We start from the raw sequence: 213,359 nt of genomic DNA on the forward strand, positions 1-213,359 counted from the left end.
TTAGGTGTCTAACACAGTGTAGGATATGGTGAATGGTTACAAAATAAGTTTTAGTTCTAATTCAACGTTAATCAACTATTAATAACGAGTCCCTACTATATTCCTGGCACTGTGCTGGGTGCTGTGCATATAGCAATCATCAAGGCAGACATTGTGGAGCTCACAAACTAGAAACTATAGTAAGTTTATTGCTAAAGTAATAAGTCAATATCCTCTGGTAAGCAGTTACTTTGTATAAAGGACCGTAGGGGCCACAAGGATCCAATACCACTCCTGCCGTTAGAATCCCTACATATAAAATAAGAAACAATAAATTCTCAAAAATTATATTATATGCATGTGTGCATTAAATACTTAAATCATTGATTGAGATTCTCCTAGGAGAATGGCTAAAGGCTCAATAATGTTATTAAACACATCTACATAATGTCTCTGAAATGGAGCCACCAAGCCTCCGCCTTCCCTCTTTTTTGTATGCAAAAACAAGGGGAGCATACTCTTAGAAAGAAAATTCCTAATGACTTATCTTTTTTGTTTTTTCTTGTAGAAAGGCAGGATTCATCGCCATAGCATTTCTGGGTGTCAGATGTCTAAGAGGCAGCTTTCATTTTATTTGGACATGGGCACAGATTGAGCACTGTGTACTCTCTGGGGGAACTGAGCAGAAGTATGGTTTATAATGTCATTTTTTTAAAGGGTAAGCATCAGCTGTAAGCTAACTGGGAGAATCTAGGTCATGAGAAATTGGGTCACTGTAAAGTTTTCCATCAAAAGAGTTTTAAACTTTCTCACAATAAAAGTTTTTGTTAGAAAAAGATAACCAAACCTTTGGACATAACGTTAGTATAGAACAGAAGCTGGCGGGCTCATTGCTTTGAGGTTAGTATATACATGCAGTTATGGAGATCATGAACTTGGGAGTCAGAGACCTGGCTTTGAATCCTGGCTCTGAAATTTACTGAGTGTTCATGTGTGGGTTGGGTAGTCTCTCAGATACACGGTTTTGCTAACCCTATGATGGGGATAACTAAGCCTACATCAAGAAATGAAGATTAAATCAACTAATGTAGATAACATATTTAGTCCAGTGCCTGGCTCATAATATGAATATGATAGCAGTAATGATGATGATATTGATGGTGATGGTGATGATGATGATGATGAAGCAGAAGACAACCAAGATGAAAACACTGACAAGCATGATATTGATAAGCTCAGTGAATCTCTCTCTCCCACCTCACCCCTAACTCCAACTGTGTGACGCTGTCCTAAAGGCTGGTAAGAGATGGATGGATAGACAGACAGACAGGTTACCTTGAAAAGTGATAGAACTCTATCCTTATAGGACAAAACTTTTTAAATAGTGTTTCAACTGCTCCAGACAACTTGAAATGATTCCTCCAAAGTCCCTAGGCCAGGATGCCCTTTGAACAAGAGCTAATGCTTGCAAGATGTTTATTTGCTTTCACAAAGCTAACAGGCCCAGATAAGGGATAAAACTTGGATAATACGGTGCTTCCTACAACCATCTACCTAACTCAGCTAACTAGTATGACATGAAGGATGAATAAAATCCCAAACTAGTCTCTGGGTTATTTTTCTTTGGCTCTACTATCGAACTGACTGCAAAAAATATTTTGGGTCCCTTTTTGTCCTCAGTGAATTTTCCTTTGGAATATTTTTCTTCCCATTATAATGGCTCCTTTGGCAAAGGCTTGGGAAGGTGGTGAACATACACCTTCCTGGGACTTAAGAATAAACACTCCATTTCATTGTGATGATCTAATGGGCACAAAAATACAAACATCATATTAAAATGAAGAAGTCAGGGAAATTTGAAAATCTAAAGGAAGATCAGCAAAAAGTAAATTACTTCACTTTGTAACTATAAGTTCTTCGCAGTGTGAAAAATATCCATTACTGTATAGGTGAGAAATGGATTTCTGCAAGACACTCTATTTTTCATATACTTTATCTAAGAGGTTTTAATTTCAGCATATTGGGCAAAGCGAAGGCTGTAAATAGCATGAACTCAAAATATGCTGAGAAGAATCAAAGCAACATGTTAGCATTTGACAACACTGTCCAAGACTTGGCTTCTGTCTTGGCAAAGCGATACATTTGACCTGTAGCTATTCCAACTTAGTGAAATGTGTCATAACTCAGCAATAGCGTTTTTGAAAAATCCTGATAAATTTAAATGGAGTCAAGACAATTTTCAGGTAAGTATCTCATCATATGGCATTTTTATTTAGGAGTTAGAACACCAAGGATTGACTTAAAGTCAATCTAATATTTTTGTTAAACACTTTATTTCTCAAAGCTTAGCCATTTTGTGTTTTGTACATGATCACGTTTTGCTAAGGACTGGAAGTTGTATGTTTCAATGCAAATAATGAAAACTCTGAGAAAACAGAGTCATTCAAGGGAAATGTAAGTTAGTGCTTCTCAGCTTTAAACTATTTCCTCTAACCATTTTGGTGGGAAGGCTGGTATCAACTTAACTTTTAAATTATAATTGAATAGGTTATTAAAATAATAATTAGCCTTTAGCATTTCTAATTGCCTGGCACTGTTGTGCTAGGTACTTTGCAGGCATATCTCATTTAATTTGCACAACTCTTTGAACTTGGTAAGTACTAGGAAGTGAGAAGAACAATTTGTGGAGCTACCAAGTTTAAATGGCATCATGTGAATGGATAAAGAAATGCGGCACATATACACGAGGGAATATTGTTCACCCACAAAAAGGAATGAAAGCCTGTCATTTGCAACAACATGGATGGAACTGAAGGTCATTATGTTAAACAAGCCAGGCATAGAAAGACAAATCTCACATGTTCTCATTGATATGTGAAAGCTAAACAGTGGATCTCATGAAGATGGAAAGTAGACCGGTAATTATCAGAGACTGGGAGGGTTTGGGGGTAGGAGGGATGAAGAGAGGTTAATTGATGGGTACAAATACATGGTGTGATAGAAGACACAAAACCTAGTGTTTGATAGATCAGTAGGGTGACTATAGTTCACAATAATCTATTGTATAGTTCGAAACAGCTAGAAGAGGATAATTTAAATGTTTCCAGCATAAAGAAAAGACAAATATTTAAGGTCATGGATATCCCAATTACACTGATTTGATCCTTACAAATTACACAAATGTATTAAATTATCACATGTACCCTGAAAATGTGCATATCTATTGTGTATCAATGAAAAAGTTAAATTTAAAAAATGGCATTCTGGGAAAGGAGCATCCAAACCTCCCCAAAACTGTAAAATATTATTTATTTTATTTGGCACTCCCTAGTGCAAAAACTGGGGAAAGCGATTCCCAATCAATTTTATATTTCATTCATTCATCCTTCATTCATTCTACACATATGCATGGATTCTCTGTTATGTGCAAGACACTATCATAGTTGCTGATAGAATAAAATTGAATGAAATAGACCTGCTCTTACCTTCGAGAAACTTATAGTCTTGTATGAGACAAACAAGAAAAATAAGATTAAAAACACACAATGGCAAACTGTGAGGAGGGCATTGCCGGAGACAGCCAGGATTCTGTGACACAAAGTAACAGACTCCTACGTGGACAGGTGTTGAGGCAGGCGACAGAACACTCCGGGTAGGAACAGTGCGTGTGACGGTGCTGAAGGGCACAGCTGCTTTGTCTGTTTGGGAAGAATCCCAGCACGGCTGGAGCACAGTGAGCACCATGTACAAGACCAGGCTGAAGGGAGAACCAGGACTCCGTGAAGAGGAACACAGTTGAAAGTATGTGTCTGAAGTATGAAGGGAAGTAGGTAGAGAGTTTAGACTGGGAGGCCAACTGATCCATATGTTATAAGGACGTCTCTGGCTGCTCTATGGAGAGAGACTTTAAGAAGTGTAAGGGATGGTGTCTTATCCTTACTGGGGGAGACCCGTAAGAAGGTTTTGTAGGAGCTGAGTAGGAGATGACAGTAATTTGGATCGAAACAGAGGTTCCCAATTGGGGGAGATTTTGCCCTACAAGTGACATTTGGTGATGTCTGGAGACATTTTTGATGAGGAGGAATCTTACTGGCATCAGTGAGGGGAGGACAGGGATGCTGCTAACTGTCCTACAGTGCACAGGACAGGCCCCCACAGCAAAGAATTGTCTGGCCTCCGAATGTCAATAGTACAGAGGTTGAAAACCCTAGGCTAGAGATTTGGCAACAGGGATAGAGAGAAATAGTTAAATTCAAAAATTTTTAAATTATGAAATGAAGAGGACTTAGTGATAAATGAGTATAGAGTCTTGAGAGAGAGGAAGGTTTTAGGTATGGCTCTCCAGACTTCTGGCTTGAAAAAATGTGGGGTGTCATTTAGTAAGATGGGGAGGACTGTGGGAGGAGCCAGATTTGCAACAGGGAGTTAATAAATCTCAACTTTGAGTATGTCAAGTTTGAGATGCCTGTGTGATAGCCAAGTGGAGACGGGAAATAAAAAGTCGACTTTCTGAGTCTAGAGCTCATTCATAATCAGAATAGCAATTAAGTTTATTGAACAGTTAAAAATGTGCCAGGCACCATTCTAAGAATGTTTTGTACATTATTAATCCTACTGATAGTCAAGACCAGCATTCATTCTTTGAATTCTCTTGATGTATACTTAAGTTTCCAAATTATGAGCAAAGTTTATCATTCTAGTCTTCAAAATTTTTCCTTCAACATGGGAATACATTGCTGAAAGCAAACAGTAAATATTATGCCTTCCCTAATAAAACAGAATGTGTCAGTAAGATAAAACATCCTAACTACCATGTCATCAAAAATATTCAAAATTGTATTTACCATTGTTCAAAAAGCTTTCAGTGTTTTTCTTTTAGAAAATATCCTGAGCTTATTTGTGTTTTTTATTGTTTCTGGTTTGGATAAAATAGCAAAATGTTTCCCCAAAGAGGACACTATTTAAGAAATAAAAGCATGATCTCTAGAAACAATTAAGCATGCCAAGAGAACCTTCTGCCATTTAATATTCTTTGAAAGCCATCTGGCCCTCCATTTTCTTGGCCAAATGATACAATGTCTTCAAAACACTTTCCCAGCATTAGCAGATGCTGCTGACTAAAGTCAGGAAGCCCGAAGGAATGGAACAACCCAGTTAGAAGTTATATGATATGCAAGTCAGTCTGTGACCTTCATGATGGATGTCTGGGTGCAGTTTTGCTTATTTAGTCTGAGAGAAAGAATCTTAAATAGCAGGGCTATGAAAGCTCATATTGTTATAGTCCTCCCGCGGTTGTAAGGTTCAGCTAGACCTTAGCAAAATGGGACTCCAGTTAGGAATTTGTGAGCAAGGCCAATTCCTGCTAGGGTACATTTGTAACTTGGCCCCGGCCTAAAGTTTCAGGTCAACTCACACTAAAGTAGAAAATAAAGTACTTTGTTCAGTTGGGAAGGAACCACTCAGCTCAGAATCCAGAAGACAAATGATTCATGATGCTCACATGTCTCAGAACAGTCTATCAGAGATTTTTCTCCAGTTACTTATAACTCCACTCCACTCCACTCCACTCCATGGAGAACCTGAGAAACAGTGCTGACAAGCATGAGTCTTTCCCTATCATCTCTGAAGGTACCCATTCATCTCCAGAGACAACAAATAAGATTTCAAATTGCATACTGCAATATATCTCAGGTTTTGTTGGATTCTAGGCCAGCCAGTACCTGCAGAAAAAAATCTTCTAGGATTTCTAAATTCTGTAGTTGGCTGTAGTCAGGTGTTTACACCTCACAGCTTATTTAATTAGTAATGTATCATGAACTCAAAGACATTTTCATGCTGCTGGTGGATAATTTTCTTTAATCATAATAGCAGTACATGCTTCTTAAAGAAATGTAGGTAAAAATGGAAACAAGCTGGGGGGAAGGGGACAGTTATAATCCCATTCTCCCAAAGTAATCACTGTTTAGTATATTTTTGTACAGTAATTTTTTATGGTTAGGTTTTTTGTAAATAAACCTAGTTATAATGATACTATGCATATAATTAAAATATACATACTCTACATATAATTATGCATAATGGCAATAATCATACAATGATTTTAAATTAGTTTTTCAATTAACACTAAAAATTTAACTGAAAATTTTTTTGATATGGTATAATTACATTTTTTATAAACAGCTGCATTTTATTCCATCTATGGCAATATTAGTCTTTTTCACTCTGAGGTTGAGCCTGGACATCTTAAGTGACTTACACAGGTCAGGGGAAAACAAAACAAAACAAAAATTAACACTGTCTTTTTCAGTGTAAAAAAAAAAAAAAAAAGCCCAAATGAGGACATACAAAGAAATCAAACCTTTAAAAATTATATTATTACTTTTTCATTTAAAAATTATCTTATAGTCTCTGCCTGATTGAGAATTTTATTAAGCATATTTAAATGCATTCAAATTAATCAATGTGATGGATATATATTCTTGCTTCCCTTCCCACCAAAAAATAACTCTACTGAAGTCTAAATTCCCTGAGTTCTGTATGCACTTTTAAAAGATAGCTAAGAAAGTGCAGCAGAGAGATACGGAAAGCAAGCTGCCACTCCTCTCCTCAAACACAGAGCGACATGCCATGCTGGCAACATCCTTTGGTGGAAATAGTCATTTGACTTAGTATATTAGTTTGCTAGAGCTGCCATAACAAAGTGTGATGGGCTTAAACAGCAGAAATGTGTTTTCTCAAAGATCGGGAGGCTACAAGTCCAAGATCAAGGCGTCAGCAGGTTTGGTTTGAACCCTCTCTCTTTGGCTTGCAGAGCTGTCTGCTTTTGTACTGCGTTCACGTGGTCTTTCCTCTCTGTGTGTGCCTAAATTTCCTCTTAAGGACACCCGTCATATCGGATGCAGCCCTACCCATATGACCTCATTTTACCTTAATTACCTCTTTAAAAGCCCTATGTTTAAATATAGTCACATTCTAAGGTACTGGGGGTTAGAATTTCAACATATGAATTTTGAGGGAGCACAATTCAGCCCCTAAGACTTATGCAAGATTAGCAATTATAAGTCTTTTTTTCTTTTTTTTTCCCCTGCTAGGATGTTTGATTAACAAAGAAACTTCCTTTAAAAAAAAAAAAAAGAAGAAGAAATAAAAACAGATGTGTCCTTTCTCTAGCACTCCTCCAGCCTCCACCACCAAGAAAAAAAATTTTTTTGCAGTTATTTTATCCATTTGAAGAATCAGATCACTTCTGCATTGTGCATGTTTTCAAATCTTGGGCAAGATCTCAGAATAGCAAGGGGCACAACTTTTGCACTAAATTCCTTTAAGAAATAGCCACAGATTTGTTGCAATTTCAAAACAAGAAAGAAATGAAAAGAAAATGCTAATAAAAATACGGCTGCTGACATACCCTTGAGGCCACTCTTTCCAACCAGCTCCCTGGTACTTGATGCCACAGAGCTACTGTCCTTCCACAGTCTCCTAATTGTCTCACTGAGTCAGGCCCCAGACCAAAAATAAACCCTATTTTTTTCCTGGGACCGGATCATAGCATTTCCTACCAAATCTAAACAACCTAAAAAATCCTCCCTGAAATGTATCCTAAATAAAAAACATAAAATAAAACAAAACACCTAACTATGTAAAGATTTTGGTAAACACCAGCCACCTGAACTCCAGGGTAAGCAAGAAGTCCCTTTTAAGTGGAAACTGCCCAGTGAAGGGTCCTTGAAGAAATGGCTGCTGGCTCTTTTGTTCCTGTATTTTTGCTGGAGACACGGTGAGAGGTTTTGTATCCCTTTCCATATCTTTTTGTGAAATCTAATCCTGTTTTGCTGGAGGTTGCCTTCTCTGTTCAGTTTGCCATGCCAGTGGGGGTGACAAGTTGCATTTTAACCCAGCCTCGAGCTCTCTTGAGCTTGCTGACACGGTGCTGCTGAAGAAACTCAGTCTCCCTGGGACCGCCCTGGCTCCCAGGTGAAATATCCACTTTCCCTATGATACGTTATCATAAATATAGTACCAAAAGATTATTATATTTTGGATGAGGTGACTGATTCTGAATTTCCTGGCATGACTTAAGTGAAAATAAAACACTACTCAATCCTGTCATGGAACCCATTTTTCCTTTCTTGTGGATGGCGATAGTCTAGGTTGAAATGTGAGACTCTCAGGTCTCTCCAGGTTTGTTCCTCTGGGCACATGCAGACCTGGTTCACCTGTGTAGATCATGGAAGGTCTCCTTGTCGGGTAGGACCCTACTATAGACCAGCCTGCAACAGAGAAGGGGAAAGGCTGTATTCTTTCAGTCTTCTTCCCCACTTATTCCACCAAAATATAAAAAAGAAACCCCAATGACCAGACCAAATGTCATTTCAGGCCAATTAACTTTCTCCTCCTCCAAGGCCAAAGGCTGTACTATAAACTCCCATGTGCTCACTTTGCATGAAAACATAGTCACAGGTGGAAACATTTGAGAGTGGATAGATTCAGAGAAATCCCTAGAACATTGACTCATGAGTAAATGCCTGCCAGTATGGGTAACATCAAATTTGTTTAGCGTAATAGCAATTTGAATCACCTGTAAGGTAACTTTATTAAACGTCTGTGCTCTCTTCTAAACTGTAAATTCCATGAGGGCAGGGATTGTGTGAATAAAAAATTGAATTAAAGAATGAATAAAAGCACCAAAGAAAAAGTATAGGATTTAGATGCTGAAGGCTTTCATACAAATCTTTAGGGTTTCATTCTTTCAGCATATAAGATGTGTTTTTTTTTTTAATGGCGCCTGTGTTCCTTACATCATACTAAGTATTTTAAACTTCACTTTCCTCTTGTGAAATAAAAATAGCCAGTATTTTCTGAGAGAGATGTCTGATTTCCTGACTCTTGGGTGACCAACCATCCCAGTTTGCCTGGAATTGACAAGCTTTGTAGGATATGAGATTTAGGGTACTAACACCTAGAAAGTTCCAGAAAAACTAGGATGAGTTGGTAATGCTACAACACTAAGCTAGCTGCTTTTTATTCATTTTTATTTCATCTAATCCTTACCAAAGCCCAATTAGGTAAGTAGATGCTTTTATTATCCCATTTTACAGATGAGGTTATGGAGGCTCAGGCATGTTAAGTACCAAAAACTCAAGACTAGTTTGTTGGAGATAAGGACCAGGCATCATGGTGCTACCCTTCCTCAGATCAGCAAAATGGGAACCACAGTCACCCACCACATGGACCTCACCTCATTGCTGAGATGATGATAATAAATTCATGTGTAGTGTTTTATCGTCTGCAAAGCCCTTTCTCATTTAACCCTGTAGTGAAGGGAGGCCACTAAAACCAAATCACAGTCAACCTCAGTTGACCTCCATTGGGAATTTCATGGCCCATTACTCTGGGCTCTGGTCAACCTTTTTCTTCTGTTTTTAGAGAAGATACAGAGAAAATACGAGAAGAAGGGAGAGGGAAATCAATCTCCATCAGCAAGTTATTTCCTCCAAAGGGACTTTTTAATCATTATTATAACAAAACAAAATTTGTTTCTCCAAAGTCTGTGCTAAGGTTGAGAGAACAACTTTAACTGAAGAATAAATGAGTGCCTTAAAGTGGAGAGATAGTAAATTGCCCATCGGGTCTAAGGATTCATGGTTGGTTGCATTCTTTTTATTTATCTCTGAGAGTTCCCTGGTCCTCCGCCTGGGATTGCCCATACTAATATGTATTTTTCAGTTTAGCCAAACTCTGAAGTTATAGGCAAGAGAGAAAATTTAATAAGCTGGGGGAGACAGATGTATTCAACAAATGTAATAAAAGATTTTCCCAGCAGTAGGTCAAGCAAGTTGACGTACTTTAATTGAAAATAAACACCTTATAAATGAAGCTTATGACTATGTACCAGACCCTTGAAAATATAAAGAAAATAAATTGATTTTAAATTATACCTGATGGTGTATTACATTTTTAATATGTGATGATATTTTTGAATACCTCTTTAATTCCCCCATTGCCTTTAAAATTGGGCAAAAACACCTCATCTTGACTGTCAAAGCTTTCTACAACATTTCCAGCTTTATTTTTCTCCGTTCCCCCATCTTTTCACCAAACTGGACTTCCTGTACTATCTTATCTCCTCTATTCAGGCTGTTGCTTCCCCTGGGAACCCCCTCCCCATGCTCCATCTCCACCTGTGAAACTTGTAATGGACAGCCCTTGTTCTTAGGAACCCAGCATCCATTTCCTCTCTTTCAGTTTTTTTAAATAAATAATAAATTTTTAATTTTTAAGATTTAATGATACTTGGGTTTTTTGTTTTGTTTTGTTTTGTTTTGTTTTGTTTTGTTTTGTTTTGTTTTGAGATAGAGTCTCACTCTGTCACCGAGGCTAGAGTGCTGTGGCATCAGCCTAGCTCACAGCAACCTCAAACTCCTGGGCTCAAATGATCCTCCTGCCTCAGCCTCCCAAGTAGCTGGGACTACAGACGCACACCACCACGCCCAGCTAATTTTTCTATTTTTAGTAGAGATGGGTCTCGCTCTTGCCCAAGCTGGTCTCGAACTCCTGACCTCAAGCGATCCTCCCTCCTTGGCCTCCCAAAACGCTAGGATTACACCCTTTTTCAGTTTTACAGCATATTTTTTTCTTTTGGAGAACCACTCCTGCCCAAGCTCAATCCATGGGTTTGATGGGGCTGGGTCTATCTTTGACAAAAGCGGGCTTGGGATCCAGACCTGGCCAAACAGAGCCCTGTTTGTATATTTTGCCAGATTTATCAGGAGAAAAGCACTTTTTTTTTTTTTTTTTGCTAGTGTGATAGAGCCAGTAAAGAGGTGAGCCTGGGAGAAGTGGTGTCCATCCTTACCTCTACAAGGAAGAAGCCTATCTGAAAACAAAGCCTAACAGCCATTTGGCTGTTCCTGAGTTGTAGCCTTTATAATAAACCAGCAGTAGTAAGCAGACTATTTTCTTGAGTTCTGTGGGCATGCTAGCAAACTATTGAACTCAAGGAGGGGGTCATGGGAACCCCTTATTTGTAGCTGGTCAGTCCAACGTATGGGAGATCTGAGACTTGGCGATTGGCTTCTGAAGGGGGGACAGTATTCTGCACCTGTGCCTTTAACTTGTGGGATCTAACACTAACTCCAGGTATACAGTGCAGGATTGAACTGGTGTCTGTAGAATCGGAGAATTGGTTATTGCTGTTGGAAAACATCCCAGAAAAGGACTATATATTGCTATGGAAAAGAACAGGGAGAGAACATGAGCTTTCCAATCAGACACCTGGATGTGATCTGGATATTGCTGCTATGTGACTCTGGGGTGAATTCCTTAATATTTGAAATCTTCCATTTATTGATATCTAAAATGACAAAAATAACTGTCAGCAAAGGATTGTTGTGATGATGGACTGAGAAGACAGATTTGTACATTAGTTAGGATACGATCCAGCTGCTATCACAGAGATCCATAATACTGATGGTTTAAATAAGAAAGATTTTTATTTCTCTCCCATGTAACAACAAGGTACACATGCCTGGAGCTGGTAGGGTGGCTCCACAGTGTCATGGGCCCAGGCTCCTATCTTCTGGCTCATCTTTCATTGTCCAAGCTGGTTCAGCCACAATCTCATCCCAGCCAGCAGAGAGGGGACAGGCCAAGTGGACAGCACACACCTTTCTTTTAAAGGCACAGTGAGAGTTTTCCACATTTATTGTTCACATTTCAGTGGACAGAATGTAGTTACATGTCTACTACATAACCATATCTAGCTATGGAAGATAGAAAGAAATGTAGTGTTCATTCTCAGCAGCAATGGGTCAAATAATATAATAATATGGGTTTTTAAAAAAGTATTATTATTACTAGAGATGAAGGAAAAAACTGATATTAGGGGACAACGTAGGATGCATTTAAATCACAGGGCAGATTTCCTGGCACACTCAATACTATCTTTCTCCATCTTCTTTATAGTTACAGGTATATTGAAAATCCTGAGTGGTATGCACTCAGTTGGTGACTCTGTTGATTGGTGAAATCCTTCTGAAAGCAGCATAAAATGCATTGGAGTCATGATAATCCAGCTCTTAAGGATTTATTCAATTGAAATAGCACTAAAGTCGAGGTTGCTCCTTCTAGTATTACCTGGAGGAGCGCAATTGTACAGTCTCAGTCTTGCACAGTAGCAGACCAGGAGCCATCCCTTCCATTTCTGAGATCAACTTTCAAATCCTGTGGTGTTGGTCCTGGATACCAAGATATCAGTGCCTGGGCCTGTGCTGACTGGATTGTAACAGGCTGAGTCCCTGGGAAACAGGCCTCAGATGTTAGTGCAGGAGGTATTTGGGGGATCAATACCTGTGGGGAAGTGAGGTACACAGGATTGGGCAGAAGGAACAGTGAACAATAATGCTGCCATAACAAGGTTTTAGCCAATCCCACAGGAGCTCTTGAGCTGGAATGACCCTTTAGCATTGTCCTGTATCATCCGTGGCAGCCTTTGGGAAGAAAATTGACTCTGGGTGGCGAGGCTGTCTTCAGGCAAGGGTAAGTCCCAGGGAGGGATTCAGCTGTGAATTGTCAGCAGCCAACACTATCTGGCATGTGGGAGAAGGAGCACCTCAGTCCTGAAGGGGGAATCTGGGTTGCATAGCACAGTGTCCCTTACAAGGGTCAACACTGACCCACGCTGAGCCAGTAAAGATACAGTTGTTTAAGAGTCCGAAATCAGAGACAAGGAAATTGCAAGTGGGAAGATAAGTTTACTGCAGTGTTTGAGGCAAAGTCTACAACTACATGCCATCCTCAAAGCCAGTTGGTTCTTGTTCTTGATGCCTGGTTGTTTAATTATTCAGTGTATCCTACTGGTTTCTTTTTACCAAAAGAACCTTAAATAATTTGCCAACAATCCAGGAATGATTATGAATATGACAGAATAGTGTATATCCATAAAAATGATAATGCATAGAAACACAAAAATATATCCAAGATATAACTTTAGGTGAAATGAGAAAAATAGAATATAATATTTCTCTATATAAATATTAGCAAGTAAAAGTAACAAATACATCAAAGGACATTATCAAGACAGTGAAAAGACAACCTACAGAATGGAAGAAAATATTTGCAAATCATATATCTGGTAAGGGTCTAGCATCCAAAATATATAAAGAATTCCTGCAACTCAACAACAAAAAGACAACCCAATTAAAAAATGGGGAAAGGACTTAAGTCAACCTTTCTACAAAGACAATATACAACTGGCCAACAAGCACAGGAAGAGATGCTCAACATCATTAGTCACTTAGGGAAATGTATATCAAAGCCACAATGAGGTACTGCTTCACACCCACTAGGATTGCTATTTTTTAAAAAATGGAAAATAAGTGTTGGAAAGAATGTAGAGAAATTATAACACTTGAACATTTCTGGTAGGGAAGTAAAATAGTTCAGACATTGTGCTGAAAACAGTTTCATGGATCCTCAAAAAGTTAGAATTGCTGTATCATTCAGCAGTTTCACTCCTAGACATATCCAAAAAAGAATTGAAATCAGCAAGTCAAGACAAATATGTGTACATGAATGTTCGTAGCAGCATTATTCACAATGGCCAAAATGTGGCAACAGCCCAAATGTCCATCTCGGATGAATGGATAAATTGCAGCATATCCATACAATGGACTATCATTCAGCCATAAAAAGGAATGAAGTACTGATACATGCTACAATATGAAAACATTATGGTATGTGAAAAAACTCAGACACAAAAGGCACACATTGTATGATTTCATTTCTATGAAACATCAGAATAGATGAGTCCCTAGAGACAGGATGCAGATTGGTGGGTGTCAGGGGCTGGATGGGGGAGGAAGAGAGGAAGTGGGAGCAACTGCTTAATGTATACAGGGTTTCTCCTGGGGGTGACGAAAATGTTTTAGAACTAGAGAGAGGCGGTTGTTCTAAAACACTATGACTGTACTAAATACCAAAGAATTGTTCACTTTAAAATGATTAATATTATGTGACTCTAACCTCAATTTTAAAAAGGTAATAAAGAAAAGATAATATCATGGGGGGTAATTTGATCAGAAGCAGTTTTTAAAAGCATTACATCACACAGGTATGTATATATGTATGTGTGTGTGTATCCTTTTTGATTTGGGGTACATATTTACTTGCTTCCTAAAAAAATTAAAATATTTTAGTCAGAGAGTAATACTTCTCAGAATATGTGTTAAACATGTTCCATATGGAGCGAATCCATGATAATGCATCCTTTGACATATCACTTTGGTTATACAATGGTTGGAAACTGGTTCTTGTCTTTCTCAGCAGTCTCAGTTCCGTCATTTAATTAACCTCAATTTAATGCAGCACCACATTGCATGCAGTGGAACTTTCTGGACCACACAAGTTACTTTGGCAGGGTTTACTTGTAGCACCTTTAAAAAAATTCTTACTAATTCTTTTATTATAAACTGTCTAGAGGGGATAGCAAGATGGCGGAGTGGAGGTGACCTCCTGGATTCGTGCTCCCGGAGAGGAAGGCATGGATCTCGACCTGCCACAACGCTAGAGGATTGCTCCCCCACAGGAACGGCGGGGTGAACCCACGGAGAATCACCGTGGGACACAGGGAACAAGAAAAAACAGAGGCGAGTGGGAAGTCAGACCGAGATAGTTTGGAGAGTGCGGGACGGAAAACAGACAGCGGAGCGCGGGACGGCCGTACCTGCCTCACCGGCGAGTGGGGCGGGTGCAGCCCCACAGCAAAGCGGCTTGGTCTCCCCACTGACCCCCACATCCACTCGGTCAGGGATCTGACTGAAATTGGTGCAGAATCACCGGGGGAGACGTGGAGCTCCGAGGACAGGTGACATAAGCGGGAGAGAGCGTAGACTCGGGCGGGTTTCCGCGGTGCCGGTGCCCTGTCTCTTAAAGGGACAGACGCGGGCCTGCGCCGAGGCGAGGGGCCGCGAGCGTGAAATATTAAAGCAGGACTTTTTTGCTCTTTTCTTCCCCTAAGGCGGCTTTCCCGCCGGGGAGCTGCTGTGGGCCCTGGCGCCTGCCGAGCTCTGAACGCTCACGCGCAGTCGCCATCTTGGTTCCCACAGCTAAGCGGAAAGGAGCTTGGACTTTGGCGGGTCTCCGCGGTGCCCTATCTCTTAAAGGGACAGACGCGGGCCTGCACCGAGGCGAGGGGCCGCGAGCGTGAAATATTAAAGCGGGACTTTTTTGCTCTTTTCTTCCCCTACGGCGGCTTTCCGGCCGGGGAGCCGCTGTGGGCCCTGGCGCCTGCCGAGCTCTGAACACTCCCCCGGCGCCTGCAACCGGAGGATGCGCGGTCGCCATCTCGGTTCCCACAGCTAAGCGGAAAGGACCTTGGACTCTGGCGGGTCTCCGGTGCCCTATCTCTTAAAGGGACAGACGCGGACCTGCACCGAGCCCAGGAGCTACTGTATACTCCTGAGTGCTCCAGACCCCCAGCTCTGATTCCTATCGGACCCTGAAAATTGCCCCCCAGTGCCAGTGATCTGTGGGTGGGCAGCAGCAATTGTGCGGGCCAAGGTCTAACTGCTGCGGAGCCATAGGGTGCCACGCGGCTCCCCAGGAGGCTCCATCCCCTGATCCATAGACCCTCTCCAGGTCCCCTTCCCAGGTGTGAACACTGAGTGCTTCCCCAGACGCAAGAGTGTGAAGCCTGGACCTTGGGAACACTGGGACAGGGTAGACCTTTGCCCGTGGGAGCTGCAGCAGCTGGGGCACTGAGGGAGTGAGGGCACCGCCTCCTCCGCCTAGCCAGTGTCTTTCCTGCAGAAAGAGACAGAAACCACACATCCAGAGGAAGAACCAAAAGTCAGGGGGGGAAAAAAAAAGAAAAAAGAAAAAGAGAGGGAGAAGAGGCTTTCTGCTTGCAAATAGTGTGAATCCTGCCTACTAACTGAAAGTCCACAACACAGTGATTTAACTTGCCAAACTGCTCTTAGGTCAAGCCAACCCTCTGAGGGTGGACCCATCAGAAGCAGTCCCCCAACTGAGATAGAAAAAAAAAAACTCTAAACAACACACAACAGTCTCCCCCTCTAGATAAAGGAAGCAACATACGTAGACTGTTTCACAGCCTAAGAACAGAGTGCAAGACGTGCTGTTAACTAGACTAAAGCTGTGAGAAAAGATCTAACGATAGAGCCAGATGGGAAGGGCTCAGCGGAAAAATATGGGGAGCACAAAAAACCAAACGGAAACCTCGCCCCCAAAGAGAAATACCAACTCTCCTCCAATTGGCACAAGCCAGTTTCAGAATACCAACATGTTGCCAGAAGAATTTCAGTCTTGGGTTATAAGTAAGCTGAATGATATACAAGAAAAAATTGATATCCAACGCAAAGAAACCGCAAAAAAATTCCAGGATTTGGAAGAAAAATTCACTAAAGAAATAGAAATATTGAAGTAAAACCAAACTGAACTCCTAGTAATGAGGGATTTATTCAGGGAGCTACAAAACACAGTGGAAAGTCTCAAGAACAGGGTAGATCAAATAGAAGACAGAATCTCAGAGATCGAAGATAACTCTTTCCAATTAAATAAGACAGTCACAGAGATAGAGCAAAGAAATAAGAAAAAAGATCAGAGTCTTCAAGAAATGTGGGATTATGTGAAGAAACCTAACGTGAGAGTCATAGGCATCCCTGAAGGTGAAGAAGATAATAAGCAAGGGCTGGATAAACTATTTGAAGACATAATAGAAGAAAATTTCCCAGGCCTTGCTAAAACTTTAGATATACAGGTTCAAGAAGCTCAAAGAACCCCTGGTAGATTCATAGCAAATAGGAAAACACCACGCCATGTAGTCGTCAGACTGACCAAAATATCCACTAAAGAGACCCTTCTTCGAGCTGTAAGGAGAAAGAAAACAAGTAACATACAAAGGGAGACCCATTAGAATTATGCCAGATTTCTCAACTGAAACTTTACAAGCAAGAAGAAGTTGGGGCCCCATTCTCACTCTTCTGAAACAGAATAATGCCCAGCCTAGAATATTGTACCCAGCTAAGCTAAGCTTTCTATATGAAGGAGAAATTAAGACATTCTCAGATAAACAAGGACTGAGGGAATTCACCAAGACAAGACCACCCCTCCAAGAAGTACTCAAAAGAGAGTTACACATGGATCATCACAACAAAGACCCACGAATGTAAAACCACCCAAGAGCTAAGGATCAAATTCTAGCCACCACAATGGCTCAAGAGGGAAAACATAGCAAAGAAGTTCTACCCAATAAGATAAACAGAAATCTGTCCCAATCATCAGTTCTCTCACTAAATGTCAATGGCCTGAATTCCCCACTCAAGAGACATAGACTGGGCCAATGGATAAAAAAACACAAACCAAGTATCTGCTGCCTTCAGGAAACTCACTTAACCGGCAAAGATGCATTTAGACTGAAAACAAAAGGATGGAACTTGATATTTCAAGCAAATGGTAGCCAAAAGAAAGCTGGTGTGGCAGTTTTAATTTCCAATAACTTAGTCTTTAAACCAACAAAAGTAATAAAGACAAAGACGGTTACTACATACTGGTGAAAGGCACAATTCAACAAGAAGACATAACCATACTTAATATATATGCACCCAATCTAGGTGCACCCAGATTCATAAAGCAAATCCTACTCGATCTAAACCAAATGATAGACAACAACACTTTAATAGTTGGAGACTTTAACACCCCACTGACAGCACAGGACAGATCCTCCAAGCAGAAAATAAGCAAAGACATAGTAGACTTAAACAGAATGCTAGAACAAATGGGCCTGACTGACATCTACAGGACATTCTTCCCGAAATCCACTGAATATACATTCTTCTCATCGGCTCACAGAACATTCTCTAAGATTGACCATATCCTAGGTCATAAAGCAAGTCTTAAAAAAATTAAAAAAATAGAAATCATACCCTGCATCTTCTCAGATCACAATGGAATAAAAGTAATAATGAACCCTAACAGGAACTCTCATTCCTACTCAAAGTCATGGAAGCTAAACAACCTTCTTCTGAATAACAATTTTGTAAAGGAAGAAATTAAGTCAGAAATCAAAACATTCTTTGAATTAAATGACAAAGGTGACACAACTTATCAAAATCTATGGGATGCAGCTAAAGCAGTCCTGAGAGGAAAATTCATTTCCATAAATGCCTATTTCAAAAAGACAGACAACTTACAAATAGACAACTTAATGAATAGACTCAAAGAGCTGGAGAAAGAAGACCAGACTGACCCCAAACCCAGCAGAAGGCGAGAAATTATTAAGATCAAATCAGAATTAAATGAAAAAGACAACAAAAATACTATAAGGGAAATTAATAAAACAAAAAGTTGGTTCTTTGAAAAGATAAATAAAATAGATACACCACTGGCTAGACTAACCAAGAGGAGAAAAGAAAAATCTTTAATAACTTCCATCAGGAACATGAAAGGAGAAATCACAACCGAAGCCACAGAGATACATGACATTATCTATGAATATTACAAAAATCTTTATGCACACAAATTGGAAAATGAGGAGGAAATGGACAAATTTTTAGAAACACACAGCCTTCCCAAGCTCAATCAGGAAGAAATAGAATTCCTGAATAGACCAATATCAAGAACTGAAATTGAAACAGCAATAAAAAACCTTCCCAAAAAGAAAAGCCCTGGTCCAGATGGGTTCACACCTGAATTTTACCATACATACAAAGATTAACTGGTGCCCATCCTACATAAACTATTCTTCAATATTGAGAAGGATGGAATTCTCCCCAACACATTCTACCAAGCCAATATAACATTGATACCAAAACCAGGAAAGGATGCAACAAAAAAAGAAAACTACAGACCAATTTCTCTCATGAACGTAGATGCAAAAATTCTCAATAAAATCCTAGCAAATCGTATCCAAGTGCTTATTAAAAAAATAATTCATCACGACCAAGTAGGCTTCATCCCAGAGATGCAGGGGTGGTTCAACATACGAAAATCTATAAATGTAATTAACCACGTAAATAGAAGCAAAAATAAAGACCATATGATCCTCTCAATAGATGCAGAAAAAGCATTTGACAAAATTCAACACCCTTTTATGATAAAAACACTTAACAACATAGGCATAAATGGGACCTACCTAAAAATGATACAAGCCATATATGACAAACCCACAGCCAACATCATACTGAATGGGGAAAAATTGAAAGCATTCCCACTCAGAACTGGAACCAGACAAGTCTGCCCACTGTCCCCATTACTTTTCAACATAGTATTGGAAGTCCTTGCGAGAGCTATCAGACAAGAGAGCAGAATCAAAGGTGTCCAAATAGGGACAGAAGAGATCAAACTCTCACTCTTCGCTGATGACATGATGTTGTATCTGGAAAACCCCAAGGACTCAACCAAGAGACTCCTGGAATTAATTAACGAATTCAGTAATGTCTCAGGTTACAAAGTCAATACACACAAATCAGAGGCATTCATATATGCCAATACCATTCAATCGGAGAACCAAATTAAGGACTCAATACCTTTCAAAATAGCAACAAAGAAAATAAAATATCTAGGAATATATTTAACTAAAGAGGTAAAGGACTTCTATAAAGAGAACTATGAAACGCTAAGGAAGGAAATTGCAGAACACATAAATAAGTGGAGATCCATACCATGCTCATGGATTGGAAGAATTAACATTGTTAAAATGTCTATACTACCCAAAGTAATCTATAGATTCAATGCAATTCCTATTAAATTACCAACATCATTTTTCACAGATTTAGAAAAAATAATTATACACTTTGTATGGAATCAGAGAAGACCCCCTATAGCAAAAGCAATCTTAAGCAATAAAAACAAAATGGGAGGTATTGATTTGCCAGACTTCAAACTATGCTGCAAAGCTGTGGTTCTTAAAACTGCTTGGTATTGGCACAAGGGCAGGGACACAGACCAGTGGAACAGAACAGAAAACCCAAATATAAAACCATCCTCATATAACCATCTAATCTTTGACAAAATAGACAAAAACATACTCTGGGGACAAGAGTCCCTATTCAATAAATGGTGCTGGGAAAACTGGATAGCCACATGTAGAAGACTGAAACAGGACCCACAGATTTCACCTCTCACAAAAATCAAATCACGGTGGATAACAGATTTAAACCTTAAATGGGAAATGATTAGAATTCTAGAAGAAAATGTAGGAAAGACTCTCACAGACATTGGTCTAGGCAAAGAATTTATGAAGAAAACCCCTAAGGCAATCGCAGCAACAACAAAAATAAACGACTGGGACCTGATTAAATTAAAAAGCTTCTGCACAGCCAAAGAAACAGTCACGAAAATAAACAGACAGCCTACAGAATGGGAAAAAATTTTCGCATACTACACATCAGATAAAAGACTGATAACAAGAATCTATTTAGAACTCAGGAAAATCAGCAAGAAAAAATCAAACAATCCTATCAAAAAATGGGCAAAGGACATGAATAGAAATTTTTCAAAAGAAGACATAAGAATGGCCAAAAAACATATCAAAAAATGCTCAACATCCCTAATCATCAGGGAAATGCAAATCAAAACCACAATGAGATACCACTTAACTCCGGTGAGAATGGCCTTTATCAAAAAATCCCAAAACAACACATGTTGGCGTGGATGCAGAGAGACAGGAACACTCATACACTGCTGGTGGGAATGCAAACTAGTGCAACCCCTATGGAAAGCATTATGGAGATACCTTAAACAGATCCAAGTAGACCTACCATTTGATCCAGCAATCCCATTATTGGGCATATACCCAGAAGAACAAAAGTCATTCTTTAACAAAGACACCTGTACCCGAATGTTTATAGCAGCACAATTCCCAATCGCAAAGATGTGGAAACAACCCAAGTGCCCATCAATCCATGAATGGATTAGTAAACTGTGGTATATGTATACCATGGAGTACTACTCAGCTATAAGAAATAACGATGATACGACATCTCTTTGGTTCTCCTGGAGAGAGCTGGAACCCATCATACTAAGTGAAGTATCCAAAGAATGGAAAAACAAGCATCACATGTACTCACCAGAAAACTGGTTTCCCTGATCATCACCTAAATGTACATCAGGGAAGGATACCAATTGGATATCAGACTGGGATGGGGGTGGGGGGAGGGGATGGGTGTATGCCTACATGACGAGTGCGTTGCACACCCTCTGGGGAATGGTCACGCTTGAAGGTGCAGACCTGGGGAGGTGGGGGGGGGAGGGGATGGAGGTATGACTACATGATGAGTACCAGGCGCACTGTCTGGAGAATGAGAACGGACGCGCTTGGGACTCTGACTCGGGGGGATGGGCAGGACATGGACAATGTATATGACCTAAACTTATGTATCCCCATGATGAGCTGAAATAATAAAAAAAATAAAAAAATAAACTGTCTAGTATAAAAAATAAACCTAATATAGTTCCTTTTGAAAATCATAAAAGAATTAAAATAGAAAATAAAAATACCTGTCATTCTATTATCTAGAATAGAAGTGTTAAAATTTGGGTTTATAAACACATGTGAGTACACCTACATGAACACACAGTTGTACACATATGTCTTTTGGCAAGAAATAGTATAATATTATCTTGCACATGCTGTGTACTTTTCATTTAATAATGTCATGAGCAATTTTCTGTTACTATTCCAAAACTGAATTTTTAATGTATAGATGTACCATCATCTATGTCAACCCTCTATTTCATACATCTAGTATTTTTCCCAGTATTTCTGCAATCTAGCCCCTCCGTGTGCTCCATTATAGCTATTTCTTCATGCAAGGTTACATTCTTAAAAATACATTCTTAGGACCAGAAATATGTAGTCAAAAGCAGAATTTGGAATCTTTTAATATGTTTTGACAAACTGCCTTCTTGTTAGGTTACCCAAATTTTCCCTTCCAACAGCACTGAGTGAGCCTGTGCCATTGTTCCACATCCCTGGCAAAATTGGGGCTTTCTCTAATAACCATTGCCAGAAGTGTTATTTTATGTTTTGAAAATTTTATTTTTGATATGACAATACATAATGTGGTTTAAATATCAAAGGAACCACAAGGGTATATGGGGGAAGGTCTCTCCTACCCATGTATACTATCCCCTGCTAGGGGAACCAGTATTCACGGTTTCCTATAGAAACTTAGAAATAATTTATGCATGCATAAATGTAGTAAACACTGCTCTATACCTTGTATTTTCCACTTATCTCTATATCTTGAACATAGCTTCTTTATTTGTTTTGTATAGCTGCACACTTTTCTATTGTTGAATGTTACATACATAACCAGTCCCCTTTAATGGGCATTTAGGTGCCTTTAACCTTTTGCTATTACAGTGTAGCTGTGAACTACCTTGTAAATACATCACTTTGTCCGTGGACAAGTGTGTGCATGTGCGTGTGCACATGTCTAAGTTAAATCTCTGAGTTATTAGGTTCAAGGATTTTTAAAATGTTGTCGTTAATATGATCTTATCAAAAAATGAGGGAGAGAAAGAAAGAAGGAAAGAGATGAGAAAAAAATTAGAAAATTTCAAGAGTCTGGTAGTTATTATATGGTGGGAAATGTCACATTTTTCTCAGTCTGCATGTATCTGAAGTTTCTGGTTTTTGTTCAGTAGTTCCTTGTCTGTTTAAGTGTTTAGAAATTTCAAAAGATTAGAGGCAGGAAAAGAATGGGTGCTAAAAACCCAATAGTAGAGCTACCTCCAAACCTACAAGGGCTGTTTTACCATCAGCTGAGCTCTGATAAGAAAGAGCAAATGCCTTAGAACAGAGAGAGCTAAGCTTTTAAGCCCTGGAAGTGAGTGATGTTACACACTTTCTCTTCAGAAATACAAAATGAAAATACATTTAGAGATGGAAAATAATTTTCCAGAGATGGGATCATCTACAACATAAAGGATCAAAATTTTAAAATCTGAGTTATGTCCCTTTAACAGTGATTTTTTTTCTAGAAAAAGTTGACTTTATTTATTTTAAATAAACCATTAAAAAAACATGCAAACTGCGAAGTGCACAAATCGTAATTGCATAACTTAGTGACTTTTTCACAAAGTGAACACATTCATGTAATGACTACTCAGATCAATCAATAGAACATGACCAGCATCCCGGAAGTAACCATTTTATGTACTATCCATTAATTTTGCCTGTTTTGTAACATTACATAAAGGGAAAATGTAGGGTATGTTTTTCTGTGTCTGCTTTCTTTTGCTTAACTTTATATAGAATTCATCCATGATTTTATTTTTCTCTTTCTTTTGTGTGGTTTCTATTCATTCCATAAATATTTACTGAGCAGCTACTACATGCCAGGCACTATGCTAGCCAATGGGACACAATGGTAAAAATTACAGATAAGAATTTACACATAGGGAGATCATCTTCTAACTCTGAAAATAGACATCTGAGGATTTAAAAGTCATTGCTTTCCTGGGAGACAACTGGGGTTTGTCAACACAGGTAGCTCCAAGGTATCCATTTTTCTAGAAGGTCAAATGTATGGTCAGGCTTAAGTTGCTTTAGTGGATTCCTGTATCTTTACCTACAAAATCTCCCAGCATCATTTACCTGCTACACAAGAGACAGAGGCCTGCAATATACAAATCCAGGTTAGCTTTCAGAGCTGCATTCAGCACAGTCCCTTGACTAAATAACTAGAATATGTCTGCTAGGCAAGATTCTAGGGAAAGGAAGACGTCTATATCTTTGAAATGCTATTTTAAACATGCTTGTTTTGCAGATAAATTCACAGAAGAATAACAGCCAAGCAATATTTTTTTTTTCTTTCTTTGAATTATAGTTTTTGCCCTTTTCTTAGTTTAGGAAATGGGTTGGGAGATAACACTCCATGTGGTCAGTGAAGATTTTGAATTAACCCAGAAATCAGAAGTTGCTATGGATAGCATTATTTCAGTACCCCATACAAAGTCAAAAATTCTAGTGCATGCATTTATTAACTTTAGAGTTGACAGTAATTATTGACATTTGTAAACAATGTTTAAAACTTTAAATTATTGCAACATTGAGGTCATTAAATATGTGTATTTATCCAAAAGCCTGAACAATTTTAACAGTTTATGCCTGTAATCCTATCACCCTGGGAGGCCGAGGTGGGAGAATTGTTTGAGTACAGGAGCTCGAGTCCAGCCTGAGCAAAAGCAAGATCCTGTCTCTACAAAAAAAAATAGAAAAATTATCCAGGTGCAGTGGCATGCACCTGTAGTCCCAGCTACTCAGGAGACTGAGGCAGGAGGATCACTCGAGCCCAGGAGTTTGAGGTTGCAGTGCACTATGACGATGCCACTGCACTCTAGCCCAGGTGACAGAGCGAGACTCTGTCTCAGGGAGAAAAAAAAAGGGCATTATAGATAAATCTAAAGTCCCTTTTACCTATTAATATTTTCCACAAATTTTCTCCTCTTCCTTTCTCCTGAGAAGAATTTGGAGTGCATCTTTCCAGACATCTTTTTATATCTTTATGCACAAACACATGTACGTGTGAGCTGTTTTTCACATAAACAATATGCATGTCATACTGCAACTTGCTCTTTTTCCTTCAACAATATTTTTGGGGATTTGGAAAGTCGAAGTCTACCTGGTTCACTTTTTTGAACTGCTGTATGGTGTTCCCACCACAGGAACGCACTATTTTATGTAATAGCCATTCTTCAACTGAGGACAGGTGGTCTCCACTTTTTCACTATTACAAGTAATGCTGCCGTGAACATCCTTGACATCAGTCCCTGTGCACACGTGCAAGTACTTCTACAGGCCATATGTCAAGAAGTGGACAGATTACGCTATCACTTCCTTAAGAGAGCATCTTGGCCCTTAACACTGAGGAAGCTCTTGAAGGCTGTGTGGGTTTTATTTGTATCTGTATCACCAGAACCCAGCGCAGAGCCTGGCAGCTGAGAACTGCCCTCCACAACACGGGTACGTAGGTCCTGGTTTTCCCTTTAACTCTTCACTTCCCAATCTCTAAGTCGATTCCTCTTGCCTACAGGTCATTGAAAAACAGACATCCTAAGGTCTTTGTTCTTGGCCTTCTCTTGTTTCTCTGGTGTGTTTCCCTTGGTATAAAGCTCTCATTCCAAGCTGCACATTACAATCAACCGGGAAGATTTTTAAAAATTACCAGTGCCCAGGGTAATTTTTGACCCACTCCCCAGAGGTTCTGACTTACCCATTCTGCAGTAGAGTGGTCCCAGATAATGGTATTTTTTTTTTATTCTCGAGACTCTTTATGTCCTACTAATATAAGACTAGAATGGAGAATCATTGCCCTGGGCTAGAGTTTCTCCAAGTGAGGTCCCCAAACAGCAGTGGAATTGTCAGAAGTCCAGGCCTACTGAAGCAGAATCCTGCAGTCTATGTTCCAGCACGCCAATTAAAGTGTGAGAACCACTGCCCTGGGTGGGCTTATGCATTCTCCTGACCTTGTAAACATGCAGAAGATCTCCTTTCTTCTCGGCTCCAACCTAGCCTCCTCTCCTGGACAACACTGCCTTGCCAACATCCCTCTATTGTGCCCCCCCGGCAGCTCCCATGCTCCCTACCCCATTCCCACCTCACCAGACTTTTTCCCCTCAGTCTTCCCCCATCCCACTGAATGGCAACAATATCCTCCAAGTTGCTGGCAGCAGAAACCGGGAGTTCATTTGTAAGATCTTTTAAAATAGGTAATACATTCAATTGTCTTAAAACCCAGAAGGGGCCAGGTGAGGTGGTTCACACCTGTAATCCCAGCACTTTGGGAGGCCAAGGTGGGAGAATCACTTGAGCTCAGGAGTTCAAGACCAGCCTGAGCAAGAGTGAGGCCCCCATCTATACTCAAAATAGAAAAATTAGCCAGCCATGGTGGTGTCCACCTGTAGTCCCAGCTACTCGGGAGGCTGAGACAGGAGGATGGCTCCAGGCCAAGAGTTTGAGGTTGCTGTGAGCTGTTACGACGCCACTGCACTCTAGCCTGGGAGACAGAAAGAAACCCAAAAAGTATAAAAAGGTAAACAATGAAAGTCTCCCTGCCACCCTTATCCCCTGTTATGGACTGAATTGTGTCCCTGACAAAAATTTATATTGAAGTCCTGACCCGCTAGAAGATGAAGAGACATTCATGATGGATACAGTAATTACCCTGATCTGATCACTATACATTGTATGTATCAAAACATCACTATGCACCCCATGAATATGTACAATTATTACTTCTTGATTAAAAAATAAAATTTAAAAAACTGGAAAAAAAGAAGATGGAGAGACAGAGAGGAAATGAGAAGGTGGCCGTCCGTAAGCCAAAGAGAGAGGCCTCAGGAGAAACCAACCCTGCCAGTACCATGATCTTGGACTCAGCCTCCAGGACTGTGAGAAAGTAAATTCCTGTTGTTAAGCCACCTAGTCTGTGCTATTTTGTTATGGTAGCCTGTGATGGTTAATTTTATATGTCAACTTGACTGGGCCACAGGGTGCCCAGATATTTGCTCAAACATCATTGCAGGTGTTTCTGTGAGGATGTTTTTTTAATCAGAGTAACTTTTTTTGTTTGTTCTTGAGACAGGATCTTGCTCTGTTGCCCAGGCTAGAGTGCAGTGGTGTCATCACAGCTCACTGCAATCTCAAACTCCTAGGCTTAAGTGATCCTCTTGCCTCAGCCTCCTAAGTAGGTGGGACTACAGGCACCTGACACCACACCCAGCTAATATTTTTGTTGTTTGTTTGTTTGTTGTAGAGATGAGGTCTCACTATTGCTCAGGCTGGTCTGCACCTTCTGGCCTCAAGCAATCCTCCCACCTTGGCCTCCCAAAGTGCTGGGATTATAGGCATGAGCCACCACACTGAGCCAACATTAACATTTAAAGTAGTAGACTGAGTAAATCAGATTGCGGTCTCTAATGTGGGTGGGCCTCATCCAATCAGGCCTGAATAGGAAAAAAAGGCTGACCCTCCCCCAAGTAAGAGAGAATTCTTCCTGCCTGAGAGCCTCCAACTGAAACATGAGCTTTTTCTTGCCTTTAAACTTCAACACAAACATAGGCTCTTCCTGGGTCTTAAGTCTGCCAACCTTCAGATGGGAACTATGCCATTGGCTCTCTTGGGTCTGCAGCTTGCCAGCTCACCCAGCAGATTTTGGGACTTTCCAGCCTTCGTGGTCATGCGAGCCAATTCCTTATGATAAATCACATACATGCATACATAAACACATGTGCACACATATATGTATAAACACACACACACATACACGCACACACCCTATTGGTTCTGTTTCCTGGAGAACCCTAATCCCTGACTAACCCACAACCTTAGCAAACTAATGTGTCCCCATCTTTCCAGTTTCCTGTCTTCCTCACGAGGTAACCACTGTGCTCAGCTTCTCACCTATCCTCTCAGAGTTTCTTTACAATATACATGCAAATAAAATTATGTACTACTTTTATCCAGTTTTTACACATACACATACATACCAATCTTTTCATAGATGCATCATATTTCATTGCACGTATCTTGATTCGTTAGTCCCCTATACTTTATATTTTCATTGTTTATGGGTTTTTGCAGTTATCATTAGAAATGATGCTGCAGTGCAGAACCTTGTGCATGTCACCTGCCATGTCTGCAAACATATCTGATGTATACAGTGTAGACTGCTAGGCCAAAGGGTATATGATTTTGCAGTTTTGACAGATGTTGTCCAATTGCTTCCTTAGGCGTTATTATCAATTTACACACTCACCAACAATGTGTAAGAGTTCCCCAAAGCCTCAGTAATTGACTGTTTATCAAACTTTAAATTTTGCCTGATAGCTGAAAAACTCATATTAGTAGAAGTTTAATTTGAACTTTTCTTTTTATAAGTAAAATTGAACACCTTTTCACAAGTTTACACTGTTTGTATTTTCTTTCTTACAAACTGTCGATTGCTATCTGTTGCAGGTTTTTCTTGTGGATTGAAGTAAAAATCTCTGTGTTAGGAACTGAAAATATTTTTTTCTCAGCCAGTCATTTAACTTTCAATTTTGACTGTGACATTCTGTGGTTTGAATGTGTCCCCCCAAAGCGTGTGTTGGAAACTTAACCCCCAATGCGACAGTGCAAGCACCCTAATGAGAGGTGATCAGGTCACGAGGACAAAGTAAATGGATTAATGTTGTTATCTGCGGGAGTAAGTTCATTGTAAAAGGGGGAGTTTGGCACTTTCTCTCTCCGGCTGCCCCAGCTCCACCTTCTCTTGCCCTTCGACCAAGTGATGACACAGCAAGAAGACTCTCACAAGCTACCAGCACCTTAAGATCGAACTTCCCAGCCTCCAGAACTGTGAACCAGTAACTTTCTGTTTATTATACGTTACCTGGTCTGTGGTAGTCTATTACAGCGACACAAAATGAATTAAGACATGATGTTTCTTGTCATGTAGAATTTGTTGTTTGTTTTATAATGAAATTTAATATCTCAATTTTTTTTTTTCTTTTATGACTTGTGGATTTTTTTTTTTTTTTTTGAGACAGAGTCTCCTTTGTCGCCTTGGCTGGAGTGCGGTGGTGTCATAATAGCTCACTGTAGCCTCAAACTCCTGGGCTCAAGCGAGCCTCCTGCCTCAGTCTCCTGAGGAGCTGGGACTAAGGCGTGCACTACCACACCCGGCTAATTTTTTATATTTTTAGTAGAGACAGGGTCAGTCTCACTCTTGCTCAGGCTGGTCTCTAACTTCGGAGCTCAAGTGATCCTCTCACCTTGGCCTCCTAGAGTGCTAGGATTACAGGTGTGAGCCACAGCGCCCAGCCAGCTTATGCATTTTGAGTCATAGCTACAGCCTTCTGTAGGACATGGATATAAAGTAATTATTCCTTCCTATTTCCTTCTAGACCAGTTTTGGTTTAACTTTTCACATTCAATTCTTGATCCATTTGATATGGATCAAATATATATTTAAAGTAAGGTATGAAGTGTAGACTCAACTTTATTATTATTTTTTGTGTCTGTTTTTTACCAGATGGCTACCCCGCCATTTCTAGCATCATATACTGAGTAGTCTGTGCTTTCCCAATCAGTTTTAGAAACCATCTCTATCAGAAACTACATTCTAACAATTAGATCTGTTTCTGTATTTTCTAGTCTCTTCCATTAGGTTTTCTGTTCATTCACAACCCTGTATCACCCTATTTATTTATTAAGGCATTATATTCTATGCTAATATCTGGAATTAATATGGTATTTTCCATATTGCCTTTCATTTTCAAAGTTTCCTGACCTGTTTTTGTTTGTTTATCTTCCCAAATAAAACTCTGGATCAATTAGTCTCATTCAAACAAAATAAAAATAACAGAAACCAACTGATGGTTTTTATATTGATGTTCCAATCATTTTATAAACTATCGTAGGAAGAATGGGCACCTTTGTGATATTCAGTCATCTTAAGAATATGGTATCTTTCCATTTACACACATGTCCTCTGAGGTCGTCAGTAGTGTTGTAAAATATTATTCATGTAGGCCATGCACATTTGTTGTTATCCTATTCCCAGAGATTCTGTTGCTGTTGTCCATGGGGTTTTTATTCTTTTATATTCTCTGTCTGATTATTATTTGTATATAAGAAAAAGCAACATCTGCGTTATAATTTGGGAACTCATTCCCAACACCCCCCTCATCTATCAACTTTCTCATCTCTCATAACATCCTTCACCATATCCTGCTGATTCTACCTTTAAAATATACTCCAGATGTGTCCAATTTGCCACCTCTACTAACACCACCCTAGTTCAAGCCACTTTGATTTCTAATCTGGACAACACAATAGTCCCCTTGACTCCATTCTCCACAGAGCAGCCAGAGTGATCTTTGAAAAACCAAAAAATAATCCTGCCGTGCCCTCGCCTAAAATATTTCTGTGCCTTCTCCTTGCACTCTAAATGAAATGCAAACTCTTTATCTTAAAGGCCCTATATCACCTGGCTTCTAGCTTTCTCCCAATCTCATTCTTTTTATTTTTAAATGCTTTTTAAACATTATTTTTAATCTGTATGGATATATAATAGTTGTGCATATTTATGGGGTATATGTGATATCCTGATACAAGCATACAATGTGTAATGATCAAATGAAGGTAACTGGGGTATCCATCACCCCTCAACCATTTGTCATTTCTTTGGGTTAGGAACATTCTAATTCCACTCTTTTAGTTATTATATTTTGAAATATACCTCCACCCCATTCTAAATCCTGTCCTCCTCATTCGTAGAAAGAACTCTAGCCACAAGGGCTTCTTTGGGTTCTGAAACACTCCAGCTTCTTTCCTATCTCAGATACTGCTCTGTTGGGTTCTCTCTGCCGGGAATATTTTTCTTCCTGTTCTTTAAGGGTCTGGCCCCTTTTTATTCTCTAGGCTGCAGTTTGCCTATCACTCCTCAAAGAGGTCTTCTCTGTTCACCTTATCTACCCTATCTCTCTTTTAATCCCTTTTACAATACTTACAACAATGTTTAATTATATAATTGTTCACATATTTACTTATTTTGTCTTTCTTCCCCACTAGACTGTGAACTCTTCTGCTATCTGTGCACAGCACAAATAGATGTTCAATAAATATATTTATTGAATGAATGCACAGATGTCTTCCTTGTTTATATAGCCAGGGGTTGGGAAAGCTCATATTTTTTTTTCCTGCTATTTGGCTATTATTCTCCATTCATGTTTTAAATCCACAGTTCCTGTATATCAAATGCTTACATTTCTATCTGAGCCACAAGCTTCCCTCAAAAGCCTGACTCGGTCATCATAAATCTCTTCCTAGTGTTCATTCTCATATACACAAAATATATAAGGTTATTTTCAAATACTGAAACACATATTGAATGTTACAGAAAAAGCTAAGGTTATGTGTGATTTATGAGAAAAATTTTTCCTAAGGGTGGTGATATTATCATATTTTTTATATGTTGTCTCTTTATTTAAAAAGAAAAACACTAGTTTTTCTCATTAGAAAAAGTAATATATTCTTGTTGTAAAAAGAATCAAACAACATGGAAATAGGTATCATAGAAATGTAGAAAACATAAAATCTCCATAATTCCCAGTCCAGAGAGAACCACTGGTGATAGCTGGATGTGTATTTATCTTTCTAGACCTTTTCCCTGCATATCATATTTTAGCACAGCCTGAGACTTCATTGCTGCTGTTTTATTCCATTTTTACTACAGTAGGGCCCAATTAGACAAACAACACTGACTTGCTGAATAATACATTTTGGACAGGTTTACATGCTAAACATATAATTTTCCCTTACTTTTTGAACAACTGCCTAATATTTCATTTATTTACTATGGATGGTTCCCTTCCTTTTTCACTTGGTCATTGAAGTGGGGAGGAGAGGGTCTTGAACTTTGTCCATTTTTTTGTTTGTTTGTTTGTTTTTTAAGACCTCTGCCACTCCTGGACACAAGGACCAAAGTCATAGATCAGAGAGCAAGTCATTTTCTCTACCTCAACCTCCACTTTGCCGGAAAACATACCATAAACAAAATATTTGTTCTTCGAGGTCAAGATTTATGTTCAGAACTAATAAGCTGAATTGTCAACTATAAGAAACACTGATTAAAAACATTTACATGGGTGAATTTGTGTTACCTACTGTAACCAGAATTCAGGCACCACCACCCTGGTGAGGGAGCCTAACAGCAAATTATACCTCCAACTCTGGCTTTTGTAACTGTACCTCCTGCAAAGAGCCCAACAGTAGCTGAAGTTTATTCCAGTTATGTTGCCATGAATGCCACCAATATGTACTGCCAGACCTGTTTTGAGTGAAATTAAAAAAAAAAAAACACTACAATTATTTTGCCAACATCTGATAGTGACTTGACAAGGCACTAATTGCTGGGCTTACATTTCAGGAAGCAACTTATTTCTGTTATTGGTGCCAATTATTATAAAGGCAGTGGATGGTGACTACACCATTTACAGCTGGCATTGGTTTGATGTCACATAATCTTATTACCAGGTCAAGCTGGTACATGGGACACATCTACAGTTTTGCACATTTCAAATTTATGCACATTAGTTTGGAAAGCAAAGGTATTATTCCCTGTCCCCAGCCCCTCCCCACTGTCCTTGGTAGTCACATTAGTTGAGATATTTTGAAAAGTTCTCTGAAAACCTTTTTTGTACTGGGCCCCCAAGTTAGCTCATCATGGGGAATTCAAATCCTGCACCATTTTTACAACTACCAGGCAGGCCTCTTTACCAAATGCTATTTTTATAGCAGGGCCCACAGCACAGCCTGAACAATATAAAGACCTGGGTTGAACTGAGGGCAGTGGGGGTTTACAGGGATGGTTGGAGCAATGAGGCCACTAAAGAAAACCAGTGCTTCCAAGGGCCAGTCTTACAGTTAAGTGAATGAGTGGTTTGGGGTGCCAGAAAAACATTCTCCTCTTCAACCCCATTTGACCTGCTGTCCAGAATCCCACATTTGTGAGTCACTCCCTAAAACAAACCCCCTATTGGCCTCCTGGCCCCTAATTGTCCTGATATCTGAATTTCTGGTAATGTATGGATTTCCACTCTTTGAGATTGTATTTATCCTATATTAAGCTTGATATAACAGAACTACATATGAGTCAGCATAGTGTAGTGGTTTAAGAGTGCAGGCCCTGAAATCAAACAGCCTGGCACTGAATTCCCACGCAGGTACTAGTTTGTTGTGCCCCCTTGGGCAAGCTACTTCCCTCCTCTGTGCCTTCACTTCCTCCTCTCCAAAGTGGGGCCAGTGGCATTACCTGTTTCACTGGGTTCTCAGGAGGCTGGAATACAGTTTTATCCATTGTTCCTGGAAGCAAGCATTAAAATAAATACCATTAGGACAGACAACTTACTAAGTAAGCATCATCTGGCAGAGGTGCTTAACTTAAAAAAGTACTTTTTTGCACATGTAAAAAATTGTTTGCCATGTAAAAATTATGTTTGTTTCTCTTTTAGTGTTCAGAGGGACAATTATGTTTTGACTATTTAAAAAAATTCTGCCATGAAAAAAAAAAAAAGCCCAATGCTTGAAAAAATGCTAAATTGGACTTATATACAGATGGTAGGGGGTAAATCTGTTAAAAAATTAAAAATTTAAAAAGATGGATGAGGGTCTAACAGCAAGAATGAACAAAGAAATATAAGCACATGGCTTTTTTTCTTTCCCAGTAGGAGAGAGGTCCCTGGCGTGGTGATGGGTAGGGAAGGTTAACTGAGAAAGAAGTGCTAGCTGCCAGTGCCTCTCTGGGTCAGGAAGCAGGAACCACCCTTCCTAACCAGCATGCGGGGTCACGTGAGATGGCCGAATTGAACATTCTTACTTCCTCTCTGCCAGGCACTAAGCCAACACTTCACCGCCCAAGTCATAGTCACAGCAGCCCTATGAGACAGAGAACTGTCATTGCCCCACGTTTAAGATACGGATATGCCCACAAGATAGGTCCAACTCTTACGTGCTAGGCTGAGCAGTTAATGGGTGCTCCTGGGTGCCTTGTTACTCATGATCCTGAAATAGCCACTGGGGAAAGGCCTAGCTCTAGAAATTTCTGATTCCAGAAAAAAAGGAATCATGACGATTCTGATTAGAGCAGGACTTGCCTCCCTGAGAGTAATGATACTGTGAGAAATGGAAATTACCTCAGTCGTTCCTGGGTGTTTTGTGTGTGTGTGAAAGAATGACTTTTATAAAAGTCACTCTTTATAAAACAACAACAACAAAAACAAAAATCTGGGCTCTGAAAACTAGAACTAAATTGGTGGCAATAGTTAACTCACTCATTTAAGACATATTTATGAAGTGCCTACTATGTACCACGAATATACAGTGGTGAGGGAGATAGATTTGTCCTTTACCTTTATGCTATTTAAAGTCTAACAAAGGTTTGGAAAGCTGAGGTGGGAGGATTGCTTGAGGCCAGGAGTTTGAGACCAGCCTGGGAAACATAGTGAGACCCTGTCTCTACAATCAATCAGTCAATCAATCAAAGTCTAACAAGGAACACCAAGCAACAACAAATGTGAACCACACTAGGACAGGGAAAGTTCTGGGTTCAGGGATCATATAGCATTCTGGGCCATTTAAAAAATACTCTGAGGCCGGGCATGGTGGCTCACGCCTGTAATCCTAGCACTCTGGGAGGCCAAGGCGGGAGGATTGCTCGAAGTCAGGAGTTTGAGACCAGCCTAAGCAAGAGTGAGACCCCGACTCTACTAAAAATAGAAAGAAATGATCTGGACAGCTAAAAATATATATAGAAAAAAATTAGCCAGGCATGGTGACACATGCCTGCAGTCCCAACTACTCAGGAGGCTGAGGCAGAAGGATCGCTTAAGCCCTGGAGTTTGAGGTTGCGGTGAGCTAGGCTGATGCCACAGCACTCTAGCCTGGGCAACAGAGTGAGACTCTGTCTCAAAAAAAAAAAAAAAAAAAAATACTCTGAGAGTTATTAGATTCCATACTAGCATATCTCTAATAACTGTGTATGTCAAACATGCACTTTAGAAAATAATAAAATTGTATTTGTATGCATTGTGTTGCCATCTAATTTAGCTTCAGTTTAAGAGTAGTTTGGATCTAAGCTAGAAGCCTGGCACTTCTGAAGTTCATCTGTAGTTATGATGTCGAACCCCACGTCTGAAGGTCTCGTTCCATAGGCTACTACTAGAGAGAGCAAGATAAGGATTTGAGGCCCTAAGGATACAGTCTCAAAGCAAATGTTAGTGGGATTCATATGGGGCTCCCAAGCCTGGGCAATAATGTAAGTAAGGTCTTTGGGATTGACAAATAAGCAAGAAGAACCTGGTGAATGAACAGGCTGAAGGTGGGGCCAACTTTGCAGAATTGCCGTAAGCTAGCCATGAGCTGTATAGAGCTACCTCCAAAGTCGGAACTACAATTTCCAAGGAGGCTCAAGAGAAGCTAGTTATAATTTTAGATTTAACATTGGAAGAAAAAATAATGATCATACTCATTAAGCCAAATATAAACGCTGAATAATCAAGGTCAGTTAGGGGAAAGTCTTTATGTTACAAAGCTACTCTGATTAATGGAGATCACAAGCTTTGGAGGTAAATCAGCCCCAGTGAAATCCCAACTCTGCACCTTCTGGCTCTGTAACACTGGGCAAGGCACTTAACTCTGCTAAGTCTTATTTTCATTAGAAGTAAAATGGGGAGAGTAAAGCCCAGATGGCAGAACTGCTATGTGGATTAAATAATTAGCACCTAGGAAGAACTCAATGAAGAGAATCTGATGTTATTATTATTAATGATACAAACTATTTTGTCAACACTATGAATTGCTTGAAATCAGTAGTCAAAAGACTTTTAAAAATATGCTAAGGTCATTCACATGGCAAGTAAAGCTGACAGTTTCTCCCCCCCCCCATTCTGCAAATAAAAAACTGGGTCAGAGGGCACCGTACACATGGTCTGGAACACAGTCAGTACTCAGTAAAAGATGATGATGATGATGATTATTTAGACAAAAGATTTTCACACGAATTATTTAGTTAGCTCAAGTGTTCTTTTCGTTTCTTATGATTTAAAATACATCTGAAGATTCTTTAGGCCCAGGCTCACAGAGCTGGGCCACCATCAGTTCCCTGCTTGGTGATTCCCTCCCCAGAATCCAGTGCTACCAAGTACCCCAGGGTCATCTATTCCCCGAAATCACATCCTGCTGCTGCTGATCACTCAGAAAACTATTCGCTCTAATTCTGGTTCCTGGGGCCTCCCTATCATTTGGGTGTGGGTTTTCCCTCTCTGTTGAAATAGATGGCTTGGCTTCACATCTCCTTCCTGCTGTTTCCAGTGGTATTCGGCACACCGAGTCATTTGTGATGTCATCTCTCTCATTTCCATTGATCAGATTATCTCTCCCAAGTGACTAATGTCAATTATCACTCCTCTGGGATCCAATTTTCATAAAAGATCAGCCAAAGAAGACTTCCACTTAACCTGTAATAACAGTCAATTCCAGTAAAGCCCCAGGAGAAGAAAATGGGCTAAAAATTGTCCCTCTGTTAACTCTAGGTGACCCCACCTGATTCTTTCAGAGTAAACTTTTCTGAGGGGCCAATTTATTGCAAAATCTACCTTTCCCTCCTGGAATCAGGTGAGTCTAAAAATCTGTCTATAGAACCAACCTCAGAACTGTGGTTTTTATATACATAATAAAGAAGCCATTTTAGCACAGTTGAGCCCAAGTAAAAGGACTATATTTATTCATTTGTTCAATAAATATTTCTTGAGCACCTACTGTGTGCTAGGTGCTGAGGAAAGAGTTGTGAAATATCAATGAGATATCTGAGATGACTACCATTAAATACTCAGCATTAGAAAAAAAGAGAGGACCAAAAAAAAATTATACATAGAATAAAAAATTGAGGCAATTCTACAGATGATTTTAGCCACTCTCCCCCAAGCCAACCCTCCCCAAATCCAGCAACACTTCTGATTAATCATTTATTCATTCTATATGATAATAGTTATGAACTTGGACTAAACTGCTGAAACAAATTTGAATCCTGTCTCTCACTTACTAGATAGGGGACCCAGGTCAAACTATTTCACTTATGTAGACCTCAGTATCCTTATCAGTAAAATGAAATTACTGATACTGCCTGCCTCCTAGAGCTGTTGTGAGAATCAAATTAAACGCTGCATATTAGCACATGGAGTGCAACATGGTTAAGTGCTCAAATAAAAGATTATTATTATTATTTGGACAAAAGACTTTCACCTAAATTACTGAGCTCAATTGTCCTTTTCACTTCTTATGATTTAAAACACATCTTCCTAAGATTCTTTAAGATTTACTCACAGATAGTTACCTAATACATTGAAGAAAAGATGAGTAGACTCATTGAGGAAGAAAGAAATTCAGAAACCCAGGCTCTTGGCCACCCCAGGAAGTCATAAAGAGATCCTGTATCTTCCTTCCCTATCAGTTCTTGTGGAAATGATTGGGTTGTATTGGGGTCAAGTTTTAAAAACTGTTGATAAAGTTCATCTTTAAAGCAAAGGAGAAAGAGTACAGAAGGTGGCTTCTGACTTTACATAGAATCATTTCTATACTGTCAACTTCTCTTTATCAGGAAGGTTAGAACTGAAAGAGTAAAATTGTTTAATGGAAAATAATGGAAAGTGCTATATTTTTGAGCAATTTTACACCGGAAGTACTAGAATACTTTCCATGGGAATCAGTTAATAGATTGTTTTCTTGCATTTTTCTGTTCTTTGCTAAACTCCCAAAACTCACAGACACTATGATTGTGATGAATTTTATTACATAATGAAAAGACTGTGTATTAGAAGAAATGTATTTTAATGAATTAATTTAAAGGTTCAAGATTTAAATGCCATCCTTTAAAAAAAATCTCTATTTGTGCACATATAGGTGTTGTTATTTTACCACCTTTACGTTTTATATACTCATTATGAAACTCCAGTAATTCTCCATTTGGGTTAACAATTCTTTAGGAAATTTCAGTCTTGCCATGTCACTTTTCCCTCCACCAGGAGGAAAACATGTATCAATATTTCCAGACTTCTTGGCACTTCTAGAATATTGTTATTTGGTCCCTGATGTTGGCAATCTTTGGTATTTCTAGTCCTGAGTGCTAGCCCACCAAGCAACAGAGAATCCTGGTTGCCTGGGGAAAAATACATTGATTAGTCATATCTTTTACCAATATTGCCATTTCGTTTCTTTTGAAATTAATACATCCTATGTTCCTGAGGGCTGGTAACGGAAAAAGTGCCTTTGAACCATCCAGGATTAAACAACTCTCTCTCTTTCTCTCCCTCTCTCACACACACATCCTCCCTCTCCGTCATAATTTCTGACGTTGAAATTGTATCCGAAGGCAGAGGTAGGTGTAGCTTGAAGTGCCCGCTTTGAGCCGCTCCAAGCATCTCTCAGGCTAAACGATCCCTCCTGGGGCTGGTGCTTTCCCCGGGGAGCTACAACTTCGCACTCCATCCTCCCCCCAACCTCTAACCCCCCGGCAGTCGGGGCCGCCAAAGTCCCCGCCCCTTCTCGCTGCCAGGAGCTGTTCTTAACCTTTTTTGGGCCGGGGACCTACAGAAAGCTGTGGACCCTCTCGGAATGAGGGCAGACGTTGGGGGAAAGCACAGCTTAAAAATTTGGCGAAACTTTCACAACTTCAAAATGTTGCGAATTTGAAACACACCCCGACCTGCAGGATTAAGAACCCCATTTCTAAAACTTCTTGACTTGGGCGATGAAATTGAGAGCGGAGCTCAGGTGCCAAATCCCGTCCCGAGTGAGAAAGTGCAGGAAGGTGCTCCGGCGCTGGGCCACTTTCACTTGTAAGACACCCAAAGGAGAGATTGGTAGAAAGAGAAGGGGAAGGAAGAGAGAACGAGGAAAGGACAGGGGAAAAGATGGGAAACGGGGGGACACCGCGGGAGAAAAGGGGGAGGAGGGACAGGGACAGAGAGGCAGAGCGGCGTAGAGACCGGGGGAGGAGGAGAAAAAAGAGCCTGGAAAGGGAGGAGAGAGGAGAGAGAGGCGAAGAGAGGAGAGGAAAGAGACGAGAGGGGGAAGGGGCTACGCACGCGCCAGGAAAGGGAGAGAACTTTCTCTGCTCTCTCCCCCCGGGGCAGGGAGTCTCAGAAAACCGCATCTCGCCGAGGTGGCGGGGACGGCGACCCGCTGCCCCGGCGCTGGCGGCGCCTCTGACCTCCGCCTCTCGCAGTCGGCGGGGCCTCGGGCTGCGAGTCTCGCACGGGCCGGCCGAGGAGGGGACACGGTCTGGAAGGAGGCGGTCCCCGCTCGCCTCGCTTTCTCCTCCCCTCTCCTCCTCCTAGAGGCGTGCACCGGGGGCATTTGGGCGGTGGAGGACCCGCGGTCCCCCGCCTCCGCCCCCCCAGCCCCCCATTCAAGAAGCCGCTCCGCTACCCCGGCCAGCACAGGGCGCCCGGCGCGCCTCGGAGCGCACGTTCCGCGCCTTCTCCTGCCCGCTCGCTGGACATTATGCGGCCGAGCAGCCGAGCCCCAGTCCTCCTCCTCCTCCTCCGGCTCCTCCTGCGGCCCGAGCGGCTCAGCTCTCGGCAGGCGGCGGCGTTGCTCAGCCGAGCGCAGACGGGACCCTCACGGCGAGACCTCAGCGACTCCTAAAGTCAAAAGTTGGCGGCGGGCGCCGGGCTCCGCGCGCTCTCCGCGGCCGCTGCCTCGCGTCGCCGCCGCAGCCAAGGAGGGAAGGAGGGAGGGGGGTGGGGGCAGCGGGGGGAGGGGTGGGGAGCACCATGCAGTTTGTATCCTGGGCCACACTGCTAACGCTCCTGGTGCGGGACCTGGCCGAGATGGGGAGTCCAGACGCCGCGGCGGCCGTGCGCAAGGACAGGCTGCACCCGAGGCAAGGTAACTAGGCTCTGGCCCCCGGGATCCTCTGTCCCCGTCGCTGCCTCCCTAGACTAGCTCTTGAGCGGGGGCACCCCGCAGCGGAGGCCTCTCTCCTTTTCCTAGAAAGAAATATCTGCTTTGCAGCCTCTCTCTTCTTTGGGTCATCCCCAGCCAATTGCTAGGGAGAGACACTGGAAACAAATCTAGTCAACCCCCCACCTTGCTCTTAGCCAGATCTTTCCCCTTTCCCACCCCCATGCCCAAACCAAAGCTGCTTAATAAGTAGGGGTACCAGACAGCGACATGTTTTATTTTATTCAGGGTATTTAATCAGCATCTCAAATTATCTTCTGTATTTTTGACTTGTTCATTGTCTGGCTCTGAATGGTATATCCTCAGCGACTACTACAGTTCCTGGCACATAGTAGGTGCTCAGCAAATATTTGTCCACCGATTAAGAGTGAAGGAAAATAAGGTCAGGACAAAGTCCCCACCTTCGTTTTAAATTCAGACTTGAGGAAAACTGAATTATTGGTTCATACACTTATGCTTCTCTCTGCAGTGAAATTATTAGAGACCCTGAGCGAATACGAAATCGCGTCTCCCATCCGCGTGGACGCTCTCGGAGAGCCCTTTCCCACGAACGTGCACTTCAAAAGAAGGCGACGGAGCATTAACTCTGCCACTGACCCCTGGCCTGCCTTCGCCTCCTCCTCTTCTTCCTCTACCTCCTCCCAGGCGCATTATCGCCTCTCCGCCTTCGGCCAGCAGTTTCTATTTAATCTCACCGCCCATGCCGGATTTATCGCTCCACTGTTCACTGTCACCCTCCTCGGGGCGCCCGGGGTGAACCAGACTAAGTTTTATTCCGAAGAGGAAACGGAACTCAAGCACTGTTTCTACAAAGGCCATGTCAATACCAAGTCCGAGCACACGGCCGTCATCAGCCTCTGCTCGGGAATGGTAAGTGGGCGCGCGCCCCCTCCCCTCCTGCCTCCTAGAGACTCTCATTGCGGCGACTCTCCGCCCCAGCGGTAAATATCACCCAGAAACTCATGTGCGTCCTTCGGTTTGGGTAGCTAGCTCTGCGTGCGCGCTTACACTCGCGAGGAGCGCACGCCCCCGCCCCCATGGGGTTCTGGATATTTCCGAGCTTTCTGGGGTCTGGACCCGGCTCAGCTGCGCGTTGCCCAACGCTGCGAGGCGGCCTGGAAGTCGGTTTCCAAACTCGGAGAAAGTTGCTGGAGTTGCGCTTCCTTGCAGCAAACTTGGCCGCCCCGGAGCGGAGCAGCTGAGCGCAGGGCGGACCAGACTCCTCATTGGTGCGTCTTGCGTCGGGGATGTGGGCTGAGGATCCCCGGCCCAGGGTCCTGGGAGTCCCTCCTGTGTGTTGTGGAGGGCGGTGCGTAATCTCGAGTCCCCGCGTTCTCTCGGGGCCTTTATTCACGCGCCAGGAACCCTGAGGCTAAACTGGATTGACAGGGAGCAGGTCCCGTCCCAGGAACGGAAGGGTGGGCCGAGGGCTCCGGGGCGGGGGAGAGGGCGGAGCCTGTCCCGGACGCTTTGAATTAGGGTGGAAGCGGCGGGTGGGGGTGCAGCGCAGTCCGACTCTGCACCCTGCTGGCGGGGTGGCCTGGAGAAGCAGCATACTGGGAGAAAGCCTGGGGAGGCTGCCTGGACGTGATTTCCGTTCCGCTGGGGTTTCTACCACCCATGAGGGTTCCCAGGAGTTGGGAGAGGGAGCCTGCAGCGCACATTTCCCTAGGGAATGAGCTAGGGCGGGGCGGCCACTTTCCTGCGCTGCCAAATACCCACTTAGCGGGGGATCTTAGTCGGTTCCCGACTCCCTTTGCCGACCCCCGCACTTGCCCTCCAGTAGGTCCTACAGGGCATCTGCCACCTCCCTCCCCATGACATTTGAGGACCCACTGTACGGTTCTGGCCCGAGCGAGGGTGGTCCTTGGCTTTCCCAAGCGATGTGCGTTTCTGCGACGCGTATATGACGCAGAAACTTTCCGGGGTCAGACACGGCGCATGGCGCTGTACGCGCAGTAGGTTCTTAGCCTCGGTACCCCGTCGTCCATTTACTCATCTCTGAGCACCCACACTCCCCCCGTCACCTTTTTCAAGTGGGGGCTTGGATACTCACCCCGGGCGCTCGGCTGCCCCCTCCGCATGCTGCCGTTTGTGGGTCTCACAAGTTCCGGATCTGGGTGTCGCATCCTTCTCTGCCTTCGCAATGGAAAGAGCCGGTGGGCAGCGAGGCAAGCCCAAGACTGGGAGAGGCGAGGTTTAGCCTGCTGGGATGTGGGGAAAGGGATAAGTCCCTTTTAGCACCCCTAAAGCGCCCGGAGCAGTGGCGCCCAAAGTGCGTCGTTGAGATTGGGGGTGGGCGGAGACGGCAGTTTGGCGAAGGGGGAGGGGGTGCTGCGGTGAGTCATAGTCGCCCTAAGATCCAGGGCCAGAGCTCAGGAATCCGACCGCTCTTTGAAAGGTTATGGCCCCGGTGGGCAGAAGTCAGGCGTCTAAGCCCAGAGCATTAGAGCGCCTCCAGATCCCAAGATAGTAACCCCCAATTCAAGGACCCCAGGGATAGGGCAGCGTGTGTACGTCAAGTTTGTAAACAGCCTTTACTCCTCCTCTTTGCCCGCCTCCACACGGGGCGCAGCCCAGTGGCCCCAGCAGTTGTATAAATATCTTGCTGCGCAGGACCTGAATTTCCATTGGCAGGTTTAGGTGGTAACGCGCACGTGGTCTCTCTGGGGACTGAGAACACTGGGGCTTCTGAAACGACTGCCTGGACAGTGATAGGTCCATTTATACTGTGTTTAATTTGCCATCTGCCTCTTTTGGGGAAAAGAGCCCACATACATCTTAAAGATACGCGTGCTGGCTCTTTGTATCTTCAGCCATTAATCTAGCTCCAAAACCCCTGTTCCTTTGTCCTCCTCATGGAATTTATCTTTCCTCGCAAGACTTCCCCTTACCGCTTCTGTAGCGGTAGCGTCATGCTGTTCCTAGTTCTTTGCCTAGGGGTCTTCCAGGAAATCTTTCTTTAGAGTGGGCTGTGCCAGCTCCGCCCCCACACCCTCCACCAGATGGGTCACTCACCTACCCTAATTCTAGCCCCCTTTACTTTTCTCTGCCTCTCTCATTAGGACTGATGTCTTATAAATATTTCCACCAGGCTTCTTTTCCAATCTTTTTCCTCAATTCCTGCCACAGACCACTAACAGATTGGAGCAAGATAACATCGCTACTGTGTTCACGTACTTTACACAGCCCCCCATCTCCTGGTGAACACCTATAAACTGCTTCGTCTGGCACTTAAGACCATGTACCATATACCCCCTCACCCCACTCACATGTATGTGTCCGGTCTCATCTCTCAGTCTTTCTTCCACAAATCCTGGATCTCAGACGATCTGCTTGATACTCCTTTTTCTGCCTTCTCCCCACCCCCACCCAATCCTCCTCCTCTTCCTTCGTTGCCTTTGTGCCTCTAGGTTTACTCAGCCAGCTCCACATGCACAAATCCTACCCTTCCCTGTGAGTGTAACTTACATCTCTTCTTGCTCAGGAGACCTTTTCATAGTCCTCCAGACTAATGTCACCTCTCCCTGTCTACCTTCATAGACACTGACCTGCACCTCCCTTATGATGCTCAGTATGTTCTCCCTTGCGTTCAAGTTCTTGGTACACATGTCCTATCCCTTTCTCCTTGGCAAGCAAGATCAACATCAACTTATCTCTTTTTTACGTTGGAGCCTTGTATGTTCTTAGTAAATATTAATATATTTGAATAAATGGTCACCTTAACCAAGAAAAGATAACTCTTGGGCCCAGCAACTCTTCTGTGAATTGACAGCAAAATTAATTTTGACATCATATTGATATCATTTATTCAGCTCTTACTTAGTGCCTGACACTATAATAAGTACATATGTATTATCTGATCCAAATTCTCCCAAGAACTCAATCCTCAAAACAACCCGTTTTACTGATGAGGACGTTGAGGCTTTCAGAGCTGGAGACTTGCCCAGTGTCTCACAGCTAGCAAGTATCAGAGTTGGGACTCCAACTCAGCCTTTCTGATCTGTGCTCTTAACCGTAGGCCAGAAAATGAGTCTGTGCTCCTGAAGAGAACGTCGGGGCTCTTTTCTAAAAAGCTATTGGACTAATGTCAGGAAGGTGGGTTCTAGATGCAGCACTAGCACTAGTTAGCTGCTTCGGAACCATGGAAGGGGAATTCTGGACAAATCACCTCCTCATTCTGTCTTGGTTTCCCCATTTACCATCAAAGGTGGCAGATCTTCACCAGTTGAGCCCCCAGGCTCTTGCCCAGTGTCCATGTCTCTGGCAGGCTCCACATGTTATAGTATGCTCTCTGGTTAGTGCTCAGAGAACATCACAGTTGTATACTGAAAACAGACAGAGGTGCCTGGGTGACAATAAATTTATTAAATCACTCCCTCCCTGGCAACGAGCTACTCTGTTTCTTAGCCTGCCCACACCAGAGCTGTTCTTTCCCTGAACCACTGGCTCATGAATCAATGTGGAGAACTTTTTTAAAAATATGATTCCAGGTCCCACCTCTAGAAGTTCTGAATCTGTGATGCCCCAAATCTAATTTAAAATAAACAAACAAACTCCCTAGGCAGTTTTGAAGCCTAGCTGGTTTGGGGAACCAGTACTTTAACTTACTACTTCTACTTTATCATGCATAAGCATACCCCAGGGAGCTCATTAGAATGCCAATTCCTGGTCCTAACCCCCGGAGATTTTGGTTCAGTAGATCAGATTTGGGTTGGAACACAGTTAGGTGAATTTCTAAAAAGTGCCTGGATGATACTGATGCAGATGCAGCTGCTGATGTTCAGGGACAGTCATTCCTCTTGTGTCCAGGGAAGGGTAAAACACCTCTGATTTTTTTCTAGTGTGGGAAATGGGACAAGAGGAGGAGAAGAGAGAAGAGCTTGATTTCTTCTCTTAAACACCACTCACCAGCATAGCAAGGGGAATTTTTCAGCGTTCTTATAATGTTGGGTTTGGGTGGTTCAGCCTTGAGGCATCATTTATCATTTGCAAAACTCGTGGGTATGTGGGAAGGCAAGGAGAAAAAGTTACCTTTTTCAAGGTGCTTGAAATGATTGGTAAAAGCAAATTGTCTCCTGGTGGTTAGAGGCTAACACCAACACCATCAAAAACCACTGATGTGTTCTAAGCCCTTACAAGGTGTCAGGCAGCCCGCTGAGCCCTGGATGTGCATTATCTCATTTAATCTGTACAGTAGTCTTTACAGTAAGTATCTTTATCTCCAGTTGACAAACAAGGAAGCTGAAGCTCAGAGCAGTTAAGAAACTTGCCCAAGGTGGGTGAGTAGGTGTTGGTGCTGAAACTGGAACCTAGAGTAGTCTGTCTCCAAAGCCCTGTACAGTATCACTTCTCTATTGCAAAGGAAAGGGATGATGAGAGCACCACATGCCAGTGTTCCAGGTGGCACCACCTTGAGTGCATCGTGGCGACCATATGCTTCCTGAATTTGAATCAACAAGAAGGCATCATTGGGCCAGCATTTCCCTCTGCAGCTCATATTTGTCCTTAAGCTTCCAGGCTGCCTTAACATAGAAAGGTTGCCTTTCAACAGCATGTAGGAATAATATGATTGGAACTTGAATACCAGGGAAGTATTTTTTAGAGGTAGATTTGGATAGCAAGTTCAATAAACTAGAATCAAATCAAGGTCAAGGTACTGATACGGCAAAGAGTGAAAATAAACTGCATCTCTGCATAAGTCGTAGGATTTTCAGTTTTGGGAGCCCTCTTGGGAAAAAGATTGGGTAAAATGGCACAGTTTGTACTTAGAAATGTTCCTTTGTTTGTTTCCTCCCAATGGCTAAGTTATATTAAATCAACCTCTCATCTCTCTTCATTTGCAGCTGGGCACATTCCGGTCCCATGATGGGGATTATTTTATTGAACCCCTGCTATTTGTGGATGAACAAGAAGATACAGAGGAACAAAACAAACCCCACATTATCTATAGGCGCAGCACCCCGCAGAGAGAGCCCTCAACAGGAAGGCATGCCTGTGACACCTCAGGTATTTGCTTCTTGCTTAAGCAGAGATTCCAGCTCTGTGAGATGTGATAATTGTCATACTACAGAGATGTAGGCCTTTCACAGTCTTCAAAGCACTACCATATTGTCACTTACTCAGTGCTCAAGTGAGGTAGGTATACCCCCATGCACAGATGCGGATGCTAAAGAGAGGTTCAGTACCTTATCTAAGGTTGCACAGCTAAGAAGTTACAAAGTCAGGATTCGAACTAAAAAAACAATGACTCTATGCCCTCTATGGGCAGAGCTGCCTCTTCTGTTGAAGTTGCTGATTTTTAGGATTAAACTTGAGTAATTGCTTGAGGCTGTGATAGCAGTATCTTTAATCAGCAAATTGCTTGTATTTTCTTGGTGTCTTCTATTCATTTGGGATTTCTGTTTGTTTGTTTTTTTTTCTAACCATTTAAGGTTTCATAAAAAGTCTTACAAATGGAACTCACAGAAACTTCTATGTGTTTATTGGAATTTTCCATATCAACTTGAGAGTTGCTAGTGTTCTATGGCTTCAGGAAATACAGCAATGGACCCTTGGGTTGCACTGTTAGGCTCCTATCAAATCCTTGTGTGTCCACCACTAGATTTCTTTCTATCCTGGCCCGATTCTTGGGTGCTTTATGCGGACATGCTTGGCTGTTGTTAGGGATATGTCACTCTGGGCACCTTGGAAAGCTTATGTCTGTGTTTCTTAATCCACAGTCTTGCAGCAACCTTTCACTGTCTCTGAAACCTGGTTACTTTCTACTGGATGATAGGTTCTCATTCGAAATCATTCCTCAGTTTGGTCCTGTGTTTTATGATGTTTGTTAAAATACTTTTTTAAAGAATTCTTGGACTTCCTATTTCTAAAACTATCCTTCTCCCTTTCCTTTATTTTTAAAAGTTGCTTCCCCAAATTAAATAGCATCTCGAAATCTTTCTGGTGTCTCCCAACAAGACCAAAATGCAAGATCAACAGGGAATTTCCTCAAATGCTTCCCAAATGATCACTTGCTTCATCTTATATCTGTATCGGGTTGTTCCAGTGTGACAGTGTATGGTGTCCTGTTCCCTCCTAGAATTATTATTCCCAAGGTGAATCCTTTAATAAAAGATAACATCGACTGCTTATATCCCGGAAGTAGCCACATCTGAGGATGCAGCATCATAGGACTTTTGGCTTTACCATTCAGTGCAGTGTTCTTATGCCAGGGCTAGGTGGAATATAACTGCAGTATTCTGTCAGTTAGATAGAACTGAGTAACCAAGGGCTATGGGGAGTTGGGGGGAAATATACTTAGAAACATCAGAAATAATAGTCCCAGCAGCATGTGTGATGTCAAGACTGCCAGTCACCAGCAAGTTTAATGGACAAGACATTTCTCACATTTATTTGACCATGCTAGTAAGACCATTGACATTTATTTCTTGACTTTCCAAATCTGTATTAACAAGTACATGTGTTATGCATGTATAAGTGTATAGATAACATGTGATAGAAAGGAAATATGTGATTTGTCTCCTTCCATGTTGCTTATATATGTTCAAAAGACATTGAAATAATATTTTCACTGATTCGTTCCTTGAACAATGACCCTTTGTGATATTCTTCTGCCCTAAAGTGGCTGCAAACCAACATTTTAAAAAACTACTATTTATTATGGTCTTATTCTTTACTGGCATTGTGCAAAGCCAACACTGTCTCACTTAATCTTTATCACAAACCTATGTGGTAGGTACCATTCTTATCTCCATTGTACCTGGAAAAGGAGCTGAGGCTTACAGAGATGAAGTAGTTTGCCCAAGATGTCACAGCTAGTCCACAGTGATGACTCCTGCTTGTCTGTCTTATGTCATGACCCATTTTCTCTGCACAGAAGTATATGTGGAAGAAAGAGAACAGGGTGACAAAGTCTCACTTAGTACTTAGTACTGTCATTCTAAAACATCTTCAAGGTTCTTTTTTTTTAATTAATTACCCAAGTGAGAGGACATTTGATTTTCTGGGAAAATTCTGTTAAAAACACAAAGAATGAATCTTAAAAATTTGAAGATTGAGAAGAGTGGAAGATGCCTTAATTTTTCAAAAAAGCTTACTTCGATTCTAGTCATTACTAATATTGGGGTCTTTAAGTACCACCTTCCGAATCACCAGTGCCAATATTTTTGGTTTTCCTTCTGGTTTTTGCTCACTCCTGACCAATCTGATGTGTCCTTCCTTCACCTTGTGTGAGGAATCAGGAGCCTGGCAGTTTTGATTGGCTCTTCCAAAGGTTGCTGCTGGACTATGCCATTCTGGTTTCTCTCTTCCAGCTGCTTCTGCACCCCTTCTTTGAATTCAGATGCAGGAGGCTCAGAACAGTTGGAAAGAACTTTGGAATATGGCACAATTCACCAGCAGCCATTAGAGGGACGGACCAGCAGGTCACGGAAACCTCCGAAACCAGGTAGCCTTTGCACAGGGAGTAACCATAGCTTGGGGGTGGGAGTAGTCCCTCAGCCAGAGAGGAAAAGGGCTGCTTGGGAACTATCAATGTATTCAGCTTCAGGGATCCACCTTCTCCCCCAGCTCTCAACCCCCAACCCAGAGCCTTGGTTGGTAACCAAGGATAAGCCTTAGAAGTTCCCTGGGAGCCTTAGACACATATGCAGATTCTTTAGAAAAACAAACCACTCTCCCAGGCAAATGGGATGGAGCAAGAATCAGTGATTTTAATGGTGCTCCAAGTAATTCAGATGTTCCGCTAAATTTGAGAGTCACTGCTCAAGTTGGATTTAAGGCCCTAGTTAGTTCCTACTTGTAGTTCTGGACTTGGTTTTCTATGTCCATACTTTCCACGTCTCCTCTTCTCATAGGATGATGGAACATTTGAGCTGGAGGAATCCTTCGCAGTCAGGTCTAGTCCAACACTCTGATTCTGTACAGAGGAGGAAACTGAAGTTGCAGGATAAGTTACTTATTTCCAGGAGTGATACCCTATATGTTCAACACCAACCCATCAGAACTTGCCTAGCCCAAGCCTCAGAGCAGGCCCCTGGAAGCTCCCTGCTGAGCTAGGTGTAACCCTTTAGTTGCTGGATTCTGGGAATTTGAGCAGGGCAGGGCACTACGGCTGGTACAGTACTGCATACACTGGAATGTAAGTCTTGCTCATTTGTGATTCTTTGTGTATGACTAATTTTCAAAACCAGATTCTCAGATAATGTATATTAAAAAGATACATGTAAAAGGAGTCTAATATAATGAAAACTTTATAGATTCAGAATCTACAACTTCACTTATTCAATCATGTATGCATTTACTCATTTAGCCATCAAATATTTATCAAGCATCTCCCCTGTGCCATCAGGAGAGAACCAGGAACTGTCCTTATTCCAGTTAGTTGTGTGACCTCAAGCACGTTTTAGAGTATAAGAGTAACATGTACCTTCCAAGGTTGTGGGCAAGAATGAATGAGGATGAAGTAACAGAAGCTCCCAGGACAGTGTTTAGCAGTTGGTAGGCAATCACTAAGTTCATGAAAATAGAAAACAAAACTCCATAGTTTTGAAGGAAGGAAAACTCAAAGTACTGAAAATCAGAGCTAATAGCGTCAAGCTTCTTGGTAACCAGGTCATAAGGGTTTATTGGACTTGCCCGAGGTCACCCTGCCAGTTAGTGACAAGGCTGAGGGTCCTTCCTGTCCACTTATTTCTTTTGTACCCAATGCAGCATTTTAAAATGTTATTTCTCACAAGTTTCTCTTGGCCCAGTGGCTGCCGTCACTGGATTGTTTCTGTTTTGCCATCATTGGTTATTTCTATGTGTATACATTTGGGCCACTTTGGTGTATCTGCATTTATTTGTCTTTTCATCCTGTTTGTAAGTTCCTCAGCATTCAGGATGGGGGGTGGGGTGTCTTCTCCTTCTTATGGCGTGCCCTTGTGACTGCAGTGTCCTTGACACAGTGGGTCCCCCGTAAAATTCATTGAGCTCACTGTCTGGCAGCCCCACATACCAGGGGCGGAGGGACAAGCTTATAGGAACCATTTAGGACAGTGTGTTGCTTATATAAACCACTTCCTACTGATCCTTTCTCTGGCTTGTTTCCAGATGAAATCTCAAGTTCTATCTCGTAAACACTCTCTATTTAACCCTGAATTTTGCACAAGAGGCTTTAATTGTTCTTATCAGGGAGCCAGACGTGCTTCCTGGTAGGGGAATGAGAGCCAGGCAGGGGAGAAGGCCCCCAGAAGGCCGGGTTTTGTTTGCATGGGCCTGAAAGACAGTGTTTTTTGTTACTAAAATTTCTCCCTCACTTTCCCCTCTCAGCAAGTCCAGCTGTTCTTTGTTTCTTAAGTGAGGCATTTAAGAATTGTACACTCTTTGACCCATCAGTGCACTCCTAAGGAAATAATTGGACAATTGCCCAAAGGTGTTTATGAGCAAGACTCCATACAGTGTTGTTCATTATAGCAAAAGACTGGAAGCAACTAAGTGCCTTTCAGCAGGAAGATAGATCAGTACATGATGGGGCAGGCATACTGTGGCTTCCCATGCAGCCGTTAGAAATGATGGCATGGATTTATGTTACCAAACATGGAAATATATATTAAGTGAACAAGCAGGTGATGAACTGGTATGTGTAGTAGGATCTCATTTTTAAAAATGATGAAGTGGGGGGGGGGGTACTTGTGTGTATAAAGAGAAAATCTGGAGCAAAGGCACAAAAATATTAACGGCAGTTATTTCTGGTTGCCAGGAACATAGGCAATCTTTACTTTTTTATATCATGGACTCCTTATATTTTTGGCTCCTTTACCATGCTTCTAGAATAGTTTCATAATTATAAAATACAGGTAAAATGAAATGGAGATAGTGGCATGTATTTCCTTATTGCCCCATGGCATTTGTCACTCGAGACCCACAGCCAAGCTAAGATTTGGGGACTAAGGGGCTGGAGATTGACAGGCCTCCCCTGTTCTTTTGGAATGAGATGGTCTCAATAAGCAGACGGATAAAAATCCTGCATGTATCTACTTCTCTGGGATACCTGTGGCTGATTAAAGTTGAATCTATCTCTCAACCCAGCTAAATTGTCTTGTGCCTGTTGCACTGACACTGGGATTATCAAGATTTAGTGTCCATTAGGCACTGAGGACTCTGGTCATCACCTCCATTACAAGGCACTGTCACTTCCTGATTGGGCTTTCAAGGCTGCAGTCATAAGGGCTAGAAAATACAAGATGATAATTTCTCGTTATGAATTAGGGATTAGTTAAAAAAGAAAAAAAATGATAATTAAAGCCATCATTTGTTGGGGCTCTTATGTGCATATGGAGTCACTGTGTATATACACCTTTACATGCATTATGTACATTATCATATATAATATGTTCATAAGCATTATAGGGTAGGTATTATTACCCTTATTTTACAGTTGAGAAAATTACAACTCAGAGAGGTTGAGGAAGTTGTGCAAAGTCAGACAGCCAGTGGGAAGTGGGCCTGAGCCTTAACCCGGATCTGATTCCAGTGTGCTATATACTGTGGGCCAAACTACATGGAAAATAAAAATGGAAGCTGTCATCTAGGAAACCCTTTTCAACTTGAGTTTTCAGAGCATCTTCTTTGACTGCCATCTAGTTTCCGATCCCTAGATGATACTAATAATGTCTGACATCTGTTGAGCATGTATTGTGTGGCAGGCATTTTCCCAGGTGCTTTACACAGATTATGTATTTTAATTCTCACCTCAACCTCCATTTTGCAGATGGGAAGACTGAGACACAGAGAAGTCCATAAAGTTGACTTGCCCAAGGTCACAACATTCATAAACATACCATTTTCTATAACCCCTTTGTTCTGGTCTAGTTAGGGTATTATTTCTGGCCTGTCCCTTTGTTGAATTGATTGCATTCATATATGAATTATTTTTGCTGGCAAGATTTTAAAAATGCCTGCTGGAATTTGATTTGATTTGAGGAAGGCTACCTGGTGCCTGAAATTCCCACCAAGCCTCTAATGACTCACACAGGCCCTGTGTCTCCAGCAAGCCCCAGTTGGAGTATATACTTGTTACACATTAACCTCTTGGATCCCATTAATAATTTAGCATAGATTAGCTGATTAGATTAGCTGCCTGGCAAGTTGGGCCCAAAAGGAGTGAGAGACAGAGCTAAGGAGCAGACCCCTGGGGATCTTTCAGTAAACACCACAGCTTGTGGGTTCCAGGCAGTGACAGAACTTTAGCTGACTTCACAGTCCTGCCTGGGACCAAGCAGATCAGTGGTTGGAGGGTAATAAGTGACTTACTTGAGGAGCCAGTCTGCCTGCACTTTCACCACGCACTGTCTGCATCCTTAGATCCTTTCTGCCCAGTGAAGATCAGGAACAGGCAGCATTTAGGGAGCCATGTGCCAGGCAATATGGAACCATGGCCTGATTATTTCATTCACACCTGCAGCAGCTGTTGGGGTGGAAGATGCTCCAGTTATTCCCATTTTACAAATGAGAACACGGGACTCAGAGAGGCGAATGGACTTGTCCATAGTGTGTAAAAAGGGAAACAGCTGGCACTGCAAGCCAGGACTGATTCTGAATTTTCAAAGGCAGTTGCTGCCATTTGGGATTTATTGTTTTCGCCTAATTTCCTTTCATTTACGCCTTTTTGTTCCTCATCAGTCTTTATACTTTTTTTCTCTTTTTTATATTTTTCAATGACCTACATCTAATAAACAGTCAATATAAGCAATGACCTCTAAAATCCTTTGTAAATTATTAGAAAATTACTGATTTAAATAAGTGAATTCTTGAGCTTATTTCTTCAGCTTGATCTTCTTTATGCTGTCTATTATAAAAATTCTGCTTTTCTTTTTTTTTAATGTTGGTATTTATAGTGCAATCCTCCAATAAAATCGTTAAAGGATAGTAACAAAGAAACTTATAAATATAGAAACTGTTTCTTCTTTCATTTGTTTTCATTTATTCATTTAATTTTTTTTTTTACTTTTCATCTGGTTTTTAAAAACTGTTTCAGTGTGAACATCTTCAAGATATGTACAAGTAGAGAGATTAGTAATATGAACCACCGTCAGCACATCATCTGCATCTAACAATGACTAAGATTTTTTCACATTTGCTTCTTGTTTTTCTTTTTGCTGGGATATTTTAAAGTAAACCCAAAATATCATGACACTTCACCTCTAAATATTCCAATATACATCTCTGAAAAATGAGGATATTTTCCTACATGAATGTAGTATTATTTATCATGATGAACAAAATTAACAATAATTCCTCCATATCACCTTAACAGTGCCTATATTAATATTTTTCTCTTTGGCCCCAAATGCCTTTGTACAGCCATTAGTTAGGCTGTGATTATAACAAGGTCCACAAATTGTGACTGGTTATTGTCTCTTGAGTAACTTTGCACTTTGTTGTCACCATTGCTATTAAAATTGCTGTTTTCATTGTAGTTTTGTTCCATATGGCTCTTTTTGTCCTTGCATTTCTTTTAGTATTTGCTTCATCTTTATCATCATAAGGTCAGGCTGCAGTTGCAATGATTTGAAGAGCAGGGCCATCCCCCAAACCCAGAGCAGGTAGTGCCTGGGCCATTGAGCCACTTATCAGAGTAATTTACTTGAGCACAAAAGGCAGGGTGGTTGGGTTGCCTTTTGATCCTTTGTCTGAAATGCTTTGATAGCCCTCATTGTTTATATCTTACCAATAGAAAGATCCCCAATTTAAAGGACAGTCATGTGTCCCTTAACAAAGGGACATGTGCTGGCTATTTTGTCATAGCAGGAACGTCATAGAGAATACTTGCGCAAACCTAGCCTGCTATGCGCCTGTTACTCCTAAACTGCAAACCTGCACAGCATGTGACTGTATTGAATACTGTAGGCATTTGGGACACAACTGGAAGTATTTGTGTATCTAAACCTACCTAAAAGGTACAGTAAGAAAAAAATATAATCTTATGAGACCACCATTGTATATGTGGTGCATCACTGACTGAAATACTTAAACTACCTTTTCCATCATTCAAGGATCTCCCTCACTTGTGTTTTGAAGCCCAATAGAGCCAGTTTGCAGTTAGCAATGTAAAATGGCCAGTTAGGGTCGGACCTGAGATTAGGACTCATTCATTATGAAATATTCTCTTGCCCTTTCCCCAGAGCCCTTTTGATAAGTTTCTGGGTCCAAAGATGGCCAGAGGGGGTTCCTGCTTCACACCTTACACCCCATCGCAGGACCTTTCCCTGTCTCTCCTGATCATTATATTTTGGGGAGTTCTTGTCACTTTGCTTCAGAAACCTATTCTCTGCTGAGGAAAAAGGGTGCTGCAGGTACCTGCTAATTGGTGCATCTTCCCAGGAACCACCTAAATCTGGTTAAGATGCACATCTTTGTTTAGAAGTGAGCTAAGGATCAACAGAGGCCTCTGGCAGAGGGCTGTCTGGCTGACAAAGGCAGGAGGATTTGGAGGTTAATCTGAGGACCCTTCAGACCTTTCACTTGAGTGGGTTGTCTTTTTAAAGTAAGACATTGTCAAATTTCTTGAGCCTCTTCATGTGAGGGAATAAGCCCACTTATTTAATAAAGTGCTATTTTATCATGCAGTTGAGGTTGAAAATTTGCAACTTCGTATCTGCCAAAGTTGAGTTCTTTATGACAATCGTATCATTATAGTCTTTCTTATAGCCATCTATGGGTGAGTTTTCTCATTTCTCTTTTTACATCCGGATCAGATGTTTGCATGGACCTTCTGTGCAACTGAAGATCGTTAGTGAATATAAAGTGTTCTGAATATCACAAAAAAGGAGCATGGGTAGATGCAAGATGGGGTGTGGTATGTACTTGTGGCCAGGGGCTTTCAGAAGGAGCAAAATCAGACGAAGGGCAAATGTTGGCACAAGTTGTCCTTTTTTAGTGATTCCCAGTTCTCATATGACAGAATTAGAGTGTGGCATTAAAAATGTGGTTGGTATATGGAAAAAATTCGAGTTGATGGATTGGCTTCAGAATTTTATGGCTCAGATATTTTATTGTTTGTAAATCTTTTTATTTTCTGTGAGTGTTCCATGGTGTTGTCTATCCACTTTTCTATTACGGTATAATTTACATGCAGTAACAGTCACCTTTCTTCGTGTGCCAGCTCTGCAAGTTTTGGCAAATGCATATAGCCATGAAACCATCATCACAATCAAGTTATAGAACAGTTCCTGGTGTGCTTTGTAGTCAACCCCACTCCCTACCTCTGTTTTTTGTCTCTGCCATTTGGCCTTCTCCAAAACATTATATAGACAGAATCACTAAGCACAGTGCATTCAGGGTTCATCCACACTGTTGGTTGTATCAGTGATTCATCCTTTTTTATTGCTGAGTAATATTCCATTATATGGCTATGCCAGCTGTTTATTCATTACCTGGTTGAGCAATACAGTTTTTTGCCACTGTAAACGAAGCTACTGTAAACATTTATATACAGGGGTTTTTGTGTGAATATAAATTTCCATTTCAGCTGAGTAAATACCCAGGAGTGAGATTGCTGGGTTATATGGTAAGCCATATGTTTAACCTTATTAGAAACTGCCAATCTGTTTTTCAAAGTGGCTGTACCATTTTGCAGCCCCACCAGCAGGGTATGAAAGTTCTGGTTCCTCTACATCCTCTCTAGAACTTGGTATGATCAATATTTTGTTGGGGGGGGTTGTTGGTTTTTAAAATTTTGGCTATTCTAGTAAGTGTTTAATAAAATCTAATGATAGTTTTAATTTGTATTTCCCTAATGACTAGTGATGTTGAGCATCTCTTTGTGTGCTTATTTGCTATCCATGTATCTTCTTTGGTGAAGTGTCTGTTCAGATCTTTTGCCCACTTTTTAAAATATTGGAATGTTTACTTTCTTATTATTGAAGTTTCAGAGTTCTTTATATATTTGAGATAGAAGCCTTTTATCAGATATGTAGTTTACAAATATTATCTCCCAGATTGTGGTTTGTCTTTTCAAAAAGTCTTGTAACTTACAGACACTTGCTTCATACATAGCTTCCTTATTTTATTGCCAGTACTTCATGCATAATAGATTTCATGCTGCTCCAGAACTACACAGCAAGGAAATTTAGTGGAGGGTGCAGTATGGAGTTTCTCCAAGACACAGGTGTGGAGAAATGGGATAGAAAAGGCTTATTTAGGACTATTCAAAGCTATTGTCTAGGCCGACAGAAAAGGCATGTGGTAGTTTTCATTGCTAATTGGTATGTAGAAACATAACTCTCAATGTCCAGCCAGTGCACTTTGTGAAGGGAATGTATTTTCTTAGCTCATGGGTGCAAACAGTTACAAAGGAGCCACTGCATACTTAAGAATGCAAAGGTGTTGTTTTGCACGTGTGCATATGTGTACACACAGGAGAGAAATACAGGGAGAACGAGAGGGACAGAGACAGAGATGGAAGAAGCTGACAGAGTGAGATTCAGCCCTGTATGACCACATGCTGGGTGGGGGGAAGGAATGGGAAACATCATTATTCCTGTAAGTTGAAAGTCCCCATTCTGTGCTTTGTGGCCAATTTAGGGTTTTCCAAAGGTATCTTGGATTGTGCATTATTTTTTTTCTTTCAACCCAATTTGCTAATCCTCACATTTGTTGTTATATCATTGTAACAGTCAAGTTAGAGAAAATGGAAGTGGTTTTTAGAAACTATTAGCTGTTCTAGCAGGTCCAAAACAAAAACTTTCCAGTAAGTGATGGAGACACATTCACTGTACCCCTTCCCCCAATATAAGTGAATATCACCAAAAGGCCACCTCTGAGTCGGTCTCTCCTTTGGAGTCCTTCTGTCTCCCCCTACTGTGCCACTCTGCCCATTCTTTGGTTATTTCATCCTGAGCCTTTCTGAAAGTGACAGTGGCTCAGAGAGAGACTCTGTTGCATTTTATCCCTTTTGAAACTCACAACTTCATTTTTACTCATTATTCACTTTTATCTTATAAAATATAAAAACTCATAAATTTTTAATACTGGAAGGAACTTTAGAGAGAGAACTTCTGTTTCAGTCCCTCTCTTTATGGGTAAGCGGATCCAGGCCCAGAACTTCGAAGGGACTCATCACCTAGGAGCTAGGATGACTGGCAAAATCGGGCCCTGAACACAGGCCTCTTCCTTCCCAGCTCTGGGTTCTTTCCAGGCTGCGACACACGGAAAAGCTGTCTGTGGATAGTGCTTGGAGAGGGGATGTTCAAAAATATGAATCCAGTGAGTTTTGGGGAGTGCCACTGGATTTATCTGAAGTGTAAGGATAATGAAGAATAACCTAGTGAGATTGTTCACGAAGTTGTCTCAAGTCTGTAGAGAAAGATATTAGGCTCTCCATTTAAGGGATGAAGTCGTTGCAGCAAGAGCTAAGTATACAGCCACAACATATGATTTTAAAATCAATCGAGTTCTTCCGAGCTGGGCCAGCGTGCTGGGGAAGGTGGTCTGAGGTTGGGGAGGGATCCCAATGAGGGCCACCTGTCATCACAGTACAGCATGCCCCTGTGGCCGCGGTCACTGGACACTGGAATGAGAGAGGGTATGTATTGCAGGCCCTGGTTGTAAACCAGTCCTCACCCACTTGTAAACTGGGAGGCTTGTGTACCAAAGGAATGTGGAGATATGCTCCCTAGGAGTCTCCAGCACCACTGCTCTCTAATCTCTGCTATGGAATGATACCTCCGTCCACCACAGGCACCCGTTCAGCCTCAGGGCCTCCCACGAGCTGCAGTGAAATGTCAGATAGCAGGTGGATCACCAGCAGCGAGCCCAGGAGCCTGAAGCTGCTTCTCATCCTAAGTGACAGTCACCACAGCTCATACCTCTCGAGCACTTGCTGCACACCAGGCCGTTTCAGCACCTTATGGGGCATAGATTAAGTCATTTAACCCTCTCCACCACCCTATTAGGCAACAACGGTTATTATCCCCATTTCACAGATGAGGAAACTGAGGCACGGGGGGCTTAAGTGACTTGCGCAGGGTCACACAGGTTGAATGCAGAGCGGCTGGGGTTTAAAGGCAGGTCTCTCTGCCTCCTGAGCCCAAACTGTTTTCTACCACATCACGCTGCCTCCTGTATTCACTCTGCAAACACGTAATGCTTAGAATGCACCATCCTATACAGTCGCCAGGAGACCCTCGAGATGTGGCTAGTGTCATATGTTGAAATGATAATATTATGGGTATATTGGGTTACATGGAATATATTATTAAAATTAATTTCATCTGTTCCTTTTGACTTTTTTTTTTTTAATGTGGCTACTAGAAATTCTTAACTTCCACGTGTGGCTCGCATTTTATTTCTACGGGAGAGCGCTAGGCCTGAGGATCCCACTCCATGGCACCAAGGGGCTGAGAGGCGGCCATGGCAAGCGGGCTGCAGACAGCACGGGGTGGCTGTGGGCAGCTGACACCCTTGCCAGGCAGAAAGGCCAGTCTCCCCTTACTGCTAAGAGATGGAATGAGTCAAAACCAACATTTCCCAAAGAGTATTTTGCAGGATATTAATAGCAAAACCAAATAGTCCCTTAGCAAAATACAGTACATTCAGCATTTTGTGCTACTTCAAATAGATATTCTTTAAATATTTTCTCCAGTTATTTCAAGTGTCCGTCGATTTCCTCATTTATGAAATAGAGATAATAGTCCCTACCATATAGGGTTGCTGTGAGGAATAATCACATTAATCCATGTAAAGGGCTTAGGAGAGCGCCTGCCACAAAGAAAGAAAAGCACTCAACAGACCTTAGCCAGTATTAGATGGCCTGTCGCCCTCGTTGTCACTGCATGTAGTTGCAGGATGTGCAAGGGCCTGTGGGTGTAGTGTAACCCCCCCCCATGCTGGAGTCAGCAAATTTAACTCCCCAGGTAGCTGGAGGCACCTGCCCCCTTAGGAGATAGTGAAGTGACCATCAGACATGCCTCCCACTGCCACCCTCCGCCCCTTGAACACTATAGGAAGCTTCTCACTTGTTTTCTTCCATATCCTTCCGTTCCCTGAGAGTAAAGCTTATCAACACCCCCCTTCCCTCTTGTTGCATTTCTAAGGATGTCGCCTCTTAAACTGGCATAGATCCCATAAGTTTGGCAATCATGTGGTTAAACAAATGTAAGCTGGTTCCTTTCTTGCAAGACTTCTCAGAGCTTTTAAAAAATGCTAACGTACACGGGGAAAGTTCCAGATGTGAATGCTGTGTTAAGTGTTTTGCAAACCTAATTGATTTGTTTTTGGAAATATCTTATGGGATTACCGTTCTGTAAACTGCTCTCATGGAAACATTGTTCATAAAGGTTCAGGTCAGCCCCAAAGCAGGCTGAACAGCGAGAATCTCTCCTGCCATTGCCCTTTGCGTCTGCTTACTGTCAGGATGTGCGTGGCTCACTGCTTGACACTAGCCACGTCGCCTCTTTTTTCCTTTTAAATGCAGCTCAGGGTTTGTTAAGAGAGATGGGTGTGGGAACATGATCCTAATGACTGTCGAGGGATTCACTGTTGTTATTGAAGCTAGCAAATTGAGGACCCTTAAAAATAATTAAACTTGGTTGGCTTTTCATTCATACACATTAGGGCTTTGTGTGTACAGAACAATTCTTCCCCTTAACGCCTTCCCCACCCCGTTTCTGGAAACACATTGTTCATTATTGTTAGAACATTCATGGGTTTTATAGCTGGTTTTGGTTTTTTGTTTTATCTCTTTTTTTCTCCCACATTGTGCTTGTTTATTCATCATCTGCTGATCCCAACAGACTTTATTTATTTCTCTTGTCCTACTGAGTCCCCCGTATGAGGCTTCGTTAAGTAACTCTCTGAGCATGCCCATGAGTGCAGATCTTAGATGTGGCCAGAACTAAGAGGGTCAAGAAGCTGACATTGGCTTCCACTTTTTGTTACCTCTATGTTAACAGCTCCTGGAGCCAGTTGAGAGGTGAAGTGTTTGCTGCGTTTATTTACATCTAATTACATCTCAGACCTTGTCTTCTCCTGCCATTCACACATCCTTGTCCTTGTTATCTAGATTGGAAGTTCTATGGCAGCAGGGGCTGGTTGTTCATGCCTTTAGTTCCTTCCTTCCTGCCCACCTTTCCTCCCTCCTCCCTTTTTTCTTTCCCTCCTTCCCAAGATTCTTTCTGAAATAGATTTGTGGTGTTTGAGAAACCGTAATGCCAACGAACTAATTTATAAAGAGGGGATATTTTGCATACTACTAGTAAAACAATAACCACTAATAATTATTACCACGTTAAATACTTAATGGATCCATCGTGTGTGCCATGCTCTACTCTAAGGGCATTTTACGTATTATCTTTTTTGATCTCTATGGTTACCCTTTGAGGTATGTTATTATTATCCCCATCTTACAGATGAGGAAATTGAGGTTTTAAGGCAGGAAACTGCCCAAGAAAGGGTAACTAGAGCATTAGGGCAGAAATGGGAACCAGGGTTGGTTCTGGCACCAGAATCTGAGTGGAAAACCACTAAGGAGTCCTGTCTAGCCTTCCTACTCTCTGTTAAGCTTGGGTGGAGCAGAAAGGGGACTTGCCTTTAGTCCTGTGCTGCATGAGGTTACAAGGTGGCTCAGCGGCTTAAGGAGATTCAGTTAAATTTTGATAAACCTTATGAAAATGGAGAGCAATAATTAACTTCCCAACTGTTAATGTAACATTCAAATCTCCTCGGCCCAACTCCAGTTGGTGGGAAACACTTCAATGAGTAACCATTGACTAACAAGGAAGGCCTGGCTGCTATTTTCTAAATTAATTCCAGTTATTTAGTAATGTTACGTGCATTTTGTTATATTGCAATACGAAATGAAACTCATTTAAAATATTTTTCCCAACAAATCAGCAGATATTAAAGTTTTTGGCTGGGAGTTGTTTTATTAGTGATACCACATCAAATTAAGAATTGGGTCCAAGTTTTATTCCTGTTTTGTCATCGCTGTTATTTATTTCAACTTACTTAGTCCAGGACCTTGCACAAAATAGGTGTTCAAGAAGTGATTTTTTAAAAAAAATATTCAACTTATAATTTATAAGGAATTTTGTATGTACTTTATCATTTAATTCTCAAAAGAGCCTTAAGGTGGAAGCAAATATTTTTATGCCCATTTAAAAGGACAGGAAACTGAGGCCCAGAGAAGTGACCCAGAAAAGACCGTTTGGGTGGTATGGCAGGTTGAAGTCCAGCCCTCAGCACATCTGGTTTTGAAGTTACTACTCTTTTCACAGCACTATAAAGTTGGGTGTCAGAAACGAAACCAGGCACACTCTGTGCTGATTTGCCCTACTTAGGAGTATAAACAGCACATGTCTTTGAAATCGCTAGTGCAAGCCGGAAAATTGCTTTTAAGCACAGTTAGTCACTGTCTTAAATGGTTCCTTTTGGTTCTAACTCACTTTGTGACTGGTAAAAATAGAAAAAAAGATTACACTATTTATTCATTCCTTTCTGTGCACTAGGCACTATGCTAGCACTTTGGATGCAGGATCTCCAATTATTCCTTAATGCCATTCTATAAAATAGGTACTGTTCTTACTCCATGTTATAAGTGGGAAAACTGAGGGTGAGCAAGAGTCAGTTATTTCCCAAGGTCAAATAGGACATGAATTAGGTCTCACTCCCTTCATTGCACGAGTTCTTAGAACACTGACTGTGGCAGTGTAGACAACACTACTTCCCTTTTGTAGGCATCAAAGCCAACATTAAGTCATGTCTTTGGAATAAAATGTTAGAAGTGCAGTGCCTGGGATATGGCTACAGAAAGCATAAAACTGCCAGGTAGAGCTTTTTCACATGCCTAAATTTGTTTACATGCATATGTGAGGGCTCAAATTGCTAAATATTATACTTTTCTCCAAATGCAAACGTGCATTAGATTCTTGGAGATACCAACATGCTATTTTAGGATTTGAACTAGGCCAGGTTTCTCATAACCTATTTAGTTAAGTAAATGTGATTAATTTTTAAGGAATCCTCAAAGAAGGAGAAACATGAAAAAATGATGTCCTGTTTCCAAGTGTCTGATGTGAACTTCAAGAAGAGGCAAGAAAATGGCATAGCCACTTTGGAAAACGGTTTGGTAGTTCCTCAAAATATTAAACATAGGGTTACCTTGTGACCTAGCAATTCTACTCCTAGGTATATATCCAAGAGAAATGAAAATATATCCACCCAAAACCTTGTACATGAATGTTCATAGCAGCATTTTTCAATTGGGTTGTTGAATGTCCACCCAAATGTCCACCGGTTGATGAATGTATAAACATAATGTGGTATATCCATACAGTGGAATATTTGGCAATAAAAAGGAATAGAATACTGATACACACTATAACATGAATGAACCTTGAAAACATTATGCCAAGTGAAAGAAGCCATACACAAATGGTCACATATTGTAGGACTCCACTTATATGACATGTCAGAATAGGCAAATTCATGGGCACAAAGTATAGGTTAGTGATTGCCAGGGGCTGGGAACATGGGAGAATGGGGAGTGACTGCTGATAGGTATAGGATTTCTTTTAGGGATGATGAAAATATTATAAAGTTAGATGGTGCCAGTGATTGTACAACTCTATAAATATACTAAAAAGCACTGAATTGTATACTTTGAAAGGGTGAATTTTATGGTATGTAAATTATCTTAAACTATTATTAAAAAGTAATAATAAATGTGAAGCTATGTATGAGGGGGAAAAAAGAAGAGCAAGACAGACCATTTGTGGTGTTCTTTCCAGGAGAGTGAGATTTCATTATGTCGCCCATTGTGATTAAACTATTAGCAAGTGACATTAGCAATTCCTGAAACGCTGCCCTCAATTCGATTATGCTGAAAGGTCACTAAAGAGAAATGTAGATGACTTTTTTTTTTTTTTTACCTAACACTGTGTACTCCCTTTGTGGAAATTATTTCTTATTATTACAATTCTATTCAGAGGCGAGAGAGTTGAGTATGTAAGATATAGTGTCCATTTTTTATGCTATTTTTAATGCTAAATTCAAAATTGCTTGCTAAAATGGTTAATGTGCTAGAAATTAATTGGGCTAATTAGGTCAATAAATATGATTCTAACTCATTAGGAGAAGAGGTCAGATGGATAAAAAAACTAAATATGATGTATTAGAAGATATTGCTTTCCATTTCGAAGAAGTAATTTAGTTCTTGCATTTTCATGCCACCTAAAGTATACTGCATTATTTCTATGATACACAGATTACTTGAGAGAGAAATGTTTTCCAAAAATATTAAAATTTACATGAGTTGTTCTTTGTTAGAAAGTGGTACCTTAATTTCTTCAACTTTATTTAAAGAAGTGTACCTTGTTTCCAATTATTGCTTTGATTCCTCCTGAGGTTTTCCCATACCAATTCAACGGTTTTTGGTATATCCACAGATAAGTGCAACCATCATCACAGTCAATTTTAGAATATTTTTTATTTCTTGAGAAAGAAACCCTGTACCTTTTAGCACCCTCCCATCTCCCCACTCCATCTCCAGGTTGAGCAACTACAGGTTGAGTATCCCTTATTCAAAACACTTGGTACCAGAAGTATTTTGGATTTTGGAGTTTTTTGGATTTTGGAATACTTGCTTATACTTAATGAGATATCTTGGGGGTAGGACCCAAGTCTAAATACAAAATTCAGGTATCTTTCACATACACCTTATACACGTAGCCTAAGGTAATTTTATACAATAATTTTAATAATTGTGTGCATGAAACAAAGTTTGTGTTAAATACTTATGTGTGGAATTTTCCGCTTGTGGCATCATGTTGGTGTTGAAAAAGCTTCAGATTTTGGAGCATTTCAAACTTTGGATTTTCAGATTAGGGATGCCACACTCATACTACTCTACTTTCTGTTTCTAAAGATTTCCCTGTGGTCTTTTGTGACTGGCTTCTTTCACTTTCCTGGTACAATAAAGCTCATCAGAGCATTTTGTAATGACAAAAGGGTCAGTTCATCAGGAAGATGGAACACTTATAAACATGTATGTACCTCGTAACAGAGCATCAAAATACATGAAGCAAAAACTGACACAAATGAAGGGAGAAATAGACACTTCCACAATAATGGTTGGAAACTTTCATACCCTGCTTTTAATAATGGATAAGAGCAGTTAGGCAGAAGATCAACAAGGAAGTAGAAAGCTTGAACAACATTATAAACCAACCACTTATAACAGATATCTATAGGACACTCTACCCAACGACAGCAGAATATATATTCTTCCGAGGTGCACATGTAACATTTTCCAGCATAGACCATATGCAAGGACATCAAACAAATTCCAATAAATTTAAAAGGATAGAAACAATACAGAGTATCTTTGCTGATCACAATGCAATGAAATTAGAAATCAATTACAGAAAAAAAGGGAAGCTCAAAAATATGTGGAAATTAAACAGCATACTCCTAAATGACCAGTGGTTAGAAATTGGAAAATACTTTGAGATGAATGAAAATAAAGATACAACATACCAAAACTTATGGCCTACCACTAAAAGATGGATTAGAAGAAAATTTATAGCTGTGAATACCTCCATTAAGAAAGAAGATCTCAAATTAATAACCTAACCTTCCATTTTAAGACAATGGGAAAAAAGCAAACCAAACCTAAAGCCAGCAGAAGGAAAGAGATAAAGGTTAGAGAAGAAATCAATAAATAGAGAATAGGAAAACAATAGAGAATTTAAAACTGCTAAAATTGTAATACTTTAATATATATAATAAATAAAAATATTTACAGAAGACATTAAATAAAGATTATTTATTTTTCATAAGTGACATTTTTGTAATATATTAAACATTTAATTTTCAATGTGGCTTCCATATACCTGTTGTCAAAAGCAAGTATTCTTGGAAATATCCACCAGGCACTTTTTTGCCAATTGAGATTCACCTTGGAAACTGTCGACCACACTGTGAGCCCATTTCAATTCCCAGCTGTTGAGAAATCTTGCCTAATTGAAAGAGCCTTGTTTAGGGTGTTGATCAAATCTATGCCTGATTCCTCATACCTCCACTTTCTGCTATGTGACTTTGGAGAAGTTGCTAAATTTCTTTAAGACTTATTTTGCTTATGTATAAAATAATTAGGCTCTGTAGATGAGCCTAATTCAATGCCTGGCACATAGTAGGCACTAGATTAGTATCTATTATATGTTAATTTTATAATTTCAAAATTGAATGACAGCCTAATTGCTCATATGGCATTTGTATATGTATATGAATATGCTTGAAAGAAAGACTAGAAGAAAAAGAATACAATGTTGAATCCTGCTATATACCAGGTTTGGGCTAGTCACGTTATCTGTAGTTGCACTGCATATAACTTGTTTGACAGTTCATACAGATTTTACTACAGTAGTCCCCACTTATCTGTGGAGAATACATTCCAAGACCCCTAGTGGATGCCTGAAACCACAAATAGTACTGAACCCTGATTGCCATCAGTTGGAACATGTTTTCTGTTCATGTCTTCCATCCACGAACTAATGCCTTTTCCCTTTTCACTAAACACTTACCATTAACTGTGGCCATAACTTTGGTAGTTTGAGGTGCAACAGCAAAACTAACATAAATTTCTTTTTCTTTCTTCACAATCATGAATAGAAGATTCGTTCTTACTGTAGATCATAAGTACCCTCAGCTGTGATTCTTTTCTTTTCTTATTAAGTCAAGAACTTTCACCTTTTCACTTAAAGGAAGCACTTTGTGGCTACCCTTTGGCATATCCAAATTGTCAGCATCAGTCCTCTTGCATTTTGAGGCCATTATTAATAAAACGAGGGCGACTTGAGCCCAGCACTGCAAGACCGTGAGTTGATCTGATCAGTGAGGTGGGTACTAGGTGACTAAAGGTTGGGGAATGTGCCAGGGTAGGTGTGCTGGACACAGAGTGGATTCACATCCCAGGCGGACGGGGTGGGATGGTGCGAGATTCCATCACTACTCAGAACAATGTATATAATTTAGAGCTTATGAATGGTTTATTTCTAGAATTTTCAATTTAATATTTTCAGTGACTGAGGGTAACTGAAACTGAGGAGACTGAAACCACAGATAAGGAAGGACTATTGTATTTTAATAATCACTAAAACAGTCAACTTGAGCAGAGTGCACATCCCGGCCTAAATTGATTGTTTTAATAATTGGTTATAATGGTCAAATATTTGGGTCTTTCAAACATGGAATTGCTTACAGTTTAACTTTTTGTATTTTTATTTTTTGGTATTGGTATAACAAATTCTGTTCCTTATGTCTTAGGTGAGCATACTTCTTAGTTGCATAATTCTGTTGCCTATTTTAGGCTACAAGCTAGTGACATTAAAGCACTGAAGCCCATTTGTGATCTGATTGTCAAGATAACTGATTAAATTCTGTTTTTACTCAAAGTATATTTTGGCAGACACTTTTGTGCTTATTCTGTTTATTGTGTGATTTATGATGTGAAAATTGAGTATTTTCTCCAGCAGTACAAGCTTCAAGCCAAGCTGGAGACTTGAAATTTCAGTGTGAATGTGAATCACCTGGGAGCTTGGTCAATGCAGATTCAGGTCTGGTGAGGCCGAAGAGTCTGCAGTTCTAATAAGTTTCCAGGTGTTGCCAATGAGCAGCAAGATTGCGTAGAACCTAAGAGACCCAGGAGAGAGTTGGAAATGAGTAGAACTAATGTGATATTGTACATCATGGTCGCAGCTTCTTGCCCATACTCTCTGAGTTTAATCTACTTCCTCAACTGAGCCCTAAAACAAATCAACTAAAAATTCAGAGGCATTGATTAGCAGTCATCCTATTGTTGCATGTCAAGTATTGCAATGATCTAATAAGGTAATAGAATACTTTTGCGTTTTCTATGGTTTCTTTGTATCATCTGTTTGTCTGTCCACCTCTCAGACCTCTTTGTACTGTATCTCATTGAATATCAAAAGTGGTACTTATGGAAAAATGGAAAAACATTTCCATTTCCGTTCTTTAGAGCTCTCTAGCTGTGTTAGTGGCCCTTATTGGGTCTATAGCAAAGAACAAGGAGAGCAGGATCTCTTAAATCCGGGCAAGGCTTTTGTTACCAAAAATGAAACAAATCCCTTGCCATTCTTGCCCTTAAATATAGGCCTAATTTTCTGATACCTTAAGTGACCAGGTATGGAACCCTCCAGGGAAGCTAATCTCAAATCCTTAGTCATTTTGGTGAGAGTGCAGATTGAGTTGCACTTATAGAGGTCTCAGTGTGGAGGACTTGTTTTTGTGTGTAATTTGACTACAGAAGCATCATTTTAAGATGCGTCAAGTTAAATTCTTAATATAAAATAGTTGTGACTTGAAATGTAATGCATACCATCTGATCTGTTACAGAGCACAAAAATAGTCGCAGTAAAGACAAGAGGAAAACTGGAGCAAGAAAGTGGGGAGAAAGGAGCAGTAACCTGGCGGATGATGTGGCGGTATTAAACCGCGGATTGGCAGCAAAAGGGTTTTCTGCCTATGGTAACAAGACGGACAGCACAAGGGAAAAAAGGATCCACAGAAGGACAAAACGTTTTTTATCCTATCCACGGTTTGTAGAAGTGATGGTGGTGGCAGACAACAGAATGGTTTTGTACCATGGAGCAAACCTTCAACACTATATTTTAACTTTAATGTCAATTGTAAGTACATTCAAGAGAAGGTGACTTATGAGGTCTCTAAATGTGCCATTGGGGACGGGTTTCCACCCAGTGCTTTGGAGGCTCATTCAGGGCCGGCATTTCAACCATTCAGGCAAGTGACTGAAGAGAACATAAGATTATTCATGGGTTGCCTTTTTATAATGACAATAGTGGTTATCAATATTATTTATTCTGTGTTAGACAATGTGCTTCTTACTTAAAAGGCATAATTTCTAATCCTCCTGGCAACCCTGCTGGGTGGGATTATCATCCCGATTTTTTTAGACAAGAAAACTGAGTCTCAGAGGAGTTAGGTCACTTGCCCATGGCTAGGTAAAGCTAGTAAGTCACTTAGACACTGCATGTGACCGTTAAGCTTGTCCAGTTCCCCCAAACCAATGCTTTTTCGTCTCACTTCTGAACTTCAAACAGCCAGGTGTGGGGCTTCAGTAACACTTTGGGATGCTGGCTGTGAATTGGAGTCACACCTGGAGCTTTTTAAAATGTAGCTGAGAGCCTCCAGGATTCTAATTAAGTAGCCCTGGGGTGAGTGAGGCTTAGGAATCTCTCACTCTGTTTTCCTACTGTCATTTTGAATTGAAAATACAGTAAATTTGCATGATTAAAAAAATCAAACAGAACCAAAGACAATTGATTAAAAAATAAATATCTTTCTCTATGCCAACTCCCAGCCCCATCCCAGAGGCAACCACTGTTAGAAGTTTTTGTGTATTTCTAACAAGCACTGCCCAATAGAAATGTAATGCAAGTCAGGTATTTAATTTTAAATTTTCTGGTAGCCACATTGAAAGTAAGAATAAAGGTAAAATTAGTTTTAATAATGTATTTTATGTTATAGCCAAATATTATTCCAAAATTTAATGAGATACTTTACTGGTTTTTCGTGCTAAGTCTTCAAAATCCAGTATGTGTTTTACACACACAGCACGTCTCAGTTTGGGCTAACCACCAAAATCCAGTATGTGTTTTACGCACACGGCACATCTCAGTTTGGTCTAGCCACCTTTCAAGCGCTCAGTAGCCACACATGGTGAGTGGCCACTGTATCCAGCAGTATAAGTTTAGACATTTCTTAAGCAAACAAGTATGAATATACAACTTTTTTTTAAACAGAAAAGGAGCATTTTCATATTCTGTTTTTCACATTGCTATTTTCTTGAAATAGTAGGGATGGTTCCATAGCAGTCCATATAGAACTCCTGTCACTCACTTTAAGCCTTAGCATAACACTCCTTTTTTATGGATTAACCTTAATTTATCTGAACTGGAACCTACTTTTAATGAATTCCCCAAATGTATATGAAAAGCATTCATGTTTGGGAATATTGTTTTAGGGTTTCTTCTTTGCCCCCTGTGGCCTGTAGTGGTCGTTGTCTCCCCCCTCCCCTGCTGTGAACAATTCCCCCATCCCTCCCCAGCCCTGCCTCCCCACACTCCTGTCTCACCCCCTGCCCTGCTCCCTGCTCAGTCCCATATGTCCAGGAAGGAAAGGAAAACCTAACCAGGTCTTGCACATGCACAGCTGCATTTCCACCCCATAATTTCAGATCTGTCGTAAGACTTTTGATTACAAACATGGACTTTGGGTCAAACTCACCTAGATGGAGAGTTCTGGCTCTGTTACTCACTACTGTATAGCCTCGGACAAGTTACTTAATTTCTCTGAGCCTTAGTTTCTTCATTTGTTGAACAGAGATTGTAACAATACCTAGCCTAGAGTTTTGCTGTGGTGACTAAAAGCAAATGCATATGCAGTTTTCAGCGAGGATCTAGTCCACAATAAGCATTCAGTGAATGTTAGCTCATAGTTAGTTTTAATAATCCCCAAAAAACTTAAAAGGTTAGCAGGTTGTCGAGGACACAAATGAGTGAAAAACATAAAGCACAGTAGTATTAGCACATGTGGTCATTGTGAGATTTTGTAAGTTGGCAATCCAGGACTTCATGTAGGAAGAAAGAGCTTGATGGAAAATTAATGTCCAGTGTTCTGGTATAGTGAAAAATGTTAAGTCTCGTGGCAGTGCAATTTCAGAGGAAAACACCTTGGAATTTAAACTTGTTTGAATTCGTTAGTTTCTAAAATGGCCATGTATGAATTTTACAAAGAGACTTTAAATAAGTGATTGTTGAGTGAATGAAAATTCAGAACCACCAAATGCATATGTTGCATGAAACGTAAAAAGAGATGGAGCCCGACATAAGACGTGAATTGCTTATTGCTTACACGGAGTTCACAATTAACTTTGAAAAATTTATCTCGGTTGCAGGTAGCCTCTATCTATAAAGACCCAAGTATTGGAAATTTAATTAATATTGTTATTGTGAACTTAGTTGTGATTCATAATGAACAGGTAATAAAGTTTTTTTTCTTTTTTCTTCTATCTGTATCCGAAATGGCATATCTAATTGGTGTTGGTTCAACAGACCAACCATAACTCTTCTCTGTATTTAGGATGGACCTTCTATATCTTTTAATGCCCAGACAACATTAAAAAACTTTTGCCAGTGGCAGCATTCCAAGAACTATCCAGGTGGAATCCAGCATGATACCGCTGTTCTTGTAACCAGGTATATGGATTTCTTATTTCTCAAATCTCTCAGTTTCAGGTCAAGTTGATGGGATAGGGTTATATATTCCTGGTAGCCAGCCCCTAGTATAGAGGGTTTCTCAGCTTAGGCACTATTGACATTTTGGACCAGAAAGTTCTTTGCTTGGGGGTGCCCTGTGCATTGCAGGGTGGTCAGCCACGTCCCTGGCCTCTGCTCACCACATACCAGTAGCACTCCTCTCAGTTGTGACAACCAACAATGTCTCCAGATGTTGCCTAATGCCCCCTGGAGGGTGGGGCAGACTCACCCCTGGTTGAGACCCACTCACCTGTAGGTGCCAGGTGAGGAATGAATGTGTTAAGCAGGCCTGAAAGTAAATGCCTGGTATAACAGGGGCAGCTGCTATTCGGTTTGACCTGGTATTGCCATGCAGTACAAGTCCAGTGTTGCCAACTTTTGTGATTTTGCAAGAAGCTTGAGAGGTGGATTTTGTTTTTTAGTGTGAAATTTCCCAATTTTTTAAATGATAAATGTTTAAAGCACTATATGGGGCAACAAAGAGGGGTGCTGGCCTAATGGTGCCACAGTCTTCTGCCACCTCTGATATGGTCATGAACACGTACTCTTAAACGAACTTAAATGAATGGCATTTAGCGCCTTCTTAGGAATGTTCTTAAAGAGTCTTTGTGAAAATAGAAGCACTTCCTCCAGGGTGTTGGGAGAAGTCCTGGTTGGAGAGGTTTCTGACTGCTCTGTGGCTACCCAGGCTGCAGAAGAAGACTTCTTAATGTAGCTTTTAATCCTTAAATCAACTATTCCCAAAGTTTTTTGGGTTGTGAACCCCTGGCCTTGTTAATTTACTTTTTGTCACACCCCTCCCTAAAGTGCCTGCTGTTGTGAATGCCTAGAAGGCTCTAAAGTATTTGCTTGTATTGACATTTCCTCTCTGGTGTTGTCAAGGCCTAAGTCTGCTTTGCTTTCAGACAGGATATCTGCAGAGCTCACGACAAATGTGACACCTTAGGTGAGTCCTCTGTGTGTGTCCTCTGCGGCTAAAACAGTTTATTACATGTTTTTATTTCAAGCCACAATTGCTTTTTAAGGTAAATCCTTGTTCTATTTTCCCTTCTGATAGGTCTTGCTGAACTAGGAACCATTTGTGATCCGTATAGAAGCTGTTCTATTAGTGAAGATAGTGGATTGAGTACGGCTTTTACAATAGCCCACGAGCTGGGCCATGTGTGAGTTTCCTTTCAGTAATTTCATTTAATGCAGAGTGACCTAAACCTTTTGTTCCTTCGCATCACTGAGCATTTCCTTGACTTCAGAGAGTGTAAGACCCTTCCCGAGTCATAGTAGAGTTTGCAGGGTTGAAGAGCTTTGAACCTAATTGGGAGAAATGACCGAATTCAGAAAGTTGAGAAAATGCAGTGCACCCCCTTCAGCCATAGCTTGTGCATGTCTTTGGTTTAACTGCTCAAGTTTAATATGCAAGATCTCATCTTCTCCTTTTTCTACTGGGAATGGGAGGAATAGGGCCTTTCCATTCCTTCCACTGAAGCAGAGGACATATTAGCATGGAGAACTTTCCTGACTTCACATCTTTGTCTAGGAGGGTCCCCCAATATTACCCCAGTTCACAAGACTTGCACAAATCCAGATCATTCCTGATTCTAGTTATACACAGCTCTAATTCAGACATTTAGCATCCGGAAACAGTAACATCCCCCTTTCAGGAAAGAGAATAAACAAAAATGCAGAGCAGGAATCATTTCCTAACTATGGTCACTAAGTGGCCATTATTAAATGGCTTTTCCCTTTTGTTCTTTGAGACAGGGCGTGGTTTAGAACATGGGGTAAAACTGTAAATTTATCTGAAGTTATTCTGATTTTTTATCTGCATTATTTTCTTTCTAGAATGATTAAGTACTTATACTGTATGTACTGAAATAATTTTCTAAAAAGATATTGTTAATATAATATAGCTGTGTGTCCATTTGTGTGTCAGATGTTAACTTTATTTAGAGCCAATGTCATCTATTAGGTAAGCGTTTCCATTCCAGTATTTTTTTGAAGGCCGCGTATGCACAGTGTACTATGCTCGGCATAGAGCAAGATGCACATACACAGGTATCTCCAACAACTCAGTTTCATATGTAATGGGTATATTTTTAAACTAGTACCTTTCAAACATATTTAAAGAGCACATCGCTTTTCTCCAAAGGAAATAGTGTCAGATGCCCAACATAGAACGTAAAAGAGGCGTGGCTTTCCGTTAACCAACTGCAACAGGCCAGACCTGTGTAGTCAGCATCCTCTCTGTCCTTTTGGTTTCTGAGGCACCTTTGTGAAACCTAGAGACTTCTTGGAGAGAATTCCAGTTACAGCTGCCCTACCTTAGTAGCCATGGGACCTTGATCAAATAATTAAATCTCTCTATGGCCCTGTTTCCTTATCTGCAAAATGTGGATAATAATAACACAAGGTTGAATATCCCTTATCCAAAATGCTCGGGACCAAAGTGTTTTGGATTTCAAACTTCTTTAGATTTTGGAATATTTGCATATATATAATTTAGATATCTTGGGAATAGGACCCAAGTCTAAACATGAAATTCATTTATGTTTCATATACACCTTATACACATAGCCCAGAGGTAATTTTACATAATAATTTTGTGCAGGAAACAAAGTTTGTGTTAAGTACTTATGTATGGGATTTTCTACTTATGTCACGTTCGCACTCAAAAAGTTTCAGATTTTGGAGCATTTTGGATTTTGGAATTAGGGAGGCTCAACCTGTGCTCTTCATTGGGTCAAAGAAATGATTAAATGACATAGAGAATCTAAAGCATTTAACACACTTCCTGGTGCATTGTGAATGCTGCAAAGTCTTGGTTATCTCTGTTAAGTGTTCAATAAGTATTTATTATGATATAGCCCCTGCAGTGAGCAAATGTGATATTTGAATGAGAATAAATTTTCTGTTTATTTACGTGATGAAATAAACTTGATTTTATCAAGGTATGGCGGGGGTGGAGAATAAACACCATCTGCTTTTCACCACAGAAAAACAACTAAGATTTAACCGGTTTGCTTGTTTTGGGATTGTTGCTGTAGGTATTACACTGTGCATCTGGGAACTAGAAACCAGAGCAGTCCTTCTGTTAAGGAAATAGACTCTTAAATATAAGAGTCTTAAGTTTTAAGAACTATTATAAGTTCAACCAAGACAGATCTGGTTTTTTTCTCTCTACTGGCAAATATTGAGGGGCCTAAGTTTTTGAAAGAAAAAGAAAACAAAACACAAGAGAAATGAATGGAATAGACACCACAGGCTTTTATCCCAGCTTTTGCTCTCATGTGAAGGAAGTCTGCATGCTTCTGTCCGACTCACTTATTTCTGTATTTAAGACGAGCTAGTGACGCAAATGCTCCCCCAACGCTCAGTTAATCGTATGCATCAGTTCTGTGATTGGAGACAATCATCCCAAGAGAGAGAGCGACCTCTCTGAGCTTGTCGCCTGATGGGGTAATGCCTGACCTGAGAATGGCATGTGGGTCATAGAATTGATGTTTCTGGATTGAGGAAATACTTCCTGTCATTTTTTCCCCCACTCCCTCTGCCTAAGCCAAGAATGGCAAGTATGTGTTAACGCTGCTGCCGAGGTCCCTCCCCGGCCCAAGAGGACATTGGCAGTCCTTCCCATCCTCACGGGCAGAGCCTGGATTAATTTCAGAATCCTTTTGTGCCTGACTTTTCAGGAAGCCAGTACCAGTCAATGAGCGTTGGCATGAAGCAAGAAGCTATTTGCCATCTCTGAGTTAAGCCAGTTGAATTGGCATACCTCTGGTTTCCATGCTTACCACGTTCTTTCATGGGTTTTATTGTGCACAAACCTTGCATACCTTTATAATGATATACCTACGCAGGTATGTCATTTGTCAGCCTGACCCAAAAAGGGGAACATGCCAAGACCCATAGTGAGCCTCTTATTAGAAAGCTTTTGCCTTGAATTTTTGACACCTGACTGACCCTTTATATTCACAATATTATCGTAACCTGCCAAATTCTTGACTCTATAAATTGCCCTCTAACAGCTCTAGGAATGCCAACTACTGTATTCTAGCACCAACTACAGCACATTCAGAGCTTCTGCAATTCCAAAAACTACACTTAAACCAAATAAATGGCCCTACTCATATCTTTCTTTATATATCAAAGGCACTCTGTATTAAATTGGGTGAGAATTGTATTTTAACCTATAGTCCCTGTTGAATTGTCTTAAATTTTGTTTCACTTACTAGGATTCAGGCTCTTATGTAGTAGCCAGTTAAATTTTTTTTTCCTAGACACATGCATTCTTGAAGCAATTGTAACAGCCCGATCCCTTGGTGTTTATTGACATTCTCGTCATTGTTTCATTGGCTTTAGGTTTAACATGCCTCATGATGACAACAATAAATGTAAAGAAGAAGGAGTTAAGAGTCCCCAGCATGTCATGGCGCCAACATTGAACTTCTACACGAACCCCTGGATGTGGTCAAAGTGTAGTCGAAAATATATCACTGAGTTTTTAGAGTAAGACTCGAACTTTCTTTTAGTACAATCGTCTAATATCTGGCCTACATGTAGTGAACTAGTTGTGGGAAAGAAAATAGAGAGTCAAGCATTCCTTTTGAGTTGTTATTTTTGTTGACATTCCTTGGAGGAGGAAAAAAAAATACTCGCTGACATCTGTGTAGTTCCTGTCCTTGCCAGAGTTTTAGAAGATTACAGACTGAGCTAAAGAAGAGGTTGGGGTCTCAGAGAGAATGTGTAAATGGTTGCTTCATTTTGGATAAAGCTTTGGACTTTGTTCAGGTCTTGGGAGAGGGACCCTGAATGTGATTCCAGGGTGAAGGCCTCAAATGTTTCTGTGCTTCTAACTTAGTAATTTTGGATTGGAAAGGGGTGGGGTAGTGAGATGAGTCCAAAGCAGATCGTGTGAGTGGGTGGAAATTGCAGCAGACCCCCGTGTTGCTGAATTGAGGACATCCTCTCTCTCCCTCCCGCCACTGCCCCGTTCTCTTTCTTTCCTTTTCCTTTATTTTCTTGTTTTGTTTTTTAAGCTTCCTGCTAGGCTGCTCAAAGATCCAATTACATTATACAATGCCCCTGTGTCACAGATTTATTGCTCTTCTCTCTCAGAAGTATGAAAGGTTAAGTGATTATCCCAAAGCCACTGGGTGTATATTTCTGCAACCACAGGGAAGAGGAGGCTTTATTAATCAGAACTCACCGGGTGTGAATTTTCCAGGAGAGGTGTTTGCAGGAAAGTGAAAGAACTGGAGGGTTGCTGTTTTTCTTTTTAGCCAGTTGGTGTAAGGTGTTTTCTTTCTCTGAGTCATTGATTCACTCACTGGTCCCTTCAGCAAACATTTGCTAAACACCTGTTGCCATGGAAGGGCCCACATGCTTGGAGGAAAAAGACACTATCTTTGCCCCTAAGAAGCTTACAGTCTCTTGGGAAAAATAGTAAAAAATAAACAGATAATTGCCCTGAAAGTGTGATAAATGCTGTAGCAGATATATATTTGTCACTGACCATGTTGTATGCATAGCTTGTGGTTCCACAAAGCATAGAACAAAAATACACCTTCAGCTTTTGGACTTACCCTTGGACAGAAAGAATGAAGCAAATGTAAATAAGAAATTGTCCTCCCCACCATTAAAATAGCCAGGTGCCCTTCACGTTCACCTGAAGCCTTTGGTAGCCACCGTTCTCACCATCTGTGTGCTTCTGCTTTCTGTAACCCTGGTTACGGCAGCGTTTGCTTAACCAACCTGAATCCAGACCCTACCTTTGTCTCCACAACTGCCAGGCCTCCTTTACAACATGAATACGAGGCGCATCTCACCACCTGTGTGTTTCTGCTTTCCCTAGCACTGGTTATGGCGAGTGTTTGCTCAACGAGCCTGAATCCAGACCCTACCCTTTGCCTCCCCAACTGCCAGGCCTCCTTTACAACGTGAATAAACAATGTGAACTGATTTTTGGACCAGGTTCTCAGGTGTGCCCATATATGGTAAGTGTGTGGGGGCTATTTCTGCCCTCATCCGTTGATTCTGCACTTCCTTTTATTCATGGTTTTCTGTTGGATTCTCCCTCTCGTGTAAAGTACCCATGGCACAGCTGAGGATGCCGTGGACTATCAGTGATCGCAGGAATTACGATGATGCTGCTAAACAGTGCTGTTGTGCGCTGTTAGATGGAGCCTCACCTGCGCTTTCTCATTTTGCTCTCGTGACAGCCACCATCTCTTTCGCTGACAAGTGAGAAAGTGAGGTTCGGCGGGGACAAGGTCATAGAGCTGGTGATTAAGGAGCTCAGCTTTTTTTCTCTCCTTGTCTCTTTTCATGCCCTTTGACCTTGCCCAGGTGACTTAAATTGTAAGGGCTTGTCTAAATTCAGTAGAGGTAATTCATGAGACAAACCTGTTTCCCTCCTGTAGCTTGTCAAGGTTGCATCCTAACCACCTGGGGCTTGAAATCATTTCTGGTGATGGTTCAACTGGGGTGGGTGTGATAGTTCGATGCGTGTGTTGTGGCTATTTGGACTAGTGATATGACCCAGTGACTATTGGGTTACACGTGAGCAGAACTGTTCTTCTATGGGGTGCCCCATTCTGTCATTTTGGGGGTATGTGTGTGTGTGTGTGTGTGTGTGTTGCTGGGAGAGACTTCAAAGGTTGCATGGTAAACTGGGAAGTACAGTGATTCCATGGAAATGATAAAAAAATTTTGAGTAGATTTTACCCATAACGATATTCATTTCTGTACTACTCAGGATAGTAGAAATTAGGAGTCATTGAAATGCCCAGCAAAAGAAAGCGTAAGCAAATTATAATGTTTCTGTTAAGTGGAATATAACAGTTGAAAATGGTCTACACCTGGGAACAGGCTCCTGATACAATTTTAAGTTAAAATAACAGTATAAACCATTGTACAGAGTATGTATGTTCTCAAGCATAAGAAGGGAAACATGCTACAGGAAAGACTCGGTAGTTTGAGGCTTTTTTTCCTGTTTTTTTAAAAAATTAAATTTAACTTTTAATACTTTTAACTTTTCTACTGTGACCTTGGTTTATTTTAATAACTAGGGAAAATAAAAATTATACCCTGAAATAGAGCCAAATATATCCACTGGAATAATTCTGAAAAACATAGTGTCTGGAGAAGGAAGAAAGCAAGTTGCAGGATATATCAGTATGGTACTATTTGTAGAAAGCTTAAATGCTATATATTGTGGGTAGATTTTTATGCACATGTGGAAGAAGCATTAGGAAGAGTGAAGTGATGAACACTACTCAGGACAGTGGTCCCCACTGTTGAGAAGGGCAAGGGACCCAGGAAGGTATATAAGACCTTCTGCTGAGCCTGTGAGCTTTTCTTTCCTTAGCTGGGTCGTGGGTACATGGGTATCCATTATGTTATGTTTTTGTACTTTTTGCATGCCTAAAATATTCCACAATATTTTGTCCTTTCTTTCCTCTGACAACCCCTAAAAGCTTTGGAAAGGAGTCAGAAATATGATCATGATATTATGTGGCCTAGTGGAAACAGAAGCCACTAGTTTTGGGGTTCAAGCCAAAGCTAAATGTAAATCACAGTTAATCATAACCTAGCTCAAAGCCTAAATTCAGATCACACAATTTCAGTGTGATATTGAGCATTCTTCTTTATGTCTTCGAGTCTCAGTTTCCTCATCTGTAGAATGGGGCGGTGTCACTGAGGACCACATGACGTCGTGGATATCTCCAATGCACAGTAGTTCTAGAAACGTGTCTCACAGGCTGCTCTCTGTATCCCTTGGAATATTTTTGTAATTTGTTACACCAAGAAAAAGAGATCCTTTTCCTACCTGCCTTATATCGTTGGCAGAACACTAGTTGAAAGCAGTCCTTGTCTTGTTTGAGACCATCTTAATCACGTTGTCACTTACTTGTCATTCGCCCGAATGGAGCAGATGCAGTGCCGACGGCTCTGGTGCAACAATGTGGACGGAGCACACAAAGGCTGCCGGACGCAGCACACGCCCTGGGCCGACGGGACGGAGTGTGAGCCCGGAAAGGCAAGTAACGCCCTGATCCGCCCTTGTGTCTCAGGGCAGAGATGCTCAAGAGCGGGCTGTGCAACCAGCCACCGACGTTTAGCATGTGAGATGATGCAGACTGTGTTGGTGTGCACAGTCTCTTCCTGAGGAGGTTCAGCTTACCACTGAAAATTGTGAAACTTACATTATAGCATTAGTGACACCAGAGATGTGCCTGTCATTATTGCCTCAATTTTAGGATGTTCTCTCAATGTAAGACTTTCTTTCATTTTAACACTTCTAAAATCCCAAAGTGCTTTTCAATTTATGAGTATATTTAATGTGAGGTCGTGTTTCTTTTTCCTCTCTCCCTTTTGGGGGTGGCACAGGAAAGCTATTATCAAGTTGATAGAGCATCGTAGAATTGAAGTATAGAAATACGGTGAACTGTGCTCATACCGTGATACCAGGCTTTCACCAACTTGTGTTGTTTCCTTTACGGAGCTATGATGTCACCTGAGATATATCCAGATCCACATTCTCATGAGCTGGTTATGATGGTTCCCACGTATTTGGTAATAACTAAATAAAACCTGCCACTGTGTGGCCCAGTGGTAACAGTGTCTCATGTACCTGGGAGTATAATTAACTTAACCTTCTGCACCTGGTGTGCATCTGAAAACAACAGTGGCATGACAGTGATATCATCATCATCACCACTCTAAAAAATTTGATTACAAAAAGTCTTATATATAAATCCTGATTTTTTTTTAATCCATATGGAAAATAGCATTCTGTCACTTACCAATGATACAATCCCTGAACTATATTTTGGAGTCTTTTCTTTTCCTTATATATATTTTTTTCTTTTTTTCTCTCTTCCATTGTCCACTTTTAATAATTTATTCTCGTCTTATTTCCTTTTTCTCCACTTTACCTTATAGACTCAATAATAGCACCCAGAATGTTTCTGTGGAAGGAGTCCTAAGAGATGGTGGAACTCAACTCTCCCCTCTCTTGTTTTATAGACAGAGGTCTGAGAACAATGCAGTGACTTGCCTAAGATCACTCACATCTTTTGGGGCTACCCCGGCCCACCCTGCCTTCTTCTTTTGCTTTGTCTGAAGGGGCAGCAGGGTCTTCTGGAGTGGCTGTAACTCAAACTCACTGAGCTCCTTTAATTTTCAGTGGTCAAACAGGAGGTCTAGTGGTTTCTCCACTAGTTTGTCAGGGTGGTTATAAAGTGAAATGAGCCAGAGAATGTGAAAGTTACGTGAAAAATGTAAAGTCCAGGCCGGGCAGGGTGGCTCACACCTGTAGTCTTAGCACTCTGGGAGGCCGAGGCGGAAGGATCGCTTGGGGGCAGGAGTTCGAGACCAGCCTGAGCAACAGGGAGACCCTGTCTCTACTAAAAGATAGGAACATTTAGCCAGGTGTGGTGGTGAGTGCCTGTAGTCCCAGCTACTCAGGAGGCTGAGGCAGGAGGGTCACTTGAGCCCAGGAATTGGAGGTTGCAGTGAGCTAGGCTGACGCCACAGCACTCTAGCCCAGGCAACAGAGTGAGACTCTGTCTTCAAAAAAACCCCAAAAATGTAAAGTCCAATACAAAAATAAAAAATTGTCATGAAGGTGATTTTGTATTTGACTTAAATTAATGATAAACTCAGCTTACATTCTAATTTCTTGATGCCTGGGATCTCAGCAATTGAGAGTACATCTTTCCCCAAGAATGACCTAAGAAAAATTACATATGCACATAGGCATAATAGCTTCTAGAACTTTCATTGGCTTAAAAACAAATATATCTCTTTGGCTAAAGAGTGAATCTTGCACGTTTTGCAGGGCATTTAACTTAGTGTGTTGGTGGCCAGAGGATCATAGTTTTCCATGGGAATGTGGTTCTCAGGTTTCCATGTCAGCCATTAAAATTAAAGGTGACACTCATTCTTACAAAATCAAGATGTGGCCTCAGAGGCCTTCTAACACAGTGACCCAGACACCTGCTACCAGGTGATGGGAGATGACAATAAGCATGACACCTATTGGACAACTTGGCTAGTTGGCTTGGGTCAGAGCCAGCCAGTTGTATTACTTAAATTGAATCTGTTTGATCTCAGCAAACTCACTGGTATTGTGTTGTGGTTCTTAGTCAATCTGCTGTACCCACCCACTGTGTCTATTTCTGACACATGTTATTGCTGTGGAAAAGCCACAACAAAGAAGAATCCTCAATCATAGGATGAAGTGACTTGTATTTAGTAAAATTGTCGTGAATGGGCTACCAAGCTCCATGGAGTGGTATGGTTTGCCAGCCAGTTCGAGAACACAGAAAAACTTGGAGGGTATCTGTTGTGTCTTTTTTTCCCTAATCTTCTGTTTTCGCAACAGAAACAGAAAGGAAGGGATTATAGGGTAATCTTATATCTCCTGAGGGATAGAGGACTTTTGGGGAGCTTTCAGCAAACTCTTTCCACATGTGCTTGTGTTCAGCAAGAACAGGAGACTTCAGGGCATTCCAAAGCGCAGGTTCAAGACACTTTTAGAGAAGCAACTTTTGGAGAAAATGATAGGTACATTTTTAGTAGTTTGAGAAAAGTGGCCATGTCTAACAGCTTTTATTAAAGATATATAAATACCCTGAAGAGTATTTATGCATTTTACAAATGCCAAGAAGGTGGATATGTTGGCATAGAAATTCTTTGTGGTTTTTTTTCCCCTTGTTTCGTTTTCATAGAATTAGCAGTATATGCCTTTTCTCTATACGCTAGAGATTCCCGTTGCTGCTGGGTTAATTTTTTTCTTTCTTTCTTTCTCTTCTTTCTGCCTTACTCCCTCTGAAGTAATCTGTCTCGGGCTGCTGACACAATGTTATTTTGATGAATGACTCACTAATGTCTCTTTATTTTCTCCATTCTCTTGTTAAGTCCATTAACATTTTCATTTTAACGTTGTTTGTGAGCCTAAGGTTTGAAACTCTTTTGTTTCAAGTTTCCTTGGACAAAATTGACCTCCAAGTCCCCCTTCCAACCTCTTAAAAAGATACGTTTAAGCAAAATATTGTTTAAATGGTTTTGGACACTTTTTAAGAAAAACTGGCTTTATTTTGGCTCCATTTTCACCAGCCACTTAATGTTTTGTTATGATGTCATGGCTGTTTCCATGTGTAATTATTGAGTGTCAAATTTGCCTGGTGAAATAGATTATCTTGGTGCGTGTTTCCCAAATAGCCTACATTCCCAGCCTGTGTCCCCTCAGACACTTTCTCTGTTCTTCTAAGGTTCTTCCTCTCTTTCGGGTACCTGTCAATGGTCATACCATTAAGAAATGTTTAATTTGCAGACCAGTTTTTAAGGAGTTGTTTTCTTTTGAAAATTGACCATGAGTACGTTTTAGTGAAGCACTGAATGTTAGCACTCGGATAAAGCCACCTCCTTGTTTTGTTCTGGGGTTTATGGTGATGCTTAATGAGAATAGTGGTTACTTTGGAGTCTGCTTTTGTGTGGAGGTAAAGTCTACAGATTAGAGAGAGACCAAGAGACTGAAGTCTGAAGTGTCAAGAGGGAAAAAAATATATCTCCAGGAAACTTCTCATTATTAAAATCCATGAATAGTCATAGGAGTTTTCTACTCACTTTGTAGAATTTATAAAATGTGTACCTGGCAGCAAGATTTGAGTGCTAAATTTGGGCATAAACTATGATCTCAATTGTGTATTAGGAATTTTGTTTGGGTCAGATCCAATTATTTTAGTATAAACAAGTTGGGTCTTTTTCTGACACAAAAAGCTCCAGTACAAGAGCTAGGCAGGTTATGGAGCTATTATGGCAGCTCCGTAAAGTCATTAGAGGTCCCAGGCTTCTAGTTTCTTTCTGCTCCACTGTCCTATACAAATGATTTTCATCCTCAGGGTCACAAAATGGCTGTTGTAGCTCCAGCCATAGAATCTGAGTTCCCAGCAGAATGAAGCCAAAGGGCAAGAACAGAAGGTTAAAAGGATCTTCCCAGGAAGCCCACCCAGTGAATTCTGTTGATATCTCTTTGACCACTTCTATTTATAGGGGAACTTTGGAAAATATAGGTTCTGTTACCAAGGATGAAGGGGAGAATGGATATTGAGTAAGCAATCTGGAGTCTTGGCCTCATTTAACTATCTCATTAATCTCACATTTGGTGAAAATTTCAGTCTTTATTTCTATGTCAAAAATTGTCACCAATATTTGGAAATAAAAATTGTTAAAGAAAAAAGAAATTGTCCCCATTTGCTTACCATTGAGAGGCAGTATGTGTTCCAGTTACAAGTATGCACTGTTCAGTCTGGTTGTCTGTGTTTCAGTCTCATCCCTGCCCCTTGCTGATGTTTGGCATCAACCCCTGTGTTTCTTCATTTTCCTTTCTATAGAGATAGGAGTAATAATAGTACCTGCTTGTAGTGTATTATGAGGATAAATACATGTGTGTGCTTGTGTCTAGCTTAGAACAGTGCCTGACAAATATTGAGTGTAGTGTAAATGTTTGGCATTACCATGGCCACTGTTATTTAAGTTGAGCCCCTTCTGTGCTAAGCTGTATACTGAGTGCTTTACACACATTGTCTCATGTTGTACTCAGGACAACTTTGGCAGGTAGGTCCCCATCTTTCGGACTTCCATGACTCGCCCGAGGCCATAGAGTTAGTCTGGAAGAGCCACCACTCACAGCCAGACCTGTTTCCCAGCTGAGCTTTGTTCCTCTGCACCTGCTCTGTCCACTCTGGTGGCCACTAGCCACATGTGGCTACTGAGCCGTTGAAATGTCAGACTGAACTGAGATGTGCTTAAGTGTAAAATACACTCCAGGTTTTGATGACTTAGTCCAAAAGAAAAGACTGTAAAAAAAATACCTCATTAATAATTTTATATTGACTACATATAGAATAATAATGTTTTAAATATATTGGCCTAAATAAAATATAATTAATTTCAGGGTTTTTTTTTTTAATTTTTTATTCTTTTGTGTGATTTCTAGAAATTCTTCAATTCTATCTGTGGCTCATGTTCCGTTTCTGTTGATTAGTGATAACTCCAGTCCAAGCTGCCTCTCTGTTCATTTATTTTTGTATGCATCTATTCCAAAAAATGTTCACAAAAGACAACTGTAAAGTGATTTGCAGAGAGTGATGTGATCAGTGCTGGCTCTGCCCACGTTTCTGGAGAACTGAGTTGCCCGGGGTTCAGATGCAGAACCTTTTAAGCCTCAGCCAAACAGCCCAAGGAAGAGGACTTGTCCTCAGATACTGTCAGAGCATAATTACCAGGGAGGAGGCGGGCAGACTAGAGAAAGCTTAATCGCACTGTTTCAATAACTGTTCCCCGAGCCTTTTGTGGGGGTGAGGCCGGCTATGGCGACTGAGACCTTCACCTGCCTCTTGTTTTTCCACTCTCCCTGCGCCTGCCTCGCCGCTGGCCTCCCCTCCGCGCCTGTGTCCTCCCTGGGGATAAATCACGACAGCCGCCACCAGCTCCGCTTGAGAGATCTGAGCGAGCCACGGGGCGTCACCCTCCTGCGGCCGCTGCCGCCACTGTTCCTTTGTCCAGCGCTCGGTGACCTCGGCTTTGTGTCAGGGTTTCACACCCCAACAATGGCAGAGGCTTGGAAGAGGCTTCTCCACTCCCTTGTCCTGCTGAGGAGTTTTATTTTGTTTTACTATTTTTTTTTTTTTTTTAAACATCATGGCCTTCTTCCTGCTCCAGGCTGGGGAATCTGAAACCGTTAGTAACAAAAAAGTAATAAAGTTAAGGACTCTCTGTAATGTGTCCATTTTGCTTTAGTCTCATCCTGAGTGCTTTCTCAGAGTGAGTTTATGGGAATATAGGAATCATGTAATTAGCTTTTTCCCCCCCTCTCCTATATAATTAAAATTGGGTTTTCAAATCCATGGGGAGCAATGAAACCTATTATACCACTCTTGGTACCTGGTAACATCTCTAGGCCTTGCTGATGGAGATGCACTATGCAAATCCTATAACTCATTTTGGCTCTTTCCTAACCAATCTGCCCGTTTCCACTCCTGGCTTTTACCAGTGGACTAATTGAGCTGTTTGAAGGTAGCCGTCGGAGTTACTCTGTCGGCCTGGAGCCAGTCACTCACTGGCCAGTTTGATTCAAGCAAGCTGTAAATGAAGACAGCCTAAAATCAATAAGTACAAAGTTAAAATTCCTACAAATTTCCGTGATTCGTGTAGTTGCTGAATTTGCAGCATTTCAAAGCAGCACGTGGAAAAAAATTAAAGTGTGGTGTATGTGAAAGGACGGCCGGTCCTACAATGACTCGCAGCGCCAAGCTCTCCCTCACTGTTCCCCTTATTAAATACAGCACTGCAAGTTTGGGTTTTGTGTTCCCAAAGAAATGGAGGTCCCTGTGACTGATGGATCCTGGGGAAGTTGGAGTCACTTTGGAACCTGCTCAAGAACATGCGGAGGAGGCATCAAAACAGCCATACGAGAGTGCAACAGACCAGAGTAAGTCCTAGAACTCGGCATTGTGACTGTTGGCGGGGCAGGAGGGAAACCTTCCTAAACGGAGTGATTTAGCTGGAGGCTGATGAAGAACACGTTCTGAGTTAGAGAGCAGGTGGACTTCAAGGGCTGCCTGAATCCAACAAACCCAAACTCTTGAGCCCCAGGCGCTTCCCCTCTGTATTATTTTCTCCCAGGCTCCTGGGTTATTGAAAGTGTTGCTGCCAGGTGATGGTTTTGTGTAGCTTGTTCTGTTTCCCAATTGTGACAATCAGGCACATCTCACTGCCCACCCCACCCCCCAACATGACATAGTGCACTAATAGAGTGAATAGATACATTTTCACAAGGAAACAACCAAATTGAACATTTCCATCCAGATTGTAGATAAACGTACCCTTTCTAGTTTACTACTGAAATACTGAAAAGGGCTTACAGCTGCCAAGGGATCTAGGACCCCAAGTTGGGAAATGCTTTTTGTATCAATCTAGTTGTATTACAGGTAAGACACCTGAGGTCCCCATCCCACTACCTGACAGTTTGCAGATTGGGAGTCTCTCGCTTTCAGGATAATTCTCATTATGTGACCACAGCAACCTCTACCAGCCTAACCTTGTTCGGACTTACATATTTCAGTACAGTCAAGGAATTTTTTCCCCCAGCATTTGTCATAGCTGACATGTGTTTATTGGGGAGGGGGCTGTGTAGATGTAGATAATAAATTGCTATCTTCATTATGGGGAATGATATCCAATTTTACATGGATCTAAGATGTATAAAGTTTAAAAGGAATAAAAAATAGTACATAAGTAAAAGTAAGTAATAGCTTTTAAGGTACTTTCTCAGACTTGCTGTTGGACCCATATGGGCTATGGAGCCTAAGAAGTCTTTACAGAATAGGGATAGGGTTTTAATATATAAACTAATAACCATTTTTAAGCCCCCAGCTCCTTTGGGATTATGTAAAATTATTTTGCTGAGTAGTACTTATTTGTTTTTAGCAGATTAGGGATAGCAAACTCTGTGGTAGAGAGAAGCAAGAGGTGAAGTAAAGGAACGAAGTGGGCTAGTGCGATACCATAGCTGTGTTGTAGAGTCGTAGAGCCAAGCGCAGGGTTCTACTGAGGTCTAGCTGATTGTTCATAGGTAGGAAGAGTCTAATGTTGACAAAGCTTCCAAATTATTTATAATAAAAATCTAAATGATAAGAACTGTAGCTGCAACTGTAGGCCACTGATTTGCAAGCCCTGGTCTAAATAAATACCCTGTAGTACAAATCACAGATGATGAACAGTTTATTTTAATTCATTTTTGTTCACAGTCCAATATTTATTTCATGTCCATATAATATTGATCTCTCAGACAACTAAAGGGCTATAAGACAAACTCCACTCCATAAAACTAACACCGCAGCTATGGATAAAAATGAATGAGCATTAGATTTTCTATACAGACTACATTTTATATTGGTTTTTAAAATAGTAGTAAAAATATAGTCCATGCTTTAAAAACAATTCAGACACAAACCTATGTGATATAAAAAAAGTTCTGTCATCATTATTCCTATGCGCTACCTACTTCCCACAGGAAATAACCACTGGAAAATAATTTGAGGTGTATCATTTCAGACTTTTTAAATGTGGATGTGATAGGTAGTATATGAACTAAGTGTCATGTAATATAAAATAAGGCTCATACTGCTTTTTCAACTCAACTATATATCCTGTTTGTATTATTGAAGGTTTAAATTAAAACCTCATAACCTAACAGCTAATATGATGAATTTTCTACAAATTAAAAGCTATTTGGTGGCTACCTTGAACAAAATTATTATTTTATAGTAATCGCTATTATGAGATGTGGATATTGCAAACAGTAGATACTTTGCAAGTACCTTTTAAAATGTTTGATTCTATAATGTTGCATTCAAAAGAAGTATTAGGCCTTTTTTATTTTAAACTCGTAGAGCAATTCTAGAAGTAACTTGAAAAGTGGAGAGAGATAAATCACTCCATAATTGGAATGGGCCAGACAAAGAAAATCACCCAGTGTAAAGATCTCAGCAGAAAAGGATCTTGAGCTTCAAAGAGAAACAAAGATCCTCACATTGAGAAGTTAAGAACCAATCACTAAAGACCTCAATTAGAGGTCCTTGTCCTTGCTGTGTGCTATGGGAGGTTTTAAAAAAAATACAATCCACCTAGTTGAGTGTCAGCCCTGACATCATTTCATTAAAACTTCTCCAAGTTATTTGCACTTTAGGATGTCCCTGTTAATTGAGAAAGGAGATTGCCTCTGAATACGGAGGTTACAATGGCTCTGGGGGAGTCGATCTGAAAAGAGAAAGGGACACAGAAAAGGGAAAAATCAGATCTGAATCTTGGTTTAAAAGCTTGTTCAGAGAAATTCACGGAGCAGATGGTTCATTATGGAGAGTGTGGAAGTGGTTGCTGTCATGCCTCTTAAGGAGTTTGAGGGGAACAGTCCCCCCTCACTGGGAGTATGCCTTTTCTCAGTTTGATGAGCCCTTAGAATATAATATAGAGCTCCATTTTTGGAATCCAAGGTATGACTCTATTAAGGACAAATGGATTGTTTTTTTTTTCCCCCACAAAATTCATCTGACTAAGAATGCATTTATTTAGTGTCCAGATACTTTATGCAATATTTTTAGGGTTTTTTTTTTTCCCCTGAAAGCATAAAAAACCAAAAGAGAGAAGTAGCCTTGCCATGTACATGGGATTGTGCTGTACTCGATGAGCAAGCTGTAGAGACCATATGCTTCTAATTTTGGTCAAACATTTTTTTTGGTCTCAACTGGCATATGGTGCTACAGGTGGTGTCCTAATATTTTGTCTTTAAATGCTATTTTAATTTTTTTTAATCTCAATTTTGATTCATACCCTACAGATAAGATGATCATACACCCTGGTTTGCAAAGATGGGACCAGTTTACATCTGTTGCCTTGGAGAAGTTGTTCATAGCCCTCATTTTCACTCTCAAAGTGTCCTTGATTGGATAATTAATTATATTGTCACCTGACCTAGAAGAATCATGTAATAGAGTGAATTTTAAAATTAGGACCACCAGTTTGTACCCCCATAAAGTCCTGAAATTGAAAAAAAAATTAGGAGCACCAAAAACATAACTAAAAGTACAAAAATAAGACCATGCTTTAGAACTAGAAGATGCATTACCAGGCCATTGGGCCCTTAGCTTGTTATTTTGTGCTCAAAATTTGGCTCTGAGCCTCCTGGTGGCTGAAATAAAATGGTTTATAGAATTGTAACAGTCCATCAAAATAAAATAAAAATCATACCAATTCTTCAGGAAGGGCATAGCCTTTCCCTTTTCTAATGCTTCTATTTTGCTTTTAAATTAGGAGATAGAGTAAATTTAAAAAATAATAATCTCATGGATTTCAGAAAAGGAGAAGATTGTGCACTAGATATTTCCCACTTAGGCTTTCACCATAGCAACTGCTTATGAAATCTTACATAAAAAGAATATTTAAGACATATGTCTATTTCATCCCCAAACAGCTCCCCTCCCCTCCTACTACCACCTCCACCAAATTTCTCATTTGGCTGTAAAGAATTGCAGCAAAGTTTTTTTGAGACACTCGGTTTGGATGAACTGGTTTCAAAATGCTGAGAACTGGTTACTGTAGAGGAGCCATTGGGTAATGAGTAAACAAAGGAATCCAGCCCCGTAGACTGCCCCATTTGGAAGGATCAGTAAAGACGGGCTGGTACAGCTCCCCACCCCATCCCATCTAATCCTCCAGTAGCGTTTCAGCATCCTCCACAATTGGCTGTCGGCCACCTTCTTAAAAACCTCCAAGTGTAGGAACCACACTACCTTCTGTGGCTGTTTGTTGTATCATTAGAAATTTCTTGTGCCAACCATAAATCTGCCTACCCCAATTCATTGGAAATAAACATAGAAGTTGAGATTTCTGTTCAAACTCATTTGTAGACCAAAGTTTAACTTTCCTTGAGGGCATAATGTACCTATGATGAGCTTTGCAAAAATTCTTTCATAGCTTTGGCCGTGCATCATCCCAATTTCCTCTCTATGTATTAACAAGTGTGGTTGTATAATGTGCTTGAAAGAAAGATCCAACTTGGCCGTGCAGGATAGCAATTAATCTAGCAATTTCCTTAAATCCTTTCCATTCCTGTTTGATGTGCAATATTTTAAAAGTATCTTAATAGTTGGAAAATGTGGTTAATGTTATTTTTTTAAAGCTGCAATCTCCTATAATTTTTAATATTTGCCTACATGGAATAATATTCCCATCCAGCTAAATTATTAAATTTATAAAATTTTTCCATGCTAAAAGGTAAATTCAGTTGGCTAAAGCTTTTTAGCAAATCAGGCAGAAATCACATTGTCTAGGATAGAAAAAATATCATATAGTTCAAAAGGGCAAATTTACCTTTGTTAAATCATGTAAATAATTAAGGAAGAAATTATAATCTGCCTTTACCTAAAAGCAAATAAAGTCACAGACCAGGTTTTGATATGGGAAGAGTCCTGTCTTGAGAGACAGCCTGGAAGACAGGCTGAATGTGAGCTTGGGGTCAGAGAGAGCCGGGCTGGCCTCTCACTTGATTAGCCTGTGCCCTTGCCGGGTTAATTCGCATTTCTGAACCTGGTTCCCTTGTCTGTAAAACAAGGATGCTGCTACCTACCTCGCAAGTGGCTGTGCACAGTCAGTGACAAAAACTGGAAAGTAGCACGGTGACAAGAGACTAGTCCAGGGATCAGCACACTTTTTCTATAAGGGTAGATAGTGAATATTTTAGGCTTTGCAGGTTATATTATCTCTGCCGCAGCTACTCAATCTTGCTGATATAGGGAGAAACATACATAGACAATGTGGGTGTGGCTATGTTCCAATAAAACTTTATTTATGGACACTGAAATTTGAACTTCATATAGTTCTCATGTTTCACGCAATAGTCTTCTTTTAATTTTTTTTATTCTTTTGAGACAGAGTCTCACTCTGTTGCCCGGGCTCTAGTGCCATGGTGTCAGCCTAGCTCACAGCAACCTCAAACCCCTGGGCTCAAGCGATCCTCCTGCCTCAGCCCCCAAGTAGCTGGGACTACAGGTGCTCACCACCATACGTGGCTAGTTTTTTCTATTTTTGGTAGAGATGGGGTCTTGCTCTTGCTCAGGCTGGTCTTGAACTCCTGACCTCAAGCAATCCTCCTGCGTCAGCCTCTCAGAGTGAAAAGGATTACAGGCATGAGCCACCGCTCCAGGCCCTTCTTTTAATTTTTTTTTTAATTATTTTAAAATGTAAAAATTCTTACCTTACAAGCCATGCTAAAACAAGCAGTGGTTAAATTTGGCCTGCGGAGGTGTAGTTTGCCAAACCTTGTAATAGAAAACATTTATTGAGCACTTACTGTGTGCCAGGTCTTGTTTAAGTCCTTTGACTGTATTGACCTAGTTAACCCCCACCACAGCCCTATGAGGTAGATATTAGCATCATCTTCTTTTTACAAATGAGGAAACCGAGGCTTAGAGAGGTTAAACAGTTTTCCTAAGATTGTACCATTTTTAAGAGGCAGGGCTGGGATTCAAACCTTCTGTTTCCAGAGTCTATGTTTATAACCTCCAGCCGTATAGCCTCTCATATATAGTGTTTTTTATGTGATGTTTATAAAAATGTTTTTTATAAAAAAATAAATCACAAAATACAATTTGCCGTGTTATAGTGGTCAGAGCAGGCAAAGGTGGAAACTGTTACCATCGGAAGGAGACCCGCCTCCAAGTAATAACTGTTTGCAGTCCAAAGAACAACTGCATTTGATGTATTTCGAGATTCAGCTAAGATTTGTTATATAAGAGAGCCAAAAGAAAATCAACTTTAAAAATCTTATTTTCAAAGGGAAAGAAATATGAGTTACTTTCAGGCAATAAATAAATAATCCATCTATAGTCAGTTGGAACATCTAAAAAGATTCTGTAAAATAATTTCAACCTGAGGAAAAATTGAATGGGGGGGGTGTGTTCCTTGTAGCACATTTAAAACAAATTTCACCTGAGCAGGTAGATGGGCCTGATCTATTATTTATGTGTAATCTGTAATGTTTTATGCATGAGACTGGGGTGCTTTGGTACTGAGAAAAGGGCTTGGTATCCAGGAAATCAAGTCTGCATCTCTACATGAAACTGAAGGAAAAGACGGTGGACATAGCACATGGAGAATGTAGCAGACAGGCGTGGAGCAAACACCTGGAGAACTTGGATGCCAGTCCTGACTCTGCTCCTTTGTTAGCTGTGCGACCCTGGGCAAAGTACTTCTTTGAACTTCCTGTCCCTTGGTATAAAAGGACCTCATGTGCCCTACCCTTGGGCAGGATATGAAAGAGCTTTAGCGAGTTGAGTGCACAATGCGGATATAAAGCATATGTGCTTAATTGGGCTAAATGGGGAAACAATCAGACATAGACACTGCTGTGCTATGTGACATTTTGCGTCCCTAGATGCAGTCTTCTTTATGATAAATAATGGTAAATATTTCTCAGACTCGTTGCTAAGCTCCTCACATTCACAGCAAGCCTTTCAGGTATATGGTATCATCTCTGTTTTATATGTGAAGGGTGGAGCCCAGGAAGCCAGGTAGTTTATACCCGTGTTCTTACCTTACTCTACAAATCTTTGATCTGAGAAGGACATTTGTAACAGCATCAGGACAAGCTCCCCTAGGTGGACCTTCCTGAGATCGGGGTTAGTCTTGCCCACCGTTTCCAGAGTTGGTGCTTAAAGCCACTGCTGAATTGGATCAGATTAGACTGGGTAGGGCTGTCGTGTAATAACGTAGCAGCTAACATTTTCCAGCATCTACTGTGTGCACCCATTTTAGAGAAGGGGAAAATAGAAGCTCAGAGAGATTAAGAACTTAGCCTAGGGCCACATAGTGAGGATAGGGCAAGAATGGAACCCAGATTCAACTCCAGCATTCTTCCTGCCTCTCATTCTGTATGTCATAGGCATGGATGCATTTCTTATTTATCAAAACCCCTATTTGAAAAAACACAACAACAGGAAAAAAAAAACACCACTTTTTGTAGTCAGGATTATTCTGAAAGATTCATTCTAAAGAAAAAAGGTGAACATTTTTCTTTCAGTTTCACGGGTGTCCTGGGGTTGCTGTGAAATCCAAGCTATTGCAGCCCTGGGTGGGTGAGCGTTGGCTTCCTAGGATTCTGTGATTTTCCTGTTTCCATGATGAATTTGGCAAGCCGCTGACTGCTGGTAGATGTGTTGTATAATTTACTTTCTGGATCACATCTGGAAAATACATGTACAGGGTTGCATGCCGAGGTTAAATTTGCACTGTGATGCTTTGCAAGGCATACTCCATAGGCTTGTCACACAAAAGCTAATGAGACCAGTGTGTTCTTTCCTGTCTCTCCTCTTCAGTTAGTCAAAATATGGGCACATTCCCTTTATTCCATTTTATCTATGAAACAAAACAAACAAAAACAGTGGTTGTTGGGAGAGAGGGTGGGGAGGGACAGAATGAATGGAGGTAGGAAGGCTCAAGTTTATGATGGTCTCCCATGAGAATATCAAGGGACAGAGGTGGACAGGGATCGTTCTGACTACTCATAGGTACCTTTTACCTGTTACATTTTCAAAATGAAAGGACTGTGAACGTTCAGGAGGAAAAGGACAAGAAAATACTGTAATAGATTCAGGCTTTGTATTTCATACTTTAAGCTACATACCCTAATATTTTATCCTCAAAACAGCCTTACAGCTGGGCACAGTGGCTCACGCCCACGATCCCAACAATTTGGGAGGCGTAGGTGGGAAGATTGCTTGAGGCCAGGAGTTCAAGGACAGCCTGGGCAACACAGGGAGACCCCATCTCTATAACTAAACAATCAATACATACATACATGCATACATACATACACAGCCTTATAAGATAGCTACATCCCATTTTAGAAATGTAGGGACTGAGGCTTGCAGGGGTTGAGTGACTTACCCAAGGCTATACACTTAATGGTATTGGAGGCAGAATGCAAGCCCAGAATTCAGAGCCCTCTCCCTTCCCACTATCATCTGCTACCTCAAATTTGCTTCCCTAGAAGACAAGAAGTCATGAATGAGCAAAGGGTGTGCAGAAAAATACATTATGCTAATACAGTGTGTGTGTTCTTTATATTTTCTCAGGCCAAAAAACGGTGGAAAATACTGTGTAGGGCGTAGAATGAAATTTAAGTCCTGCAACACGGAGCCGTGTCTCAAGCAGAAGCGAGACTTCCGAGATGAGCAGTGTGCCCACTTTGACGGAAAGCATTTTAACATCAACGGTCTGCTTCCCAATGTGCGCTGGGTCCCTAAGTACAGTGGAAGTAAGTCCCTTGAGAGCATGCGCCCGCTGTTGGCAGGCTGGTCCTGGGGCCAGGCACAGCAGTCACATCATGTCCTGTTTCTCCTCTCTAGTTTTGATGAAGGACCGGTGCAAGCTGTTCTGCAGAGTGGCAGGGAACACGGCCTACTATCAGCTCCGAGACAGAGTGGTAGACGGAACTCCGTGTGGCCAGGACACTAATGATATCTGTGTCCAAGGCCTTTGCCGGGTAAGTCCCAGATGGTGTATTCTTCACTGTGTTGTCCTGCTGCCAAGCTGTGATTCGTGGCTTCCTTGATAGCAATTGCTAATATCTGTGCACTGTCTCCGGAGCAGTGGTTCTCAAAGTGTGGTCCTTGGGCCAGCTTCAGCATCAACATCACCTTACTCTGATGCATACTGTGCCAATGTTTGGGAACCACTGCCCTGGATTTTTCTTGACATTTTCAGCCTCTGCAGGGGTCTGCACAAACCTTCCTTTAAAGATTTATTATAACAATTTACACACACTCTCCTTTACTTTGAACTCAGTGTTTAAGCGAATGCTTCCCGATAGCTGGTTTTCTAGTTGAATAGCTATGCTCCAGCAGGATGTCATGAGGAGGAGCTGGCCTCATTCATACCCCTCTTTGTGATTTTAACCACAGTTGCTTCTACCTGTGACGTGCTTGATAATTATTCTTGAAAGAGAAATTGAGAAACTTCTGGCAAATGACAAGGCACCAGAGCAGTGATTTCTTAAGGGCTTAATACCATTTCAGTGTTCTTTCTTGCCATTCAAAAATCATTCCTGACCCAGCCAGGCTCTGAGATAATGTATTCTTTTTTTTTTTTTTGCATATGGTCCAAAGGCAAATTGGAGTTCCTGGTTGGTAGGGTTTGATGGAAAGAGCCCGTAAAAGCTTCACCTACTTCCCAGCTCACAGCTACAGCACGGATTTCCTTGTTATTTCATTCCATGGCACCACCTTGAGTTTGTCCTCAAGGATTGGTTCACACAAGGACAGAATGGACAGGAATGTGGACTTTGTTCTTCTGCTCATTGCTGGTGTCTGTCTCAGAGTTCAGTCTATACTGCCACATTGTGTTAATATGCGAGGAAATTCAGGAGTCCATGTGCTGGAGCCTAAGGCCTCAACAGGCAGCTTGCAGTTGCACTTTGTCTTCTATTCATAGCCGATATTTAAACCTAGGGGATTTCACATGAAATCAAATTTTCCAGCTTCCCTTGAAAAATTGGAAAATGTCAACACTGGGCTCCTATTTCTACATGGCAGGGGTAGCCTGCCGCGGACGGCGGCTGCTCTCTTAAGATGGGGCATGAACTCCTTAATTAGATACAGTCCTTACCACACCCCCTTTTTCTCATTGTTGAGGGATTTTTTTTTCATTTACTCTGCTTATTCATAGGCTAGTGTTTCTCAAACTTTGTAGATGAAGCAGCTGGAGAATTCTGTTAAAATGCCAACTTAGGAGACCTGGGTGGGCCTGAGGTTCTGCATTCCAAACAGCACCAAGCATGCCCGAAGTTGCTGGTCCAAGGACCACATTTTAAATAGCAACGCTGTATGCAGTGTGCATTCACAATCCTTGCAAGTTTAAAGGGGACTTCTCTTTCTTGTCATTTGAATGCATGTCATTCAAAGAAACACATTACTTGCCATTTTATAACCACTGTAATACTTACCATTTATTTCAAATGTTTTCTTTTTAAAAGCAAGCTGGATGCGATCATGTTTTAAACTCAAAAGCCCGGAGAGATAAATGTGGGGTTTGTGGTGGCGATAATTCTTCATGTAAAACGGTGGCAGGAACATTTAATACGGTACATTATGGTAAGAATCTGCTCCTAAGAACCATGAGAATGAAAATGGCCAAAGTTTAAAAATTGTTAACTGCATGTTATACTTAAACGTATTAATGTCAAGCATAAAATCAGTCTTGTTATGGTACATTATCCGTCTGACTATAAGGCACCTACCAGAATTGTATGAGAGTTATATTATATTCCTTTGTTGCCGACCTTTTATTCCATACTTAGAGAAAGTGAACCATTCTGTGGAATACTGAATTTCTGCTGCATTCTTTCCAGGTTACAATACTGTGGTCCGAATTCCGGCTGGTGCTACCAATATCGACGTGCGGCAGCACAGTTTCTCAGGGAAATCAGAGGATGACAACTACTTAGGTGAGATGGGCTGCCCCCTGCCATTTGCTGGAACTCTGGTTCTCTGGAGCAGTTGGCAGATGCCAGAGAACCAGCAGGAGAGCTTTCCAATGTCATGGATTTTCGTAAAAGAAGTTGATCTTGAAATTCATTATTTCTCCCTCACACACACATCATCAGAGTATTGATTTAAGGGTTGTGTCGTTGCGCTGTTTGATATCAAGGGATTTACTCTGGATCTGACAAAATAGAATGGCCTCAAGTGAAATTTTGAAAGAGTTTACCCTCTAAGTTTAACATAAAATCATTGCTCTTATTGGGTCTTTTAAAAAATATGTCCTGTGGGTAACCGGCTTGCAAATGTTTTATTAGAGGCATTACTTGACTTGATTTTTAGGTGATCGGCTCTCACCAGTAGCAGACCACCAGTAGACTTTTTCAGTATTTCATCATGCTGGTTCATTCCAACAGGTTCTAGAGTGGCACATATTTTTCTCAAGTCATTTCTAGAATGGCCCACTTTGTTCTTTGCAGAGTCTTTATCTTCCCTCACTGAGTCCAGATACATGATTAATTCATATCTGTTCCTTATATTTAAACCACAACATACTAAGGACCCTGTGTTGGTTTGCGACAGTTTTCTCAGTCCAATCCCACTTCGATTCAATATTTTGTAAACTGCCACAAGTGATTATGACATTTTCTCAACTGGCATTTAAAAGAAGGACGTGGGGAGTAGAGTTAGGAGTGAAAGTGATTCAGCCTTGTACAACTGGACTCCTCCCAGCCGAGAAGAGCAGCGTGGCTTGCACCCTCATATCTAGAAGAAATCAGGGCAGTCTTACTGGCAGTCAATTTTTATTTTTCTTAATTTTATTTGTTTATTTTTTTAAAGTTTATAAACATTATGTGGCTCACGCCTATAATCCTAGCACTCTGGGAGGCCGAGGCAGGTGGATCGCTCAAGGTCAGGAGTTCGAGACCAGCCTAAGCAAGAGCGAGACCCCGTCTCTACTAAAAAATAGAAAGAAATTCTCTGGCCAACTAAAATATATATGTAGAAAAAATTAGCCGGGAGGCTGAGGCAGGAGGATTGCTTAAGCCCAGGAGTTTGAGGTTGCTGTGAGCTAGGTTGATGCCACGGCACTCACTCTAGCCCAGGCAACAAAGCGAGAGAGACTCTGTCTCAAAAAAAAAAAAAAAAAAGTTTATAAACATTATAAACTTTTATTTTCTCTCCTCTCTTTTTTGAGGTATTAGCACAAACTGTGACTTCAGTTGGATTATTTTTTTCTCTGTAAACTTAAAATGCAGTAGAAGGAAATTTATTTAAGTGTCTCTGATTTCATATTTTTTTTATTTCAGAATGTTACGGGGGTACACATCTTTTGGTTACATAATTTGCTTTTGTACTGTTTGAGTCAAACTTGTAAGAGTGCCCTTCACCTAAATAGTGTGCATTATATCAGTTAGGTGTGAATTTACCTGTCCCCTCTTCCTCCCTCCCACCTACTTGATTTCCATTGAGTTTTACTTCCATATGTGCACGTAAGTATTGATTGACTAGTTCCAGTTTAGTATTGAGTATATGTGGTGTTTGTTTTTCCATTCTTGCAATACTTCACTTAGAAGAATGGTCTCCAGTTCCATCCAGGTTGTTACAAAAGATACTAGATCATCATTTTTTATGGCTGAGTAGTACTCCATGGTATACATATACCATGTTTTATTAATCTACTTATGTCTTGATGAGCACTTGGGTTGTTCCCACATCTTTGTGATTGTCTAGGCAATTTTTATAAGAAATGAATGTAATTTGTTTCTTATAATATCCAGACAGGAACTCTATTTATCCATCTGAATATAGCCTCTATAGAGGCTTAATCCAAACATTTGGATATATTGAGCCAGTAAATGAGTATTTTTTGAATCAAAATAGAATATATATCTGTATTTTGGAATGTCTACATGAAATCTTGCATAGACAGTCAGTGATGCTTTAGCCAAGCATGCTGGTCAAGTGTAATATTTATATATAATCCCATTTAGCATTTTTTGCTGTGTATCTCCATTCATTCATTTGCTTATTTAATTTGGGCCAGGCACTGTTCTAGGCACAATGAACAAAACAGACCAAAAAATAATGAAAATTTCTGTCTTCTTAGAGTTTACTTTTTAGTGAGGGGAGATAGAAAATAAATAATAACTTAATAGATAAGCAAACTCTATACTATTAGAAGGTGATACGTGCTATTAGAAATCAGAGCAGCATAAAAGAAATTGGGATACCAAGGGTGGGGCAGGGACAGTGGCGTTGAAATGTTTGAATCGTGGAGAGAGATAACAGGCTTTGTGGGAGAAGAGCATTCCAGGTAGAGGGAACAGCCACTGCAAAGTCCTTGAAGTAGGGGCATGTTTGAATTGTTGGAAGAACAGAGGGAGGCCAGTGTGGCTATTGCTGAGTAAGCACGGAGGACAGTCCTAGATGAAGTTGAACAGGTAACAGGACTAGGTCATAGAGGGCCACATAACAATTGGAAGGACTTTGGCTTGGACTCTGAGAGACATGGGGAGCCACTGGAAGTTTCGAGCTGAGGAATGATGTGACATAATTGCATTTGTGTTTGTAAAGGTGCACTCTGGCTGGTATGTTGAGAAGAGAAGGTGGAAGAAGGGTGCAGGGCATAAGCAGTGACACAGATTAGGCAGTCATTGCAGTAATCCAGGGGAGAGACGCTGGTGGCTTAGCCCCAGGCAGGAGCAGTGGAGGTGGCAGTATGTGGTCGATTCTGGATGTCTTTGGAAGACAGAGCCATCATGATTTGTTGGTGGATTGAATATGGTGGGTGAAAGAAAGACAGGAGTCAAAGGTGTGAAGAAGTCAAGAAGAGTCACAAACGCCAGAGCTTTGACCTGAGCAATGGAAAGGTTGGCATTGCCCTCAACTGAGTTGAGAAGACTTGTTACATATTTATCTATATGCCCACTAGTATTTTAAGGTCAGAGCTGTGTCTTTACAGCTTTAGCTCCTGATACAAAATGTACACCTGGAGGTATAAAGTAATGTTGAATTGCTGAGCAGCCATTATTCGTGCTGTCTTTCTGAGTACCTACTATGTGCTTAATGGAGAATGGGGGTTACCTTGGAAATACAAATTCATCCCTTCTTTCAAAGGCCATAATGTCTTACTCGGAGTTAATTACTCAATGGCTGCATTGACTTTTTGCCACCCTAAATATCCAAAGGAGTGTTGACTTTATAAGAGAATTAACAAAATTCATGGAGACTGTTTTCAAATTATTTTGGGGGAATTAAGCATTTCTCCTTCCACCACTGTATAAAATCTGTATTTTTTTTTCATATGCTTGGTTATAAATTTGAGCATGTGACTGCTGTGTCCTTACTACTTCCTAATTAAATCAAGCTGCATTGCATGCAACCTCCTTTATAAATTGATTTCCTGAGAGCTGAAAGCCACATTGAGTTGCTCCTTTCTTCTCCTCGAAAGGGAGAAGGATTCTCTTCTATTCTTCTCCTTCTTGGAAAAATAATCTCCCTCCAAGTAGCGTCCTCAATTCAGTTCCACTTAATCAGCCCACCTCAGGCGCCTGAATTCAGGGCGGGCCCCCTGATAACCTTTTATTTCTCACTGGAGGTTTCTTAATCTCCTTGTAGAGAATGAAAACAAAATTAAAGAAGATTTGTCATTGGGGACAGGCAGTCTGAGCCAGTCATGGCTCTTTAATGGAATATTATGGGAAAGTCACCTGTTGGCTTAGCAAAGTGTCTCTGGAAGCAAATGAAAAGTGTGCAGGCATAGATTGCAAGTCACAGGCCACCGAGTGTGAAAGTCAAGACCTCAGAGCCTTTGAACCCCACAGTGGTTACTTAACAAGTTAGGAAGAATTTGATGTTGTCATCAAGTCTGGGGTGTGTAAATGTTTACTCTTGGCTTCAAGGAAGGTGCAGCAAATGCCCGAGAAGGTTTTACAACCCATGCTGTGTCTTGCGGGAGTCCAGTCGCAGCTGTTCCGTTGCTAAGCGATCTTCATCCTTATCCCTCCTGTTTCTTTAAACGTCACTCAAGACATACTCTTCTGCGTGTTTTGGTGAGGGAGCAATTTCCAGGAGAGAGGGCCTTTGTAGCAACCCGGCTCTGATGGGTGCAATGGGAGGGAAACCAACCCAGGAAATTAGCTCCCCTAATCGCATTAGTGGGAGGCTGGGCATTAGACTGTTGTTTTCAGGAAACTATTTGTTTCACAAGGTACCGAAGCAGAAAGCCTCTCTGTCAAAGGTCGTCCTTTCACATGGGCCCCTCCCTCCTGTTGAGTTAAAGCCAAGTTGTACCCAGGGCCCCCATGTTCATATCTCTTTAGAAGAAAAAGTAGACATTTCTGTGACACTTATTTGTCTCCAGTACACTTAGTCCTGGATTAATTGTGGCAGTGGGAAGACAGGAATCGATTCAGTGCGAGACGAAGGAGGAATTTCTTTTCATCTGATGATTTTAAGGACGTCTGGGGCCAAACTGTTTATCAGAGCAGATCATAAGAGGAACCTTCTGTCATTTGAGCTCCTATCTCATTCCCTACTCACTGTTGATGGGAATAAATAACGTGTGGTGAAGGGTGAAGTACCCCAAGTCAGCATAAGCATGAGAGGAAGCCTGGAGACAATGGAAAAGACCCCCCTCCCCAATTAACCTAGAATAGACCATCACTCTTTGAACATAACCAAACTGGATTATCACTTAATTTACAGAACTGGCATGTGACATTTCAGTTCCCCCTTATTAGTGAAACATCAGCCGGGTAGCTAGTATGTGACTTCACTTGGAAGAGTTGGGTGATTTTGTTAACAGCACATCATACCATCACCATGTGAGTGACCCACACTGGACAGCAGCCTCAGGATGCCCGAGGTGCCACGGAAACGACCTCGGCTCCAATCAGTGACCCATTGAAACGCCTGCATCTTGCATGGCTGGTAGACCACGCTGCAGGAGCTGCGGGTGAACGAGGTTGTCAGAGGTTTACACTGATTGAGAAAAGTCGTTTGGCTGGAAGCACTCAGTTCTCCTTGTCATGAGTGTCAGGTTCCATCCATCATGCATTCTTTCAACATCATCGATTGAGCACCTACTATGGGTTGGGATTTTTCTTGGGCTGACAAAAGTGAACTTTTAAATGGTTGCTTTGCTAAAGGGCTCATGCAGGCTAGCAAAATGAACAATTTAAATTGTCAAAAATCTGTAACCTAAGCATATTTAGTTTCTATTTGTATGTGAGAGAAGGTGCTTGAATTCATTCACTAATTTAACAAGCATTTGTCAACTCCCTTCTTAGAAAATTTTAGTAGTTAACAGGTTCTGGAAATAGATTTCCTTGATTAGAAACCATCTGGCCTTGGGAAATTAATAATCTCTAGGTCATGCTTTTCTCATCCATAAATTAGGCATCTGTAAGAGACCTCCTGCCTCATAGAGGTGTGATAAAGAGACAGCATGTGAAAGCATTGTGGTCTGCCAAGAACTAAAGCCCCACTATGCACTATATTGTTTAATCCACCTAACAATCCTATAAGAAACCCATTATACAGAGGAAGAAACTGAGGCTTAGAGAGCTTAAGTTACTTATCCAAGGTTACACAAACAGAAAATGGGAAGAATTGGGATCCTTATGGGTCTGACTCCAGATGTTATAGCCTTAACCACTTTAGTTTACTGCTTCCATGTAGAAAAATATATGACTGACCAGGGGATATACAGGCCTGGAAATTTAGGTTTATCGGTAGGAGTGAATGGTGAGACTAGAAAGATAGGTGAGGTTAAGATTTGTAAAGTTACAGGTAGGTTATGTAAGGGGTTTGAACTATATTCTACGGGTAATAGGAACTATCAAAGGATTTAGAGCCAAGAAGTTGGATGATCTTTTATTCTTTTAAAAACTAACCCTGGCTGTTACCTGTGTCACCATTTTCTTCCCAACCAGCTCAGATTAAGGCATCTTATGCTTCCCTTGGGGCTAAATGGTGTTCACATGGGTGGAAATTCTGATAAATGAAACACTGGATTGGGAACAGAATTCAGTGCAGTTAATTCCTGATCCTAGAAAGAGTAGCCTTGCATCAGTAAAGTGTCCAATTGCTTGAACTCTGTGAGGTTCCCATGTCTAAGAAAATGAGGATCCTACTGCTACTGAACCACAAAGGACATTCAGAGCTTCATCTCAGCCCTCTTTAATCTGCACATAAGAGTATAATACCTATTTAACCTAAATCCTCAAAGTCTCTTTTATATACAAATCACTTCTCGCCTGAGTGGTGAAAGACAGTGCATCACCTGCATCAGTGAAAGATGAGTTAGGACCTGGCAGATACCTAAGATAACTTGGCCATTCCTCATTCCACGACCAAGACAGATATTATTAATATGATGCCGAGCCGTGATGTTGTCCGTGAACCCTGTTCTACATGGTTTCTCAGGCAGCTAGTACCAAATGATTAACATCGGTGCCTGGGAGGATACGTATTTACAATACACGAGTTAAATTCCTTGTTTCTTCTGTTCACCTAAGGACATTTCAAGGGTTTCCTCGCTGCTGAGATTTGCTCATAGGGCACAAATTACAAAAGATCAGAGAGCCTTTTTCTAATATTTTGTTCAGGACCCAAATGTTTAATAGCTCTGAATTATTGAGTACCTGGTTCATGTCAAGACCAATATTCAGGAGGACTCGTTATTCAAGGAGCAGTCGTACTGGGGAGAAAAAGCAGAGCTGAAAATGATACCAAAATGTTATAATAAATACTAGAGGGGAAAAGATATAGTTGAGATTTTTTCTTGAGAAATTAATACAAAAGTATGAAAATAAATTTATTTGATGTTACAGTCAACAAAATTGTGTTTTCATTCCAGTCGTGCTGAAGTTTTGGAAAGAATAAAGCAATTGATAAATATTTTTGCATAAGTTTTCCATATCATGTCATATGATAGCACAGTAGTACATTCTTGACTTAAAGTTTGGATTTCACAGTAAAATCTGAAAGGGAGTCAATTTTTAAAAAACTTTCAAAGGATTCATTAACTTTACCAAGAATCTCTCTTGGCTCTTTGATAAATAAATTATTCTTTATGAAGCAGCTCTTATCTTCCTTATCAATTTGCTTTCCTTTTTTTTTTTTCAGCTTTGTTGAAGTACAGTTAATAAAAATAGTATGTATTTAAGGGGTTCAACTTGATGTTTGATATTCCTATCCATTGTGAAATAATCACCAAAACCAAGCTAATTAACATATCTGTCACCACACATAGTTACCATTTTCTTTTGTATTTTTTTCTTTCTTCATTCTTTCATTCATTCCTTTTCTCTTCCTTCCCTCCATTCTTTTTCTTTTTTTAAGTATGTATGTGTGTGTTTGGTGGGAACACTTAAGATCTACCCTTAAGTAAATTTCAAGTATGTAGTACAGTATGGTCAACTAGCCACATTGTCTTACATCAGAATGTATCCATCTTGCATAACTGAAACTTTGTACCCTTTGACCAACATCTCCCCATTCTCCCTCCCTCCCGCCCATCATTCTGCTCTCTGTTGCTATGAGTTTGACTACTTTAGATTCCATAACTGGTCTAATTCTGTCAGGTCCTCATTTGGCCATTATTTTGACACTTGATTCAAGAAGTTCACCAGCATCACTTTTTCAGTGTCACTGATTTTTTTTTTTTTCATCTTTTGCAAGATCTGGAGCACCTGCCGTGTGCTCTTTCAGAAGCTGCGGTATAGTAGTGAATAAAACAGTTCCAACCTCCTCGCCCTCGTGGAGCTTAAGTTCTTCTTTGGGGAGAGAGAGCATAAACAAAGTGCCATGGAGAAAAATTAGGGTGGGAAAAGGGATAAGAAATATGAAATCTGTGCTGGCAGTGGGAGGAGGTTGCAGTTTTAAAAAGAATGGTCTGGGTAGGTGTGTATTAATCTTTTACTGTGTAACAAGTTATCTCAAGACATTAGAACAACAAATACATACTGTCTCTCAGTCTCTTATGTCAGGAAATAAGCAGCGTAGCTGGGTATTAATGGCTTAAGGTTTCTCATGAGGTTATAGTCAAGATGGCAGCTAGGGCTGTGGTGTTATCTGAAGGCTTGACTGGGGCTGAAGGATCCACATCCCAGATGACTTGGAGCTTTTGGCAGAAGGCTTCAGCTTTTCACTGATGTTTGCAGGAGGCCTCTCCATGGGCTTCTTGAGTATCCTTACAACATGGCAGCTGGCTTCTCCCAAAGCCAGCAGTCCAAGGAAGAACAAGGCAGAGCCACAATGCCTTTGTCCTTGCCTCAGAAATTGTACTCTGTCATTTCTGCATTAATCTCAGTGATTACACAGTAATTCCTATTCATGGTGGGAGGAGATGACACAAAGTGTGAATACCAGAAAGCAAGGATCTTTGGGGCCATATTTGAGGCTGGCTACTACAGTGAGCCTCACTGAAAAGATGACATTTGAGCATTCTGTTAACCATGTATTTTCAGATTTCAGCATCTGCCAAAGATTTATCAAAGGTTTAATAGGCTCGACTAATTCTAAAATATATGGAGAGATTTGTGGAGGAACCAATTGTATAAGTGTTTAGTTTACTAGCACATATTTTCAAATCATCACACTTGTGCTTCTCTCTATTAATATAATCCTGTAGCTATGGGTCTTATTTAACAAACCCCATTATAATTGGAACCCCTATATTATATTTTGTTTTTGCCAGATACCATGAGGGGTAGGTGTTTTTATCTCCATTTTAGAGATAAATGGAGGCGGACAGAGGGAAAGTGATTCCCAAATGCCACACAGCTGGCAGGCAGCAAATCTAGGATTTGAAGCCATGCCTGTCTGGCTCAAAGTTCACGTTCTTTGCACTGTGACTCTGCCTATAAAGGTATTATTTCATGTTTCAAACAGGTAGTTGCGGGCAGCAGATTAATGAATTCTCTTTTCCCACAGCTTTATCAAGCAGTAAAGGTGAATTCTTGCTAAATGGAGACTTTGTTGTCACAATGTCCAAAAGGGAAATCCGTGTTGGGAACGCTGTGATAGAGTACAGCGGCTCCGACAACGTGGTGGAAAGAATTAACTCCACGGACCGCATTGAACAAGAACTTTTGCTTCAGGTAAAAACTTGACCATGAGCCCACCACACTCTTCTTCCAGTTGGAGTCACCCGGCCCGCAAACATCCTCTCTGTTTTGTCTGTACATTCCAGGTTCTGTCGGTGGGGAAGTTGTATAACCCCGACGTGCGCTATTCTTTCAATATTCCGATTGAAGATAAACCTCAGCAGTTTTACTGGAACAGCCATGGGCCTTGGCAAGCATGCAGCAAACCCTGCCAAGGTATCTGCTTTGAGTTTGAGGTTGGGGGATTGGAAGGGTTTTAAAAATCTCTTTCTTTTTTAAAAGAACAACCAAATCAGTGCAACCTATCTGCATGAGTTCTGTAGTCAGCTTTCTCTGCATCGATCTGGTCATTTTAGGCTGGCAAGTTGAATTTTTTAAAGGATTCAGGAAATGGTAGGTTTCCTCATAGTAAGAGGTTTGTACACGTGTCAAACCAAGCAAAATCAGCTCTGCCTCCTTAATTTTCTAGGGACGTGGTTTTAGAAGTCATATCGTATATTATTTATCTTGTTTCCTTTTATCTAAATTAGGGGTTGGCAAACTACAGCCAGGGGGCCAAATCCAGCCTGCTGCCCACTTTTATAAATAAAGTTTTATTGGAACATGGCCATGATCATTTGTTTAGGTATTATCTACGAGCAGCTGCTTTTGCCTTGTAATGGCAGGGTTGAGTATAAGTAGTGTGACAGAGATCACATAGCCTGAAAATGTTTACTGTCTAGATCTTTAGAAAAAATGTTTGCCAATACCTGGTTGAAATAGGTAATTATGGAACAGGTTAATTTCCCTGCATAATTTTTTTTTCCTCCCTGCTTAGGGGAACGGAAACGAAAACCTGTTTGCACCAGGGAATCGGACCAGCTTACTGTTTCTGATCAAAGATGCGATCGGCTGCCACAGCCAGGACCAGTCACTGAACCCTGCGGCACAGACTGTGACCTGAGGTGGGGCTGCAATTTTTAGGGTTTTTACTAGTGAGTTGTGAGGGTCTTGGGGGAGCCCTGTGCATGTGAGAAGGGGAAGGGGGGATACTGGTCTGCAGTTCCCCTTTCTTGTGTTTCAGCGGAATAAGCTTTAGCCAATTCTCCATCCCTCCAGAACTGATTATCAAGGACATATATATGCCTGCAGAGTCCTTGTTCACCTGAAAATTAAAAGTAGCTAATAGGGTATGGCTCTTGCCAAAAAATATTCCCATTTGATCCTTACAACTCACTAGCTATATAGTAGCATCATGATTGAGTCACATCTCATGCAAAAATTTGGTTTGAAAGTCGAAAGAAAAGGGGAGGCTGAGGTGGGTGGATCTTTTGAGCTCAGGAGTTCGAGACCAGCCTGAGCAAGAGCGAGACCCCATCTCTACTAAAAAAAAAAAAAAAAGAAAGAAACTAGAAAGAAATTATATGGACAACTAAAAATATATACAGAAAAAATTAGCTGGGCATGGTGGCGCATGCCTGTAGTCCCAGCTACTCAGGAGGCTGAGGCAGGAGGATTGCTTGAGCCCAGGAGTTTGAGGTTGCTGTGAGCTAGGCTGATGCCACAACACTCTAGCCTGGGCAACAGAGTGAGAATCTGTCTCAAAAAAAAAAAAGAAAAAAGAAAAGGGGAGAACCTCATCCCTCAAAGTACCTATAATGTTCCGTATGCATGTAGAGTGTCTACTACCCCACAGGGAACTCTTTTGCACATAAAAGTTGCTATGCACTAAGGCAGAGTCATGAAAGGAGCAAGAAAATCTATATGCAAATGTCTTGATATTCAAACAATTCTATATTTAGGAAAAATATGATATCTGGGGCAGGAAATATTGGGTGGGTAGAGAATTTAGAATTAGCTTTCCCATTTCCCTGTAAGGTTGACTGTGTCATGTTTAAATATTAAGTAGGCTTAGGCTTGTATTGTGTAGTCTTCTTGACAGTGAAATACAGGTAAAGTGAGTTGTTGTTTTATTCTCCTTTTAAGAAGAGAAATTATCAGTGTAGAGTGATATGGAACTGGGTTAACTCATCATTCATAAGTAGCAAAATAAATGCTTAAGCATTTTGAAGGTTCTACATGACCATGTCAAATCCTATCAAGTGGCATTGGCTGCCTATAGTGCTGGAGTGCAGATTATAAGGCCCTCTTGAGGCTCTAAGAGAACAAGAGGAGCGCTGTGATCAATAGTGATGCCTGCTGTGGGAGTCAGAAGAGCAGCTGTGGCATGAGTGCCATATCTTTGCCAGTCCTGACCGAAGGCTCTGACATCAAAGCCCAGGATTTCTGTACCCTACCACACTTCTCCTCTATCCATTGTCACTGACTTGCTTGCTTATTGTCTTACAAAAAAGCATTGACTAAAGTCATTGTGGAAGGACAAGAAGACATTAAAAGGCAGACATTTGTACTAGGGAGTATTCTTGTTATAGGTAGTATCCATGTAAACCCATTGTTTCAGCTAATTCAGTTAAATTGGAGTTAAAGATAAAGGTCTTTTCAGAAAAAAATAATTAGGTAACTAACTTATAGTACAGCCTTAATGAATTGAGTAAGGTGACATTTTCAGATTAGCCTTATATCAGATGATCACTATATTCCCCAGTACTCTGAAAGTAATGGTAATAGAGTCAACCATTTACTAAGAACTGTTTTTTAACTGTTATATATTATCCTGTTAATATTTTTATTAATAGGATAGTTCTTATATTATCCTATTAAAATAATTAATACCCAATTAGTTCCTCAGACAACACTATGACGTGGGGCTTGATATTATCACTGTTTTGCCAATAAGGAAAATGGAAGCTAAGAGCAGTTAAGTGAATTGCTCAAGGTCACACAACTAGTTAGAGGAGTGGCAGAGATCCCAGTGCTCCAGTGCAGTCCGTTGGCCCCTGGAGCCTGTGTGCTGAAACCCCAGGAGAAAGCTGTTTTCATTCTTAATTCCTTCATGACGATGGGTGATATTCATGGATCCCATTTTGGGTAGCTTTTCTTCCTCTGTGAAAAGAAATAATTCCCATGAGTTTTCTACCCCATTCCTGTTCCCTCCCTCACTCAGATCCCCTCACCTTTCGTTTCTCCACTGCTGAATCAGACCGCGGCTGGGCGAGTCTCTCGTGATCAATACATGCTAAGCATGCTCCTGTGATCACAAAGAAGGCCAGTGTGTACAAAGCATTTTGAGTATTAGAATGTGATCATAAAAAAAAAAAAGAGAGACTTTTATGTAGGATGATACAAAATATCTCAAGTGGATTTCTCCTCATTAGCTTATATGGAGTTAATGATCCTTAAAACTTGGTTGGAGAATAAAACACCAAGGGTAACAGTAATAATAATAAATCATACTTTTCTTGAATGCCTGCAATATATGCCTTGCCTCACTGAACCCCCCAAATAGTCCTATGAAATGTATTCTATTTTCCCCCATTTCACAGATGAGGAAGCTGAGGCTCAGTGACGTTAAGTGACTCACCTAGGATCCCTTAGTTTAATAAGTGACAGGTCTTTCTGATTCCATAGTCCATCCTCTGATGGTTATTAAAAATAATTTCACAATACCTAGGTAAAGACAGAGCTTAAAGTCTTTTCATTTTATATAGTAGGCATGCCAAATATGCTATTCTAAATTCCTCTAATTTCTATTCAGAAAAAGTCACTAACTTTTTTTTTAATCCTACTGAGACCAAATGAGAACAGTAGCTCAGATCACAGGCTTGTTAGATGGTAATAGTAGCACCTCTGACTGATTAAAAAAAAAAGAAGGTAAAGGGATTGTGGCCGTGTCTTTTGGTAGAAGTGAAGCCCGTAGGGGTATGAATTAAAAAGTGGAAAAAAAAAAAACAGTTTAGGATTAGCTTACAAAAGCCTCGTAACTAAAGAGGTATCTGTTCATGCCTAAAATTAAAGAGAAGATCATGTTTATTTGTCAGAATTCGAACTCATATCTTACTGGCTTTTACAGATTAATAGAAAAATAAAGTTCACTGAAAAATGCACAAAGACAAAGCAAGCCTAAAGAAGGTGTTCTTTCTTCTATCAGCCTAACAGTCAATATAATAATGATTTGTGCTAATTACTGCCAAGTGGCTGTGTCTAAAACTGAAAGCCTGGAAAGAGGATTGTTACGAATGGGTCAAATTCTAAAACAGGCCGGGCGCGGTGGCTCACACATGTAATCCTAGCCCTCTGGGAGGCCGAGGCGGGTGGATCACTCGAGGTCAGGAGTTCGAGACCAGCCTGAGCAAGACCCCGTCTGTACTAAAAATAGAAATAAAAATTATCTGGACAACTAAAAATATATATAGAAAAAATTAGCCGGGCATGGTGGTGCATGCCTGTGGTCCCAGCTACTCGGGAGGCTGAGGCAGTAGGATTGCTTAAGCCCAGGAGTTTGAGGTTGCTGTGAGCTAGGCTGATGCCACGGCACTCACTGTAGCCTGGGCAACAAAGTGAGACTCTGTCTAAAAAAAAAAAAATTCTAAAACAGCTTTTCCCAAGGCATGTTTGTGGATCCCTAGTTCCACAGGATGATCCGTGGCAAACTGGTTATGTGTGAGAAGCCTCACCAACCATTTCCTTCCCCGTGTGGAGATTCATAATGCTGATCACCATTTTGAAGGCCCTGAGAAGTTCTGCAACATAGAAACCTATTCAATTCAGTAGTTCTGAAAATCATTCAATCCCCCAACCCTCACGGCAGCACAGACATACTCACACGCTTTCTTCTCAGTTTCCACTTAGTAACAAATGCTTTGCAATATGCTTTTCTGAAATATAGTAAAATACAATTGTATTTTATTTCCCATGAAGTGAACCGAATGATTGCAAAATGCTGAAGTTGAGACCACCGTCCAGGGCAAGACCAGGAAGTGGAGGGTAGCATTTTGAGCTGATCTTTTCTAACGTGGTGCTGTGCCCTTTCCACAGAATCTTCAAGGCCCTCGGCTCAGATTCTGGGGATTGTGTGAAAGTCAGGGAGACTCTACTTTGCCCTCCCGAGGTGCTAGTGTATTCTCTTGGTGCAGGACGGCTGCCTCCCTTATCCAGGATGGAAAATAACCTTTCCATAGGAAATGGTGACAAAGGCAAAGAGAAGGTAGCCAGCAATCAAAGAGCAGATGAAAGTTCCAGATGCCTCTGTTGAACTGGGCCACATTTTTGCCTCACTTCCTGAAGGAAGTGAGAGTTTGCCCCGTGACAGGATGAGATAAAACATTGTTTTACAATTCTTCACTGATAACACCTTCCGGGTTAGAACAAAGCCCCCCAGCATGGTGTCACTGTAACAGAAGATCTCCGTAGCCCGCTTTGCTTGCCAAATGGTCAACTCTGACCTACTTTTGGGCATTAGCAAGAAGTTCCGAGACAAGCATGTGGCCAGGACTCCTCTTCCTTTTCCTGAGTCCTCCCCCTGGACAGGTGTGCATGGGACGACTCTTAGGACATTAGCAATCCACAAGCCACCCAGTTTCTGAGCAGTGAGGGAATTAACCGTCCAGAGTGAAATCAAACAAAGATTATAAAGAAATTATTCTTTCTGGATTTGTAAATCTAATCAACAAAATACATTTTAAGCTCATTTATTTCAACTGTTCTATTCAGCTTAGGCATTTTATTTATTTTCTTTTTAAATGTCACTGCTGACTGTGTTCCTGGGGCATTAAAAGAACCAGATGATTCATCAGCATATACTAAGTACCTACTGTGTGCCCAAAAAGTCTCATTATAGGTACTGGGGATTCAAAGGCAACAAAGATTTATAGATTCAAATCTCATTTTAAATGTGTATCATTGAGCTATATAGAATATAGTCTATATTTTCAAGGAATTTAGAGTCTTTATTTACAGATATTATGTACACAGTGTTTAGCACACTTGAAATTCACAATTATGGTCCCAATTATTTACTCCTTAATTAATTCACAGAATGTTCATTGAGCACTTTCTATCATAGGCCTACATAAAGGAGGGTTCGTAGGTTAGATTTCCAACATTGGTTCTCTGTAAGGAGAAGGCAAATGACATAGTGGGTTGCATGAACCTTTTAAATGTAAAATTGCTTTTTTTGCTCTGTTGAATTCCAGTGAGTATGTGTTTTTTTCCTTTTGGTTGCTTGAGTTTGAGATTGACTGTATCAGGGGAGAATCTTGACAAAGATAGGACGTATGGCTGTCATTCTGTGACTGCCATGTGCATCGGCAGCCATGAAAAATATATGGATATGTTGTTTTAAAATTGGATTTTAGTAACTGACTGTGGCTTTGAGCCTCATGGTATTTGAGTTAAGGAAGAAAAAAATAACTCTTCTCCCAGTTGAATTTAGATAAGGCGTATATATTTAACGGCAATGTTGGTTTCTCATTTTTGATGCACAGGTGGCATGTTGCCAGCAGGAGTGAATGTAGTGCCCAGTGTGGTTTGGGTTACCGCACATTAGACATCTACTGTGCCAAATACAGCAGGCTGGATGGAAAGACCGAGAAGGTTGATGACAGTTTTTGCAGCAGTAACCCCAAACCAAGCAACCGGGAAAAATGCTCAGGAGAATGTAACACCGGCGGCTGGCGCTATTCTGCTTGGACCGAAGTAAGTTGGCGCTCATTCACGGAGAGTCCTCTTGGCTGCTACGTCTGATTAGTCGATGGTGGCCCCTTGCAGGGCTGTGCTGAGAAGGCCCATTTAGGCTATATGGAAAAGAGAACCGTGATTTCTTTGTAATGCCTGCCCTCATTCAAGCCCTGCGGAGAAGAGTACCCTGATTGATATGTCATGTCTGACATGGGCATGGCACGTGTAAAATTTAAAGTGGTGGAATAACGTCACCCAATCCCTTTCCATACCCCATGGGCCATTTCCAATTTTATTTTTGTATGCCAGTGAGCTAATATTGACTTCAGTATAAACCTGGTAAATAAATCGATAACTCAAAAATATCTCCTCCAAAATAACAACTAAAGTTGGCCAGGGTTGGTTGGTTGTTACTTAAACAGCGGTCCCCAACCTTTTAGGCACCAGGGACTAGTTTCATGGGAGACAATTTTTCCACAGACTGGGGGGTGGGGAGTGGGCATCACCACCTCAGATCCACCTCAGATCATCAGGCATTACATTCTCACAAGGAGTGCACAACCTAAACACCTCGCATGTGCAGTATACAGTAGGGCTCATGCTCCTATGAGAATCTAATGCCGCTGATCTGACAGGAGGCGGAGCTTATGCAGTGATGAGAGCCATGGGGAGTGGCTGTAAATACAGATGAAGCTTCGCTCACTTGCCTCCTTCTGTGTGGCCCAGTTCCTAACAGGCCAAGGACTGGTACCATCCACGGCCCAGGGGTTGGGGACCACAGTTAAAGACTGGAAGAGACAGCATAGCCAGGATCTTGAGCATGCTTCATAAGAAACTCCGCAACAGTTCTATTTAATTCTTTGTCTTTACAGTGTTCTAAAAGCTGTGATGGTGGGACCCAGAGGAGAAGGGCTATTTGTGTCAACACCCGAAATGACGTGCTAGATGACAGCAAATGCACGCATCAGGAGAAAGTCACTGTTCAGAGGTGCAATGAGTTCCGTTGTCCACAGTGGAAATCTGGAGACTGGTCAGAGGTGAGATGGGAGGGCTGTTATTTCCCCTAGGTCATCTCTGATACTCTAATTCTGGGGCTCCCCTGGTCTGCTTAAGGCTAAACCTGCTGTACCTTTCTCCTACCTCCCCTTGAAGAAAAAACTCCAGTTCTCCACCTGCTTCGAGACTGCAGAACTGGATGTGACTAATCTACAGGTGACCTCAGAGGCACTGTGGGCTTGACTGGATCACCCACCTTGGTAGCTTCTGTTGAGGATTTTGAAGTTCCAGTCCCTCCTCTTTGGGTCCTAGCTAAGTTGCTGAATGGAAATTAGGGCTTTATTCTTCATAAAGCTATACTAGCTTAGATCTGAAGTCATCATGAGGTTTCCTACTTCAGCTTTGAAATAAGGGAATTAGACCTCAGGTGAGCTATCTGACTTACCCATGCAGTTGCTAGAGAAAAGCTTGCAATACAGAGAAATAGACCAGGCTGAGTATTCCAGATCTATGCCTTTCATGTCCCTTACTTTACGAAACACAAGGGGAACCCTCCATTGCCCAGCACAGGTGGCCCCAAGACAGCAAGAGAAAGAAGGTGGAGCCTCTTTCTTGCTTTCATGGTACAGAATTAGCATGAACAGGGCCCAGGGAGATTCTCCCCAACCAAGAGACTCTCTCCACCTTCCTTAAGAGGGAACAAGTGGAAGGGGAACAGAAGTTTACTTATTTATGGGCCAAGTCAGGAATGTGGGAAAAGAACAATGTTTCCCTGCTGCGGCTGCTACATAATAAGTGCAATATTAACTGTTTACTTTCATTATTAAATAAAGTGTGAATTTGAAAAGGATACCATTAATGCCCCTGGAATGGTAGACAATTAATAATGCATGTGATTAACAATATCTGATTTCTGGACAAATTAACGACAAACCTAGTACTTTAGTTTTAGGTTAATAAGCTGCCTTTGCTTAAATTCTAGTATTTGGTTTAAAAAGATAAAAGAATGTATGGTTTTAAATTTTACTTAACTAGCTAATATTATTAATACCATAAAGTATCATTTCAACTTAAGTAACAAATCTTTATGAAAATGTTTGATAATAGGGGTGGGAGAGATCAAACCATAAGTTCAGTATGATCCAAAGTTCCTTAAATAAAAAGACTGGAAAGAAAACAGCAAAATGTTGATAATGGTTATCCTTGGGTAGTGAGATTTTGGATAATTATCATTTTTATGTTTCTCTGTATTTTTTTAAATTTTCTACAATGAGCATGGATAATGATGATTATATTTAACATTTATTGAGTGAACATTGTGCTACGGAATTTACTTGGGTTTTTCTCACTTAATTTTCACAACTCTTTGGCATTAACATTATACCCATTTTACAGATGAGAAAACTGAGGTTCAGAGAGACCGTGTGAGTTGGTTGTATAGGGATTAAAACCCAGATTGATCTGACTCATAATTCCCTACACTTAACTCCTATGCTAGAAAAATCATGAATGTTGTTCTTCAGTGCTTTAGAGTCTGGTGCTGTGTTGAGTGTATTCTGTGCTTGAAACTGGCCCAGAGACTATAAATATGGAATGAATGAAGGAATGAATAAATGAAAAAAAAATGAGGCTTGGTGTATGTACAAATTGCTGTGGGAGAAAGGAATTGCTGTGGGGAAAGAGCACACCTGTTCCTGCTAATCAGTAAATAACCCCCAGAAACCACAGCACATTGATCAGGAATGACCCTGACCGGCTCTGCGTTTCATTACAGTGCTTGGTCACCTGCGGAAAAGGGCATACACACCGCCAGGTCTGGTGTCAGTTTGGCGAAGATCGATTAAATGATAAAATGTGTGACCCTGAGACCAAGCCAGCCTCCATGCAGACTTGTCAGCAGCCGGAATGTGCGTCCTGGCAGGCGGGTCCCTGGGGACAGGTATTTTGAACGATAAGATTCTTAACTACATTCTTTCCTTCTTATCTGGAGAGGGCTTGCAGAGGAGCATTCCAGCGGCAGGGATTTAGCCGCTGCGCTGTGTGGCACACGCTGTACCTCCATGGAGCCAGGTCGAGCACAGTGTAACTCTGCAACCATCTCGCCCCACTTCTGAGAGTCACCGCTCGCCCTGCTGGAGCTGATTACTCCTTTTACAGACCCACGTGCGTGTCTTCACCCCTTGGCTTAGACTGTAGCTCGTGCACATGAGCATTGGCTCAAATTCACAGCAGATTTCATGTCTGGCTGATGTTATCTTCTAGCGTGCCTCTGAGGGTCTGTTGCAAAATGTGACCCAGCGCCAGAGTCTTTGGCAAGAGGGTCTGGAATGGGATTTGGAAGGGATGTTTTGGCTCCCAACGTCACAATTCCAGAGCTTACCTCTCATAAATAAGTCAGACTCTTCAAACACAATTAATTAGATCAAAGTTTGCAGAATCCTCACACTTGGAAAGAATCTTTTCTGAGTCCTCTAGTGTGTATGTTCCACAGTCTTAACTTGAACCATTCTTAAAGGAGAAAGTGAAAGACTCCCGTGGGCTTGCATTGGAGAAGCCACTACTCTTGGAATTAAGTCCTTCTTAATATAGAAGCAGAAAGCGTTCTGGGTACTATTCGGGTAGCACTCTGAGTTCCCATCAGAAGTAGAGCAGCTGTCTGCTGTCACTTACATAATCTCTTGAAGAATGACCCACTCTGACTAGCCACAGCTACTTCAGTCCTGTAGCCTCTGTCTTCGTTTCCAAATACTCATGCAATGCCGTGCTTTATTATTGCACCCTTGCAATTTCTGTCACTAATAGTGACACTCTTCTGACTCGTCCCCATTTCACAGCATCTCCAGTCCAAATGGCTAATTATGTCTGAATAAACAGGGAGAGTCCACTTATGCTTTTGATCTTGCCTCCTTTTCGTCTACATCTGCATAACTTTTAGGGAATAATAAGAGGAGAGCACAGCTCAGGGTCACTGTCAAGATTTGGCTAGAACATCTATTAGAACTGACAGGTCTATTTTTTAATCCACGTCTACTCCAGGCCCTTCCTAGCCCATCGTATATCCACAGATATGTTCTTTCTTTGATTGAACACTCCTTAAAATGTTATTTAAGAGTTACACGTATTCATCAGAGAAATTTTGCAAAATGTCATTTAGCAAAAAAAGGAAAACCATGCTCCTAACTCTACACTGCAGAGATTGCTAGTGTTAACATGTTTACGATTTTCTTCTAATATTTTTAAACTAATATTTGGATTGTGCCTTATTTTTTTAGTTGGAATGAAACTCATATAACAAAATTAACCATTTTAAGTGAACACTTCAGTGACATTTAGTATATTTATAATGTTTTGCAACTACCACCTCTATCTAGTTCTAAAACATTTTCATCACCCCCAAAGGAAACCCTGCACACATTAAACAGTTGCTCCCAATCCCCCCAGCCCCTGGCACCTACCAGTCTGCATTCTGTCTTCATGGGCTTACCTATTCTGGAGGTTTCATAGAAATGGAATCGTACAATATGTAACCTTTGTGTCTGGCTTCTTTCACATGCCATAATGTTTTCACATTTTAGCATGTATCAATACATCGTTGCTTTTAATGGCTGAATGATACTCCATTTTACTGATATATCATAACTCGTTTATCCATTCATCCGAGACGGACATTTGGGCTGCTCCCACATTTTGGCTATTATGAATAATGCTGCTATGAATATTTATGTACCAGCATTTATTTTAGTAGCTGATTTCACTTCTTTTGGATAAATACCTAGGATTGGAATTGCTGGATCATGTACTAATTCTTTGTTTAACTTTTTAATTGCCAAATGGTTTTCCACAGAAGCTGCATCATTTTACATTTTTACCAGCAATTTACAAGGATTTCCATTTCTCCACATCAACAATTGTTATTGCATTTTCCATTTTTTTTTAATTATAGCCTTCCTAGTAGGGTGTGACGTAGTGTCTCACTATGGTTTTGATTTGTATTTGCCTAATAACAAAAGATATTGAGCATCTTTTCATGTGCTTGTTGATTATTTGTGTATCTTCTTTGGAGAAATGTCTATTCAAATCCTTTGCTTGTTTTTTAAAAATTTGTAATTGTGGTAAAATACATTTAACATAAAATTTACCATTTTAACCCTTTTTAAATGTAGAGTTCAGTACTATTCCCAACTGTTTGGCTTTTCTGTTGTTGAGTTGTAGGAGTTCTTTATGTATTCTGGGTATCAATCCCTTATCAGATATATGATTTACAAATATTTTCTCTCATCCCCTGAATTGCCTTTTCACTCTGCTCAGAGTGTCCTTTGAGCACAAAAGATTTTAATCTTAATAAAGTGCCATTTGTCTGGTTTTTTGTTGCCTTTGCTTGTGGTATTATAACAAAGAAATTGCCCAATCCAATGTCATGAAGTTTTTTGCGATTTTTGAAAGAGTTTTATAGTTTTGCTCTCATATTTAGGTCGCTGATCCATTTTGGGTAAATTTTTGTATATAGTGTGAGGTAGGATTCCAGCTTTGTGCTTTGCTTATAGGTATCCACTTGTCCCAGCCCCACTTGTTGAAGAGACTATTCTTTCTCCATTGAGTGGTTTTGGTACCCTTGTTAACAATCGCTTGGTCAGATGTGTAGGTTTATTTATGGACTCTGAATTCTATTCCATTAGTCTATATGTCCTTATGCCAGTACCACACTGTTTTGATCACTGTAATAAGTTTTGAAATTGAGAATTGTGAGTCCTCCTACTTTGTTGTTCTTTTTAAATATTGTTTTGCCTATCTGGGGTCTCTAGCCATTCCAGATGAATCTGAAGATCAGCTCTTCCACTTCCCCAAAAGGGTCATAAGGATTTTGATTGGGATTGCATTGACTCTGTGGATCAATTTGGGGAATATTACCGTTTTAGCAATACCAAATTTTCCAGTCCGTGAACATACAGTGTCTTTCCATTGCTTTCAGCAATGTTTTATAGTTTTTATTGTAGAAGTCTTTCACCTCTTTGTTTAAACTTATTCCTAGATATTTTTTTTTTAATTTCCTTTTGGGATTGTTCACTGCTGGTGTATAGAAACATAACTGATTTTTCTGTGTTTATCTCAGACCCTGCAATGTCACTGAATTTGTTTATTATCTCTCGTAGTATTTTTTTATAGACTCTTGGGATGCCTGTATATAGTGTGATGACATCTATAAATAGAAAGTTTTATTTCTTCCTTTCCAATTTGCATGCCTTTTAATTTTTTCCCTTGCCTAGTTTCTCTGGCTAGAACTTTCAGTACAATGTTGAATAGCAGTGGTGAGAGCAGGCATCCTTGTCATGTTCCTGATCTTGGGGCAAAGTATGAAGCTAGCTGTGGGTTTTTCATAAGTGCCTTTCATCACATTGAGGAAGTTCTCTTCTGTTGCTAGTTTTTTGAGAGTTTTTGTCATGAAAAGCTGTTGAATTTTTTCAAATGCTTTCCCTAATTGAGATGATCGTGTGGTTGTTTTTTTTTTTTCTGCTTTGTTTTATTAATGTGATATATTGCATTGATTGATTTTTTTTTTATGTTGGACCACCCTTACATTCCTGGACTAAATCTCACTTGGCCATGATGTATAATCCTTTTAATATGCTATTGGATTCAATTTGCTAGTATTTTGTGGAGGATTTTTATATCTGTATTTATAAGCAATATTGGCTTGTAGTTTTCTTTTTTTATGTTATCTTTGGCTTTGTTATCAGGGTAATGCTGGCCTTGTAGAATGGGTTAGGAAGTGTTTCCTTCTCTTCAATTTTTTTAGAAGCATTTGAGAATAATTGGTGTTAATATTTCTTTAAACGTTTGACAAAATTCATCAGTGAACTGGCTTTGGACTTTTCTGTGTTGGGAAGTCTTTGATTATTGGTTCAATCTCTTTGCTTCTTATAGATATGTTCATATTTGTTATTCTGCTTAAGTTAGTTTTTGTGATTTGTGTTTCTAGGCAATTTGTGTGTGTTTGATCATTTGCACGTGTCATCTAGCTTAATATGTTGGCATACAATTGTTTGTAGTACTCTCTTCTAATTCTTTTTATTGCTGTAGGGTCAGTAGTAATGTCATCTCTTTCATTTATGATTTGGGATCTTTTTTCTTTTTTTCTTAGTCTTTCTAGCTAAAGGTTTGTCAGTTTTGTTGATCTTTGCAAAGAACCAATTTCTGGTTTTATTTATTTTTCTCTGTTTTCTTTTCTTTTTTTTTTTTTTTTTTTTACTGTCTACTCCATTTATCTCCACTCTAATCTTTATTATTTCCTTCCTTCTCCTGGTTTTAGTTGAACTTGCTTTTCTTTTTCTGGTTCCTTAAGATATAAAGTTGATTGGGGATCTTTCTTCGTTATTAATGCAGGTGCTTGCAGCTGTAAATTTCTCTGTGAGCACACTGCTTTCACTGCATCTCATAAATTTCTTTATGTTCTGTTTTCATTTTTATTCCTCTCAAAGTATTTTCTAATATCCCTTGTGGTTTCTTCTTTGACTTATTGGTTGTTTAAGAGGATGTTGTTCAATTTCCACTTATTTGTGAATTTTTCAGTGTTCCTTCTGTTATTGATTCCTTGCCTCACTCTATTGTCATCAAAGAAGATATTTTGTGGAATTTTAATCTTTTTAAACATGTTCTGTGGCTTAATGTATGTTCTGTCTTGGAAAATGTTCTATGTACATTTGGGAGGAATGTGTAGTGTGGTAGATGGATAAGAAAAAAATGCCATCACACTTCCTGATCAAAATTTGACAACGTTTTTCTTCATTAAACACTCACCTAGTTGCTGTAAGTTTTTTATTAGATTCCAGAGTTTCAAAAAGGTTGACCCTACTAGTTCTTGCCAGCTTATTATAGTTTGTTTCAGTGGAAAGACCAATTCTTAGATCTCTACTCTGCCATTTCCGTGACATCACTTCTCCTGCTTACTGTCTTGTAGACTACTTTTTGTGACCTAACAATTTGCCTTTTAATGGCTACATTGTTTTCTTTACTATCTGTGTGCCACAGTATATTCAACTTTTGCTTGTTATGTACTTCAGTGGTGTTCAATATTTTGTTTTATTTTATAAATGATATTGAAAAAACCATCTTGTATAAAAATATTGATGCAAACTCTAAGTACTTCCTCAAGACAATTTTCTAGAAGTCAAATAAGGTCACAGAGCTATAGTGAGCACCTATTTTAGCCACAGCACTCTGTTAGGTCCAGTGAGAAAGATGTAAAAATCATGGAGATGCACTGCCCTTCTTCTAGGAGTTCACAGTCAAGGAGTTGAACCCCTACAAATATAATTCCAGTGTGAGGCAGAAGTAATTTCAGGTGACATCATGATAGTTAATCAGTATAATTTGTACAGAGTAGGATTGTCCACTTTTACCTAATTTTACCCTTTGGCCTACTATGATGGAAATATTTTTCTTTTATAAAATGTCATGGGGAAAGTAAGGGAGAGAGAAGATTTCCTGAATGTGTATCCTTTTTGTCTTATTTCCTTCCTCCAGTGCAGCGTCACCTGTGGGCAGGGGTACCAGCTAAGAGCAGTGAAATGCATCATTGGGACTTACATGTCAGTGGTGGACGACAATGACTGTAATGCAGCTACTAGACCAACCGATACCCAGGTGAGTCCCCTTTGTCCAAATCAGTTATCAGCTTTGCGCACTAAGGTGTCAGAACTTCCCAGCAGTTCAGGCAAAATTGAAATCCTTTTATAGATTATGTAAATAGAGCATCCAGTTGATTAACTAAATTGTCCAGGTTTACCTGTTTGTTGCATATAGAATCTAATGCTTTGACGTACCTGTTTTGTTCTTCTGTAGTTATTTGAAATATTTATAGGATTGATTGTGATTCTTATTGGACGGGAAATGTTGGTTGTTTAGTCTCATTTTCCTGAACTCAAATTTTAAAATGGTTTTAATGTAGGATTCAGTAACTGGTGTCATATGTTCAGGCAGCAATGTGCTAGAACTAAGTCGTACCAGCTCACAAGAGCCAATCGGTAAATTTTTCAGAAATTTTGTGAGTTAATTCATCATAGCCATTGTTAGAAATTGAAGATACAAACCTATGATTAAATAGATGGTATTAAAAACAGCACTGATAAATACTCAAAACATATCACTTGCTAATCATTTTACTACATGTTACTGTTATCTGTGCCCTTGAGGTTATTTATATCAATATGTATCTGTGTGGCGGACGGGCTATCTAAGGGTGTGCTACTGAGCTGCTCTTCCCAGCTCTGTGTTCATCGATGTCAAGTGGTAGCTTGAACTTAGTCATGGTGAGAGTATTTTACACCACAGGAATCAGCAAGCACTACAATTCAGTATTGCTTTGTTGATTATTTAGACTTAAGAAAAGTGATGGAGAAAATATTAATAATGCAGGTTAAATTTAAAAGATTCTAATGTCTATACCTGTTATGTTGTAAATAGCACAAAAATATGAGGAAATATGCTTCCAGTATTTGAAAATTATCTGATTCAGCAAAGAGATCTTCCACATCATTGGTCAATGAGCCAAGTTCCGACATCTATCTTTATCATTCCACTTTCACCCTACTCTTAAATAAAATATCAACTAACAGTCACACCTGAACTATACTGTTTAGGCAGTTACCACCATACTTTGGCAACAGTTTCAAAAGTCCAGCAAAAAAACAAAAGTATTCTATGAGAATAAATTGAATGTATGGAATTTAAAATAAAAAATTTTTATTTTTTATTCTTTATAAATTGTTTTGCTGCACATCCTTTATATCAGTAAAATGGATAAGTAAGCATATGTATACACATATAATATATATGTGTGTGTTTGTGTACATATACATATCTATAAATACACACATGCATACCTTTTTTCTCAAGAGAGCTGGTTGAGCAAAAGGATAGCACACTGTTCTATGTGGGCCTTGATTTTGGTTTCATTTATGTAAAAAGAATATGTAAAGAGAAGACTTGGGTTTGGGTATCAGCTTTGCTAATTGCTGAAGACAGGGTTTGAACCCAGACTGTTCCCAGAGCTTATACTGTGAGCGAGGCCCCGTGTGGCCAATGTATTACATCTGTTTTGAACCCCTCAGTGATGAACATCTCAGTGTGTGTTGCTGAGGGACAAAGAGTGTCAAACAAGTGAATGAATATGGCAGCACTGTTCATGATGTCATCACCGATCAATTAACCAAATACCAGGTGTGATTAGTGTCATCTTTATTTTTATTATTTCATCAAAATGTTCCAAAGCACAGTGTGATGAAAGCCTTGGAAAAGTTAGCCATGCCACCTAAAACAATCATGGAGTGCAGACTTGGCAACCCCCTTTGAGATTCAAAGCATAATTTCTCTTTAAGTTATTTTGTAATATCCATTCGACAATGGGGTGCTCCCACCATTGCAGCGTGTGAATAATTTCTTCACTTTGTGAAAAGTTCCCTGTGGCTTTCCTTGGACCTCAGGCAGAGGAATAGGCAAGTTCTGAAGCCAAGTAACAGAATTTCACATTCCATGTGTAAGCTTCCCAAGGCAAGGACACTTCAGTTATCTTCACACCCATAGCCCCAGCACTTTTGCACAATGCCCGTCACATCCGAGGCATTTGATGGATGTGTATGAAATCATAGAGTAGTCGCTAACCACTGAGGCTGGGAGTGAATATGAGCAGGTATGTATTTTTGTTCCCATCTGTAAATCTGGGAATATTATGTACGCATAGATGACCTCAGTCCATTACAGAGACTTCCTTTGAGTGATTGAGAAATGTTATATAAATTCCAGGTATTGGCCTGTTGAATACACCTCTTACATCTAGATTTGACCTTCTGGACCTCAGGTGTTATCTTTAGATAAACTGGGAAAGCAAGTTCAAGATTAGCAAATTCTGATTAGGAGACTAATTGAAATGTGAGAACAGGATCTGGCCTTCAGAATTTTAAAACATTAACAATTAATAATTTTAAAATGTTATCCTGCCCGGTCCAGACGTGTGTGCCATTTCACAATATTTTTTCTCTAGTCACACAAACAGGTGAATAAATATGGCTTTAAAAATCATAAAATAGACCCCCACCCTGTGTTAAGGCACCCACAAAGAGACTCAGGTTATATCCCATTTTGCAGTTGGAGAAATTGGGGCTGAGAGATGTCATGTGACTTGCACAGACTCACACAGAAATCTGAGGTCTTAGATTCTTAGACCTTACATTTTTATATACCGTGCCCATTTAAATGTTCATTGCCTTGAAGGTAACTTTGACCTTTTTTTCCTCATCACATCTAGGACTGTGAATTACCATCTTGTCACCCTCCACCAGCTGCCCCGGAAGCAAGGAGAAGTGCACACAATGTGCCAAGAACCCAGTGGCGATTTGGGTCCTGGACTCCGGTAAGAGATAGACTGGGAGAAATGGGGAGAACAGGAGCGGGGAAGATGTTCTCTGACATGACTGTACCATGTCATGCTACCATCCAGGAAGCAGCCATTTCAAATAACATCTGCATGATTTTATTCCCACCCCCAGTGCTCAGCCACTTGTGGGAAAGGTACCCGAATGAGATACGTCAGTTGCCGGGACGAGGACGGCTCTGTAGCTGATGAGAGTGCCTGTGCTACCCTGCCTAGACCAGTGGCAAAGGAGGAATGTTCTGTGACACCCTGTGGGCAGTGGAAGGCCTTGGACTGGAGCTCTGTAAGCGAGTGAATCCTTTGGAATTGGGAGGGATTGGGGAACTGTGCAGGGGGAGGAAGAATGAGGATCCCAGATGTCAAGGGGTAGTATTCCAGAGTTGGATGTGGTTTGTGGTTTAAATTATTTTGCTCCACATGTATACAGCTGGCCAAGTATGCAAGGAATCTTAGCCACGTGTGCAAGGAATGCACATTTTAAAAAATCTGTGTAAATCAATGTACAATCTGCTTGAGTGCCTGTCCTGTTGGGCGACGAGAAATCCCAGTCTTCACTGAGTCACATCAGAATGGGGGTTTGTAGAGGACCAAAAGTGGCAGGAGAGTGAGGAGAGAGACACTTACTTTGAGTCTGGGTACCTCCTGCACCCGGTGGCCCCTTGAGTAAAGCGACTCTTGCTTTCCCTGCCAAGAGTGGGAAGTGGGAATTTTTATCCAGTGCTGTGAATCCAGCTTCTTTTACGCACCAAGCACCATCTATGGGTTTTTATAAAAGCAGAAGAACCTTTGTCTTCAAGCAACTTCTGCTTTCTGTCCTGCAAAAATCCCAGAGTCGAGGAAATAGCTTAAGGTAGGTCAGAAAAGAGCAAAAGGAAAATGGAGATTAATAGCTCAATAAATATCATAATATATACATGAAATCTGAGAGGTGCAGTAAAATAGAGCTGTATAAAAACCCAGACCTTGGCATTTACTGGTTGCATGACCTTGAGCAATCTGATTAAAGTCCTTGATTCTCAGTCTCTTCTGCTCTCTAAAGAAGGCCAAAAAGAATACCTACTTTACAAAGTTGTTAGGATTATATGAGATTATATGTGTTAACTGCTTAGGAGAAAGTAGGTACTCAATAAATGGTGAATAATCTCACTCTAGTGCCTTGAGCCTCCAAACACTGATCCATCCATCCATCCGTCCATCTATCAGTTCATCTTCTATCAAATCTGTCTGTCTTCTCACCAGATGTTTGTGAAAGTTTACTATAGAAAGAGCAGTGAACAATGAATAACAAAGTCTCTGCCTTCATGAAGATTATTTCAATACAGGACTCAGTCAATGAAAAAATAAATATATAATATAGCATCAGGTACTGGTAATTACTAGATAGAAGTCAAGAAGAGTAATGGCTTAGAGAAAGATGGGATGTAGCTTCAGATAGGGTGGTCAAGGAGGCCTGGTGTTGAGCAGGACATGAATGACGTGAAGGAATGAGCCACATGGATGTATATGTGGTATTGCAAAAGGTACCACCGGTGTGAAGTCCTCAAGAAGGGAGAGTTCTTGGCATGTTCAAGAAGCATCATAAGGCCAGTGGAGCTGGAGTGCAGTCAGTAGAGAAGGAAAGGAGATGAGTCCTAGGGCATCGAGTGGCTGTATCATAAAGAACCTAGTAGGTCAAGATAAGGATTTTGGATATTATTCTAAATGAATTGGGAAGTCACTGGAGGGGACGACATGATTTGACTTTGGTTTTAAAGGGTCATGTTTTTGGGGAGTGCCAAGATCAGGAGTAGGCGCCCAGCTGAAAGACCATGGCCGTAGTCCTGGCACGGGAAAGTGATGTCTCGGACTGGGGGGAGGTGACGATGCAGATTGTGAGAAGTGGCTGGATTGGGGATATATTTTTGAATTCTGAGGTGATAGGATTTCTCACTGAAATGGACATGGGGTAGGAAGAAAAGAGAGACAAAGACGATTCCAAGGCTTTTGGCCTGAGCAGCTGGGAAAGTGGTGGGCCGTTTACAGAAATGCACATTCAGGAATTTTCAACCACCTGCCAAGTGACCGACCCTTTCTCTTTCTGAACGCTCAACGTAGTGCTCCGTGACGTGTGGGCAAGGTAGGGCAACCCGGCAAGTGGTGTGTGTCAACTACAGTGACCACGTGATCGATCGGAGCGAGTGCGACCCAGATTACATGCCAGAAACCGATCAGGACTGTTCCATGTCACCATGCCCTCAACGGACCCCAAACAGTGGCTTAGCTCAGCACCCCTTCCAAAACGAGGACTATCGCCCCAGGAGCGCCAACCCTAGCCGCACCCATGTGCTCGGTGGAAACCAGTGGAGAACAGGCCCCTGGGGAGCAGTAAGTATGCGCTGACGTCTCTCCCTAATTGACTTGCTTCTCTTTCACCTGAGGTAGGGTTTGGGGGAAAAACAGACCAGAATGGCCTTTGGAGCATTTTCTGTTTCTCATAAGGGATTGACATTGTGCGGTTTCATTTGCTCTGGGTGAACTGTAAGGGGATAATTACAGTCCCTGAGATGCTGCCTGTGTGCACCTGTAGGCTGCCTCCCTCGGGTGGAGGAGGGGATGTCACGGCCAGGTGATGTGCTCAAGTGGCCATGATTAATCCTGGAGGCGACAGGCAGCTCATCCCTGTAGGAGAATTAAGAGGACAGAGAAACTTATTCTGAAAGGGAATTCCTAATGAAAGTCTCTTCCCTTAATATTTTCCAGACAAGGTGCAGCCTCAAAGTGGGACGGATGCTGTGTAATTTGTAGTAGACTGTTGTCATGGATTGGGGGGGAAATACTAGTCTAGGTAAGATTTGTACTTAGGGGAAAAGTGCCATAACCTAATGATATCAGCCCTGGCTCTGAGGGAACATGCCTCAATGTGATCCAAAGCCTTTATTCTTTTAAATTTGGGGGCCTCCGCTAGTTCCCCTTACCTCTTTGAGCCTCAGTTTCCTCATCTGTAAAATGAGGAAAAGGATAATTCCTGCTTTCTTGGGTGGTTGTAAGAATTAAATGATAGGATGCAAATAGAGTGCTTTGCACGATGCCTGTCACAGAGAACTTAATAAATGTTGACAGTCGTCTTTCTTATTATCATTCTCATTATCCTTCAAATTAGGAAGGCCTTGAAAAAAATATTTAATATCAAAAAAAATGTGCTTTGGGATGTTTTAAATTTTTTACTGAATAATTCCCCCCCAAAAAAATTATGTTGTGGGATATTGGACATGTTTCATGGAATTCCAGGAAGGGTAAGGTAGCAAGAGACCGTGGCTGGTCATGTTACTAATCATTCAGGGGTCTTCTTTTTAATTGTTGACTATTGGTTTACTTCTAGTACTACTAATTCTGTTTAAGTATTTCTGCACTAAAAAGAATTAGAAGGTAGCTGTCTGTTGCCCACCATGGTTATGTTGCAGTAAACCAGATGTACTTTCCCTCGAATACTAATTAGCTGCTGCCCATGTGCACCCACTGCTGGTGTTGGCTGCATGCAGGACAGCTGCCAGGTTGCCAGGACCTTTGCCACCCCATTCCCCTCTCTCTTGCTTCCCACTTTAAGGCTCCCTTTGCCTGGGACAGAAAGGATTTCAGTTCTGAGACATTAAAGGGTAAACAGAGGAGGTAATCACTGAGTGTCCCATGGTGTTTCCTGGTTGAAAAAATTCAAAACTCAATGCATCTGTATTCTAAAGATAGCACTGGGATTTAAAAAAAAAAAAAACATTGAAATCATATTCTTATTTAGTACCACATTTGGGGTTGATGCATTCCTTTAAGATTGAATGATTCTGCCCTTGGGCAGAGTTCTTAATTAGGGAGGATTAGGTAAGCTTTTTGTAACAATGGGCGATACCATTCTTTTCCTCAGCTGCACCTGTTTTATGTTTGGGGATTTTTTTTTTTCCTAAGTTAAGTGAGGCTGAAGCTGGACAATGTGATTTCCAGCCCTAATTTGCCGTGTCTGACCTGCTCCCAGAGGATGAAGGATGTACGTGCGTATTTGCGTTGTACGGTACACAAACTGTACGTGTTCTTCCTGCCTTCTGTGGCAGAAAAGGCAGCAAAGTGTTATAAACACTAGAGAATAGCAATCAAGTTTTTCCGTGGTTTCTGGAGTCAGAACTTGACTTTACAGTAGATTTCTGCATCAACTTGAACCCTCTGCCAGAGGTTTTCGGTGTGTTACCAATTAGGGGTTTTGCAAACAATAGAAAAGAAACTGACTCTTTTAAGTGAAAGAAAAACAAACAAACCAAACTGTTCATTTAGCCCCAGTAGGGATGGGAACCAGAGCCTCTTCAGGGATCTAGCTTAGGAGTTGGCAAGTTTTTTTCTGCAAAGGGTCAGATAATAAATCTTTTCAGCTGTGTGGACCATACAGACTCTGTCATAACTAATCAGCTCTGTTGTTATGGCACAAAAGCAGCCATAGACAGTATATGAATGAGTGGGCACGGCTGTGTTCCAATAAAACTTTATTTCTAAGAACAGGTGGCAGGCCAGATTGGGCCTTTGGGCTGTGGTATGCCAACCCTTGATCTAGAGAGAGGGGTGACTAAGGGATAATTTCTTTAGGCAGTTTCTGTCTTAATGAATCTCTTTCAGCTCTATACCACCCTTGAGTTATTCAAATTCCCAGGAGAGTCTGATTTCTCTCCCCCTGAGCAGGAAAGGGCAGAATATCATAATAGGTAGATTAACATGGCATCTACTACAGGGAGGACTGGTTATTTTAAGGAAAATTGGGCTGCCAGATGGAAGGGGAAGTATGTTAGACAGGTAGGAAAAATGAATATCCCTCACCCTTTCCTTCTCTAAAGACCGTTCTCCTTTGTCTTGTCTAGTCTAGATGACAAATCTCATTTACATTTCACTAATAGGTGGCGGGTTTGTTCAAAGAAATGTTTTACCTGGGAAAATGTTATCGTCTAAAGCGGACAGGAACACTGTTGGCCAAAGAAGTCCAGAGGGAAAGTCTGCAACATGGGAATGGAACTAAGAACCCGTATTAATCAAATAATGGCAAAAGTAGACGTCTTGGAGAAAGATTATGTGTAACACTTCATCTGTCTGTGGGGTATAACGACTTAAGCCGGCCCGGGATTCAGATAGTTCAAGAATGGATAGTGAGAGCTGAACACAGTGGCTCATACCGGTAATCCCAGCTACTCAGGAGGCTGAGGCGGGAGGATTGGGTGGATCACTTGAGCTCAGGAGTTTGAGGCTCAGGGAACTGTGATCATGCCACTGCATTCTAGCCGGGGTGACAGAGCTAGACCCTGTCTCTAAAAAAATAAAAGTATGTGCAGTTGGTTCTGCCTGAGAGCTATCTCCAGGGCTTCAGTTTATTCTCAGTAGGAAGCATCTGACTGGTCACTGGGCAGCCAGTACATTCGTTGGCCTTGGATCACGTGTCCATCTTGCTCCGGTCAGCCATATTGGAGAGCGAGTAGCGTGTGGTTTCTAGAGCTGTTGCTTCCAGTAATGAGGCAACAAATCCTGTGACCAGCATTGTAGGTGATAATAGGGACATAACAGCAGTCCCCAGCCTTTTTGGCACTAGGGACCATTTTCCTGGAAAACAACTTTTCCATGGACTGGGGGAGGCAGAGGATGGTTTCAGGATGATTCAGGTGCATTATATATGTTGTGCACTTAATTTGTATTATTACATTGTAATATATAATGAAATAATTATACAACTCACCATAGGTTGGGGACCCTTGAGTTATAACATTGAGCCTTTCCTAAAGGAACTTAACCATTTTCTTGGGACAGTAAAGTTCACAGTTAACATCATAAAGGAATGATACCAGATTATATTTTCAAGGGAAAAACTCAAGGGCCAAAATATAGATTATAAATCTATTTACAACATGGAAGTTACTTTCTAACATTTTAAATTGTGGTCCCCAAGCAAAGTTAATTAAAATGATAGTTCTCTTTACTAAGCTGGTTTTCTCAGACAGAACTAATAAATCTATTATTCTGCTCTACATTTTAAGAAATATACCCATTATAAAATGAAAATATATATATCAATTAGGGTACATTTTAAAATCATTTATAATTTGACCAACATTGGCAGGGACATTGAACAGTTGTCCAATGCAATAAGCAACAAAGTATAGTCATCTCTTGATATGGAAGAAGCTGACCAGCAAGGAGCATTATCTAAGCATAGTTTGAAATAATATTAGTTTGAGCTAGGGTTGGATAGAGAGCACAAGTCAGCCTTCAGAACCTGGAACTAAAATCATGCTTGCAAATGCAGCTTGAGTCTTGATAATTTATGGGAAATACATTGCTTTGAGGACCAGATGGTTATTTTATAGGCAAACTGATTTTACAACTGAAAAGTCAGAGTGCAGGATACCAGCAAACACATTAGGTTTAAAAAGATAAGGAAGTTATGGAAACGAAAAAAAGAAGGCACTCCAGGTGTAGAGAAATAAGAAGCTCGTATGGGAAATGAACTGGAATACAAACATAAAACAATGACAACCATGAGAGAGAATGTGTGTGTGTTAGACTGAAAGTACAGCTGAAGAGAAGTTTGTCAAGATGGATTTCAATTAAGTTCATTGGGGATGTAAAAAATAAATAAAACAGATCTTGCTACCATTAGCCACTGAAGTTTAGGCCGTTGTAAAGGGAGAGAAGGGAACATTTACCTGCTGGGCAATGATATCTAAATGGCATTCCATTATGTTTTCCTGGAGTAATTGAATGAGTTCATACAGAAGCTTAATTTCAACCACTGGCAATTCATTAAGCGTGTAATATGACCTCTGTGTTGAAAGGGAAGTCAAATGCTGGGGAGTTTAGAAAAGAAAAGAATTTCAAAATAAACGGTGGTATCCATCAACACCTCTGTACCTTCTGAGATGCAGAGAGGATAAGGGAGGACAATAAATGGGCTACTTTGGAAGTCACAAGATGTTGTCACTCGTTAGGTAGTTATTAAACCCCCGTGGAGGGCCTGAAGCATGCCAGAGGAGAAGCCACATTTCTGCCCTCCAGGGTACATTGAACAGCCCCACTATGGGAAGTTCTCGGGAGAACCTGACTGCTTTGGGTCCATTGTGGATGACCTGAGAACGCTTTCTGTCACATTTGTCTCTGGCCTTTCAACCAGCTGCTTCTTTGTGTCCCTAAGATGGAGATCGAGGTGGGAATTAACTTGTTGACTGATGTGTTTAGTGTTCCAGTACCTGTGCTGGTGGGTCCCAGCGGCGTGTGGTTGTGTGTCAGGATGAAAACGGATACACCGCAAACGACTGCGTGGAGAGAATCAAACCCGATGAGCAAAGAGCCTGTGAATCCGGCCCTTGTCCGCAGTGGGCTTACGGCAGCTGGGGAGAGGTGAGAGCGAACCCTCCGTCTGAACCTCCTCTGGAAAACACACAGAGGAATTGTGCGATCAAACTGTAGCGTCGTTCATATCTTATTTTAAGGAAGAAGAACGAGCTCTAGTAGAAGCTTCTGGATTTGGGATTAACTAGGAGACCTTTAATAATTCTGGACTAGTTTTAAGGTACCCTTATTACCACTAAGAGACAACTTGAATACATAGGAGAAGAAAACAAGGGAAGAATCCAATAAAAACTGGCTTAAGTTATTTGTTCATCTCAGATGATTAAAAAATGGGAGCTTTTAAAGTGATTGAAAATATGGATTATATTGGTCCATGGATGTCTTGCCGTCTTCTGCATAGTTTTTGGGTGTTTGTGATACGCCCTTGTTCCCATGGCATAATGTCTCCCAATGTGCCAAATTCCTGATGAAGCCCGGATGAGTAAGGGTTATTACTATTCCTGTGAAAGGTGATGTGTTTTCATTGTAGAAGTGAATAATTGGCTGTATATTCTCAAATAATGAAATTCTTCAGCTGTTACCTTTTCAGAGTTGCCTGCTGGGACCAATAAAGGGCAGTGGAGTATTTGGAACAGATGAAACTGGGTCCCATTCCCAGCCCTGCCTCTTCCAAGCTTTGTGACCTTGGCAGATAATGTAACTTTGCCAAATGTTTATGTCCTAATCTATAAATGGGGATAATGATAGCCCCAACTTCGTAGTATTCATGGCCATTATATGAGGTGGTGCCCATCACATGCCTAGCACAGAGGCTTCATTGATTAACTGCTGTTATAATTATTAATAATTAACATTAAGAATAATTATTGGCCGGGCGCGATGGCTCACGCCTGTAATCCTAGCACTCTGGGAGGCCGAGGCGGGTGGATTGCTTGAGCTCAGGAGTTCGAGACCAGCCTGAGCAAGAGCGAGACCCCATCTCTACTAAAAATAGAAAGAAATTATCTGGCCAACTAAAATATATAGAGAGAAAAAATTAGCCGGGCATGGTGGCACATGCCTATAGTCCCAGCTACTCGGGAGGCTGAGGCAGGAGGATCGCTTAAGCCCAGGAGTTTGAGGTTGCTGTGAGCTAGGCTGACGCCATGGCACTCACTCTAGCCCAGGCAACAAAGCGAGACTCTGTCTCAAAAAAAAAATAATAATTATTATTATTAATAGTACTATTATTATTAAATGGGGTTTTGAGCCCCTATTATGCCTATTATATGCAGGGCTTAGATGCTTACTATTTTATGTTTAATTAACTAAGAATATATTGTAAATCCACAGAGAGAATACATACTTAAAGCTTATTGAGTTATTCTGTCTTGATTGTAAGATTTATCCAATAAAACATGAGGATTAACACCTTGGAAGCCCCAGTGCCAAGAGGGGAAAAAAGACAACTGAGATTGATGGGCATGTTAGTCCACACCCTTGGCTAACTGAAATCGTGCATCCACGTCTCATGGTTTCATACGCGTAATCTAGTAGTCCTAGGCAGTCAGAGCGGGGTTTTTGTTGACTTTCGTTGACAGTTATGTCATTCTGGAGAGCTTGACTGAAGGGAAGGAAAGGGGAGTGAGGCTTTGTGACGCATTTATTGTGGGTTTCCCAAAACTCCTCGCAAAGTTTTGTCCTGTGGGGCCTGTGATTAAGCTTCTGTAATTGAATGCAAGCCAGGAGAGTACACGAATTTGCTGGGATGCTTGCTGTCAGCACGGACCAGATCATTCCAAATTCCGTGGGAGATCTGGCCTTGACACAGCAGGGAGACCAAATGTCAGTGTTCCTGGATGCGAGCACAGCAGCACTGTCCAAGAAATACAACTTGTTCCTGCCTCAGAAGTTTGGAGCTAGCCAAGAGGCAGAACTTTATCCAATGTTCCCACCACGCTGTTTAGTCATCCTGGAGGAGGTCATAGTTGCCCTAACATTCAGAGAGAGAGTAAAATGTTTTAGCGTCATAAAGGTCTACGGAGATTGGAGTCAGAGAATAGCCAAAGGTTGGTGACAGCTTCTTAGAAGTTGCCAGAATACTGGCTAAGTCATTATCTCCTTTGTTTGGTATTGGGTAGTTTTTGTTTGTTTATTTTTGGTTTTGTTTTTGGATTTTTTTTTTTTTTTGCTTTGGTTTTGTATACCTCAGATAATCTTATCTTTATCACTTGCTAACTGATTGACCTTGGTCAGGTTAATAAACCTCTCTGAACCTCAGTTGCCTCATATAAAAGATGGGGCAAATAATTATACTCCTCTTGATGAGATTTTATATATAAAAGCCATTAGTACAAGTGAAGTGAAAGCACTCAATAACCAATACCTACCATTAAGGTAGGAGAGCTTTGGTCTGTTGTGCATTTCACCGTTTGTATAATAATTTGACTTGGTTCCATCTATCAGAGACTTACCTTGCCCAGTGCCAGAACAGAATTTGGCTAAGAAATGTTTCTTGGGGGAAAAGAAAATTTGCCATTCACCATTTAGACAAAAATAACTGCAGCCTTTCTTTCCATTCTTCCAGTGTACTAAGCTGTGTGGTGGAGGCATGCGAACAAGACTGGTGGTCTGTCAGCGGTCCAACGGGGAACGGTTTCCAGATTTGAGCTGTGAAATTCTTGATAAACCTCCCGATCGTGAGCAGTGTAACACACATGCTTGTCCGCAAGATGCTGCGTGGAGTACCGGCCCTTGGAACTCGGTACGGCCCTAACTATTAATGTTTGTTAACCAGACTCTCTAATTGCAAGGTATTCAGGGGCACTCCTCTGTGACAGATAAATGTCATACTCACAAGGGCATCCCAGAAACTATGCTATAACTAGTCTAATATTCTCTCCATATTGACGCACAATAGAATCAACTTTTTATGATATTGCCAAAGTGACTTTACGGAATACATGTACCTCATACAGGACCTGGTGCCAAAGAAGTAGCTGCCTTTTCCTAGAACTATGCATGTACATATATAGTGATTTCAGCAGACAGTTCAATAGCAGGCATTCTTTCCTTTTCTGAGCTGTGGTAGTTTTGACTTTGGGGAAAGATAACCTGCTTATTGAGGCCAAAGCAATTTTTTCTTCAGTGACTATGATTTGCCTCGGTGTGACTCGGGTACCACTCTCACCATAATCACAAGACTGTGCCCACAAAATAGACTAAAAGTATTTTGAAAATGCAAAAGACCAACAGTGGAATCAGTGACCCGGTACCTTTTATGGTGTCTGAAATGTTCTCTTTCTTCCAACAGGACAGGAAGCCTGTTTGAGACCCCCCCCCCTTTTTTTTTTTTCCTCTGCTTTGGTCCTAGTCTTCCTTTCCTATGTGCTAAGCTAGCAGCTGACATGGTGAGACAGGTTTGCCACTGTAAATACTATGCAGACTTCTGGGGCAGCTCTTGGCAAACAGAAGGATCAGCTGTGTCAAAACAAGACTTTGGCTAAGTTGTGCTGTAAGCTGTGGAGCCATTAGGGCTGTTTCATGTAAATAGTGTAAACGGTCCTGTAAATACATTAATTGCACTGAAGCTGAATTTAGTACTATAGTAAGTCATATCCAGAGCCTTTTTTATTTCATATGGTTCTGAGGAAAAGTCTTAACCCTTTCTGAAACCAGCTAAAGAGCAGATGAAGTGAAGTGACGTGGTTAATACTTGTTGACGCTTCTAAGAGTTAAGGGTTTCAATGTCTGAGGTTATATCTGCAGGTATAACACTAGCTATATAACCACTGTGCTTTGTATTAAGTAGAAATCTAGAAGAATTTAGAGCATTATCTCATCTGGTATTATTTAGCTGGGTTCTAAGGATTTTATTCAAGAGCTTAAAAAATGCTACTCTGAGTCAGATGTACATTTTGGCTACAATAATGGCACCCTTCCAAAATGAACATTGTTGGAGAAGATCAGAAATAACCTTAGAATCTCATAAACATCCTCTGAAATTCCCAGCTTCCCTAATCACATATTATTTTTCATAAAATATTCCCTCTTGAGCTCATTATATTTTCACCCTGTTCACTCAACCAATAGCAACATTGACAAGAGTTATGTTTCAAAAGGCTACAAGCTCTCCAAAAAGTAGTATTTCATTGATTCTGACCAAAAAAAAAAAATCTCTTAACCCTTAGAAAGGGTTCCACAAGACTCTTCATTGCATACTCCTGTGGTTTAATGGAAAAAAAAAATCTGTATTTCCCCTCTCCAAACTCTAATTCCATTGATCATCCGATATTTTTCTCTTAGGAAGAATTATTTGGGAAAACAGGGAGACAACATAGTCTCAGAGAATTGCACATTAATTTCCACAGCATTCTCTTCCTTGAACATTTTCTGAATACAGCTCAAATTTTTTACGTAGGATCCCCCGCAGATATTTTAAGAGCATAAATGTTTAAATTTTAAAACATGAACTGCTAATTATTTTAACTGAAGACATGAATTTTAGTTAATGTAGTTGTTCTTCTTGGGCCTGCACATAGTTTTCTGAAACAGAGGAAGAGCAAGAAAGAGAGAAATTCTAGTGCTCTAGTATGCACAGAAGCAAGTGCATGGATTTTTAAAATAGTTTTGCTGCGTATGTGATTTTAATGCTTTCTTTATAAAGTGATCATTATTCAAATATATATTTAAAACCTCTACAGTCTAAAAGCAAGACCACTTCTGCAAGGCTTTTACTTGTGATTTAAAAAAAATTAAATCAAAAGCATTTTCTTTAAATAGATACATTTGTAATATATTCCTTTTCCTAACTACCTGTGTAAGAGGATAGTCTTTCAGATTCTTACTGTAGGATTTTGAGTTTAATTTTATTTTTATTTCTGTGGATGCTTTGGTATAATATCTTAGTAATTCTAAATTTCAGCATACCTCAGTGAATTGTGTTCATAGCCATAAAACCACTTCTATGGTGCTTCATCATTGTAACTGACGGTGAAATTAACAACAATAAAAAGTATATTTGAGGTGCTAACATGTTGCTTTCAACAGAAAGCAAATTAGATTTATTAGAGACCAAGAGCAGCAATTAGTCCTTCTGCCTGGTCGCTTTCTCTCCCCAAGCACTCCCACGCAGCAGATAATGTCAAGGAGCAACTGCTGCTGCAGGAGTCGGCCTTCTCCAAGGTCAGAATGGAGATAGCCTACTTCAACACTTGTTACTAGAGGAGAAACCCCACTTCACTGTTAATTTGACTTCCAGAGTCCCCAAAATGAAGCTTCTGTGAACTTAGAATTCAAGTACCCATTTTAGACCGACATTTGGTTCCAGCTCAAGTCATTGCAGATGTAAGAATCATGATTTTGAAAAACATCCTCTAAAAATTTAGCCTTTTCTATCTTTTTAAAAAAATGTGTCCTTGAACTCTTTTTTGGTAATTTTTTTAAACCGTATGTGTCTCAAACTAACATGCCTTTCCATCACCTCCTGCAGCCAGTCCCAGGAAAATCCTCAGTAGTCAATGCACACGTCCCATGGCTAGAGGGATAACTTGGAAGCAGAGCTCCTATTCTGTCAAACCACAGCAGAAAGTAGGTTACAATCCAGAGCATTCTAGAGTAAGCCAATTCATCTAGATAATTAAAGTTTAAAAGTCTGCTAGGTGATACCGTATATCCGAGATGGTTCTTTAGTGTTCCTTTGTGCACTGCCATGTGTCTGTTTGCTGATCAACATGGAGACTGTGGTTTTCCTTAGGAGAAATTGCTTGTTTGGGTTTTTATGACAAACCTAAAAGTGTTCTCTGAGCCTTGCCTTTAGGTGCATTGGAATAATGCTTGTCGACCCAAATAATGAGAATTTATGAGCTCACGGAGGAACTGTGCTTTTGTTTCTGCCTGGCCAACTCATGAATTTGTATCTACCTCATTTTCGTATTAAAGTTTGCAGCTTCTGTAGGTAGGAAGAGAAAATGTTTGACATCAGTGTTTTATAACCTCACTGCATCTATCCTGTAGAAAAAATAAAGATTGTAAATATCACCACCATGTTTTCTAAACACGGTTTTAAGCAGCCACGCCTAGTATTTTCTGAATATTTTGAGCAGTACAGATTTCTATGTGTTTATATAATAAAGCATATTTATTTTTTTCATGTTATTTAATTTTATATGCAATGTTTATAAATCAGTGTTTGTCAGCAGACTGTAAAGGCAAGTAGGCTATGTGAATTAGAAATGAATGTATATGTTTCTTTTGGTTTAAGAAGATACATTTTAATTTTGTAAATTCTCTCCAACCTGTACAATCCCTTCCTCAAATCTGAGTAGCCAAGTGTCAAGCTTTATGTAATTGGGTAGTTCAAAGTGTGTATTTTAAAGGGATACTTTACAAAATATTTCTGAATTGGAAATGATGCTTAGTTATATAAACAAAAATGTATGAGGCTTAACATTTTGTTGGGTATTTTTTCTTTTCTAATACTGTTGTCCTGAGTCATTGAGTCTCAACTATGAAATATGAATGCTCCATTTATTGAATTTGTAGATAATGATAAAACATAGCCAGAAGACAAAATGAGCAATTAGAAGTGGTTCTGAACACAGAAGAGAAGCTAGTTACAGGAAAAAGCAAATCCAATGTGCATAAATTTGATTACACCTTATTTCTTGTGTTCAGATAACTGTAAAAGTCTTACAACATTTGTCAATTTTGTTATTTGTGCACTTGCATTACATTTCAGAAAACATTTCTTATTGAAGAAAAATAAAAAGTACTGTAGCAACCAACTTGGACGTTTCAAGAAAGCCTACCCTTTTCAAAAAATTCTAAATCATAAAAGGGACCGCGGAGGCCTAATGATACCTCATTTCCCTGCTGAGCCTCCATTTCGCACTGTAGTTTATTACGGTACTTGTGAGTGAAAGGACCAAAATAAAGGGGTTCCTATATGAGTCAGACTTTTTTTTTAATAAGGTAAAGCATAAGATGACTTCTTCGAAGGAGATGATGACAACAATAGCTAACTTCTACTGAGCATTTCCTGTGTCCCAGGCCAAGTTAAGCAAGCACGCATCACATTAATGCTCTTGTTCTACCCCGTGAGAGAGATGCTGTTAAAACCCATTTGACAAAGTGATAATCTACTGCAGTGATGTGACCTCAGGGTCAGTGCACTGACTATATCAATCTTACTTTGGTAGAAAGAAACAGCCTATGTTCAGAATCAATTTTTAGGCTCCTTTTTATATTCACAAAAGGATATGCCTAAAACTCAAACTTTATCTAACCTCAATATTATTTAGCTAATTTTGCCATCATCCATTTGACTCCAACAACAGAAAATCCAAACTCATTACTGTCATTGGTAAATTCCCATAACCATCAATTATGAAAAATGTCAAACAACTGTGTGGGGAATGGCAAAACATCCCTCTCTTTCATTTTATTTAAAGACATAATTTTAGCCATGTTAGGAAGATGATATCAAGATTTTGACTATAAGGAATATCACATTAAATGCATATGTGTTTTTAATACATATTGTATTTTTACTAAAATGAAGACACGTTTTAAACATGTTGCCAGCACTTGTAAAAAAGAAGAGCCACATTATTTGGCTATATCGGTATGGAATATAAAAAATAAGACAGTTTTTTGAGGAGCAAAATCTTATGACATATGGAATTACAAAGTTTACTTGAGTTCAGTGTAGAATTCATCTCCAATGTGTTCAGAATAATCAAAACACTTGCCTGCATCTATTTCATTGGAGATAATGTTTTGCAAGCTTTTAATTTTTTTTTTTTTTAGTATTTACAGTGATTGTATGCCTATGAAAGACTCAATTCTTTCTTTCTGATAGCTATTTCATGGTAGCTTGACAGATTTCTATTTTTATGGGCTTACAAATTCCAAACATGAGGAGGAGTGGGGTTAGGAGGGTTATTGGTTCTGAGGAGGAGTGTAGGTCCTCTCCCTGTCTTGTGTCATGGAGGTTCCCTTCTGGAATTGAAAGGAATAGAAAGTTTGGAATGTGGAGTGGGAGGTAGAACTTGAATCCAAGTATAATTGGCTGGGAGGGAATCCTGGCAATTAGTGATGACAGTTGAGGATGATTTATTTTATTGGGGGGAGGGAAGAAGTGAAAAACTATGGTTTATTCCTTTAAAAGAAAAAGTTATTCATTTTTCAACAAATATTCTTTGAGTGCCTACTGTGGGCCAGGCACTGTTCTAGGTGCTAAGGATATAGCAATAAGTAAGTCAGACCTATTCATTCTAATGGAGCAAAAGAAATTTTAGTATTAAATGAAGAAAACTAAACACCTGTAATTAAAGACCTGATACTTTGTTTTTTCCTGGAAGCCCCACCACTGCCACAAAAATAAAAATTGCTATTAGGGTATATATCTTCATGGTTGCTGATGGTGTTTGTTCAATACATATAAATTAGCAATCCTATCTTTTAAATGTGCAACTGCCCAGTCATTTTCAGTGATAAATGCTGCCTAGCTGATGGCATGGAACTTTTAAAAACCTATCAGGGAATATACTTCTATTCACTGTGACATTAGAACTCAAAGGTGGGTTCAGTGGTCTGAGAGCCAGGATCAGTGGAGGACCTGATTTTCTGCCTTCTCCCTGCTGGGGTCCCCAGCCTCCACGGTCTGAGGGTCCATTTCCCCTTTGTTATTTTATGATACCAATTAAAAGATCTGGGATGTGTGGATTGCCATACCGTCTTCTTTGCTTGTTGTTGTTATTTCCTCTAAAGTGGGATCATTGTCATGAATGGGTTTAATGAGCGCAACTTCCTTTTCTAGAAATTTATAAAATAGAAAATTTACAAAAAGCAAAGTATGTCTATGGAGTAGTATGAAAGATAACTCATATTGGATGAACCCAGAAACCTACCATTCTTAGCAAGATCTGCATCCCCTTTCTCTTACGAGACAGAGGTTATGCCTTGGCCAACAGTCCAATAACTTTCTGCAGTGATGGAAATGTTCTCTTTCTTGGCTTTCCAACATGGAAGCCTCTAGCCACATGTGGCTACTATTGAGCACTTGAAATGTGGTTAAATGACAAGGAAATTGTATTTTTTTACTTAATTTTATTTACTCTACATTTAAATAGCCACCTGTAGCCAGTGGCTACCATATTGAACAGGGCAACCTCAGGCACCAGGACATCTTTAGCAATTAATAATAAACTAGCCAAGGAATCAATAAACTTATAAAAATAAATTGGGGAGAAAAACCCGACGTCAGCACGTAAGGAGTCCCTGCGTAGGATGCCCTTGCATCCAATGATCAGCATTCTCTTGGCCTTCTTGTGTTTTGTGCCTTTGTTTTGGAAAACTTTGGTGGGTGTTCCCTGACAGCTGGGCATTAGAAAAAACAGAAGACAGTGAAAAGAGAGCCTATACGAACCAGCTGTCTTGAGAGTAGTAACTCCAGGGCTTTCATTGTAAAAGCAGCTGTTAAAACAAACTCTCCTCTTGTGCATCTCAGAGTTCAAGTTCATCGTGGCAGTAAGTTCAGTTAAGGAGAAAGCATGTTTATATGTTCAATGGGTTGAAAGGGCAAGGCTTGATTGATGCTTTTTAGGAGAAGGCAAAAGTAGAAAACACCAGGTAGCCACCTTATAGAAGCTTGACTTCCAAGAGATCGTTCCCTCTTTGAAGGAAAAGTTTTGGGAAGGCAGCTTTACACAGTCACTGAACCCAGTAGGCGAAGGTTGAACAGATTAGCTTTGCAGGGCTCTATTTCAAAGACACATCAGAAGAAACCGAATTGAGGCAGTGTCTCCTCCATCACTGTAATTGTTGTCACTTCACAAAACTTAGCCTCTGCAGTGTTAACAAAACCCATATGGGTTCATTCACATTTATACTCTATATTAACCCCCCCAAAAAAATTAAATGCATGCAACAACATTGACTGCACATTCACTGGTGATGTCATCAGTTCTCTTTTCCAGTGGCCAGGTGAAGTGTTTTTCTTTCCCCCGTTAGGGCAACATCCTGAATTACACTATAATCCAGCAGGTAGTATGTTTTTTAGAAGCGTTTATTAATCTATTATGCTCAATATCAGGTTGTCTAAGCACCAAAGTGAGAAATAATTCAAATAATTCTCCCTAAGCCACATTCTTCTGAAATAGAAAGTGAATGATTTAATATTGTAGCTTCAGTTATCCACAGAAGAGCTGATTTTCCTCTACTTAATTTTGCACAGTGCCGTTTCCTCCCATAATTATAGGGAGGACTTTGATTTTTTATTATAATGATCACTTACATTTTGGAGTATTTACTTTATGCTAGGAATTATGCTACGCGGTTCACCCACATTATCTAAGCTAATCCTCTCTACACGGTGACATCAGCAGCATCAGAAAAGTTAACTACTTGATTCTAGGTCACACAGCTGGCAAGTGGCTGAAGCAGGATTCAAACCCAGAATTTTCTGACTTTCAAGCCACTGGTTTTAGCCAAGATATAATCCCCTGAAATCACTGTGTAGTTGCTGAGAGTGTGAAATGTAACCTCTGTGGAAAGAGGATGTCTACAATTTTAAGATTTTTTGTTATCCCAGAGTAGAACTGCTTGAAACATTCTGGAATTAATTGAGGCATTGACAGATTTTGCTCAGGGGATGAGAAAGCAAATTGGGGATAAGAAAATTGTTTCTTTTAAAATTAAACCAGGTAAAGAGCAAGGTTTAGAATTTCTAGAAGATTTTGAGGAAAGCACATCCAATATTAAGCACACATTGGGTGATATTTGTGACATTTTTAATATACAAAGAGAAATGGAAAAACTTCAGGTAATAAAAGTGTTTTCTTTATTCCATAAATATGTAGATAAGTAGGATCATAGATCAAATTTTGTCAGAGATGGGAGTTTGCAGATGTTTGCGGTGATGAGGTTTGTCGTAGAAAGATGCTATGCACTACAAGTGAATTATGAAAAATGATGAAATTAAAATTTATTAAAAAATGCTCTCATACTAGTAATTCTGTTGTTGAAGTAAAACACATTAAATGCATTGAAAGGTCTTCCAGACTATTTCTTGAGCTAAAACCAAGCTGTAAGAGTTGAACTCTCCTTTCAGCAATGCTAAGTCTTATTCATCCCCACTGGTAGGACAGTCAGCCGCTTTGAGTCCTGGCTTTGCATTCTCTTCCTTGCTTCACCCCTCTTTCTCCCAACTACCACTGTATTCCTTAGTCCATGTGGCAGGTGAATGATAAAACATAGTTATGGTTTGGGGAACTGGTACAATAAAGAGAAGGGAAATTTAACAGGGAAAACACAGAATGGGTCAGTTTCCTTCCTTTATCTTGTCTAGGATAGAGGAAGAAATGTAGACATAGCCACCACATTTCAAGTGCAAATTGTTTCCCAAATCATTTATTTCATTGCCCCAAACCTTAATTTTCTTCGGGCTGATGAGGCCACAGTTCAAGCTTGATGCCTTACTCAAAGTAGGCAATGTCGAAATCAATGAATGAATGAATGAGCTCAGCTACTCGGGAGCTAAATTCCCTATCACATAGGTCTAGAAATAGGGAAATACAGAGCTAACTGGTAGGAGGGCATCATTAAAGACATAGGATTGTTCGTGATGGTGTATCAGTAGTGATACTCTGGCTTGGAGAGGTGTATGGTATTTATGTAGGACAGTGTCCTTGATTTGAGGAAACTAGAGTTTTGGAGATGATGGGACATTATGTCTATAAATTACTCTCAAACTGGTCAGGCAAAGACCAAATGATACTGGTATATATAGAGATGGGAGGAGCAAATGTGGTGAAATATTGGTGATTGGGGGCGGTTGAGGGCATAAGGGACTTTGCGATGTCACAGTTTTTCTCTAAGTTGGAAATTTTTTGAAATAAGTTATTTTTTTTAATTTCTTCAAGAAACATAAATATGTTCAGAGTGTGTATTTTTCTTCACAAGGAAGTAAAGAGTAGATCTGGATTTATTTCGCAAATTTAAACATCCTGGCACATTTTAGGAAGAGGTTTTTAATCTCAGATTTGCACTATAACATGATAATGAAAAAAAGTGGGTGCTGCACGGAGAGCGCAGTGGAAGTAGAATCTTCCCTACTTTTGCCTTGGCTTTTTTCCATGGTTTTGTCTTTCCTGGTTTCCTTCTCTCTCCCTCCCTCCACCCCCTCCCACCCATGCAGCTGAAAGGAAAGTCCTCTGGGAATGGTACTTCTTTTTGCTTCCCTTTTCTCAGAGAAACACAAACTTTTCTTGCAAGTCTTGCCACTAAATTCTAGTAACTATCTGGCCTTACACAGACTCCCCCTTTTTCTGTCCTCTTCTACCCAAAGTCCAGATTCCTTTGAGAACTAAAGAGTTTTTTCCCAAAAATGTGTGCTGTTTGTTTTTCTTGAGTTTAATAAAAAGCCCTCGCCCAGCCAACTCACCTATTCCTGCGTTGCTCTTTGTCCTTTCGGAGTGAGATCATTATTTCCTTCTCGTTGGTGGTCTTTGAATCAGATGTGACGTGCCCGGGAACCGCTTTGGGTGGAGGGTCGTGGAGGTGATGTCAGGGAGGAAGTACCGTCCAGAAGAGCGTGTTTGTCCATTGTTCATTGTTGTGCGTGGGAATTGATTTCATGTTGTACACGGCACGCTTTGCACAGACCAGAGCTTCGCGACCTGTCCAGCCTCAGCCCCTGACGCTGTCACAGCAATGTTCAGCAGGCCCTTTACAGCTCCCGTCCACAGAGAGGGTCTGTGTGCCCTGCCACCACCAAGTCAATTGAAATCAATTCAGTATTGAAAACCTACTGAAGGCCTTTCTGAGAACCTTAGGATAATTCAGTGGTTCTCAATCAGGGGGTGATGTTTCCCCGCTGTGGACATCAGGCAATGTCTGGAGACGGTTGTGGTTGTTCCAAATGGGGATGGGGGGCTACTGGCATCTAGTGTGGGAGGCCAGGAATGCTGCTAAGCATCCTACAATGCACAGCACAGCCCCCAACAACAAAGAAGTGTCTCACCCCAAATCTGGAAATAGTGCCAGCATGGGTACGTCTGTTGAGGAGAGGGAGGAGTCGCATTCAGAGGTGAAAGTTGAAAGTCACAGCTGCAAGCCCTGTGGAATGGCACCAGTTAGAAAAAGCTCTTGTCCTGGAGAGTTGAATTTCCCATAGAATGTATGTGACGTCCCAGGAAGCCACCACGGGCAGCCAAATCCAAACAGGGTTTTCAAGGATAAGCTGAAAATACGAGGTCTCAGACTTGCCCCACCACACTATGAATTTGCAAACCAACAAGCAACATCACTCATTTCAGGGCGGGGTGGACATGGAAAGAGGGGACAGATACTGTAAATGTGTACCAATGGGCCCAAAATGATCAATCGAAATTCCACATGGCAACTTTAACAAGAGTGATGGACTTTGGGAAAAAATGCCATAAATGTGGATGGACATTTCTAAGAAAACAAGGGTTACTCCTCAACATGTTCATAACATTAGGATTATTCCAGTAGCACTGACAGTTCATACATGTAGGTTCCTTTTAATTTTGTGTTTCAAACAGAGCTTCCCTCAGCGATGACAGAATTATCTCATAAGTTAGTAGTCCAGCAATATCTAGGAATTGTGCAGACTTCAGTGCCCAAGTGGAGTGGGTTTCTCTTTTGAGAACTCTTCTAAAAGTAGGATTAATTCTAGAGAGACTTTTATCTGGCAATTTCTGATTAAGGATAAGACAGAGGTACCTGGATAGTGAATAGGTATAAAGCAGGGTTTCCCAACCTTGGCTCTGTAGACATTTGGGACCAGGTAATTCTTTGTCATGGGGGACTGTTTTGGGTATTGTAGGGTATTTATCAGCATCCTTGAGATGCTAATAGTGTGCCCTCTCGGTTGTGACAACCGAGTCAGTGTCTCCTGCCACTGGCAGATGTCCCCTGGGGGCAACAGGGATCTCTGGTAGTTCTATGGATTTTTCACAGCAGAATTTCACTTTCCATATTCTTAGGGGCATTAGGTGGATATGGTCTGCAGCATTTCCCAAACATGTTTGATACGAAATCCCTGTTTCTTAAGTCAGAGAAATCCTTGAAGTTATAAAATTGTTCTCTTCCTCCTCCCAAGGAAGACACATTGTCATGTTGTAGAGGTCATGTTTTCACAATCAGTTATTTCCCCATCCGCTGAGTTGTTTTTTTAACCCATGAGAAGAAACTATACATAGGTGATCGATCAGTTTTTACAGATGTTGGCTTTTAACTTGGTTTTTCTGTACATAGACTTCTGGGAAAGAAAGTTTCCCATAAGTCCTACCTCTCCATACCTCCTCTTTTCCATGTTGCAAATCTTTCCTGCTTCCCAAGATGGCAAATGCTGTATATTTACCAAGCCCAACCTTCATGCCGCACAGACACACACATATATACACTCAGAATGGCAGGTGCAACCCTGAGATCACAGGGCCAGAGAACATTTTAGATGATGTATCTCTCGGTCCTAGAAGGAAAATCAATCTCAATTCTTTTCTTTTAAAAAGATCACTAACAATGGCCATAAACACTAAGAGTGACTCCAAAGCTTTCCACTGGAGAAGAGATCTATCGGTAGAGGAAAGGCAAACAAGGTGAACCCAAGACACTGTCATTAGCCTCAGAAGTTTTATGGTGGGACCTAAGCTCTAATGAAACATTGGATTTTCCCCACAGTGCTCAAACTTTATATGATGGAAGACCACAGAAATGTTTATTTAAAAAACAGACCTATACCCAATGTAGAAGAGATCTTGGTTCTTCATAAGGCAGTGGGTACCACCTTCCAGAATTAATGAGAATGTTAAATTGCCAATGGACTATGTCAAAAGCCTTTTAAAAGTAGAATTTTGAATTTTGCCTAAATATAATCTTACCCGTGATTCTAGGCTATAAATTGAGCACCTGCAAATCTTCCCTAAATGAATGAGAACGAAAGCTCACTTCTTTGATTGCAGGAATTTCTGCATTTCACAGTCATCAATCAATGACCAGTTGATTGTCTTACATTTCCTGATGTGGCACATAAAGGTGTTCATCTGCAATCAGCCAGATGGATTTGACTGGAAGTAGAAAATAATAACAAAGGCCCCCAATTATTGAACATCTGCTGTGAGCCACAGCCTGGGCCAGATGCTTTGAATGCACTGTTGCTAATCCTCATGTAATCCCTGCAAAGTGGATTTTATGATGTCCATTGTGCAGCTAGGAAAACCGAGACTCAAGGAAGTTAAACAAGTTTCCCAACATTATACAATCGGAAATTCTTGGATCCAAACCTGATAGAATCCAAAGCCCCATGTTTTCTCACTGCCTTTTGGTGGGGGCGGGGGGACTTTCAAAACTTCTAGAAACACTCATTTTGATTGGGGACACATAAAAGAAACAAGCCCTTGCCAGAGTGGAAACTGGTTTAGCCTCCTCTGATTTGTAAAAGTCCCCAAAGCTGAGTCCTTGGGATCTGAGTGTTTCCCATGGGTTTTTAGCCAGGTTCCTGGTTTGGTTTATTATATTTATCACAAGTCAGAGGTAGCTGAATATTTGGATTTTTGAACAGGACATTTTTACACTTACTTGGCTTTCAAAGAAACTCAAAAATTGGACTTGGTCACTCAGCAATCTCAGACCAGAGCTCTGAGATAGGTAGGCTTCCCCCGGGGCATTTACAGTGTCCTAGAATGATGAGGATTAGTACATCCATAAGGAAAGGTCCTGCTGAGCTCAGAACACTAGGTCTTTCTGGACATAGCCTGATCCTAATATCTGGGTAACAAGGACTCCACATAAGAGAGAGCCTTGGTGGTGGTGCTATATAGTGTGCAGGCGTGTGGCCATGATTTCGTTCTACTGAGTTCACTCTAGTTACAAAATCTTGGGTTTGATATTGATTTTATAATCCTGGATATCCTATACTTTGCGAGCATTTTTCTAAATGAAAGAAAACTTTAAAAAAAAAAAAAAGATCAGGTCAGGATAAACTGAGATACATTGTTTTGAAACAAGTGTGAGAGTTCAGTTTTTCGCTTTTAGATGTTCCCAGGCAGAATGGAGATTAAAAATACTCGGCCTTGATAGAATCCACTCCTGTCCGTTGCATTTCTTTGTATTCTATTTTCAGTCTGTATGTCTGTGTTTTTCCATATGACAAAAGTGCACTCTAAGTGGCATCTTTGGGGAGGAGAAACTGTAGTATATGACACTCACGGTATATGGTGGTATCCATGGCTCAGAGCTGAACTTTCAAAGTTGGTCTTACATTTGCGGGACAGTGAAGCATTCTGAGCTCTGAGCTTCTGCCTGCTGTCTGCTTATCTTGTAATGTATTCTCAGATAAACTTCCCCTTAGATGTCCCCTGTGCAGTATTTAGTTATGTAGCAATGAATTAAATATTAAACCACAAAAGTACTTGGCCAGTTTTGGACTGAATGGACACAAGAGATAAGAGAGAGCAATAGTTATTTATTTGGTTCTGACAATAAACTGAGCATTGTGCAGAATGTTTACCTAATCCTTAAATATTCTTGTGAGATAAGCGGCTCTGGGTTCTTTTGGTTATTATTTATTCACTCTTTCGTGCATTCATTTGTACATTCCATAAATGTTTGAGTGTTTTCTGTAAACCAGGCACTGTTCTAGGCACTATGGATGTAAGAGTGAACAAAACACAAAAACCCTTGAACTCATCAAGCTTATATTCTAGTAGAGAGTGGGGAGAAATTATAAATAACAAACAAAACAAAAAAAGTAAAATATATATTATGAAAGAAGATGATAAGTGCCATAGATAAAAATAAAGTAGGGAAGAGGGATAGGGAATAGCATGGAAGAGGGGGCGGGAACTGCAATTTTAAGGAGGTTTGGGGAAGTCTCCATTAAATAGGTGACATTTGAGCAATGCTCTGGGAAAATACGAAATACAAGCCATGTGTGTGTCCTGGAGAAGAGTATTGTAGGGTAAGACTCGAACGCAGGAGCGTGCCAGCCACGTGTTAGCAATGGCAAAGTGGCCAGTGTGGCTGCAATAGTAGGACAGGTAATTACAGGTGAAGCTGAGATAGCTTGTGGGGCAAAGGAGAGGGTTAGACTGTTGGAAGGATCTTTGCTTTTGCTTTGAGTGAAATAGGAAGCCCCTGACAGTGAAGGTGGTGGTGGTGGTAGGGCTTGAATAGGAACAAGAATTTGTTTTAAAAGGATGACGCTGGCTTCTGAATTCAGGGAGGCTATAGGAGGAGCATCTGTAGGAAGCAGGGAGACCATTAGGAGGCCATTGCAGAACTCAGATGGGAGACAGCAGTGGCTCAGATGAGTGGTCACAGGGGAGGTGGTGAGAAGGGGTAGGATTCTGATGGATCTTTAAGGTAATGTTGCCGGACACTGTGGCTCATACCTGTAATCCTTGCACTCTGGGAGGCCGAGGCAGCGGGATCACTTGAGGTAGGAGTTCAAGACCAGCCTGAGCAAAAGCGAGACCCCGTCTCTACTAAAAATAAAAAAAAAAATAGCCAGGGATGGTTGCGTGCACCTATAGTCCAACTGCTCTGGAGACCGAGGCAGGAAAATCACTGGAGCCTGGAAGTTTGAGGTTGCAGTGAGCTATGATGACACCACTGCACTCCAGCCTAGGTAACAGAGTGAAACCCTGTGTCCAAAAAAAAAAACAAAAAACAAAAAAGGTAGTGCTGAAGGATAGCTGTGAGTTTGGTTCGGATGTGGGGTACAAGAGAAAGAATGGAGTCAAAATGACTCCAAGTTTTTTGGACTGGACAAATGAAAGAATGGTTTCCATCAGTTGAAATTGGGAAGTCTATCAGAAGAACAGGTTTGTGGAGGAAGATCAGGACTTCTCTTTTGAACATGTTAAGTTTGAGATGTGTATTCACCATCATTTCCATCTCTGTTGGACAGAATTGGAAATAGATCCTTGCAGTGGTTAAGGACCTTGCAGAAGATGGCAAAGGAAGAGATAGTACTGGTCAAACCAGGTCTGACTGGTCCCCAAATCCTGTCCATAACTCCCACACTCTCTTGCCTTAATCCTTCCATTTCCATTTGAATACATCTCAGAGTAGTGTAAGAATCGTTGAAATTTGCAGAAAACCATCAAACACAATTTTATCTACTTTAAATGCCAAGTCTTCCGTGTTGTAAGCCATTTACATTTTAGCTGACTTTTATTTCTTCTCATCTTGTCCTTTCATACTGGTACTTTTGAGCCGTTTCTTTACCAAAAGGTAGGCAGGAACAGGTGACGAGAAAAGCCGCAGAGGACTTGAATAATGTATATTGAGAGTGACTGTCTGTGTCTGAACTCCCGATAGAGCAGTGCAAAATTGGAGGATGAGCATCTAATTCAATAATGGTTGAAATGACCTTTTTCCCTCCTCCTGACATACATTTCTCTGGATACAGGCTCAGATATACGTATGTACATGTCAGTTCTGGGGTTGATATTAATATCCACCCAAAAGCAAATTAATTATATAAACTGCTTCCCCCAAAGGTTGTAAATTTTGCAGTGTAGTGTATCTGGCATGTTAGCCCGGACAGACGCTCCTTTCACACTGAGCTCATGGAGGAAGGGCCAGCCGGGCAGAGGAAATAAGACTGGATAAGGCAATTAAATGCACTCTGTCCTGGGTCTTGTAAATGGCTGATTGACACATAGATAGCTTCTTTGGGAAGAGGACAAGGTTCAAGGGGTGGACACTGGTTAGGTACATGAGAGTCCAGAGACAGACTGCATGGATTGCTTTTCTCCAGAAGTGGTCCCAAAGGTGGCTTAAGCTTCCCAGGCCCGTCCCTAACTAACAGCCTGTGGCCATCACATAAGTCATGTCAAGCGGGTCTGCCCCAGCAGTGTCATCTATCTGCTGGCAGACCGACATTTCCAGGTAGCCATGAGCCCTCCAGCTAGGGCCCTCCATCACAGTCCACCTTCAGAGTATCAGGAAACTCTGGTCACTGTTCCTACCAGCCGTAACTTTCCCATCAATTACTTACTCAGACACTTCTTCACTCATCTTTGGAACAGCTGAGAACAGGGATCCTGGAACAAACATCTCCCCCACCACCCTCCCCGTCTTCCAGACTGCTTCCATAAATCATCCTGCGGCAGGCTCAGGGTGGGTTCTTTCACCGTCTTCACCTCTTTCCTGAAAAATGCCAACATCGTTATTCTGCTGCAGTCAGGTTGCAAATAATCACTGGGTATAACCTTGAAAGGGAAAAGAAGTCCTACAAAAACAGGCAGTGCACTTGGGAAGGGGAGATCCAAGGGCACGTGAGGGGTAATAGGGCCTGGTGATGTGCCTCAGATTCCCGGGCACCCCTGGATATGGCCACAGTAGAATTCAGCAGGTGCCGCGTTTGCAGGTTCCCTTGGTTTTTGTTTCTTTGTTGATGGGGAGAAAAAGTGTAATATTTACATTCTTAGAGAACAAGAAGAACCTCAATTTGGTTTGCATAACTAATTTCATATGCTGCTATACTTAATGTTAAGATTTATTTTCCCCCTCTACTACGAGGCTGTTCCATTGTGAGATGGGGGGTGCAGCTGGAGAGCCCTCTGCCCTGTGATTCCTGGGGTAACGGGGGTGGAGGGCACGACCCCCTCTCCCTGTCTCCCCTCATTTGCTGGCCCTGCCATCTCCCTTGCTGGGCATCTGCAGGGCCACCTACTTGGCTCTCCTATTGACAGCAGCCTTCAAGTGTGCTCCAGGAGTTGACGTGCGAGTCTTAGCTCCTTTTCTTAGACCTTTGTAGCATTGCAAAGGCTGGGGGTGCTGGGGGTGCAGTGGGGATGGGAGGGTGGCCTAATGCCCCATCCGGCTGTGGCTGCAATGACCATGACTCCTGCATCCGCTTTCTTCTTTGGTGTTCCCTGCCAATCTCAAACGCTCTCGGCTCCTTTTCATGGTAATAAGTGCCAGGGTGGTCCCAGATGCAAACAGCCATCAGGCAGGCCTGTCAATACTGGCTTTACGGCCTGAAGTCACAGCCCTTGTTTCCTGGTAGAGCTTTCTTTCCCTTCCTCCTCAATATTTTGCTTCCTGTTGCCCCTGTTCTGAGCCATTCTTGTCTTGTGAGAAGCCCCATAAAACCCCCCTAAATGGGTTCATGTGGCCAATAATGAGATACGCTTTTTTCACAAAGGACTGTGACAACTCCCACAGCCGGGCAGGGCGCCGCAGGGAAGCGAGCGACTGTGTATTTCCTAATGGTCATCCCTGACAATTCTGTGTCTCAGGCCATGAAAGAAATGGCATCACAAAAACAAATGAGAAATGTCAGTAGTTCTTGAGACAGTGAGTATGAGCAGGGAACGACGGAGTAGACAAGAGACGTGGCATTCAGATGTGGCGTCTTTCCTCTCCTTACTCTGGTGAGAAGACACCATGTGAATAAGTCGTAGTCTCTAAGAGAGAAAGGGGCACTGCAGAAGGAATCGTCAACACTGATGTCTGCTCTGTGGATTTCGCTGTGAGCTTTGGAAAAGAAAGCACTTCACTCATGCCCAGGTGTGAGATGTTGCCAAAGTCCCACCTTTACCCATCAATGCCTGCGTTAGAATGTTAATCTTAGAGTCTACTAGTTAACACATATTTTTAAAAATACTCACCTTTTTAACTTCATGTTAGGAGATATTCTAAAAGACTTTGCTGAGTAGAAACAGTCATAGTAGTCATAGTTAAAACATGTATTATTTTTATGCTATCGGGTCAAAATATAGAGAGCTTTGTATGCATAGTGTCATTTAACCGTAACACCAAGTATATTGGGTATAGATACTGCTATTGTCCTATCTTCCAGACAACAAATCTGAGCTGAGAGCGGTTAAGTCACTTGCCTCCCGGTGGCACCGTGGCACAATGGCAGATAGGATTCCAGCCCAAGTCTGTCTGACTCCCAAACTCATGCTACATTTTAGAGAAAAGTGAAGACAAGCACCTCCTGCAGCCAGCTGTTGTTTCCTGTGTTGGCACCCAGGCACAAGCCCCCCTTGGAATTTGATCTTAACTGGTGCCTTGGAACAAGAGGTCGTTACACTCATTCTTGTTTATGTTGATGTTGGCAATCCCTCAAAGCCACAGGTGCAGAATCTATGCCTGCCTTGGCTGTTCCTTGCCCGTGATGCTAGCTCTATGCGAGCATGCCCAATTTGGAATGGAAAGAATCAGGGTGTCTGGTTAGCTGTGGTTCCTGAATAACATGCAGAACACCAGAACCTGACCACAAACCGCCAGTGTGATTGGCGCCTAATAGTGTTCTCTGCTAGGGACAAAAACCTCCCAAGCCCGCATCTACTCCTTCCTTGCTGTGGGACTGTGAGCGTGCCATGCCTCCTTTTCTCTAGTCTTGAATTTGTGAAATAAACAGGTGGACTGAATAATCTTTACGATGCTCTATAGCTCAGACATTCCAGAGATTATTTTTCCTTGGTGATTGGCAGGCCAGAATGGACAACCTGCAGCCTTCCCATTCTTGACCATGCAAAGAGCCATTCGCTGGTCAACAGAATTGATAACTCGCCATGTGGCATCAGGCAGGCCTCAAAGGGTTAGTAAACCCTCAAAAGATGGCTAAGAGAAAGGCAGAGTGTGACTTCAGTTAAGGGGAAATGTGGCCCTTTACTGATGGGATTGGATGTTTGCTTTTTGTCGTATCTTTGTTCCCAAGGTGCTAAAGGCGTTGTGAAAAAAGTATCCAAGTCAGAAATACTAACATGGCATAGCCACTCTCTGGGAGACTGAGGAATCAGAGGACTCTAAAATAGTGTGAAGAGACATTTCTTGAGGTCCCTGCTTTCCCCTGTCACCGTGGGTTAGTGGAGGTGAGCAGCCTGTTGTCTTAACCAAGCCCTCCTTCCAGGGTAGCGTAAGGGTTAAAATGGTGGTTCTAGAGACAGACGTGGTATTTTCATAGCCTAACTCTACCGCTGCCTGGCTCTGTGACCCTGGGCAAGGGATATCCCCTCTTTGACCCTCAGTCTCCTTATCTGTATAAAGGAATACTAATGGTACCTGAGCCACCAGGCTGCTGTTGGGATTAAATGAGAAAAACCAGTGTTCTTCAACCAGTTCTTCAACCCAGTAAGAACACGGTGAAAACGCCTGCTGTGATTTTCATAAGTTCTGCTCAAACTGAAAGAGTGCCGTTGGAGTAGCCTTTGTGAATCTAAATAACTTGTGCCAAATTAGTTCAGCATTAGCACTGTGAGTCAGATCCCAGGTGGTTCTTTCTTTCCAACCTGTGTGAAAACATGACATATAGCTTATAGTACACTTCTCCTGTGATGGCGATAGCTTTCACATGTTCATTCATTTCCATAAATATTTGCTGACTGGCTACAGAGTGGAAAGCAGTAAATAAACACGGGTGAGTTGCAGCTACTATATTTTTTCTAGGTGACAAGCCCACAGGTCTTCCAGGCCTTCTATTGAACAGCGTTTGAAACTAGATCTCTCAACCTCTGTCTTTGCATGTCCGTTCTTTTTCTGGTGGAACAGTTGTTGCCTTTCCCAGTGGTGTGAGGCTCATGCGATATTCGCTTCATTTGTCTCTATAATTGGAAGGGCAGTCCTGAACCTTGGGCATAAGCATTGCATCCTCTCTGATAACGTACTTTCCTGATAAAGTTTGACTTCATGCTTTGTTAAACAAAGTCAAAATAAGAGCAGAATCAAGAAGAGCTTGTTTGTTATGAAAAGATACAACAGAATATTTTTTAAATGAAGTGATTTAAATGTTATTTGCATATTCTGTAGAATCACAGGGGAAAGGCCTTGAAGAGTAATTAACAGTCTTCTATCTCAGAACTTCTCCCCCCTGTCTCAGAGTGATCATTATCTACCTAGTTGTCAAAAACACTTAGATCAAAAGAGTTTTGCCTTAACTTGGTAATAGGTTCCAGTATTTGACACGATTCTTAGCCTTTCAGACCTGGTTCTTTCTAGCCTGCTGTCAGCCAGTCCTGTGGTTGGAAATGCGGACTAGTTGATCAGCATCCCCCACTGCACATTTAGTATGTACAGAATCTCATCTGCACAGACGGCTTGGACATGGGGATCACCTTGCTACATAGCACTGTGCCCAGACACTGTGGTAGGGCTGCCTCCTCTGGACCATCCATTAACTCACACATGTGCAGCATCTGCTGCAGCTCAGGCGGCCTGGTCCCCACCCCTCCCCGTCCAGTGCTTTCTCTAAGCCCCAGCATCTTCCAGCCCCACCCAGAAGCTTCGTTCTGGCCAGATTCCAGGTGCATCCCTGACCTCCACCTTCTCCTTCTTGTTCCTTCTTGGGTCCTTATGGTATCTTTACCAGATGTGGAACTCCATCTTCATCTGGATGCCCGGGTCCTCAGCAGCCTCAGCAACTCTGCAGATCTTATTCTTTTTAGGTCTGTGGTGCTTCTCATCCAGGCAGACACAACAGGGTTGTTTGCTGGTTTCTCGGTGGCTGAGAGTACATGCCCCTCCGTATGAGTGAGAGGATTGATGCAGGGTACCTCTAAAACCAGGAAAGCAAACCAGACCCAAATCCACCTGCACCATATCCAGAACTACTGCTCGAGAGAGAGCAGACCTTCAGTAGAGGTTAAGAACAAACTGCCCACGTCTTTGACTTTGTTTCCACCAGATGAGTCGAAATGCAAGGATTTTAAACTCTTAGACCTTAGTCAGTGGAAAGTGTTAACACAACATCTGAACAAAGCTCCACATTCCAACATCCCCTTCAAACGGCCTCACAGAAACAAAAGCCTGAAAGCCCACACACTTGGGATGCTGACCTTGGCGTTTCTAAGTAACAAGCAGAGATTACATTGTTTGAGAGTCTTGCTCAAAGCAGGGAGAAAAATCATGCTCTTACACAAGTTGGTTTTTTTTTCCCAAGAGAAAAGAGTCCTATTGGAAAAGTAGGAGGCTATTTCAGCTGCAAATTTAAGGAATTAAAACGTTCCCGAGAGCAAAAACTGTCAGATATGTAGCCAGTAAATAACGAGTACTAGATGACGCACTAAATTTAACTATTATATCTCAGTGACGCACGTTGATGTAAAAGTTAATGCCTGGGAAAAGACTGGAAAAGATCAGATGGAAATTTCCCTTAGAATATAAAAGCTGAAGCTTGTGTTTGATTGTCAAAATGACAGCTCCTTGATGAAGTCATAATAGATCCATTAATAAACCTGTTAGATTTGAGCGGCTGCTTTTCTTCATTGGTAAGTTAGCATTAAATGAAGAGTGTTTGCTATCAGATTAGATACCTTGAGAATTTCCTAATCGCTTTTAGATCTTAACAATGTTAGGCAAACAGTATGTGCGGTGAGTCGTGCTAAAAGTTTTGCATTCTTTTTTCCAAGTCAATCTCATTCAAGTCCCCAAATAAGAAAAATACACGTAGGAATGGGTAGGATGCAGCTAATCCAGATATTAAAAAGATATTTAAAAGATTTTAAGGCATCATATTGAAAAATTACTTCATTTCATTAACAACAGATGTTGGCTGCACCTCAGATAAATTATCAGTGAAGTTGTCAATAATTTAACTGTTTTTCATTACGCTGTTACTGTTCCAATGGATACGTACCCACTTGTGCTGGACTCATGTCGGAAGCAGTACATAAAGTATTGTGGTTAGGCCATTTTGAAAAGACCGATTGTCTCCAATAACAGTACCTGTCTCTGTTATTGAGTTTCATTGGGTTATTGGGTGATTAAATGAGATAATGTATATAAAGTCTTTAGGCAGTGTCTGGCATATAATAAATGTGTTGTGCCTTTTCTAATTCTGCCTCTATAAATTGCCTGCTTTTAAGCTGTATCTTCTAATGACCACGGCTGATTACTAAATTAGTATTTCCATCAACTCTCTTTTTGCTCTCCATATTAGGGGCTGCTTGTTTGGACTGTTTGTGTATCGAAATGACTGTCCCTACAGATAGACTTACTTTAAGTCTTCACTTGTTCATTTGATTACTCTAATACAGCTATGTTTCTTCCTCCTAATCAAGCAAGCGTTACCACCTGTGATTCCATACTCTTTAAGTCCAACCCATTTCCTAGAAATAAATATATCTTTGACTCTCAGTGCTGTTTCTTCCATTATTCCCCATCTCTGTAAGTGTTAGGACCATCTGTCCAGTTGCCCAAACCAGAAACCTAAAAAGTCATCCCTGGTATTACCCTTTCGTCTCCATCCCGCAGCCGAACTGTCATTTCTACCTAAAAAGCACAATACAAACCTTAAACCCACCAACTTCCCTGACCCGGATGTTCTTCACCCTAACCCAAGCCACCACTGCTTCTTGCTTGGACAAACATCGCAGCTTCCTGAGCAGTTTTCTTATTCCCATGCAATCTGCACTCAGTACACAAAGTAAAATTTTTGAAACAAAATTCAGACCATGTCTTACTTTAACTTAAAACTCTTCTGTGATTTTCTATCTCGTGCAGAATGAAATCCAAACTCATTATTATGGCCTGTGAGCTCTGCTGGTCTGACCCCAGGGAATGCCTGTTTCAGGGAGCCCTCTTCCTGGAATGAAACCATTCCAGCCTGTTTGTTTCATACGACTCATCTCAATGAATAATCACTATGTGTGCATGTATGTATACACACATACATATTTTTTTTTCTTAAGAGACAGGTTCTTGCTCTGTCACCCAGACTACAGTGCAAGGGTGCAATATCATAGCTCACCACAACCTCCAACTCCTGGACTCAAGCTATCCTCCTGCCTTGGGCTCCCAAAGTGCTAGGATTAAGGTGTGAGCCACCCTGCCCAGGCTATGTTTGTCATCATTTAATTAATGTCAGTTTCCCTCACTGATCTGTAAGCTCCATGAGGGCAGAGACTATGTGAGTTTTGTTCACCACTATATTCCTAGTATTTTGTATAATTTCTGGAACATAGTAGGTGCTCAATGAATGTTGAATAAATAGGCTGGGTATGCTGGCTGGTGTCTGTAGTATTAGCACTCTGGGAAGCTGAGGTGGGAGGATTGTTTGAACTCAGGAGTTCAAGATGAGCCTGAGCAAGAGCGAGACCCTGTCTCTACTAAAAATAGAAAAATAAGCCAGGCATGGTGGTGCATGCCTATAGTCTCAGATACTTGGGAGACTGAGGCGGGAGGATCGCTTGAGCCTAGGAGTCTGAAGTTGCAGTGAGCTACGATGATGCCACTGTACTCTACCCAGGGTGACAGAGCAAGACTCTGTCTCTAAAAAAAAAAAAAAATGTTTAATAAACAAATGAGCTCATCCCAAATTCTAATTGTGCCCTTATCTTCATGTCAAAGTAACATTTTAAAATATTAAAATTGGTCACTCATAATAGGGATTATCTGTGTGCAAGTCATTAGACCACTCTCAGAGATTTGTAGAATACATCTAGGAACCTCATTCTAAAAGCCTTTTATAGTTATATCCCAAAGTCTTTATATACATCAAAACACTTTAGGGTGAATGACGGATATTTTTATTTTGGCTCTTTCCTTCCATACTGTAAACTCTATTAAGATTTTCAGAATGACTACACCACATCATAATATTCATAAGATGAGAGTTCAAATGAAAACAGCAATGTTTCTACCTCCTAAAGTGAAAAAGTTAAAGCCAAATGTATTAATGTATATATTTTAAATTTCCCTATCAGCTACTATTGAAGTTTTAATAATGGTTTGTCTCTACAAGAAAAACATCTGGGGCACATTTATGAATGGTGTAACTTTGAGCACGCTTGGTAATAGTGGTTGAATTAACATTAGGCTACATGTTTTACGTGGTGCTATTTATATATTAGGCGTAAAAGGGCATGCTGGTAATTTCAGTTAACAAAAATCACAAAGTTAATGGGGGATATAAAAAATATTGAATAGAAGGAAGTGACACTTGAAATCTGTTTTCATTGCGTTTTCACATTTTGTTCTTCATTCTTAAACCCGTTTCCCTCTAAAAAGCAAGAACATTATACTGGGAAATAATGTGTCTTGAAAACCCGAGCCAGCAGCTTAGGATCCAAGTGGTAATGACTTCTGTAATCGCTAATGAGGCAATGGACGTTGCATATCTCGGTGCACTCACTGGGGCCAGCCTCTTGCCTGTTCTACAAGAAGCTGTCATATCAAATTTTTGTCCTGATTCCATGGGCACTTTGATTCCTAAACCTTCCTGAGAAACCTAATCTGAAATCAAAGTCAAGTTTCTTAGATGTGGTCAGACAAGGTCACATTTAAAACAGTTCAGTGAACCTGCAGATCAAAGTTGAAAGGTAATGCCTCCCTCCCGAAATTGGCACGGACTTACCTGCCAGCTTACCTTTCAGTTTCTAACGTGCCTTTTTCACCTCTTCCCGATGGACTGGGGAAACGAGAGCTTTTCCTCTGGAAAATGGTTGAAGAGTTTCCTTAAATCATTTAATTGTGCACCTTTATCCCAATCGGTGAATCACAAGGCATTCTGTTGAAGAAATATCTTACTATTTCATAGTAAGGACCTCCTTAATTCATGAGCCTGTTTTTTTGTTTTTGTTTTTGTTTTTTGGCTAAATTATCAGGATTTACCCACACCGTTGAGTGAGCCAAAATGCCATACAGGATTGCTGCTATAATGCCACGGACATTTTTTCCCCAGTGCCATCTTTCTTCCCTATTGAGCCTTGAGATACAATCCAAAATGGTGCTGTAAAAGAGGGGAACGGTAACTTGTTAGGCATTGTCTTAACATCTCACAACGCAGGTTTTTTTTTTTTTTATCAAACTCCATGTGATTAAAAAACAACAACAACCTTGCCATTGCTTTATATTGCAGTGTTCTGTCTCTTGTGGTCGAGGGCATAAACAACGAAATGTTTACTGCATGGCAAAAGATGGAAGCCATTTAGAGAGTGATTACTGTAAACACCTTCCTAAGCCACATGGGCACAGAAAGTGCCGAGGAGGAAGATGCCCTAAATGGAAGGCTGGCGCTTGGAGTCAGGTGAGCATTGCTTCTCCTCTCCCGACTGCTTCCTTACCTGCGGCCACGCGGCTGACACCAGCGTGTTCACTTGTGTTTCTCTGCATGGTCTTGGTTTTACAGAGGGCAGCTCGGGGACCGGGAGGGAGGAATCTTTACCTAAGTAGTCAGGATACTTACTAACTGTGCAACCTTGGGCAAGTGCCTTCAGCCCTTGGAGCTTTGGAAAATATCTCTAATTCGATGGTTCTGAGGATGAATTCTAAGAGGTAATTGGTGTCAGACCTAGCACAGAGGGCCCCTCAATGCTTCACTGATGCTATTGCATTATTAGTCGCCACGTAGAAAACCACTAATTCATATTGCACTCAAGCTGACCATAGTCACCTGGCAGGGAGTGAGTCTGAATTTACCTTGGATGTTCTCGAAGAAAAGGCTGTCTGTAGAAAGTGTTAGAAAATATTTCTCCGCCCATTTCCTTGTTTACAACAGAGGTGAGGGACAGAAGGGAGAGTTCTCTGTCATTTTCTAGCCATGTGACCTGGGGTGATTTGTTTAACCTCACTGAGCCTACTTCATATGGTTCTTATGAAGATTTAATACAATAATGAATGCCAAGTGCTTTTCAGGGGTCTTGAATCTAATAGACTCTCAAGAGTAATATTTTGTTTGGATGAGTGTGATGCGTGTATGAGATGGGGAAGAGAGGGTGAGTACCCAAGATACTGATTACAATTAGACTCCCCTAATTCTAAACATTTCCTAAGCTAGTCAGGAACTCAGTGTGAGAGTTTCCCTGTTGAATTTGAAACAGGAACTTTAAAAGCTTCTGTTTATCTATAAACACTGGGTATGTGAACTAAAGCCATTCATAGCTAGTCCTTAGAGTAATCTCATAACTCCACACTCGTACATTTTCTCAGCCTGGTGGAAGGTGCTAACTTCAAAGTAATGAGGCACAATTTCTTTTAAAATATTCCTTATTTAATGCTGATCCTTCTCTCCATTGATCTGATTCAATGAGGTTTTGCTGAATTTCCAGTGCTTCCATGCAGTGAAGCATCATGCAGATAATTGCTGAGAATTGGTGGGAAACTAGGTTCAAGGTGGGCAGCACCTATCTAGAATTGATTGTTCCAGAGCCGGGAACACAGCTATGTTAACATGGAGAGGATTTGGGAATCCTCCATTTCAACATGACTAATGGAAAATTCCTCCAGAAACCTGAATTTTTCTTAACTGTCCTGAGCTGGCATCATGATCGTCCATTCCTCCCGCCATAGTCTGTGTCACAGAAACATAAAACGTGGTGCACCATTCCCCAGCCGGTAGCCTCATCCCTCTGAAGGCCTTCATCATAATGAAGCATGGGTTTGTGTTTGTGTGTTTGTTTTCGTTTTACAATCAAAGAATCTGTGCCCAGCCAGAGCTAGTTCCTCCTCTGGCTTCCTTAAGGGAGCACAGTCAAGACAGTATTTCATACTGGGTCATCCTTCCTCATGGTTTCTGTAAGTGACCATTGTCATCTGTTGGCTTCCAGCCCTTTTATTTTTGGAGCTGTTCGATTCATGTCAAAGCCTGCAGCTAACATTATTTAAGATACCACACTAATTAGCTTGTCCTCCTGTAGACATTCATGCTCTGTTATTTTTCTTTATGTTCCTCGGCCTCTACTTAACTGTTTGTATTCCCTCTGAATATTAAGTTCAGAGCATGTAAATGATGCTCATTTTAAAGGCCAATTTATCCACAAGAAAAGACAATTAAAAAAAAATCTTTTGTTCTTTATTGGTAAACACAGAGTGAGTTTTAATCCAGCATCTTGTGATCTTGATGGGAAGCCTAAAATTGCTTACAAAGCTGGGATGATTAGATTTAAACCCTGGGGGGTTTTGTGAACATAAGGTAATAGGATTATCAGAATGCCTCCCCAGAAAAAAAAAAACCCACACCTGTTCAAAACATTGCTTCAAAAAGTCAAGTCACCTTTGTAGAAAATGCAAGTAAACACAGTTATGTAATGGTCTGTGGCCAGCTTTATAATGTCCTGGTTTGATTTGTAGAAATGAATTATAAAAGCAGGCAAGACGGGGTGCTGCATGGGTAAAATTTGATTTGTACAATTTAGAAGTGTACCTGCAAATAATCAGACCCAATGGTGGATGGAGATAGATGATCTGCGTCATTAAAGATTATTGGCTTACCCATGATTGGGTGGTAAACAGCAGTATCCCGAAGGCAGCGATATTAAGCAAGAGTAATGATTGTCCTTTTGCAACAATATTTGGAAGATTTTATATCTGGTCCTTCTGTTTTCTGCTTGCAGCTATATAGTCCAGTTATCCTGTCTCCAAGGTAGGAAGAATAATTAGTGTAATTTCTCATCATGTCAAAATGTCTGATGATAATAAGACATGTAGAATATTAGGACAGGAGATTGCTGTAGCCATGCCGACCTTCAGCCCCTACCCCAAAATTGGTGTTTTGAGGTTTAAAATGGAATGTTTCATTTCTACATCTTTTGAAATATTGAATTTGTAAAGGAAATAAGGTTTATTTTTTGGTGGGGCAGGAGGGTAGCCTCAATAAAGTCTTAAAGGTTTTTTTTTTTTCCCTCAAAAATTTATGTTCAATTTGTTTAGCTGTGTTTTTGATTAAGAACTAAGGATGCCCCTGAAATTTTAAGACAAAACTCATCAGATTCTTGAATCAGATTGATAAATATGAAGACTTGGAATTCCTACAATACAAAAGCATTCCAGAGTAAAGTTTTTTAAACTTACCCTATTCCTATAGAAAGGTATTGTTTTAAATAAAGATCAGAAATAAAGAGAATAAATGATCAGATTAGAATGATAGTCACACTTCATTATTCACCCATAATGAATGCCCCCATCATCCCTGAAATGCAGGTCTTGCTCATAGTTCTACACTTTTGAGGCGAGGATGGGCCACACACACAGGAGTGTCATGATTTACTTAACAGCCCTGTTTTCTTTCTTAGTGATACAAAGTATAGTGGTGTGTCTGTAATCAGTGTTGTCTTAGATTCGATGAAATAAGAATTAATTTTTAAAAGATCTTCAGTGCTTAATGCCAAAATGGAAACTGGCAAATTGCATTATGAATCTACCAGCCCTTCCTGGTTACGACTTTTCTTAAAGTTACAATGAGAGCAGCTTAGTTGTGGTGTCTGATTCTGAAGTGTTCTTCGAGTGTTTAATGGCAAATGTGTGGCTTGTGTTCTATGAGAAATTGGGGAAACCACATACACATGATCAGTGATAAAAACTAGACTTTATCCATTTATTTTGTTTTTATTTGAACTGTGAGCATTGGTATTGCATTGTTTGAATACAGGCTTCTCACCCACACTCCTCACTGATAGACTTCAAAAGACCACATCATACTGGCACCATATTGAAAAACTAGGAGCCAAATTCTAATCAACAGTAGCTATGCTACGTCGTCTAAGAGAAATTTTACTTTGTTTTTTTGTTTTTGTTTTTGCTTGAGCTAGGGTGATTATCTCTGTTTTATTTATTTGTGGAGCACCTACCTAAAAGGTTTATTAGGAAGTTTAAAATATATTTTACAGAAAATGCTTAGCATAGAGCTAAGCTCTCACTGGGGGTGATTTTGTACCCCATGGGACATTTAGAGACAGTTTTGGTTGTCATAACTTCAGGGCTGAAGGGGAATGCAATTGGCATCTAGTGAGTACAAACCAAGGATGCTGCTAAACTTCCTACAATGCACAGGACAGCCCCCACAACAAAGCATTTTTTGGCCTAGAAACCCTAGTGTAGAGCCTGACATATAGTAAGTGCTTAGTAAAAGTTTACTATTATTACTATTTATAATAGTCAGTTTATACAGTTATTCTTCAAGGTAGTCCCTGCTTGAGTGTCATCACCATAATTTCAGCAGTAATACTAGAAGTATGTAAAGCTCTTCCCAGGTTTTCAAGTGTATGTTATGATTTCCCGAACATCAGAAGTTCCATCGAGATCCCTTCTACCTATGGAAATAAGCACCAGGTTCCTCTTTTAAGTTGGTGAGCTCTGCATACTAGCATTGCACAGCGGGGAGTAAAGAGCGGTGAAACAGCTCCCAGCTCAGTAGTTCAGAACTGAAAGCATCTATTTTCAAACCTGTACAAATAGACGGCCACACTAGAATGATGGCTGGGGGAGGGGCACATTAATAGAGGTTGCTCAGACATTTTCTTCTGCAAACTAACTAAAAAGTGTACTGAACAGAACAATAAAAATTAAATTCACTCACACACACACGTACACACACACACACACCATCACCACCATCACTACCATTACTACCTCCAGGGTCACAGATGTCTTTCTGATGCTGTTTTATTCATGGGGTTTCTGCACAAATCTCTTGGAACTCTCCAAGCAAGCCTGGCTGGCTCTGCATGCAAACTGTTGCCTCCCTTGAGACAGCACAGAAAGAAGAGTTGAACACAGAGGACTAACTCTGATGCAGTGCACCTCATTCTGAGCAAAGATTACCATGGATGCATTATTCAGAAAGGCAGGGTTTGTACCTTGCTTGTGCATTTAAGTCAGGTCGAAATTTTTGAATGTGTTATTTCAAAGCTGGCTTTGACCTTGTGAAAATCAGAAGCCAGAACAACATATTGTATAATTGAACCCTTCCTGTGTCTTAATTTGTCTTTTGGAAAATTACTGGACATTGTAGGAAGTGATTTTTTAAATGTTGGACACTTATGGCTCTTAATACCTTGCAGTCCTTGAACCACAAGTCATTTATTCAGTAACAATAGCATCAAAAAGAGGTTTCATTTCCTTAATAAGCTGAAAAGTATTATATGCTCTAAAAGTCTTTAACATGTTTTCATTTTTCTTGGGGTTATTAAAACATTGTGAGATTTTGAATATATGTCAGCCCTATGCCAAACTCAAATTTGTTTGCACTACTGTTATTCTTTCTTTGTATTTCTATTTGGATACCAATACATTGTTCCAGAAATGTACCCTTTTATATTTAAGAATCCGAATTCAAATAGCCAAAGGGCTTTTAGGTGTGGTGGTGGTTTGCTGTTGTTGATGATGTTTGAATATTTCTGTCACTGGCGTGGTAACTCTACCATGTTACAGTTCATCCTTTTCCAGTGTAATCGATGGGAAATATTATTCATGTAGCTCTAATGAGCATTAAATGGCCATTCTCTGTAGATAGGATCATCGCTTGTGTTCAGGAACTCTCCCATTACACCCAGGACATAATGACTTTAAAAGTCTGGTCTCTTGTGGTTCACAAACTCATTCAATCCAGTTAATACAATTAAACCCAAACAATAGTAGCTATGTTGATCCAAAATATTTTCTTCTGTTCAGCTAGCTTTGATGTGAACATATGGGCCTCCTCCCTGGCATAGATTCATCTAGAACAATATGATTTCCCAAGCTACCTTCTAAATAGAATCACCTATTTTCTTAAAATCTGAAACGGAGAGAAAATTAATATTCAGCAAAATCCATCTGGGTGTGATTCTTGATAGTAAATTTCCATTAGCCTCAGAGAGAACTGAATGCTGCGGCAGGTTAATTGGACAAGAATTTCTTTCTAGTTTAAAAAGGCGTGATTCTATTCTTTAAGATTTCCTCTTGTCAATATGGCTTTAATGTATGTTAAACTTGTTTTCTGAACACAAGAAAAATTACTGGAGGCTGGGCTATCACTAAAATTTGGAAATAATTTTTAATAGCTAAGTGTAATAATATGCCATTCTTTCCAAATGTTGCCTTTAATTTCTGACTGTCAAAACCTTAATAAAGACAATAATTCTTGGCCTTGCCCATAAGTGAGATTATGAAACCCAGCAATGAGGAAACCATTAAAAAATTAATTTAGAGGAAAGTTAATTGCAGATTTAATATGGTGTTTTGCAACTTGGTCAACAAAATCTTTCAGCATGATTAACAGTATTTTTCAAGGGCTGAAAACATTAAGCCCGAGGAAATGGTTTTTCCTTGTCAGCTTTTATTCTTCATATATTCATCTGAGGTTGTAAATAGACACAAATACTTTAGTGAATTCCAGGGTTGAAAAAAAAAAATTCCCCTATCTCCAGGAATAGGAGCAAGAAAAGGAAGAGACTAGAGAAAATAATTCTACTTATAAGGGCTTAAAATCTTCAGTAGTTTACTCTCTTTGGGTTGTGCTTTTAATCTGCCAAGAAATTCTTCCTGTATAGTGCTGTGTCTCCAGTTTTCAAGAACCTCAAATCCTCCAGGATAGAAATCATTTAGAATTTTCGTTTCACATGACAGCACTATTTCTGGGTTGTGCTAAAATGTTTCATAATGATCTCTACCAACCTCTTCAGTCCTCTGAGAGTTTTATTAACTTTAGAGATTCGTCCAAACTTGAGTCCCTGCTTCACTCTGCAGCATTGATGGGCGGTGAGTTTCCAGATTTAAGTCATTATGTGGGGTCCCTTTCATTGGAAATGAGAAAGTGATGTGATCGCTATGAAAGTCATTGGATTAGGAGTGCATTCCCCTCCTCTATGACCTGACAACCCCCCACACTCCCCCCACAAAAAAATAAATGAGCCGAAGCTCCCACTTACGTCCTCTGTCTTCTTAGTGCTCCGTGTCCTGTGGCCGAGGCGTGCAGCAGCGGCATGTGGGCTGTCAGATCGGAACACACAAAGTCGCCAGAGAGACCGAGTGCAACCCGCACGCCAGACCGGAGCCGGAACGCGCCTGCCAAGGCCCACCGTGTCCTCTCTACACTTGGAGGGCAGAGGAATGGCAAGAAGTAAGTACAGCCACGAAGGGGGCACCTGCCGGGCATTTCACGCAGCCCCCTTGCTATCATCGCATCTGTTCCCTGTGAAGCCAGAGAAGCCACCGAGCACGGTGACAATGCTGGCTGTCTCCCAAAAGGTTCACTGAGGGACTCCAGCGTTTGCACTGACAAGAGTGGGAGAGCTCCTTGTTTTTAAGCAGTTCCTACGTCTGTCTGTGTTCCTCAGTGTTCCGAGTCTGGCTATCTCCTGTCTCCAAAAAAAAAAAAAAAACTTTAACAGGCCTTGGGCCAAATGCATACAGATAACTTTCGCAGAAGGAGGGGGAGTTGGAAGGAATATTTTAAATATGTGTATCCAGACTTGGTCATTCTGTATTAGTTTAAATAGCCACAAGGCAGGCTTTAGGTAGCACCTACTCTGTATTCTTCCTCTTTCTACGACTTTGGCTGTCAGGTAGAAGATGGGCACTTGTATGAAACCCTGATTAATTCGTGAAGGATTTCCAACATTAAAAAAAGAAAACTGATAGAATCTAAAGAAACTGCTTAGTCGACTCAGAAAAAGACTGGACTTGTTTTTGCCCCACTCCAAGTTAATGTTTGGTAAAAGAAAACACTAAGTGTGTCCAGGGGGAAAAGTCTGCCTAGGAAGGTAAGACATTAGTAGGAGGTAGCCTCTGTTTCCAGATCAGAAGAGTAAATCGTAGAAAAGGGGAGAAAGAGAATTAGAGAGCAAAACTGTGTCCACTGGTGTTGGAATGAAAAAGAAAGTTCATGCTGTTTAAGGTGCAGAGACAGTGAATAAGACAGGGAAAGGGTACAGTTTGGGGAGCAGTTATACTGCACCCCGGGCATGGTGCTGAGTACTTTATGTTCACAACTTCACCTGATCTATTTAACCGCTAGACAAAGTGGGTATTAATATCATCCCATTGGGCAGGCGAGAAAACTGAGGTCCAGAGAGTTGATGTCCTTTGTCCAATTGTCACCTACCTAGCACCTAACAAATGGAAGAAGCAAGACTTGATGCTAAGTTTGTTCTCTTAAATCATCGTGAGATACTACAGCTGATTTCTCTACCCCATGGGGACCCAGCCACCAAGCCCTGTCCCCCGTCCCTTGCTCCTGATGGATTATTTCTGTTGTTTGCAGACATTTCTTGTCTTTAGGAAACTCACCCTCTCCATCTACTCAGTCTTTTCACTTGTTTTTCTTCTTTACTTTTTCACTCCCACCCGACAGTGGCAGGGAGGAATGCCTAAAGCAGTGACAGTTCAAATTAATTGCATTTGAGCCACACAAGTGATTGGGAACCCCAGGGACTGTAAAATTCTGCAGATCTGTTCATATCCCAGCACTGCCACCTATTAGCCAAGTGACTCAGAACAAGCATCCTTAATTTCTCTGAGCCTTGGTTTCATCATCTGTAGAATGGGGATAAAATAACTATGCAGAATTGCTCTGAGAAAATTGGAGATAGTTATCTATCATCACTTATGGTTTTTGGATTGGCAGTGTCAGATATAAAAGGAAGAAGAGGGCCTCATCTCTCTCCCTTCCGTGTGACCTCTTGATTCTCTTTGTAATTCTCGTTTCAGACCTACCACTGCCTGCTTTCTCCCTCTCCCTCTGCATCCCATGCCAAACTCAACCCTGTGTAACTGCTCCAAGGAGCAGAAAGTGAGAGAGTGTTCAGGAATGGATCTAAGCTGTGCACGCTTTAGCCTGCTTTTGAAGATGCTAGAGCCAATCACAAAAATGCAAGCTCCATTTATAATTCCTGCTAAATCCCAAAGAATGGAAAAAGCTTGCCACATATGCACTGAGGAAATTCCTCTTCTCTGATCATACAAAATACGCCTAAAAGTTTACTTCTTTGCATGTGCTGTGCAGATGGGTCTTTTTAAAACCTTACTCAAATATTGCTGTCAAACTCCTTCTAAGAATAGAGGACTTAAGAAGATAGCCTGACCTGAGCCTCTACTTGAGAAGTTTCCTAGAGGTTAACCATTCACAAAGAGAAAAGACTGTGAGCGATGAGGAAAGCAGTCTCAACGGTCGTCCTCCTGCAAACGTGCTTTCTCGTCCACCTGCTCCCCAAGGGGACGGTCTGAAGAGGGAGAGGCCTGGGGGGCAAGGGTGGGTGGAGCACCATGGGAGGCCCTTGAGAGACACCAAATTGGCAGAGTGAGGCCCAGGGCAGCTGGATGGGAGAGAAGCCCCATCAAAGCCTTTATGTTCCCCATATATGCAAGGCCTGCCAGCAGCCTGCTCAGACTGTCCCCCAGCGACAAGGCATGTTGACCACAGCTGGGCAACCACCTTCATAGATGGAATCAGGAAGAGGGTGGCCTCGCGTTCTGCTTGCCTGGGGCAGTCCCAGTGTAATTATTAATTAATTATTATTGCTTTTATGATCAAAAGTGCCCTTGTTCACCAATAAATTGGGCGGTCACTTGCTAATACAGCCACCCTTCAGGCTCCCCTGGATCAGCTATTTGAGGTTAGGAAGCTTGTTCACCAGAATTTTCCCCAGCATTTAATATGGTACCTACAGCATCAAAGACACCTGTTGAATGAATGAATCTATGAATAAATGGAGGGACAAAAAGGTGGATGGGGGGAAGGAAAGAAGAGAAAGAGGGAGGGAGGGAGGGAGGAAGGAAGAAAGGAAGGAGAAAGGCATAGAACAATGCCTGCCAATTGATGGCCTTCTTTCTTTAACGCTTTAGAATTAGGACATCCTAAAATGACTTTTAGAACAGTCAAGCACACTCTGTTTTTCCTGTAAGAACAGCTGTTTTATTTTCTTGTCACAATGCCATGGACAAGCTGTGCTCAGATACGTCTGGCCTTTGCAGAACTGCCTGCCCTGGTGCTGCTTGGCCCAGTTCAGGGACTTAGGCCACTCGAACACATATTTGGAGTCTGAGGACTTTTATAGAGATCAGCTGTAGAATGATTCCCAAGTTCATCTCCTTAACAGAGGAAAGTTAGAAATGAGCCACAGGTTCTTGGTCAGTCAATTAAGAAGATTTTCATGATGTTTACAACAGGGAGTGATCACGTTTTGATGTGTGCACAAGGCTGCATATTAACTCTTTATCACTTACTTCCTCATTAATTTATTCCACAAATATTTAGTGATCACCTGCAAAGTGCCAGGCACTAGGCATTAGGGATGCTCTAAAAACCCCACCTTGCTGGGCATGGTGGCTCATGCCTGTATTCCCAGAATTTTGGGAAGCTGAGGTGGGAGGATCACTTGGGGCCAGGAGTTATAGATCAGACTTGGCAACAGAGTGAGACCCCCATGTCTACAAAAAAATTAAAAATTAGCTGGGTGTGTCTGTAGTCCCAGCTATTTGGGAAGCTGACACAGGAGGATCACTTGAGCCCAGGAGTTCAAGGTTCCAGTGAGCTGTGATCATGCCACTGCACTCCAGCCTGGGTGACAGAGTGAGACCCAGTCTCTAAAAAATAAATAAACAGATAAATACCCCAAACCTCACATCTGCTCAAAAAGACCCCAAATGTTATGGTCATTCCTCTCTCTCACTTCTCCACTCGTGGCATTTCTCACCTCCAGCCCCCATGCATTCTGGGCCCCTCCTGAGAATGTCCCCTTTCCCTCCTTGCCTGGCTAATTCATGCCCTCCTTCACTCTGCTTCTCATCCGCTGCCACTTGAGACCCCCAACCCCAGCATTGTGGGAATTTCCCTCTGTTCTTCCTCTTCTCTCCCTGATGGCTTCTGACTCAATTATACACTCTGTTTTGAAGCCCCCATCTGCTTATGCAACTGCATAAGGCAGCCCTAGGTGTTAAACCCCAGTGTCACCAGTTAGCCAGCTGACCTAACACATGGGACCAGAAGCTGGGAGTAGCTGCCACCCTGGGTGTCATAACAGGCAGAGAAGGTGAGTAGGAAGCCATCAGGGCTGTGTCCCAGTGCCCAGCACAGAACCTGGTCCACTGGAAATATTAGTTGAAAGACTGAATGACTTTATGGAGTTACAAAGTATCTCCGTAGTATTATTTCTGTCTCCTTTTTCTCGCAAATATATTGATACCATTTGGGGACAAAAATGTCCTAATTCTACATAGCTGACTTTAAAATGAGCTTTGAGGTAAGGACTGCTTTTTGGCAGGGGTGGGTTGTTTTTATTTAAAGCAGTGGTAGAGGAATAGATTTGCCATTGCTGTTTCTTGTCACATGAGAACATAACAGAGCTCATGGAACCCTGTGCTGTCAAGTTCCCTATTTGGTTCTGTGACTTGCCTGTCCATCCACTATCCCACAGTGGTAATTTGGCACTAGAAATGACAAATTCTTTCATCCATGGAGAAAATCAGCAACTTAAAAGGTAGAGCGAGTGAATATCAAGTGATTTTCTTACCTCCATGGTTAGGGAATTGCACCAAAAGATATATTTAGAAGTGTAAAGCAACTTGATTACAATCTTTAAGAAAAGACAATTTCTACCCATTGCATTAAATGATCCTTTTTTAGGCTCACCCAGTGGCCAACCTATCTGGCTGAATAAAATATTACCTTAAGAACTTATTTTAGGTCTTCCTCACTCTCAAATTTAGAAAGTTCTTTTCCCTCTATGAATTTCAGAACACTTAAAGGCACATGTAGCTTGCAGGGCAACAGGCAAGCTACCCACTTTAGCCCACCCAGGTGATTATTTTCCTTCTGAATTATAGTGTGTGATGAAATTCAAAGAGGCTGGTGGTGTTACTTATGTACTTACTAGAGGTTTTTTTCTAAAAGCCATAATGAAATTTGAGAAAACCGGCTGGGGGCATTGGCTCATGCCTGTAATTGTAGCACTCTGGGAGGCCAAGGTGGGAGGACCACTTAAGGTCAGGAGTTCGAGACCTGCCTGAGCAAGAGTAAGACCCCATCTCTACAAAAAATAGAAAAATTAGCCAGGTGTAGTGGTGTGTGCCTGTAGTCTCAGCTAATGAGGAGGCTGAGGCAGGAGAATCGCTTGAGCCCAGGAGTTTGAGGTTCTTGTGAGCTATGATAACACCACTGCACTCTACCTGGGGCAACAGAGTGAGACTCTGTCTCAAAAAAAAAAAAAAAAAAGAGAAAACCTTTGGAAATTAAAATGAGGCTAGTTGAACTTTCTGACTGTTTTTCAAAGCATAAATCAAAGGGGCTTTCAGGAAGTGATATTACCAAAAGCTGCTAAAACCGGACAGCATGGGCTGGATTTGTTTTCTGATTACCCAGCCCCCATGCCCTAGTTAGGATTTAAGATTCCAGGGGAAAACCCTTGCCATGTGATTTTTTTCCAAGCTGCTGTTGACTAATTCCAAAGCACTAGGCAGGTCACTTATTTACTTAGTTTAATTTTTAATTTTTCTCAAAGTTATATTCAAGGTAAATTTTCCCAGCTCCCTTTTCCACCATTGGCAAAATGGTTTTTATGGTAGTTAACCATTCATCAAGACCAAGGGAGAAAGACGCAACAGGCGTGAAGTATTTAGGAATCGTTGCATTTCTGCCCTGAACTGTTACTTATTAACATGGATCAAAGCCTTGTACATTAGTGAAAACAAGAGAGGATGCTGGAAGGTTTAGTCCAGGTTTAGCTTCTCCATAATTATGATCTTCTTTGAATTGCCTAAGTCCTGATTTTCTAAGGAATTGCTTTTTGTATGGGTCGTTAGGTATTTCTTCTGCATGTGTCTATGCAGGTGTTCAGATTCGTACATGAATGTTCATAGCAGCACTATACACGATAGCCAAAAGGGAATCACAGGCTAACTTTTTGTTTTGTTTTTAACATTCAGTGGCCCTCTAATTCATTTGTTTTTGATGAAAATATTATCACAGCACAATAGTTCCCAGCATGCTTCAAGAGAACAGAAAACCCCAAAACCGCTGAGCTAGGTCTGCACTAGGGAACCAGGCCCAGCCAGCCTCCTGCATTAGTTCGAAGTGGTCTTATTCCCCTGTGCTCACCTCACGGTGGTTTCAAGTCCTATTTGTGCTCCAGAAAAATGATGAGTGACTCTACGTTCTAGGTATTGAGGTTTTTTCCCAAGCTGCAGAAATGTTGAGTCAAGTTTGCAAGGGGTGAGGGGCTACGAGGACATACCAGCGTATCCCTCTGCTTCCTAAAGGAACAGGTGGCTCACAAAAGACACGGCACATGCCATGTCTTTTACAGGATTTACACTCCTAGGTATGGACCCCAAAGAATGGAGAACAGATAGATGTTCAGGTGTGTACATGAATGTTCATAGCAGCTATTCAGCAAACAGCAAAAAGGGAAACAACCCAAATATCCTCCACCTCACTGAGTGGATAAACAAAATGTGGTATATCCACGCGATGAAATATTATTCCAGCCTTAAAAGGGAATGAACTACTGATACGTGCTCCCATATGGAAGGGCCTTGAAAACATTGAGTGAGTGAGGGAAGCCAGGTAGTAAAAGGCACACATTGGACAATTCTATACATATGAAATTCCCAGAATAGGCCAGTCCATAGGGAAAGGAAGCAGAGTGGTGGTTGCTAGAAGCTGGGGGAAGGAAGGAAGGAGGAGTGGCTGCTTAATGGGTACAGGGTTTAGTTTTGGGGTGATGAAAATGTTATGGAGCTAGATAGTAATGTTTGTACAACACTGCAGATGTACTAAATGCTACTGAATTGTACACTTTAAAATGGTTAAGATAGTGAATTTTATATGTTTTTATCACCAAAAACAAAAAGACACAGAGTAATAAAAGAAAAGGCTGCCCAAGGTGGGCAGGGGGAGTCTAATGGCTCTCCGTAAAGAGACCAAAATTATAAATTTTAAAAGACAATGTGCTAACAACACAACAAAAATCACAGTAGTCAGATAAGCCCTGGGGCCTCAGGGTGTGCAGTCCCTGCTGTAAATGCAGTGGCAGCAGTCCTTGGCACAGGCTCTGGTGAGCTCACTGGGGCTTCCCCATGTGGTCTAGCAGTCTTGAAATGTTGGATGACACACATGCTTTGGATAGAACAGGCTTTGAGTGAACTTCAGCAACACAGATCACTAAGGTTAAACTTTCAAGGTGGGTTTTGCTTGTTGGTTAAAGCAAAAAAGATAAGGAATTTGTGAACAGCATAGAATTGGTCCTAGAACAAAACATACCACCTGCTGTCTGTTATCATGACTTGGGAATAAACATCTGTTCCATCTACTTTGCTAAGAGATGTGTGATTTAGGCTTTCACAGTCCTCGTTTCTTCATCTGAAAAATGGACATTGTAATACTTGCTAAATCTCACTACCTAGCTGTCTTTATTGTCTATCTTTGATACTAAAATATAAGTTCCTCTCTGAGAACAGGGAATGTGGTATTTGTGTCCACTCTAATTCACCCAGGCCCGGCATTTAATAGGAACTTGGTGACTATTTGCTGGGTGCTCCAGGATACAAACAGTTCACCTGGGGAAGAAAAGAGAAGGCTGCAGGAAAGCTCTGCTTCAGCACCTAAATGGGGTTACTTGTGAGAAAGGAAACTTGTTTTTTATGCTCTTCTGGAATAGAAAATTAGGACAAGGGGCTGGAATCTGTGAAGATTTTTTTTAGTTCCATGTTGTTATAAGATGAGATGGGCTACCTGGGCAGGTACGATGTCCCTAACACTAGAGGTATTTAGGCATCAGTTTGGTGACTGTTTGGCTGTAAGTTTTAAAGTGAGTCAGTGTTTGAGTAGGTGTTTGAAGGAAACAGGCTTTAAGGTCCTTTCCAAACCTGAGATTCATTCATTCACACTTTCATTCCGTCATTCAGCGTTGAATGCCAGGAGGGTGTCATTAGGCAACTGGGGTGAAATAAGGAGTTCCTGACAATCCTGCTCTCAGGGATCTCACAGTCCCTGTATAGACAGGAAAACACGCAATTGCAGTAACAGGACATAATAAGTCATATGTCATTCTTCCCATTTTTTTGTCTTTAACAGTGCACCAAGACCTGTGGCGAAGGCTCCAGGTACCGCAAGGTGGTGTGCGTGGATGAGCACAAAAGCGAGGTGCACAGCATGCACTGTGACACGGGCAAGCGGCCTGCGGACCTCGAGAGCTGTAGTTTGCAGCCCTGCGAGTATGTCTGGATCACAGGAGAGTGGTCGGAGGTACCATCTCGGGGCGTCTGTAACCGCCTTCAGCTCAGCCATGGCCTCAGGGCCACAGGGCAGGAATGTGGGAGACAGGGACTTACCCTCCAGTTCTGCCACTGCAAAACTGTTCTCAGATAAGTCCCTCAGCCTTCCTGGGCCAGAGTCCCTCATGTGCAAAGTGGGGGGAGATGGGGAGATGTATGAGATGGTTTCTAAGCTCCCTTCAACTCTACATTCTGTGATTCACCTTGATGTCCTGTTGCTATAAGGAAGGAAATATTAATATTACAGTGGTTGCAAACTCACAGGATACCTTTAGGTGCCTAAAGAAGGTTAAGTATACGAAAATATCGTAGTGCCAGGGAGACAATAGGGAGAGGTTGGGACTGTGGCAAACTAGCACATGCTGTGTAAAAGAGCAGGCTCTCTTCCACTCCAGCTGAGGCCATGCAGAAACGTGGGTCCAGTGTTACCAAACCTTGTTTTTCAAGAGAGGATAGAAGTCTGGACTTCTATGTGAGATCTCCTAACCTCAAAATGTGGGCTCAAAATTTTTGTTTAAAACATTGTACACAGCAGACCACTTTCATGAGCCAGATGTGGGTTGCCCATTTTACAACCTCTGTTCCAGAGGAACAGAATAGTTTCCTGTAATATCCAAAGAATCTCAAGTGTCTACGTTTTCTTTTATCATCCTGCACACAATGGCTACATAGACGCAGACACTTTTATTACTAACAAACAAATAGTAATTACCATAGTGCAATTTTTTTTAAAGAGACAGGGTCTCGCTCTGTCACCCAGGCTGGACTGCAATGGCACGATCATAACTCCCCGCAGCCTCAAACTCCTGGGCTCAAGCAATCCTCCTCCCTCGGCCTCCCAAGTAGCTGGGACTATAGGTATGCACCACCATAGCAGGCTAATTTTTCTTATTTTTTTTTAAATTTTTTGTAGAGATGGGGGTCTCACTATGTTGCCCAGGCTGGTCCTAAACTCCTGGTTTCTAGCTGTCCTCCCACCTTGGCCTCCCAAAGTGCTGGGCTTACAGGCATGAGCCAGCACACCCAGCCAATAGCATGATTGTTATTTTAAAAATGCATATTATTCTCAAATACTGAAAGACCTACAACATCAAATCAAGTTGCCATTTGGTTGAAAGAACTTAGAGATTTGAAAGGGAAGCATCTGGCTCACAGCAAACGTGCTAAAGATTTTTACGTAACGTGCTTGCTACCACTAGGGTCTCTTCAAAGTTTGACAGGGCAGCAATTTCGCATTTTAATGGGATGAATATTTGCATTTAGATGCTGTGTGTGTTGGGTGTTGAATTCTTTCTGGACTAAAGTTGGTCCTAAAGACTTTTCTATTTCTCCCCATCCTTCACTCTACTGCAGTGATTTTTTATCCTCTGTGGGGACATTTGGCAATGTCTGGAGACATTTGATTGTCACAACTAGAAGAGGGGACTGCCACTGGCATGTCATGGGTGGGGGCCAGGGATGATGCTGAACATCCTACAGTGCACAGGGCAGTCCCACAGCACAGAATTATCCAGCCCAGATGTCAGTGGTGCCGAGGTTGAGAAACCCTGCTCTCCTCTACCCTTGAATGTTCCTGGGATGCCCTGAATGGTACCCTACACCCTTAGAGAGTGGAGTCCAGCCTGCTGCGGATCATTAGGAAAGAGATTGACTCTAGGCCAGCCAGGAGCATGTGGAATCCAGATGAGTGTTCACAATGTTGGGTTTGAGGCATAAGTTCCAACTCATCCCAGTCCCAAGGCAGGGGAGGGCTGGGAAGGGCCCCTGGGGATGGCTCCTCTCTTCTTGTCAATTTGTCCCTCCTGGTCCTCATTGGGCATGGTCCCTAACTTCTGGTTCCCAGGGCTACCACCTAAAGACATCCCCAGCTCTCACTCGGGGAGCAGGCTTCCTGTCTACCCTCTCTCTCCCTCCTCAGGTCTCTGTCCCTGTGACTGTTCACCCTTCTGCCTTCTGGGAGCCTCCTCTTCCTGGCTTCTGGCTCGGTTCCCTTCTGGAGTTTCTACACCTTTCACCTGGCCAAGATTGACAGCCTCATTTTACCTAATCTCTTTGCAGTGCTTTCATTATGCTAAAAGAGTTTTGATCTCTTTCTAAGACTTGACTCTTGTTAATCCTATAGCTTTACTATAACCTTAACCCCCAAAAGATGAGACAGAAAGAAGATTTAAAAAAAAAAAAAAAAAAAAAAGCCCTCCACATTTCCAGAAATTCTCAGGTGTATCATGAATTAAAAAATCTGCACATTTATAGGCAAATGCTAGAGGCTTGGACATAGGACTAAGCACAGACACAGGGACCACAGGGAAGAGAGCCTCCAAGGGGAGACCTGCCCAGAGGAACTGGCACCAGAATTCCCTCCAGAAAAGGAAGACATGCCTTCTTTCTGGGACCTCGGTTACCTGGAGAGTTCTTTGTGTTCTTCTCTGAGCTCTGCTCCTCCTGAATTTGAAGAGGCCTTGGCCAGACCAGCAAGGAGGAGGTCCGTCACCCCTGCTGACGCATGCATTGCCCTAGTGGGGCCTGAAGTATTATATATCCCTAATGCAAGGAGCCCACATTCTTATGGTTTTATTTTGCTTTGCTGTTATTTTCAAATTAGAAAAGTAATACATGCTTATGAGGGACCAAGCACATACACCAAGGCACGTAGAGTCTACGGTAAGAGCTTCTTTCCCCAGAGAGGAGCTTCTTGCACTTCAAAACTGCTCTGAAATGGTTTGAGGAAACTAGAGACAGTCAACATTTTCACAACGCTAATATCAGCTAGCTGAGAGCATCTGTTCTTTCCAGCTTCTCTTCAGAGATCTAGAGGCCTCTGCAAAAAGCCTGACCATATTTGGAGCTCAGTTTCCTAGCAAATGCTTATCTCCCACTGGGTCCCCCACCTAAATGGGCAGTGGGCTGCTTTTGCTCTTGGGTTACTTGACTTTCTCAAACATGTAGCCTTGTTTAAGTTAGTAAGGACTGAGGTCAGCGCATGCAAGAGCTGGGTTCGGCACTCTAAGGTACCCACAGTTTGGACAGACAGTGTGTGTTTGCCATCCGTGCATGCACGGAACGCCCCGGGCTAGCCGTACACTCCCCTGGCCTGGCGTCAACTGGGCCTTCGGGCATTTGAACAGCAGCAGCCGAAGAAGGAAGAAATGCTTACAGAGCATTTCCCGGTCTTGAGCCAACTGGAAGGGAAGGCCCAAGGATGCTCTAAATGCCTCTGGCTGGACTTGTTGTCTCCTGTCTCTGGGATTTCTTCAAGAAGAGCCTTTTCCCCAGAAAAGTTCCAGGAAAAAGGGAAAGAGGAAAAACATGTGGCTTAAAGCATCAGGGAACATTAGGGCAGAGCAGGCAGTGTGGCATTTTTTTTTTTTAATTTTTAAAAATTTCTTAAAGACAAGGTCTCACTCTGTCACCCAGGCTGGAGTGCAGTGGATGTTAATAGCTCACTGCAGCCTTGAACTCCCGTGCTCAAGGGATCCTCCTGCCTCAGCCTCCCAAGTAGCTGGGACTACAGGTGCATGCCACCACGCCCTGCTAATTTTTCTTTGCTTTTCCTTTCTTTCTTTCTTTTTTTTTTTTTTTTTGTAGAGACAGGGTGTCACTACTTTGCCCAGGCTGATCTTGAACTCCTGGCCTCAAGAAATCCTCCCACCTCAGCCTCCCAAAGTACTAGGATTACAGGTGTGAGCCACTGTGCCCAGCTCACCCTGTGGCTTTTAACTGCCCTTGATAATTGATGAAACCTGTGGTCCCTCACCCCAGAAAAAGCATAACACACCACATGCAGCACACTATTTCCACGGGTTCATCTGGCCCTCCCCTAAGAACCCTAGGTCTGGAGGATACTGGTCCTTGATCCTCTTTTATGTAGCACCTTTAACAAAGGATTTGATGATGTTGCCTAAAAATATCATCACAACTTAATTAATGGTAACTCAGTTTTATTTTCTAAACAGTATATGATATAAAACACTTAACAAGGAAGGTTGGACATATTATAAAACTTTATAAATAACCGATTAGATGTCCCATCACAGAAAGGAGTTAGGACACTAGAAAGATATTTATTCCTTCTCCATTTCTGCATTGGTTAAGTATTTTTAAATGCTGCATAATTATGATAAAAGAGTTGCAAAGACCACATGACTTAGATAAGCAGAAAGGTACCATGCCTTTCGAGAGTGACAGCCAGGGAAAGAGAAGAGAGAAGGGAATTAGTGGGGAGCAGATGGGAAAGCCAACAGCACCAAGTGGGGAAGGAAAACAGCCCCAGAGTCCCCTTTAGGCTGAGTGCTTGGATTGCACATTCAAAACACCGACTTAACTCGCTGGGTGGCTCCCGGCTCCCTTTCCCCTCCCAGCCTGGTGTTCATCGTAGATTTGGAAAAGGGCGATTTGCCAGCCAGTGCAGTTGGGCTGAAGGTGCAAATGGAATGAAAGACGGCTGCAGGGCCTCCCCCACTTCTCCCCTGCAAACCTAGCGAAGGGGCCCGAGGTGTCCCCACTGCAGTGGAAGCCCCAGCTCCGGGAGGTGCCGTGTAGGGTTGCCTGTCCCCTGTGTGCTCGGGGCCTGCCGATTGAAGTGAATAAATAAGCTAATGAAGTGAGAGCTTTCTGCAGCATTGTCACGGGGTCAGAGCTCGGCGTGGAGGTCAGGGGCCTATTGTGGGCTGCCCCCAGGAGCTGCTCCAACCTCTTCTCTCAACCCCTGTCCTCACAGTGCTCAGTGACCTGTGGAAAGGGCTACAAACAAAGGCTGGTCTCGTGCAGTGAGATTTACACCGGGAAGGAGAATTATGAGTACAGCTACCAGAGCACCGTCAACTGCCCAGGCACGCAGCCCCCCAGCGTCCACCCCTGCTACCTGAGGGGCTGCCCCGTCTCAGCCACCTGGAGAGTCGGCAACTGGGGGAGCGTAAGTAGACGACTGAGCTCGCAAATTTGAAAGCTCTTGGGTCTCAAACCGAGTCTTAAACACATCCTGCCTGACCTGCCCTCCCGAGTAACTCTGCTTGCGGGAGAGACCCTGGCAACGTGAAATGGGCAGACAGGAATAGAGGGGACCTCTTCCTGTCTGGCACTGTGGCTTGGTGCTCAGGGCGTGGGCTCTGAAGCCAGACAGCCTGGATCGAAATCCTGGTTCTGCCACTTCCCAGGTGAATGACCGTGGGCAAGTAGCAGAACTTTAGTGTCTCAGTTTCCTCATCTGCAAAATGGGCAGTTGGGAAGATGAAATGAGTTTATACAGATGGAGCATCCCTAATCCAAAACTCTGAGAACCAAAGTGCTCCAAAATCTCAAACTTTTTGAGCGCCAACATGACACTCCAATGAAATGCTCCTTGGAACATTTCAGATTTGGGATTTTCAGATGAGGGATGCTCAACCAGTAAGAATGCAAATGTTCTGAAACTTGAAAAAAATCTGAAATGCAAAACACTTCTGGTCCCAAGCATTTCAGATAAGGGATACTCAATCTGTGTATGAAAAGCACTTGCGTTATAATGGTAAATTTTACGTTATATGTATTTTACCACAATTTTTTTAAAGCACTTAGAATCTGGCACTTTGTAAGAGTTACAGAAGGACCAGTTGTTGTTGCTTATGTTGTTAAGAAGTCTGTCTGTTCTAGTCCTTCCATATGAGCAATACTTCATTGCATTATGGGTACAACAGGCAGAATACTTTAAATTGGGACTGCCCTGGAAAATTGTCACAGTTCCCTGGCTGTGGACTACAAGACTCCCAGTCTTCTAAAGTGATCAGGCAAAAGTATATGACAAATTGAAAGTAGTTAGGGTTTGAATCCTGGTGCCACCATGACCTTGCACAAATTCCTTAACTTTGAGCCCCAGTCTCCCACCAGTAAAGTAGGATAATGGTAGTACTATCACATAGGGTTATTGTAGGGCTTAAATGAAAAAAATATTGTGCATATGTATGTGTGTGTATGAAATTACATATAATTTTATACACATGTATAAATGCTTTATACATACATATGTATCATATGTATTTTTATATATATGTGTGTATAGATAAATATGACTATATAAAGCTTAGCACAGAGACTGGTCCATAGTAAGTGCTCAGTAAATGTCAGCTGTTTGTTTTCAGCAACACAGGATCTGAAATGACATCATGTACATGCATCGGGGCTCTGAGGTGTGCACCTCCAGAAGCCTCCCGGTTGGAAAGCCGCACTGCTGACTCTGGTTTGCCTTACAGTGCTCAGTGTCTTGTGGTGTTGGAGTGATGCAGAGGTCTGTGCAGTGTTTAACCAACGAGGACCAACCCAGCCACTTGTGCCCTGCTGATCTGAAGCCAGAAGAACGAAAAACCTGCCATAACATTTATAACTGTAAGTTGGCTGACCGAAGCCATCTTTCTTTAGCACGATGAACAGGGTTTCTTTGTTCATTTGTTTGCTCTCCCTTTTTAGAAATACAGAATTTTTAAACGCAATCATTCCCTTTACTAAAAAAATTCAGTGTGAACAATGCGATTTATTCCGTTGGCAGATGTTACACGTCTTAGAGCATCATGCCCCGTTTTTGCGATTTGTGTTTTCTAGGTGAGTTACCCCAGAACTGCAAGGAGGTAAAAAGACTCCAAAGTACCAGTGAAGATGGTGAATATTTCCTGGTCATTAGAGGAAAGCTCCTAAAGGTGAATGTTGGATGTTGGTCATTATTTCGAGACTGTTTTTAGAGTGAGTGATCGTTGCTCTCGTTACCTCGTCTGAGCCACTGTTCACAGGTGATTTCTGGTCTTTCAGGTATTCTGCGCAGGGATGCATTCTGACCGCCCCAAAGAGTACGTGACACTGGTTCATGGAGACTCTGAGAATTTCTCCGAGGTTTACGGGCACAGGTAGGAGAGCCAGGCTCAGAAGAGCCCAGATGCCTCTGGATATCCCTGGAAATGCTCTCCCATTCTTAGCAGAACATTCTCTCTGTACATTAGGTTGCACAACCCAACAGAATGCCCCTACAATGGGAGCCGACGCGATGACTGCCAATGTCGGAAGGATTACACAGCAGCCGGGTTCTCCAGCTTCCAGAAAATCAGAATAGACCTGACCAGCATGCAGATAATAAGTAAGTTTCACAAGGTGTCATGCGGGAATGTGTTCGTTCTTCTCTCCACTCAGTGGGCAAGCATGGCCTGCACGTTGGCTGGTGGGAAGGTGCTGAGGATACAAAGGGATTGAGACCAGGAGCTTACAGGGCAGTAATGACAGTCCTGCGGGCAGAGCTTTGTCCCTTTTGTTCACTGCTGTATTCCCAGTGCCTGTAAAGTGCCTAGCACAGGGCAGGTGTTCCGTCAGATTTGTGAGCATGAATGAATGAATGAATGAAGTAGATGAAAGCACATTAGCGTGGCACCATTGCAGTGTGGGCAGTCAGGGTAGCATCCCAGAAAATATGACATCAAAGTGGAGCAAGTAAGGGCTGGCCAAGCACAGGGATCAATGGGGAAAGCAGAGATGGTGGCGGGGGCATTTGAGGTAGGAGAACAGCAGACAAAGCCCACAAGCTGAGAGATTCATGCAGCCACATTTACCCCGCACCCGGCTCTCACCAGCACAGCGTACACGCTCCTGCAGACATAAAACTTTTATGCAATTGTTGATTTGCAGAAGAAAAATGGAGCACAGAATTTCCTTTTCTAAACCAGCCTGCATATGGCTGATTTCGTACTCTGGCCGACACTGCGTCTCTGTTAGGGATGTTAACCATAGGAGTGGTTAAGGACAGCTAAAATATCTAACCATGTTCCCTTGAATAGAGGAAAAAGAGAAATAATGAATAATTAATTTTTCCTCATTAACATTATGCCCAAGATATTGCATTGCTTTCCTCTCGAACTTGCTTTGTACCAAGATATTGTTAATTCCCTTCAGCTAGACTGATGAGGGCTAAAGGCAGAGGGTCTGCAGTTTCTCCGCTTAGAATCACACCCCAGGCCGGGCGCGGTGGCTCGCGCCTGTAATCCTAGCTCTGGGAGGCAGAGGCGGGTGGATCGCTCGAGGTCAGGAGTTCGAGACCAGCCTGAGCAAGAGTGAGACCCCGTCTCTACTAAAAATAGAAAGAAATTATCTGGCCAACTAAAAAATATATATACAAAAAAATTAGCCGGGCATGGTGGCTCATGCCTGTAGTCCCAGCTACTAGGGAGGCTGAGGCAGTAGGATCGCTTAAGCCCAGGAGTTTGAGGTTGCTGTGAGCTAGGCTGATGCCACGGCACTCACTCTAGCCCGGGCAACAAAGTGACACTCTGTCTCAAAAAAAAAAAAAAAAAAGAATCACACCCCAGCTGAGACCCAGGGGTTCTGCCTGCAGAAGCAGGCAAGGGCCCCTGTCCTTGCAGAAGGGATTGTGGAGATTTCCCTCTCACCGAAGTGTGGTTAACTGCAGAAAGATTAAGGCCTTCGGCCATCCCCAAAAGACAGGGCAGCAAGAGGAAAACCTGCCTGTGGCCTCCGGTCCCACCAGCAGACAACTTTTACAGGATTCTCGGTTTAACTCTTCCTTACTCATTTGCAGAGCTGATCTCAGGATCTACAACAAGGGTTAAAAACATGAGCTCTGGGTCAGGGTTGTTTTTATTGGCTTTTAAAAGAAAAAAATTGTGAGCTAGCCCCAAACTTGAGAAACTACCATTAATAATTTCAAGATGTGGGTTCTAATTGCTCCACATTTTGGCGATAATAGTGCCTAGGCCACAGGAGGACAGAGGAAACCTCAGAGAACAACTCCTGAGTTGCTGGAAATGCCTTCCTGGCTCATGTCCTTCTCTGGCCTTAAGCCTGCCATGTGGGGTAACAGGAGGTTCCCAACCAGCCAACTACACTACGTTTAAGAGTGCTGATTCACGTATTTATTTATGTACGGATCGATTCCAAAGTCATTTGAAACCCCCTTTTTGGCTTTCATACTGTGAGGAGACAGGCAGTCGGTGCTGATAAAACCCAAGAAACGAAGCTCTCGGAACCACAAATATAATGAGGAAAAACCAAGTGCACATCTGGATCCATTTGCCCATTAATACTTCAAACTGTTTCTCTCTCTCCCATTCCCTCTTATTATTCTTCTTCCCTTCTGTCTCCTTGTTAATATCCTGTCCCTCCCCTGCCCTGATCTCCCACTCCTACCATCCTCTTCCTTTAACCCTTTCTCCACCCCACAGCCACTGACCTACAGTTTGCAAGGACAAGCGAAGGACATCCTGTCCCTTTTGCCACGGCTGGAGACTGCTACAGTGCTGCCAAGTGCCCACAGGTATGTGCTCGGAGCCTTCCCCCTTGCCAGGAACTGACCTCCCACCTTACCTCAAGGGCCTCAGTTGCATCTGGGAATGCAATTAGAATAGCTGCTCTGGAGGGCAATTTGGCCCCATGTATCAAGAGCCTCACAAGTGCTCACAGAGTCTAATCCAGTAATTCTACTCCTAAAAGTGGTTCCTAAGGAAATGATCACAGCTACATGCCTAACTTCTGCATTTAACAAAATACTTCAACTTAGAAACAGATTCGGGTGGGGGGGCAAGGGCAATATATGTAACCTAAACTTTTGTACCCCCACAATATGCTGAAATAATAATTTTAAAAAGTCTAAAAAAAAAAAAAGAAACAAATTAGATGTCAGATGGCAAGCGCTTGGTTAAACCAGTTATGATGGTTCATAAAATGAATATCGTACAGTCAGTGGAGTGCCAGCAAGTGCTTAAAGACCAACTTTCCAAGAAAAAGGAAAAACCCTGCTTTCTAGCATTTGCCAATTTCCATGGTGTAAATATACTCCGCATGATTGATTTCAAGCTGTCAACATTATGTCACTAAATGGAGAGTCGGGAAGAGACGCACATCGTTGGTTCGCTAAAGCCAGTGCAAGTGAGCTTCCACACACGAGTGTCAGCCACTGAAAATTCTGAATATTGCATCCTATAGAAAAATGCATGTGGGATTAGGTAGGAAAAACAAGATGCAAAACAGTAAATGCAATACGATGGTTTTTGAAAATGTACAAATAGAGAAAAGGTCCGGAAGGACTTTTTCAAAGCATCAGTGGGGTGTATTGGCACATTTCACTTTATGGTGTTTAACTTTCCCAAGTTTTCTAAATTTTATTTATTATGTTTAACTTTCCTAGGTTTTCTAAATTTTTCAAAACAAACATGAAACAGATTTTTTTTAAAGAAATAAATATTGGACCTGGAGATCCCAAAATTTGCAAGACTCATATGGGTTTTCTTTGACTTTTTAACTTTAGCCAGAAATGCCTCTAGAATAGCCTTAACAACAAATGAGCTGACATTTGTTAACTGCTCACTTTGTGCCAGGCACTGTCCTTGTTACTGAAGATTCACAAACGTTCTTCCCTTGAGGAATTTATTGAGATGTTGGGGAGAACGGCAAGAGAATCAATAACCATGATATAACAACATATTCTAGAAGTCCTCCAGGAACAAGGCTCCGGGCTCTGTAGATGCCATAACTCCCATCCGTTACCCCTACTTCAGATCTGTAAAGTTTGCCATTGTTCAGACCAGAAGTGCAAGTTCATCATCTTTTACGGGATTTCTCTTCTGCAGATCTGCTCAAGAGCCCTCTCTCCGCCCATTCTGTGGTTCTACACTTTCTTGCCTCTTCAGAGGTGTGGCGAGTTTGAACTTGCCTTTTGAAACATGCTGTAACCATCATCCTGGGCTAATTTTGCAAAGCAGGGGTTGGTCTTTGCAAGAAGCTTCTGCACTTGGAAGGCAGGACAAACATAATGAATTCGGTAACTCTGGACAAGAGGACTTGGCCTTCGGTTGTCTCTTTGGTTCCAATGAGGTCTTCACAAAGCTGTCGTTAAATTCTGTGCTGAGAATTTCCCACTTTGCCTATGAGCTTTGAAAAGCCTGGAGATTGGGACTGGGTGATGCGTTCAGAATCCCAGCACTGTCTCCGTAGGATGGATTTACCCCCAACCACGGAGACCGTCCAAAGACAAACACATCTGAATTTTCTTTTAACGAAGTGTTTTTTCAGCCCCAAGCTTTAGAAGCACATTGCTAAACATTTTAGAGAAGTGAAGAGGAAGCTCTCAGGGGAGAAAGAAAATAAACAAAGGACATAATGGTAAAAAGAGCCTTTCCTCCATTACCCGGGAATTGAAAACTTTTGAAGTGCAGTGTTTTTAGAGCAGCTGATGGTTTCAAACACCCCACTGGTGTCGGTTGCATTTTTGTGGCTAATAGATTAGCCCTGTCCTGCCTTTTTCAAATGTCTCAGGATTCTCTTGCTTCTATATACACATCCTTTGGGAAGCTTAAGTAAATGAAAGTAATTTTCATTCATTTATTTTAATAATTCAGAGACAAATGAACTGATTGATTTGCTAAATTCTGACAATGAAGCAATTCCTAAATGGGAAAACCAAAGCCCATGAGAGGCTAATTTGTATTTTTTTCCCAGCCCATTCTTCCAACCATATTGGGTACTTCTAGAATTCAATTCCTTGGACATTTATTGAGCACCAGCTCTACTGATGAAAGATGTGAGTTTTTCAAATCAGTTTTCCAGGAAAAGCTTTGTAGAAAGCATACTTGTGCAGACTGACTTAGAGTGGATAGTTCATCCTTTGACCTCATGACTGCACAGAAATCAAAGCAGAGGGAGGCTGTGTTTGAGAATCTATTTCTTCTGCCTCATCCATTGCTGTGGCTTTGGAGATTTATCAGTAAGGGTGGATTCCCTAGAGCTCCCCTCAAAATATAACCAGAATGTATTTTTTTATCCTGATCACAGTAGATGTGGTGCTATTATTGATGATGTTATTGATGGTATTAATAGCTGGCATTTATTGAGCATTTACTATGCTTTAGGCACTGTGCTCAGCATTGCCTAGTCAGTGCAGCATTTAGACCCTACAGCATTCTATGAGAATGCTTCCTTTTTAAAGATAAGGAGAGTGAGGAGTAGAAAAATTGGGGAACTTGCCCAACCCACACGGCTGCCGCTCAGCAGAGGCTCTATTTGGTCCTAGATGTGTGTTAACCGCTTTCTGTAGGCAAGAATTTCTGCAACATTTGTTCCTCTCCAGCAGAGTACAGGATTCCTCTCTGGTCTAAGCACATCTTTTGCAAACCTTTATGGACTTACTAGTGAAGGCATAACTCTTAATTACCTTTTCTCTTTAAAATCAGCAACAGGAGATAGCAGTCACAATTCCTGTGCCCTTTCGACCCCAAACATAAGGCCTTCAGGGGCAAAGATGTCCCAGAACGGAGCTAGAAAGAACATTAGGTCTTTACTTCTCTGGCGGCACTCAACTTTTAGAGTGCTGAAAATGTGGATCCCCCGAGCTGCGGAAAAGAGAAAAAGAATGAGGAGGACAATCTCCTGTTGCATTTGAGTTTATCAGCTCCTCTGAGAAGACAGGCCTCGTAGATGTGTGTACTGAGCATGTCCAGACCCCAGACACCCAGATCAGCACAGGGCACTGTCAGGAAAGAAGCCAGGACAGCAGCCTTCTAAGAACTTCGACGCCAAAGCAGATGGAGTCTGCCTTGTCCTGCAGTACAGGTGGGCCAGGCAGTCTGAGTAGAAAGGAGCGTGGAGGTAGCTAAGAGAGGGATCCTCAGCCACCGTGTGCAGCACACGGAATCCAGTGTCCAAGGAGGCTGGGCAATGAGGACCTTCAGCCTCAGCACAGCCACAATCACAAACACCTGGGTATTGAGGCCACTCACCAGAAGAACCGCTAACATCCGTATAATATTGTCATAAAAATAATGTCCCAGAGAGCAGGTGATATTTTCTTAAATATTGTTTAAATATCACCTACTCTCTGGCCAGCATGAGCTACCTGCACTGTGCCTTGTATCGGATTGGCTCCTGTTCACAGGTGAAGTCTTTCTAATCCATTTTACAGGTGGGCTCAGGAAGGTTAAGCCCTTGCCCAAGGTCACACTGAAAATGAGTAGGGGAGTGAGATTCTAGGATAAATTCGCCTACCAGGTAGGTCTCTGCCTACCAGGCGCTAGTGGCAGCAGCGCTCCTCCCCTCCAGCCGTGACAACCAAAAATGTCTCCAGACATTGCCAGATTTCCCCTGGTGTCAATTGTCCCCTGTCAAGAACCACTGTCTTAGTCCAGGCTAAATCCTTTGGTCACCTCTGTGAGTAGGAATCCTATTTTCCCCCATTTTACATATGTGGAACCTAAGGCTCCAAAAGGGTTTATAAACTCTTGTTAGTCAGTATTTATGATACTGCATTGATAGGAGACCACTGAGCTACCCCTCGTCCTGGAAATCTTAATTGAGGAGCTAGTGGGTGTTCTCTTTATTGAGAATCAATCAAACATTAGAAACCATAGCTGATATAAATAAAGCAATACCAAGCCCTTGCCCTCAATAAGCTTATTATTATATTAGAGAGATCAAAGGAACACTTAGGAAACTATTAGAAAATGCAAGACAGATACCAATATTTTTGCATATCGACTAAGTAAGTACCAGCCATGTGCTAGATGGCTAATTTCATTTGGTCCCTCACTCCAGTGCTCTGAGCTGAGATTTATTACCTTCCATTTTACAGATGGACAAACTGAGGCTCTAAAATGCTTTAAGGAAATGTAGCCAGGATCTAATCACAGGTGAAAGAGCTTTGTTCACACGTCTGACTGGCTGTGAGCTCCACCTTACCACTCTCCTTACTGTATAAAAGGCTGTTTTCACAAAGTCCTGGTTCCTCAGTTGCAGAGAGAAGGCAGCTACGGAGCTGTTCGTGCGAACACTTTTAGCTCGGAAGCTGCTCGTTGCAGAATAGGAAGCCTCCACCAGCAACTATTTCAGATGCCTTTGCAAAGTCATTTTTGAAAGAGAGAAACACACCTGGAGAAAGCAACGAGAGGGTCTCTGGGCTGCGCCGTCTCCTTGGAAATAAATATGAAAGCACCGAGGCCGTGTTTGGCGAGGCGCCCTGGCAGTGGTGTGGGAGTGCCCCCGGCCCGGGGGGTCTCGAGCAGGCCCACCGTGCCCTCTGCTGGCCGTCCCGGGGGACGCGCCTCTTCTTTGAAGTCCCGTCCTGCTGTGCTTAGAACGCGGTGTGCTAATGCCCCCAGGGAGCTGGAAGCCCAGGAAGCTTTGGCAGCGAGATCTTGTTAGAAAAATTACACTGTGACATTTTGTTCCTGAAGGAATCTGATAATTGTGAGCAACATCAGGATTGCTGTGTTCGGGAGGCCCAATGGAGGTGGTTGGGCGCAAGGACGTTGAGGTCAGGAAGGTGTGAGTTGGACTCTTACCGGATCCTAGAGAAGTTAATCACCTCCGCTAAGCCTCAGTTTCCCTGTCTGTAAAGAAAACCCCCTTCATTGAGCTCTTGTGAGGGGGATCGAGATGATGCATGAAAAATGCCTGGCCCTGAAAAAAACAAAACACCCTCAATAATTAGTAGCTATCACAATATCTTTTTCCTTCCCGAAGTACGTTTTATTGTTTGGGACATCACGTGGACTAAAAAATCTTTCATTGGTCCTTTATTCTAGGGTCGTTTTAGCATCAACCTGTACGGAACCGGCCTGTCTTTAACGGAATCTGCTAGATGGATATCACAAGGGAATTATGCTGTGTCCGACATTAAGAAGTCACCGGTAAGGTTGCAGATGGGTTGGGGGACGACTTCTGTTTCCTGTCTGTCTGTCTTTTCTTTATACCTGTGGTGGTGCCGCTGGAGGAAGCAGTGTGCTTTCCCACTTCCTCAAACCGCTTTGCAAAATGTCAGGAAGAAAATTTAGGAAATAAACTGAGAGTGAATGTTTCTATGTGAGTGAGAGATGTTCTCAAGTGAACCAGCCGAGGGACTAGAAAAACTGCCTAACCAGGGAGCTAGAAGCAGGAAGAAGCCTCAAGCGAGTGTGCGGCTTATTTTGCAGTTGGACAACATGCAGCTCACTTTTGTGAGCCCAAGGAAATGATCTCCTACTTTTCTTTAGAAAAAATTAAATACAAATGGGGCCAGAAGAAAGGGATAATTTATCAGGGCATGGGTCTGGAGAATTAGAACTATGTGTATAGGTTCTATAATAATCCGTTCTTCATAGTCTAAAAATCTGGCTGCTCAAGGTGTGGTCATGCAGCACATCAGGATCACCTGGGAGCCTGTTGGAAGTGCAGGTTCTATGGCCCCAGAGCTACTGAGTCAGGGTCAACAGCTGAACAAGGTCCCCAGGTGATTCATGAGCACAGTACAGCTTGAGAAGCGCTGGTCTCTATAGACGGTCCCCGAGTTACTGTGATGTGACTTGATTTGTTGACTTTACGATGGTGTGAAAAGTGTACGTTCAGTAGATACCATGCTTTGAGTATCTATACAACCATTGTGTTTTTCACTTTCAGTACAATAGTCAATAAATTGCATGAGATATTCAACACTTCATTATAAGATAGGCTGTGTGTTAGATGATTTTGCCCATCTGTAGGCTACCGTAAGTGTTCTGAGCACGTTTAAGGTAGGCTGGGCTAAGCTATGGTGTTTGGTAGGTTAGGTGCATTAAATGCATTTTCAGCTTATGATACTTTCAACTTACAATGGTTTATTAGGACATAGCCCCATCGTATGTGGAGGAGCATCTCGACTGTATGCTGTTTCTCACCCTGGGTGTATATTAGAATCACCTGGGGAAGTTTAACATACACGTGCTGGGGTCCCTCCCACCCAGATTAACTGAATCAGAATCTTTGAGAGTGGGGCCCCGGCAGGGGTAGAATTGAAAACTCCCCAGATGATTCCAATGTACAGCCAGGACAGAAACCTCACAGCCTTCCCCCTGAAGTCCTGAGAATGTGTGGCCGGAACCTGGCTCGTGGACAAAGACGTGTAAATTTACCCAAGCATGGCCTGTTTCCCAGCCCGGCCTCAGTCATGACCTCGGGTTCTCCTCCGAAACATGAGTAGGGGAGGAAAAAGAGGAGAACTTGGAAAGGGGGTTATTATTCCAAAGTGGAGTTGCCAGATAAAATACAGGATGCCCGGTTAAATTTGAATTGTAATCATTGCATGGGACATACTTGCACTAAAAATGTATGTTATTTATCTGAAATTCACATTTGACTGGGCATCCTGTATTTTTACTTGCTAGACCTGGCAACGCTATCAGAAATACTTCTACCTAATCAAAATTAGAATATAAAGAAGCAGCTAAAACCTGCTCCCAGCACCATCCCCAAGAGAAGAAACTTCCAATTGTGACTTTCCAGGGAAATCTGTTTTTCGAGCTGCCAGCTTTAAATTTGTGTCTGTGGGTAAAAACCTCATCCCCTCTCTTCTCCATCTAAGCCAATCAGTGACCTCAAATCTGATTAACTAAATGACCATATTGATTGCTTGTAAATTAATCGTTAAATATTTTTTCTTACACAGAAAGGAATAAAGGTAGCTGAGAAACAGTGCGTGTGCTTTAGAATGGGCCCCAGAATTACAATGTTCTCCCCCAACCCCTTCCCTCCAAAACCTATACATTATTTCTTTTAATTGACAAGTAAAAATTGTATATTTTTGGTATACAACGTGATGTTTTGAAATATACTGTATTTTATGTTTCAGTGACCCAGAACAAAAACATTAACTGGCCAAATCATGGTTATAGGAAACCCATCCGTGTAAACTGTGTAACAGAAGTTGTAATTCTGTTCCTTAGCCAGTTACTAACAGTTTCAACCAGAAACTAAAAATTATTAAAGCTGGGAGCGCCACCTTATGGAGAGAATGAGCACTACGCTAGCTGTTCCCCAAGCCGTTAGGGACAGTTATTGGGAGCTGATTTGACAGTTGCCTGTCAGCACTTTTTTTTTTTTTTTAAACCTGGTGTTCTAGGGCAGCTCAGAGAGACTGAACTCAAAACTAATGTCAGGGGCCCATCGAGCGCTCCTTGTGAATACCTAGGAGCTGAGACTGAGCACTCTCCGTGCCTGGTCCACGGAGCAGCATCCCGGAGGGAAGCACCGTGAAAGTAGCCCCCACTGCCCAACACATTTGGGAAAAATTGTAGTATGTTGTATTTCCTTCCTGAAGAGTCACAGTAAGCATTAGCATATGAGGTTGGAATACAGTATACAGGAAAGAAACCTGCATGGCTTTATTTGAACTGCTTTGTTAGAACCAAAAACAGCTGTTCTCAAACTCATGCGTGCATCACCATCACCTGCAGGGCTTGTTAAAACATGGTCAGCTGGGGAGACATTTCTAACCACTTCCCGGGTGATGCTGGTGCACCAGGTCTGGGGCCACGTTTTGAGAACCACTCACCTAAATTAAACCAACCGCAAAACCTTGTTTGCAAAGTTACACCTTTTAATTTTCACAAATAACCAGAGTTCCATGGAACACACTTTGGGAATTGTGCAGTATCCTGCTCCCACTCAATACCCACCACCATCTGGCCCCCCAGGGACTGAAGCCCAGTCTCCTCTGTGATGCTCAGACGTTCGGCAGTTATAATTCTGTCCTCTCCAAACAGCTCTGTTTTGATTCAGCCCTCAAATAATCAATTTTCACTTTCTTGTGCTTTTCTGGTAAGACCTACAGTGGGAAAAACCATAATAAAAATCTCAATTTTCCAAACATCCTTGGCAATAAAATGTTTTCCCCAAGCAAGACTAAACGAAAGCTCTAGTCATTCGGGGTAAAACTGGATCCCCAGTACTGCTTGGAGGACAGAGATGCTGTCTCACTACCAGGGGCAGAGCTGGTCACAATAAGTCCCAATACCACGTTCACTGTTGATGCCCTCATATGGAATGGGAAGAACTCTTTCTCCAATTTTTACCTAATAAAAATAATCATGATTATAATGAAAATAAATAGCTACTATATATTGGGTAGTTTGCATACATGAAATCTATTAATATGGATTCCAGCTGTGCCATCACCAGGAGTTTGGGACAGCAAGGTGGGAAGGAGGTCAAATTCTTGGGAGGCTGGGGAGGTAGTGGCCTCTGTCTTAGTGACCTGCAGCAGGCCCAGTGCTTAGTGCCACAGTGACAGCCCTCAGTGGCCGCAGAGCATAGAGGTGACGCCCACAGACTCTGAAGTCTGACTGTCTGAATCTTCACTCCCTAGCTCTGCCATCATGGGCAAGTTATTTAACTTCCAGGGGGTGAGGGGCTTGATTTCTTGAGCTATAAAATGGGGATTGGAGTGGCTCTTGTTGGATTTTTTTAATTGACAAATAATAATTGTACATATTCATGAGGTACATGGTGATGTTTCCATATATATATTGTATACTGACCACATCAGGGCATTTTGTATCATTTACCACATCTCTCCCTATCCCTGCCAGCCTCTGGTATCCTCTGCTCTACTTTTTGCTTCTATAAGATCAACTTTTTTTAGCTTCTACATGTGAGTGTGAACAGGTGGTGTTGAACTTTCTGTGCCTGGCTTATTTCACTTAACATGATGTCCTCCAGTTCCATCCCCGTTGTCTTGAATGACGGGACTTCATTCTTTGTGATGGCTGAGTAGTAGTCTATTGTGTATATATGCCACGTTTTCTGTAACCATTCAACTGTTGTTGGACACCGGGTTGGTTCCATGGTCTCACTGGGCTCTTCTGAAATAAGAATGTAAAGCAGTTGGCATGTCACTGGGCAAACAGCAGCAGCACAAGTGTTAGCTGTTAATGTTACAACGTCTTCACAGCCCCGACACCTGCCCTATGGGTTCAAAAGTTGGTCAAGGTGAGTAAGGAAGGAGGCTCACTCAAGCCAGCTCGTGGAAGGATGTAGGACTCTGGCGTGAGCTGAGGCTGAGCCTGTCCCTGTGGCCTGCACCCGACCCTGGCAGTGAGTCCATGTGGGATACCCCCTTAGTCAGAGGGTGCCTCAGCCCAGCAGCTCAGGGTCTGATGAGTTTCTCCTCGCTCTGCGTAGATCTCTGCATGAGGGGCAGGCAGACAGAAAGGGGACCAGGGCCCAGAGGTGAGGTCTGAGAGAAAATGTAGACATTCTGAGCTCCTCTGCGCTGAGGTTCTGTGCACCCTCAGCTCTAGAATGTGCTCAGGATATGAAAGTGCCCTCAAGCCCCATCCAGAATCCACCACAACTCCACATGCCCATTCGCTGAGCTGCCCATCTGGGTCTCCTCCAGGGAGAATGTTCTAGAACGGGCCTTCAGAGCCAGGCAGCATGAAGGGAGCATCACTTCCTGGCAGGTTGTGAGAGGCGCTCACAGGGCGTTTTGCCCCTGTGTGCCTGGAGAATTTGCAGGGTCAGGGCGACCGGGGGCCTGTGACTAAGGCCTCTGGTCTAATGGACATTCCTGTGCTAGGGAAAGAACAGTAAATCAAAGAATTGCTTTCAAATTAAAAATTAATGAAAATTGCATTACCATAGAGGAGATGGACTCAGTTCTTATCTTTCAGTTCATTTACTACCAGTGGCGTTCAGGCTCCTGAGATAAACTACATGTGTGCACACATGCACACTCGGCGCGGTCAACTCTCATGTCTCTGTGTGGGCTCCTCCAACCTGCAGTTAACGTGCGAAAATCCTATCCACCACGTATAAATATCATAGCATACCACAGACCAGCAGAGTGAAACACTGTGTATTTACATTTTATGTGTATGTACTTTTTATTCTATACATTCCTGTAGAAATTAGACTATGTAGATGTTCATATATATGTAACTGTCTAAGGCTGTATTCAGAAAAACAAAAAACATATGCTGTGTTTATCGTCAATTTCAGGGACATTCAAGGGTAAATTTCACTGTACATGATCTTGACCCTAACATGGGATTTTAGCCCGTACAGTCATGTCTCCATTCATTACTGTTAATATCGGTACGGCTTTTCTTAGCAAAATCCCCACCCCACCGCCCAGCCCAGCTTGATCCTACCACCAGCACACTCCAAAGACTTGTAAATAAGCACTTCAATCAAAGATAGGCTGGCTTCCTAAGTCATAAAAGCCACCCTCCCCTCCTCATAGTAACTGAAAAAACAGAAGAATTAGTGAAAAGTATGAATTACAAACTATTCTTAATGAAACAGATTCATTCATTTTAATTACATGTGATAGCTCAAACTAGGCTAACAAAATACCCGTTGAAAAGAGATTTTTAGAGGTCCTGCTTTAATGAAGAAAAAAATTAGTGTTTCATTGTACAAGTGGGTGATTCTAATGTACCTTTTTTTCTGAAATAGACACCGTCTCCATGACAATTATATTTTTATTTGCTCGCTCCATGTGGCTTTTTTTATTCTGTAATAAAAATGATAAGTTTTAGCTCAGACTTTACCTAAATCAAATGAACAGAATTCTAATTAAAGAGAGAGCATGAATGTTGTAAACCCAGTATTGGCTTCATTTTTTTTAACTTTGCAGCTTTATAATCCTCCTGACTTTTACTCGTCTCCATGAGAACAGGCTATGGTGGAGATTCATAAAAAAATACCTTGATGATAATAATAGCTAACATTTATTGAGCACATATATTTGGCCAAGTATTATGCTAAGCATGTTAGGTGCATTATCTCATTTACAGCAAACCTATGGGGGGAGGTTATTATTATCCCCATTTTACCTATGCACTAGGAAACTGAGGCTTAAAGGGGTTACTAGAAGATGCAGTACAAGCCCCGGCAGTCTGACTCAAGTTAGCTCCTCTGCTGGGTCAGGAGAGTTTGGGTAAAGCATGAGCTTTGATGATATAGAAAACGTTGGTAGCCTGTCCTATCCTGAAGGCCACCAGCCCTACACGTAAGCCTAGTGAGACGGCTCCTGGCTAGAAGACCAATTGATCTGTCATCAAATCCAGGTGGTGCTGGCATGGGCCAGCTCCAGAACTGCCACGGCCCTCTATCTAACTGTATTTTTGGACATATCTTTCTTTTTTAAAAAATGAGATTATCCATTGTTTGCAAGAGGCTTTCACAGTCTGGTTGTATAAAGCAAATCTTCATGCCCTTTGGCCCAGTTCTAGGTACATCGTCCAAAGAAATCCCCAAATGTGGGCACAAGTATGTTCATCATAATGTTATTCCCAATAGTGGAAAATGTGAAACAGGGTGCAGGGTTGAGGGATGAGGGGATGTGACGTGGTGATTATACACAAAGGAACATGATGCCACAATTAAACAAGAAATTTTTCATAGCATGATGAAGCATTAGGAGAACTAATTAGCAGGGCAATCTTAATTGCAGTTCACAAAGAAGAGTTCACCTTCATCCTCTTTCATTCATTTAGTATGTATTTAGTACTGCTGTGAGCCATACACTGTGCTAGATTCTGGATACTCTTAGGTTTTAACAAGATATTCGCCTTGCCTTTGTGAAGCTTACATTATAGCGGGAAGACAGATGTTAAGAAAAGAATTACACAATCATGAGTGCTATGCAGCAGGTAAGGTTTCTTAGAGGTCAGGAAGGTTTCTCAGAGGAAGTGGCCATTGAGCTGGGTTCTGGAGAATTTACCAGGCAAAAATGTTGGGGTAGTGTGGTGCACATGGGGAGGTAGAGGGAAGAGAGTTCCAACCAGAGAGAATGGCATGTGCAAAGGCCTTGTGATATAGGGGCATGCCAGAAGAACAACCCCAAGAACTGCAGGCACCAGGGAAAGAAAGGTTGTACCTCTAGAGAGTGTCGGCCTTTAGACCAGGGGATGACAAACTTTGTCTATAAAGGGCCAAGTTATAAATATTTAATATTTTAGTCTTTGAGGGCCAAGATGCAAAATTAATATTAGGTATGTATTTATATGTCAAGAAAGAAGACAAATTTGTGCAAAATTTTTATTGATTAAATTCAAAATACAATAATAATTTAGTACAACTTTTTGTAATGCAGATCTACTGATGGGAAGAATGGGATACAGAGGGAAGAAAATGTTTTATGTTCTCCATTATCAAAATTGATTGTTGATGTTTATCTGTTAATGCTGATCTGAAATGAGATTTTATGCATTTCATCTTTCTAAATGTCTTTCTACATGGATAGGTATTACCAAACACTATCTGTCCATAACCATATAATGTTAATTGAGCATATTCATGGCTTGGCAGGCATTTACAGAATTCTACTAGAGCTTTCTCTCAATATTTGCCTTTTAGCATGTCATTATATTGCATGTTAATCACTTGCAATTGAAAATTGCAAGTGGAAGCTCCTCATTGCTTAAATGGATTTTGAAACGTGAAAATTTCTTTTGCATTTGCATCAAAGTCCGAAAAACACTGCTCGAACTTGAGTTTAAGTTCAGAAACTATATCCACTGTAAATTTGTGTGGAACAGAGAAGTAGCTTCTCATTTTAACTTTGACAGCATAGGAAGTGTATAAAGCGGCTTAACATTACATGTGATTCAGACAATGTTGTCAGTGAAATGACTTTACTGCAGTATGAGTTTTGCCTATAAGTGCATTTCTGCCTTGTAATTTTAGGTTCAATTTATTAAGAAACATTATCAACTCTGAAGCACAAGGCGATGTTCATAACCACTAAGTGTTCAGTTATAGTGTTTGAGAAAAGTTCCCGTTCAACAAAATTTTTATCTCGGCCCTGAGCTCAAAAATCGAAATAAAACTTTACTATTGCTAAGCCATTAAATTGGTGTATGGTAAAATAAGTCAAGGTATTGAGCTTCTGATTCTGACAAAAAATTCATAAAACTGATGATGGTTAAGTCCACGATAGAAAATGAACTTCATTATTGATAGTCCTAGTTCTATAGCACCTGATAGGTTCAAATATTTTCCACAGAGTACCTGCTGATGAATAATTCAATGAATAGTCATAGGCTTTAAACACCTTACAGTTTCACAGGCTTTGTAAATTTGCCCAGCTAAAGCTTTTAATGCTCTGCACAGATTTTTACCATCAGCAGTTTTCAACACATCTTAACAGATTCTACTTCAGTTGTTCTGTAGTTTTTTCTCAACCTTTTGAAATATTCTCCCCTATACTTGTTCCAGAAACGATTCCACTATTCTACTAGATCCTAGACTATTCAGAGGCTAATTCTTTAGTTACTTCAGACCGGCCATTGTCTCCTCAAGTAAACAATAACACCTGAACAATAGTAGTAATATTTGTTGACTTACCCAGAGCCAAGGATAACTACTGAAAATCATTTGCCTTGTTTTTTAGGCTACTGATGTGACTCCCACGTCATTAGCTTTTCAAGCAACTGTTCTTACAAAAATGGTAGTATTCATAAACAAGTTTATTTTCTCTGGACACATTTCTTGAGGTGTTGCGATTAGACAAGATTTAATTAACTCACCATGGGTAAATTGTTTTCCTTGGTTGGCTAACAAGCTACTTGGAAGCTTACTTATTTTCACTTTTTATTTTTGTAAAGGAATTATGCTATATGGTGAGATATTCCATTTTAAATTTTTAAAATTTCTGACCATTGCCTTTCTGTGAGTTGGGACCATTGTGATGAGTGTTTAGTTTGATAATATTGTTGTGTATTATATTCTTTTAGCACAGCTATAGTGTCGTAATAGTCGTAATAAATGTTTTGTCATCTAAATTTGATAACAAAATAATTCACGTGCCATTGTACTTTAAAAGTGCAACTTTCACAGTCCACCTTTCTCTTCTTTTCCTGATTTGTCATAATGGTATACACTGGTAATAAGCAAATAATAGAACATTATGACCTAGGAATATACATGGCACTCAAAATGCTGTCAAGTTAAAGCTGTCGCTGCAATTTGTGCTGCGCTGAGCAGCAGTGTGAAGATATAAGGGCTGTTACAACTACTCAGTTCTGTTACTGCGACACGAAAGCAGCCGTAGATATTAGGTAAATGAATGAACATGGCTGTGTTCCTATAAAACTTCATTAGTGGACCCTGAAATTTGAAGTTTATATGATTTTCGTATGTCAAAAAATAATACTCTTAGTTTGCCTTTTCTCAACCATTTAAAAATGTAAAAACCATTCTTGGCTTGCGGACTATAAAAAACAGGTGATGGGCCGGATTTGGCCCACAAGCCATAATTTGCCAACCCCCGCTTTAGACCATGAACTTCAGTTCGGAACAAGTTCTCAAAAAGCCAGTGCAAGCTCTGAAAACACTAGCCAAGCAAGTAATCTAAAGTGCTGCACTCATTGCAGGATGGGACCCGCGTCATAGGGAAATGCGGTGGTTACTGTGGAAAATGCACTCCGTCCTCTGGCACTGGCCTGGAGGTGCGAGTTTTATAGCGAAGGTGAGTAGTCCTATGTCTGTCTGTCTGTCTCTCTTATTTTTCCTGTAGCCTAATGATGAGCAGATGTGGGTGGGTCAGACAGGGTTGCTGTTCAGCATCTTGAACCTGATCCGGTACTATCCTACCTTTTTCTCACCTGCTCATTGTCCTCGCATGAATGAAACCATCTGTTCTCCACTCTTGGACATGAGGTCCCTTTGCCTCACATCACATTCTTCTGAGGTGCTTATTTAAAATGCTGCCTACCGGGCTCCATCTCTAGGGACCCTGCTTCCCTAGGTCTCTGGTGGATTCTGGGATATGTAATTTTAACACAGGGAATTCTGATGCAGGTGACTCACAAATCATGCTTTGAGAAATACTATGCAGGAGTATTGTAATAATAATAGCAATGGCATTTATCCGGGTCTCACCATGCTAAGCATTTTGTAGGCATTATTTCACTGAATCCTCACACACAAAAGAACTGTGAGGTGGGACTGTTGTTTTACAGATGAATAAGCTGAGCCCCACAGCTATTAAATAGCGTAAAGTCATGATGAATTAATTCCCTTGGCAGAACCGACCAGTGTCCCACACCAAAGCCACTGTTCACAGTCACTGCTCTGTGCACCCACACCTTTGCGGCTCACAGTGTGCACCAAGGACCAGCTTGATCAGCATCTCCTGGGAACTTGTTAGAAATGCAGAATCTCAGGCCTCACCCTATCGCTGTGAAATCAAAATCTGCATTTTAACAAAATCCGCAGGAGTCGTGAAAGTTAAATATTTGGCAATCCCTGTTCTAACTGCATTGTGCTGGCAAGTGCTCCCTCTGCTGGGCAAAAGGCTGAATTGCTCACTCTTTTTATTATCCCGGTGCCTTCAGCTGCAAGGGACAAGTTCAACCAACTCTCGTGACCTTCCTTACATCTTCCCACAAGCTTCCAGCAGCCCATGAACCCTATAAGGCTTTTTAAGAGCCCAATAGAGGATTTCCTATTTGACATTCATATATTAGTATTTTAATGTTTAATTAAACATCTGTATTCAAAATTATGATCTTCAATTAAGATTATTTCTGTTGTAAGGGGCAAAGGAAAAAAAGAAATTTATTGTCTAAAATAATTGAGATGTCTAAGTGACATGCTAGCTTCAGGCCTGGCTGGATCTAGGGGCTCAAACAGAGTCATCAGCACTCTCTTTCCCTGTCAGTCAGCGATCATTGCCTTCCTTGTGGCCTCCTTCCCAGGCAGATCATCTCCCCTACACCGTGGTCCTGGGTGGCTCTAGGATTATGTCATCCTTACAACTCATGATCCAAGTAAATACTAACCCTCAGCATATATTCTGCAGAAGAACTCTGTGTGGCTCTGATTGGGTCACGTGGTCACTTTTGAATCAGTCACAATCTCCAGGTGACTGAGATCATGTACCTACCTAGAGTCAGGTGATTGACAGCTTCAGTTGGAAGAGCGATGGTTCCCAAAGGACAAGGAAGGGTTTGTGATCAGAAGAGAAGAGATGGGGTGGAGGCAGGCTAGAGTCAGCAGGTACCCACTAGAGATAGCCATTTTATACATACTTTATGTATTTCATATCTAATAAGGTAAATTTTGTATATATGTTATATGTTGTAAAATTTATGAGTGAGCGCATATACACAATATTTCCAATATATACATATAAACATATATGTGTAGAAAAAAGACTAGAAGGAAATATACCAATATTTGAAGAGCAGTTATCTTTGGTGGGGGTATTTCAGGCTAGTGGATTTTTATTTTATGTTTTATTACTTCCCTGAAATTTCCATGTTTCTTGCAGCAAACAAATATTACTTTTAAAATCTAAAGAAAACAATAAGTGTTATTTTCAAATTCTATATGTAAAAATGTATGGTTTAGGTACTCCTAGCTTATGGCATTTGAGCAGAAGTTTTATGTTTCTGGTTGTTTATTTCAGGTGCTCTGAAGAGGAAGCCATTATGGGATGGATGAAGGATAGTAATGCAATACCTCCACCTTAAATTTGGGTGCGTGTATGTGTGTGTGTGTGTGTGGATTTGTATGCTTGTGTGTGTGTAAACATGTGTACATACACATATGAATACACACATATATACACGCACATATATATATGTACGTGTATATATGTGGTATAGCCTAATGATGTAAAGTTTAATATTTATGTTTGAAATTATTTATTGTGATGTAATATTTTTGTACGTAAAATGATTCTATTATGACTGCCTTTTCATTATTCTGTCTCTTGCAGTCAGACCACTGCATTTTACGTACTCTACATTATATGTAGTACTATGACAAAAGTGATCCTTCATTATCACGGTACACTATTGTTTATTTTTTATCTGTAAATGTCTTACTGTTGCTTTTTTAAAATTGAAATTTTTTTAAAAACAACCTAGCTGTCATCAAGGTGCTACGAGAGTCGTATAAGGGTGTTTTTGGCATTTCTAGGACAGTATCATTAGCCAATAAGTAAGTTAGTGATGTCACAGATTGTACCAAGTATTAATTATGTTAAGTATCTATTCAGTTTTTTGTGATCTCTGGGAAAAAATATACTGCCTTGGTGCTACTATTGTATGTATTTAAGTGATCTTCAGACTCAGAAATGTAAACACTTTTAATAAAAGGGAGGAACAGAAGGATAATTTCCAATGGACGGAATCAGCTATTTACTCTTATTTTCGGACATGCCTTTTTTGGAAGAAAGTTGGACTTTATTCTTGTTGTTATTGTTGTGAATACACTTTGCTTTAGTCCATGGTGCCTTGGTCTCTCTACAATCAAGTGGAGGGTCCCCCAAACAGCTTGGTTATGGAGCGAATTGGGAAAGTGAGATCCTCTCACCATTTTGTCAAGATATTCTAAAATGACATCCAAGTTTACCAGTAGCAGGAAAGAGGATGCACAGAATAGAACTACCCTTCAGCACACCTGAAGAAGTTCAGAACCAGGTTCTGAGTCATCAGGATTGCCTTTTGCATGAGAACATTGGCCGGTGACCTGGCTTCTCATCAGGCCATGAGCCTAACACCCTGTCGGTTTTCGTGGCTGCTGTAGGAATTGGCATTTGTGTGAAGAAATGAACTGTGGAACACAGGATGCCTGAGTTTTGCTCATCTTCCATTAATCTACTTTTTGTGTGAAGCCATGGTCTTTCTACCCTTCCAACCTGATTGAAGGGAAGCCTTCACCAATGGCCCATGGAAGACACTTGGTTTGAGGAACTCTGCCCACTTTTAAAAACCAAAGAGAATAGGAAAACTTGGCAGTATTCTCTAACTCCAAGCAAACTCCAGAGTGCTCCAGGAAAAGTTATACTCAGTGTATGAATAAGTGTTATTCTTCATTATTAATACATTGTGAAAATATATTATGAATAAATACCATGACCACATCCAAACCATTTATGTTTCGTATGGTTTCTGGACTCTCAATTTAAGAGTTGATTGATTCAAATGTCTATGGTTTTTAAAACTTCCAGATTGAGAAGAAATGCAGATTGTCTTAATTTCATCTATTACAGTTGCCATTATAAAGGCAGATAAGGAATGGGGATTGTCTACAAGGTCTGTCATTTCATCCAGCAAATCAGTCGAAGTGGTTCTCTTGGAAGTTGGAGACATACACCTCTTGTCTGTGTGATGGGAAACAAATGAGCAAACAAAACAGATTTTAGTGGGGTTTGGGGGCTTAATTGTTAATTTTATGTAGCAGTGGTTCCTACCCTATAGATGGAAGGTGCCTAGGGAAATGAGAGCTTTCTAAACAAGTCTAATAGTAGCTAATGGGAACTGAACATTCACCATCTGCCAGGCCCTTTACTTATGTTTTCATCTCATCCTCACAACCACCAAATAGAGTAGGTAATAGACTAACCTTCATTTTATGGGTAAGGAGACAGATCTTTATGGTTGCCAATAAGCTCAAGTTCACAGTGAGTGAGTAGCAGTCCCCAAAAGAACTTTGTTTGGCTCCGATTGGGTCACATGGCCACTTCTGGACCAATCGCAGTGTCAGGGGGGCTGGGATCCTGTGCCTCTGCTCACCCAGAGTCAGATGATTGACAGCTTCAGTTGGAAAAGAGATGGTCCCCACAAGAGAAGGGTTTTATCAGAAAAGGGGAGATGGTTTGGAGACATGCAAAAGCAGCAGGTATCGGTATCCACTCTAAATTCCCATTGTGTGTGTGCACAGGTGTAATCTTCAGATCCCATAGCTTACACCAAAGTCGTAAGCTCTTGTCCCTCAGCATCATCTGAGACCTCAGTTCTAGTCCTTTCTCTGGTGTCTACTAACTGTATGATCCTAAGCCTGAGTTTTTTCATCTGTAAAATGAGGCTATTTTATCTTGCAGGACAAAGTGTTTTCTCATAACCCTTTAAGCTCTGCCATCAGTGGTGGCAGAATAGCTGCCCTCAGAATGTGCATCAGCAAGGTTAAGCTGACAGCAGTGAAGGCGTGGGTTAGGAATTGTGTTCAACAGCTAATTACAGAGCCTGACTGCACTGGCTTACATAATAAAAAGTGTATTTCATTGTTACGCAAAAGAAGCCTGGTGGTAGGCAATCCAGGGCTGGTCCTGCAGCTCCACAAAATTATCAGGGACAGAGTTTCTTTCTCTATCTCCTCTCTTCATTCTTCCATTCTCAATATGGCTGCTAGAGCTCCAGCAATCACTCCAAAATTCCAGGCAACAAGAAAAAAAGGAGTGAGGAAGAATAAAAAGTGGCTTAGTCTCAGCTCTCTGTTCTTCTTTGAAAGAGGTTTTTCAGAAACCTCACCCACCCAACAAATTTCACTTATATCTCCTTAGCCAGAATTTTAGTCATATGGCCGCATCAAGGATGCAGGAGTCGGGGGGAAATGAGGTGGTTTCACACAGTGCATTGCCATATGGAAGAAAATGAGAGATCTCTTCCTAGAGTAGCAGGCAAAATGGATTTGAGAGAGGAAATTAGAAGTCTTTGCAACAGACCAAGTACGGAGACTGGAGAGGGAAAGGTTTGGAAGCAATTACCATAAAGTGAGCAAGAGATAATGGGAACTGGTGTTGTGATCATTGTAATGGTAAAAAAATTAGAGTGATATAGGTGGCAAAATGAACAGGAGTTGACAACTGATAGATTTGGGATGGGCTGTAGGAGAGAGGGCGCCAGTAAGAGTGAGGTTTTATTTTGGTTGTAAACACAACCAGAATAATAAAAAGACAAATGGGTGGATGAATGAATAGATAGGTAAAATATAGGAGTCCAGTAATTCTTTATATTTATATAGCATGGCACAGTTTAAATATTGTCATTGCATTTTATTCATGTATTTATCCAAGTAATATTTATTGCACATCTGCTAATCTCCAGGCACTGGGGTGCAGCAGTGCATCAGCGTAAAGGCTACGATGCTGTATGACTTTGTAGGGCTGCTATAACAGAATACTACAGACTGAGTGTCAAAACAACAGGAATTTATTCTCTCAGTTCTGGAGGCTGGAAGTCCAGGATCAAGGCATTGTCAGGGTTGATTTCTGGTGAGGACTCTCTCCCTGGCTTATAGACAGGCCTCTTCTCCCTGTGTCCTCATGTGGCCTTTCCTCTGTGTGCATGTGCAGAGAGTGAGAGAGAGAGATCTCTGGTGTCTCTCTCTTCTTACAAGGACACCAGTCCTATCAGATTAGGGCCCCACCGTTATGACCTCACTTAACCTTCATTGCCTCCTTGTAAGCCCTGTCTCCAAATACAGTCATGTTAGGAGTTAGGGCTTCAATATACGAAGGGGTGGGGGGTGAAACAGTTCAGTCCATAGCAAAGGCTGTAACAAAGAGACCCCCAAATAAGTTGGACATTTGTTTCTCATTCTCTGTCTAGAAGTAGCAGGCTCTCTGGGCCTGGTGGGCAACTGTGCCTAGTATGTCAAAAGAAGACTGAGGCTCCTTCTGTTTTGTTGCTTGGCCAGTCTCAAAGGTATTGTCCTTAGGCGGCTCCTCCTTGCCATGTGTGTGTCCACCCTGCAGAAAGGGAGCAATTATTTGAAGGCCAAAACGGGGAAGTTAAAGTGTAACTTTTATTTGTAACTCTTGGCCATTACTTAGCTGCACAGCCACCCCTAGCTGCAAGGGAGGCTGGGAGTGTGCTCGCTCTCTAGTGGGCAACCACATGCCCGGCTCACACTGAGTGGAGGTGGGTGGTCTACTACTACGAGGAAGAAGGGGAAAATCAGCTGCTTCTGACACAAGCATTGAACAAAACCCACACAAATCTCTTGCCCTTCGGAGCTTACACTTTGGTGGTGACAAGAGAGAAAACCAGCATATCAGCAAGTAAGCCACCCTGCGGTTCTTTTCCAGTAATTAACCTGACCATATTTTCCATGATTGCCATCCATCCATCATGGCCTGGCACGGCATTCCCTGAGCACCAAGAACTTTGTACACCAAAGCTTGCACACATGCTATTGTTCCCTTTGCCTGGGTGTGTTGACTTTGCTTTATCCTCTGAGTGACACGGAAGTCGTAAGTGGCAAGCAAAACCCATTGTGTGAGAAGGTGAGAAGTGCCAGAGAGAGAAATAAAGCCAGGAAGAGGAACAGGGAGTGCCAGGTGCCATGCAGTGAGCGTGTTGCTATTTTAAATAGGGTGGTAGGAAATTCCTTCTTTACAAACTTCATAACTGTGAACAGAGCTGTGGGTCGCCGGCAAAGCCGGCCTCCAACCTCAGGGGGCATGGGAAACCTCTTGTCACCCACAGGTGGTGGGAGAGGCTTGAGGCTTTGCTCTGTCGTTTTAGTCTCATGTCTGGGCCATCACACTTTTTTTCTTTTATGATTTACTAATTTTATTTTTTATATGGAATGCTTCTCAAATGTGTGCGTCCTCCTTGCACAGGGGCCATGCTGGTCTCTGTATCGTTCCAATTTTAGCATGTGTGCAGCCGAAGTGAGCACTCTGCTCATTTTAGAGGTGATTTTGCAAGACGTGCTTTGGAGCTTTAGAGGTCCTAAGCCCTGAAAAGATTACGCCGCTCCCCTTGAATATGTGCCTCAAAATCAAAAATAACTCCTGACCATGAATTTAATCTTTCTCCATGAAGATTACTTTTTCTTTTAAATATCAAATATTGACATTTCCAAAACAAAACAAAACCTGAAGGCCACCTTTGCTATCACCCTAAGTACACGTTTCATCTGCCAGGTATGTGATCCAGCTAATTTTACAACATTATTCATCACAGTGATATCTGATAACGACAAAAGAAGGAAATATTCAAAGTGCATCCAAACAAGGGCATCCAATCACAATGTGAAAGAAGAAAAAAAAATGTAACTTTACATAAAAATATACATCTCCATGTGTAACTTGTATCCGACCGCTTGGTTTGGACTTGGGATCAAATGATTTATAGGCCACTCATAGGAGGGGTCACAGTGTGGTCGGGGATGGTGTTAGGTGTAGAAAAGACAATTGATATCCAGTTTATTACATTTATAAGTTCAAAAACCTAGTTGTTCCTTAAGCCTCTTTTTTTGAGTTCCACTTCCAAGTTCTATTATTTTGCTTATCAGCTTAGTTTTTATCAATTACTTAAAAAAAAAAAACTGTTTGCTCCATAACTTAATTAAAGGCCTGAAATATTTTATACACCATTTATACATTTAATGGATTTTATTTCTGTCTTAAGTCTTTCAATTATCTGACTCAATAAGGAAACCTTTCTGAGTACTTAAATGATTTTTATAAATACAAAAATACAAACATTACATACACCAGTGATCTTAAAGTTCTTGAAAATATTCTGACACAGAAAATTAACTCAGTATGGTTTTGACTTAAAATCTCAAATCTAAATCAAGTACTCAATGACACATTTTAAATTGACCTCACAAGCCGTCACTCCAATAGTTCAAATTTTAAAATTATGACAATTACATAAACTTAAATTTTTGCATATTCTTCAACACAAAAATCTTCATACAATGGTTCTGATTTCCTTAAGCATTTTTTATGTCTTATATCTTACTCAGTATGAATAAATATTGTGTGCTCACATAACTATTGTAGACCCCAAGGTTTCCGTTGGACATAGATCTGGAGTGACAGACCACCAGGGTGATGCTTCTCATTCCAGCTAAGGAAACTAATAGCTCATCCCGTGTAAATTGGAGAGCAGCCTTCTGTATTGGTTTCCTATTGTGGCTGTAACTTATTACCTCAGACCTAAGTGACTTAAAACAACACAAGTTTATTATCTTACAGTTCTGGAGGCCAGGCCTCTACGACTGGTCAGCAGGGCTGCGTTCCTAATGGAGGCTCCAGAAGAGAATGTTTCCTCACCTTTTCCAGCTTCTAGAGGCTGCCTGCATTCTTTCCCTCACGGCCCCTTCCTCCATCACCAAAGCCAGCAATGTAGTATCTTCAAGTCTCTCTCTGCCTCTCTGACCTGTTTTCATCATGTCACCTTTTCTGACTTTGACCCCCTTGCTTCCCTCTTACAAGGCCCGTTGTGCTTAATTGGGCTCACCAGGTAACACACGATGGTCTCCCCATCTCTACGAAGGCCCCTTTGCCCTGCAAGGTAATAAAAGGTGACATGTACAGGTTTTGGAGATTAGGACACAGATATCTTTGGAGGGGCCATTGTTCTGTCTACTACCCCTTCTCCAAACACTTAAGGACTAGAGATTGAGCAGATGCTGGTATGATTGTCCAAATCCCCAGCGAGCCACGCTGGGCTTTATGTCAACAAACCTTAACCTTCAAGTGAAGGATGTTCCCATAGCCCACGTTCCTGGATTCAAATCTCTCACATTGCCTGATTTCTCTGCCTCTCTCTGTCTGCATTCCAGAGTCAGCAGCTGTTTGATTGTTTGACTGATTTGACGCGTGGCTCTTATTCATAACTATCTTTCTGTCTCGGTCCAAAGACTGTTGTACTTGACAAGAATCCTGCATTCCTACGTGCAGGAACAGGGAGTGCTGGGTGCCACGCAGTGAGCGTGTTGCTATTTTAAATAGGGTGGCAGGAAATTCCTTCTTTACAAACTTCATAGCTGTGAACAGAGCTGTGGGTCTGTGAACAGAGCACCTCCCAGGACATAGAACTCTTACGGTGCTGGGTGATGGTGCACTGAATTCTCAGTGTCTCTCGCGACCTGCAGTCAAAGTTTGTATGCCTCCCTTATGATATGACAGCTTTTAGGACATGAGCCATGATTAAGTACAGAAACTTCCATGGGTGCACCTGGTGGCCGTGCTGTCTTCATCTTTCTCGATGAGCCGGGACACTTCTTCGGTGCTTCCTGCTCAGCTTCACAATACCACAGAATGGGCACAGAGTCAGGACCCACAGGCTCTAGAACAGGACAGAATGGCCTGTCTGGCGCCCACGCCCGAGCTGTGTGGCCTTGCACAAGACTCCTACACTCCCCCCGTCTCACCTTCCTCCTCAGTGACATGAGGAACATGGATGCCACCCATGTCACATGGCTGCTGTGAGGCTCCACGCGCTAAGACATTTAAAGAGATCAGAACACTGCCTGGCACCCAGTAGGCACTCAGTGTCTGTTGGATATTCAGAAAGACGTGGGATGACAAACTGCTACATACGATCTACGCTTCAGTTTGGGGAAGGTGAGTATGGGGAGGGTGTCGGCCCTGACTTTTACCTCCATGACGTGGAGTTGAGAAAACTGGGTTTTCTTGTACGTATCCTCCACAGATTCCATTTGCTCACGCAATACTGCAGTTCTTTCTGTTTGCTTTCCCAAAATGTGAACGGGAGTTGTGAATCAGAGGATGTCAGGACCTGAAGAGGCCTGAAAGGGCATATAGAACAACAACAAAAATAACTATATCACCAGAAAAATAATAACCATATTTATTGACCATGTCTAAATCTGTTCAGGCTACTCTAATGAAATGCCACAGACTGGGTGGCTTATAGACGACAGGAATTTATTTCTCTCAGTCCTGGAGGCTGGGAAGTCCACGATCAAGGTGCTGGCAGCTTCGTTGTGTGGTGAGGGCATCTGGCTTCTCACTCCCACTGCACAGCACAGTGGAAGGGGCGGGAGTTCTCTCTGGAGCATTGTTCATAAGGGCCCTGGTCCCACTGATGGGGGCTTCACCCTCATGACCTAATCACCTCCCAAAGACCCCACCTCCTAACAGCATCTCCTTGGTGGTGAGGATTTCCACATATAAATTTGGGGGGGACGTAAATATTTAGATCACAGCAGACCATTTACTATGTGTGATGGTTCATTTTCTATGTCAACTTGACTAAGCTGTAATATCCAGGCTTTGGCCAAACACCAGTGTAGATGTTGCTGTGAAGGTGTTTTTTAGATGTGATTAACGTTTAAATCAGTGTTCTTTGAATAAAGCAGAGCATCCACAGGTGGGCCTCATCTGATCAGTTGAAGACCTTGAGAGAAAAAGACTGAGGTCCCCCAAAGAAGTAGAAATTCTGCCTTCAGACTCAAGCTGCCACATCACCTTTTCCCTGGCACTCCTACCTGCTCACCTGCCACGCAGATTTCCGACTTGCCAACCCTCCAAATCAGGTGAGCCGATTTTTTGAAATGTTTCTTTCATTCCCTGCATAGATAGATGATAAATAGACAGATCTATCTCTATCACTGCTATTGGTTCTATTCTCTGAACACCTCTGCCCGGCTGATGCAGTATGTGACAGGCCGGAGCCGATCCTTTGCACACCCCCAGGGGGTGCCATTCAACCTGAGCCCCAGCGTGCCAGAAGCTGTGCTAGATGCTTTGCACATGTCCTCTCATGGAACCTTCATCACAGCTCTCCGAGGGAGCTGCTATTTTTATTCTCATTTTAGAGCAGAGGAAATCGAGGGGAAAGAGTATGACAGGCTGACTCCTGAGCCCAGGGTCTTAATGACTCAGTGTAGGTGAGACCCAAAGCAGCTGTGTCCAGGACCTTAAATTAGTGAAAGGGCAGTGCCAAGACTAGAGCTAACATCTCTTCCTTCCTGACACGCTGACTTTCCACACCAGCAAGCTTGCTCACAGAAAGCAGAGAAAATTTAGAACCTTGCTTCACCTGAGCAAGCAGAGAGAGAAAGACAAAGTCCCTCCCCAACCACTTCCTGATTGCTCAGATACCACTGGGTAAGAGCCACAGCGTCTTAAGGACTCAGGATAAGGTCATTTTCCCATTAGTAAGTTAGATTTGTCTCCTGTTCCATTGCTTTTTGTGGCTCAACCCTCGATATGACTTAGGGGCACTTAGACATGCGGGTCTCCGTGTCCTCCTGGGCTTCCTGCTGGAACTTTCCAACAGGAAAGGTCAGGCGAGAGGCGCTGGGCTTATTTGCATCCCCTCAATCTTGGGACTGAAATAAAACCTCTTTGTCTGGGGAAAGAGCCAAGCTCTTCACTCGAGGGCCATCTGATGCAGAGAGACCCGAGCTTTTAAGAAGCCCTGGGCTGTCTTTTCTCAAGTGAGGTTTGTTTTCTATCTCCCCCCAGGTGTGAGTCCACTTAGGAAATAAAGTGTTAAAAGTAATTGCTTGATCAGTTTGGGCCAACCCAGAGTTGGCAAATCCATGCTTCTTGTGCAATTTACAAAATACTTTCTTTGTAGTTGTCCTCGGAGCCCAAGTGGGATTAATGGCTTTAACTACCAGCCGACATGTTTCAAAGTGATTTCCACATCAGGAAGCCATTGTCGGCTTCCCCAAACACTTAATTGGTATAGGATGTGAGCAATTCTGAAAGGCCAGGCTTCTGTTCCAGCCCCCAGTCCATTGCTCAGGTAAGAGCTGGTTTGCAGCAACGATTTCCATTTCTGCCTCCTTGTGTGTGCTAAATCATATATGGCTCCATTTTTCTATGGAAGAAAAGGCTTCCTTGGTAATGGAAAAGCATTATAATCATCCTTGGCACCCAAGAAATAGAGTTGGCTTTGCAGCTGCAAAGACCAAAATGCTCTGGGTTGGCATAAAATCACGGAGGAACAGCCTCAGCAACAGCCTTTGCAAGTGGGTGAGGGTTGAGAGTGCAGCCTCTAAAATCTGGACCAAGTGACTTCTCTGTAGACCTCAGTTTCCTCGTTTGTCAGTCAGGGTAATAATGGCATCTATCTCACAGGGTAATTCAAGGATTAAATGAAACAATATATTATACATAAGGCTCCTAGAACAGTGACTGGCACCCAATACACGTAAATATTTATCATCCTACCTCTCTCTTCCTCCTTTTGTCATCATCATCATATCCTCATCAGCATCTTTGAGAAAGAACATCTTTTTAGAAATGACACGAAACCCAGAAGTTATAAAGAAGAAAAATTATCAATTTAACCACAAAAAATAAAAAATGTATATATGAAAAAATAAACAAACCCATAAACAAAGTCCCAAAAGAAATTATAAACTGGGAGAAAAATGTTTTCTTTTTCCACTTGCCAGAAGAAGGCATTATTCCAGTTCACAAATTATAAACGACCTGTTAAAAAATGTGTTTGCTGAAGAAAAATAAAAACCAGTCAAAATAAAGAATGAAAAAAGGGAAAGAAGGATAATGAAAGGAAAATGAAGAAAGAAAAATGGTAAAAAGGCACCAACAGGCAGGTTTTAAAAAAAAAAATTAAAATAAATGACAAGCACATGAAAAATGCCCAATTTATTGCATAATCAATGAAATATAAATGAAACCATAAGGGAGATTTTTAAAAATCTATCAAACAGGGAAAAACTGAATAGTACTCAGTATTTGCAGAAGTGTTCTCCACCTCTGCAGTGGGCAATTTGGTAATTCTCAAAATCAAGAATTTTTACACACACTTTACGAATAGTTTCCCAAAAATATAACAAGATTAATAGATGTGCACCGTTGCATTACTTGTAACAGCAAAGTCTTGGAAATAACCTAAATGCCCCTTAAAAGTAGATTAGTTAAATGAATTGTGGTAATCTATATGATAGTGTACTAGTTATCTATGGCTACATACCAAATCACCCCAAAACTTACTAGCTTAAAACAATACACATGTATTATCTCATAGTATCTGTGGATCAGGATCTGGGTCTAAGACTCCTTAACTGGGTCTAAGACCCCTTCAGGGTCCCTTACAGATTACCGTTAGATGTTGGCCAGCGCTGTAGTCATTTCTAGGCTGATTGGGGAGGAATCTGCTTCGAGGCTCACCCCACGGTTGTTGGCAGGACTCAGTTCCTTGCAGGCTGTCGGCCAGTAGGCTGCCTTAGTTCTCTGTGTCTCGGATCTCTTCCATAGCACAGCTCATGAGAAAAAAAGGAAAAAAACCCAACTTCTTAAGTGGTGAAAGAATAAACTCCTAAAACATGAAGTGATGTTTAATACCTATTGCAGTAATTTCAAAAAAAAACTTTTTAAATTTTTATTTTTTTAATTAAAAAATTGTGTGGTAAAATCCACATAACATAAAATTAACCGTTTTGAAGTCTACATTTCAGTGGCCTTAAGTACATTCATATTGTTGTGCAACCACCCACAGAACTCTTTTCATCTTGCAAAACTGAAAGTCTGAACCCACTAAACAAGCACCCCCATTACCCGCTCCCCCCAGCCCTTATCAGAGCGAGCAAGTCGAAAGAGCCAGAAAGGAAATGACAGCAAGATGGAAGTCACAGTCTTTCATAACCTAATCTCGGAGGTGACATCCCATCCCTTTTGCTATATTCTATTCATTAGAAGCAGGTCGTTAGGAAATTTCAAATAGCATGAGTTTTCACTCCTAAATTCTTCAATAGTCATCTTTAAAAAATAAGGGCATTCTTCTCCTTAACCACAATGCCATTACGACATCTAATACAATTAAAGCAATTCCTAAGTCCCTGTCTCCATTCTAAAATGTTTCCAGTTGTCCCCAAAATGCCTTTTACAGATGGTTTATTGGAACCATGATCCAATTAAGATGCACATATTGCATAAATTTGATTGTTATATCTCTTAACTCTCTTTTACTCTTAAGTACCCTCCCTCCCTTTTCATTCCATGCTCTGGATTTGTTGAAAAGAAAGGAGGCCCGTGGTCCCGTCTTCTGGATTTGCCTGAGTACTTCCTCTTGAAGTGCTTTAACTTATTCAGCTAAATCCTGTATTTCCTATAAACTAGACATTAGATCTAAAGGCTTAATTATTCGGCAAGACTATTTCATAAGTGATGCTGTGTCCTCCATATTCTAAGAGGCACCTCATGGCTAGTTGTGCCACTACTAGTGATTTTTAAGTTGATCAGAGTGGATTTTTTTAAATGCTCACGTCACTCCTCTGCTTAGAAACCCTATAAGGGCTACCCATCACGAATGGAACCTAGACCATGATATGGCCCCTGGCTACTTCTTCCCTCATTGATCACTGCACCTCAACTATAGTGAGTTATTGCCCTCAAACTTGCCAAGCTCTTTCTCAGGTTAGGACCTTTGCATTTATTGCTTGGGACACTCTCCCCCTAGAACTTTGCATGGCTGTTTACTTCTCACCGTTTCCCAACAACTCTCCTTCCCAAGCCACTCTCTGACCCATAGCCCTGTTTTACTTTCTTTTGGCATTTGTCACAACTTGAAACAATTTCATCTTTTTCTGCTTGCGTATTTCTGTGTGTTTATGAGTTTATTGTCTGTCTCCCCACACTAGAATGTCAACTCCTCAAGGACAGGGACTGTGGCATGCTTGCTCACGACACCGTACTCCCAAAATTTGGAACCAAGGCCTGACACTTAGTAGATTCTCAATAAATATTTCATGGGCAAATAAATAAATCTGCCCAGCATCTTTTCAAGGTGGTTTATATGAAGATACGGTTTCTAAGATGCCTACCTGACAAGAATGAAAACAAAGCACTGGCCTTATTTGTACTTGCAGGGAGTTTTATTGGTTTGTTTGTACTTCTGCTTTTCCTTCTGTTTTTGGAGGCATGTATGATGCTTTCATACCGCAGAATGTTGCTATTCAAGGTGTGGTCCACAGACCAGTGCCCCAGCACCTCCTGGGAGCTTGGTAGAAATGCAAAATCTTAAGCCTGTCCAGACTTATGAGTCAGAAGCTGCCTTGAACAAGACCTCCAGGTGATTCCTGTGCATTTTAAAACTTGAGAAGTACTGGTCTAACATCCTGATCTAGTCCACTTCTCCCTCCCACCCCCCACCCGACTCTCCAGCTGTCCCCAACCAGCCGCATTGTTAAGCCTCGTTGGCCCATCCCAGGAAGCGGCTTCTGGTGCCTCCTGAACTATTTATCTAAAGGCTTATCTTCTCGGGCTCCTTCCCTCCGGATTTTGTTCTGTTTATAAATATTGAAGCTGAAATGTAAACCATGTTGAAACTCTTCTCCAAAAGGCCTGCGTGTCCCAGTAAGCCCTTACATCTGCAGGTATCTATTGACATATCTTAAGCAAACAATTTAAAATGATTCCACTGGTGTCCTGAGTTTAGCTTTTCCCTTCATTTTCCCTGGTAAGCAGATTGAGGCTAGTGTTTATTTTTAAAGCGTGCAGTATTGTCAATATTTCTTAAACATGGGTTGAAGTTACATACCTCCACGCCATGGAATTGGGATTTGATCTCGTGTCATCTGATTCCAAAGCCCGGGCTGTTAACATCTGCGCAGCAATGGGCACACAAGTGTGCCTTCCCAAAGCACCATTTATTTGTCTATTCATTCATTCACACATTGAAAAGGTGTGTGAAAGTGTTGGGGTGATATAGAAATGTACAGCTCTTCAGCCCACCAGAAGAAGAGATGACACAAGTACAAAAGTAACCTTACTTACAAGGTTGAGTCACGTGGATGACATAACATGCCCTGAGTTCAGTGGAAGACTTCATGGGCCGGGCGAGGTGGCTCACGCCTGTAATCCCAGCACTCTGGGAGGCCGAGGCGGGAGGATCGCTCGAGGTCAGGAGTTCGAGACCAGCCTGAACAAGAGTGAGATCCCATCCCTACTAAAAAAAAATAGAAAGAAATGAGCTGGACAACTAAAAATATACAGGAAAAATTAGCTGGGCATAGTGGCACATGCCTGTAGTCCCAGCTATTTGGGAGGCTGAGGCAGAAAGATTGCTTAAGCCCAGGAGTCTGAGGTTGCTGTGAGCTAGGCTGACACCACGGCACTCTAGCCCAGGCAACAGAGCTAGACTCTGTCTCCAAAAAAGAAGACTTCATGGAGGAGGCAGCAAACATAGATGCTTTTGAAGAGCAGAGGGCCTAGGAAGTCAGGGTCCTCAGTTTGTCCCCAGACTCTTAGATCTGACTTGATTCAGGATCTTGGGTATCTTCCACACTGTCACTGGGCTTTAGTCTCTTTAGGATGTACTGAATGCCCAGGAATCACACAGGACACAGGGACAAATAGTATTCACCTTCACACAACACAGTTGTGTGTTTTACTGAGCAACACAGTTTTACTGAGCACTTACTACATGCCAGTCACAGCCCTAAGGACTGCAAGTACAGCAGTAAATGAATAGGCAAAATACCTATTTTGGTAGGGCTTATATTCTAATGAGGGGTAAATGAGATAAATAAATAATGTTTGACGTCCTTGATGGTTTTGGTGGTTTTAGAATCTTGGTTTTAGAAATTAATAATTAATTTATTAAAGTCACATGTTTAAAAAAAAGCAAGGGTTTAAGCTTAGCTTGTACAGCTACTTGCAAGTCTGAGCTATCATTTTTAAAGGTCATTTGAATAATGTTTAATTCCATTTCCAAACTTAATTAATTCTAATACTATCAAACATTTTAAGCTACATTTATAAATCTTGTATATTCAATTTCATTTTTAATAGCTCATTTGTGTTATTGACAAATCTTCCTAGGC

General features: G+C 41.3%; 1 protein-coding gene and 1 non-coding gene across 9 annotated transcripts; one reads left to right on the top strand and one right to left on the bottom strand.

The window, feature by feature from the left end:
• Positions 1-38,959: 38,959 nt before the first annotated feature.
• Positions 38,960-199,941, top strand: ADAMTS9 (ADAM metallopeptidase with thrombospondin type 1 motif 9). Of its 8 annotated transcripts, XR_006729929.1 has the most exons (41): positions 38,961-39,433; positions 39,978-40,378; positions 45,355-45,517; positions 66,905-67,197; positions 69,486-69,569; positions 69,671-69,786; positions 70,752-70,792; positions 70,904-71,009; positions 74,203-74,349; positions 75,695-75,836; positions 77,774-77,881; positions 84,195-84,340; positions 92,541-92,722; positions 92,814-92,950; positions 94,439-94,556; positions 94,814-94,909; positions 103,887-104,053; positions 104,146-104,275; positions 104,877-105,003; positions 110,422-110,632; positions 111,487-111,651; positions 113,385-113,549; positions 119,132-119,251; positions 121,911-122,015; positions 122,152-122,319; positions 124,131-124,400; positions 129,264-129,425; positions 131,944-132,120; positions 157,201-157,368; positions 163,984-164,157; positions 172,108-172,278; positions 177,025-177,219; positions 178,532-178,664; positions 178,878-178,972; positions 179,082-179,176; positions 179,270-179,403; positions 181,496-181,587; positions 186,845-186,949; positions 196,433-196,527; positions 198,472-198,541; positions 198,784-199,941. XR_006729929.1 is itself a non-coding variant. In XM_045530874.1 (40 exons), the coding sequence occupies exons 1-39, from the start codon at positions 39,319-39,321 to the stop codon at positions 196,520-196,522; spliced, it is 5,814 nt and encodes a 1,937-aa protein (XP_045386830.1). In that variant the 5' UTR covers positions 38,961-39,318; the 3' UTR covers positions 196,523-196,527; positions 198,472-198,558. The 8 variants fall into 8 exon arrangements, 7 of the variants coding, with proteins under 7 accessions (XP_045386833.1, XP_045386830.1, XP_045386832.1 ...); XM_045530874.1 differs by lacking the exon at positions 198,784-199,941 and having other exon boundaries at positions 198,472-198,558; XM_045530876.1 differs by lacking the exon at positions 198,784-199,941 and having other exon boundaries at positions 77,783-77,881; positions 198,472-198,558.
• Positions 199,942-203,370: 3,429 nt separating this feature from the next.
• On the bottom strand, positions 203,371-203,474 carry LOC123623668. Its single transcript, XR_006729962.1, has one exon. It is a non-coding gene; the product is annotated as a U6 spliceosomal RNA (small nuclear RNA).
• Positions 203,475-213,359: the final 9,885 nt, after the last annotated feature.

This window comes from Lemur catta, chromosome 18 (assembly GCF_020740605.2).
Source record: "Lemur catta isolate mLemCat1 chromosome 18, mLemCat1.pri, whole genome shotgun sequence".
Lineage (NCBI taxonomy): Eukaryota > Metazoa > Chordata > Mammalia > Primates > Lemuridae > Lemur > Lemur catta.

Excerpts from the sequence above, each read along its gene's own strand:
- ADAMTS9 (XM_045530874.1), top strand. The coding sequence starts at position 39,319 with ATGCAGTTTGTATCCTGGGCCACACTGCTAACGCTCCTGGTGCGGGAC. Across the intron at positions 110,633-111,486 it reads GCTATTCTGCTTGGACCGAA|TGTTCTAAAAGCTGTGATGG; the intron begins GTAAGTTGGCGC and ends TTGTCTTTACAG. Across the intron at positions 129,426-131,943 it reads CTTACGGCAGCTGGGGAGAG|TGTACTAAGCTGTGTGGTGG; the intron begins GTGAGAGCGAAC and ends CCATTCTTCCAG.